The sequence below is a fragment of the Eumetopias jubatus genome, unplaced genomic scaffold (genome assembly GCF_037043125.1).
Source record: "Eumetopias jubatus isolate StellerSeaLion01/CBP00866 unplaced genomic scaffold, mEumJub1_p1.0 scaffold_3, whole genome shotgun sequence".
In the NCBI taxonomy this organism is placed as follows: Eukaryota; Metazoa; Chordata; class Mammalia; order Carnivora; family Otariidae; genus Eumetopias; species Eumetopias jubatus.
This window is the reverse complement of record NW_028274809.1, coordinates 119764596-120052953: the sequence shown is the minus strand read 5'-3', so window position 1 is coordinate 120052953 and position 288358 is coordinate 119764596. Positions and strand designations below refer to the sequence as shown.

The 288358-nt window shown below is 40.3% G+C and overlaps 1 protein-coding gene and 1 pseudogene across 6 annotated transcripts; one reads left to right on the top strand and one right to left on the bottom strand.

Annotated features, from left to right (window-relative positions):
* Positions 1-146030: 146030 nt before the first annotated feature.
* On the bottom strand, positions 146031-286800 carry CDK8 (cyclin dependent kinase 8). Of its 6 annotated transcripts, none has more exons than XM_028107086.2 (13): positions 286168-286800; positions 212317-212392; positions 196139-196249; positions 191577-191717; positions 166041-166098; positions 163748-163879; positions 156269-156412; positions 153762-153831; positions 152893-152965; positions 149851-149948; positions 149055-149133; positions 148777-148935; positions 146031-147339 (listed from the first exon to the last, which is right to left on the bottom strand). In XM_028107086.2, exons 1-13 carry the CDS (start codon positions 286293-286295, stop codon positions 147214-147216), a joined length of 1395 nt encoding a protein of 464 aa, XP_027962887.1. In that variant the 5' UTR covers positions 286296-286800; the 3' UTR covers positions 146031-147213. The 6 variants fall into 6 exon arrangements, with proteins under 6 accessions (XP_027962887.1, XP_027962895.1, XP_027962905.1 ...); XM_028107094.2 differs by having other exon boundaries at positions 148777-148932; XM_028107104.2 differs by having other exon boundaries at positions 156269-156397.
* LOC148164738 (U2 spliceosomal RNA) lies at positions 260732-260812 on the top strand (annotated as a pseudogene).
* Positions 286801-288358: the final 1558 nt, after the last annotated feature.

Here is a 288358-nt window from a genome sequence, read left to right as displayed (position 1 = left end):
TTATATTACAAAGCAGTCTTAATTAAAACAGTATGGTACTGACATAAAAACAGACACATAGATCAATGAAATAAAACAGAAAACCTAGAAATAAAACCACAATTATATGGTCAATTAATCTTCTACAAAAGAGGAATGAATATACAATGGGAAAAAAATCTCTACAACAAATGGTGTTAGGAAAACTGGACAGTCACATGGAAAAGAATGAAACTGGACCACTTTCTTACACCACACACAAAAACTCAAAATGGATTAAAGACCTAAATGTGAGACATGAAACCATAAAAACCCTTGAAGAGAGCACAAACAGTAATTTCTCTGACATTGGCCATAGCAACATTTTCTCACAATGTCTCCTGGGTCAAGGAAAATAAAAGCAAAAATAAACTACTGGGACTACATCAAAATAAAAAGCTCCTGCACAGCGAAAGAACCAATCAACAAAACTAAAAGGCAATCTACTGAATGGGAAAAGATATTTGCAAATGACATATCCAATAGAGGGTTAATTCCCCCCAAATATATAAAGAACTGATACAACTCAATACCCTCAAAAAACAAATAATCCAATTAAAAATGGACAGAAGATATGAACAGACTTTTCTCCAAAGATTTACAGACAGCCAACAGACACATCACTTATCGGCAGAGGAATGCAAATCAAAACTACAATGAGATATCATCTCACACCTGTCAGAATGGCTAAAATCAAAAATGCAAGAAACAATAGGTGTTGGCGAGAATGTCGAGAAAGGGGAATCCTCTTGCACTGTTGGTGGGAATGCAAACTGGTGCAGCCACTGGAGAAAACAGTATAGAGGTTCCTCAAAAAGTTAAAAAGTAGAACTACCCTACAATCCAGTAATTGCACTACTGGGTATTTACCTCAAAAATATAAAAACACTAATTCTAAGGGAAACATGCACCTGCATGTTTAATGCAGCATTATTTACAATTGCCAAGCTATGGAAGCAGCCCAAGTGTCCTTCGATAGATGAATGGATAAAGAAGTGGTGTACACACACACACACACACACACACACACACACACACACACACAGAGGAATATTACTCAGCCATAAAAAAAGAAGGAAATCTTGCCATTTGCAACAACAATGGGATGGATCTAGAGAGTATAATGCTAAGCAAAATAAGTCAGAGAAAGACAAATACCATATGACCTCATTTATATGTGGAATTTAAAAAACAAAATAAAACAAGCAAAGGAAAAAAAGAGACAGACAAACCAAGAAACAGATTCTTAACTATAGACAACAAACTGATAGTTACCAGAAGGGAGGAGGGAGTGGGAGAATGGAGGAAATAAGGGATGAGGATTAAGGAGTACACTTATCATTATGGAAAAGAAATAAAGTATAAGAACAAACACATGGGGTGCCTGGGTGGCTCAGTCGTTGAGTGTCTGCCTTCAGTTCAGGTCGTGATCCCAGGGTCCTGGGATCGAGCCCTGCATCGGGCTCCCTGCTCGGCGGGAGGTCTGCTTCTCCCTCTCCCACTCCCCCTGCTTGTGTTCCTGCTCTCGCTATCTCTCTCTCTCTGTCAAATAAACAAATAAAATCTTTAAAAAAAAAAAAAACACATGAAAGAAAAAGAAAAATGAAAACATGGGACTCACTCAAAAATTAAAGAATTTAAAAAAATAAATAGAATAAATGGAAAAAAAAAAAAAGATAGTCCAAACCCCACAGAACAAGCATGTTCAGGGCCACTTTTCTGAAAAGCTGTCTAAAGAAACCACAAAAACAAGGAATATAACCAAATCCATATTTTAAAAAATAAACATTTTTTAATAGAATAAGGTATTTTCTATGAAAATACGACCTGGCAGAAAAGAATTCCCACTTGGGTTTAAGGACCCCTGGGGTCCTGCTTCAACCTCGCCCACTCCATGAACTACTCATCCTTCAGCACTCCCATGCTGGGGACCGGCAGAATAACAACACAAGCTCTAGAAGAAAGAGCCCTGCACTACAATCAGCAATCCTCTACCAGCCTGATGCACTTACTTACTGCATGACGATGTGAACCTTTCTGTGTCTCACTCATTTCAGGAAAATAATTGTACTTCTCATCTTTGCTTCCTCCCCCCCATTGCCTCTGGAACTTGCCCCTATGCAAACCAGAATCAACTGAATAATAAGCTGGCTTCTGAGCTGCTGTAAACATCAAATTCAATCATATCACTAAAACTCCTGACACCATAAATCATTACGCAAGCAGGCAGTCTTATGAAAACTAATACAAATTATCCAGACTAACTCTGCCCAAACCACAACAACAGAGTTGTCACTCTCTTTACCCTTAGACCCCAAAATGCTAACTCAGCATTAATTTCTTTCTGCCCTGTTTTAAACATCCACAGAGGTGCCTGTCATCCTCTTGTTGACAATTTATGCCCTCAGAATTCTACCCTATTACTTCTAATGGCTAAAAAAGACACGTAGGCTGTTTTGTCCCTCTCTTCAAAGGTATGGTCAAAGTTACACACACAGATCTGAAACTTTCTCAAGAATTCTTACTCTTGTTGTCCTTTGTCTGCTGGCTACTGGGCAATTTTCAATTCTTGGTACATTACTCTCAACCCTTTACTTATTGTTTACATGCTCTCCTTTACTCCTTACAACTCTGTGCGGTCGGTACTGTTTTATAGATGAGAAGAGCAAGGCTCACCGAAGTTGACAAATGCCCCCCAAACTACACTGCTAATAAATGGCAAAGCCAAGACCTGAACTCCAATCAGTCTGGCCCCAGAGCCCCTGCTCTTGACTGGGCTGCAATTCTGTCTCATCCAGTCTTAGAAGCAATCGATCATCTAGCCCTGAGCCTGAAGCCAACAAAGAAGTAGGTCTAGTCAGGAACCATGTACATATGACTGCATTTATGTACATCCCACTCACTGTTCCAAAAAGACAGCATTCATTTGTTGGAAGTGAGTTAAAAAAAAAAGTCTAGAAGCACTAAGTGAGCAAGAAATGAGACAAGTGCAAGAGGCATCCCTTAAATCCTACACATCCACTACAGGTGAAACACAAAGTTGGTTGAAGAACTTGTAAAGGGGAATCTGAAGTACTACAGAATTCCATGTCTATCAGACACAAACCTACCAAATACTCAAAGAAAATGCCTTTACTTCGGATTCTAAGTCCCAAAAGCAGATTTCGGTCCACACCTGCTAACATTCTATCCCAAAGCACCACTACATATTCCTTCCTCCTCAATATCCCAAACAGCCCTTTCTGTTCTTCTGATACCAAAGCCTGGTTTGTAGCAAATGGTTGTCAAAGAATCTCTAGTAAGAGGCACTTAAAAACAAAAAGCCAGGAAGTTCTGATTCTCTCCCACTGACAACATAACTTGTGACCCTTTTACCCACAAAAGCAGTGGTTCTGTAATGTGAAAATGAGTAAAGGGAAACCTCACTAAAATGGAGCAGGGAGGCCAGAAAGGGGAGCCTGGCCCATTCAACATCAATTACAGGAAGAACTGCCTATTACAGGCCCCAAAAGAAAAGATGGACATTGCATCTCCTACAAGGAATCAGCCAGCCCTGCAACTCAGCCAAAGAGAAACCATCATCACCCTGAACTCTTGCTTCACTCCAAGGGACTTTGGTTCCAAACAACCCCTCCCAACTTCCTCCTCCTCCTCCATAAACTAACATTTCTCTCCTTCCTTTGTGGGACTTGCTTGCCACAGGCTGCATGTCCCAAATGGCAATTCTCTGCTATCCCCGAATAAACCCATTTTGGGGGTAAAATAATTGGCTGTTTTCATTCTTTTAGGCTAACAGTAACTTTTCATGAGAATGCCAAGCAGCTACAAAGGGAATGAGAGTGGAAGGGTTCCAACTGATTTCTCTAACCTAAATGGTCCAAAACTGGATAAGGCTTTCATCACTATTCCCTGTCCTTCTCTGACATTCAGAGCTAACCCATCTCCTACTGCTTTCTTCTACCGTAAGATGAATTTGTCAAGTTTGCCCCTTACTTTCCTTCCTAAAGGAACAATTATCAGTGAAAGTAAAACTCTGGATAATAAAGCTCTTAAACAAATACATACAGGAAATCTCACTAGAAAGGAAAAACTGCAAATTAAGAAAACCAAAGCTAACTGAAGCAACCTATAAACAGCAGCAAGAAAATACTAGTGGCTCAAAAAAAGTTACCAGAACTACGCTAAATTAACTTCAGTACTCTATAACCAGAAAGAAAGCTTTAAAATAAAACCTTAAGATGTAGTAATTATCATTTCTGCATCTGGGGGTGAGGGAAAGGAAACAGATCAAAATGCTCAGGTCAACTCAAGCCACCCTAGGCAAAATTCTATTCCTTCAACTTTTCAAAAATTTGCTTTACCTAAGTTCATATCCAGACCATATCCGGATCACTTCAAAAATTCTGGGAACTTAAATTTACATTTAATTTGCTAAATCTTATCATTTATTTTAGCACTTCAGTGAGAAGACTAGAATAAATCAAATTCTACTCAATTTAGGAAGAGAAATCACATTCCATTCTTCCCAGATAAGGAAAGGTTCCTCATTTCATTAACAATCAATGCCTGTAAAAACAAATGCAATCCTTAAGAAAAATAATTCTAAAATTACTAGAAATAACTTGAGGCTAACACTAGAAAATTAGGGGGGATAATATCAAGAAGCACTAAAGTATATGAAATCCGACACTTTAGAAATAATAATTGAATGCTAATTAGACCTACAAAAGAATATGAAATCTAATGCTTGGCCAGTTTTATACAAAGCCCTTTGAGTGTATAATGCCATTCACTGAGATTCCTTCAGATGTTCCTGACAGAAATGGAAACTGAACATATTTTTTAACCCACATTATGCTACAGCACCTCTGAGCCCACTTCTAGACACATTCATATTAATGAATCTATCCCAATACTCTTCTAAAAGAAAAAGTTTAAGAGGCTTTTTTTTTTTTTACACAAAGTCTTATATACCGGAAAGCCAAAAATACACAGCAAGAAATTACTGGAAATGCAGACATCTACAATTTTCAGCATCTAAGGTTTCAGAAATGCAGTCAATCTAGAAATTATCTGTTTTTCACCATGATTTGGTTTCATTTTTTTCTGGACTCATTCATTCCTTTTCATTGTCAGTTCATTCATTTCTGATGACCGTGCATAATCGGTGTTCACACTAACCATGAGGAATGTCACCTCCTGGTAGAAAAGGGTCATTGCAAGGGTATATATCAGGTCTATAAATCACAGAGGGGTGAGGTGCAAGACAGTCATGTTTTTTTCTTTCTTTTTTTTCTTTCAGGAATTCAGACACACACAAAAAGAAACAATGGTAAAATAGGCAAGGAGACAATGTATGTGAGATTTTGTTGTTTGTGCAAAACACAAAATGTAGAGGTCTCCTCAGTAAAGGAGAAATACTGTTTTCAACCTTATTTCCTACCCTTGACATTTCAACATTTGTCTAAACCCAGACTGCTCACCTATATAATCCATGGAACATTAAAATATTTGAATTTCATTTGTCTGCCATCTGAAATTTCTCAATAAAAGGGAAGCAAAAAAATTATTATAATTAATTTACTTAAAATGAATCATCAGTATCCTTCCCCTTTCTCTAACTTGGGTATTTTATTTGCTTTTGTATTTTAATCTAGTTTCTCTCTTGTTTTTTCGGGGACTAAATATCCATTTCACATTCAAAAGACAGTCCCAATCATCCTAAAATTCCATAGTCTACAACACCATCACAGACATCAGATAATTACCATTTTTTAAACAATTCTGAGGTTAAATCCTACCTAGAGGGAAGCAGATCAACAAAACTGGCAAACCTTCAGACTGACCAAGATAAAAACATTACAAAAAAAACCCTACAGATCAGATTCACTCATGAATACAGATGCAAAAATCTGCAACGAAAGATTAACACACCAAATCTAGGAGCCTATAAAAAGGATTATATACCATGAGCAAATGGGACTTATCCTGGGAATGTAAAGTTGGTTTAACCTCCAAAATTCAATTAGCAAAATATAAAATATTAATAAAGGACAAAACTAAATGACCATCTCAATAGATGCAGAAAAAATATTTCATAAAATCCAACACTCATTTGTGATTAAAAACTCGGAACAAACTTCCTCAACCTGACAAAGGTGATCAACAAAAAAATAACTATCATTATACTTAATGGTGAAGGATTGAATGCTTTTTCCCCTAAAATCAGGAACAAGGCAAGAATGCCCACTCTTACCACTTCTATTTAATACTATAATGGAGGTTCCACCCAAGGCAACAAAGCAAAAAAGAAAGTGAGGAAGGGAGACCATCCAGATCAGAAAGGAAGTAAAACTGTCTGGCTAATCAATTTCATCACTAGAACATGTCATGATCCTATATGCAGAAAATCCTAAGGAATCCACAATAAAACTAGAACTAAAACACAAGCTCAGCAAGGTCACATGATATAAATCAATATACCAAAATCAACCACCATGACCACAAAGAGGAAGCATGAGGGGGTGCGCCTGGGTGGCTCAGTCAAGTGTGCGACTCTTGATTTTAGCTCAGGTCATGATCTCAGGGTCATGAGATGCAGCCCTGCATCTGGCTCCACATTGGGCATGGAGCCTGCTTGAGACTCTCTCTCTCTCTCCTTTGCCACCCACTCCCCCAATGCCTGGCTTGTGCACATGCACAGGCTCTCTCTCTAGAAAACAAAAACAAAAACAAAAAAAGAGAGAGAGAGAGAAGCATAATTATAGTGAGGAACCAGTCATGTGCCTTGAGGTGGTGGTTACACGAATCTATACATGTGATTGTACAGAACACACAAATGAGTGCATGTAAAAAGTGGTTAAATCTGAATAAGGTCTACAGAAGTTCTGGTTTTAATAGTATACTGTAGTTACACAAAATGTCTCACCATGGGGGTAAATCCGGGTGAAGAGCACACAGGACCTTTCTGTGCTACAAATTCCCAAGTCTACAACTGTTTCAAAATAAAAAGTTATTAAAAAATAAACCTTTTCTACACAAGAGCAACAAAGATGAAATTAAGATCCCCAAGATGATTCTTTTGTACACATTTGTGGCCCACCATCTTATATTTTTTCTTCAAGATCTCAAGAACAGAAGTTACATAAGCATATGATATACAACTATTCCAAACTATGAACTGGTAAAATTCCCAAGCTTGTGTACACATCAGAATCATCTAGAGGTCATTTAGAAATTTCAAAGCCTATGCAACATCCCAGACCTAATGAAATCACAATTTCTGGGACAAGGACTTAGGCATTAGTATCTTTAAAACTCCCTGGGTGAACCACTGCTGTATGAAGCAATAATTCTCTAATTTTTGTTCATGACGACTTACCATCTAAAACCCCAAACTGCGGGGCACCTGGGTGGCTCAGTTGGTTAAGCAACTGCCTCCAGCTCAGGTCATGGTCCCAGGGTCCTGGGATCGAGCCCCGCATCGGGCTCCCTGCTTGGCGGGAAGCCTGATTCTCCCTCTCCCACTCCCCCTGCTTGTGTTCCATCTCTCGCTGTATCTCTCTGTCAAATAAATAAATAAATAAATCTTAACAAAAAAAATAAAACCCCAAACTGCAACTGCTCATGAGTTCTATTTATCCCATATTCACCAAATACTAGAAATTAAGAGAGAAACGTTTTAAATATTTATTAAATCACTGAAAAGGACAAAATAAATTCATTATGTGTTAACAAACGTATCTTCAAGGAAATAACCCTTTTTCTCAAGACAAAAAACTACTGGCACCATTATATTTTTTACAAGTTCCTTTAATGTCTGGCTTAAAAGGAGGAAGCTGGATTTTCATATCTGCTTTCTGAATTCATTCCACTGTGATACACTGTTTTGACTGCTGTGTATGAAGACAATTCATTCTTACCCAGATACCTACTTGGAAAGAGGAGTGTTTAATAGTCTTTTCAGGTAAGTGTGGCTCTGTCACATACCCTCTGAAAAACCCATTGTATGCTCTGAAATAATGAGAGAAAAAAGGGCAGGTAATCTTTTAATATGATTATGAAAATAAACATGACCTCGACGACCCCTTAAAAGGTCCTGGAAACCCCCAGGAGTCACCATACTATACTTAGAGAACTGCGGGTATAAAGTATAAAAGAAAGGAGGAGTAATGAGGTCTGCCGCTGTCAGAGACTTTACAGAAAGGCAGGACTTCCACTAGAAAAATCAGACGGGGGGGAGAGGGGAAGAGCGGGCTCAAAGACCACGTTGATTTTCACGGAAAAGATTAACACTTAAAAGTGAACTGGATAAAAACTAGATGCTAGCTGAAAAGGGAAACTATATCCAAACACCAGTACAGTACACATGGGATATATAAAATAAATCCAGCTTTTCAAAGAAATTCCAGCTTGAAGGATTATCACAAAGCGGACCAATCCAGAGAACCACCATCGGGGTCATGAAATAGGGCACTGCCAGCACCCCAGGAAGTGCCCTTCATGCCCCTTCTCAGTTATGAATCCCTTCTTCTCCCCGCAAAATAATCACTTTCCTTGTTCCTGATGCCCCTTTAAAATTTTATTTAAGCAAAATTGTACGGTCTGGATTCTGCTATGTCTAGCATCTTCTACTCAACATGAAGTCTGTGAGATTATTACTGCTGTTGCATGCAGCTTCCGTTTTTTTCATTTCTACCACTGAATAACGTACGAACACACCACAACTTCCATAATCATTCCACTGCTGATGAACACTTGGGCTATATCTAGCTGGGGCTATTACAAATGCTACTGTGCACACCAGCACACACGCATCCTGGCACAGTGGTGCACGCACAGCTGTTGAGTGTATCCGCAGAAGACCAATTCTGGTTCATAAGGTATCTTCAACTTCAGCACAAGCCCCACCAGTTCTTCGCCACGTCTGTCCCGATGTACACTCCCTGTAAGGACTGCGTTTCAGCTGCTCCACATTCTCCACACTACGGGCCACCGGTCTTTTCAGTTTTAGCCGACCTGAAGACTGCGGTGCTATCTCATTACTATTTAATCCGCACTGCCTGATTACTGAGTTTAAGCTTCTTTTCGTACCTTCATTGGCTATTTGTACATCTTCTTCAAAAGTGCAAGTTCAAGTCTCTTACCCATTTTTCCATTAGATTATCTGGCTTTCTTATTGATTTCTGCCAGTTCTTTAAATTTTCTAGGTAGGAGACATGTCAGTTCACATGTGATTCAAACATTCTTTCCCAGCCCATGGATTACTTTTATAATCTTAATGGTATATTGTAATAAACAAAAATGCTTAATATTAACTTAGTTCAACTTAGCATCTATTCACTTATAGTCTGTGTCCTGTTTAAGAAAGGTTCTCCTACTCTTAGGCCCTGAGGCTTTTCTATATTATTTTTTACCTTTCACCTTTAGACCTATAGTCTATCTGGAATTGATTTTTGCGTATGATATAAGGTAGGGGTCACATGTAATTTATGGATATCCATCTTAACAATCACACACCAATTACCAAAAGACCATCCTTTCCAGACTGTTTTGCACTTAACATAATAAAACATCTATATGTGTGTGGGCATCCTTCAGGGCTTTCTACTCAGTTTCATTAATCATGTTTGCCTACACTTATACATGTTAATACCACACTGCTTAAATACTATAGCTTTATAATAACTCTTCATATTGGATAAGGCCAGGTATTTGTCATTCTTCAAGAGTGTCTTGATACTCTTGGCCCTATATTTTTCCATATAAATTTTAGAAACAGTCCATTTCCACTGCCTCCCACCAAAATTTTCAGGCTATGGATACTCCTGGCCCTATATTTTTCCATATAAATTTTAGAAACAGTCCATTTCCACTGCCTCCCACCAAAATTTTCAGGCTATGGTCTAGGATTGGACAGAGTCTATGTACTGATTTAGAGAGAACCGACACTGCCATAATATTGTCTTTCATTTCATGAACATGATATAGTCTCCCTTTATTCACCTTTTCCTTAAATTCTTTAAATATTTTATAGTTTCCTACATAAAGGTATTATAAATTTCTTGCTAGTTCTAGTCCTACATACTGGGATCTTTGTAATTTCATTTTCCAATTGCTATAGAGAATTGAGCAACCATGCTAAACACACTTCTAAAGTCCTATGACTTTGGATGTTTCTATATACACAATAGGACTACTTACATATATTGAATTGTTTTCTTTTCTTCTAATTCTTAAACCTTTATTTCTCTTATCTTACTGCAATGGCTAGAACCTACAACCTAGCATAATGGTGAATAAATAAGAAGCATCCTTATTTCATTCCCAATTTCAGAAGATAAGCATTTCATCATTTAACACCATTAATATATTTGCTGTCCTTGCAGATACTCTTCCTAAGATTATTCTTTCCTAGTTTGCTTAAGAGTTTTTCATCATGAACAGATGTTAAATGAGTGTTTTCTGCATCTAATGATGATGGTATAGTTTTTCTCCTTCATTAATATGGTGAGATCTATTTGATTTTGAATATTAAATATTTATTCTAGAATAAATGCAAAATGCTCATATTATACCCTTTAATACTGATAGATCTAATTGTCATTTTTAGGGATTTTTTAATGTTCATGAATGACACTACCCTGTAAGTTTTTTTCTTGTAACATCCTTGACAACATTTGATACTACGATTATGTTTGCCTAGCAAGACTTCCAGTCTTAGAAGACTTTGGCCACCTGATTTCAAATCTCACCTATACATCCTCCCTCCAAAACATCTATAAGGAGAGCAAAAAAATCCACACATGACCCATGCCTTCACACATTAATAGGAGGCAGAGTACAATAGCCTTCAAATAACCTGGAAGTAGAGAAATAAACTGCATTCCAACAGAGCTTCCACCATACAGCATGGCAAGCCTATGGGTGGAGAGAACAGGGCTGGGGAGATTAAATGTTCTGTAAAATAGAGATATGTGGAAGATTTAAATGACCCCCAACCCTCTGAAGAAAAAAAAAAAGTGTTGAGTCACTGAACACAGATCAAGACTTAGTTCACAGAACTGGCTGGCTACAGGAAAGGGGCTTGAAAGTGATCAGAACCAGAAGTTGCAGCCTTGGAGAAGCAATGCTTGTGAGGGAGGGTCATTATCTAGAGAGAGTGGCACTTCTTGGAGACATGGCAGAAAAGGGAAAGAAAGAAAGAAAAGAAAAACTAAGTAACTGCAGAAATGAAAGCAAAGTAAGACCAGTCATCCACCCAACAAAACTAACATCATTCAAAAGGAACTTCGGGGAAGAAACAACTGGAAAGAATGCTCTCCAGCCAAAAAACCTACTCACAAAATAAACAGGGATTCAAAAAAATAAAGCCCATACCCACACAAAACCGCTATAGGAAAACAAAATGTAAATCAAAGCATTTCACTAATAAAACTTCTCCCCCCACCAAAGCAGCCATGAAACCAAAGAAATCTGTAACACAACACTCAAAACTGAACTAAATATCCTCCAACAAGCACATTCGAATCTAATACAGAAACTGGGAACAGAAATGGTGTGAAAAAGAAGTGAAACAAAAGCAAACTGAACTTATTTAGAAATTTTAAAAAATCATACTACAAGAGATTGAATTAAAAGGTGCCAAAAGGAGAATAAATTCAAATGAAAATTTAATGAAAGGCATTGAGAAAAAATGAGAAAACCACCAAAAGAAAAAGATAAAGAAATGAGTAGGCAGAAAGGAAGTGAACGAAACAAAAAACAGGCAAAGAAAGTCAAACATCATGTAACTGAAGATACACATATTCCAATGTACATATACTCTAGACTCTGGGAAAAGATATTTAACATATTGAAAGAGAATATTTAAAACAATAATCCAAGACAATTTTCTGGAAATAAAAAAAGACTTGAAGCTATACACTGAAAGAGCCAACTGGGGAAAACTGACCAAGAACAAGAAACTCTAAAATGTACCCTAATAAAACTGGAAGACTTTAAGATACAAAAAATACAAAAAAGATAACTTACAATATCAGGAAGTCAGACGTACACAAAAGTAGCAAATCATTTTTAAGAAACTTAAGGGAAAAAAGCAAAAACAAGGTTTTTATGTCCAACCAAGCTGTCCTTTAACTATCAAGGCCTTGAAAAATACTCGAACAAGGAAGAACTCACAAAATACTTACAGGTGCACCCGTCCTGATCACCCTTCTCAACTCAGGATCATCATCTGCATCACAGACACTCCGGAACGACTTGAGAGACTATTTTCTCAGTTTTTGCAAAGTTACACAACTAATACACTTCTAGACGCCAGGAAAGAAGTCACTCTGTTACATTCAATAGATGCATTATGGCTTGAACTCCATCTAATAAAAAAGGCAGTTAGTTAGACTAGGGCTGGAGGCAAAGGTGGTGATAAACAAGTGACACATCAGAAGCTTGAACACACAACATCTTGACTTTGGGGCTTTCGAGACCCTGGCCTTATGGGTTCCAACACCCGGGGCTGATGGACCATGAGCTGCGGGTGCAGAACATGTGCTCTCTTCTTCAACCTCTGCAGGAGGGTAAATCTAGAGCTTCATTATAATGTATTTACATTGTGGTTTCAACCCCCATGGGGGAAGATGGCCATGACAGTTCCAGCAAAAACCTTGTAGGGTCAAAAACTCCCCCTCCTAACCAGTAGGAGGAGTCCCTTAGATGATTGGAAACAACCTCAGTCCCTTGCTATGACCCATAACCTTTGCAAACATGAAAAAAACACCACTAACCCCACTGCAGTTGCCACTTCTGAGCCTGCCCACTCTCCCATCTTGAGAGTACATTATCCTTAATAAACTGCTTTGTGCTTGCTACTTTCCTTCTGACTGTCTTTATTCAAGTATGAGTGCATATCCTCACGGTAAATCTCTCATGGGGAATCTAAGAACTGAGACCTCCATTCACACAAAGCAGACTCTCCCACGGGTAACAAAATGACTGAAGAAATTTACACAAAAGGACTGATGAAGAAGGGAACAGTTTATGTATTCAACTGTAGAACTAAAACTAAAAACAAGACTGGGGTCATGGGCAGAAGAATGGTATATAAACCTATATTATGACAAAGTAGAAAATTGCAACTGAAATAATGGGAAGATAAAAGAGAAAGAAAAAAAACAGAAAAAAATCACTATTATATAGGTAACAGGTGAGAATCAAAAGATGCCATTTAAAGGTGACACAGAAGATAGTAAAAGGACAGATTAAAAAGTGGGAAGGGGATTAAAGGTACTACAAATGTATATACCTGAGAAATAACCACTAGAACAAAACTTAGTCCTTTCTAGATACGAAAATAAGTTTTTTTTTATTAAACTCAAGGAAAATACACCTAATAATGAGTGAACACAGTATGATACAGACAATAATTATATCATAGATAATAACAGTTAAAAACAAATATATCAGGTATTACAATAAATGTGAATGAGCTTAACTTGCCTACTTAAAAAATCTTCAAACTTGCTTAGAGAGCAAAGGCCAACTCTATGCTGTACATATGAGAAGACATATTTAAAAGGCAATGATTCAAAAAGGCTAAAAATAAAGGGACACACAAAAACTTATCAGGCAAATGGAAGCAATTAGGTTGCAATCATACCAGACAAAATAAAATTTAAGACAAAAAGTATTCAAATGGATAAATGCTAAAAGCTATTATTTCACAATGAAAAAAATGCAATTAACATCTGTAAAAGAAATAACAGAAACTATAATGAATCCAAGAAGAAAGAAATAGAAACTCTCTATAAATAAGAGACAGACACCACTCAGTACACAAAACAGGTCAAGGGAAGAAAAATAAGTAAGGACTAAAAGTAAATGATCGTGGGGCACCTGGGTGGCTCAGTCGGTTAAGCATCTGCCTTTGGCTCAGGTCATGATCCCAGGGTGCTGGGATTGAGCCCCACTTCCGGCTCCCTGCTCAGCGGGGAGTCTGCTTCTCCCTCTGTCTCTGCCCCTCCCCCACGTGTGTGTGTGTGTGTGTGTGTGTGTGTGTGTGTGTGTGTGTGTGCACGCGCTCTCTCTCTCAAATAAAAAAATAAAATCTTTTTTAAAAAAGTACCTAGAATAGTCAAATTCATAGATAAAAAGGAGAATGGCGGCTGCCAGGAACTGGGGGAAGGGAAGATGGTGAGTATTCAGTTGGTCCAGAATTTTGGTATGGGGAGATGAAAATACATAATTACCTCCAAAAAGGCTGAAGAAGCCCTTGACAAAATTCAACATTCATTCCTAATTTTGAAAAAACATCTCTTGAATAAATAGGAATGGAGGAATACTCCTTAACATGACTTTACTGAGAGAGAGAGAGAGAGAGAGAGAGAGAGAGAGTATGGGAGAGCAGGAGCACCAACATCCTACTGGGTCAAAACCAGAGGCAGTCCACTAAGGCCAACAACCAAGAAAGGATGCCCACCACCTCTTCTACAATTTAACACTGTTCTGGAGGCATTCACCAATACAGTCAGACCAGAGGAAACAAAAGACACAAACAATGGAAAAGGAGAAATAAAATTCTCTACTAGCTGATGACATGACAGTAAACCTGGAAAACCAAAAAAATTAATGGTGAAAATAACTCAAGAAAGAGAATTCAGGAAGGCAACAATATATAAAATTAACAAACCAAAAAAAATAGCCTTCATATACACAAATAATAACTGGTTAGAATGTGTAATGGAAGAGAAAACTCCATTTAAAACAGCAACAGAAAAGAATACAAATTTAACAAGAAATGTTCAAAACTTACATGAAGAAATCTACAGATTCACACATTCCTAAAAGGCACACAAAGTGAGACTTCAGGATCCACCATTCTTGGTTGAGACATCACAACTTTATCAGGTTGTCAGTTCTCCCTAAATTAATTTATAAATATAATGCAATTCTAACAAAAATTACTCAGAAGCTTCTTTATGGAGCTACACAAGTTGACACTCAGTTAACATCGAATAGGAGGAGCTATCGAAGGAGAACTAGCCCCACCAAATATAAGAATAAAGCTCCATGATTAAAACGGTGGTAGTAGCACCTGAATAGGCAGACAGACCAAAGAAATGTTACAGAAAATCCAAAAATAGACCCAACCTACATATAGAAATCTAATATATAACAATGGTGGCACCTCAAATGACTTGAGCAAAGATGGATTTCATAAATGTTGGGACAACTGAACAGCCATTTGGAAGAAGATAAAATTAAAGCCATTCCTAATATCACATACCAGAATAAACTCCAACTACAGCAGAAATCTAAACATAAAAAATGAAAGCTACCCAAGTTCTCAAATCATTGGTGTAAGGAAAGGTTTTCTGACCTTGACTTAAAATCCATGCCCAAAAGTTATATGTGATTTTTCGACTGCCCAGGGGTCAGCACCCCTAACCCCCATGTTAAGGGTCAACTGTACTTCCTCTGGGTTTAGTCTGCTGTTCTTTTCTTAAATTCTTGAGATGCATGCACGGATCACTGACTTTTTTTCAGTCTTTCCTCTTTCCTAAAACACATTTACAGCTATAAACTTCCCCCTAGTACAACTTTAGCTGCACCCCACAAATTTCGATATGCAGTATTTTTATATTAATTCTGATAATTTTATTCTGTCAATATTTTAAAATTCCCATTGTAATTAATGTATCTTCTATGACTACGGATTATTTAGAAACAATTTTTTGTTGTTGATTTTAGTTTAACTTAGAGAATACCGTTCTGTTTGACTCCAGTCCTTTGAAATATCCTGAAACTTGCTTTTATCCCACAAGCTGACAGCCTGGGTGAATGTCCACACACATTCACCATAAATAGTGTGTATTCTGCAGTTGTTAGGGGCAATATCTAGCCATGCAAGGCAAGTTTATTAATTGTGCCGTTCAAATCTTCTACATCCTTACTAAAGTTTGTTCACTCTGATACAAGGGTAGTGTAAAAAGATAATAACTCCCTCTATGACTGTGCCTGTATCTCTTTCATCTCCCTATTTCTCTTAAAGCCTGTATTATAATCACTAAAATTCTCTTCAGATGATCTAGACACTCTACGAAAGAGAACAGAAAGGTGAATAACCTTCTCAGCACCAGTAAAAATGGCAGCAACTTTTTCAGCCAATTATTTTTTAAAATGGGTTCATACCACCCATCTCAAAAATAAAAATCATTGTTATAGACATCCTCCAAGGTTTCACTGGGTCAGATCTAATAACTCCAGACAGCAGATCAATTTGTTTAATTACTCAGAGGTATATTTTGCAACTAATGCATGCTGCTGGGCTCCTGGGAAAGGTTAGCAATGCTCCACAGTACATTCCACAGATAAATTACTATGACTTTTCTACAGTTTTTCTGGACCAATTTTGGACCTGCTCTCTGACAGAGATGGCAAAGATCACCCCTGCCCCTTCAGCACCCACTGCATTGTATCCCATTGAGGCCCAAGGCAATCTTAGGATCACTCTCCCACAGTGCTCCAGACAGCAATTGTTCCAATCGGAAACCCACTGCCACCTCTGCCTGAGGGCAGAATCTCTGGCGATCTGTCTGTGCAGTCCTTCCAAGAATCTCAGAGCTGGGGTACAGAATGGGCACCCATTCCAATCAGTCTTCATCAGTGTCCTCCTATTTTCTTGGGAGGTCGGGGTGTCATCTCCCACTTGGATCAAGCACCCCTCCTATGCAATCCTGGGGCACCTTTTGCTTCCCCATCTATAGCTGTACGCCACGGTGATATTTCTACATGTTTTTGTCAGCTGTTACACTATCAGCCCCTCAAGGAAAGGAATCATTTGATTCATCTTGATATCCTCAGCATCTAGCAACGCCTAGCAGGCAGACATACTCTCTTTATACTCTCTTTTTTGTCCCCTACAATCTATTCTCTACACTGCACTCCTAGTGATCCTTTTAAAATCTAAGTCAAATGGTATCATGTCCCTGCTCAAAAACTTGCAATGGTTTTCCAACTCACTCAGGATAAAATCCAAAGTGCCACCATAGTCTCCTGGACCCTACACGATCTGGCCCTTTATTATCTCTGAACCACACACACACACACCACTTACTCATACTACCCTCTTACCACCTCAAGGGCCTTTGCACTTGCTGTTCCTCCTTCCATAAGGCTCTTTGCCAAAATATTTGCCTGACTGGCACACTCCTTCACCTCATCACACCTCTGTCAACTGTCACCTGATACCTTCCCTGACCACACTATGACAAATGGCAGTCCCTGATACTCTCTCCTCTTGCTTCTTTATTTTCTCTACAGCCCGTATCACTACATATATTTATGTCGTTTACTTATTATCTTTTCCCCTGCACTAGAATGTGATCTCTGTCAGAAAAGGCAGAACCTCACCCTCTAGAACAGGGGTTGGGATTTTTTGCTCTGAAGAGATGGTGAATATTTTGTACTTTGCAGTTTAGACAGTCCCTGTTGCAACTACTCAGCACAAAAGCAGCCACAGACAATACATAAATGAGTCGGCAAGCCTGTGCTCCAATAAAGTTTTCTTTACAAAATCAGGCAAAAGGCCAGGTTTGGCCCAAAGGCTACTGTTTACCAACCCCTGTTCTAGAACAAACTTCGCATGCAGTACATTGACTTTGAATTAATCAATCATTTCTCCATTCTTGGTCTCTAAGGCTACCTTTAATTGACAACATAAAATACCAGCATTCCAACTTCATCAAAGAAGATAACTCCAAACCAACTTCTATAAACCTTTTATCAAAAAATCTATTTAAAGCTAATAATATTCCTGAATAGCTACTTTGACAGATATGCAATGTGTTTATTCTTACCCCTAGAAAGTACATAAACCATGTTAGTTTGACCATCTGCAGAAATGTTTTAATTAAGTTGTGTTTTAACTTCATGTTAAATCAGAAAAGAATCAGCCTCATAAAAACCACGATCTAGGGGTGCCTGGGTGGCTCAGTCAGTTAAGTGTCCAACTCTTTTTTTTTTTAAGATTTTATTTATTTATTTGAAAGGGAGAGTGAGTGAGAGAGAGAGAGCACGAGCAGAGGGAGGAGAAGCAGATTCCCCGCTGAACAAGGAGCACGACATGGGACTCGATCCTAGGACCTTGGGATCATGACCCGAGCCCAAAGCAGTTGCTTAACCAAATGAGCTACCCAGGCGCACCAAGTGTCCAACTCTTGATCTCAGCTCAGGTCTTGATCTCAGGGTCGTGAGTTCAAGCCCTGCGATGGGCCCCATGCTAGGCATGGAGCCTACTTAAAACAAAAAAACAAAAAATAAAAACCACGTTCCATGTGCTGCACATCACTCACTACAGCTTTCAATGTAACCAATACAAAACCCCAGGTGTGAGTTCAGGGACCATATTAAGGAAAGGAAACTGGTATGTTTTCTATGGATGACAAAACTACAGCATAGAGCTGAAGATGTTTCCCCTTTTTTTGGCCATCAGGGCACTCAACCAAGTTCTAGTCTGCAGACTGGTTACGTCACCAGTATCTACGTCTTCTCTTCTCAGGGGTTCAGAGCCAGCCTACGTTTGAGTACAGCCAGTGGGATGAGAAGTGATGTGTGCTGGCCAATAAAGCCTCCCACAGGACTTGGCTCTCTCCCGACCCACCTGCTGAACTGAGCAGGAGGAAGTTCCCACTTTCTATTGGAGGCTGAGTCACAAGTGGAAAAAGCTTGACTACCACAATGGCCCTGTGGAAGACCACCCCATGAGGACCCCAACACTAAGCTTCACATGGATAAGCAACAGATGTTTTTGTGTGCTCAGTCACTGAAACCTTGCATGAGTAAAGCACTTAGCTCTCTACAACTAAAACACTGACCTGGGAGGCTGGAACCTTGTTCAAAGAATAGGTTTTATTGTTTTCATTCATGATCTTCATATAGCTTTAATTCTCATTACTTATATTCAGCTCCATTATTATGCGTATTTCTTGTTAGCTAATTCAAATCTTTATGTAATAGGGGACAAGGGACAAGCCTCCACTGTTTGTGTTCAGTAAAACAGTAAGCATCTCAAGCAACAAAAATCTCAATAAACATTTTGGATAAACATGTATTTGGATAAATATAAACATTCAAACAAAACCCTATTTGTAACTTTAACTTACACAGTCAAATAAACTGTATCAGGGTCCAGAAAGAAAGAATGCCTGGCAAATACTAAAATGCAGGGCAATATATTTTGTCTCAAATGGAATCTGACAATCATTAGAAACCAAATAGCCTAAGAAATGAAACCACACATTTCTAAACTCCTATCTAGGAAGAATAAGTAACCATAAATGTAACTTAAGAGAAAAATTGTTCTAACCCCTGTAAATACCTAATCCCTATATAATTCTATCAAGTGATGCTATGAGGCTTTGTGTTTTTTTTTTGCATTTTTGAATATTATGGAAAAAACTAGACATGTCAGAAATGGAAGAACTTTTTAGTCTATGTAATGTAAAAGACAGTGTATGAGCTATGAAAATTTTAACTATAACTCAGGTATGAATTTCATTATCATTGACAAGCCTTGCAATCATTCAATGTTATAACGCCAGCTTTTAAAAAGGAGTAATGTTTTGGGGAACCTGGGTGGCTCAGTCGGTTAAATGTCCTTCTCTTGATCTCAACTCAGATCTTGATCTCAGGGTTGTGAGTTCAAGCCCCTGTGTTGGGCTCCATGCTGGGCACAGAGCCTACTTTAAAAAAAAAAAAAGGTGGGGGGGGTAATGTTTTAATAATCTTCCTCCCTGGGATATCTCAAAGGACAATTCACATTTTAGTAAAGCCTTTGGAAACAATGTTGTTTGCAGTGTGTAATTAAAATCTGAAAACAGGTGATTGGGGAATTTACGGGTTTCTGGGCATTTCTGGTTTTTAAATCAAAAACCAGGATAATTAACTCTAAAAGATGTACAGAACAGGAGATAAGTACTATGGAAAACCAAGAACAAAGATAGGTTTTAAATTCTATAGGTTTGCTTATAAACAAAATCTGTTTTTCTCTTTCTATTGAAAATGAGCATGTATCCTACCCTGAAAAACTACCATCCTTCCCCCCAAAATTAATACCTTACTTTTGAAGAAAGGGAAGGCACTTCTGTTTGTTCCTCCTCATTGTAAGCTGTGAAAAGCCTCTCTCAGAATGTCAGAATGATACACATATAACATAAGCTGCTCCCTCTCTTTCTTGCCACTCTTCAGGTTAAAGTCATCCCTCTCCTGGACTAGATACCTCACCCCCTAAGTGTTTGGACACTGTTCCTTCCATGTACCACAGGGAGCAATTTAAATCTATGAACCTCTCCATAAGTGTTCATTCTAAACAGCATAGAATATGGCCCCGCCAAGAGTTACAAAGTCAATTCAGAGCTGAACTGTGCCTAGGTAATAATTCTAACACAGGACTCCATTACAAAATGTACCTATTTTGAGGGGCTGAAAACAAAAGTGTGACATTAGTAGGGCAAAATGACTCAGCCCAGGTTTTTAAAATTACATAGTAGTGACAGCGTTCTGCTTATTCTATGGTCCTGAATCAAAACACGGGACAATTAGGCAATGAAAAGATATTTGTTGAGTATCTACTATGTGCAAAGAATACACCATTTCTTCCATTTAGCTGATAAAATATGGCCACATGGATTCTTAGTTCATTCAATCACATCCATACTTTTATATTGCAATATAATTTCACTGAACTGCTCGTGTGCACGAAATGGATAACAGCACTCAATGAAAGGAGCCAGATGAGCTAAAATGGAACCGCAGCAGCATGGTAATAAAATCTTCAGCATGCACTGGAGCACAACTTTAAAAATCCAATACGGCTTCCAATCACTAATAAAAGGAAGTACTCAAGGACCAGAGATCACAAAGGCTATGGGAAAATGGCCAGTTGGAGCGAAGGAGGCACTGAGTGTTATCACTGGCCCCTACGGTTATGACCCAAATAACAGTGTGCACGTGACCACCATGTCTAAGAGGTTACTTAACAAAGCTGGAACACATCTACTAAGTGCTGGCTGTATACAAGGCACCATGCTGTCTGGTGCCTGCCCACAAGGAGTTTATAGTTAGCAAGACAATTTACCTCTGCTTTCCCTCTCTAGGTTTTGAGAACAGGAGCTTGGTCCTATCAACACTGTTATCACCAGTAACTAGAATGATCCGTAGTAGGCATTCAAACATGCGTGGACCGACAGCAAAGAACCATAAGGCAAAAACTAAAAGAAAAATATTAAAATAAATAAAACTCTGAAAAAGTGCAAGAATATACAATACAGCAGAAGACATCTTTAGATCAATTTCAAGACCATTGCTCCGAGAGGTCAGAGGGCACCTTAAGAACAGGCCCAAGGGAAAACTCTATAAGCAGAAAGTCTCTGAGAAATGATCCCATATACTGAGCTCAGAGCTGAGATCCAGAAGCTCCTAGTAGACCTGAAAGAGGAGAAATTACCCTGGGATATTCAAGATGTTTAAGTTAAAAGAAAAAAAAAAAGTCAACAGACGAAAGGAGCTAACCTCGAAGAGAAGAGAAGAGGGGAGGCGCAGATCCAAAGAGAAGAAACAAAGCAGGGTGGCTCCAAAGATTAAGGGCGAAATCTGAGTATGGAAAAATTATCCTAATCTAAGGACATCTGCTAAGATAGGAGGATAAGCTCTTGCGCAAAACAAACAAAACTGACTTTGAGGTAAGCACCAAACACTGACAGTAGGAGGCGGGCGCTCGGAAAGGAAAACAGGGTAGCACAGCCACAGACAACATGATCTTCAGGGGGCACCAGGACCTGGTAAAAGGCACGGCTTTGCCCAGAGCACCCTCCCTGAGAAGGACCCATGAGTCCTAGGGAAAGCATGTCTTAAGGAGAAGAAAAAAAAAGCATTCTTTTAAAAAAAAGTTAATAAAGTCACTGTTAAAAAAAAAAAAATTCACCCTGTACCAGATGTCCCTCTCTAGTGAATGCCCTTCTTTCCTCCTGATAACCAAGTTTTAGAAAGCACTGCACACCCTGACTAGCTTCCCCACCTGAGTGCCATTCAGTCCTTAGTACACAGAAGTAAGGCTCCTGTTATGAAAACCAGTAATTAGATCCTAGGGCTAAATCCAATAGAAACTTTGGAACCACTATCTGGATCTCTGGCTAGCTAGCACCCCTCCCTCTTGGTTCCTTAACATGCTCAAATCCTTCCATTCAAAAAAAAAAAAAAAGTACCGCCCCCCCGCTTTTACCCAGCCTCCTGGAGCCACCCTTCACCACCACCACCCTTCCTAAGAGTTGTCTACACACAGGCACCGCTTCCTGGCTCCCACTATTAAACCCTCTGGCCATCCCGCTCATGTCCCCCTCACTGCATCACCACTGCCACCACCTATAGTACTAGTAACTTCTTGGCTGTTAGCATCCCTCTTTGTTGATGTTGTCTTGGACCATGGCTTCTAAGACACCATTCATGCCCCTCTCCCCCCCACACACAACTGTCCTCCTCAGTCTCACTGTGGGAGCCTGTTCTCTCCTGCGTATCTTTTGAACACAAAAGTTCCTCAGATCACATTCTACACCACTCCTTTTGTCACTCTGTACGTGCTTCTTGAATAACTTCGTCCACTCCAACAGCCTCCATTAACAAATAGAGGCAAAGGCAGAGGTTCCAGAACTTCTCTGTTCACTGCACCCTTAGTGTCTCAGGCCAAAAGAAATGCCTGAGTAACTGAATCATTGGATAAGTTCAAATACCTTAAGTACTTTTTTGCCCTAACAACTTATTACCCATTTTTTAAAAGCACACTTCAAATGAGAGAAAATGAGTATCTTTATGTCATTAAATAAAGCACAGGTACAGTTTCTCAAACATTGGAGTTGGACTGGATATCACCTCACTCATTTCCTGTTCCACACTGATTTTCACATGGAACGCAACCACTGAACACCTCGCCCTACAAATATACCATCAAAAGGAAGGCAGCACAACGGACAGTAGAAACTGTTGACTACTTGGAGCTAGTATTTCCCACAGGGTTGGACAGATGTTATGTACCGCTGAGCTTCCTTCTCCAATTCAATATCTTGCAGTCTCCCTGTGAGTTCACTACATCACGTCAGCACACAGTTTGGGAACTACAGTGCTAAGGACCCTTGGATGGCTGTCTCCAGTCCACACATCCCCCGACAGCCAGATCCCTAGTGTAGTCAACTAAACACTATGTCCCACGGCCACCAGAAACTTAACAAGGCCAAGTGCACCTGCCTTTTTATTCTCCAAATGGCTACAGCTCCCTAAGAAAGGCACCATCGCCAGCTAGGACTCGGGACTGCCCTGAACTCCTCCCTCTCCTAACTCCCCCAACGCACATACAACCCCCAGCCAACAACCACGGCCCAGCAACCCCACCTCCTCGACTTTCTCACCTTCCACACTTGCTCCCTTCCATCCATTCTCCAAAGGGCAAATCTGATCATGCCCTTTTGCTTCAGAATTCTGCAACGGTCTCCTTTTGCCTGTAGAGGAGTCCTAACTCCTTACAACAAGAATCACAGGACCCTCGATGGCCCGGCCCCTAGTCACTTCTCCTGTCTCGTTTCTTGCTGCTTCCCCGCCCTTCTGCATGTGGCCGCACCACCATTCATTTTCAGTTGCTCCAATGCACCATCTCTCTGACAGCCTTTAACGAGCCTCTCCACGACCCCGACTCTGACCAATTCCTTCTCCCGTATTTCTCTGGGAGGCTTTTCTCATCTCTCTGAATAGTCCCTAAGCTTGGGTTTGCAGTCATCCTGTGAGCTCCTCTAGCTGACCCCTTTCAGAGCACGTACCATACACTGCACTGTAAACCGATGGTTAAAACTATCCGAGAACCCAGCTGAACAGGCGCTGAAAGAGGCATCTGTCTTGTTTATCTTTGTATCCCCAGCACATAGGATAAACTCTGAAGCACAGCGAATGAATAAAGCAAGCGAATGAACGGACTAGGTCATTCATGTGATGCTTCACATCCTTCTCTGCTTACTAACTCCATCACAGCACTGATTGCACTGTGCTGAAATTGTCTCAGCAGACTCTCAACATCTTGAGAGCTTTTATCTCTTATTTCTGCAATCCCAGTATCAAAATAGTACAGGTACTTAGCAAGCATCCACTAAATGGCTTCTGAAGAAAAAATTCTGGAAGGCCACACCCCACCGTATTAGGTGTGTTACCTCTGGAGAAAGAACCAGGGCAGGGCACCAATAAGAGCAGAAAAAGAGAACTGGGACTTGTTACTCCATGTACCTCCATAGTGATACTCCGTTTATTTTATAATATGCCTTGTTTAGGTATGACTGGTATACAGTATTCCTGCAGTACCAGCATAAAGTGTATCCTGTGTAAAGAACCAGCCCTGAAGAACACATGGACTGCAAGCAGCATTGGGCTCCAAATGCCCAAGCGCAGGTCCTAAGAAAACTTGACCTTAAAGAGGAAAACTGGCTTCTAAGAAAAAAGGACTGAGAAGGTGAGCATCTAAGTCTGTACAGCAATGTGGAGGCCATCCCAAGAAAATATAAGAAATGACAAGAGCATACAAGTGGAAAATACAGTCTGTGATTATTCTTCAGAGAAAGTTCTGGGAATTCTAAACGGAGACAACTTGTACTGGTCGGCTAGTACATACAATTCTTTTAATACTTAAAATAAGCAACTGTTTTAATGGTGGAAACATTCCAAAAACCAAAAGGTGACTTGCCAACATGCAGGTTACTCTGGGAAGTGTAAAGCAGATCTACAAAGACACGCTGAGAATTGACAAGAGGCTACAGCATTGGCATGACCACTTAGCAAAGTGCATTCCACCTTTATTTTCAGAATTTTTAAAAATAGTGTAGCACATCATTGACTATTAGGTCATAAATTTTAAGGGAACAGATAAAACAATGCTATAAAGCAACTTCATGTCAGCAACTGGAAGTAACAAGAACGCTTTTTCTATGTAGATAGTTCCAGAACAAGCTTCTTTTCACTGTTTGAAGACAACAGGGAATACAGGTCAGACTGTAAATACATAAAGTCAAACTTCCCAACCTAGTGAGCTTTAAACATCCAAAAGGACACAACTTTAGTGAATACAAATTAAGATCTTCAAAAATGAAGAAAAATGAGCACTATGCGGACGCTATTAGAAAGGAGACCAGACACAGTAAGAACTGCCTATGGGAAAGGTCAACCCCCGCTTTCCTTTGTTTAATCTCTCAAGTAGATAAAGGAAGCAGCTTTCAAGAATCACTGCGTTGTTTCACTGCTAGAAAAGGAAAGTTGAGTAAAGCATATGCAAAAAAGAAGCAACCGAGGTTCAACAGAATTTGCCCTAGAGGCAAAAGAAAAATAAGTCAATTATAACACTTTGAACTTAAGTTTTGAGAGAGACGGAGACATTTTAAGGTTTAGACAAAACTAATTTTTAAAATGAGAAGTATTTCAAATGCTTAGCCCCTCCCCTCATAAAACGTGGACTCTGGATCTTAAAAATTTCATGCCCCAGCATGCATTTGATTTGGACAGTCACAAAGCAAAAACGGACCTTTCAAATTTCGGTGTTTTAAAAACTCAAAAATTATTGCTGGTAGAAGTGCGAATAAAACTGATTCCCAAATGAGAAAAGAATTCCTAATACGCCCAATAGCGGCTAAGAAAATGAGATGCTCCCATTCATCCGTATAAGCCCATCGCTTAGCTTCTTAATAATTAAGAACTCTACTCTCCGCCACGGAACTATCCCTTGCAGAGAGGCTAAACCAAGAAGAAATCGCCATTGCCTTTAAGTACCACAGACGGAGAGGGGAAGGTTTTCCACTCGCTGGAGCTCCCGCGCGGAGGAGGGCTAGAGGCCAGGCGCCGCGGCCCCCGCCCGCCGCGCAGGGAAAGTCTCCCGGGTATGATCCATGCGGGCGAAGCGGCTCCCGGGTGCGCAGCCTTCTCCCCTCGCCCTGCAGCGCGCTCCTCGCCGGCTACACTACCCCTGTCCTGAGCTCGGAGAGCCGAGCCTGGCTGCGGAGGCTGGGAGCCCCGCGGGCCCGCAGCCCCGGGGGAGGGGGGCACCCGGCGCAGAGGCGCGGGGAGGGCAAAGCCGTGGAGAGGGCCCGACCCGGGGCGGCGGACATGCGGGGACTGGGCCACATGAGGACAGGGCGCGCGGAACCGAGGGATGTGAAAGTCCCGGACGCGGAGCAGTCCTGGGCACCATACGTGGGACGCGAGTGGAGGCCCGGGCGCCACCTGCGGCCGGGATGGCGGGCGCCTGCCCCGCAGCCCGGGGAGCGCGCGCCGGGCAGCTCCGGGGCCGAGGGCCGGAGGACTGCGCGGGCGAGAGCGGCCGCGGGGTCGGGCCGTGACGGCGGGAAGCCCCAGCCGGCCCGGGAGCCGGCGCGGAGGATGCGGCTAGGCTGCAGGGCAGGGCGCGGGGCGGCGCCGCGGCCCGCAGTGGGCCCCGCTGCCCGCCCGAGCGCGCCCGGCGCGATGCAGCAACTTCACTTGGCTACGGGGCTGCGGGGGCCCGGCCCGCGCCCGCCCCTCCCCCGGGGCAGCCGCTCGGCCCGTAGCCAAGCAGCAAAGGGGCCAGGACCGAAGAGTCCGGCCGCCCGCAGCCCGCACTCACCGGTCCGCGATTCCGCCGCCGGCGCCTGGGCTGCGCTCCGAGCTCCATGGTCCCGCCGAGCCGCGGTCGCCTGGCGCCCCCGCCCCGCACCACACCGCACGCAGCGGCGCCAGCGACGCCGCCTCCAGCCCGGCCACGGCCGCGGCCACGCCCCCTCCCGGCTGGGGGCCCGGCCGGAGCAAGAGGGGGGCTCAGCGCCGGCTCCACCAACCAGAGGCCTCTCACCAAGCCGCTTCGCCAGGATTGGCGAGCGCCTCAGCCAATGGGGAAACGGAAGAAGCGCGGAGCGTCGGCGCCGAGGGGCGGGGGATTGCGGAGGAGGTGGCTCTCACGATCGGTCCTCCGCCCCCGACTCCGGATGAGGCTTCGGCCCAAGTGCCTGTAGAGTGGAGAGGTGGAGATACTTTGGGCCGAGTTTATCGTAAGGGGCCCTTCCATCACCTTTGCTGACGATGTACCCACTGCAGTCCCTTTGAGTTTCCACCCGTACCCTAACCTTACCTGGGTTTTGAGGGCCCCTGCAAAAACGTCCATCTACCTGTAGGTAGTCAGAGGTCCTGCCAGGTTAAGGGTTCGGGCAACCTTGAGAGATTATACCCATCATCATCTGTTGGTTTATGCCCTTCTCAAATCCGTTAGCATTCTGCCTATTCTCATATCCTTCCACTTCTTTCCTTTTTAATCACCCTATATCCAGTCTCCCTCCACCCCACATGTGAGAAAATTCACAATGCCTATAAACATGACATAACACTGAAACTAAGCCCCGTGGCAATCGAACACAGCCAGGTGGTACTTGATGACTCAGGCGTAAACGTAAGAGTGGAAGAGGGAAGGGAAGGGAAGGGAAGGGAAGGGAGGGAAGGGAAGGGGAAGGGGAAGGGAGAGAAGAAAAGAAAGAAAAGCCAAGTATGTTCTCCTAGGTCCTGAAGGAAAGGAGTTTAAAAACATTAGCTAGAAATATTATCTATATTTCGGTTTGCGTGCCTTTATTCTTTTTGATTTACAAGTAAGATCACTATATTGAAAAACTTAAGAAAAAAAAGTTCAAATCCCAATGAAGAGTCCAGGAAAAACTAATACAGGTTGTCTTGCTCTTGTCTGTACAGACGTGTGATAACTGTCCACATCTGTTACATCTAGTTACAGCAACTACAAGCTAGGAAAAATGAATAGCAGTTGCTAACAATATCAGCAATGTTTGCAACACCGGAGATGCAGAAGAAAAATCACCCGGCCCCTCTTGTGTTAATCTATTAACCCACCTTACTTCCAAAGGGAAGGATTTCAAAAGCTCTATTTTAAGGTAACATATACTTAGTTTCCATTTCGTGTCAACATGAAATATACTGGCAATTAATAAGGTAAATAGAATTTTAGTGAATTATTAGTGTTCTGTATTTGAAATATTGATACTAGAGTGATAAATTTTCTCTGAATTCAAAGCTGAGTTGGTATACAAATTAAAATGACTTTCCTTCATTTCATTTTGTCTTCACTTACCCAGGCAATAGCTTCCATGTCTATATTTAGACCATTGATTTAAAGCTCAAAAATATGAAACTGTAGGATACACAAAGTGTGTTTTCAGAGTTGCTATTCACATTTCCTTTGCTCCTCTCCTCCTCAGTGAGCCCACCTTATGTAAACTGCAGCTACACTTAGTTTACATCCACTATTAGTCCTTAATCTTACTGTCCTGAAGTGTTCAGGATTGATTCATATAGGTCAGTCTTATCTCTAATTAGATGGTAAGTTCCATGAGGGTAAGGTCCTTATTTTATACTCTTGCTTCCTCTCCCCATAATGTCTAATGCAGTGCTGAACATGTTAAGTATAACTCCATCCTTAGCATTGTGTCTATAATATACAGAAATTTTTTCAAATGTAGTACTTCTGTGAACCAGTCCTTTAAATAAAAAATGCTCAGAATAGTCTTGTTAGGGAGCGTCTCACACTTAACATTGCTTAAAAAATATCAGGGAGTGAATTACAGAAACTTGACTAAATTCTTACCAAATAGAGGGTGCTTCTCATCACATAACAGGAAGTCTAGAGACAGCCCTGGGCTTCTGCAACTTCTCCAAGGTGTCATTGTACCTCAGATTCCTTCTATCCGTTGGCTCTACTGTCCTTGTCTAGTGACTTTGCCTCCTCACAAGATGATTGCTCCCCTTCTGGGCACTGTATCACATTCTGGAAAATGTCAGGGGTATGGGTGATGGGCAAAAGATCAAAGAGGTGCATGAGTTTTCCTTTTTAACACTGAGTTTTCCTTTTTAACAATTTTTCTGGGAAGCCCCAATCAGCACTTATTGGCCACACTGTGTCACACTGACCATTTCCCCACCCCCTGCCCCCGACCTCCACTCAATGCAAAGGAGTCTGAAATACTAAGTATTTAAGACCAGGGACCTTGTCTGCAACAATGTCAGGTTTCTGTTCGTAAAGGAGAAGGGGAATGCAGTTTCTGCCATAGTTGTGGAATAAATGAATATGTGATTGGACCCTCACTCTGTTCATGAGATGACCCGCTTAAAAAAAAAGGGCATTCAAATTTCAATAAGAAAACAAACAACCCAGTTTAAAAATGAGCAAAAGATCTGAACAAACATCTCCCTGAGGTAGAGATGGCAATATACAGATGGCAAATAAGGATATGCTCAATGGCATATGTCAAAGAATTACAAATTAAAGCAACAGTGAAATACCACAACACATCTTCTAGAATAGCTAAAATTCAAAAAACTAATAATATCCAATTCTGGCAAGGATGTGGAGCAATAGGAACGCTCATTCACTGCTGATGGGAATGCAAAATGGTAGAGCCACTTTGGAACACAATGCGGCAGTTTTTCATAGTTTTACCATACAGTCTAGCAATCTCACTCCTTGGTATTTACCTACATGAGTTGAAAACTTATGTCCACACAAAAGCTTGCACACAAATGTGTACTCATAATCACCAAACACTGGAAGCAACCAATCCTTCAGTAGGTGAATGGATAAACAAAACTGTGGTCATCCAGACGATAGAACATCATTCAGTGATAAAAAGAATGAGCTATCAGGCCATGAAAAGACACAGAGGAATCTTAAATGTATATTACTAAGTGAAAGAAGCCAATCTGAAAAGGCTACATTCTTTAGATTCCAATTATGAGATTCTGGAAGAGGCAAAGCTGTGAAGACTAAAAAGACCAGTGGTTGCCAGGGGTTAGGGGAGGGAGTGATGGACAGTCAGAGCACAGAGGATTTTTAGGGCAAGGGAACTATTCTGTATGATACTATAATGGTGAATACATGGCATTATATATTTGTCAAATTCATAGCATGTACAACACAAAAGTGAACCTTAAGGTAAACTACAGACTTTAGTTAATAAAAATGTGTTAATATTGGTTCATTAATTATAACCACACTAATGCAAGACCTTAATAATAGAAGAAACTGTGCGAGGGGTCTATGTACTATGTACTATCTACTCAATTATGCTATAAATCTAAAGCTATACTAAAAAATGAAGTCTGTTGATCATTAGGAAAAGGGAACCATAGTTAACATAATGATGTTAACATAATAAAAAGGAAATAAGTTTTTTTTTTTTGAGAAGCCACCTTCATTTTATTTATGGGCCTTTAATGCATTTACAGACAAATTCTATTGCCCTTCAACTATTGCAAATCTTAAAAAGTTTATCACATATACTTTTTTTTCAATTTAGGGGTTTCCCTCAATTTTTATATTTAACAATTTTCAAATGTAAAGAAACACTGAAGGAATGGTACAATGAATTCCTATCTACCTTTTACCCTGATTCACCAAATGTCTATGCACCGCCATATATGCTTCTTCATTCTTCATCAGAATCTCTCTCTGTGTACATGACTTTTTTATCATTCAACGACTGAAGGCAAATTGCAGACACCAGGACACTTTAAATACTTCAGCATGTATCTCCGAGAGCAAAAATGTCTTGATTGTTCTAGTATATAAAAATAGACAAGCAGAGCATATAAAATGGGACCACAGAGACGAGGTATGTCTAACTACTCAAGATGCATTGTTTCCCTTTCTGTTTTCTATAAGTAACTGTCCAGTCTGACATAGAATGTCCTTATCCCCATGAACTGGTGTCGTGCCAAGCTAGTGAAATCAAACTTGGGGGCAAGGGAGGCTGGTGGTATGGCAGCATGCTAAGGAGAATTCTGGTGATGCAAGGTGAGTGAGCCATCATTCACGTTTTTGTGAAACAATGTGCATGAAGCACAGGGTGCAGATGGTTCTGGACCTACCAGCGAGCTGAATGCCTGCAGTCTAGTGTTATTATGAAAACCGAACAAGCTCTCAAGCATATTCCTAAGAAGATCTCCCCAACAATATTTTTAAAACCTCTTGAAATGTGTCATTTTTGTTCCTCTTTACCCTTGCCTGGTCAAGCTCTTGGATAAATGCCCAAAGTTAAAATGTAGTTCTAGTGTCATCTTTACTTTAATCAGATGACTCGGGTAGTGATGATGCAGTGTCTTTTTCAAGATGCTCTATAAATTAGATACCTGCTCAGCGATTAGCTTAAGTTCTCCTTTGTCATTACTAAGTCTTTTGTGAAAAAACAATTGTTCTTTTTACTTAATAGCGTGTCATATTACATAAAAATTACAAACTGTTTTGCATTAGGAACTGAGTTCAGTCTCACTTTGGGGAAGCTAATGAACAAGAGTGGTTACTGATTAAAAGAATATAATTAGAATATGTAAGAAATCAAATTAAAAGCATAATAACTGTCATCACTTTCGACATGTTCATTTGTACTTGTTCTCAGAATGAAGTGAAATGCTGACTACAAATACCTCAGTTTTCAAGAATTAATTTAGCTCCATACATAAATCTTTATAAACATGCTTCACTTAGTCTAGCTTCCTTTTGAAGGAGAGTATCTATTTTTATCTTGACACTAGAGTGAAATAAATACACACATCTACATGCCCACATCTCCGAAGAATAAAATCTTCCTGGGAAAAATGAGGAACTTTATCTTAACTTGGAATATTAACCCAATTATCTCATGAGAGCAGGGCAGTCTATTGGTATTAACTTTATTTTTCAGCGAGGAAAAAAAATGGGAAGGTGAATATAATGAACATGAACTGAGAATTCACTACTTGCCATATGGTTATACTTGTTATATTAATATAATATCTGTGGGATATATGGTGTTATGCCCATTTTATAGATAAGGCACAGAGAAAGTTTATTATTTACCAGGGTTACTCAAGTGGCACTTTCCCGGGAAAGCTGTTTCTCCAGTGGGCAGGACAGCCCTGAAAATCGCTAACTGGGACAGTGGAACGATGGGTCCATACCATTCTGACCTCACAGCCGCGACTTCCGTCAAGTCGGTCCCCCCACTCCTTTCCGGTGGCCGCCACTCAGGTTGAGGGTGCTGCCATCACCTTCTGTGCTGGAAAAGTATTCCTAACACATTTCCCATGGCTTCATTCCCCTCTGGTCTGTCTTTGCATTATATCATGGGTGATTTTTTTTTAACTTTATTTATTTGTCAGAGAGAAAGAGAGAGAGAGCACAAGCAGGGGGAGCGGCAGGCAGAGGGAGATGGAGAAGTAGGCTTCCTGCCAAGCAAGGAGCCCGATGCGGGGCTTGATCTCAGGATATTGGGATAATGACCTGAGCCGAAGGCAGACACTTAACGCACTGAGCCACCCAGGCCTCTCTCATGGGTGATTTTTTTTTAATTGTTTTATTGTTATGTTAATCACCATATATTACATCATTAGTTTTTGATGTAGTGTTCCATGATTCATTGTTTGTGCATAACACCCAGTGCTCCATGCAGAATGTGCCCTCTTTAATACCCATCACCAGGCTAACCCATCCCCCTACCCTCCTCCCCTCTAGAACCCTCAGTTTGTTTTTCAGAGTCCATCATCTCTCATGGTTCGTCTCCCCCTCTGACTTACTCCCCTTCATTCTTCCTCTCCTGTTATCTTCTTCTTTTCCTTTTTTCTTAAAATATGTTGCGTTATTTGTTTCAAAAGTACAGATCTGTGATTCAACAGTCTTGCACAATTCACAGTGCTCACCATAGCACATACCCTCCCCAATGTCTATCACCCAGCCACCCCATCCCTCCCACCCCCAACCACTCCAGTAACACTCAGTTTGTTTCCTGAGATTAAGAATTCCTCATATCAGTGAGGTCATATGATACATGTCTTTCTCTGATTGACTTATTTCACTAAGCATAACACCCTCCAGTTCCATCCATATCGTTGCAAATGGCAAGATCTCATTCCTTTTGATGGCTGCATAATATTCCATTGTGTATATATACCACATCTTCTTTATCCATTCATGTGTCGATGGACATCTTGGCTCTTTCCATAGTTTGGCTATTGTGGACATTGCTGCTATAAACATTGGGGTGCACATACCCCTTCGGGTCCCCACATTTGTATCTTTGGGGTAAATACCCAGTAGTGCAATTGCTGGATCAAATGGTAGCTCTAATTTCAACTGTTTGAGGAACCTCCATACTGTTTTCCAGAGTGGTTGCACCAGCTTGCATTCCCACCAACAGTGTAGGAGGGTTCCCCTTTCTCCACATCCCCGCCAACATCTGTCATTCCCTGACTTGTTAATTTTAGCCATTCTGACGGGTGTGAGGTGGTATATCATTGAGGTTTTGATTTGGATTTCCCTGATGCCGAGCGATGTTGAGCACTTTTTCATGTGCCTGTTGGCCATTTGGATGTCTTCTTTGGAAAAATGTCTGTTCATGTCTTCTGCCCATTTCTTGATTGGATTATTTGTTCTTTGGGTGTTGAGTTTGATAAGTTCTTTATAGATTTTGGATACTAGCCCTTTATCTGATATGTCATTTGCAAATATTTTCTCCCACTCTGTCGGTTGTCTTTTGGTTTTGTGGACTGTTTCTTTTGCTGTGCAAAGGCTTTTTATCTTGATGAAATCCCAGTAGTTCATTTTTACCCTTGTTTCCCTTGCCTTTGGTGATGTTTCTAGGAAGAAGTTGCTGCAGCTGAGGTCGGAGAGGTTGCTACCTGTGTTCTCCTTTAGGATTTTGATGGACTCCTGTCTCATGTTTAGGTCTTTCAACCATTTGGAGTCTATTTTTGTGTGTGGTGTAAGGAAATGGTCCAGTTTCATTCTTCTGCATGTGGCTGTCCAATTTTCCCAACACCATTTGTTGAAGAGACTGTCTTTTTTCCATTGGACATTCTTTCCTGCTTTGTCAAAGATTAGTTGACCATAGAGTTGAGGGTCCATTTCTGGGCTCTCAATTCTGTTCCATTGATCTATGTGTCTGTTTTTGTGCCAGTACCATACTGTCTTGATGATGACAGCTTTGTAATAGAGCTGGAAGTCCGGAATTGTGATGCCACCAGCTTTGCTTTTCTTTTTCAATATCCCTCTGGCTATTCGGGGTCTCCTTTGGTTCCATACAAATTTTAGGATTATTTGTTCCATTTCTTTGAAAAAAGTGGATGGTATTTTGATGGGGATTGCATTGAATGTGTAGATTGCTCTAGGTAGCATTGACATCTTCATAATGTTGGTTCTCCCGATCCATGAGCATGGAACGTTTTTCCATTTCTTTGTGTCTTCTTCAATTTCTTTCATGAGTATTTTATAGTTTTCTGAGTACAGATCCTTTGCCTCTTTGGTTAAATTTATTCCTAGGTATCTTATGGTTTTGGGTGCAATTGTAAATGGGATCGACTCCTTGATTTGTCTCTCTTCTGTCTTGTTGTTGGTGTATAGGAATGCCACTGATTTCTGTGCATTGATTTTATATCCTGCTACTTTACTGAATTCCTGTATGAGTTCTAGCAGTTTTGGGGTGGAGTCTTTTGGGTTTTCCACATACAGTATCATATCATCTGCAAAGAGTGAGAGTTTGACTTCCTCTTTGCTGATTTGGATGCCTTTGATTTCTTTTTGTTGTCTGATTGCTGTGGCTAGGACTTCTAATACTATGTTGAATAGCAGTGGTGAGAGTGGACATCCCTGCCGCGTTCCTGACCTTAGGGGAAAAGCTCTCAGCCTTTCCCCATTGAGAATGATATTCGCTGTAGGTTTTTCATAGATGGCTTTTATGATATTGAGGTATGTACCCTCTATCCCTATACTCTGAAGAGTTTTGATCAAGAAAGGATGCTGTACTTTGTCAAATGCTTTTTCTGCATCTATTGAGAGGATCATATGATTCTTGTTCTTTCTTTTGTTAATGTATTGTATCACGTTGATTGATTTGCGGATGTTGAACCAGCCTTGCCGCCCAGGGATAAATCCCACTTGGTCGTGGTGAATAATCCTTTTAATGTACTGTTGGATCCTATTGGCTAGTATTTTGGAGAGAATTTTTCATCCATGTTCATCAAGGATATTGGTCTGTAATTCTCCTTTTTGATGGGGTCTTTGTCTGGTTTTGGGATCAAGGTAATGCTGGCCTCATAAAATGAGTTTGGAAGTTTTCCTTCCATTTCTGTTTTTTGGAACAGTTTCAGGAGAATAGGTATTAATTCTTCTTTAAATGTCTGATAGAATTCCCCTGGGAAGCCATCTGGCCCTGGGCTTTTGTTTCTTGGGAGATTTTTGATGACTGCTTCAATTTCCTTAGTGGTTATAGGTCTGTTCAGGTTTTCTATTTCTTCCTGGTTCAGTTTTGGTAGTTGATACATCTCTAGGAATGCACCCATTTCTTCCAGGTTATCTAATTTGCTGGCATAGAGTTGCTCATAATATGTTCTTATAATTGTTTTTATTTCTTTGGTGTTGGTTGTGATCTCTCCTCTTTCATTCATGATTTTGTTGATTTGGGTCATTTCTCTTTTCTTTTTGATCAGTCTGGCCAGGGGTTTATCAATCTTGTTAATTCTTTCAAAGAACAAGCTCCTAGTTTCGTTGATCTGTTCTACTGTTCTTTTGGTTTCTAGTTCATTGATTTCTGCTCTGATCTTTATTATTTCTCTTCTCCTGCTGGGTTTAGGCTTTATTTGCTGTTCTTTCTCCAGCTCCTTTAGGTGTAGGGTTAGGTTGTGTATTTGAGACCTTTCTTGTTTCTTGAGAAAGGCTTGTATTGCTATATACTTTCCTCTCAGGACTGCCTTTGCTGTATCCCAAAGATTTTGAACAGTTGTGTTTCCATTTTCATTGGTTTCCATAAATTTTTTTAATTCTTCTTTAATTTCCTGGTTGACCCATTCATTCTTCAGTAGGATGCTCTTTAGCCTCCATGTATTTGAGTTCTTTCCGACTTTCCTCTTGTGATTGAGTTCTACTTTCCAAGCATTGTGGTCTGAATATATGCAGGGAATGATCCCAATCTTTTGGTACCGGTTGAGACCTGATTTCTGACCTAGGATGTGATCAATTCTGGAGAATGTTCCATGGGCACTAGAGAAGAATGTGTATTCCGTTGCTTTGGGATGGAATGTTCTGAATATGTCTGTGAAGTCCATTTGGTCCAGTGTGTCACTTAAAGTCTTTATTTCCTTGTTGATCTTTTGCTTAGATGACCTGTCCATTTCAGTCAGGGGGGTGTTAAAGTCCCCCACTATTATTGTATTGTTGTCAATGTGTTTCTTTGCTTTTGTTATTAATTGCCTTATATAATTGGCTGCTCCCATGTTCGGGGCATAGATATTTACAATTGTTAGATCTTCTTGTCGGATAGACCCTTTAAGTAGGATATAGTGTCCTTCCTCATTACAGTCTTTGTTTTAAAATCTAGTTTGTCTGATATAAGGATTGCCATCTCATGGGTGATTTTTAAAACACAGATCTAATTGTATCTCTCCCCTGTTCAAAACTCTCAGAGGCTCCTATGGGTCTACAAGGTAAATTAAATAAAACCCTCAATAATTCCCAGCTCCAACTAGTTTTCCCAAAGCCTCCCGCACCCCTACCACTCTTCCTGTGTGCCTGGACATTTTCTGTCTGAATACCTTTCCTGCCTTTCTTCACCCAGGAAGCTCACTTTGCACAACGCAGTTCATATGCCACCTTTTCCAGAGCCTTCGTGTAGGTCTTCACACCCGCACCTGGACTCTCCTTACCCTCCTTCACCTGTCTCTCCTACCACGTCTCATTTTCCCCCACCAGGCAGGCAATTTCTAGAGGGCAGAGACTCTCTCTTATTCATCTTGAACCCCTAGTTCCTAACACATGCTAGGCACATAATTAATATTTGTTGAATGGATTTTCATGATATCATAGGGAAAACTAATATGCAAGCAATCCAAAAAGCACTTAAAGACAGAGGGCTCCAAGGCGTCAGACTCAGAAATTTCCACAGGCTTCCTTTTGTCATGAAGCTGATGACAACAGCATCAGGACGAACAAAGGTGCCCCGGTGATGGTGGGCCTGGCAGCGGGCGTAGGTCAAAACACCATGGCCTGTGTATGCTGCCTGTTTCCACACGCCCCAGCCCCAGGTGACACTTGTCCGTTTTCCTTGCCCCTCATCCAATAGACACACAGTCCTGACCTTGCTTGGGGGAGAGGGGAGGAAGAACACCGGGATCCGAAGTTACCTGGCTGCAGAGAGTGTTACAGCAAGATGTGCACAGGCCATAAGTAGACGCCATTCATTGCTTAATCTGGACCCCAGAACCTTAGGAGGCACAGGGATGGGATGCAAAGAGCATGAGCTCTTGAATGAAACCACTGAGGCTTCACGCTCTACATCCACTATTTACTTAGGAAGGGAAGTTAACGTCTCTGAGCCCCCATCCGTTTCCCTCATATAAAATGAGCCTAAAAGTAGTTGTACAAATGCCAGTGTTCAGAGAACATTAATGATTCCTCTTTTTCAACCCGCTCCCTCTCCAGACTGCACTTATTGATGGATTAGATCCATTTCCTTCACCACCTGAAGGAAATCTGTTTTAAATCAGTATTTTACAAACAATGCAGAAGGTTCACCTGGAAATAACTAAACCGAAGTATATGAAGTGAGCTGAAGTTCACTCTACACATTTAAACAAATGGTAAATAGGGTATAGGATATACCTATCTACTGCAATAGGAAAATTTTTAAAACAAACCCTGTAGCCTGATATTGTCGGGGGAACGACCCTGTGCTGGTCCCATAGAGACCCTCCTCCAATTGGCTCCTCCCTGTCTGAGACCTCTGCTACTTTAAGACCCACATGTACCTTACCTTCATATTATTACAAAAATTGAAGAGCAATTTCTCCAAGTTCAGTTATTAGAATACAGAGTCTTCATTTTATTGCTTGGATTATTACTGTTCCTAATTTGCTCCTGAAACAAACATACAACACTCTCTTGCAACGCATAGTCTGCAGAATTACCTGCTGCAATTGCCCAGGATGGCTTTTATCTCTGTGCTGTGGTAAGGTAGAGTTCTATAAGCCACCGGGGCTTTGACAGGAAGGAAAGAACTCCCAGATTGATGCTACCTGAAGAACCTGCCTTCATTATCAGTGGTTCCCCTTGACCAGCTGGGCCTGGGAGTTTTGCTGGTTAACCATTCCAAACCCATTTATATGGAGGTTATTTATGCAAAGGCTTTTCCTATAAAATATAAAGGTCTTAACAGGTTTGGGGCATTTTTTAAAAGTTTGTTTGTCCTTAGAAAAGCCCTTGAAGATGCGATATTTGATAGATGAGTTATCTAAGATACAAGGAAGTTAAATGACTTGCCTGGGGTCTCAGAGGATTTTTATTTTAACAAATCCCAGATTTACTGATTACCTTAGTTCCCAGCTGGAGTCATTCGGTGGGAGGGTGGGGGGGGGTTAATTCCTCTTTGTGATCCACATGTCCCATCCTGTAGCCTTCACTACCCTTAAGAGATAATCAGGTTTTCTTAGTTACTACATACAAAGGACTAATTATATCAGTAAGCATTCCTAAAAGGAGACATAGGTTGCAAGATGTTCTGGAGGGTGCCAAGCCAAGTATAATGGTTTTTCCTGCCATCAAGGAGAATCCCTCCAGCATGGAAAGGGAAATTCAGGCATGTTTTCAAATGCAAAAACCAACAAACAAATGTAAGTCAAGAAAAAAAAATGTAGTAGGTTCTAGGAGAGAAGTAAATTTTAAACTAAATCCCACTGGAATATCAGGGAGAGGGAAAATGAATCCATCCACGTGGAAGCATAGAAGAGGTACCAACCAAGTTGAGCTTGAGAGGCAGATGTCACTTGAAGAAGCAGAGTTGTCTGGGCAAGGACCCCTCCCGGGGTATGAAATGGCAGAGTTGGGAGAAGCTGCAGAACTGGGAAATGCCGAGAAAGTTGCAAAGAAGGTGGAAGAAGAGATTAGGATGTAACTCTGTAGGGTCACTAATGTCTTGTAAGGAATTCAGACAAGGACGGTGAGGCATCGCTGAGGACAGTTTGTTCAACAAGGTGTGTGAGCCCGGAGGTGGGGCCCAGCACTGTGGACAAAGTGCAAGGGAGAGCGAGTGGGCCTTCTGAAGAGTCTTCTCACCCAGGTGCAGTGGATCACAGAAGAGAGTTGAGATAAAGTCCTCATAGTACGTGACAGGCAATGAAGGTGCCAACTGAGAGGAAGAGCAAGAGCACACGGGGACATGTTCTAGAGCATGATCCGCGGGGTTTGGCCATGCACTGGCAGAGGAGAGGATTAAAATGTCAGAGCCTATTTCAAGGTTTCAGGCTTCTGGGGTAGGAGCAGAAGGATGATTTTACAGACCGGGGAGACCGGAGAAAGTGTAGGTTTGAAAGAAAACATCTGGAGTTGTATGGTGAATGCTAAGGAAATGTACTGGGTATTGTATAAATGAAGAGATAGAAATGCACAAACACTATTTGTGTGAAGATTTAGAATCTGAAAACCTGAACCATCTCTCTACCCAACTGAATGCAAGGTCAGTGTGTAGCAAACCAAATGATCTATCATGACAGATATTAATAGAGTGAGTGAAACCTTGCTCTCCAGGGGGATCCAAGTGATTTAAGGTAATGTCATCATCCATTGACATTGATGCATGATGAAATGACTAGATCAAATCTATGTAGAATAGATGAATCCACCCAAATAAAGGCCCATACCTTTGGAAGTGTTCTCACCGATTTCTATTTTATGTTTTGTCGCTCATTTCAATGTTGGCACGTGTCAGGAGAACATTTTACTTGCACTTAATGGGAATGTTCAAAAAAGTAAAAGTCCCAGCCACCAAGGAATTCCCAGTTTAGTGGAGAAGATCAAGAGAAGCAAACAGACTATTACAGTTAGGATACACACTATTCTAGAGGGTTCTTGAGTGTTGTGAGAAGTATCTTAAGTGGAAAGGCAGAAGAGGGAAACCAAAGGAGGCTACTTGAGCAGGAGATTCAAACTCTGAAAGAATGAGTAGGAATCAGTAAGGTAGACAAAGGGCCAACTCTGGGCAGAGGTGATACCAAATGCAAAGCAGAAAGGATATAGGGTGCATTCAGGCAAGTATCTCTGTTAATTCTGGATAGCCCTGGGAAACTGATGCTTATGGTGTGTGTGTGTGTGTGTGTGTGTGTGTGTGTGTGTGTGTGTGTAGAAGAGCAGTGTGGAAAGAATTTTACAGACATGAGACTGAGGAAGTAAACTGAGGCAGGTCATATTCATTTAGTTAATTACTTTATGTACACACTATATTATTACAAAGAAGATTTAAGGTATCTGACAGTATATATTCAACAAAAACAGGATTACAAATTAATGAGGAAATCAAAGAACAAACATATGAGGGTTGGACATTTGTGAGATAATACTAAAATCATGAACAGCAACTATTCTATTTGGTTCTGAGCTAGCTGCCAACCCAAAGAAAGAAACATGATGCGCAGTAGCTATTAAATAAAAAGAATTTAGTTACTCAGAAGAAACAGGAGCACTTGGAATGTACAAAGTGCTCCTTAAGTTTCACTGGTATAAATTTTACTGATAGGAGCTTTGGAGACCCGACAAGTAAAGATTTGGGGAGAACTCTCCTTGAGAGGCATGGAGCCTGAGGAGGAGGGCAGGAGGGTAGCTGCAGTGAGAAGCAGGGCCTCCAGCCTCCCCTCTTTGCAATGTGAGCTTCTGTCCTGCCATTAAGAAAATAAATCAAGGTCACACACTGGATCCTGCGGGCCATATACAGCCGGCAGACGCGTTTGTCTGGCTGGAATAGTGTTTCTGTAATGTTGTCTTTTGCTTTTGTTTTCACTTTCCTCCCATGATTACAGAAGCATTGTAATGGACATTTGTAAGATGTTGAAAATATAGACAAACAAAAAGAAAAACAAACAAACTATAATCCTGCTCAAGAATTAGCACGATTAACTGCTGCTTTTCATCCTAGATACTTGAATCAATGTTGCTTTTCTTCATTTGGATCTTCTAGGCAGGAAGTGCTCTCTCCAGGGACCCGTGCCATCTGCCTGCCTCTTGTCTTCTATCTGGCCTAAGTCACATATTCCTGTTTCCTGTCTGGTCCTGTGATCCCCCAAATCAAATTCTGAACTATGTATGATTCCTAAAATGAAATCACAAAGTATTTAAAATATCAGAGAAAAGAAAGGAAAGAATACAAGGGAAGGTAGTCGTTTGAGAGGAGAATAAATCTAATCAGTTAAGATTAATTCATGGTACTTTAAAACATCAGTTAAACATTTTAAGTAAGAGAATTAATTAAGCCACATCAAGACTGAAAGTCAAAAAGGTGTAAATAATGAAATAGAGATTGGGTAAATGTAATTTAGGTTTAAAAATCTAGAAAAGCAAAAAATTAAAATGCAACAGTAGAAAGTATAAAAGATGAAGCAAGGCCATGCTTGTTACTTCCCATACAAGATCTCCTCTCCCTGACAGTCACAACTCTGCTCGGGTGCTATCTGAAATCAGGGGTGGTTTGCCTCTTTAACTCAAGCACCAACGGGGTGCCCAACTCAATCTCAGAAAACATCCTTCAGTTATTTACACTTGTCAGTGGAGAACACACTACTTAGTCCAAACTGGGTAGAATTTGTGCATAGCGAGGGTTGCCCTTAAGAAATGGAAACGAGCAGAAGAACAAGCAGAGGAAGCATAGCTTCACTGGACACTCACTGTGTGCTGAGACGCCTCTGGTCCAGAGTCTGGTATTCCTCTTGACAGACAGGAGACCTCATGCGTGGGCTCACATCACCAAGCGACCGGCAGTCCCCGTGGTAGCATACTCTACCAAATGGACATAGTTATACTTGTTTGCTCCGAGCAATATAACACAGACTAACAATGGCAGATTCTTAGGAAAAAACAACTTGTGTTATGACATTACCTTAGATATACTAAAACTAATGAGATCTTAGCTTAATGTCTCTTATTAGTAGTCACATTTTGGCGTTTTTATTGAGAACGGAGATTCACTTAACTCTCTTGGTGATACCAAGGAACACCCACTCTTGGGGCTCCATTCTCCTGGACAGGAACTGCCCCCATAGCCTAAGGGAAACATCATGCTGGATGAGAAGCACTCTTGCAGGTCCATCAATAATACTTTAAAAAGTTTTCCTAATTCTTGGTATAAAATGTATTTGAGGGTTAGATCTGACTATGCATCTTAGGTGCTTAGGTAAGAGTTCCCTATGAAAAGCCAAGATAGATGAAGAATGGGTAAGATCCAGCATGATGTTTCCCTTAGGCTATGGCTATTCATGGTTCTCATTTCAAAAATAAAACCAAGAGATAAAATTCACCTTGTATTTTTGTATCTATTTTTAATATTATCACCCTTTTCTCTCACCCTCCCTTCCACTCTTGACAACTAGATTACCTGGCAAAACAGTTCACAGATGCCCCTGTAAAAATTTCCTTCCCAACCCTGGCTTAGGATCTTTAGCACTTCTTTCTGTGCCTCTCAAATCATAATGTTGTTACTGGAATAGAGCAGTTATGTATAGGTACGCAGGTACCCAAGCCTCCATCTATCATTCCATCCATCCATCCATCCATCCACCCATTCATCTATTCACCCATGCATCCGTCTATCTATCCAACAACCATCCATCCATCCAACCATCCACCCATCTATCCTTCCAACCATCCATCCAACCATCCATCTATCTACCCATCCATCCACCCATCTATCCTTCCAAACACCCATCCACTCAGCCATCCACCCAACCCTCCTTCCCCCTCTCCCTCGACAGGAGTGAGATTTCAGACCTTGGAAAGAAAAGGAGCCAGAGAGCACCTGTTTCTTTTGTGATTGATCTTCTGCATTTTTTTCTTCTTCCTCCATTCTTTAAGGGACATTTATTTATCTCTATTCTGGCCACTACACAAAACTGTTTTCTTACTTATTCCTTTCCTATTCCTGTCCCATTTTTGTAGAGTACACTCACCTGCTGACAAAGCCACCGCAGGGGAGTCTAGAATGGACCTAACGAAGGCTTAAAGAAGAGCATGGAGAATATACAGGTGGGGAAGGGGGCTAGTTAGGAGTGAACGAGAACAAATGAGATTAATAGAAGACCTCCTCCGTGCCAGGGGCTTTCAACAGGTTGATAGGATGTTTCACTCATGACAATTCCATGAAGAAGATATTTATGCCTCCCACTTTTAAAAATGAGGAAACTGGGGGGCACCTGGGTGGCTCAGTCATTAAGCATCTGTCTTTGGCTCAGGTCACGATCCCAGGATCCTGGGATCGAGCCCCACATCGGGTTCTCTGCTCGGTGGGAAGCCTGCTTCTCCCTCTCCCACTCCCCCTGCTTGTGTTCCCTCTCTCACTGCCTCTCTCTGTGTCAAAAAATAAATAAAATCTTTTAAAAAAATGAAGAAACTGCAAGTAAGAAAAATGCCAAAAGTGAGAGAAGAAGGAGAAAGCAAAGAAACACAGGGTGAGGGGGCATCCTTCTAAATGCTGCAGGTTCTCTGGAGGGGATCTTGCGAGAGATGAATAACCATTCTCTGTGCCCACTCTTGTCTGTTCTCTGCCCTTCTTTGCCTGACCTTGAAGAGTTGCATCACTGCACAGTTCAGGCAATGGGAGGCATTGGCAGAGGTTAAGAGAGCAGAGGGAGAGAGAGGGCAGCTTATTTATCTTCCCCCCACACCCACCAACCCCTGCCACTCTATGGCCACTGTTTCTGTCCAGCTGCCTCTCTTCCATGGCTCCAGCTCACCCAGGGGCTCCAGCGACACTTCCCGCCCCTTGTCCCTCATGTCAGATGAGCTAATGGTGCCCCACTTCTGCCAGTCCCTGGTTTGCCCCATCCCTCTCAGTCCCCTCCGCCATGCCCACACCTCGGGAAATCATCCCTTCCTTAAACTCTTCAGGGACACCCTTGGAGTGTCTAACAGGACCATATCTGAAACACTTCCTGATCTGTTCCCCCACCAAAAGAAATATCATGAAGTGATGTCTGTTTAATACTTAGCTATAAACATGCCCAGAAGTGATTTAGCCTTTGTATGAGTTTGCTAGAGCTGCCGTAACAAAGTGCCATGGGCTGGTGGGCTTAAATTCATTTCTCACAGTTCAGGAGGCTGCAGGTCCAAGGTCAAGGTGACAGCAGGGTTGGTTTCTCCTGAGGGCTCTTTCCTTGGCTCATAGATGACCACCCTCTGGCTGTGTCTTCACTGGTGTTCCTTCTGGACACGCACCCGCTGGTGTCTCATCCTCTTCTTTTCAGGACACCAGTCATACTGGATTAGGGCCCACCCGAATAGCCTCATTTTGACTTAATCGTCTCTTTAAAGACCTCATCTCCCCACATAGATACATTTTGAGGTTCTGGGGTTTGGTACTTCAACATATGAATGGAGGAGCACAATTCAACACATAACAGCATCATTAATAAAGTCTACCTGGAAAACACTGGCTTCGACTTAAATTTATACAGTGGTTTCAAACTTTGCATCTGCCCCAATACATGTAAAATGATACATCACAGTCTTGCTTGTGAGACACCCCCCCCCCTTCCCCTAGTGACAGGTACTCTTAAGAATGTGATGGAAGAGTGCCTCCCTGCCCTGGGGAACAAATCGAAGATGATTGGAAGATGGGGTAGTGCAAATCCCCGCCCCCAGATCTGAAATCATTGTTTTTAAAGGATTTTTTGAGAAACAGTCTTTACGCCAATAACAATTGCTGGGATCTTAGAGATTGATTCTTGTCGGTTTAAATATAGCTACAGTTAATGACTTATAGATTATTGCAGTGAAGCCTTGCTAAAAGCGGTTTCCCACTCGATTGCCAGTGGAAACGAGAAGAGGTCAAGCTCAGCGAGGCTAGGGAAACTAACAGTGCCCCACAATCTTTCTGTAATTCCAGTTTTTTGAAAGATAAAAAACCTTCAGGGCGGTGCCATGAAGCTTAGGGCTACAGATAGGGAGACGCACAATAGATATGTTCTCCGTGCACTGTGAAGGCAGTGAGGGCTCTGGGCACTGGGCAGTTATGCTTTTTTAGCATCGTCCGTCTCCCCTCTGTGTGCCCATGTGTCTTCCTCTCTTCCTTTTCTTAGCATTGGATCTTAAGGTCTGAAATGAGAAAGCATTAATCTGTTACTCTCCCCACCTTGTCCCCTACTAGTAATAGTAGTAGTTCTCTTCAAATGATTCCATATGAAGTCATATTCTCTTTAAAGATGATCCCTGCTGTATTTTTAAAATTATAAATGAAAGCTAAAGTCTTTCTGAATCAATAAATAATACACTTCCCCCTCCCAATAACTTGGCCCATTTTGGCCTACATTATGTCCCAGATCTAAAGGCTTGTTTTCAAACTCAGTAGACATCCATCTATCCATTTATGCTTAACTCCCTCCCACACATGCAGAAGAAGTCCCAAGAGCCAAGGAGAAACGCAGGAATGCTTCTGGGTAAACAAAGACCCTGGGGTCAAAGCTGGGGCAGATTACATTCCCACCACATCCCCCTCACCCCAACATCCTGTGGCTCAGAAACCTCTTAAGGAGGTAGGTCTCAACCTTTCAAGGCAGGACATCGGCGGACACAATGTCCCAAAGCCCTGCACTACACACCATCACCTTTTAATTGTCTTTACGTACTTTGTATTTTCCCACCTCCCCTGCCCAATTCAGAAATTCTTTGTTCCGTGAAAACGGTAGGCTCCTTATGTGCAGACACTATTCCTGTACGCTTGACTCATTGTCTTTCAAAAATTGGCAATAAATAAATGTTGCGAGGCAATCCATTGATAAGCATTTATTGAGAGCCTATTCTATATCCAGGGCAACAACAGGACTTGCTAATCAATTTTCAGTGGGCTTTGAGTGGGAGGGGGTGCGGCGTGCTGTTTAACCCAGATAAAATGTGTTATGACATTGAACTCTCATTTTCAGATATGTCGCTACAGTGTATGTGGCTAACATATAGCTTTGTGGGAATAGGTGCTCAACCCTCTAACCACTTCCCACTGACAGATATTGATGCAGCACTAGAATTAAGATTCTGTGGCTCCCTCGCAAATGTAATACAAAAACATTTGAAAAAAAAGTATGGTCTAGATGGAGAATAACAAACATGTATAGTTTATTTGCCAAGACATGTAGGAGGTAAATATAAAACAAAACTCTTGCAAATTTAGCATTTTTCTTCTCCAAATAGAATGTTGCTGACTACAGGCCAACTGCACAGCCTTGCACAGTCCCTCACGTTAAAATTGGCCAGGAACAAGATGCCATCCCTGTTCAGCATTTGGATGCCATCGCAGACATTTGCAACTTTGTGGCCAGATATTGGTTTACTCCAACAACCTGCAATCTTATTTGTAACCTACTTTGCAAATAACAAAGATGGGAATGGTTCTACTCTTTGATACATTCAACCTTTCCGTGTCACCAAAGTTCATGATTTTAAGTGTGCAGTTACTCTTCCTTCTATGTGTTAAGCAACAAGTATTCCACCGAAGCAGTAAATCTCAGCACTTCACAGGTGCCCGGGGGGAGATTTCAGTTAGCATTTTGGTAGGACAAATGGATTGTCTTCAAAACGTGCAGTTCGACTCAAATAGTGAATGTGTGCTACAGTGTGCAAGACATGACACGAGTTCTTGGTGTCTGATTCTAAAAGGGAATGAAGCAAGTACACACATAACTAGCAGAGAAGGCAGGGTGCGTTCAGGGCTGGGGATGCAGTACAGAGTGACCCGCAGGTGCAGAGGAAAGTGAAGCCACTCCTGGTCAGAGGCTGAAAAAAGGAAGGCTTGAGTGAAGGATGTGGCATTTGAGATGGAGCTTAAAGAATAGGAGGGATTTCAGGGATATAAGTAGGAGGAACCCAAAGAGTGTTAGAAGGCCAGGTGGGTTTTCACCCCCCCCGCATCCTCCCTGCCTGCTTTCCTGTAATAGCTAACTTTGATTGTGCACTTACTGTGTAGCAGGCACCTTTTGAAGTACCTCTGACATGATATGATCCATTTCAGCTCCAAAATATTCCTATAAGCTTGTCCATGAAATAATCTTATCTCATTTTTCTTATCAGAAAAACAAGGCACAGAGAGGTTAAGCAATTTGCCTAGCTAGAGTTGCACAGTTATCAGGTAGCAAACTGGAATGCAAACCCAAGCAATCTACTAATAGTTGCAGTCTTTTTTAAAATTTTTTTAAAGATTTTATTTATTTATTTGAGAGAGAGAGAATGAGAGACAGAGAGCATGAGAGGGAGGAGGGTAAGAGGGAGAAGCAGACTCCCTGCCGAGCAAGGAGCCCGATGTGGGACTCGATCCCGGGACTCCAGGATCATGACCTGAGCCGAAGGCAGTCACTTAACCAACTGAGCCACCCAGGCGCCCCGAATAGTTGCAGTCTTAAGCATCTGCCCTCGGAAGCTTGGGCCCCACACTCTGGCACTTGGCTGCAACCTCTAGTTCTTAACTGAACTCTGCTTTGGGGCCAGTGCTCACCAGTGGACCTCTGTCTTGTTTCTGAAAACCAGGATCCCTGAAGTACCTTGTGTTTTTTATTTGTAAAAAAAAAAAAATATTGTTCTCCTTATTAAAAAACAATTCCTGACTTGTTAATTTTAGCCATTCTGACTGGTGTGAGGTGGTATCTCATTGAGGTTTTGATTTGGATTTCCCTGATGCCGAGCGATGTTAAGCACTTTTCATGTGTCTGTTGGCCATTGGGATGTCTTCTTTGGAAAAATGTCTGTTCATGTCTTCTGCCCATTTCTTGATTGGATTATTTGTTCTTTGGGTATTGAGTTTGACAGATGTTGGCGGGGATGCAGAGAAAGGGGAACCCTCCTACACTATTGGTGGGAATACAAGCTGGTGCAACCACTCTGGAAAACAGTATGGAGGTTCCTCAAACAGTTGAAAATAGAGCTACCATACGATCTAGCAATTGCGCTACTGGGTATTTACCCCAAAGATACAAATGTAGGGATCTGAAGGGGTATGTGCACCCCGATGTTTACGGCAGCAATGTCCACAATAGCCAAACTGGAAAGAGCCAAGATGTCCAACGACAGATGAATGGATAAAGAAGAGGTGGTATATATACACAATGGAATATTATGCAGCCATCAAAAGGAATGAGATCTTGCCATTTGCAACGACGTGGTTGGAACTGGAGGGTGTTATGCTGAGTGAAATAAGTCAATCAGAGAAAGACATGTATCAGATGACCTCACTGATATGAGGAATTCTTAATCTCAGGAAACAAACTGAGGGTTGCTGGAGTGGTGGGGGGTGGGAGGGATGGGGTGGCTGGGTGATAGACATTGGGGAGGGTATGTGCTATGGTGAGCACTGTGAATTGTGCAAGACTGTTGAATCACAGATCTGTACCTCTGAAACAAATAATGCAATATATGTTAAGAAAAAAAAAGAAGATAGCAGGAGGGGAAGAATGAAGGGGGGGAAATCGGAGGGGGAGACGAACCATGAGAGACGATGGACTTTGAAAAACAAACTGAGGGTTCTAGAGGGGAAGGGGGTGGGGGGATGTGTTAGCCTGGTGATGGGTATTAAAGAGGGCACATTCTGCATGGAGCACTGGGTGTTATGCACAAACAATGAATCATGGAACACTGCATCAAAAACTAATGATGTAATGTATGGTGATTAACATAAAAATAAAAACCAATTCCTATTTCCTGTAGAATAATTAGATGATAGAGATAAACAAAAAGGAGACAACTGAAAGACTTCCATAATTCCACCTCCCAAAGCCAACTACTCTTAACATATTGCTGAATACCCTTGTAGACCATTTCTGTACATGGTCAACACCCCATACCTGGGCTGAACACAAAAAATACACACTGCTTTGCAGTCTGCTTTTTTTTTTTCACTTAGCACCAACACCAACATCGATAAATATTTATTTGTAGCATGATTTTACATTGTTCCCTCTAAGCATTACCCTCTGATAGGGAGTTGGATGCAAAGCATGCAGGTGGGGGAGGGGCCATTTGGGGTCTGAACCAAGGAAGAAGGCGGTGGAACTGGCTGAATGCAGGCTGAGGTAGGAGCAGAGGCGGTAGCTTTGGAACAGGATCACAATGATAAACCTAGCTCAGGTGGGGCAGCGGGCGCATGACACATTCAACCTGTTTCCCAGCCGGTACAGGAGCCCCGAGGGGCTCTGCAAGGCCTTACCACTAAGCAGAGACTTCAGAAGAGCAGAGCAGAGCCTGTGGGAGGGGCAGATACAGAGCCAGGTCAGAGCCCAGGGGTCCAGGCCATGGAGGTGTGGGGAAAGCAGGAGGCAGACTGAGCCCAGGAATTGTGGCTGTCAAGAATGAGGCAGGAGAGCATGCCCAGATGGGTGGGTTGGTCTTCCCGCTGGTCTTCTGGGCTCTGGGCCACCAGGGTCCCCCAGCCAAGGACTGTGCCCACCCTGCTGATTAGGGGGCCAAGGCTGGTACTACACTCCCTGGGCAGATGCCGTTGCCTTGGAGAAGGGGCAGGGACGACAGATTTCTGGATCCTTATTGTGAACAGTTGGACAGAGCTGCACTGGGCCTGGGATTGACATTCTATCTTATTCTCATTGCCCAGCTAGGCTTGATAAGCATTCCTTCTAGGGCTCTAGGACCACAAATCCATGGCTGGGAGCCTGCTTTGGTCTGTGATCTTCCTGTCTGCTTGAGCCTCGGAATATTACTACCCAGCCTCATGCGACCCCTCCAGTCCCTGCAGTGGGCTTCCCTCATGTTTGCGTGCATGCCCCTCAGATACCCCATTCTGCCTGCCAGATGGGATTTCCCTCCTACACCTGTACCCGGGCCTGTCCCTCCCAGGGCCCCTGTGCTGCAGGAGTTAACCAGGCAGTGAGGTGTAAGAAGAATGCAGGTGAGCCACAGTGCTAATCCTGACATGGGCTGCCCCATGACACAAAGTGTCTCCAAAGACAGGCCAAAGAACTGATCAAATTCAGAAGTAAATGGAGAGCCACTGAAGGGTTCCAAAGCATCAGACTTTGAAAGATTTATCTGGAAGTAGTATGGGGGATAGGTGTACATGGGGAGAGGCTAAAGCAGTTGTTCTTTCTGGCTTCTTTAAAATCACCCAGGAAATTGCTGTTTTTTTCTTTTTTATTATTGAATGCCTAAAGGCCTGGCTTCAGAGACTCTGATTTAACTCAGACAGGAAGATATTTTTAAAATACCATGAGAGTTTTAACTGGGAATCGCAAGTCCTAAAGAAAGGAAATTCCCTCAAAACATAGCTGGGTGGTATACCTAATCTTTTAAATGCAGTCATCAGGGAGTGCCTGCCTGGCTCCCTAGGTAGAGCATGTGACTGTTGATCTTGGGGTCATGAGCTCAAGCCTCATGTTGGGTGCCCAGCCTGCTTAACAAAAAATAAAAAATAAAATAAAAGCTGTTAGTGAAAAGCTATTTCCAGGATTAAATTCATTTCTCCATACCCTCCTTAGGTCTCTGGTTCCTGCTGTCTCACTTTTGCGCAGTTCCAGAATTTGAGTCTGCTAATCTTGCCCCCATCACTCTCCCGCACCACCTCCGCCCCTACTTACCAGCCCACCACTCCTGCCCACCTAAGTCCCGCTTCCTCGCCGCAATGCTCAGAAATCAACCTTGGCTACAGTTCCGATTCTTTTTTTTTTTAAGATTTTATTTATTTATTTGTCAGAGAGAGAGAGAGAGAGCACAAGCAGGGGGAGCAGCAGATGTGGGGCTCGATCCCAGGACCCCGGGATCATGACCTGAGCCGAAGGCAGATGCTTAATCGACTGAGTCACCCAGGCTTCCCCGTTCGGTTCCAAATTCCGCATCTGCCTTCCAGACCAGATTCAGTATTTCCCCACTGTCCCCCTCCAGCCCCCACTCCAGCCCCCTTTCTGGGTCCAGCTGGTGAGAGGGGAGGGATGTGAGAAATGCTGCAGAAAGGAAGCATATAGGTGCCAGCAACGCAGTGGACGTGACACAGGCCACGGCTGTGACATTACAACCAACGGAAGAAAAGAAGAGAGAGATTCCGTTCAACCGCCACGAATTCCTGCAGCTTATTAGCATTTTCTGAGAATACAGCGGGTAAAGTCTGTGGGAAGAAAAATATTTCCTAGGTTGCATATCTTTGGCTGTGGGAGGACTTGTGTTTCCGGCAACAGTGTGAGCGTGGTGGGGAATTCGGAGAGGAGAAGGAACTGACAGGTGTGGCAAAGCAGAGCAGGAGCCTGTCAGAAGGAAAAGATGATGGAGATTCGAAAACCCTCACCGGGGAGGATTACAGCCATGCAGGAGCTGTGGCCTGGGAGATACCAGACTGAGGAAGAGCGGCTCAGTGGGAAGGCGGATTCCGGGGTCTGGCTGGAGCCACTACGTGAGCGGAACGAGCTTTCTCCAGCACGGACAGTATAAGGATATTCTCTTCCAGTGCAAAATGAAAGGATTACAGTTTAAGATGAGCATATGCTTAATTTTTGTATTTCCTCCATCCATTTAATGGTGAAGATGGACTCGGTTTGGAGCTGACACGTAAGACAAGGAAGTTCTGGGCTAACGGGAACAGAGTCCTGCTTCTGTTGGTGGAGAATCCCTGTGGGCTCTGAGATGCACTGGGAGGCCCATAAGCCCACAGAGCGCCCACCCAGGGACTCCACCATTTGCTATTCATTCCCTTATGTTCCTTTCCCTTTGGTCCTCTTTTTAAAATTCAGACACTCTCATTTAGAGGCAACACATCAAGCACATTTGCACCAAGGTGTTAATGACTTCTCGCATCTTCTTTCCTGACGGCAGAATGTCGAATAAGGGTGTGATCTAAAGGTTGGATTATGAAACGGAGAGAGAGAAGGGGAGTTATGTGTACACCCACGTTCCCGGCAGCATTATTCACAATAGCCAAAAGGAGGAAACAACCCAAATATCTATTGAGAGGTGAATGGATAAACAAAATTATGTCTATATGCACAATGAGATATTCAGCCCACAGGCTACTATGCGGATGAATGTTGAAGACATTATGCTATGTGAAATAAGCCAGTTACAGAAAAGACAAATAATCATATGATTCCACTTATGTGAGGTACATGGAGTGTCGAGATTCGTAGAGACAGAAAGTAGAATGGGGCCGCGATAGGTGACAAATGCGGAGTTTAGTGTTCAATGGATATGGAGTTGCAGCTTTTCAAGATGAGAAAGTTCTAGAGATTGGTGTGCAGAACAATGTGAATATACTTAAGGCTACTGAACTACAGGGGCACCTGGGTGGCTCAGTCGGTTAGGCATCTAGGCATCTGCCTTCCGCTCAGGTCATGAACCCGGGGTCCTGGGATCGAGCCCGGAGTTGGTCTTCCTGCTCGGCAGGGAGTCTTGCTCTCTGTCACTATCTCTGTCTCTCTCTCAGATAAATAAATAAAATCTTAAAAAAAAAAACTACTGAACTACTCACTCGAAAGGGATTAAGAAGGTAAATTTTACATTACATATATTTTATTGCAGTTTTTAAAAAAAGTTAAGGGTAGTGAAAGACAAAGATAAATTTTGCCCATTTTTGAAATTTTGCACTGAGCAGGCCCTGAATGAAAATTTTTTGTTGTTTTATTTTCAGTTTTGTTGTTGTTGCTATTTTTTGTGGGTGTTTTGTTTTGTTTTGTTTTTTAAGAGACAGAAGGGAGAGATGTGTTGTAGTTACTGCTTTTCTGTTCTGGAGCTCCCATCTCTCAATCCTCATTGGTAGGCATCTGGGTGTCTGTTGCCATCACCATCACACGTGGGAGCAGCAGGCCTGCTCCATTACAATTCACCGAAGGCCTCGTATGGTGTCAGGAGCTCCAGGCTGTTACTCTCATCAGTCCCCCCAGCCACCCCAGTGAGGTAGGCACTATCATCCCTATTTTACAGATGGAGACACTAAGGTCTGGAAACTCCTCTAGGATCAAAGAGTTGGTAAGTGGTGAAGTCCTGTTTTGGAAAGTTCTTTTTCTCCCCACCTAAGATCAGTATTCATATTCCCCACAACTTCTTTGTTCACCTTAAAAGATTACAGAACCCTTGTAAGTAGCAAATAAGTGTCTTCATGTATCTTCTTGAGAGGAAGTGGGGGAATCAGAGAAAGGAGACAAGTCCAATTAAAGGGGAGCCCACTGTGCGCGCACAGCTCCAGGCCAGCTTCCCTGCGCCTGATCTTCACTCTATACATTTAATCAAAACCCAGCACAAGAAAATACCCCTTGTTGTTAAGATACCTATATACGGAGCTAACAGAAATTTGTGAGCTCTTATGGCACCGCCAACGCGCTGGGGAGCAAGGATTTCTGAGCTTGTTGGCGTCTCTCTTCCAACCAGGTCAGGGGTAACGGGTGGAGATGGGCTTCTTGAGACCCTTCTTCCCTTCTCTGTCCCACTGCCTGACTTCACGGGCTGTCAGCCCACCCCTCACACCTGTCCTAACTCAACCTTCTACCGCTTCTCTCTGCATGTAGGTCACAGCCCACACTCTGACCAACAGGGCTCTCTCAGGATGGCCCTGCCTGCTTCCAGCTCCTTCCTCTTGGCTGATGCACCTGTGTCCAGGTCCACCCTTCCTAAGTTACTGGTAGTTCCCTCTACATATCACTCTTTCACATCTTTCCCAGAAGAGTAAGCACCTCTATTTATCAACTGTACCAGGCACTGGGTTAAAAGCTTACCACATGTTATCTTTCTTCACTTGTGTAACAATCCTTCAAGGTAGGTATTATAAGATGAGGAAACGGAGTCTCAGAAATATTCAAGAATTTCCCCACGGTCACAGAGCTAGTAGGTGGCAGTCAGAATTTGAATGAGGCCTGCCTGACTCTGAAGCCATACTCTCAAACATGAACTGTCCACGTGGCCAAATTGCACTTCTTGGACACGACTCACACACATGATAATCCTTGATCCCACCACCTCTGCCCCCCATGTGCAGGCACTTTCTGTGACTTTAGCCTGCCCACCTTCACAGCACCCTGGTCCTACTTACTATTGTGAGTGCATAGATGTATTGAGCGCCTGCTATCAGCCAGGCTTGTGCAGTGTGCCCATGGCAGCAAGGTGAACAAATTGTCTCTGACTCCTTGGGTACATAACCGTCACTCCCTCAAGGGCAGGGACTGGGTTATACTTTTGTTGATATTCCTCATCCTTCACAGTTCCTCAGTTCTTGAATAGATAGACCTGATTCTCAACCTGGAGGCTAATGATTAGGAGAATGTTCACCCATCCAGGGACCCACTCCCCAGCTTGGTAGGTTCACCCAAGGTGTATGTGGGGGTATTCTTCTCCCCAAGTCTCTTGTGATGCCCACACACAACTGGGCAATCCAGAATAGGCTCAGGCCAGCAGGACATGGACCCGTTTCCCCCCAAGGTGTGCAGCCGTCATAATCCCCAACTTATCATTTCTTTGAATCAACCCTTTGAAAATTGTATCAGTCTAAAAATACTGTGGCTGCCAAATAACTTCTACAAAATACTTTGCTCACACTTGTCATAAACCAAGTTGCCTGAGCATCGGTGACTGGGAGAAAAAGCAAGGGTGACCTCTTCTTTAGAGACCCACAGAGTATTTTCTTGCAGAAAGGGAAGCACATGAAGATTTGGTCGTCCAAGTATCCTGGTGCTCTTAAGATGCTGGCTGCAAAGACAGGGGATGTCCTATAACTAGGGATTTATTGGTCATGGGTATCCAGCTCACTCTTCTTCAACTTATCTTCCCTAGATGTGAAGGTATTCCTGCCCCACCTGCCTCACTCTTCAGAGAACCACCAAGTCATCCATTGTCAGTTATGCACCATGTCGACAAAGAACAAAATGCCTCAGAATCAGGGATGCTGCCCCTGGACAGTGAGCCAGAGGGAATCTGCACTAACTCTAGGAGGCCATGAAAGTGCCATTTACCAGATTACTATTTCACAGCAATCAGAACACCTGCCTCATTAAATTAAATAATGATAATCACATGGCTCCGTTAAAACATGTGAATAAGAAATTAACTAGCACGTGGAGGCCTTGACTATTTATTCTGTGCCTTAGGAATCATGTCTACTCCATGAAACATGTCAAATCAGGGAATTTTACTGATAAACTGTTAATAGGCCACTCTGTGAAAGGCTGCTCAACCTCTTACCTCTTAAATACCTTGAATCATCAATATGGAAGATGAGACAGCTTTAAGGAAGATGATTAGACATAGCCAGCAGAGCTTTGCCCTATGTAGCTACAACCTCAGGAATATGGTCTTTCTTTCTTTCTTTCTTTCTTTCTTTCTTTCTTTCTTTCTTTCTTTCTTTCTTTCTTTCTTTCTTTCTTCTTTCTTTCTCTCTGGAAACGCATTGGAGTGGTACATCAATCAGCCATGTGGGCCCAAACCTTTCACTCCATTTTCCTTCCTTTGAGAAATGTTGTGTTTATGAGGCTGGGCTAACAGAGGTAAATATCTCCAACATCTCATCAGAACCTCTTTTTTTTTTTCTTCCCATTTGTATTGCCTATATATTCTTGGTGTTTCATGTCTTTTTTTATTTTAAAAAAAGACAATATTAAAACCTGTATTCTAATTGACTTCTGGTTTATAATTTTTTTTTCTGGAAAGATGTTCCTTAATATGGCAGGACTAAATCATGGTTTTTCTTTAAAAAAGGAAGAAGAAACCAGGTTTAAGGGTGATGGCAAATGGGATTTTAGCCTCTAAAATTGTTGAACATTTTCTAAGGAAGCATATATATGTGCATTACTAATTTACTTAAAAATTAAAATTTAAGTATAAACAATAATGTGGCAAAAGTATGTCATAACTGATTTGGAGGTTGCTATTGATTCCCCCCAAACACAGCTGAATTGATGTCTTCCCTAGGTCCTTGATGCCAACTGAGGATTTCGCTCAGTCTGCACAAACTCTGCTGCTGTTGCTTGGCCAGGACTGTGCGCAGCCACCTACTGGGTGCTAGGCACCCACCATTTCCTGGTAGTTGTTTCTGCCAAACCTCGGGGGGTGATATTGCCCCTGCCCAGGGGGCTGCTTCCAACATCCCCAGAGTTGCAAACTCCCTAGGAGCCCAAATAGACTTCAGTTGCCTTCAGACCTCCCAGCCCTAGAACCTATCTTTTTGTGCATGGATTGAGGAAAACGTTCCTCTCCCTAAGACTGATCTTAGTCTTTGAGGCTGGGATGAGTGCCATATTGGTTCTAGGCTCTCTGACTCTTTCCCTTGACTTGACTTAGGAATTCCCCTGTTCATCATTTGCTTCAAGGACCTTAAAAACATTCCCTTTGAACACCCTCTTCCCCTTGCAAATCACTCAGGAAGGTAATTTGGAGGAGAAAAAAAATGAATCCTCTCTGGCCTTATAGAGAAACAGCTTAGATTTAGCCATATATATTTACTTATGCATTCATGTAAGGAAATATATGTGTGTGTATTTGAAAATGTAAAACCATATTTATATATGCAGATACACAAATGAACACAGAATTCAAAAAGGAACTCAAGCAACCGTTAAAAGTAGTGCCTAGCTATAATTTTACCTCTTGTTATTTTTAGAATTTTACTTTTACTGTGGCCCAACATACCTTTATTAACACAGTTCTAGCTTATAATTAATCCTCAAAGGGACACACTATGTTGGAGAGAACTCTTATGCTTTTAAATATTTCTATTAAAAAAAGAAAAAACACCTTGCAAAGGCCGTCAGAGAGTAAAAAGATTTCAAAATACCAGAGGTTTATTATTAATGCTATATGACAAATTACATTATACATTAGGGTTAACTTGTAAATGATGAGAAATGATGGTACAAAATTCAGTGACCAGCCACGATCAACAGAGAAAACATACGGGCGGGCACTCGTCTTAGGCTTTCACATCCCTATATCCACTACATTTTTTTTTTGAAATTACTGTTTACAAAATAAATATATGTCCCTTGACACGAATACATGTGAGATACATATCCCTATGAATAAATGGGAAAAAATGAAAATATACTAAAATAAAGGAACTTACTTGGTTTCTTAAATAACTCATTCAATTAATCTTACTTGGTTCTTAGGGAGGCTAAGCTTGGAAAATCAGGCTCAAGAACATCTGTTGCCCAGGAAAAGAATCTGTAAATCAAGGCAAAAGAATAAAAAATGGAGACAAGATGGACTACAGCTCATTTGACTGGAACGCATGGACTATTTCAGGTGTGTGTGTGGGGGGGGAAGAGGGTGTGCATGTTTACCTGCATCTTTAATTTGCAGTGGCTTGGCTCCTGGCATAATCCATACGCTCAGCAGTAAGAGAAAGCATGCTTAATTACTTAAGAGACCCAGAGAATAAGAGCAAGATCTTTATTAATGGAGGCGTTTCTGGCCTGTTGTGCTTCTTCCTTTGATAAGATGATTATGGCTTTATTGGTGCCAGTCTTGTCAGGACCGTGGACAGCTCCAACACAGCAGGGAGTGTCTTCCTTGCCTCCTTTTACTTGTAGAGTTTCACTGCAGTTTTAGAGGAAAATAGACCTGAATGATTAACTATTTTCACACCTTCGCCTTTCAGACAAAGAACTGGATGCTCATAAAAGTTAAATGACATGTTCAAGTGACACGCTTAAGTCCAGAAAGCAGTCTTTCCCCGAACATAGCACAACGTAGGGAAAGGATCATTAGAGTAAGGGGGTTTAAATCCACGCTCTGCCTCTTAATAACTGTGTGGAATTTGGGCTTCAGTTTCCTTATTCTGTAAAATGGGTCTAAGGATGTCTCTGATGAGCAGTAGTGAAAATCGGAGATGAACAATGGGAAATTCTGAGCCCAACCTGACGAAGAGGAAGGGTTCCATAAACGATAGTTAATGATAACATCAACAGTCAGCCCACATACCTTACAGAGAAACAGCTCTGGGCAAAATACCACCAAGGTGCTGTTGGCATGCCCAAATGAGCAAGACTGTGAATTCCAGAGAGCTCGGAGTCCTACCTGACTTATCATAAGCCATATACCTGCCTTTTAGGGCAAGCAATTTCAGGGATAACCATGTTATCCTTTTTCCCCTCAGATCATAAGGTTTAAGTATTAGCAAAACCATATGTACATAATTGAGTAGTTTGAACCCGGATGGATCACCTTAGTAAACTGGGACCTTCTGTTCAGTCTCAAAACTTTGTTCAATAGCCTTTGAGACTGTGTTTTTTCCATCAGTCTCTCCCTTCTTACATGTCTCTCTTTTATATAGTATTAATATCACTAATATCCATGCTCTCCTTTCTCCACACCTACCTCCCCACTTTGCATAGGATGTTTACTGAACACCTTCTGTGTGCCAAATATCATGTGAGAAGGCAGGCATAGTTCCGGGCTTTGTGAAGCTACCATCCCAGGGAGAAGACAGACATTAAATAAGCAATTACCATAAAATAAGAGTGTTAACACCTATAAGGATCTCCCTGTTTCAGAGTAGTGAAAAGTAGCTCTTTCTTATAAAGATCTTAAGGACTCTTATCCAAACTGAAGAAAAGTGACAGAAGAAATCATTATCATTGGAATGGCTCTGTTGTCTCCTCTACAATAGATGCATAATGGCAAAACCCAGGATTTCAAATCTTATAAAATAAAATATATGAATTTTCTTAGTGCTGTGAATTTCTTCCTCCACTGGGGGTTGGGGGGGGGACTATCAGAATGGAGACTTTCTAATGTATCTACCACAAAAAAAGGGAAATCTTCTAGAAGCACATTAAAATGTACATCGCAAAACTCAACACTGTGCCAATAATCACATTGGAAAGCACACAAAGGATTAAAGTTCAGATTATTGATAGCTCAGTCAGGAAAGAACGTTTGGGAGTTGTTGATTAGATGATTAATGTAGATGCTGAATGTGTATTTTGTACATGCTTTTCTACTTTTGAGCCATGTTACCTGATTTATTACATAAATTTCACATCTAAGGCTTATTATACAGAGCATAAGTAATTCTAATAAGGATTTGTGTGCCAATTTTCATTTTTTTAAAGATTTACTTATTTATTTTGAGAGAGTGAGAATGAGAGAGAGAGAGAGTGTACATGAGCGGGGGGAGGGTTAGAGGGAGAAGCAGGCTCCTCGCTGAGCAGGGAGCCCGATGCGGGACTCCATCCCGGGACTCCAGGATCATGACCTGAGCCGAAGGCAGTTGCTTAACCAACTGAGTCACCCAAGCGCCCGCCAATTTTCATTTTTAAAGAACTTTGTAAGCATTAATTAATCCATTCAGCCCCCTGTTGAAAGAGATATGTTTTGCATCTCTAGTTTCGGAGACTAGGGACTATATATACTTCACCTCAGGGTACTGAGGGAATCAGTGCTACAATCTGGGTATTTAAGCACATAAAATCCTTCTGCTCAATTGTACTTGTATGTGTGTACCTCTAAGTATGTTTTCCCTCACTCTCTCTAACTTTTATCATCTTTTCTTTCTCCTATTTTTACTCACCAATCTTAGAGATCAGCAGTTAGAAAAAACTTATGTTAAAAAGAAATTAGAAGAAAAAGAGGCAAAATTGAAAAAAAATAGGTAGTTTATAAATAATTCATACTAACTTATATGATACCTAACTGTCCTTCCCATGATTTACTACTATTTTATTAGAAATGATCATAACAGCTATCCTGTGTTGAGTGACTTATAAACCAGGCATTTTGCCAGGCACCAAGGATAAAGTTGTTCCTTTTTTTGTTTTATTTTTAAATAAAAGAGAACAAGGTCCTTGCTTTCAAGGAATTTATAGTATATTGGGGAGACAACTGTGGAAATGGGTACCTGTGATATACTGTGGTAAATGATCTGATAGCTGTACTTCTGGGTGTGAAGACAGCATCCAGAAGTGTTTGATCTCGTCTGAAGCAGTCATGGGAGAGTCCCTGGAGGAGATGAAACCTTGGCGCAGTCTTAGGAGGAGAATGAGAGCTGTCAGAATGAAGTGGGAAACCAGCCAGAAGGGCAGCCCAGGCAGCAGCAGGGAAGCCGACACAGCAAGCTGAGGATGTGTGTGGTAGGCAGGGGTGGCTGGGGAGAGAGGCAGGGAGAGGAAGCCGCGAAATGTTTATCTTTGTTACAGCACAGTGATCCAGGTAAAGAGTGAGAGGAGTTAAATTTGGAACACAGATAGAAGTCAAGCCCATAGCTAATGGGAAGCCATAATTTCCTGCTGGTGACACTGTATTATCTGTATTGTACACATTTTATGGAATGAAACTCTGTTTCTGAATATATTTTTCATAAAATTTACTTCTTTCATTTGAGCCTCTAATGGCACCAGCAGCCACAGTTTCCCAGGATGCCAAATGAGATAAGGATTTTTCTGCCCAGTCATTCATTCTACAAATATTGATGTTGAGCGCTGCACTGGGTGATAGGGAGTGAATGCTAACAAGATCACACCACCCTCAAGGGGCCCATGATCCAGTGGGGAGAGGAAGCAGGGACATCAGTCATTTTCAAACTCTGGAATACAAGCTAATAGACATCTGCTCGAGGTATTACGAGGACACGGAACAGGGGTATATTAGTCAGCTCAGGTGGCCATAACAAAATACCACAGGCTGGGGGGCTTAGATAACAGAAATCTGTTTTCTCACAGTCTAGGAGGCTGGAGGTCCAAGATCCAGGTGTCAGCAGGGTGGGTTTCTCCTGAGGCCTCTCTCCTGAGCTTGTAGAAGGTCACATTCTCCCAGTGTCCTCACGTGGCCTTTACTCTGTGCATCTGCATGTCTGGTGTCGCCTCCTCTTATTATAAGGACACCAGTCATATTGGATTAGAGCCCACCCTAGGGGGGGGGGCTCATTTTAATTTAATCACTTCTTTGAAGGACCTATCTCCAAATGGAGTCACATTCTGAGGTACTACAGGTTTAGGGCCTCAACATATGAATTTTGAGAGAACACAATTCAGCCCATAACAAGGGGTACTTAATAGCTTAAGGCTGGGGTAGAGGAGGATCCAGAAAGGCTTCCCAAAGACATTTATTTATTTATTTATTTATTGGAGAATAAATAGTAGGCAGGCAGAGAAGGACATGAGACATGAGGATGTGGAAACCAGAGGGCACATTCCAAGTAGAGCGGGCTTGCTTCCAGGCTAGAGGGTGCTTGGTGCCAGTCAGAAAAAGGTATTCTCTCTGGGAAGATACAGCTCTGTGGGCACCTGGCTCAATAAGTGGAGACTGGGCTGGACGTCAGTCCTAATTTGTCTCCTGCACCAGGAGCCCTGGGACAGTGTACAATCTGTATAATCTTGGGTGGCAGCCCTAAAGAAGAACGAGCTTGGGGTTTCAGAGGCCAGGGAGAGCACAGAGTGTCCAGGGTCAGGTGGTTGGGATGGGAGCATGTGAAGGACTAGCTGGAGGTCAGGTCAGAAAGGAAATCAGGACCCAGCACTCAAGGGCCTTCTAAGTAGGATATCTGAATCAGACATCTCTTGCATCCCACCTCACATCCTCTCAGCCTGCTCTTTATGCCAACCACTGCTGCAGCAACTGCCTTTACTCAGATGTAGCCTGACAGAACCACATCTCAGCTTCTGCCTGTACCTTCCCTTTGCTTCCTAGGGCTTCTGTGAGACCAAATAGAATGCCAGCATCGACCCACCTGGTCCGCAGGATGCACAACCTCGAAGATAGCCCTCCATGGGCCGTGCTGGACCATTGCAGAAGGGGATCAGGGGAGAAATGTTCCTCTTTACAAACTACACAGGATAAGAACTCAAGGAGACAAGCTCCCATTACACACAGAGGGACACCCCTTAGTGTGAGCTTTGCCTCTTTTCCTGCTTCACTCTTTCCCAGTTTCTATTCCTATTCCATGGAATCACTTCCCAAGACAAAGTATCTGTCCACAAATCTTCATTTCAGGGGCTACTTTCTGGGTTTATCCTGGACTAAGACTGTGATCGTGCAATTCTGGGACATATTTTTAGAGTAAAAGGAGGAAGCTAGAATAAATTACCCTGGGACGATAAGCATAAAACTGAACTGTACCAGGCTCATCAGGACATATGGGTAGTACTTCTGTTTTTTCATTTTTAAAAATTAAGAAACTCTTTACACACAGTGAAACCCATTCTTTTCAGTAGACAGTTCTGTGAACTTCAACCAATATATACACTTGCATAACCATCACCACAGTCAAGGTGGGGATACAGTTCCACACCTACCCCCAAATGCCCTTGTGCCCTTTGTAATCAACCCCTCCCCCAGCTCAGCCCTTGGCAATCAATGATCTTTCTGTCCCTATGCCTCTGCAAGAGTGTGAATACATGGATTCACCAAGTCTGTAGCTTTTTGAATCTGACTTCTTAGCATAGTGCATCTAAAATTCATACATGTTGTTACTTGTGTTAGGAATGTGTTTCTTTTTATCACTGAGGAGTATTCCATTTTATAGATGTCCCACAGGTTGTTACCCATTCACCAGTGAAGGGACTTCGGCTTGTCTCAGGTTCTCTCAATCATGAATGAAGCCACTGTAAACATTGTATACAGGCTTTTGTGTGAATGTAGGTTTTCATTTTTCCGAGGGTAATTATGGAGGGATGGGATGCTGAGTCATATGGCAAATTTATGTTTAATTTACATGAAACTCCCAAACTGTTTCCCAAAGTGGCTGTATCAGTTTGCTTTGCTACCAGCAACATTTGAGAGTTCCAGTTGCTCTACACCTTTCCCAGCACTTGGTAACACATCAGTTTGGTCAGCCTCCTATCAAACCCGCTGAAGAGTTTGAACTTAATCCTGGAAGCAAAGGGGGGAACTGCTGAAGGGATGTAAGCAGAAAGTGGCATGATGGCACCTGTGTTTGGGGGAAACCACCTCCTCTTCAGGGGACCTGGTGAGGATGCTGTAATTCAGGGGAAAAAATGAGGGTCTGAATGAAAGCAGTGACAGGAGAGGGGAGAAGTTTCAAAGATGTGTAAGAAATAGAATAAATAAGACTTGATCTCCTAGGTGTGTGTGTGAGAGAGAGAGACAGAGAGTGATGGTGATGAATCGAAAGAGCTACATATGAACAGTTCTTCCTCAATCCTCTTGTCAGTTGCTTCAGAATAACTAGAAAAGAAGGTTACCTGGTAACTCTGCTAATTTTTCCCCCAAGGCTGAATTAGTTGTGTTGATGCAAAATAAAGCACAAAGAAAGAAATAAAGTTTTATGAATGTGACTCAATTTGGAGATAGGGTCTTTAAGGAAGTGATTAAGGTTAAATGAGGTCATAAGGGTGGGACCCTAATCCAATATGACCGGTGTCCTTATAACAAGAGGAGGAGACACCAAACTTGCGGGTGCACAGAGAAAAGGCCACATGAGGACACAGGGAGGATGTGATCTACTACAAGCTCAGGAGAGACCAACCCTGCTGAACTCTTGATCTTGGACCCTCAGCCTCCTGGACCCTGAGAAAGCAGATTTCTGTTGTCTAAGCCCCCCTGTCTGTGGTATTTGGTTATGACAGCCCTAGCAGGCTAATACAGTTCGTTCACACATTTTCCAGATAACTAAAATCTATTCCTTTAAGTGTAAAACCTAAAAAAATGTGTAGTCATTTTGAAGAGATATATTTCTAAGCTGTTTCTATAAATGACAATGTAATGAACATATCTTAACCCCTTGTTGATATCAGCAGATTCCCATCTATTTCATTTTTATATCAGGTGGTAATGTGGCACTGCCATGCCTTTAGGTACTTGAGAGTACAGAGTGTTCTGCCTCCTCCCAGGGGGGCCCTGGGATGCCGTGCTTGTTGAGGACTTTGGCCTGTTTTTAGGGCTGTTTTGGTCTCTTCTCCCATCAGGTTGTGATTTCCTTCTGCTTTTTCATGTTCTGCCTCTAGAAGCCTCCTGCCTTCTTTCATAGGTGCTTCTTACTGGCTGTGAATTGGACACCAGATAACCAAGTTTGTTGCAATTCTGTCTAAAAATTCATGGAGTTTTGTCACAAATTCCGAGACATCTCTTTTAGCACCGCCGGGGTGCTTTGACTTCTGTCCTAGGTTTTGGCAGCATCGCAGATATCGGAGATGGCCATCCAAATGACTGCCACATAAGTGAGATGCCGCATTTTTGTCCAGATTGATGGCGAATCCACCCTAATAGGTGCAAATCGTTTCCCAGGGGTCTAGAAAGTGCGATTCCTTTATATCTTTCACCTGTGTCCTGTTTGCCTCGTCCAAGAGCCTGCAGGCTTCCATTGCGTGCCGGCTGCTCAGTGGAGCTGCTATCAGAGATGCTTCCGTTCTTGCCTCCCTAGCCGGACATTCTGCTGAATTTGTAACTATGCTGGAGGACAGATGAAATTTATCTTCCTACATCTCTATAGAGATCCAGAAAGACACATTAACTCATTAGAATTCATTCAGAACCATCCCCCAAATCAGGGCCCATAGACTGATGAGGCAATTTTTTAAATGTCAAAACAAAAATCTTGAGGACCAAAATTGGAAGTTGAGCGAACTGGCCCATGAGACAGAAGCCACGGGTATTAGTTCTGACCCGGCACGGCCAGGCTGAGGAGGAAACGCTCAAGCCTCCTGTTCACCTCTGAGCAGAGCTGCGTTAGGGACCCTGAGTACTTGCTAACCTCTGGCCTGTGCATTGACCGGATCCACGGCATGGATTCCTGAGCACAGTCACAGAGGACCAGGGAGGGATGAAGTAGACAGGTCATCCCTTTGATCATCTCCACTGCTATTTCCAGCACCACAGACCCGTCTCCCCTCCATGTCTTCCCCATGGTATTTTAAATCTGAGGTCCTTACTCTGCCAGCCGATACAGAAAAAAGATGTTTTCAGCTTATTTTATGGATACAGTCAGACCTGGATAAGCCAATTAACCATTGAAAGCAGGATTTTTACTCAAAAACACAGGCACCAAATGAGAAAAACAATAGTCCCTTCCCTACCATGTTCCTACCACCCCCTAGCAGCTCTCTGTAGGCCCCAGTCACATCTCTCTACTGGAACACTCGTTCACAGGACTGACCTTGAGATTAACACAATCTCTGTGCTCTGTGACCTTGAGACCATCAAGGAGCTTTCATAGAGTTTCTCGGGGTCCTCAGAAATAAGGTGAGGAGGTCGGACCATTGAGGAGTCTGTTTCTAATCAATATTTATTCCATAAATATTAAGCACCTACTATGTGCAAGGCAGTGAGCTGAGTACCATGGGGAGGTTGCTAAGATGAGACAGACGGGACTCCTCCCTCCAAAGAACTTGCTGCTTAGACTTCAGCAGGGGACAGACAATCATCCATAAATGTCTAGACCACAAGATAGAAAACGGGTGGATTCAAGATGGCCAGCAATTCTTACCCACCAGAAGTGGGGTTGCGTTCTCCTGCCCTTGAATCCAGCTGACCCCGTAGCCTGTCTGCACCAATAAAATGAGTGACAGTGAGGTCATGTGACCTCAAGAGATCTGTAATTTCTGTCCTGGCTTCTGAGAATGCTCCCTCTTAAAAGCCATGAAAGTAGTTCAGCTTCCCTGAGCCTGCCATGCTATGAGGAAGCCCAGTTAGCCCACATGGAGAAGAGGTTCTGTGAAGGATGCTGATCAGGATATTGATCCTAGCCTCATTCACAGGAAGTACACACTGAGGTATTTAGACATTAAGAAGCCAAATATATAGTTGACTCTTGAACAACATGGGGGTTGGGGCACCAACCCTCCACACAGCTGAAAAATCCACGTATAATTTTTGGATCCCCCAAACTTAACTACTAATAGCCTACTGTTGACTGAAAGCCTTACCGATAACCTAACCGTTGATTAACACGTTTTGTCTATTATACGTATTATATGCTGTAACTTCCAATGTAGTAAGCTAGAGAAAAGTAAATGTTGTTAAGAAAATCATAAGGAAGAGAAAATACATTTACAGCACTATACCATGTTTACTGAAAAAATCTATTTATAAGTGGACCCACACATTTCAAATTCATGTTGTTCAAGGGTCAACTGTATGTAACGGACTCTCAAACACTTCAGAAAAACAGTCTCTTGTTCATATAATACATGATATAATGTAACATAAATATATAGTACAGTGCACAGGTAATAAACCAAATAGAACAAAATATTAACAGTACATGAATTTGGGAGGTATGGGTATTCTGTGTACTATTCTTATCCTTGCAATGTTTCTGTATATTTGAAGTTATGTATTTTCAAATTGAAAGTTACTGAAAAATAAATTCTGATATAGACATATTTATCCTTGTAGATAAACAATTATATTTACCTAGCGTTTACCCATGCATGACAGTGGCGCGAGAGAAGCCACGTAACCTTGCCGGGCTTCTGGGTTTCCACTAATGAAAAGAAAGCTACCATGTTTGCCCAGCCCCTCTCAGTAACCCAGTGGAAAAGCAGACACACCCCTTCTCCCCACTGGTTACTCGGGTTGGGGAGCAGTGCCAAGGGGATGAAATTGTGAGCTCTGCAATTCATGTATGTCTGTCTTGACTCCTCTGTTAGATGTTAAGCCCCAACAGGGCAGGGACCAGGCCACTGACAACACGGCATTCATTCACTTAAGCAACCATTCATTCATGTAGTCATTTAATTTAATCCAACATTCATTGGATGACGACTCTGGCCATCAGTCTGGCCTGTCTCTCTCATATTACTAGAATGATTTCAGACACAAAGTGCATACTCAGGATGCCAAGTTTCATGGCCTAACTCTGGCCAGCCATGCAACCGCTGAGGGAAAGGGGTGAGGGTATTCCAGATGGCCATGGAACTCTGCCTGGAAAGATGGTCATCGAACCCATCCATGGAAGGGCAGACCCTAGTTCTTCCTCTTCACATGAAGGAGCACTGGCCTCATTTTTACTTCGTGCACTCATGAGGTAGAACCTTCTTACGCTGCTGGTTTAAGGGAAAAGCCTACACATCCTCTAACGGCACCATCATCTTTAGGGCCCGGAATCATTCAATACCAAGTGTTTACCAGATAGAGCTGTGTGCCCCATTGAGTGTCACCATTTGTCCTGTACTCTATCTTATTTTTTTTAAAGGATTTTTATTTATTTGAGAAAGAGAGAGAGAGAGAGAGAGAGAGAGAATGAGCAGTGGAAAGGGGCAGAGGGGGAGAGAGAGAGAAAGAGAGAGAGAGAGAGAGAGAAGCAGACTCCCTGCTGAGCCAGAAGCCCGACCCAGGACTCGATCCCAGGACCCGGAGATCATGACCTGAGCCGACGGCAGACGTTTAACCAACTGAGCCACCCAGGTGTCCTCTGTCCTCAGTCTTAATTCATAGTTTAGCAAGGGGTGGTATTGTCGACTATTTTAATTTTTATTGTACGCCCTCTACAAGCTCCCATTTCAGATAATGTTCACAGGAAGCGGGCTTATTAGAGCTCCTGGTCCTGATCTGTGCCATCCTCCACAACCTTCTTAATCTGAGATTTGTCAGCCTGTTTTCTGAGCAGCAAGGACCTGTCTAGTGCAATCAGAGGCGACCTTAATTAGAATCTAGATCTTCTAACATCTCCCTGCTGGTTAGTGCTACTTTCTGAAACAGACTGCTCGAAGCGAGGCTGCAGGCTACTGCGTGTGTGTCCGAAGGAGAGGGAGAGAAAATGTTCACGTGGTCTATGGAGGCTGAGAATGAGAGGGCCTTTTGCTTGTAAAAGGGAGTCCAGGAGAGAGAGAATCAGCTGGTAATTTCGCCTCCTGTTCTTCTCATTTCCCTGCCCTCTGTCCGCCTCCCCCCCCGCCTCCCCCCCCCGCCTCCCCCCCCCCCCCCACCTGCTCTCTCATAGCTCTGGTCCAGGGCTAGGCTAAGGAGAGGCGGAGAAATGAAGAGGAAAGAGCAGAATGGGGATAGCGTGAGTGCAGAGAGGAGAAAGCTCTTAGCTCTCCCTCCCCCATTCAGCCCTGCAGCTGAACAACAGCTTAACCCTACCCACCCGGGCAAGGGTGTGAAAGCATTCCTCACCGCAAAGCTGCTTTTAGCCTTTGCCGTTTGAAGTAGAGACGGGAAAACAGAGCGGAATTATGTGGGGGAAAGTGCTCTTTCTTATTTCTTTCCTCCAATCCTGGAGGAGAGAACTCATGTAAGTAAACAAGAAAATTAAAACAAAAAACAAAAGCAAGAAAACCCTTCAATAGACTCTACTACTAGAGGCATGCCCTAAGCAATTCTGCAAAACAGAGCTGATCTCAGGGGGTGATATAACCAACCAGAAATATTACCAAAGAGAAACATGGACAGAAAGAATACTGAAATTATTACCTGCCTAAAAATCTCTGCTTGTGGAACACAAATCACCTACAATGTACCATGTGGTAAGCTACAAAGTCAGCTTTAAAACAAGCGCACCTGCTGTCATTTACATTTTAATTATTATATCTTATGGGACAGTTAAGTTTTACTGAAATACAAATTTGTTTACCCAAATATCCCTTTGCCATATGGCTTAATAATTGGGCCTGTCTCATCAGCTTCATGGGGTTAGGATGAAGAATAATGATGTTTCATAATAGCATGTTATTCCAGAATAACGATGGCCCAGCCCCCACTGACAGGTGAGGTCCAAACCAGCCTTGGGAGCGAGACTTCAGGACATAAAATGCCATTTGAAAATCTCTCCTCAAAAGAATTGTTCTCCACCGCTGCTCTTAAATCATGGGCGAGGGATTTGAATTGATCTTAAAATAGACAGAAAATGTAGAAGCCAGTCCTTGAGTCTGGGGAGGGAAGAGCTGCCTCTTCTGAGGTTTACTCATTCCTGACCAAGGAACATTTTATTTTGTCATAATAGAAAAAAAAACAAAAAGCTTTCTTTTGAAATGGCATATTATGTGGTGAGATAGGAGTTTCCTTCTACCCTGCCAGGAAAAAATAGGGTTTATTTTGTTTTTTGTTTGTTTGTTTGTTTGTTTTTAATAAATCCAGTATTCCCTCTTTTCATTTAGAAATTCTGTCCCGGTGATCTTCAGAATTAGTCTTGGAAGACTGAAGGGGTTTGGAGAAGTGAACAGCCTTAGGGTTTCCCCATGACTTTCTGATTCCCTCTCTCCCCATCTGGTGCTGCCTGGGAACAAAGAAGGGGAGTGGAGGCCTGGCCATTTTCACAGGGATGATAATTGTCCCTTCCCCGTGTGAACAAGGAAAGGAAAGATGTCAAATGCGGGGCTCGGGGGTGATCAGGGCTCAAACCAAGTTTAGAACAAGCGTCAAAGGCCTCTCTTTGATTTACCTCCGAATCAGGCTGGAATTACCTGCTGCCATGCCGGGGTCACCCTAAATTGGTCTCGGTGGCTGGAAAAGGCTGGAAGGCAGGGGCCAAAGGCCAAAGTGAACGGTGAATTGGGAGTCGGCCATCACTGGCTGTGGACTAAGGACATGGACGTCAAGAAGAGATAGCCAAGCTGGTTGTAATTCTGGCTGTGTGAAGGGGGAGCCATGTGGCAGGTGTCTGTCCCTTGGGAACTGGCCACAGCCACATGTGTGCTGGAGAGAGCAGATGAGGGGAACTCCAGGGATGCTCCTGAAAGCCTAGTCAGGCAGAAGGGCTTCTCTCCTCCCTACCCTTTTTACCGAGCTTCTACAGATGATGATGACGACGACAAAAGGCAACATTATGATTCTGTCAACTGTTGTCACATGGCACACTTGTCATCATTAACAAGTAGGCAGGTTGGGTGATTATGCCTATTTCAGAGACAAAGACAATCAAAACTCAGAGAGTTTAAATGATTTTTCCCAATCTCATAGCAATAAAGTCAGGATTCAAATGATTCAGAGGATGTAACTCCCAATCCTATGTTCTTCACTACACCAAGTTTTCTTCCTAAAATCCCCCAAGAAAACCGAATGGGAGAAAAAAAAAAGGGTTGGTCTTTAAGGAATGTCTAGTTATAATGCTAAATAGTGTGCTTAGCCTACCAGGAGCAGGATTCTCAAAGTAAGGTTGCACATCTCAGTCTTCTGTTTGTACTCTTTTATTTGAAAAGTTTAAGGTTGCCTGGAAACAACTAACAGAAGAAATGAAAAGCCAATATCACATCTTTTTTTAATCCAAAAATTTAATTCAATTTATTACCCAGATGGGAAGTCTGATTTTAAAAATTTACTTTTATATGGCCTTTGGAAAGGTAGGTTTCCTTCACTTTAACCAGTAAAGCTTATTTGAAATGACTTTATAAATTCACAAGTGCTTTAGAAATCCCATGAACACCAATATAGTCTTCTTTTAATCAGATGATACTAGGTACTGTGGGGAAGGGAATATAAAATGTAATTCTTACCTTCAAGCTGTTCATTATCTAGTTGGAATTGGCAGTATGGTCACCAAAGGAAAAGAGAGTGGAGAAATGAAGACCAGAGAGAAAAAGGAGAGGTGTGAGCAGGGATGAACAGGGACACACAGATCAGTACCTCAACACTGGTGGGTGGGTGGACCCAGGACTTTGCAGACAAGACAAATGCATAAGCACATAGGCAAAGGTGAGCTGGGGTTTGAGAGCAGAGTTCTGATGGGCCTGGAGTGTTCCAGGAGGAAAGTAGGAGCTTGAACAGGTGTGCTGGGAAAAAAAGAGAGCCAAACAAAGTGACTGGGGTTCTAACTTATGCACAATGCAGAGCCTTGGGAAATTTTTGAGCAGGGACACTATCTGATCTAATGGCTTATGCTGGAGGGAACCTGGATGCCCAGACCCACTAGGAGACCTCTGGGCCAGGAGTTAGAGAATGAGAGCTTGCCTAGAGAAATACCAATGAGAAAAACAAGAGAAAAAGAGATGGAAAAAGGCACAATGACTGTTGTCACCCTGTGTTCAAGATTTCTGCAAGGCCCTAGTCAGGGACTCGCTGGGCTTTAACCAGGTTCGGGGACACCTGAGACAGTCCTCGGACAGGTAAGAGGCGAGGGCAGAAAGAAATGATGGAGCTTTTCCCAACATAGACTCTGCCTTTTGTAATACTCCTCAGTGCCTTCCTGTTTCTCTATCTGAGGTTCAAGGACACCATCCATCCATCATTTTAGCCTGTTAGGGAACGCATGGGTACTGTGTCCCATATGAGCAGGACCTGTCCTAGCCGGTTCAAGGCCCTCATCTTGACTCATATTTGCTCCTCTCCGTACCCTGTGCTTTCACTTTGACCAAGACTGGTTTCCCAGCTTCCATTCCCAGGACTTTTCCGCTCTGCATTGGCCCTGGTTTCCTTGTGTGATGGTTTGCAGGATTTTCGTGACTAGCCACCTCCTGGGAATTTCTAGAATTAATTCTCAGTGTCACCTCATCTCAGGATAAACTACAACATGCCAAATGTCTCCCAGTTTGGTGGCCTGTCCCATTTCTGTCCACCTGGTCCCACTTTTCAAGCATTGGCTCCTAGATTCTCTTTGTAGATCAATAGATGGTCACAACTGCCATGAGCTCCCAGCAATTTATAGTCTGTGACTAAAGGCTTCAGACTTTTTCAGCAGCTCTCCCTCTCACATATTCTTCTTCTGTACACACACCCTTTCTTTCTTTTCTTTTCTTTTTTTTTTAAAGAGAGAGAGCGAACGAGAGCGAGAGAGCAGGAAGAGGAGGAGCAGAGGAAGAGGGAGAGAGAGAATATTAAGGGGCTCCATCCCACGACCCATGAGATCATGACCTGAGCCAAAATCAAGAATCGGACGCTTAAACGACTGAACCACCCAGACGCCCCCCCCACCCACTCCCTTTCTGTTTCAATGGGCAGCCAACTTCCAGTATCATTAATAGCTTCCATTTGGTGTTTACCTGCAAAGTTCTGATACTGTGCTAGGGTTTAAGTTATTTCTAGGTATTGGTACAGCTAAGGAAGTGGAAGAGCCGGAATTTCAATCCATCCGTCTAAGGGTGTTCTGTTCTCACTCATCTGTAAGGTATCACTTACACCACTTTCTAGCCTAGGATACCCCTGGAACTCTTGAACCACATTTTCATGGCACTGCTCAGATTGCATTTCTTCCTTGAAGACTTCCTATAAGCCCGCAATGTCAGCCAATGAATCAAAAATGGTCTAGAACTTTTACTGAACCGGAAGGAATCTTAGAGGTCATCTCTTTTAACTCCCTCTTTTTATAGATGAGGGAAATAAAGCCTTCAAATTTAGATGTTCCCGAGGACCACCAACCTTTTGGATAATGGAAGTGCCCCCGGACCCCCATGCTGCTTCTGTCCCCGGTGCAGAACAGATGCTCACTGGACACAGTAGCACTCAAGGTCTGGGGCGGGCGCTGTGAGAGCTACAAGTCCTTCCTACCTCCCTCATTCCTTGGCATTACTGATGTCTGATTTCCAAATACTGCTAGTTGGTTGTGCTAATATGATCTAAATAAGATTTTTCTGCCCAACTGCAATCTGGCTGACCTTTCTGCAATTTGCCTTTGCCATATCCCAGGAGATGCCTGAAGGGAAATTAACAATGCAGTTGATTTTTTTAAAGGTTAAAACCAGATCACTGCATTCCAGTTCAGCTTTGAAATTTTTCCAGATTTTCCAGATTTTTCCTTATTTATGAGTATACCACTTTCAAAACTACACAAGCAACCAGGAGGTGGGTGGTAAAATTAACCTCTACGACAACTAACAGGAATATTATGCTATGTACGCTCCAAGATATATATGCAAAGATGAGCACAGACTATGCCCCAAGTAGGGATTTTCCCCCCTCTCCTCTGTAATTTAAGGTTGCCTGTTAAATAGTAAACAACGCACAGCTACAAAAAGGAAGTTGGAGACAGACTATAATTTCATATCAAACACAATTCCGAAGAGGTCTGTAATTTGTGATAACGGTACTGTTACTCTGATTCTTTCCTTATTATATCTCCTTCCCTTTAACACAAACCTTCATAAAGGAGTCCATGTTTTGAACTATTAACACCTCAGCGAAAGACCCAAAAAAGAATTTAAAATTCGCCCCCGGGCCCTCAGTCTCGCCATTTTGGTCAAGCGCTTGACCACAGCAGATGCCACCTGAAGCTTCAGGGACAGTCTTAAACTAAGCAAGGTGAAAAGGAGGTATTTCTGGTGCTCTTTTGTTATCAATAAAATCTGGGCATATAATTGCTCCTGAATTTTTCGGAGTGCAATTCCCCTGTGCGTGCGCGAGAGAGGTGGCCTGAAATTTATCAGAACACAGAAGAACTTGGCATTCAAAAAATACCCAAATGAAGCAATTTTATGGCCTAGAATTTTCATAGAAAAGATGCTAACAGTTAACGGGGTTTCAAAATGTTCTCCTCTTCAGATTCCAGGGCTATGCTCCGCTAAATCCACTGGAGATGACTTGGAATAAATGACATGAATTGAGAAGCCAAGGCGATTGGAAGCTAATGATGTGTGACACACTTTAGCAGCACTGGGCTATCTTAAGGGCTGTGGCCTCTTCCGTGTCAGCACTGAATATCCGAAAATTCAAATGGAGCCTCAGAGACAGGGATTTGCCCTGCTGCCAGGGTGGGGTGGGCGAGGAAGAGAGAACAAACAGACTCCCTCTGAGCCAACCTGGCGACAGAGTCCTCTCTCCTCCCCTTGGGGGCGGGGCGTGGTTAGTGACAGCGTGGCTAAGGCAAAGCAGTGCATTTTTCCTATTCCAAACTTCCTCGGGATTCAGATATATTTTGAAAGGGGGAAATCCTAAAAATGATGAGGAAATGGAGGGGACGTCAGGGAGAGCTCTCTCCAGCTGGCCCCAGAGAGCAGAGGAGGGAGCCAGAGGGCTCTCCGGAAGCCGGGAGGGATGCCTGCAAGGGAGCCTTTAAAACTGAGTCTGAGGGAGTTGCATTTCAATATGAAACAAGTTTCCTTGCTATCCATTTTTAAAAAGAATATCAAATCACCCCCAAGACAGTCCAGAGCCAATTAAGCTGCTTTTCTTCATCCTCAAAGCCCTGGAGGAGACAGACCTTGAAATTTAACTACCTGTCATTTTTTCCCCCTTTTCCCAAAGCAGGAAAAAACCCTGCTTAAGCCCAAATGATAAGGCATTCTCCAGATTGGGGTGGGGGTGGAGGGTGTCCAGTTCAACGTCTATATTTAAAAAGTCAATGCCATTTAAATGAAGCGAAACAAAAACCTCTTTAATCTAATCTGGTCTTCGAACCAGGAACCAACTAATCTCTTTCTAGAAAATTCTCCACGTGGAATTCCAACTCCAGTTAGAAGTCCTAGGGCAGCCATAACAATGTACCACAAGCTAGGAGCCTTGCAACAACAGAAATTCATTGTGTCATAGTTCTGGAGGCTAGAAGTCTAAAACCAAGGTGTCAGCAGGACCTTGCCCGCTCTGAAACTTGCAGGGAAGAATCTGTTCCAGGCCTCCCTCCCGGCCTCTGGTGGGCCTCAGACGCTCCTTGGCTCGTAGAAGGCTGTCTTCTGCAAGTCTTCACATCATCTTCCCTCTCTGTGTGCCTGGGTCCACATTTCCCCTTTGCATGAGGACACCTGTCATATCGGGTCAGAGCCCACCCCTCAGCCTTATTTTGACTGGATTACGTCCATAAAGGCCTTACCTCCAAATAAGGTCACCTTCTGAGGTACCGAGGGTTAGGACTTCAGCATATCTCTTTCGGGGACAGGGCTTTTGGTGAGAACATAGACGGGGAACACGGCACTAGTGTCTCGCCTGCTTCCACTGGAAGTTGTGACCCCCCCGAGTGTGGACCCTGGACCTTCCCAGAAGCACCCCCAGAACTGAAATCTCCAAAGGGCCCTGAGTCTGTTCGCATCGAACCCTCACACACAGGTTTTGAACTCAACCTGTGGAAGATTTTTCTTTTTCCTACGGTAACCGTCTTCCATTTAAAAAGAAAAAAATCACAGGGCACCTGGGTGGCTCAGTTGCCAAGCGGCTGATCTTCGGCTCCTCTCATGACCCCCAGGATCCTGGGATCGAGCCCCGCATCAGGCTCCCTGCTCAACAGGGAGTCTGCTTCTCCCTCTCCCTGTGCCTCTCCCCCGCTGCTCGTGCTCTCTCTCTCTCGCTCACTCTCTCTCAAATAAATAAATAAAATCTAAAAAAATAAAATAAAAAGAAAAATTAGTAGAAACACAGGGATTCCCTTACTTTCCATTTAAATGTGGCATATGAACTTTTTAATGTCCTTGTTCTCCCAAACACTACGAAGATGACAGTAAGACAGTAAAGATTATTTTTAAAATATGAATTATGATTCCAACTATAGGACATTCTGGAAAAGGGGAAACTGTGGTGGCCAGGGGTTGGGGGAGGGAGGGAGGAACGGGCAGCACAGGTGGTGTTTAGGGTGGTGAGACTGCTCTGTCATCGTGGTGGATACGTGTCATTATACATTTGTCCAAACCCACAGGATGTCCCACACCAAGAGTGAACCCAAAGGTCAACTGTGGACCTGGGGTGGTGATGCTGTGTGGATGCAGGGTCATCAGTTGTGACAAAGGTCCAGCTCTGCTGGGGGATGCTGACAATGGGGGTGGCTGTGCATGCGTGGGCACAGGGCTATGTGGGAGATCTCTGGACCTTCTGCTCAATCTTGCTGTGAGTCTAATTTTTAAAAAAAATTTTATTATGTTATGTTAGTCACTATACAATACATCATTAGTTTTTGATGTAGTGATGCACGATCCATTGTTTTCGTACAACATCCAGTGCTCCATGGAGTACGTGCCCTCCTTAATACCCAACACCAGGCCCTCCCCCCTCCCCTCTAAAACCCTGTTTGTTTCTCAGAGTCCATAGTCTCTCATGGTTCATCTCCCCCTATGATTTGCCCCCCTTCATTTTTCCCTTCCTTCTCCTAATGTCCTCTGTGCTATTCCTTGCTGTGAGTCTAAAACTGCTCTTAGAGTTTAGGCATTAAAAAATACTAACTGACCCCCCAAAACCAAGAGCACAAAAAGGAGGAAAATCGTAAACACCATTTTGAAGGCTCAAAGCAGATGGAGGAGTGGCAAATGAGGGTCTGGTGTAGTAGGAGTTGCACCTAAATGCAGGAGGATCCTGACAAAAAGTCCCTTGTAGAAACTGGGAATGAGGGGTGCCTGGGTGGCTCAGTGGGTTAAGCGACTACCTTCGGCTCAGGTCATGATCCTGGAGTCCCGGGATCCAGTCCCGCATCCGGCTCCCTGCTCAGCGGGGAGTGTGCTTCTCCGTCTGACCCTCTTCCCTCTCCTGCTCTCTGTCTCTCATTCTCTCTCTCTCTCTCTCTCAAATAAATAAATAAAATCTTTAAAAAAAAAAAGAACGAAAGAAAGAAACTGGGAATGAGGAGAGTGTCCCCGCATCGGTAATGAATCAGGCCTTGTAGAGCATTCAGAGCCCTGAGGGGAGGCCCTTCTCATGCATATTAGCGGTTCTCCTGAGCTGGGAAGTTCTGTTCACCTCCTACAGAGAAACCCTCTGAGATAGGGCTGGGGGCATGAGCCTGGTTTCCCAGAATCCTGAGAGCCCAGATGGGGAAAGAAGCCAAAAGAGGTCTCATCATTCCGTTGGCAGGCACACTGTCCCTCTGCTTTTAATGTCACCTCCCCCCAGCTCAGGTCACGCCTGTGTCCCTGAGGCCCCAGGCTCTGCGGAGGGGGAGGGAGGAGGGCAGCTAGGGCCCAACTCTCTCTCTGACCTTTCCAGCAACCCCTGCTCTGGCCCAGCCCCACGCACATTGCCTTCCAGGAACCTGGAGAGGTGCCTCCAGGGCAGCCTTCCCAGGTCCTGTAGCAGGGGGTCATGCTTCTCCCCTCCACCTTGTTCCTCTTCATTTTGTGAACAGATAACCATTTACCACACATCAAAATCCAAACACTGTAAAAAAAAAAAAAAAATATATATATATATATATATAAATTGAAACGTCTTGCCCCTGCCTCTTTCCCCTTCCAGCCCATTCCCCTGTCCCCCTACAGATAACTATTTTTATGGGGTTTTGGCTTCTTATGGGCATGTCCTAAATCCTTCACCAGCCTTTAAGGAGAGAGGTTTATAGTGAGGTTTCGTATATTCCCACTCTGCCAAATTAGTTTCTACTCATTTTCTACTCATTCATCTTCCAAATATCTGTTGAAATATTCTGTCATCTCCTCTCCCATTTTTTTCCCCTTGTGAGCTCATACTTCAAAAAACATCTTTAATGTCATTTTAGCAAAATTTCATGAGGGAATGGAGAAAAATTCACCAGGAGGGTTCATTCTTGCTCCCTTGTTCTCACTCTTTCAAGCCGGTAGAAATTGTAAAATCTAACTTACTGAAAAATGCACAAAGCTTCTACGTACAGTCTAGCACCTAAAGAGCAAACATTCAGTGAACCAGCACCCTGGCCCAAATGTAGAAGATTCCTGCTGTGAGGAAGGCCCCATACATCCCGTATGCCCACAGCTCCTCCTCCATGACAGCGAATATAATTATGGCCATGGGGCATTGGGGTGAGGGGTATGTGGGACTTTGTCCTACTCCTGAAACTTTATGTAAGTTTGTAATTACTTCAAAATAAAAAGTTCGTGTATATATAATGAATGACATGCGCATAAAATGGTTGAATTGATTTTTATCCCTTTTGTAAGAGGTAAATGTACACACCAGACAAAATCATTTGCAGGGGCGCCTGGGTGGCTCAGTCGTTAAGCGTCTGCCTTCGGCTCAGGTCATGGTCCCAGGGTCCTGGGATCGAGCCCCGCATCTGGCTCTCTGCTCAGCGGGGAGCCTGCTTCTCCCTCTCCCACTCCCCCTGCTTGTGTTCCCTCTCTCGCTGTGTCTCTCTCTGTCAAATAAATAAATAAAATCTTTAAAAACAAAACAACAACAACGAAAATCATCTGCAAAGGCACGTGTACACTTTTTGCTGTCTGCCTGGAAAATATGGTCACCATACATTTGTCAGACAAACAGGAGTACAAGGAAAGGAGAGAATTCAAAACTTGTAGAAACTGAATGATTAGTCAACACCACTAGGATGTGGATACTATTCTCTCCATTTTGGTGACTAGAAACGTGTCCAAAGGCACACAACTGTAGGGAGGTGGCCTTGGTGCCCAGCCAGGTCTGAAACTTCTACTGTTGCTACTGAAGCCCCCGCCTGTGTCACTTCCTCAGAGAGCCATCTAAAACTACCTTTCCCCTTCATGTTCTCTCTCCTGACCTCATCTAGTTCCCCCCCACAGTGGTTATTACCAAGTGACATTATAGGGTATACAAAAAGGACACTTATTTGTACTCTTTTTATTGACTATCTTCCCCCCTCTCCAAAACATAAACTCCCTGAGAGGTTTTGTCGCCTTATTTATCTCTGATCAATGCCCGGGAAAATGCCTGACATATGGTAGGCACTCAAGACATATTAGGCTAATATGATAATAAGTAAAATTCATTTTAAAAACAAAAGAATGGATGTAATCCTGAGGAGAAAAATGGTTCTATAGGAATACCCTAAATAGGATACTGTGTCTCTTAATTTGACACCAGAGGCTAGGGAAAATGTCTTCCTTATCAAGGATCTTTTCAAAATCTTCAACTGTGTATCAGAAAAATGTTTGCAGGTGACATTATATGAACAGGTCATCTAGCATTTCCTATTCGATTCATGCCCTTAAAAAGTTATTGAACTAATAACTGTCATGGTTCTCATGGCAATGATAATCACACTGTCACTAAAAATTCAGCATTGTGGGTTGGTGTGCTAGAATCCCCTCCAACCTCGGTAGATGGCTGCCCCTTGTTTCCCTGGTCTGTAGCAGGAGGTGCTTTCATCACAGTGCTGATCCTTAGCTTGTATTTAGCAATTATCCCAGTCGGTTAGGACAATAGTCCCCAAAGTGAGCTACAGGTAAGAAAACATTTTACTTGAAAGGAAATCTTTTGTTTTTGTGTGCTCTAAGAAAACGTAACTGATATTCTCATGAGCTGGCCCAAGGAAGCCTGAGGTTGGTACACTGAGACAGTCTGTATGATAAATGCTGCACACAAAGTCATTTAGAGGTAATCAGCGTATCAGGGAGTCCTCAGCTTCCCAGTCCTTCTTTTCACATCCAGTCCTCCTGACACCTCCCAGCCCACTGCAGCAGAGGGAGAATTTCCTGACAACAGGCAGGTGCCAAGGAACATGGTAGCTGAGTCGGAGAAATATGGACCACAAAGAGGCAAATCTAGCCCGGGCGGAAGAGGGAGGACCATCAGCTCTGTCTGTTTGGGTTGTTTTTGTTTTTAAGATTTTATTTATTGATTGAGAGACTGAGAGTGCGCGCATGCGAGAGCAGAAAGAGGGCCAGAAGGAGAGGGAGAGGATCTCAGGCAGACTCCCCGCTGAGCACGGACCCTAACCCAGGGCTCCTTCTTATGACCCTGGGATCATGACCTGAGTCAAAACCGAGGGTTGGATGCTTACCCAACTGAGCCACCCAGGCGCCCCAGCTCTGTCTCTTTGGATGAGTTGCTCGGCACGTTTGTGCCTCCAGGTCCTCAACTCTAAGATGGAGATAATAATAGTACTTATCCAGCAGGGTTGGGATGAGTATTACATTAATACATGCAAAACCCTACTAATTGTTAACTCTTCCTACCTCACTAGAATGTAAGCTTACAGAGGCAAAGCTTTAGTCTATTTGGGGTAGTTTAGTGCCCCAGAGCCTAGCGCAGGGCTGGCATGCCGTGAGTGCCATGAAACTCTTTGTGGCATGGATGGATTTGTACAGCAGCAAAGGAGGAGGAGGAACAACTCCATCTATAGAAATAATGACAAGGGCTGCACACTTCATGTCTGAACTGAAGCACTTACAAAGGAAGAATTCAGTGATTGGCAAATCAGCCCTGTTCATTTCCTGCAGCGAAACCCTCTGGGACAGGGCTGTGGGCTGGGCTGGGGTGAGGGTATGAGCCTGGCAGATGCCATATAGGACTGCCACTGGATTTGAAAGAGTGCACGGCACCCAGAGAATCAGATCCAGGGCGACAAATAAAGAGTGACCTTCTCCTTGGTCACTCTTGGATAAAGATACCAACTTGCTAGTGAAAAGGGAGCAGATGTTAAGAACAAGACAAGGTTCCAGTTTCTCAAATATTTGAGGACGACCGACGGGCTGTTGCTACATCTCATTCCCCAGTGCCACGTGCCCATCTGGAGACTAGAGCCGCCCCCAACCCGTGATCCTCAGGTCCCTCATTGCCCTGACCTCTCACCCCCGGTCACCCCCGCTTTCTGGTTTGCTGTAACACGCGGCTCTGGATGGCAAAGTCTGCGTTCACGTGACCAGTGTGGACAAGAGCAGGAGTTCTAGAGACCACACTTTTATGAACACCACCTAATAAGCAGTAGGTGTCTTAGCAACTACCTGACAGACTTATGGGTGACTCACGCTAAGTCACTAAACTGCTGAGTCCTCTACACGGGGACTTCTTTCAAGTCAGACAGCCACCTCCTAGGTCCAGAAGAACGAAATGTCTTTAGTGGTCGGTGCAATAATTTTTTTTCTTAAAAAGTTATAGTCATATTTTTCCATCAGGAATATACAATTATGTAACTGAGAATTTAGAAAAGAAATCATCCATGATCCTGCCACCCTTCTGCAATCACTGTTAATGCTTTAGGAAATTTTATGGCAGGTTTTTCCCATGTCTCTAGAGAAGTACATGAATACGATTTAATTTTATATCCTCGTTTTTTTTTTTTTCCAGTGGACTTAGCATTTTTCTCATCACTTGTAATGACTGAATAATATTCCTTACTGGGAATTCACACAGTTTACTTAACCATTATCACCCTATCATTAAATATTTAAAGTGTTTACTGTTTCTTCATGCTAATAAGTAGTGCCATAAAAAACATAGTCTTGAATGTAGATTTTTCAGAATTTAGGATTATTTACTTTGGCAAATTCCCAGCGGCAGACTGGCTAACACACTGGAATAAGGAAAAGATTGATCTTTTACCAGGAACCAGCAGTCTTAGCTGTTTTGCAAGAAAATCAAGTTATTCCTTTTTAGGTAGACCCTAAAGCAATTGTTATTACTTAATTTTTTTTTTTCAAGAAGAAAATATTCTTAGGGAAGCTAACGATGAGGCAGAACTCAACACGTTTGAGAGCCAAGCCTTTTGGAGCAGATTGCTGGCTCCACTCCTGCCTGGCGAGCAAATAGAATGAGAGAACGAACGTGCCTTTTTCTCCCTTGATATCTGAGATCTATCATCTATATTTCACGTCAAGTTGCAGAGGAAGGAGCACTGATCAAGCCTGTGGGCCCATCTCTCTGCTTAGTCCTCCCCCACCTTATTTGCAAAAGCCCATTTTAATGACTTTCAGCCTAATTGCTGAAGGACAAGATTGCCACGGACACTGGAGTTTCGCCTCCAGATGCATGAAGGCCTGGGGATCAAATCACCCTTTCCCTACCCTGCACGTCCCCCCACACCTGCCATGAGGCTGAGAAGCTGGCAGCTCATTAGCCCCCTGAAGCACTAGGTAGAAAATCTGGGCTGCAGAAAAAGCCCATCGCCCCGATCATCAGGGACAGTCTGTAGTGACTTGGGAGATTCTTCACTAACTGGCTGTGGAAATAAACATGGAGCTGGAGGCTGGGGACGGGCTGTCATGCAGTTTGTGCCCCTAAGAATAAAAACTCACTGGCTCCATTCTTCCTGCTCAGTCTGGCTTTTCATCTTGGGGTATCTGACACCCTTCTCCTCCCCCACCCCCACAAAACCCTCTTAGGCCCCTTGACACTGTCCCCTTCACAAGTATTTACTTTGAAAAGAGGAAATGGCTAAACTTCTGGTCAGCACGGGTCACATTGTCTGAAAGAAGCAGTCAAGATGGGCTGAACGTGGGAGAATACTTCAATCCACCTGGTGACTTACAGACCCATGACAGTGTGCTCTGCAGTCTTGGAAACCTTCCTGCTCTGGGCTTTTCAGTCTCTGTTTTGGGAGAAAGGAAAGGTGGGCAGGAAGCAGGGAGGAGGCAGAGCCTGGGCAGTAAGATGCCTCCTTATCTCCCACTGAGCCACTGTGAGGGTCTAGGTACTTCTGGTACCCACAATAGAGCCTTTGTTTTGTCCCCACAAAATTCTTTTTTTTTTTTTTTAAGACTTTATTTATTTGTTTCACAGAGAGAGACACAGCGAGAGAGGGAACACAATCAGGGTGAGTGGGAGAGGGAGAGGGAGAAGCAGGCTTCCCGCCGAGCGGAGAGCCCGATGCGGGGCTAGACCCCAGGACCCTGGGATCATGACCTGAGCCAAAGGCAGACGCTTAATGACTGAGCCACCCTGGCGCCCCAATCCCCACAAAATTCTTACACTGAATCTGAACTCCCAGGGTGATGTACTAGGAGGTGGGGCCTTTGGGAAGTGATTAGGTCGTGAGGGTGGAGCCCTCACGAATGGGATTCGTGCCCTTGTAAAGAGAGCCTTGCTCCTTCCACCCTGAGAGGACACTGAGAAGGTGGCCATCTATGAACTAGGAACACCAAATCTGCTGGAGTCTTGATCTTGGACGTTGCAGCCTCCAGATCGTGAGAAACAAATGTTTCCTGTTTAAGCCACCCAGCCTATGGTAGTTTGGGCATAGCAGCCCAAACAGACCCACTGCTGATTATCTAAACCCCAAGGAGGCAGGGCTGTGTCCTCGGGGCAGTAGCACCATATGAAAGATAACAGGTTTGATTCGGAGATTGAGCTCTCTCTCTGCTTCTAACTGCCCCCCCGCACAACCTTGGGGAAATCACTTCTGAGTGTGGGGTGCCTCCTCTGTTAAACACCTTTTGTGGAACCTTGGATGTGTGGCATCAAAGTTCTATAGGAGCTGTGACAGCCTGCGATTCTGTGAAACCAGTTGTTAATTGCATGACGGACTTAATTGTAGAGACCACGCGCAATCCAACTGCCAGACCGTTTTCCGCAGAAAGGAAGGAAAGCATCACTGCTGCTCATTCCTGTCCCTGACAGCGAGTCCCATTTAATCTTGTTGTAATAACAGAGCAGTCATTTCTACACCTCTTTGTGGACTGTCATGTCGTCCTGTCAGGGGTGCTGAAAGCCTCTGGTGACGGAGCTCCTCCTGGGCGGGGGGACCTTCCCCAGGGAACACCTGTCAACAAAAAACATGGTGTTTCATTCTGCTGCTATTTACAGCTTGAGGCCCTTTCTCTCCCTAAGGCTCCATGCTTTTGAGATTCTGGTTGCTTTCGACAGACATTACATTAAATCCCCACAGAGAGGAAATACAAGGTACCCGCTGCACATATTACAGCGGCGCCATGCTGGGCAAGCAGATGGGCTCTCTCATCTCCCGAAGACCTGAGGTCCAGCACCAGGCAGGATCCCAAGCTGGCTGGCACCAGCCCCCACCTGCCTTGCCTGAGTGAGGTCTGGGAATGGCATCTGCCTTCCAGTTGGAGAAAGTAAATACGTTCTAGCATTTCCCCTTGTCACGTCAGGGTACATTTCCCAGTCTTCTGGAAAAAAAAAAATTTCGTTGTGAACACAGGGTGAATGAACGCATGCAACTTTGATTCCAAAAGCAGCTCCTCTGGGGCTATCCATCCTCCCTTGGCTCTTGCCACCAAAAAAGAAAGGCTTGGATTTCAAGAATTCTATGAATTCCACTGCCTGTTAGGTTGCTTACAAATTGCTGGGCTATCAAGGGAGGGCTGGGGTTTAAAGCATCTTTTAGTGGCTGCCAGCCACAGTTTCACATACTATTGGAATTCAATATTAGCAATGACTTCTTGGAGACAGGAAGTGTCTGAAACTGCCCTGTCTAGAAAAATGAGGGTCGATGGATTTCTTAATAAATAGAGTAGAGTGAAGACTTCTGTGAATCCATGCTTACTAATGCTGAATGGTAATTAAATTGAATGTGTTCTTGGTTTTTCAAAGCCAAGTCAGAGCAACCTATAAACCAAATGTTTTCTCGTGAGAGGTAGAATTGCAAGAGCTTGTCAGAGCCAGCTCTTGCCAAGAAGTGAGCTAGTGACTCTTTTCAAACTCATTCACTTTCTCCCTGGAGCTGCTTATATCATACTGGTTATCTTGGGGACCAAACCAGAGCTGCTTTTAGGACTTGACTTTGTTTTCTTTAAAACTACTAGAGATTAGGGTATGGCCGTGTATTCATCCAACAGTACTGAGTGGCTATCCTGCAGAGGTCTTGTGGATACAACAGGCAAGACAGACTCAGTCCCTGTCCTTTTAGATGAAGTCCGGACGTGATAACAGTGCGATCATCAATAGCTCGGAGATGCCGTAGGAGCTTCTGGAGACAAAACTCCCCAAAGGAAGTGAGGTGATATCTAAGGTAATACCTGAGGGATACAGATGAAGGCAGATATGTTTGTGTTCCACGCAGAAGGAACTATACACAACAAAGTTGCAATAATCAAAACAGTATGGTTTTGACACAAAAACAGATGCATACATCAATGAACAGAATAGAGAGCCCAGAAATAAACCCATGATTATATGGTCAATTAGTCTATGACAAAGGAGGCAAGAATATGCAATGGCGGAAAGTCAGTCTCTTCAATAAATGGTGTGGGGAAAACTGGACAGCCACATGCAGAAGCATGAAACTGGACCACTTTCTTACACCACACACAAAAATAAATTCAAAAGGGATTAAAGACTTAAATGTAAGACCTGGAACTATAAAATTCCTAGAAGAAATCATAGGCAGTAAGCTCTTTGATATCAATCTTAGCAGTATTTTGTCGGGGGGGGGCTGTCTCCTCAGGCAAGGACAACAAAAGCAAAAATAAACACTTGGGACTACAACAAACTAAAGAGATTTTGCACGGCGAAGGAACCATCAACAAAATGAAAAGGCAGCCTACTGCATGAGAGAAAATATTCACAGATGACATATCTCATACGGGGCTAATATCCAAAAAATATATATATATAAAACCCCCATACAACTCAATACCAAAAGACAACCCACCTGATTTAAAAATGGGCAGAGGACCTGAAGAGACACTTTTCCAAAAGAAGATGTACAGTTGATCAACAGACACATGAAAAGATGCTCAGCATCACTGATCATCAGGGAAATGCTAATCATAACTACAACGAGATATGACCTCACACCTGTCAGGATGTCTGGTCCCAAAAAGACAAGAAATAAATGTTGGCAAGGATGTGGAGAAAAGGGAGCCCTCATGTACTGTTGGTGGGAATGCAAACTGGTGCCTCCACTGTGGAAAACAGTTTGGAGGTTCTGCAAAAAATTAAAAATAGAATTACCAGGGGCGCCTGGGTGGCTCAGTCGTTAAGCGTCTGCCTTCAGCTCAGGTCATGATCCCAAGGGTGCTGGGATCGAGCTCTGCGTTGGGCTCCCTGCTCAGCGGGAGGCCTGCTTCTCCCTCTCCCACTCCCCGTGCTTGTGTTCCCTCTCTCGCTGTCTCTCTTCTGTCAAATAAATAAAAAAGTAAAATCTTAAAAAAAAGTAATGAAAAAATAAAAAAATAATAATAAATAAAAATAGAATTACCATACGATCCAGTAACTCCACTGGATGTACCACTAAGCTATGTACCTGAAGAAAACAAAAACTATTTTGACATGTGCCCCACTGTGCTCATCGCAGCATTATTTATCATAGACAAGATATGAAAGTAACAGAATTTCCATTGATAGATGAATGGATAAAGAAGATGTGGTAGGTGTGTGTGTCTGTGTGTGTATGTGTATAACACACACATACAATGGGCTATTACTAGGCCATAAAAAAGAATGAAATCTTGCCATTTGTAATGAATTGGATGAAACTGGAGAGTATTAAGTCAGACAGATAAAGACAAATACCTTATGATTTCACTTACATGTAGTTGGTTAAGCATCTGACAGGGTGAGTCTCTAGATTCCCACGTCTCCAGTCAAGTTCACAAGTTCACGTCATGTGCCATGACTTTGAATCCTTCGTTGAAAGCAGCTCCTGGCATTTGCATGTCAAACAGCGCTCATTCCCATATGGACATTGTTATTTCCAACATGGAAAGTTTGCCCTAGCTGTGAAGTGAGTAAAGCATTTCACAGAAGCCTTGCCTTCTGGTTCTCACCACTATCTCCCTCTCCTTCGTTGACTTCTCTTTGGCCTCTTGCTCATCGAGACCCAGTCTGGGTTTTTCTAGGCAGCACAGAGTGAGTAATGGTTAAGAGCAATTACAACACAAATACATCTGTGCTGGAGTCTCGGATCTTAACGTTTTCCCCTGATAGCTGCGCACATGCTATTTCACTCCACGTTAACTTCCTCCCAATGCAGACCTCATAGGGTGGCAGAAAGGATGAAATAAGAAAATGTAAAGAAAGCACTTAACATGGCTCCTGGCACAGAGGGGGCCAATAAATGGAAGAGATTATTAACAGATCAACCCCTGTTGCCCAGGAAGCTGCTAACTGTTAGCAGTTAGTGTGTTAATGGGAACATCTGTCCATTTACAGTACACAATGAGCTTGTTTAGTGTAATGACCCTGAAGCAAGGCACGATTCTCAATCACCCTCCGGATCATCAAAGCAAAATTGAGTTATATTCCGTCTGGTGTTCATATATTCTTATTGTTTCTACATTTTGAAAATTCCTGCCACATTATCTGTCTCCAGTCCCTCGGTGCTCCTTCTGTATTGCGTTTCTCGAAGATTCTGAGATGACATCTGCAAATCCCATTAGCAGTTTGCAATTACAGTTCCTCCACATCTAGAGAACAAAATGCATTGAAAGCAGTGTGTTGCTTCCTTCTATCTCTTCATTGATTAGGGGCTGCACTTCCCGTTGTATGTACCAGCTTCTGTGAGAAGCCCGTTCTCCCAGTATACTCGTAACTTGCCAGGACAACAAATTTCACCTTAAAATCAGTATGTCCCTTGCTGGGACCATAAGGCCAAATGTGCTGAGTTGGAAGAAAGGAAGACTGAAAGACAGTGATGATTCAAACCCAATAAAGCCGACACAGAGTAAGAGGGAAAATATTGAACCCTCTCTCCGTAGCCACTGCTAACTTTGTATTTAATGTGAAACTTGATTCTCTTTTAAAAACTGAATTATGGGGGCACCTGGGTGGCTCAGTCTGTTAAGTGTCTGCTTTTAGCTCAGGTCATGATCCCGGGGTCCCGGAGTCGAGCCCCACATCGGGCTCCCTGCTCAGTGGGGAGCCTGTTTCTCCCTTTCCCTCTGCCTGCCACTCTTCCTGCTTGCGCTCTGTCAAATAAAATCTTTAAAAAATAAAATAAAAATAAAAACTGAATTATGTACCCTGTACCCTCCCCCCAAATAATTCTACCCCTTAGGCTCTTAGTCAGGGGTGGGGTGGCCTAAACAGCCAGAAACCTGGACTATAGGCCGCCCCTGGCCTGTTGCATGGGTCGAGGTTCTGTAACCTGTAAGCTTCACTATTAAAATCAGCAATGTTTTAGCTGGCATTTGTTGAATATTTACCATGGGCCAGTACTTTATGAAGATTGTCACTTTAATCCCCCAAAAGCAAACTATGAAAGGAAGCTGCTGTTATTGTCATTCCCGATGAGAGACTGAGCCTAGCAGAGGTTACGTGGCCTGGCGTTGAAGCCCAGAAGCCCCACGGGCATGTGGCAAGCGAAGTCAGAAAGGCTCGCACAGAAAAGTCAGCATCTGAGGAGGTGCATCCCTCTGCCTCTGAGCCACGTGTCAGCTCAAGGGAGGTGGTTCTTAGCAGTAGGTGGGCCTGGCATGATGCCTTAGGACGGAAGGAAAGGAAGGACGGAGCACAAGACCAGGGGGATGGGCCAAGCATACAGAGATCCTGAGACAGGAATGCCCTTGACACATCTGAGAAACACATCTGAGAAAAGGAAGGCCCTTTTGGCCAAGGGTGAGTAGAAGAATAGGTGCTCAGAGAAATGGGCAAGGGCTGCTCTTTGCATCTTGTGGGCTTCAGTAAAGATTTCCTATTTTATTCTGAATGTGATAGAAAGCCATCGGAGTTTTGAGACTGGGGGTTCCTTGGTAAGTTAGTGTTTTAAACAGAAGAGCATACCTGCTGTGTGACTTGTGTGTAGGTGGGTGGCCGGGGAAGCAAGGAGGTGGACTGTCACGTGCAGGTGAGATATGATGGGGACTTGGACCAGTGTGGCAGTGTCAGAATCAGGATATTCGGCAGAGCTGGCAGGACTGGCTGATGGACAGGAGAGGAGAGGGGAGGGAAGAAAGGCGCCATGGGCGACTCTTAGGGTTTGGGCTGAGCAACTGGGTGAATGGGAACCCTATCCACTGGAGCGGGGAGGAACAGAGGGATCTGCATGGGGCACATGATGTCTAAGATGGCCTTTGCATGACTATGTGGAGATGCCAAGTTGGTCAAACCACTTGTCACGGCTAATTTTATTTGTCAAACTGGCTGGGCATGGTGCTGCTATTTGGTTAAACACCAGTCTGGATGTTGCTGTGGAGGTATGTTTTTTTTAGATGAGATTAACATTTAAATCAGTAGACTTTGAGTGAAGCAGATTACTCTCCATGCTGTGGGTGGGCTTCATCTAATCATTTGAAGGCCTTAAGAGAAAAACTGTGGATCTTCAAGGAAGAAGGAATTCTGCCAGCAAATTGCCTTCAGACTTAAGATTGTAACATCAACTCTACCCTGGGTCTCCAGCCTGCCAGCCTATCTTGCAGATCTTGGACTCGCCAGCCCCACAATCAGGCAAACTAATTCCTTAAAATCTCTCTCTCTATCTATATATATAAACACACACACACACACACACACACACGTGCACACACATCCTATTGGTTCTGTTTCTCCAGAAAACCCTGACTAATACATCACTCTAAAACTCAGAGAAAAAAGCTCAAGATAGAAATTTCGGAGTCATCAGTGTATAGATCAGAGTTGTCCTACAGAAATAATGTGTGAGTCAGATAATCTAAAAAATTCTTGTAGTCACATTAAAAACAAGGCCTAAAGAAACAGGTGACGCTAATTTTCATGTATTCGATTTAATCCAGTGGAGCCAACATTTTATCATTTCAATATATAATCAATATGAAAGTATTAATGAGATATTTTACATTTTTTTCCACACTAAGTCTTCAAGATCCAGCATGTGTGCACACTGACGGTACGTCTCAGTTTGGACCTGTTACATTTCACAGGCTCTGTAGCCACGCGTGGCCGGTGGCTGCATACTAAACAACAGCACGGTGCACAACAATACTGAGATCTGTGGGGTTGGGCAGGACCACATAAGATGCACGAGCAGGTGGAGGAGGGGAGAGAACAGAGCCAAAGACTGAAACTAGGACTCCCAAATGTTTCGAAGTTAGGAAAAAAAAGGAATCCTGCAAAGGAGCCTAAGACCAAGTGTCTAGTGAACAAATGAGAAACGAGAGCGTAGAATCTTAGAAGCACAAAGCACTTACTGTGTGCTGGGTTGCAGTCCCTTATAAGAGGCGAGAGCTCACAGTGTGTGTCAGCTGTTCAGGTTTTACCAACACAAGATAGAGGCTGCAAAGAAGTACTGGGAGGTACAGCGGGTGAGCACAGCGTAGACAGACGTTCATCACCTTCACCGAGATCTCGAGTATGACCGAATCATCATCTGCCATCTCAGTCTGTCCACTCCCAGGGAAATGAGCAAGGCTATCCAGGCAGCTGTCCTCGGCTGCCCTCGAGCTGCTTTGTTCATGCACGGTAGCATGCCTACTGTGTGCCAGGCACACACCTGGGGGGAAGAAACGTGAATTAGATACGGCCCACCCTTCAAGGCGCTCCCAGCCCAGCAAGGAAGAAAGCCAGGATGGAGTTGCATCTCTGGAAGCAGCTAGGTAAATTCTCACGTCAACGTCACGAGGAAAATCAAGTATAATCAAATTTATTCTTGGGGAAAAAAAAAATCCCTCGGGGAGGTGGTACCTTGGCATCTGATATGCAGCCTCTCAATAAGTAGAACGCAGCCAGTTTCCCTGCAGCGCTCGGACGGATGGCTGTTTCTGTGGCTGAGCACCAGAGGAAGCACTTGGCTTGGCTGGTGTTCTGAGGTCATGTTGTATGAAAAATATGCATCGTAGCTTTAAACACTGGTGTGTGGGATGCTCCCAGCAAGAGAGTATCAGAACTGGATACAAATGCTCACGGATTCACACCCCAGGGCATATGTGGATGGTGGGGGACGGCTGGCAAAATCACGCGCTTTAGATGATTTTTTATTTAAAGTTTTCTCTGGACACCTACAGTCGAATTCACTTGAGCTATGTACATAGGACGGGACTCAGCCACAAAAAGACAATGACAATGCCATGTGGCAAGGGCGATGCTCTTTCAGAGGAGGTGAAGCATGTCAGAAGATGCAGCAAGAATCCCCGCTCGCGAGCTCCCAGAGCTTTCCAGATGCCGGCAAGGGTTCAGGTCTTTGCCGATGTGAACAGTGAAGCCAGAGGAGAGCTGTGCTGGTTTAGTCTCCAGGCCAACTTGCTTCTCATCATAAAGGGAAGGAGTGGGAGGGGCCCCGTTCCAGGAGAACCCTTGAATGGCCCTGGAGGGGAAGGAGGAAGCAGAGCCCCAGCCCCAGATGGCCTCTGTAGAGAAGGTCCCGGTCCTGGGGCGCCTGGGTGGCTCAGTCGGTTAAGCGTCTGGTCTTCGGCTCAGGTTGTGATCCCCAGGGTCCTGGGATCGAGCCCCACATCGGGCTCCCTGCTTGGCAGGGAGCCTGCTTCTCCCTCTGCCTCTGCTGCTTCTCCTGGCTCGTGCTCTCTCTCTCTCTCTCTCTCTCTCAAATAAATAAACTCTAAAACAAAAAAGAAAAGAAGAAGAAGTTTCCGGTCCTGCCTCTGCACACTCTCTATGCCCTTCTTCCACGGGGTCCCCTCTGAAGACTCAGTACCAGGCTTCCTACTCAAGTCCAGCCAGAGTCACTAGCCCCAGGGCCCAGGTGGAGCCTCCCCCAGGTTAGTGAGTCCTGAGCCCCGTAAAGGGTTAGGTCTGCCCGTGCCATTCACCGGGAGCTGCCGTCACGGGTCTTTTTGGATTATTCCAACCCCTTTCCTTCTTATTTTCTCACCTCCTCATAGGGCCTCTCTGACTAGCCCATCCCCAGCTCTGTCACCATTGCAGACATGCGTTGTGGGCTCAGCTCCCTGGAGTTCACTTGGGTCTTCACCTGCAGGCTCCATGAACGGTCAGCAGAGGGTGGTGGATGCCTACCTGTCACTCTGCCTTCAGCAGGTGGCACCGGTCGGGCCAGCCTCGCTGGACCTTCCTGCCAGAGAAGGAGGTAAGGCAAGATTGCAGAGAGCAAGTGGACCCACACTGGTGGTGAGAGCCTGTCCCCATGACACCCTCGGTCCCTCCCACCTTTGCAACGTGAAACATGCCCCCGTCTGGAGTTCCACACACTTCTCCTTTACCGGGGCACACATAAGGTAGAAAGCCCTTCTGAGCTGAAGGCAAGAACCAGGGTGAGAAGACAGAAGAGGGGAAGAGAAACCACCCGGATACATTATTGCATGACACGGGCTGTGCTGTGGATTCACAAATCAACTTCTCTTAGAGATGCCTCCCAGCTGATCTGCCACATTGGGAATGGTGGTGTGCCCGTTGCCCAGATGGAAACCCTGAGGCCTGCAGCCCTTTCCCACCCCTCGTTATCCTCTGTAGGACTGGCTTCAGGGCTTCCCCAGTGATTCTCAGCTCTTCTTTCCTCCGCATTGAAGCCATGTTTATTCTCTCTTTGGCCTGCCGGATACCTACAGTCAGTTCCGACTGTGCTCGGCTTCACTCTTGATATATGCATATCACACGGACTTTCTGTATCTCTAATACAAAGATGTCACCGTTGGCATAAGATTTGCAATGCTACCTCCATTCTGCCCACCAAACAACAAGGAAGCCACCATATTGGTGTGCTCCCGGACATGGAGCCTGTCCTTACAGAGCCTGCCATGGGACTAGGTAAGTGATACAAGGAGAGTGACAGGGCAGGGCATAATTAATGGCCAGTGGCTGTAGAGATTCGGAAAGCAGTGAGTTCAGAGGCACATCTGGACTCAGTTGTGACCTCGGGCACAGGTTTCTGAAACTCTGACTCCTCACTTATAAGCCAGAAGTCATAATCACGTCTACCTCCAAGTTGTGTTCTCCGCATTCATTTCTATAAAGCATTCCTGCCACACGGTGGTCATTCAACGAAGAGTGGCTCTGGTCCTGAGGAAGTCAGAAATGATGGTGTGGACAGTGTGGCAGAGGCCGGACCCTTGGAGCTGTGACCAGAGAGGAAATGGACTGGGATTCTGTCTCTGCTTGATGGCACTGGGACCAGTTCCATTTTTCTGGCTCAGTGGTCTTCAACCAGGGGCCAATTTGACCCTTGCGGGCCGCTTGGTGATGTCTGGAGACATTCGTCACACCAAGAGAGGAGGAGGGTGTGCTGTTGGCATGCAAGGTAGAGACCAGGGATGCCGCTCAATATCCTGCCGTGCACAGGACAGCCCCAAAACAAGGAGACCCAGCCCCACCTGGCAGTAGTGCTCATACTGAGAACCCCTGCCTGGGTAGAGCTGTGGATCTCGGCCCGTTCAGCTGGTGAACTTATTAACAAGGAGGTTTTCCTGGGCGTTACCCTCAGAGGGTCTCAATCAGGAAGTCTGAAGTAAGACCCCTCCCCCACAATATACACACCCCAGAGATTCAGAAACAGGGGCTCCCTGACCCTGGGGCTCCTAGAAACTGCTCTACAAAGTGGACAAGGGACTTAGCAAGTATGTAACAACTGACAGAGGCTTCGCATTCGAGGCTTTCCAAGCTGGCTACCCAAAGTTCTAAAACAGTATGTTAAGATCAGTATCGTCCTTTTTACGAAGGAGGAAGGGGAAATACAGGGAGAATGACTTGTCCACAGTCCTGATAGCCTCTGAGTGGCAGGATTAGGACTTGAATCCCACTGCCTTGCATATAATAGCAAATGTCTGTTAACTGGATGAATAATTGAATACACAGATAAATGAATTGAAGCACCCTGCCTTCAAAATTCATTTTCTTTCCATTCTTGCATGATAACTCTTTAATTATCTCAGAAGGTGCTGAAGAATTGAGATAATGAAACTGAAGTGATAGGAGTTATAATAAAATGTAATATGAGCCAAGAATTGCTTTTTGGAACAACTGACTTTGGAAATTGTCAAGACGTTCACACCCACTAATGGAAAATTACCTTAGTACGTGATCCTGAACTTTCAAAGAAAGGGAGTCTCAAAGTGATAATAACTCATGTTAATAAGTAGCACAAGGTTGTCTGTTTCTAACTATCTTTCATTTAAAAAAGAAACTATTTAGGCTTATAAAGAGTTAAAAATCAAGGCTAACATTTTAAAATAGGCGCTTTAAAAGTTTGCCCTCTGGTGGACAGAGGTAAAAATGCATATGCTGTTAAGAAAAACATGACGCCTTACTTAGGGCAGGCAGCACCTTAGCACCAAGTTCACCTGAAACAGGACAGAGGCTGCTTTGAGCTGAACTGTGTCCCTCTCAAATTCATATGTTGAAGCCCTACCCCCAGAACCTCAGAATGTGACTATATTTGGAGATAGGGCGTTTAAAGAGGGGCATTGTTAAAATGAGGGTGGCCCCTAATCCCCTCTGACTGGTGTCCTTATAAGAAAAGGAAATTTTGACCTGGGAGACACCAGGATCATGATGCATGGACGAAAAGCCACGTGAGGACACAGCAAGAAGGTGGCCATCTGCAAGCCAAGGAGAGAGGCCTCAGAGGAAACCAAACCTGCTGACACCCTGACCTGGAATTCCAGCCTCCAGAACTGTGAGAAATACAATTCTGTTGTTTAAACCCGTCCCCCCGCCCCGCCCCCAGTCTATGGTATTTGTTGCACAGGCTCCAAGGGACTAATCTAGCCACGATTGAGGAACAAGCTTCCCTGGTGATGAAGAAGTTAAATACGTGGTGTGTCACTGAGCATCTATTCTTTATTTTTTTTTTAAGATTTTATTTATTTATTTGTCAGAGAGAGACAGAGCACAAACGGGTGTCAGGGGGACAGCAGCAGAGGGAGAGGGGTAAGCAGGCCAGAGCAGGGAGCCCGATGTGGGGCTTGATCCCAGGACCCTGGGATCATGACCTGAGCTGAAGGCAAACGCTTAACCGACTGAGCCACCCAGGTGCTCAGAGCATCTGTTTTTAAATTTGTGTCCTACTTACTAAGGGGCCTCTTGGGGGTTGACTGCAGTCTACTTCAGGTCAAAGCCCAGCTAGGTAACCTGCCAAGAGCTCAGGCCTCCTCATGGAGCTCACATGGCTGGCAACATGCACTCTTACTCCAAACAAGCATTTGCTTCCCTGTCTGCCTCCTTTGGGGCTCCTAGTAGGACTATGTCTCTTTATCCACTGAAATTTTACATTAAGAAAATTTAAAACCATCATTTATTTCTTATTTCAAAACTTATATGTGGATTTCATAGACAATACAGATAAGCAAAAATAGGGAAATAAAATCCAACAATGATTCTCCTCTACTCAGAACTGATCCAACTAACATTTATTTCTTATTCACATTAGATTCCTTTTTTTTTTCCTATGACTAGAGATGCATAGTTTTGGCTCATTTGCAAAGAAGGGATCATCCTTTACATATTGATTTTTACCTTTTTTCACCAATAATATATCATAAACAACTTTCTGCATCATCAAATATTATTCTACACTATCATTTGGATTGCTTTTACTACTCTATTGTAAGAATACATCTTAATTTAATAAGTCTCCATAGATGGATATTTGCTTCCTTCTGATTTTCTTTGCCCTACTAGTCAATGTTGTGATGAACCACCTGGTAATCTTTTCATATATCTATGATCATTTTCTTGGAATGCTAAATTTTCATTTTTAAGTGTAACTTTAACTACCGGTGACTGGGGGGAAAAAATCCCCGTACTCCCAAGCAATAAATGACAAGCCCAGATAGGTAGAAGGAACAAAGTTATGTCTTGAAGTATTCACCTTTTAGACTGGATTATGAGGATGATGATTTCACAGAGGGCTGACGGGAAATTAACCAGGGTAGAAGATGCGGGCAAAGAAGGGAGAATGTCCACACCTTTCCATAGGGCGGCTAAAAAAGAAAACCACCAGAAAACAAGTAAGGAAATAAAAAGATAAGTAAAGAGAGCTAAGGCGTGAAGGAGGTGATCCTTGAAGAGGAGTGGAGAGAGAAGGCACAGTTTGAAGACCTGAGATGACTGGTAAGTACAATGTTTATACTCACTGTGAGACTAGTTGGCATGTCTGTTGTACTCCAGGAGCTGTACTTAAAACATGTAACCGATCTTCCCACTGTGGCCAACAGCACATTGATGTGAGCTCAGAAAATACAAAAAAAGGGTAACACTTGACTTGGAAAATAGAGGCAGATCTGCTGAGGGACTAAAATGTATCTAATGCTTTTCAAAGTAAAGCCTAAACAAATTCTAATATTTTGTTGTATACCTCTGGTTGCCCATTAATGGAAATCCAAAAATATCTATAATGGACCTATATTCAGGGAGCCCAGTTTAGGCTACTTCCTCATTTACCACTTTGTCAAGGAATAAGGAAGGGTGTTTTAATGAGCTCTGTTAACCATTGGGAGAGTGGTGCTTTTTGTTCAGAAATGGACCAAGAGCCCTGTGGATAAAGACCACATAATGAGAATAAAAGGTGTCCTAAGTACACAGAACTCATTCTAAGAGAATTTTTTCCACATGTGCTGGTACCTGAATTGTTTGTTCCTGGTCTTAAGTCCTTTCCATGATGATGTTTCTCAACGCTTCCTTACCAGCCTTCTGCACCTTTCGGTGAACTCTTGCTGGCCACCCTCAGTTCCCTCCAAACACAAACATGCTGAACCCACCTGCCTGTGTGGGTCCTGCTCACCCCTGGGGTCAGGCTTTGCCCAGGATCCGTGTTGCCCTAGCCTGGTGGACTGGGAAGGCATGTTTACAGTGTGGTAAATGCAATCTGCAGGATGAATTCAACCCTAATCCAATTTTATGAGATTGACATCCATTCTAAAATCCAGCCATGGCATTTGAGATTTTAGACATCCAGATGGAAAAGTAACGGATGAACACTACTCAGCAGCAGACACAGAGATATTTCCCTGAAAGGAAGGACTCTTGTCCAAGAAGGAGACCCTGCAGCCACATCTGACCCAGGAACACAGGCCAATCAGTCTTCTTGGGATGGTGCAATGGTCCAGTGGGCTCTGTGGAGCAGGCCACAGGGACCCCATCATGAGCTCAGGAGACCCAAGAGGAGGGAGGCTGTCAGCTAGCGAGGACATGCTGTTTGCAGGAGCTATGCGACGCCACATGGAAGGGCCAGTGGCGAGAGGGTGAGAGGGAGAAGAGCAGAATAGGAGCAGAGAAGGTGTAGATGGAGCATAAGTGGGCAGACTCGGGGACAACGTGTGACATATGCCATGGTTGCCGAAAGTACACATGCCATGGTTGACAGCTCTGGATCCAAAGTTTGGGCTCGATAACACTCAAGCTTACATTGGATAAATATGTATCTGGAATCTTGGAATTGGCAAAGATTTCTTAATCAGGACACAGACATGCTAACCTTAAAGAAAAAAAGTTAGTAAATTGGACTACATTAGATCTAAGAACTTCTGCTCATTAAAAGACACTGAAAAGAGTGAATGGTAGCATATGGCAGGAGGTATTTGTGCACACATCTGACAAAGGACTCATCACGAACTCCCGCTAATCAATAAGAACAAGACAACCAACAGAAATATGGGTTAAAGACTCGAATAGATACTTCGTCAGGGAAGCTAGCTAAATGGCCAATAAACATATGAAATGATTTCCCTTATTCACTGTCAGAGAAAAGCAAATTCCGGTACACACTCACCAGAATGTCTGAAAGAAAAATGGTGGCTAATATCAAGTGTTGGCAAGGGTGTGGAGCAGGAATCCTCATAATCTGCTGGTGGGAGTGGAAACTGGCACAACCACTTTGGAAAACCATTTCTCTAAATTTCTCTAAAACTGATCCTATGTGTACTCTAAGACTTAGTGATTCCATTCCCGGGGACGCAGCCAACAGAAGTGCATACGTAGTTCACCAAAAGACATGGACAAAATTGGAGAAGCCCTATTTTTAATAGTCCCAAACTGGAAACCCACCCGCCCATCAGTGTTAGAATGGACAAGTGGATGGTGAGATGTTCCCACAATAGAACACCAGCCAGCAGTGGGTCTCTACATATGGTCCCAGGAAGAGCAGCGTCACCATCATGGGGCAACTTGTTAGAGCAATCTCTGAGGTCCTGCCCTAGACCTACTGAACACAAAACTCTGGGACCGGGCCCAGCGATCTGTGTTTTAGCAAGCCCCCAAGTTGACAATGGTGTCCACACAAGTTCGAGAATCACTGCTTTACGGAATCAAGAGTGATCCACTTACAGCTCCCAGCAAAAATATGGGTGAATCTCCCAAACGTAATGTGGAGCAAAAGATGTCAGACACAAAAGAGCATTTTGGATCATGCCATTTCTGCAAAGCGCAAAAGCAGGCAGAACTAATCAGTGCTATTAGAAGTTAGGATCAAGGTAGGGACTAGAATGAGGGAAGTAGGGTGCCTAGGGCAAGATGTAAGGAGGTTTTCGTGCAAACCCTGAGGATCAGTGCCTCCTAGGGGCCTTGCTTGCCTCACCTGACGCTGGCCTTGGTCAGGACGATCCTTACCCCAGAAGGAGCACAAGGGGCCCCTCCAGGCCATTGTTAATGTTCTGTGTGTCAGTCTGAGTGCTGGTTGCAACGGGGTGTTCAGATCCACAAATTCATCAGTATGTACACGTACGTACAGTTTATAAACTTTTCTGTATGTAATTCGGAATAATCTTTCAATAAGTAAGTTTTCAGTTAAGAGATTATATGCGTATGCAATTGGAATGGTATTCCCTGTATGATCAGTGATGAAACAATGGATTGAATTTTTTGGTAGCCTTTGAATATAATTGCTTTCAGAATAGGGGCCTTTTTTAAGTTAATGAGCTCAGAAATTAACAACAACAACAAAAAATTCAGGGCACCCGGCTGACTCAGTAGGTTAAGTGTCTGCCTTCGGCTCAAGGCATGATCCTGGGGTCCTGGGATAGAGTCCGGCATTGGGCACCCTGCTCATCGGGGAGTTTGCACCTTGCTTCTCCCTCTCCCTCTGTTCCTCCCCCCAACCTGTTCATTCTCTCTCTCTCTCTCTGTCAAATAAATAAAATTAAAAAAAAATAATTCAGAGTCAAGTCTGATAGATGATATATGAGATCAAAATGAGTAATACCGTTATTTTTGTTCTAAAAAACGTGGCTTAACTGGACTCCGAAGGCCATTGCCAAGGAGAAGTGAGTCCCAGATATGCTCTGGATGTGGGAAAAACTTCAGAATAAGATACACCTCCTCAGAGAGCAACTTTGAGCACACTTCCCTGACGTCTGGGGCTTCCCGCATAGGTGCTAACACATCAACCACCTTGCTTTATAGGCACACCTGGCAAAGACAGAGTCCGCATCCTGTGTTGCCTGCTTGCTAGGACAGCGGTGATTTGTGCTGGACTCGATACTTTTATCTCCATGCCTACGTGAGCTCCAGGTATGGCTTACCCCACCTCTGTGTCTTACCGTGAAGAGGAGATGTACCCACGGGCTGTGCTTCTTGCCGCTGGGCTGGAGTTAATGGCAACGCATGAAGGATGTGAGACCCTAGGAATCAAAAGCATTTTTGTTTAGATTATGAAGAAAATATGAACAAGTAATTCTGGCACCTCCTGCCTGGATGCTGGGGTGAGCCGTGGGGTTGTGGGGACTGTTGAGCAGAGCAGACCCCACGGACCCCTGAGCCTCAGACCCCGGGGCAGCGGGCTGCTTTCCGAATAGAGGAAGGTGCTTCTGGATCACAGAATGGCACGTGGCTCTTACAACAGTCTTTCCCGCAGCAAAGCCCTGGGGCTTCCTGTGAGAATAAAAGGGGCTCCACTCGTCCTGATGGTGCGCCCTGTCTGGGTACGGCCCAATCTGGGGACCGCTCCGCTTCTAACCCCCCAGCTCTGACCTGGGAAATGTGATGACCACACAGGTCTGGCAGAGGGACCGTCCGGAGGCGGTGAGGAGCCAACGGAGCGTTAACTCTGGGTCTGTTTTGGTCTTACTTCACTGTCTAAACTCTCCTGGAATTTTACTGAATTTAAGCATTTCCACAAACGTGTGATCCTATCCTTCCTCAAAAGTACACTGGCTAGTGTCTATTTTCATTTCGTTGCTTATGTGAGGAATCATTTTAGTGATCTGTCTGTCCGTCTTGTCTAAAATGCAGCTGCTTCCCCACCCCCCACGCAGAGCCTCCATCCTTACCCAAGCCCCCACCTCCTTTCCCCTGCAATGTTGCCACCACCTCCTAACTGCCCCGTGTCCACCCTTTCCCCTTTCCGAAGCTCCTGCGCTGGAAGCCAGTCCTGCACACGCAGCAGCCCGATCACACCCCTGCTTGGCTCTGACCCTGCAGTGCTCCTGTTTCTCTCTGAATTAACCTCCTATTTCCGAGGCTTGGACATCCTGGGGACTTGCAGACCCTGGAGAGACTGCCCCTCCCAGGATTGGCTAATTCGCACGCAGAAAGAGCAAACCTCTGCCGACCCAGGAGTGCACTTTCATATGAAAACCAGTCCAGAACCCACACCCCCAGCACCTCCTCCAGGGAGCTGTTACACCCTGGGCCACCAAACCCCAGGGCCAGCTACTGACAACTAGGGGCAGCCCCTTGTCCTAGAGCCCACTGGAATTATTCAAACTACCAATCCTAAACCTCTCTTGTTCCTTCCCACAAAAACCACAAAAAAGTCTATATAGCTCCTGCTTTCCCCTCTCCCTCTGCCTCCTGACTGCCCCTGGTGCTCCTGGCGTGGTCCCTTGTGGAGTGGCATGCCAGTTCTCTTGGGAACTGTAGATGTAATTAAGGAATTTTTCAACCGCCTGTTGTCTCATGATCCATGGGCTTTGCCATACCTGAACAATAATAAAACCCACACTTAAAAACACTCCCAGGGGAAAAGTCAAGGTCTTCACACTGTCTAGACTCGGCTCCCCGCTATGCTAGCCAATAGCTACATGTGGCTATTGAACACTTGAAATAGTGCTCATATTGTGATGTCCCGTAAGTGTAAACCATGCACTGGGTTTCAAAGACAATACCAAAACGAAAAAGTAAAATATCTCATCAATAATTTGCATATTGACCACATGTTGAAATAAGAATATTTCAGATACATAGGCTTCAAGAAAATATATTAAAATTAATTTCACCTGTTGGTTTTTACTTTTCTAGTACGACTACTACAAAATTGTAAAATGCACGTGTTGCTCTCATGTCTCTATGGGACAGCCTGGTCGGCAGGCCCCGCATGATCTGTAAACCCTGCTGCCTCTCTGGCTTCATCTTCTTCTCTCTACCACCTCACCTGCTCTGTCCCATCACACTGGCCTCCCCATGCTCCTTGAATGCTTCTGCCCCGGCACCTCCGCATTTGCTCTTCTCTCTACCTGGAAGGAGCCCTTAGATACCCGTATGGCTGGCTCCCTTGCTGCCCCCCGTCTCTACCCCACTTCATCTCCAAGTGCAGCCTGCTCTGGCCTCCCTCCCTAAAATAGCAACATTACCCCCAAATCCCTCTCCCTCTTCCCTGCTTTATTTTTCATGCTTAATATGTATCACTAGCTAAAATTCTGCTTGTTTCTCTTGTTTATTATCTATGTCCCCATCAGCGCGAAAGCTAGTAACAGGCAGGGATTTAATCTCTTGTGCTCTCTGCTGTAGCCTCTGTATCTAGAAAGAACAGTGCTTTGCACAAAGTAACAATAAATATTTGTTGAACGAATGAACACAGGATACAGGCTTGTAGCCTCAGGATCTTCATTCCAAACGAAAGAAGTCAAGTATATATAACCGATAAAAACAAGGCTGGGGGTTGGAGCAAGGGAGAGGCCTGCAGGGAGCCTGGAGCCAGGCCAGCTGAGGAGGCCTGGCCATGGCCGAGAGGCACTCAGACCAAGGCTGGGCTGCTCAGACCTGTCAGATGGCAGTGGTGGGGGGTTGCCGGGGGCGGCGGGGGTGGGGTGGTGGGGGTTGGAACGCGCCAGAAAGGAGAGAATGGATAATCTATATTTTTAAAAAGCTGCCTGTAAGATCAGCCCCTGGTGCTACTGCTAATTTTCACAAGTGGAATGGGACACAGTGGATGAAGAATTGAACTGGCTTGGGAGGGCAGGTGGTCCAAAAGCTTGCTACGTTCTCAAGCCTCATCCAAGAAATACTGATTAAAATCTGTGTTTAACCCCATCTCCAGTGAATCCTGTGCATATTGCTCTTCAAAATGCAGTCAGTTCCAGGAACAGCTGACAGAGGGACAAAAATGTGATCTATCCATACAACGGGATAGTATTCAGTCTCAAAAAGGAAGGACATTCTGACACGGGCTGCAGTATGGATGACCCTTAAAGACACTAGGCTGTGTGAAATAATTCAGTCCCGTGAAGGCCACATGTGTCTGCTGCCACCCAGGCTTAGCCCTCTTGATTAGTGCCAGTTTCAACAACAAACATGCAGTCATTTCTCACCCCCACTAAGGGAAGGGTATTTCCTGGGCAGAGTTTTGTGTAAGAGTTTATTACAGAAAGCTCGGACAAACAACGAAGAGTGAGGGAAAATGGCTGAGAGCAGTAATGAAGAGACATTTAGTAAAACAAGAAGCACAGATATGGGGCCAGTAAGTGTCAAAAGTGATCATTCTCATTAGTTATCAAACAAAAGGAAGAAAACATTACAAGAATGTATTTTTCATATAATGGGTTGGAAAAAAATTAAAGACTAGCCAGGGCTGGTGTGGGTATGAGGAAAACAACCCACATCCTCAGATTGGAGGGACTGTAAAAGGTACCTCCAAGGAGCCTGAGAAGCCTTCATAAAATACTTATTCTTCCTATCATTCCACCTCCAGGAATTTGTTCTTACAAAACAAGTGTCTGAGAGCACAAAGATACATGCACAAGATGACTCACTACAGTGTTTAGAGCCACAAACAGAACCCAGACCTCTTAAGTAATTGGTAAAATACATTATGGTATATCCACATAAAAGAATACTATACAACCATTGAAAATGATGCTGTGGATTATACTTCTATTTTTAGTTATTTGGAAGGACGTTTGGCATATATGTATTGGAAAAGCAGTGTAAAGAGCCATCTGTGTAATAGGAGTCAAATTTGTTTTAAAAAGTCACATATATTTACATGGAAAAAGTCTAGAATCAGTGTTACAGTGGTTGTCTCTGGGTGGAGAGATTTGGATTATTATTGTCTTTCTGGTTGTTTGTATTGTATTATCTAATTGTTCCTACAATGATTATGTATCACTAGAGTTTTTTGTTCTTTTAATCTTCCCTTTTGGTGCAGGAAAAGTACACATAAAGCCTAGTTGCCAAGATTAAAGCTGTTTACAGGCTGAGCTCTTGTGTACTGTGGGATCATCGCCTGCAAACTGAAAAGGGAGTAATTAGACTGAACGTCAAGGGATAAGCCATTCAGGGAAGCAGCGATCCCTTTGGAAGAAGCAGAATCCCCGGTGTTTACGAAGCTACCGGGCACCTAACGCCAACAAAGACCCTGGGAATCCGCAAGCGGCACCAAGCTCTCGGCTCTCCGTAGAAAAGCGGTTTACCTCCTGCCCTCCCCAGTTGGCACGTAGGGGGTACTGGGCATGCGCCGGGCTCAGCACTTGACCGTGTCCCCTCTCATCTAACCCCAACGGTAACCCTGGGAGATGGTTATGGTGCCCGTTCGACAGTGGGGTGGTTAGTGGGTGCTGGAGCTGGATTTGAATCCAGTCTTCCTGATCCCAGAGCCCGCCTCTCTGCACAGCCCCTGACTCCGTCCTCCCAGCTGCCGGGAAGTGACTGATACTCCACGGTGTGCGCAGAGCCTCCTCCGGGGACGAAGGGACACTTTCCCCAGCAACAGGCCAGGCCCAAGTCCCTTCCAGACCCCTTTCCCGGATAGCCGTGGGCCGCCGAAACTGTGCTGCCGGCCACTTGGCCCTGTCCGTGTTGTTTGTTTTGCAGCAGCTCGGAGGGGTCTGGGTTTTGAGCCGTAGCGCCCCCGCATGTTCCCACGGCAACCTGGACGCATCCCAGCAATGTTATGAGAGCGCCACGGTCGAGCTGGAGGGCAATGTCACAGGCACGCACTGCATGCCGTGGGAGGGAAACCTGGCACAGGCCTCCCGTAGGGCACTGGGGACTTCTGTAATCCATGTTTGGAGTCGCTCCGTTTTCACAGAGCAGCGAGTCCAGCAGGACCGCACGCCCAGAGCCCCTCCCCGTCTACTCTGCCGGCTCTACTCCAGCCAGAAACAATGTACCGGCCAGGAGCGAACCGAGCGGAAGGTTGGTGTTGCGTTTCTTTAGTGGCAAGTTCAGAGCATCCCTGCCCAGCCCCCTCCGCGCGTTCCCCTTTTGAGAGGCTGCGCAAGTTATACCACCCCCTGAGCTCCTGGGGGCGCTGTTCGCGCAGACTGAGGCGTGGATGTCGCCTTCGGGAGGCTTGATATTGAGCCACAGCGGCACCGACTCCCCGTGACTGGTCCAGTCAAGCTGAAGCTAGGACAATCTACTGGGGACCCAAACAACAGCTCTTTTGTCCAGGACACATTTTTACAGTAAACTCAACTGTACCAAATACAACCAAGTCATGGATGGGAAGGAGAAAAATCTAAAGTGGAAATGCAGATTTCTAAAGGCAGCGTTCAAATCACTCACTAGCAAGTGAAATCGGGCCCTCAATCCAGGGCAACCTGCTCTTCTCTGGCGCATCATCTGGTTGCTATTAAAAAGTACCATAGGGGCGCCTGGGTGGCTCAGTCGGTTAAGCGGCTGCCCTCAGCTCAGGTCATGATCCCAGAGTCCTGGGATCGAGCCCCACGTCAGGGTCCCTGCTCAGTGGAGAGCCTGCTTCTCCCTCTCCCTCTGCCTGCCTCCCGGCCTGCCTCTCTGCCCACTTACGCACTCTTTCTCTGTCAAATAAATAAATAAAACCTTAAAAAAGAAAAAAAGTACCATAGCCTGGGCGGCTTATAAACATCAGAAATTTCTTTCCTATCATTCTGAAGGCCGGAAGTCTGAGATCCGGGTGCCAGCCAATCAGGTGCCGGTGAGGACCTTCCTCTGGGTTGCATGTCACTTTCTTGCATCCTCACATGGTAGTCGTGCTGCTGGGTGGGGGTGGGGGGGATGGGGGAGCTCCTTAACTTCCCTTTTATGAGCTCACTAATCCGTTCAAGACAGTTCCACCCACATAACCTAATAATCACTTCCCAAAGCACCCCCCCCCCAACACGATCACACTGAGTTATGATTACAACATATAGATGGGGCGGGGCAGGGAGGATAGAACATTCAGTCCATAGCACTCTCCAAGTCAATTTGGTTGTCTGGTTTCTTAGCCAACTGAAGAGGAGAAGAGCCTGGGAGCAGAGTGGGTGACTCTCCATGGCCCCTTTTATTGTCCCCCTGTCCCCTAGCACCTGGGACTATTGGCTGCCGTGGACTCACATGTGTCCCCTCCTTGGGAGAACTGTCTTTGGCAGTACAAGATCCAATTCACCCAAGAGGCTAGAAGCACCCCACACCCCATGCGCAGACAGTCCACGGCCTATAACTGTCTGACATAAGGGTGCACAGGGTTGGCTGCCTTGGGCATCAGAACCCTTGTCTCAGTCTGTGCTTCCAGGAGACCTGAGCTAGAACTGAGAGATGTTGATGTACTGTTAGCAGAAATGGCCCCACTCCCATCCCGCACTGTTATCAAGTCAGACACTTGGGTGTCATCTTTAACCCCTCCCTCACACCAGACAACACATCAACCCCAAGACGTGCAAATTGGGCGCCTCGTCTCGAGTCTGTCCTTTCTCTCTGTGCTCTGTGACACCACCCGAGTTCAGGCCACCATCACCTCCCATAGGTCTTGCTGCTCCTGCTTCTTCTTCTCCTCTCTGTTCTCCTCATGTTGTCAGAGAGCATATTGGACCATGTGACTTCCCCGGTTAAGCTGCACAATGACTTCCAGTCTATTTAGAATGCAGTCCCCCTTGACAAGACTGCATATGACCGGGCTTGTGCTGACCTCACCACTCACATGTCTCTGCCATCGTTCCATCCACAAACCCCCAGCAACCCCACCTCCTCACCCCCCTCCAAACAACTGGAACCATTCTGAGAGTGTCTTGAATATGTGCAGGGATCTCTGGTACCCTGGGCATGCTCTGTCTGGAAAGCCCTGCTTCACCTCAGTTCCTGGCCCACGCCTTCCTGTCCATCCCTCAGTGCGGGATTTGGACAGCCTTTCCCACCAGAAGCCACCTGCATCTCTCAGTGTGCCCCCTTCCCTCTTATGTCCTCTATTGGAACAATTGCTTGTATTCTTAGTATCCTCAAGCACATGATGTCAGGGTTGGAAATGTTTTATTCATGGCCGTATAATGGGCACTCAGTAGTTATGTAATAAATTAACAAAATGGCAGTGGATGGCCTGATATCAAGAACTCAGAAAGCACAGCCATCTGAGGCCACCTTGTATGGGACCAAGATCCTGGCTACTTACTCCCATGGCCTCTAAAGCATTTTGGCACGAGTCCAGAATAGTCTATTCTGACACAGAGAAGGAGAAACTAGCAGGTTCTCTGTGGAATTTCAATTTTAATAGGACATGTTCCAATTCTCTGCTCCAGTCACTCTGGCCTCCAAGAAGAGGCAAGTAGGTGGTTGCACCCCCCCACCCCCAGGCACCTTCATGGCCACCTGCGCCCCCACCTTTGAGGTGACTCTCAGTGAGACCTTCCCAGACCACACTGTTTCAAATCTCAACTCCCGTCCCTCACGCCCCAACACCCAATCCCCTTCTTTACTCTGTTCTTCTCCACAGCAGTTACTACTGTCCAACATACCAATTATTCGGCTTATTTGTCTTGTTTATAGTCTGGCTGCCGGTATACCGCCAACTCCAGTAGGGCAGGGTTTATGGCTTTGTTCAGGGCTGTGCCCCCAGTTAGTCCAGTGCCTGGTGCACAGCTGGATAACTCTTTGTTGAATGAATGTATAAGATAGAAGCATACCGTTGAGAATGGACACACAAGACACAGTCATGCAAATTTTGAGACTGGATTTGGGAAGCGTGAAGCCAAAAGCTTTGAAGCTGTGCTTGGCTGGTGGCCTGATGGTAAAAGAGAGCTTGGTGGAGACAGAAATACATCCTAGTTTTTTCTTCTTTCTTCTCTCTCGGTGAAAATGATCTAAACACCAGGAAGGAAGAAAGACTTACGTAATGACATCAGTTAGCTCTGAGATATTCCTGAGGGAAGACAACCACTTTTTTCAACGTTTCTTAATCACATCAAGCCTTCTCCTACCCCTCCTTCCAGGGATGGCAGGATATCCAATTGCCATGGTTTGGGGGAGAACTTTTCCCCATAAGGTTATTCAAGGGTCCTTGTTGGGGGTGGGGTGTTTAAAGTGGCCTCATGCCACTCTGCAGCGGCTCCTTGCCCTGACCCAGGCCATGCATGAGAGGGCATGGGCCCCCCCAAATAACATTCTCACTCTCTCTCCCAGACCTGGCCACAGAGACCCATGTCGAGTCCCAGTTAACAGGCAAGTGTGTGGTCCAAGAAAGGGGAAGAAATTGGCCTCTGACACTGAAGGCTTCCCATGAATTCAGATAGGCAGGTCCACGGGAGGACCTCCCAGGGGGCGAGCATGAGGCTCGTTGGAGGCACAGAGATGATTAGGAATCTTGGAGCAATTATGGGGAACTGGTAAGAGGCAAAATGACTGTGGATATTCAAAGTGGGGTTGGGGGATACACAACAAGGTGGATACCAGAAACAAAGAACCAATGAATGTGACCTTGAGTACTAACGAATGTCTAGGTTAGATTAACAAACGGATGGGAGGCCATTCAGTTGATGTTTCATGCACATTAAGGAGAAGAATGAATGATTCTGGGGTGTTAACTTGTGTCCAGTTAACCCCATACTTCATTAAATTTCTTGATAGATTGAATTACAGGATAAAAGAGTACCTTCATTTTGGCAAGATGATTTAGGAGTCTTCTTGATACTCATCTCTGTGGACACGTTGGGGAACCATTGGCCAGACGGGTCGTCCATATCATGTACATTGCACACTTACTGTGTTCTGCATTGAAATCACAAAGATGACTAAAACATGGTCCTTGCCTTGGAGAAACTCAGCGTGGTGAGCAAGACATCGATGTAAAGAAGTAATTCTGATACACTTCGATAAATGCTGTAATTCGGTCGTTTGCAAAGTGCTGTATGTGATGGGACAAGCAGGTGACTTTGTAGTTGTTGAAGAACATTAATCATTCAACATCAAGGTAGAGGGAGGTCTCTCCTACTGTACCACAAAGATGTATATCAATTCTGTGTTGTCCAAACTCTTTTTAAAAACTTACATGAAGCCCTCAAAATCATGTTGATCAAATTTGTCAATGACAGCAACTTGTGGGGGATAACTAATACATTGGCTATGGAGCAGGTTTCAGAAAAACCTTCAAAATCTGGAAAAAGTATGTCAACACTAAAAGATGAAATGGAAAAAGAAAAATGTAAAGTCTTGGGGCACCTAGGTGGCTCAGTCAGTTAAGCATCTGACTCTTGATTTCAGCCATGATCTCAGGGTTGTGAGATGGAGCCCTGCGTTGGGCTCCATGCTCATCAGGGAGTCTGCTTGAGATTCTCTCTCTCCATCTCCCTCTGCCCCTCTCCCTTGTGCTCTCTCTCAAATAAATAAATAAATAAATAAATAAATAAATAAATAAATTCTTTTAAAAAAGAAAAAAGATGTAGAGTCTCAACTTATATTCAGATCTTGAAAGGTTCTAGAGGGTTTAGATGTCTTCAAGGTTGATGTAAACCAGTCTTACTCAAAGCTGAGTGAGCAATGTGGTAGCTACAACAATAGCAGTTTGATTTCCAGAACAAAGAAGGTATTCGTTCCACTTTATTCCATACTGATTAGACCACTTCTGGAATATTGTACTTTATTAATTAAAAGCATTCAACCAGGGTGGCAAAGAATCCATGAAGACTGAGAGATATTGGGGGACCCAAGTATCTAGGGCTTGCTCCAACCTGGTATCACAATAGAAGCCTCAAATGAAACCCATCGTTCTGCACAGTCTCTGCCCCTCCTCAGAATGAAGGAGCCCATTAACATGACAGCCCTTGCCCCATGCATTAATGGGACCTAGAAATAGTTTTAGTTCTGAACTAGGAGGACCTCACCCCACTCTGATGTAAGCCAGCAGCTCCTTTTCTCCCCCTACACCAAGGAATGGCTGACTTCCTTTTGCTGTAGTCTCTTGGGTATTCTGAGGTTTCACCATACCATCTTCTTTAACTTCAGCTGGTACCTGATGCCCTCCAGGTCTGAAGATCAGGCCAGTAACATTGCAGTTGGAGGCTCTTGAATAAGGTAGTTCTACGTTCACTTTGCTTCTGCCTGCCTCTCCTTCCCATCCTGCCCCAATCTCTGTTTCTTGGATCTTGCCAGCTGTTGGACCGGGATGTGCCAAGTCCTCAGTTGATCTCTAACTGTTAGCTTCACTTCTGCCTCATGTCTGCTCTAACCAGTAACCCCGAACACAGGCAAGCATGCATTCATGTATACACACACGCATATCTGCACACGTGCACACATAAATACACTCCTATTCACAACCCACCCTCTCCCCTGTCCCAGGCTGTGCTCCCAAACCCCGAGTTCAGAAGTCTTTGATTTATTGTGCCAAGGGGTAAACCAGTTGGGTAAACACTCCACTGTGGCAGATTCCAGCTCAGTAAGAGAAACAATGCTGTAAAGACTCTTTGGCTTGGGGATACTGTGGAACAGATTTCTAAGCTTATGGGGAGTTAAACCAGGCCAGTGTTCCCAAATCTGGCCATACACCAGCCGGTTTAAGTGCAGATTCCCAGGCCCACTCCAAACCTACTATGTTAGAATTCAGAGTGTGAGGTAGGACTCTATTCTCAGCAAGATTACCGGACCATCTGATGCAGCTGGGCCTGAGACTGGCATCTGGATCAGGTTATTTTTTTTAAATCGAAGATCGCATTTGTGTTTTTTCATAACGATGATTCTAAGAGATCAAGGAACTGTTCAAAATATTAAAGAGTTTAAAAGGTTAAGTTTCAGGGTTCCTCATTCCTGAACACTGCCGGCAAATTCGGGATTGCTGTTCATATTTAAGGATGCTGTTGCTACTGGTGATTACTTTCTGCTTGTATGCAGCTAAAAGGTCAAGTGCATGAATGCCAGGCTTTTCCAAAGGCTGCATTCCCAGAGTGTTTCAGGAAGAATTCCCTAGAGCACTGTCATGGCCTGGCCTTGGGAGCACAGCCTTGACCATGGCCTGCCTCTGCCAATGCTGGGAATAGCCCTGAACATCTGCTTCCTTCTTGAACTGGTGAGCCCCATAGGTGAATCCACGATGTCAGGGCCAGGAGACAGCACATGACAAACAGCTGTTCTGGCTAAATGCGCAGGAGATCAGACCCCATCTCCATTGGGAAATCAACCCATCCTCCTCTGTCTCACAGTCTGGCCTCCGTTTTCCTTCTCCTTAAAGAAAAAGGAGTTTTGAACTCCCATCATTCAGTACTTGAGATTAACATCTCTCTATACTTTTAAATATGTAGCACATATATAAATACATATATATATAATGTATTTATAATCTATCTACCTACCTACCTCTCTCCCTATAATGCCTGACATTTATCTGGCCAATTCCTAACTCTTATATCAGGGACATACACTCTCTCTTTTTCAGTATATCACCTTGCCACAAATAAAATCTTTCCAATATCCAAAAAGAGGCTAATAATAACATTATTCATAGTCACAGTAGAACACTTTTTACTTCTTAGGGTTACATTTCATCCCACCATACACTGAGATTCAAATAAGTGTATGTGAACAAACTAGGACACATTAGTAATGCTGGATTAAAAGGGACTTTTTACTGAACAAGCCCCAAAGAGTTGCAGTAACAGCTACGGTAACCTCTGCGTTAAGGACAGACAGAGAGGACAAGCAGAGGAGGGAGCATCCAAGGGCTTAGATGTCCCTGGAGCTCTTCATGGGAATGAATGTGCATTCAAAATCAGAAATCCCACAACAGCTGCTCAGTGCATGGATGCCCATGAAATCCACCCACTACAAATCCGAGGCCTCGGTGGGATTTATGCACCAATTTGAAGGGGAAAAAAAAAAAAAAAAGGATTTTCTTCTATCAAAGCAACATACCAAGGGAGCCAGAGGCTCTTTGGTGTTCTTGAACAAGCAAAAGCATGTGCAGGGTCCTGCTCATCCTACCATCTGCAGCATAGTGCGAGTGTGGTGTCCCTCCCCCTCTGGTCCTGTCAAGGAGCTTGGCCATCCCTCTGGGCTTCCTTTGTCTGTGTCAGGAAGCCCTGGAAAATGTGGCACACAGGACTGGTCAGTATCACATCCTGTCAGAGACATCACCGATAGAGGAGTCAGAAGAGCAGAAACGCTGTCCCTGGTGGTCTTTGAGGCCCCTCGGCCAGCTTTGACAACCACTTCCTCAGGCTGGGGAGTGCCCATCCCCACAGGGGCCATATATCACTCTTGTTCTTGGGAGAATCACACCTATGTTTGTCACCAGTTGTATCGGCCTGTTCTATGAGTCATATTGCATATCAGACGGACAATGAGAGTTTGGTTCATCCTCACTTCCTGGGGGCAAAGCAAGCATGGGGAGCTGGAGACAGGCCCTGGGAGGTGGTGTGTGGATGGGGCCAGCCATACAGGTAGTTGGTGCAATGGGATGTTCCTCAGAGAAGTCCCCTTGCCCTAAAATACCTTTTTCAACAGGAGACCAGGGTGCCTGAGTTCCCATCATCACAGTTACTTTTTCAGTGAAATGAGTCCATGAAGCTACTGCTTAATGGAAGGAGTAAGGAATAATACAGTAATTCTGTGAATGGTTGTCTAGTCTCAGTTAGTTTGTAAGATTAGTTAAGTAGATCTAGAAGAAACCAAGAACAGATTAAGATTTGGTGGGAGAGTCAGGCCCATGGGTATGGCTTGTGGGAAGCTCCACCCCTGCACTTGTGTAGACTCCTGAAGAATGAGGGCTTTGAGCAGCCAGCAGGGGGCGGGGGAGGGGTGGGGGTGGGAGGAGTAGGGTAGGTCCCCATAGGCTGGGGATCTTGAGAATAAATAATTGTCATAACAGAGATGCTGTCACAGTGGACTCTGCCTGCAAATTCTATCTGTTACAATGAGGTGGAGGAGATGCAAATGGAATTGATCTAAAAAGCAGCACAAAATCATTCTGAAAAACATCTTTTCCATCACCAGAAATCATTTGTTGATTGTTATGCTCAGGATCTGGACAAAAAAGAACCGCAGATTCAATCTCTGCCTCCTTCAAAACTTGCCAATCAAAGATAGACACAGAAGTAGGACACAGAGAGCAGGAAGAAACATCTAAACGTGAATGGGCGGTGAGATATTTATAGTGTGTGTAACTCTGGAATGCACAGATGCAATCCTCAGCACAGCTGGGAAATGAGCAGTGGGCAAACCAATCAGTCAACCCATCCTTCATTCAGTCCCTCAGCATTCAGAGTGCTGGCCGGGCACCAAGCCCTGCGCTGGGAATCTTGAGGTGTATAAGATGAAAAAAATATGGTCCTTAGTCTCAAGGAAGTTACCATGAGAGAAGAGTTAAGGCAGACTTGATGGAGTGGTAATAGCGCAGATGTAGAGTCAACCAGGCTGCCATCTGAGTTCAGTTTCAAGGTGCCACTCTGAACCATTGTTTCCTTTTCTGTAGCAAGGGGTGTTCGTACCCACCTCCCAGGGTTGTGTAAACATTGAAGGAGCTAATCAGAAGTCCAAATGCAATGAATGATCTAATAAATGTTAGGTTTCCTCCTTTCATTCACAAATTACTCTACCACGAGGCAGAAAGTGATGTGACACAAGAAAAGTGTTCTGAGTTCAGAGAATGGAAGTGCAATTATTTACAGCTGGGGAGCTCTGAAGAAAGTTCAGGGGAGGGGTAGCATTTGAACCTGCCTTTGAAGATGGGTAGATTTAGATGGGTAGAAACAGGGGGTGAGGAATTGCAGACAGAAGGAACAACGTGGACAAGTCCAGGGGCAGGTGAATGCTGGAGTGGTAGATAATGTTGGGAGATCATCAGGGTTTGGTCATGTCATTGAGGACCTTGATGCTAGGCTAAAGTGAAACATCATAGAAACAAAGGCATTTGAGCTAGAAGGTGAGATTGGTTGGAGCTAGGTTTTATAAATAAAAACTTATAGCTGGGTTTCTTTTCAATTGAAGAGGAACTCATCAATTCCAGAGGCCAGAAGGTATGACAAAAGGCAGTGATGGTCTCAACTGTAGAGGCGAAATGGAATAAGAGGTAGCCGGAAGATTCAAGAAGCAAGATGTATGTGTGAAGAGCGCAGAGGAACTCTCCCTATGGTATTTGTAGCCTTAGTGACTAAATGCAGACAGGAAGAGAAGATGTGAAAGTCAAGCTGGTGGAGGCTATTCTGGACTACTCACATTTCTGGGAGGAAAGGAACTGCAGGCAAATGGGATATTGAATCGGAGCACAGAAGAGAGGTCCCAGATAGAAAGATCTACTTGTGAGTCACCAATGTCAAGGTTGATGGAGGTGATGAAGGGAAGAGAAGAAGGTGAAGGAGAGCTCTGGGGACCTGGACACTGTGGGGGCAGAGGAGGGAGAGGTGGGAGAGGAGGAAGGCATATTGGAGAGATGGAAGGACAGGAAGGCCCAGCCAAAGAAAGGAGACCTCCTAATTAAAAAAGAAGTATGTACCCCCATGTTTATTGCAGCATTATTTATAGTAGCCAAGATACGGAAGAAGCCTAAGTGTCCATTAATAGATGCATGGGTAAAGAAGATGTGGTATGTATATACAATGGAATATTACTCAGCCGTAAAAAGGATGAGCTCTTGCCATCTGTGACAACATGGATGGACCTAGAGGGTATTATGCTAAGTGAAATAAGTCAGACAGAGAAAGAGAAATGCCAAAACAAACAAATGAACAACAAAACAAAGGAAGAGCAAAAAGCAGAAATACACCTGGAAATACAGAGAACAAACTGAGGGTTGCCAGAGAGGAGGCAGTGGGGGGATGGGCAAAATGGGTGAAGGGGAGCGGGAGGTAGAGGCTTCCAGTTATGGAATGAATAAGTCCTGGGGATGAAGTGTACAGCATAGGGAATTACCCTCCATGGTGTTGTAATAGCGCTGTATGGTGACAGATGGGAGCTCCGCTTGTGGGGAGCACGGCATTATACATAGAGTTGTCCGATCACTATGCTGTGCACCTGAAATGAATGTAACACTGTGCGTCAACCATACTTCAATTTAAAAAAATGCCACAAAAGAGAAGACAGAAGGGTTCCTGGCCGAGGGGGAAGCCACTAGTGACCCGCGGTGTGGGGGCTAAAGAAGACAAGGAACAAGAGCATCAGTTTGCAATTCAAAGCTCACTTATGGTGTCTCTTTTATACTCGGACTCATTTTTGTCGATTCTTTCTGTTTCGCTTTGGGTTTCACATGGATAGCTTTTGTAGGAACAACAACAACAAAACTTGCTCATGATCTCGAAGACGTGTAAGCCAGATTGTAAAGGCTTGCCAAGAGAGACTTCAGTGTTAGGAAATCCAAGCAGGAATTGTGGAATTGCTCCTTGAGAAGTGCTATAACCCAGAGAAGGAGAAAGAGAGCTCAAAGTCAAGTGCAGGACCACCGGAAGGTTGCCGTGAAGCCCTAGGACCCTCCCACCTTCGGGACAGCTGGTTATTGCATTTCCAGAATTATGGGAGCTCCTTGTTAAACTGACTTGAAGGATGTGTTTTCCCTACAGACTACTGGCCAATACTACCCATCTGCCCCCTGCCCTCACCCCCAGCCAGTGGCGAAACACTTCACCTCCGCTAAGATGGAGATGGCAAGCAGGTTTCTAGGCTGGGAGATTGAAAAGTGGGTTAACAGGAGGTGGGGAGAAGGGAGAGGAAGTGGATCCAGGGGCTGGGGAAGCCCAGGTGTCCCCAGGCCAGCCAGGGATACGGAGGCGGGATTGTGAGAACGGGATGTTGGCGGCATCCCTGCGCGGACTCAGAGGAAAGAGTTAAGAGACTCCTTGACCTGTCACAACCGAGCTGATGAGCAGCACCTCCATATCTCATCAACTGAAGGAAATTAGTCAAGCGACAACAAAAAGACCCACAATGCATCCTTAAGGAAGAAGTCATTTTAACTGAAGTTGGAAAGCCAGGCCTTTGTGACGGTATGATACTTCTTTGGGTTGTTGACCTTAATGCCTTAGAAATTTCATCATTGCCAATGTTGAGCCTTATGGTGGTGATCCCTGCATTTTATAGGATCACTCAATCCCGTTACCCACAAATCATCCAAAATAAGAACTGGGCAAGAAAGCACCTTATGAATTTGGGTAAACATGACCCCCCCTCCCCCGCAAATATAACACACTCTGTGTTTTCTTACTTAGGAGAAGATGAACAATCTAGATAAACGCAGCCACCATCACTGGAATTTGAGGCTAAAATTTGAAACTTAGTTCTGTGGGGACTGTACTCCCTAAAACCAGATTTGAAGTTTCTTTTCTCAAAGAAGATGTTTGAGATTTACTCCTTCCTGATACTCCTGTGATACAGTCCTGACCTTTCAGAACTTTTATTTAATTTAAAAGGAGTTACAACAAAAGTACATTTTATCCTAAACATATTGAGCCTTCATTAGAAGTTTTATGAAAGTTCTGTGTAGGTGCACACACAAGAAAAGAAAGTACTAGGAAGGGCGGAAGACAGGGAGACAGAGAGACAGACAGAGGGACAGAAAAGCACAGGCTTGGCCGGCTCTTGGGCCCGGAACCAGGTGTGATTTAAGTGTCTGTAATGACCTGCTGTCACATCTCTCAGGGCCCCGGCACTGGCTGTCCAAAACAACGGAATTTCACAACGTTTCAGGGCTGATTGTGGGAGAGAGCTACCAGCTGCTTCCTTCCTTAAGACGGCAGTCCCCCAGGCTCCCTTGCAAACGTCAGAAACATCAGACCTACTTCCAGACAAATAACCTCAGGAAAGACGTTCTCAGGACAGCTGAGGACACTTGGTGCTGTTCCCTCGAATCAATAGTGTCTTTGATGAACACGCTTGGCCCTTGGCTGCTGAGACTTCCAGTGGGGAATTCTTTGCAACTGTATATGATACATCATCTGGCCCATACATAAAAACCCGCTTTTCTTTCCTTTGAGGATAAGCCGTGTCGTCAATGGACTGGAGCCGGGGTGGAGGGGTGGGGAAGGGGGGCCAGTTCGTGCTCAGAGTAAGACAGAGCCCAAGGTCCTGGGCTCAAAAGTTCAAGGAAGGGTCACCCTCTCTGACTGAAGGTTTAAATTAAGGAGACTTTCACTACCATAGCTCAGTGTGGATTAGCTTGGAAATGGGACATGCTGTGGAAAGCAGCTAAAATGACATGGCGAAGACAGGAATAATAGTCCTAACAGAATCTAAAAAATGTGAGGTGGGTAATGAGAATTTCTCAGTATGTCCCTGGCACGGTCTCCAGGGAGGAGGTCGAGAGGGTAACACGGTGTCTGGTCTGCTTGGCGTTCTTACTGTGAACTAATAATTCGGCATCCTTGTTTCTAAAGTGGAGTGAATCCTTTCACCAGGATTTGAAGAGATCTACGTTGTAAGAGAATTTCTGAATCTATTCTTTTTAAAACCAGCAAGAAAAGTGATGGTTAATATATACTGAGACTTCACTGTATGTCAGGCACTGTGCAAAGAGCTTTGTATACTTAGTCTCATTTCATGTCAGAACATTATCACTTACCCCTCCATCACCGCCACTGCCATCCCCACCCCCATGTCATAAATAATGAGACTGTGGCTTCAAGAGTTTAAGTAACTGGCCCAAGGACAGCAGCTAGTGGCTGGTAAGTGGCAGACCTTGAATTTGAGTCCAGGATTTATCTGGCTTCAAAATCCATACATCTAATCACTTCCTGAGACCCTGAGGCTCCGAAGAGCTGGTTGTAAAGACACAGAATAGAAAGAGACCAAGGGTATTGGGAGCTGTGAGCCAGGAACTGTGGACAAGGACCAAATATATATGAGAACTATATTCTGGTCATCTGAATGACCAAATATATATTTGTTATAAATCGCAGTATTGCAGCAAGCAATTCTGTTGTGACATGATTACTGCTTTGATGAAAGTGTGAGAGAGTATAGCAGGAACTAGCAGAAGGAGCCTCTTAAGTATGCCTGGGAGAGCCAGAAAGAGCTTGAAAAATGAGTTGGAGTAGCCAGACAGAAATAGGGGAAGTTCCTTCCAAGAAGAGACAGGAGCATATGCAGGAAGATCGAAAGAGCTACACAAGTCTGAGGAAGTAACAACAGCCTGAGGCAGCTGGAGGGCAACCCTGGGGCGGTGGTGGAGGACAAACGGGAGTGGGGGATGGGGCAAGCCTGAAGGTCAGTAAAATGCATACTGTGGCAGGGACTGACATATACAAGATGCATATACAGTATGTGTCTCTCCTAGGAGTCTCTCCAACTCTGATGGTCTATTATTCCACAAGTAACACATGAGCTGGACTCTTTATTTCAATTCAGTTCAACAAATATCTACTGAGGGACCTACAAGGCATAATCTTCACCCTTTACTGAGTCTACAGGTAAAATCCTTGTCCTTTAATTAACCATAAGCAACTCTTTCCGGCAAGTGGTAAATGTCCGAGAAGCTCTGCAATCTTCCTGGGCAGAAATCTTTTCCCAGCAGGATCCCTGGAGAGTCTCCTGTTCCTCCTCATCCAGGATGTTAGCAAAACTCCCCATCGCATTGGTTAACCCTAAAAATAGAAACTTCCAGTTATTTTACCAGTAAAAGATGGGTTCACCCGGGGATGAAAGAGAGTTGGAATCTGGGACAAACAAGCTGTAGCAAAACTGTAGGCGGGTTCGGGGAACAAAGGAGAGCCACCCGGTTTTAAGGAGATAGGGGGTAATGGAAAAATTAAAAGTCCACTGGAGCAAACTGGGAGTTCCAAGGGTGGTGGCTTTTCTTCGGCTGAGCTGTTGGCTGAAGATGAGGAAAGCGTCTCTTCCGGCGGCTGGAGTAGTACCGTGGTATCCGTGTGCAAGGTCAAGTCCGTGCAAGCTCAAGTCTGGTTCCTCCTCTTGGGTCTGCAACTGACTACAAGTGGTAGGGGTAAGTGTTCCCCTTGCTGGAAAACTCCCACCTCTGTTGAAGCGAGGGTCCCCATTGCTACTTTTCATATATTCTCTCTGGATGGAAGACCCCCGAAGGTCTCCACATTTAGTTGCCCGGAACTTTGAGGCCAACAACCCCAGCCCCTGCCTCTCATCCCTGCCATCCTGTCACCAGCTCAGGTGTGGCCCTCAAAGTGTCCTCTTTTGCCCAGACTTCTCCCTCATTTTCCAGCAGCTACTCCCTGCGTCCTAACCGGTGCCCTGCTACCAGCCAGATCAGTTGTATCACCAGCTCCAACTCTTCCACCTCCCAGGCTTACAGGAAACCTGGCTGAACCCTAAGAATATCCCCTAGCCACTCTCTGAAGGGGAGACCCCATTTTCCTTTGTACCGCAAACGTCTTTGAGCCCTCAGCTGTAGCAGCACCCTTGCTCCCTACTGCTTCTTTCAGACCATTACTCTTCTACCCTCAGGTACAGACCTTGAAGTCCAGGCCACGCTCACCGTACGTACGGCCGGCAGCTTCTGGCCTTATACTCGCCTCTCATTCATTGAGGACGTTGATGCCTCGCTCAGGATACTCCTTTCTACCCACATCATCCTGAGGACTTTAACCCTATGGCAAGACTCACACAACATCGTAGACTGGGCACCAATGATCTCCCCTCTCCTCCACTGCAGGCTTCCACAGCTTGGACACTGGCATTGCCCACAACGGTCTTCCCTGTGAAATCTTACACCTGACTACCTTATGCTTGACTGTCATCTGCTATCATCCTGCTCTGTCAGTTTGTTTGCTGTGCTCACCAGGACCCCCTAAGCCTCTGACTTCTCTGTTTTTCTCCCATCAGTTTTACCCCCATACCTCCACGTTTGCTCCTTCCAGCCTAGTTCCTGGAGTTCATCCCTTTCTCCATTCGTTAAGAAGACTCTAAGTGTCCTCACCACCTTGCCTTTCTACCACATCTGTCTTGTTACATCTGTATCTGGGGTCAATTCAACAATCTGTTTTCCTGGTTGCCACACATAGGCAGTTCAGGGCTGATGCAGAAAAAGCATTACCATTATAGACAGATGACACTATGGACGTATGGTGCAACTTCCAGTGCCCTTGTAAATTCACAGATTCACTCCTTTTCCAATACCTTGCCATGGCATTCCAACTTTCACTTCTTTCCTCAAAGCCCGTTGAGAAATGCATCTTCAGCCACAAACTCCCTCAACTTCCTTCAAAGTGATCTCTATTTGGACTTGCCCTCTTATGTCCTTCCTGAATTCCCAGAGGAAAAGGTGTTCTCTTCCTATTTTAGTCCTTCTTGTCTCCTTCATGGCTAAGACCTTTCTTCATTGGTCCACTCTTCTGTATTTTCAACTTTTTCTACTCCACTGGTGTTTCCTTAACAGCATATTGAATTTGACAAAACTTTTCAATATTTTGATCCTACGTCGCTCCCTAGCTACCCGCTTCTTTCTCTGTCTTACATTTCGGAGTCAAACGGCCTGTTCACTGCCTCCACGTCCTTCCATCTCATTCATCGCTTGGCCTTCTGCAATCAGGCTCTGCCACCACAACTTCATAGGCAACTACCTTGGCATATAACACCAACAATCTCCCATTTGGCAATTCTAATGGACTCTTTCCTGTCTTCATCATGACTGACTTAGAAGCGGCATTTGACGGTGTTGACCATCTCTTTCTCTAAAAGCTCACTTATTCCTTTGCTTCTCTGCACTACATTCTCTCGGGCTATCTCCACCGCTGTGACCATTACTTCCCAGCTTCTGTTAAAGCTTCCTGTTCTCTGATCATCCCTTCCATAATTACAAGCCCTCCTTGCCACTCTGTGTGATCACCCTCATTCACTCCTTGGCTTCAGCAGCCATCTGTGTGAGCATTACTTTGAACCACACATCTAGTGTAGATCTCTTCTGAATTTTACTCTTGGGTATTCAGTGTTCTTGTAGACACTCCACTAGAATGGGCCATACAAAAGTTAACCATGTGCCAAGCCAAAGTCATCTTTCCCTCCCACACTTGCTCTTGCTTGTATCTGCCATCTTAAAAAATGTCACCACCAGCCATCCAGTCACCAAAGCCAGAATCCAAGAAGTCCTGTTTGACTCTCCATCATTCTCTTACGCAGCATCTTCAAACATATCCAGCTACGCTCCCTTAATACCTCTCATGACTCTTGCCTCAACATTACTCAACAGAACAAAACTCATGGTTTATCTTATCTGAGTGACTGCAATAGTCTTTTTTTTTTTTAAGATTTTATTTATTTATTTGACAGAGAGAGAGATAGCGAGAGCAGGAACACAAGCAGGGGGAGTTGGGGAGGGAGAAGCAGGCTTCCTGCCGAGGAGGGAGCCCGATGTGGGACTCGATGCCAGGACCCTGGGATCATGACCTGAGCCGAAGGCAGACGCTCAATGACTGAGCCACCCAGGTGCCCTGCAGTAGTCTTTTAATTGGCTTCTTAGTCTTCAATCTAGCTGTCACCACCCTCCAATCTGTCTTCCAGAGCAATATTTATAAAACACCAAACAGAACCTGTTTATTACAGATCAAAACTATTCAGTAGTTTCTCTTTGTTTATAGGATGAAACTTGAGTGACCGAGTATGTGGTATGAGACCCTTCAACATTTTCATCTCCGGACGTGCTCTTCCTGGGACCTTATGTTTCAACCAACTACTGGCATTTCCTGGAACGTGTCTAGCTATTTCCAGCTTGTGAGGTTTTGTTCTTAGGCTCTTGCTGCTTAGAATTGTTTTTCTCTCCTTTATTACTTGGCAAATAGCTACCTATCTTTCAAGACTTGGCTCAAATACCATCTAGCCTGCTATCCCTCCTCTGGTGAGAACCAACCTCTGTCTATTCTGTGTAGAGCCTCTATCACAGCACTTTCAGTGATAGGTCACGCTTATTTTTTTAATTACAAGCACTTGTAGGTAAGCACCATGTCTGATTCATCTTTTACCCAGCATAGCACCTGGCAGGCCAAAGACTCCAAAATGTTTTGTCAGCTTTCTTGAAATATAATTTCTATACAATGAAGCTTACCATTTTTAACTAAACAATTCAGTGATTTTTGACCAATATACGCAGTTGTGTATCATTATTGCAATCACAATATAGAATATTTCCATCTCCCCAAAAGTTCCCTCAGGCCCCTCTGTATTCAATCCCCCCTTCGCACCCCCTGCCTCTTGGCAACCTCTGACCTGCTTTCTGTCAGTATAGTTTTGCCTTTTGTAGCATTTCACATAAATGAAATCAAATAATATATAGCCTTGGTGTCTGGCTTCTTTCATCTGGTATAATACTTTAGCGATGCATCCATGCTAATGCATATGTCTCCAATTCATGCTTTTTACTTTCTGAGTAGTATTCCATTGTACGGAGATGCCATAATTTCATAACTTGTTTATTCGTTCATAGGAGAGAGATATATATACATATATCTCAACTATAGTTATCTAGTTGCTTCAGCATCATTTGTTGAAAGTTTATCCTTTCTCCATTAAACTGCTTTGTCAATTTTGTAAAAAATCACATGGCCATATATATGGGGATCTATTTTGGGATTCAAGCCTCTATTTCATTGAACTACTTGTCTATCTTTACACGGATACACTATCTTGATTACTATTGCTTCGGAACCAGGGAATGTGAGTTCTCCAAGTCTGTATTTCTTTCTTTCAGAACTGTTTTGACTATTCAAGATCCTTTGCATTTCCATGCAAAATTTAGAATCAGCTTGTTGATTTTTATAAAAAAGCTTGCTGGCATTTTGATTGGTATTAATATTGCATGGAATCCATACATTAACTGGAAAAGAACTGACATATTTTTGTTGAATATGTGAACTCCTACATGCAAGGTGCTGAAACCCATTCAACTTGTATGGTGCTTTATAGTTTACAAAGCCAATTCGCATGTATTACCTCAGGTGACTCACCTAACAACCCTGTAAGCCAGAGGGGAATGCTGGTCTCACTTTGTAAATGAAAAGACTGAATCTTGGGAGACTTGACTCAGGTCCCCTGGTGGGTGTATGGTGGAGCCAGCTGGCTTGGTGTTTTCATTTCATTCTACAGTGTATTTGATGCTTGCTCCTGTAGATACCCATGTAGTATATTTAAAATGCTGGCATGTAGGTCTAGGCAGAGCAGACTTGCCCACACTGCAAATTCAACCCTACACTTCAGCTCCCTTACTCGGGTAAGAAATACCTAGAGATCCATCATCCCTGCTTTCACACCAGCTCTGGGGGCCTAGCTCCGACCTTCTCATGCATCGCAATCATCTGGGGAGCTTTACAAATGCCACACCCCCCCATACTTTGATTCAATTGTCCGGGCTAAGTCCTGAGTATCAATAACTCATAAGAGCTTCCCAGGTGATGTAGCATAGCCAGGATTGAAAACTGCGGCTCTGGGGTTTCCAGGAAAGGAAGAGCAAAAGTCAGAGGGGAGATTTCTGAGAGTCAGGCAAGAAGTGAAAGTCCCACAGGTCACTGGATTAAAGGGTCCCTGTGATGGGCGGGAAGGAGGATGACATCGCTGGTCGGAAGGTCTTGCCAAATTCCTTAGCAGATTTAAGAAGAGATACTAAAATTATGGCAACTCCCCTTTCGGGAATTGATCCCTATTCCTTTAAAAATATTCTTACCCTTACTGAATAAGAAATTTGACTCTCATAAGATTCAGATAAATTCATCACAGGAAAGGGTTGGGGGTTATTTTGTCCAATTTTTGTGTTTCACAGGTAAGAAAATCGAAGTGTCCAGATGCTGATGACTGTCAGCCTGTCTACCCAGTCCAAGCAAAGTCAAAACTAGAATTCAGAGTCCTGGCTCCCAGAGGGGGCTCTTCCCAGTCCTCTGTGTGGCCTAGGCTGCTAGCAGCTCACTTTTTCATGGGGAAGTAGAGCCAACTGGGATGCAAGGCCCGATTTACCAGTTCATGGACCATTCTCGCCAATGGTTCCCAGGTCTTGGAGCCATCGGAATCACCCAGGGAATTTAAAACCTAGATTCCTGAGTGCAGCCTGGAATCCAAATCTTTGGGTTGGGGACTAGAATTTTATTCAAACCATTCACTTCTCCTCCTTTGCTCCCCTTTGGCCTGTTTTGCTTTGTGTTTGTGAACTCCAGGGTCTGGAGAGGCCTGACACCAGAGTCCTTGGAAATTCCTAGGTTTGGTGATTATCTGTGAATTTTACTTATTGGAAAGTCGATGCCTTCCTGCATAATTAGGAGTGAACAACACAAGATTCAGAGCCTTATGCAACCAAGATTTTCTCTCATTTCCAAAAGCTGAAATACAGACTGAACATAGCAATTATTTTAAGGCCACAGAAGAGCTAACACCAAGACCAGAGCTCTGGGCAACAGCAGAAAAGCAGGATCTGCCCCAGGTCCCGTGGGTCTGCTCTGCAGGGCAGGTAGGGGCTGAGGGCAGGTAGGCACCGTTCCCATCCCCCTGCTCCCACAGTGCATGCATCTGAGACCCAGGTTCGAACCCCCGTGCTGCTGCTGCCGGGGTGTCAGGTCTCAGCGCTCCTCTGTCCTTACCTGCAGAAGGGAGAGTTCTTGCTGCTTGATGGGATGGTGCCCGGCTGCATGAGGCAGCACCTGTGAGCTCCGTGAGCAGCTTACGGACACAGGGCTTGTGCTGCAGACACGAGGGCTACCAGTAGCAGGGTTTGCAAGTGCCATGTCCCCTGTCTCTGCATGTCCCCAGAAGTTCCCTCCCTGCATGGGTGTCCTGACTGGCTGCTCTCTGCCTCCCTGACCCCCTTCCCTGCTGTCCACTCTCCATTTGGGGGCCTCACTGAACTCCCTCCCTTCCTTCTTGATTCACTCGCTCAGATCAGTGGTCCTCAACCCTTGTGCACATTTGAAGAACGTGGGGAGCATTTTCAAAGGCGCCAATGCCTTGGGCCCCCCATCGCACGGCTTCAGCCAGAATCTGAGGAGGAGATGGGGCGCCAGGCACTGTGTTTTAAAACATGCTTTCTGGGCGATTATAATGTACAGCTGGGGTGAGAACCACCGCTTTGGACCTACAATTTCTGGGCATCCCTTGAGGGTGCAGGGAGACCATGTGCCCAGGGGCCTCTGGCGTCTGAGCTCCTGCTTCCAGGCCCAGAAGTAAAACTCTTCTCTCACCTTCCTCGACACACGCACACAGCGATGGGGTGGTGGGAACCCAGAGGAGAGGTTTACATCACATCAGTGCAATTACAGACTTGGGCATCTTAGTTCTTAGCTGGCCTTTTCCCTGCCCCCTCCCAGGGGCTGATTACAGTTCCCCTCAGTCGCTCCACTAGCTGTTCCCCCCTCCTGCCTCTCCTCACCCTTTCTCCCACCCTCTTCACCCAAGTTTCCTGGTTGAGACCCTGCCCCCCGCTTTGTGGCCTCTGCCTCATCTTCCACCCAAGAGCCTCAGCAGGGCTGTTTCCCAGAGGCAGCTCCCTCCCTAAGAGGTGCCAACTCTTAAGGGAAACACTCCCTCGTGTCCTCTTCTGTGTACTCAGGTCCCTCCCGAGTCCCTCCCACAGGCTGGGCTGGCTGGTGGGCCCCTCCCGGTGCTGCCCTGAGTGCTCCGGGCCACCCCGGCCTGCTGAACTGAGCTCTGAGCCTCGGTGGCCATCACAGTGTCCTCGGTGCCTGCCCTTGAACCTGCCTGGCTAAGAGCCTCAGGGTTTGCCTGTCATGGAAGCAAAGAGTGATACTCTCTCCATCCCGGGCCTGACATCCCCTACTTCCCCGACTAAGAAGCAGGTTGGACTACCCACAAATTGCTCACAGTTTGGCGCACACGCCAGTGTATGGACAACTACAATCCAGGATACAGTGCTGTAGCCAACAGGCTGTTGGCCTGGAAGGCAGGGGTGGGGTAGGATTGCTGGTGTCAGCAAACAGAGGTAACTGGAAGCGTTTGAAAGCTTGACCAGGAGTCTTTAAGGCAAAGAGGAAGGGTTGAGGGGTGAGCACGCTGGGCAAATGGACGGTGTGCGTGAAAGGGCAGAGTCCCCAGTGAGTGTGACACGTTCGGGGACACTGAGGTCACTGGTTTGGCCCTGCCTGGCCTGGAAGCAATCCTTTGTTCTGTCAGGCTCCACCGAACCAAGCAGAGCTGCTGAAAAGTGTATTGCATTTAAGAACGCTGTGATCTCTTATTTCCTTGGAAAACCAAGCAAATAAATGGTTTAATGAGAACCCACAGCACCCAGGGAACGGTGGGTGGGAGAAGGCCGAGGGCGCAGGGAGATGTGAGGAGTGGGAGCCTGGGACAGGACGGGGACCCTGAGCGCTTCCGGCCTTGATCCGAGCCACTGAGGGCTACGCAAGAGGGTTCTCTCCATGACCCATGTCACCTACAGAGAAGACCGTCTAGATGCCTGAGCAGCTGGAAACATCCTCGAGTCCTTGGCCTAATTCTTGTCCGCCTCCTCTTTCACCTGGCATCCAGATAGCGCAGCACCATCCAGGGAGCCCCGGCCCACATTCCTTTGTTTATTCCCCTCAGAAACCCATAGGTGGTATTTGCCTCACGGTCTGGAAGCCAAGGTTCAGTAACCGTGTCCTGGCCGTACGGAACAGGGCAGAGACCCCAACGCTGGTCCTCTGGCCCCGGCTCTGCAGGCGCTCCCCGCCCATGCTTGTCAGGGGCTCAGCAAACTCACCCACCGCAGGTCTCCCCTTTCCCGTCTGGTGTTCAAGGACAGCTCTGGAGGAGGCTGTGGAATGAGAGACACTGACACAAAGGGGCAGACGGGCTAGCTGGGGCCTGGCTTCGGACTTAGCAAGCTCCTAACTACAGCCCCGATGCAGGAGCCTGGGAGCCCACTTCCAAGGACTCCTCTGGCCTGATTCTCACCAACCGATCCTGGACATGCCTTCCCACTGTCAACCTTAAAAATAAAAATGCCAGTTATTTAACTAGTAAACAGTGAGTTTACTCAGGAATAGCAGAGGAGTTACAGTTCAGGACATGCAAACCACAGGCAAGCCAGGAGAACAAAAGACCAGAGTGTCCTTTTATAGGGGAAAGGACCGCACTGGGAGGGGTTGTGCAGAACAAAAGGTCATTGCAGGAAAGCTAGAGTTCGGGTTGTGGTGGCTTCTCATTGGCTGGGTTGTTGCCAGGCAAGAAGAAAACCCTCCTTCCTGCCCCGGAGTGTAAAAGTAAGCTACCGCAGCAGTAGTGAGTGAGAACCCTTCCCTCATTGCTTCCCAGCTCCATCTGGAATTAGGTTCTCTATATTCATTGTTACACCTCGTTGGTGCGGGCCGCCCGCTGCTGGGAGTCAGTGGTCTGGAGGGGCCCTGGCCCTGGGTTTGGCTTTACCGCGTTCCTCCCCAATCTCACACCCGGCCTGGTGGCCCCTGCCCTTCAGCCCATGCCCTGGCCAGCGGCTCTGCACGCAGACCTGATGCCTCTTCTCTGCACAGTGGGGGGCTGCGCCTTCTGGAGGGTGGACGAGGCAGGGGCCGTCTGACCCTGCACTCCACCATGAGTGGGCGCAGGCTGCAGAGGCCACCCGGACCTAGGGGCGGAGAGCAGTGCCCCTCTTCCATCATTTTGTCCAGGGGCACTTGCGTTCTCCGGGAGGGAGGGAGGGGGGCCAGTGGAACTTGTGCAGGGTGACTGTGTTAGTGTGCTGCGAGGGTGCGGGCCACAGCCTCTGCCTAAGCCCCAGCGGTGCGCTGGCTGTGGGCAGAGAAAGCCCACGGTCAGTAGGTGCGTCAGGATGTACTCAAGAGGGTGGGCAGTGTAGCAGCCTCCCTCTCTGTTTTGGCCCCCACTCCCCCTCCAATCAGCCAGGGAGTCCCACTGATTGGATCTCTTAATTTTGTGATGGTAAAATATACATAAGATTTATCATCAACCGTTTTTAAATGTACAGTTCAGGGGCATTGAGGACATTTGTCTTGTGCAACCGTCAGCACCAAACTTCTCGACAACTCTTTGTAATCCTTCCAAACTGAAATTCTGTCCTCGTTAAACACCAGCCCCCCCCACCCCCGCCTCTAGCAACCACTCTTCTACTTTCTGCCTCTATAAATTTGACTTACAAAACAAGAAAGAAAACTAATTTCCATAAAATGTTTATTGATGAATTCCAAAATACGATAGTGATCCTTGAGTACAGTCTTTTTGGTAAATTGGATGAGGAGTGGCTGGACCTTGTCCCTTCCCCTTCCTCTGGAGGAGCTCGATGTGCTGGGTCGGAAGATGTTCACTCCTTAACCCCAAACTCAGCAAGGGTGGCAGAACCCTCAAACAGAGCGGAGCTCAGGACTGTGCCTGACACAGGACCCACGACAGGGGACAGAGTCCTGTAATCAGGCCGGAGCCTATGCTTGTTGATTCATCTTCTCCTTATCTTCCCAATGTCTGTGCCTCTCGAACTTTCAGAGTGCTTAGAAATCACCTGCTGACCTTGCCGAAAGGCAGATCCTGTGTTTGGAACACGTCCCAGGTAATGCAGATGTGCTGGCCCAGGGACCACCCTTGGAGAGGCAAGGCTCCCTTCCACCTGGGGAACCTTGATGTCCAGGCCACGCAGAACCTCTCTGAGGTTGAACAAGTCCAGGGCCAATTCCTCTTCTTCTTTTTTTTTTTTAATCACTTGACATATTAAAAAATAGATGCCAAAGCAGTTAGAAAAATATTGACATATTTTAAGTGTTCACAGTTGAAGAGACAAATGAATTCATCATGCCTGCACCAGTACACTGCGATATGATTGTGCCGATCCCAAAATGTATTAATTCCTTCTCAGGTTGTGGGATAAACGTCTTCCGCTCTTGTCAGTTTTCTCTGGGGCTGAGTATGTGACAGCTGATGCTGAAGGGTCTGAATTGAGGCTCCTTGAGCACAAAGTAGGCCGGTGGTCCCGCAGGCTCACATGCACAGACCCGAGTGAGGGGAGCTCTGAGACCTGGCGATCTGGCCTCTCCGTCAGAGCCCACTGGCCTTGACCTGGCTTGGGGACTGACTCTTTCCAGATGACTGTACCAAGGGATGTCTAATTCCAGGAAATTCTTATCCCCTTTCATCCGCAGAGGGGTGGGCCCACTGTGTAGCCTTAACTGGACATGGCAGGCCACGTCACAGTGGGTGGGGAGCTTCATGCAGAACAAGCCAGGAAAGGGGACTCAGGGATGCGGGAAGCTAATGGTGCCATCCTGCCACTCTCCAGGGGCCGAGTGGGATCTGGTCCCACCTCTGTAGGACTCCTCTTAAGGAATCTCAGAAGCCGAGTCTAGCTGTTCTAAGGCTTCCCAGCCCCTCAGGTGTTTCTTGAACCCCCAGTGTTTATAAAAGGGATGACTTTGAATTATAAGGGCTTTCTCATTTTAGGAAAGGAATTACAACAATATTTCATTGAATAAGAAGCTAGTTTAGTATACTTATAATATTATCAGACTTGCAACCCAGACCACCTTTCCCCACCCACCCATACACCCACACACCCACACACCCAAAACAGCCACAATTACTCTCATTAATCCTTGGAACCTAGCACGGGGTCTGACTGGCAAATAGCAGGCCTCAGTGAATGAATGAACGAAGTTTTAAGAGCAGCCCTAATAAACTCTAATATAACAGCTGTGCTTACAATGGCCCTGTGGGAGCCCCAGCGGACCCTCAGGGAACAGTGCCTTCCTAAGCCCACCCTGCAGGGCAGGCATGTCAAGACTCAATGGGCCAAGTCAGTTCTCTCAGTCAAGACTCTGTTAGGCTGTCTGTCCTCCCTGACACACCCGGTTCTGTCATGGGTGTATTGGTCTGTCGTGGCCGTATTTGTCCCTTTGGTGAGTCATCGAAGCCACAGCACGAGGGAAGTCATGCTCTGAGGCACAGGAGCCGTCCACCCGAGTGCTGCCATTGCTGGGAAGGCCTGCATGCACCCAGGTCACACACACCACGGGCACTGTCCCCTCACGATTGTGCCCCCTGGCTGGGACAATAACAGCGACGTCAAGTGTCCCCGTTTGGAAGCATTCTGAATCCCTGCTTGCCTGCCCATCCAATTTCCCAGGCAGGCTGTGCAGATTGCTTAGTAAACAGGTGGGCGGGACACCAAACCCTCTCAGCCTTTAAAACCACTTTCTCCCAAGGCGGAGCTCAGAGGCGGCTCACCTGGCTGTGTGATTGCCCTGTGGACTCCTGCTTCCTCCCGTCCCTGGGGCTGGTAAACAAATCAGTGCTTCCTGGGGGACTGAGAAAGGGGGCTCTGTTTAAGGATAAGAGCATCATTTAGACATAATCAAGGATGCGGAAGAGACTTCGTCTTGGACAAAGACAGAGCATTTCTAAACCAGCCATTGCTCTCTGAATGTGGGAGCCTCTCTTCCCACAAGGCTGGGATTGTGCAGCTCTCAAAGAAATAAATGAGCTTGGAAGTGAGTGATAAAGGGCTTTGTGATCAGAGAGTATGCTTGCAATGCACCACCAAGAAAGAAATGTTACCCCTTTCTCAATGAAGAGCCAGACACTTGCATAAAGTCTTAGGGGCATGAAATAAACACAGAAGTTAAATGTTGGAAAAAGAAAACTGATCAAAACAGAGGCATGTGGACACATTTTTAATAATCAGAAAGCCAATTTATTGATGTAATTTGAGCTCCAACTGGTACGTGATAAATACCAACTAAAATTTCATTAAAAAATATGTTCCTACAGAAAAGAAGCATATCTGTAAATAATTAGTAAGCAGAAGAGGTAGCGGTGGGTGAAGAATCCCAGACCTAGCTTGTCCAGTGTATCAGTGAGTACTTTCCATTGCAAATAGCAAAAAAAAAAAAAAAAAAAAAAAAAAAAAAACAACTCAAAATGACTTAAAGAGTAGGGATATTTACTATTTATGTAACTTGAAAGTCCAGAGGGGGCCAGGCTTCGAGGCTGGTAGGTCGACATCCAGCCCTGACTTCTGGTGGTCTCGGCTCTGCCTCCCTCTGCCTCAGCTTCGTCCCAAGATCACTGCTCCCCTTTCCGCCTCCCTCCCTTGACTTAATGGAGCAGCGTGGGTTCACTAATTTACTGTGGAGGTAAAGATGAAAGGTGTAGAGGCAGACGGGCCTAACTGGAATCCTGGCTCTGCTGGGAGCTGTGTGTCTTGGGCAAGATGCGAACCACTGAAGTGCTAGCCTCCTCATCTGTAAAACAGGAATAATAATGTTTGTGTCCTAAGATTGTTGTGAGGATTAAGTCAAACAGTGAGATGTTGGCTGACATGTAAATTTAGTAAGTTAGTGCTTAGTAAATTTAAGAACTCACCCCTTGGGGCATTTGGATGGCTCAGTTAGTCAAGCCTCTGCCTTCCGCTCAGGTCCTGGGATTGAGCCCTGCATCAGGCTCCCTGCTCTGTGGGGAATCTGCTTCTCCCTCTCCCTCTGCTCCTCCCCGCCACTTGTGTTCTCTCTCTCTTACTCTTTCTTTCTCTCAAATAAATAAATAAAATCTTAAAAAAAAAAAGAACTCACCCCATGTCTTTATTTATTAAATGCTTACAAAGGGTTAGGCACTGTGCTCACTTGGGGAGACATGAGTTAGAATAGACAAGTAAGCTGGTGGTTAGGATGGTGTGGTAGGTTCCCTACCCTTGTTATCCTTACCCTTCTGGTAGGAGCAAGCCTAGAGAGATGATGGACTGACAGCTGGTAAACAACAGAGACCTAAGCAGGAAAAATGGGGAGGATGGGGATGCTGGTCTCCAGTGTCACTTCAAGGGCTTTAGGCTCCTTTATGTACAGTACAGGAAGGAAGGGAGGGAGGGAGGAAGGAAGAGAGGAAGGAAGGAAGGGAGGAAGGAAGGAATGGAGGGAGGAAGGAAGGAAGGATGGGAGGGAGGAAGGAAGGAAGGGAGGGAGGGAGGGAGGGAGGGAGGAAGGAAGGAAGGGACGGAGGAAGGAAGAGAGGGAGGAAGGAAGGGAGGGAGGGAGGGAGGAAGGGAGGGAGGGAGGAAGGAAGGGAAGGAGGGAGGAAGGGAAGGAGGGAGGGAGGAAGGAAGGGAGGGAGGGAGGGAGGAAGGGAGGGAGGGAGGGAGGAAGGAAGGGAGGGAGGGAGGGAGGAAGGAAGAGAGGGAGGAAGGAAGGGAGGGAGGGAGGCAGGAAGGAAGGGAGGGAGGAAGGAAGGGAGGGAGGGAGGAAGGAAGGGAGGGAGGGAGGGAGGAAGGGAGGGAGGGAGGAAGGAAGGGAAGGAGGGAGGGAGGAAGGAAGGGAGGGAGGGAGGAAGGAAGAGAGGGAGGAAGGAAGGAAGGGAGGGAGGGAGGGAGGAAGGAAGGGAGGGAGGTAGGAAGGAAGGGACGGAGGAAGGAAGAGAGGGAGGAAGGAAGGGAGGGAGGGAGGAAGGGAGGGAGGGAGGAAGGAAGGGAAGGAGGGAGGGAGGAAGGAAGGGAGGGAGGGAGGGAGGAAGGGAGGGAGGGAGGAAGGAAGAGAGGGAGGAAGGAAGGGAGGAAGGAAGGAAGGGAGGGAGGGAGGAAGGAAGGGACGGAGGAAGGAAGAGAGGGAGGAAGGAAGGATGGGAGGGAGGAGAGGAAGGAAGGGAGGGAGGGAGGAAGGACGGGAGGAAGAAAGGAAGGAAGGGAGGAAGGAAGGGAGGAAGGAAGGAAGGGAGGGAGGGAGGAAGGGAGGAAGGATGGGAGGGAGGTAGGAAGGAAGGGAGGGAGGGAGGGAGGAAGGGAGGAAGGAAGGAAGGGAGGAAGGAAGGAAGGAATGGAGGGAGGAAGGAAGGGAGGGAGGGAGGAAGAGGGTTGTTAACTCAACATTTTTTTGGTGACACTCAACATGCTCTCTGGGGTCGGGAGATCAAAGGGACTGCTTCAGCCCAGAGCACCTGAGAGGGGACAGCAGTTGGGGGAAATTATTTTCTTAGTTACTTCTTTCTGGACGATGTTAGGGTAAGTACTCATCTGTGCTTAGAAATGTTCTACTGGATATCAAAAATTAAAATGGCTAAGCAACTTCCCCCCAGCAAAAGAAAAAGCAGTCCAGACCTATCTAAAATAACCATTAAAGGTAAGACCTTTGACTGCTTTGAATTTTTAGTAGCACGCTACTATACCCTTCTGCCCACTGCACTGTTCTGCTCACAGGCGGGGCTGAAGAAAAGTCAACCAGACTCTGCAGCCTTAGACATTGTCTTCCCAGAGGAATTAGTCTCACTGACATTTAGCGGTCGAGTGACCTGTCTGCCAGCCGCGGGGCCCGTGGGGAGGTACAGAAGGCTGGCCCCTGCCCCTGTGAGGCTCGCAGAGGGTGGCCGGGGAACGTCAGTGGAACGGGGTGTCGTGAGCTCATGTGAGTCCCATCCCAGGCCCTCTGGAAGACTCGGCGCACCCCTGCGGATGGGTGCCGGCACTCCGGAAAGATGGCAGCCGCAGCTTGGCATTTACCTAGCAGCCCCGGGTCTGCCCATTTGGGTCTGTTCCACTCGCTCTCCCTGAGCCACGCAGAACCAGACTGATTTGCCTCAACGCGGCCCCAAGAGCCCAGCTTAGGTCAGAATACAGTGTTATGCTTCTCCTCCAGAACACGCCATTTCCTCGGGCCAGGAGTTCATGGCCCATTTTTAGTCTGGCTAAACCCCGTCATCATTCAGTATGAAGTTTAGTGAAAGAACTCAAGTTGTAAAGGAAAGACCATAGGGTATCTTTTCAAGTTGGCTTGGTAGTTCCTGGATGAAAGAGGATGCTGGAAACACCTTGGCTCCAGGCGCACTTGCCCTTAAGAATGGGAAAAGAAAAGCCTGAAGGAAATGCCATTTGTTAATGTTACAAAAACTACCTCTCTTTCAGGATGCTGGACTCAGCACAGGTGAAACCTTCTTTCCTGTAAAAATGATAAACTAATGTGGGTTAGGAACTGGGTTGCGGGGCTGGTCAAGCTCAGGTTCCTATCAGTGGTCTGTCTGGTAGAGAAAGCATTGTTCTGGAAAGGGAAGCAAGGGTGTTCTTTGGAAGATAGGGATGTGCTGGGAGAAATTCCTTTTAAGCCGGGGTATAAAGAAGTTGCTGGAGAAATCACTCTTGACCTCTGCATTGCATCAGCCTCTAATTTCCCTTGGAACGGCGGAGTCATCTGCCCACAAGAGCAGCAGCTGCTTTGCTGTGTCAAAAAGAAAGAAGAAAGAAAGAAAGAAAGGAAAGAAAGAGAGAAAGAAAGAAAGAAAGAAAGAAAGAAAGAAAGGAAGGAAGGAAGGAAGGAAGGAAGGAAGGAAGGAAGGAAGGAAGGAAGGAAGGAAGGAAGGAAGGAAGAAAGGAAGAAAGAAAGGAAAGAAAGAAAGAAAGAAAGAAAGAGAAAGAAAGAAAGAAAGAAAGAAAGAAAGAAAGAAAGAAAGAAAGAAAGAAAGAAAGAAAGAAAGAAAAGAAAGAAAGAAAGAAAGAAAGAAAGAAAGAAAGAAAGAAAGATCACTGATTTAAAGAGGGCAATGACTATTTTCACTGTGTGCGGAAGGGATATTTTCGGCACATCTGGGCAGGATTCTAAACTTACCGATGGCTTAATGCAAGATTCTCAGGCCTCCTAGGGATGTTTTATTGTGTTACTTCCAAGTTTTTATCACTTTATTTCCTATCTGTATCCTTGGGGACGAACAAAAATGCTTTTCTGAATCATAGGAAATGCTTCAAGCTGGGTACAATTTGATATTAACTGAGGATATTCAGGAGCCACGAAGGAACATCACACTTTTTCATAGATTCTAAAACGGGATCCAAAGGGGCAAACGTTATTTCCCCCCCTAATTTAATAAAGTGACAGAACAAGTTAAGTTATTAAAGATCTGACACCCCACCAGGATTCCATAGTACTGAGGCAAATTGAATTACTCTTTCTAAATAATACAGCAGGGGAAAAATGAAAGCATTATTGTCACCATGCTAAGAACAAATGAAGGAAACACATTTAGTTTTATGAAGAAATTCACTGCTCAAGACTTCTATTTTTTTTAAACAGTCAATTTGATCGAAGAGATTCTTTAATCCTAGATTACTTCATAGATAAAACCATTTGCCATTTATATTGCCTCACAAGCATGTGTGGCTTAGGGGTTACCTACAATCTGGAGCATCAGGATGGTGGTAATAAAGATAACATTTACCTCTGAAATATGCTGGGATGCTGAGAGACTGAGAGAAAATAAGTCCAAGAATATGAAAAGAAAAATGAAAATACTCATCTAGCCCAAACCTGTGTTAATGAATATCATAATACTTTAATTGGTAATGTGGGTTCTGGTAGCATTTTCAGAAAATTGGTGAACACAGTCTTCCAATATTTGGATCTCTGAATTAATTTCTACCCCTCACCAAGGGGAGATACTTGGAAGTATAGTCAAGAGTGCTTATGGTATTACTACTTAGGAAGAAAATGATGGTGAAAAAGACAATGAGACTGTCTTTCAATATTATCACTCAAAAGAGAAGGAATCTGATAAGCAATATCTTATAAAGATCATCTGAGGAAGACACAGATCTAAAATAGGGTTGTATCATCAATAGAAGAACAGATAAAGATGTTGTGTGGAATATTACTCAGCCATAAAAAAAAAAATGAGATCTTACCATTTGCAACAACATGGATGGACCTGAAGGGTAATATGCCATGTGAAATAAGTCAGACAGAGAAAGACAAATACCATATGGTTTCATTCATATGTGGAATCTAAACAAAACAAAACAAATGAACAAACAAAAAAGCAGAAACAGACCCATAAATACAGAGAACAAACTGATGGTTGCCAGGGGTGGAGGGGAGGAGTAGAATGGGTGAAGGGGAGTAGGAGGTACTGGCTTCTAGTTATGGAGTGAATAAGTCACAAGGATGAAATGTACAGCACAGGGAATATAGTCTATGGTATTGTAATGATGCGGTAGGTGACACATGGTAGCTACACTTGTGAGTATGGCATAACATATACTGTTGTCAGGTCACTATGTCCTACAACCCAAACTAATGCAACATTGTGTGTTAACTATACTTCAATTTTAGGGGCACCTGGGTGGCTCAGATGGTTAAGTGTCTGCCTTCGGCTCAGGTCATGATCTCAGGCCCTGGGATCGAGCCCCATGTCCGGCTCCCAGCTCAGCAGGAGGCCTGCTTCTCCCTCTCCCTCTCCCTCTCCCTCTCCCTCTGCCTCTTCTGCTTGTGCTTTGTTTCTCTCTCTCTCTCTCTCAAATGAATAAATACAATCTTAAAAACAATTTATATAAAAAACCAAACTATACTTCAATTTTAGAAAATTAATAAAGTAAATAAAATAGAGTTGCCAAATTTAGCAAATAAAAGTCTGTATTTTTATTTTAGTTGGGCATTCTGTATGCCCAGTTAGATCTGAATTTCAGATAAATACCTTTTTTTTGGTAATATAAGTATGTTCCATACAATAGTTGTGGCATTTTATACTAAAATTTATCTACTGTTTATCTGAAATTCAAATTTAAGTGGACACCCTGTATTTAATCTTGTAAGTCTAGTCTAAAATGATCTTGAAATGCTAATTTTGGTTGATTATAGAGGTCATGTGGTGAAATGGATTTTTAAAAACAAAGACAAAGAAATTGACCAGGTTTAGCATTTAGTAATTATCTCTGGTGGCATGATACACCCAATTACAATTGTTGGCTATGTAGTCAACAAGCCTTACAAAAATCACTTACAAAAGCCACAAGGTGTTTTGCATGTGGTGATTGTTAAATGAAAACAAACTAACAAATAAACAAAAACAAGCACAGGATAAGCCATTTCCTGTAATGTGAATGAGTACGTGTGGCCTAGGTAAAATTTCCAGTGAGAGCAATATACATAAAAAGGAAAAAAAAAGTTATATCTTATACAATTTCAATCACATGAAAATAATATTTTAATCTTAAAAAGAGATTATAGCAATGACAAAGTAAAGTCAAAGATGCATATAACAGAATGAATAAAATTATTTCATACAAGTGAGTGAAGGCAATATTCTAAAATAATATATTAGTTTACCTAATGTGTAAATTTACGTATTTGTAACTAAATTGATCTAAACTCTATTTTATTTTATTGAGAGAGAGAGAGAGCGAGGTGGTGAGCAGGGGGCATGGGGGCAGAGGGACAGGGAGAATCTTAAGCAGGCTCCATGCCCAGTACAGAGGTGATGCGGGGCTTGATCCCATGACCCTGAGATCATGACCTGAGCCAACTGGGTCACCTAGGTGCCACTAAACTTTTCCTTTTTTTAATATTCTCACTGGGAAACCAGAGGGTCACATTATATACCAGATTGCCAAACCAGACGTTTGGACATGTACACAAGTTTTAGGAACATGTATTGACTGTCTTATCAATATCAAACTCATTTATATCACAATGCTAATAATTCTTACGAATCTGCTTTATGTTTTACCCACTTAACAAACTGTCTCTAGCTGTGACTTCTGCTTCCAGCCACGATGGAAAAATCGGACCAGATTTACCCTTCCTCCTTAAACAATTTGAAAATTGGACCGAATATATTTAAAAATTGCTTTTCATACATCAGATAATAGGCAGCACAGTCTGTACTGGGATCCCTGAGAAACAAAGCAAGTTTTATTCTTGCATGAATTTACTTCTTGAAAGCAGTTTCCAACACAAGAAAAGGGAATCCAAAGAAAGTCCACTGGTCTTGGTGTGTCGAGCAGATAGAAGCTGTACTATATAGAAGCTGAGGTGGCTAGAATTTAAGGACAATGCATTGAAGTGGGGGACTGCACAGAGAACGAGGGAGCTTGGGAGATCTGTAGAGGAGTCCCTTCAAATCTTTTGCTGAGTACTGATCTGTGCACGCATGGGAGGACATGACCTGAGGTCAGAGAAAACTACTTCCTGGAGCTCACACAGGACTGAGGATAGTCTATGTTCCTACCAATCAGAGTGGTAGCTGGGGCACCTGGCAGAATGCTCAGAAGGACATTTCTTTCGTTATCACTACTTAGTTAGCCCTAGGCAGTTCTGGACCTGACATAGGCGCTTAAAAGCGAGCATCAAAAGGATCCAGTTAACGTAACTGTATGCCAAAACAAAACCCAACATTAAACAAATATAACAAGATCTAGCAACCAACAAAGCAAAATTCACAGTATCCAGCATCCAAAAATAAAAAAAAAATTTTTACCAGGTTAAGAAATTTAAAAAGCAATCTCATCTATAATTGCATCAAAGGGAATAAAATACCCAGGAATAAATTTAACCAAGGAAGTGAAAGACCTATACACTGAAAACTACAATACTGATGAAAGAAATCGAGGATGACACAAATAAATGGAAAGATAACCCATGTTGGTTAAGTGGAAGAATTAATATTGTTAAAATGTCCACACTACCCCAGCAATCTACAGATTTAATGCAATCCCTATTAAAATTCCAGTGACATTTTTCACAGAAATAGAGAAGACAATTCTGTAATGTGTATGGAACCACAAAAGACCCCGAACAGCAATGCCGTCCTGAGAAAGAATGACAAAAATGGCAATACTCTTTCTGATTTCAGTCTACTCTACAAGCTCACAGTAAAACGGTGTGGTACTGGAGGAAGAAGGGGTCCAAGAGGATTTTGAAGGTGCACTAGAGAAAAGAAGCCTTTGATTACATCAGAGAAAATTGTGAGTTGTCTATTTTTGCCTATTTATAGCATATTTTCCACCAATGAAGAAACTCAACTGGAAAAGCTATTACTGCATATTAATCAAGCCGATTTTAGGGCCCAGTAAGCCGGCCTCAGTTTTCACATCCACTAGCACTGTCGAGTATGCTTTCAACAGACATTATCAGTTAACTGGTAAGATACAAATTCTTTTTGTATTTTGTAACTTACATGAGAAAACACACCTAAGAAATGACTTTATTTGTCCACAGGACAGCCCTCACTGGCCACAAGCTTACCAATTTCATCTCTGGCTAGTGCTCCCCAGGACACATTTTGTGCTCTGAACAGAGTGGCCACTTCACCATGTATGACGATCCTAGACTTATTCCTTTCTCTGGGGCCTGGAAGCTGAGGCAATCTGACTTTACCACATAGCTGATTGCCTTTGAGCAGGGCATAATCTCTCCAAGCCTCATTTTTTTTTTTTCATTTGTAAAATGGGGAAAATAATACTTAACTCATCAAATTTTTTGTGAGGAATAGTATGTGTAAAATGCTTCACATTGTGCCTGGCACGTGGTAGGCAGTCCGTGTTACTTTCGGGTCCAGCTGAGATAATACAGTTAATTATGCAACTTTGAATAGTGATTGAGCTTGCTCCACACAGAGGCTTTTAGCATTTCTGTGACTCACTGAAAGCATCACAGTTACGACTACAATTCTTAGTGTTTACAGGAACTTGGAAAAGAACGACTTCACCGAGGCCTTACCTGAAGTAACTGGCAGAACCAAGCCCTAGGTCTTTTGATCCCAAACCCATGTTCCTTCTGATGCTTTGCATCAATACCCTCCCCTCCTCGCCCCTGAAATCTTTCGAACCATACTCTTTTCTCTTCTCAAAAGAGAAACAGTTATGGTTCTTAACCTTCTGTTTCGTGCTTGATCCAATAATGGCTCCCATTGCTGTATTTCCTGTGTGCGTATCCTGACTCCTCAACTAAGTTCTCTGAGTATCTGAAGATAGGGACTGTGGTCTGTTTCAGTTGTTTGGCCCCGAGTCCTCACAGGCTATCTAACACAGACCCAATGCTCAGGAAATGTGAATTCAGCTCCCTCGCTCCCTCAAAACCCATTCAGGCTATGAGAAAATCCATAGCTGTCTAGGTGAGATGAATATTGTGAGGAGAATTAATTGTTCAGTGACATTTTTGAAAAGCAGGAGCCCCTAAACTTCATAGAATTCAAAAAGAAAAAACTTAATGAAGGCTATTGAAGTCAGAGGTACCTTTAAATATTTCAGCCCTGGAATTACTATGTCAAGCATTCTGCTTGCATTCAGGTAATTGCTCTAAGCTGATTCATGAAAGGCTGGGAAACATCTGGTCATGAAATGACCCAGAAAGTTCAACTTACCTGCTAGAACTAGGTCATATTGTAAGTCTTCAGAAAAATTACATCTCCATATGGAGAGAACGCTAATAATAGCTAACTTTAATGAATGCCTACATACTAGGCATGTGCTCAATGCTTGAATTATTGGATTTTAAACTGACTTTAAGGCATCATTTACATACAACACAAATTGCTAGTTTACAGTGTACAGTTCCAGTTTTGAAAAATGTATACATATACCCGTATAACCATCACTACAATTAAGAGTCTACTGAATATCCATTGTTATTGCTGAGTGATCTATCCCACTGCATGGATGTACTACAATTTGTTTACCTATTTATCTGTTGGTAGACATCCATTTTGGTGCTATAATGAATAAAAGTGCTTTGAACATTGCGTGGACATGTTTTCATTTCTCTGGGGTAAAGACCCAAGAGTGCAATCGCAGGGTCCCATGGGAAATATATGTTTAATTTTATAAGGAACTGTCAAATTGTTTTCTAAAGTGGCTGTTCTACTGTATATTTCTACCAGTAAGGTATGACAACTCCCGTTGCTCCCCGTCCTTGCCAGCACTAGGTATTGTTGGTTCTTTTGTCCCCCTTCTGTTTGTTGTTTACTATGCTAGAGTTTAAACCTACTAAAATTTACCTGAACAGTTCCGCGAGTTTTGACACACACATTTGTGTAGCCATGACAAACATCAGGAGATAGAAGAGTTTCACCACCACAAAAAATGCCCACATGTTCTTTTCCAGTCAATCCCTCTTCTCCCTCCTGCCCCTGTTCTTGTTTTCCAGAATGTCATAAAAATGAGATCACACAGTATGGAGTCTGAGTCTGACTTCTTGCTAAAGCAGAGTGAGTTGCAAATCATTCATGTGTATTAGTAACGCACTTCCCACTTCACCATATGGGAAATTCCCTATTTCACGGTATCATACTGTTCACCATTTGGAGAATGTTTGGATAGGTTGCTGGCTTTTAGCAATTACAAATAAAGCCCCTGTAAAAATTTGTGTACAGATTTGTGTGTGAACATGTTCTTGCTTCACTTGGGATAGTCGAATTATATGACAAGGGTATGTTTAACTTGAAAAGAAACTGTTAACCTTTTCCAAAGTGATGGCGTCATTTTGCATTCCCACTAGCAATGTGAGAGTTCTAGTTACTGCACATCTTCACTGGCATTTGGTGCTCAGGTATTTTTAGTTTTAACCCTTTTAATAGGTGTGTAGTAGTATCTCATTGTGGTTTTAATTTACATTTCCCTAATTAGCAATGATGTTGAGCATCTTTACAGGAGTTTATCGGCCATTAGCTTATTTTCTTTGGTGAAAGGTTTGTTCAAACCTTTTGCCTGTAAGAAAATTGGTTTCTTTTTTATTATTGAGTTTTAAGGGTTCTTTGTGTTTCTAGATACAAGTTTTCATGTGACTTGCAAATATCTTCTCCCAGTCTGTGTTTCTTTCCATTCTCTTAATAGTCTATTGAAAAGCAGAAGTTCTTAATTGTGATAAAGTCTAACTTTTCAATCTTTTCTTTTATGCATCATGCTTTTGGTATTATATCGAAGAAATTTTTGCCTAACACAAGGTCATAAAGTTTTTCCTATATTTTATTTGACAGGTTTTATAGTTTTTGGCTTTATACTGAGATTTAGGCTTATGACCTGTTTTAATTTCTGTAATGTGTGCAAGGTATGAATCAAAGCTTTGTTTGGTTGGTTTTTGCATCAGGATACCAAATTGTTCCAGCACCATTTGCTGAAAAGACTATCCTTTTTCTCCTAAAATGCTTTCACAGTTCCATGGAAAATCAATTGCCCTTATATGTATCAGTATCTTCCTGGACTCTGTGTGCTATTGATTTATGTGCCTATTCTTTCTCCAATACCACAATGTCTTGATTACTGTAGGTTTAGATTAAGTCTTAAAAATCAGGTAATGTATCCTCTAGGTTCTAGTTCCTTTTGCTTCTCCATATAAATTTTAGAAAAAGTTTATTGATATCTACCAAATATCCTCCTGCAAAAACATATAACCTCCTGGAACTGAATCAGGAAAAAATAGAGGGGCGCCTGGGTGGCTCAGTCGGTTAAGCGACTGCCTTCGGCTCAGGTCATGATCCTGGAGTCCCGGGATCGAGTCCCGCATCGGGCTCCCCGCTCAGCGAGGAGCCTGCTTCTCCCTCTAACCCTCCCCCTTCTCATGTACTCTCTCTCTCTCTCTCTCATTCTCATTCTCTCAAAATAAATAAATACATCTTTAAAAAAAAAAAGGAAAAAATAGAAAATTTGAGGGATTTCCAACAATGAAATTGAATCAGTAATCACAAAACTCTCAAGAAACAAAAATCCAGGACCAAGATGGTTTCACACGTGAATTCTACCAAACATTTAAAGAAGAGTTAATACCTATTTTTCTCAAACTATTCCAAAATATTAGGAAACTGAATCCAACAATACATTAAAAAAATCATGCACCACAATCCAGTGCAATTCATTCCTGGTATGCATGGGTGGTCCAATATTTGCAAGTCAATCAATGTGATACATTACATTAACAAGAAAAAAAGGATAAAAACTGCATGATCATTGTAATAGATACAAAAGAGCATTTGACAAAGTATAACATCCATTCATGGTAAAAACCCTCAACAGAGTAGGTTTAGAGGGAACATACCTCAACATAATAAAGGCCATCTATGAAAAACCCACAGCTAACATCATGCTCAATGGTGAAAAACTGAGAACTTTCCCCCTAAGATCAGGAATAAGACAAGGATGTCTACTCTCACCACTTGTATTCCACATAGTACTAGAAGTCCTAGCCACAGTAATCAGACAAGAAAAAGAAATAAAAGATATTCAAATTGGTAAGGAAGAAGTAAACTTTCACTATTTGCAGGTGATATGTTCCAATATATATAAAAAAACCTTAAAACTCCATCAAAAAACTACTAGAACTGATAAATGAACTCAGTAAGGTTGCAGCATACAAAATCAATATACAGAAATCCACTGCATTTCTATACACTAATAATGAAGTAGCAGGGAGAGAAATTAAGAAAATCCCATTTACATTTACATCAAAAAGAATAAAATACCTAGGAATAAACTTAACCAACAAGGTGAAAGACCTGATTCCAAAAACTATAAAACACTGATGAAAGAAACTGAATACACAAACATATGGAAAGACATTCCCTCATGGATTGAAAGAACCACTATTGTTAAAATGTGCATACTACCCAAAGCAATCTACAGAGTTAACACAATCCCTATCAAAACACCAACAGCATTTTTCCTAGAACTAGAATAACCCTAAAATTTGTATGGAACCACAAAAGACCCCAAATAGCCAAAGCAATCTTGAAAAAGAACAAAGCTGGAGGTATCACAATCCCAGATTTCAAAATATACTACAAAGCTATACTAAATCAAGACAGTATAGTACTAGCACAAAACCAGACACAAAGTTCAATGGAACAGAATAGAGACCCCAGAAATAAACCCATGCTTATATGGTCAATTAATCTTTGACAAAGGAGGCAAGAATATGCAATGTGAAAAGGCAGTCTCTTTAACAAAGGATGTTGGGAAAACTGGACAGCTACATGCAAAAGAGTGAAACTGGATCACTTTCTTACACTATCTACAAAAATAAACTCAAAATGGATTAAAGACCTAAATGTGAGACCTGAAACCACAAAAGTCCTAGAAGAGAACACAGGCAGTAATTTCTCTGACATCACCTGTAGGAGACATACCTAGAAAATATTTTTCTAGGTATGTCTCCTGAGGCAAGGAATACAAAAACAAAAATGAACTATTGGGACTACATCAAAATAAAAAGGAAACAATCAGCAAAACTAAGGGCAACCTACAGAATGGGAAAATATACTTGCAAATGACATATCCAAAAAAGGGCTAGTGTCCAAAATATATAAAGAACAATTACAACTCAATTCCCCCAAAAGAAATAACCCAATTAAAAAATGGGCAGAAGACATGAATAGACATGTTTCCAAAGAAGACATCCAGATGGCCAACAGACACATGAAAATGGGCTTAACATCACTCATCATCACAGAAATGCAAAACAAAACCACAATGGGATATCACTTTACACCTGTCAGAATGGCTGAAATAAAAAATACAAGAAACAAGTGTTGACAAGGATGCGGAGGAAAAGAAACCCTCCTGCACCACTGGTGGGAATGCAAACTGGTACAGCCACTGTGGAAAACAGTACAGAGGTTCCTCAAAAAGTTAAAAATATAATTACCATATGACTCAGCAATTTCACTACTGGGTATTTACCCAAAGAATAGGAAAACACTAATTTGAAAAGATACACTTTTACTGCAGCATTATTTACAATAGCCAAACTATGGAAGCAGCCCAAGTGCCCATGGATAAGTGAATGGATAAAGATGTCACGCACACACACACACACACACACCCACACACACACACACACACACACAGAGGAATATTACTCAGCTATAAAAAAGAATGACATCTTGCCATTTCAACAACATGGAGGGTATAATGCTAAGTGAAAGCATAGCAAGGAAAACTAAGAGTCTAAAGTAATTGGAGCAGAGCAACCGATGGGAAGAGAGAGAGAGAGAGTAAATGAGAATGGTGAGGAAGCTAACAAACTGGATTATTTTAGACAACGTTGAGAAATTCTGACTTTATTCTAAGTGTGATGGGAAGCCATTGAAGGATTAAGAGCATGTACAATGACCATTATAGTTTATTCTTTAAAAGGATGACAAAGTCCTTACCCCCACGGGGGGTTAGACAATAAACAAATACACAAACAAAAAAACATATATGCATAAAAATGCCGAGTAGTAATCACTGTTCTGAAGCGACAGGATCACTGCTATGTGGAAGACAGGCTACAGAATGGTGTGAGTGGAAGCATGAGTGGGAGCCGGGCACCGGTTAGGAAGCTAGATGGTGGCTAGGGAGAGAAGATTAAAAGTTCTCTTTTGGATATGCCGGGTTTGAGATACTATTTGACATCCAAATACAAAGTCACTTATGCACTCACTCATTCACTCAGTAAATAGTTATAAGCACTACTGTGTACCCCCAGGCACTCTTCCAGTTGCTGGGATTATTGTAGTACATAAAAAGCCTGCCTAGAAGTGTTAGCTAACTGTGGTGGTAATCCTGTTGCCTTACCTGAGTATATCCAATCAACATCTCTCACCCCTCAAAAAAACAGTGTTACATGTCAATGACATCTCAATGGAAAAAGGCTGCCTTTGTGGAGTTTATCTTCCAGTAGGTGGGGAGAAACAACAAGCAAGTCTAAGTCAGTGGGGTCAGTGCTAGGAGGGAAGGTGAAGCTGAGTGAAGGGGATAGGGAGTGGGGAGGCGGAGAACAGGCTGCCATTTCAGAGTGGAAAGGATAAGCCTCTCTAAGATAAGATCTGAGCAGGCCTGAAGAGGTGAGGGAGTGAACCCAGAACTAGCTCAGGAGAGCGGGAGGCAGATGCAGACAGAATAGCGCCTAAGAGTCGTGAGACAACAGGTGCTTGGCAGGCTCGAGGAACAGTGAAGGACAGCAGTGCCTCTGGAGTGAAGCACATGAGGGGTGACAGAAGATAGTCATAAGAAATAGGAGGAGGCCATCATGAATGTTGCAGGGACCCGCCTGGTTTTCACTGCGCCAGAAGCACTGGAGGGATGAGAGCAGAGGAGGGCCATGAGCTGTTAAAATCGTCACTCAGGCTGCTGTGTCTGTGTGTGTGGAGGAGGCTAAGGGAGTTTAGGGTGGAAACAGGCAGGAAGCTTGTGTAAGAGTCTAGGGAAGAGGTGGCTGTGGTTTGGCACAGCGCAGCACAGTAAAGGTGGTGAGGGCAATTTGATTGGGGATAGAAAGGGGAAGCACCCAAGATTTGCATGTGGAATGGATATAGTGTATGTGAGAGGGGATGGTGCCAAGGCTTGTGTGTGGCTTGGATGACTCGGAGGGAGGGGATTCCTAATCACTGAGAGGGTTAAGTCTATAAAAGGAGCAGGGTGGATGGCGGAGCCAGGAGTCTGCTTTGGATGTCTTCAGTCTAGAGACCGTCTGCAGTAATGAGTCAGATACAGCAGGTAGGTGTGGATAGGAAATCTGGGAACCATCAGTCTACCCAAGTCCTGAGCCTGGGTGAGATTACCTGGGGGCAAATGGAAAGAGGAGAGGCTGAGATGGAATAGGGCTCCTTCCACGGAGCTTCCATTCTACAGGAAGAGACAGAAAATGGTCACAAATATGTGATAGGTGCAATGTAAAGAAATAAGGCCAAGGAATGCACTAGAGGATGATGGTTGGTATGTGTCTGGGTATGTTATTTGTCTATGTGTCACAGATGCAATTAAATATATGAGTCTGGAACTGTATATGAAATAGTCTGGATATATAAATTTAATAGTCACCAACATGTTGAACTCAAGACTGGACAGGATCACTCCAAGAACGGAGGTTGATAAATCTAAAAATGTGAGAACTGAGCCCTAGGAGTTTCCAACATTTACAGTGGAACTTGCTATAATGGGTTTTGCTTTCTGAAATTTATGCAGAAGGTGGGTTGTCAACAGGGCAGCCCTCTCTCCAAGCCGCTGACTGAACTGCTACTGTTTGCTCAATCTTTAGACCAGCTTGGAGGTGTTCTTCCTGTGTTTTCCTCAGACTCCCACATCAGAACCAACTGAGGAGCTTGTTAAAAATGAAGATTCCATGTCCCTCCCCAATTCCCCGAACCGACCTCTGGGACTAGACCCAGAGAAAACAAACCACAGATGATTTTCATGACCATGAAGGTTGGAAGCCACTGCATCAAAGGCAGGGAGGAAAAATAGAAGACAATTCGAGTGAAGGGAAACAAGACATGGTTAGGTTAAGACTGACTCAGTCTGTGGCCAGAGGGGAGCTCCTGAAGGTGCTGAGGACGGAGCTCTAGGATCAGATCCTCACGCTGTGTGGAGGAGCTGTGGTGGGGAGACAGAACATGGAAATGCACATTCGGCTCCTGAATTATACTTACTGCTATAGTCAGGCCTATCAGGATTGGAATTCCTCAGTTCTTCAAATGTTTTAGAATGTTTTTATAGGAATGAGCTGACTTTTTAAGAAAAAAAACTATGTTAGCTTTTTTAATCTTCTGTGTTTTGTGCTGAAGGAGGGAGGAAAAATAATTATTTGGGCTAAAACAAACTGTTCCCAGCATAAGACAGAATTAGGCCTTATTCTAGAAATGGAAGGCTCATCATAATTCTTTCAATTAGAAAGGTGTCTCGTCGACATCTTCTATTATAGTGCTAAGTGCAACAGAGCAAAGAATCCATATCTAAATCATAAATCATTATACTCCACTCCACTCTGGAGGCTGAATATATAGACATTATTAAGGAAAACAACTGAACAGATTTATTTAGAGGCCACTTGTTAAGGCACGCTTTAAAATAAAACACTTTTGTGTATACAAAAATAGAGCCGACTTCATATTTTGATTTATGAAAAATAAATTTATTACATAACACCTTGTTTTTAACAATGTTCAATTTTTTTTTAAATTCAGAATACTTGTGTCATTCATGTAAAATAGTTTGATACAGTACATTGTATGTTATAGGTTTTTTTTTTTTCCTCAAAAATTCTAAGGCTCTCCTACTCCTTCTCCTTTGCTGAAGTAAGGGCACCCTAAACAACGTGCGAACAAGTTTTAAAAAGTAAAATTAACTGAACAAAATTTTAATAGCACTACACCAACCAGCTTTAAAATCAAGACAAAATATCTGAATCGGATGCCGCACCTTTCAGAGGAAGTTATCATTCATGCTTTTTTCATCTTAAAGCATGCTCACTAATCAGCAACACCAACAGGAAAAATAAAACACTGTCTATGACAATCATTTCAGTTTGTTTGCTGAACCAAACAGGTTTATATCAATGACAACATATTTAATTACTATCAAATAGCAGCTTTAATACCAGTCAAGTCATAGATTGAAAACAAAAACAAACTTATAAGTTGGAAATTAATCTTTGGGAGTTTTGAAACCTTTCTGGAAAAACTATGTGGCTTTTGTACTTTCAAAAAAACCCAAGCAACAGTCTTGGTCAAAAAACACTGATTAATGTAGAAAATGAATCAACCCACTGATAAGACACTAAAATGAAAGGTGTACCAAAATAATCTCACTTTGAGTCTTGGTTATTTTGTTGAGTTAACATATACTGTATGTTTCAAGTACCAGTTAAACTTCTGTGTGTGTGTGTGTGTGTGTGTGTGTGTGTGTGTACTATTGGTCAGATAATGTTGTTACACTGAAAGAATTCACCACATACAAGACAAATGCTCGCCCCTAGCACATTTCACAGCTTCAACTGCTACAGACTGTCACTGAAAAAAATGCATTGGTCAGTCTGAACCATGTCAAGTAAACTATGGAAGTAGCAAATCCACAACACAAACTGTGCTAGCACTTTCTTTCAAGTCTAACTCCAAAACAGGTACAACTTGGAAGCCACTACCCCGGTCTGTGAAAGGTGGTGGAACTTGGCTGCTGGGCAGTCTGAGGATGTGGGTGTACAGTACATTCCATGGCCCGTACCAGGTTCCCGCAGAGAGCCGCACCGTCAGTCCTGCAGCGCCAGCAACAGTGCTTGACAACATTCCAGCGCAGCTCAGTACCGGTGTGTCTGATGCGAGTACTGTGGAGGCTGCTGGGAGGTAGTTGAGTATCCCATGCTGCTCTGTGGCTGTGATGTGCTTGGTCCAGGGTTGGGATAGGCAGCATGTGGATTGGAACGCTGCAAAAGAAGAACGAGCGAGAAATGAGAGTCAGGTGTTTCTAAGAGATGGCTCTGCCCCAAGCCAGTGAGGCTTAGGTTTCCAATGGCATTTATTTCAAGGCAGTAACAATTAAAAAGTCTTGTGCCATGTACTAGGCTTTAGAATGACAATGACAAAAACCCCCAATCTTTCAATATCAACTAAGGTCAGAAGTATTGTCAGTAAATAACATTAAGCTGGGTCTTATTTCTATGTAGTGCAGTTCATTGTTTTTCTATAGCAGTAATCCCCCTTTTAAGCTGTTTTGTAACTACCTGATAAGTAATAATTAATTTGCTTGAGATGTTTATACATGAACTTAATGATATATATACTAAGAAATTCAAAGCTAATTGACATGCTAGTTTCTTCAACAGAAGCCTCCCAGCACATGTGTGACTAAAGAATAAAAATGAATAGGACAAGAAAAGGCAGCGCAGAACCATTTTCTTTGGTATTAAATATTTTTATGCCCTTTAATGAATCATTTTCTGCAACAAGTTATATACAAAAGTTTATAATTATATATAGCCCTTTTTTTGTGTTCAGGTACCATTAGAATCGCTTTCCATATATTATCTCATTTAATTTTGAAAACGAATCGACGGTTGTAGGTGCTATTTTTAATCTCCATTTGACCAATGAGGTTACGAAGAGATTAATCCTTGCCATCATCCACTTCTACAAGTGAGAAAACTGAGAACATCTGAATTACTTACTCAAGGTTACCCAAAGTCAGCGGCTGGGCTGGGATCTGAAAGCCTGTGTTCTTTTTATGATTTTATTTATTTACGTGAGAGAGAAAGCAAGAGAGAGCACAACCGGGGGCGGGGGGAGGGTGGGGTGGGCAGAGGCAGAGAGAGAAGCAGATCCCCCACTGAGGAGGGAGCTCAACTTGGGGCTAGATTCCCAGGACCCTGGATCATGACCTGAGCTGAAAGCAGATGCTTAACCAACTGAGCCACCCAGGCGCCCCTGAAAGCCTGTGTTCTTCAACATTCTTGGTATACTGTTGTTTGAAAACAATACACAGCATTGATTGAGCTCCTACCACAAGTCAGGGGCTAGGGTTTATTACGTCTACTCCTACAAGAACTACAAGTAAGGCTTGGCTAGTCTCATTTTACAGATGAAAAACTAAAGCAGGAAATGTTATATTATTTGTCCAAGGTCACACAGTTAATAAATGGCAGGATTTAAGTTTGATCATTCCAGGTCTGTCTAATTCAAAAGTCAGTAGGTACCCTGTATTGTACCATAGTCAGTACTTTTCCATGTCAATAACACTCACGTCAGTATATTTCCCCAGGTACATAAAGGTCAGCATTTTCTTAGTTATACTGCATTTTCCAAAGGTCACAAACCCATATACAAATACTGATATGGCAAGTCAGTACAAAATAAATTGGAAATACCTGATAGTCTGAGGTCATGATTAGTCCACCTGAGGTAGTGGTAGGAGGAACAACTCTCACTTTTTTCAACGGGGGTCCCTGTGTATGACTGCTGTCTTGATTCCCTGGGTGACCAGTTCCATTAGTATGGTTATTGCCCTGCTGCTGCTGCTGGTTCTTCTCAATTGGTTAAACAGAAAAATAAAGTTCAACTCAGAAGGAGAACCAAATACAAACAAGAAAATGTTATGGTAGCATTGAATAAAACAAGAAGCAGCCAAATGTACTTTAATACTTACTTTGTCTCCTTTGTCATCAGGTTCTTCTTCGGTTAAAAATTCTCGTTTTGGGTAAGGGATTTGACAACCGGCAAAAACGCTGCTCACAAGAAAAAAGAAAAACGATTTCTGGTATGCCAATCAATATTTCAGATGCTTCATTTTATTCTTCTACAATGGACTTTGTTTCCATATTTGTAAAATAAGCACCTTTCATGCAACTGTGACAAGATGAATCTTTTCTTCTAATCAGTGACATTATAGCAGGCCATGGGAGGACTTTTCATTGTATAAAAATAATCAATAATCATCGAATATGACTCAACTTTCTTTTATCCCAGCCTCACTCTTTTATTATTACAACCCAAATACAGATTCCAGAGGAAATGTCACTATTCGAACACAATTTTTTTTTTTAACTCTCCCTTCTACACATAAAATAAAAGGTGACATGGGGAACACAAATTTATTTGGGAATGGGATTTGCAATTGGAACATAAAACTGTAACTGCAAGCAGTGGGCAATCTCAGTGAGTCTGAGTGAGCTACAGCATGCATAATCAACCTGCCACTGAGTAACTGGCGCCCCACCGAAACTAAAGATGGCAAGGTTTCATAAAGCAAGACGTGAACAGGAGTGGTTCTTACCCATAAAAGCCCGAAATGACACCTCAGTCATCAGAACTCATTTTTTGCTTGTCATTGGGATTTCCCTGGGTCCCCATGTAAGAGGAGTGGCAACTTGGAGTTGACAACTCAAACAAGCATGCTCCAAAAAATTCTACCATGCTGGTGAGGTAATAAATTGATCACTTACTCTGATGTAGGAAGTGGATCTTCTAAGAAATAGGGATCCTGCATAGCCTGTTCTGAGGTAATTCGCTTTATTGGGTCCATGGTAAGCAACTTCTGAAGCTGAAACCATAAATCATAAAAACATTACTGTGTTACTTCTCATAGTTATATCCTTGGCCATATGTGGGACGTATATGTTTTTTGATGAAAACACCACAATTTGAAGGATATTTATTCCCCCAAATTAACAACAGAAAAACTTGATTATTACATTTAATGTAGTAATTCACATTCAGTCATTCTAATAATCATGATCTTACTTGGTTCTTCTATTAAGAAGTAACTATACTTACTTCTTACTCTAAACCAATGACCTATATTATGCAGACTGCTTTGTCCAGTTTAGAACAGGACTAAAATCTTGTATTTTCTATTCCTTTTTTATTAAGGGGAAAATTATTATAACACAAATAATACACTAGCCACATGTGGCTATTTAGATTTAAAGCCAAATTAACTAAAACCAAATTAAACTTAAACAAATCAATTTCTCAGTCATATCAGGTGCATTTCTAGAGCTCAAGAGCCACATGTGGCTAGAAGCTCCCTACTGGACAGCACAGATCATCAGAGAAAGCTCTCCTGGCCAGTGCTATCCTAGTCTAAATAAATATGGTGCTTGATACAGAACTTGTAAAGTACAGAGGGGTTATGAATGGAGATTCGAAGGATACCACTTGGGTTCAAGTCTTGACATTTATTAGATGAGTGACTTTGGACAAGTTGCTTAATCTCTTTGTAACCTCTTTTGTCAAATGGAGATTAAAAATAGCACCTACACCCATAGGTTTGTTTTCAAAATTAAATGAGATAATATATGGAAAGCAATTCTAATGGTACCTGAACACAAAAAAAGCACTATGTGTTAGCTGCCATTATTATTATTATTATTGTTATTATTATTTTGTTACCTACAGAAATGTCACACTAATGTCAAAATTCAGTATTTTTTGGTAAAAACATAGTTTACTTAAGACTTTATGAACTAGAATATTTGATTTGATTTATTTTTATTTATTTTATTTATTTATTTTAGAACATTTGATTTTAGTAGGTGATTAAAGAGCTTATCTAAGTAGTGGTCTCTCAGCTTATCCTCTGATCTAACACGGTGGTTTTCAGACTTCACAGTACATCAGAACTGCCCCTGGAGCACTTCTGAAAGCAGACTGCTAGGCCCCACTCCCAGAGCTCTGACTGGGATATCTGCGCAGGAGTCTGAGGAGTGGCCTTTCTACCAACTTCTCAGGTGACTCTAGTGCTGTGGACTGGGACACCTTACTTGAACACCAACAGATGCGTTGAGACTTGATGGGAGATGACACAATCAGAGGACAGAACGACATACAATATTGAAAAATACAGAGGAAACGCTGGAACGGTAAGATTTAAATTTAATTTTGATGATCTGATATTTCAGTGGAAGCACTTTATTTTTAGAGTTGAAAGGAAAAGCATGGATTTGCCATTTAAAATGCTCAACAGTTTTATAAGAGTTACATTAGAGCTTTCAGATGGGCCCACCCAAGATAGGTCACCGCAGTAAAAACAAGCAACTAAGCTGTGAGGGAAGTATATCTCTGGAATTTCAGTGATGATGGTTGTGAGAGTCACTTTAGACTACACCGAATAGCAGCAAGTTGGAGGTAAGTAAGAGCAAGTCCCCTGAACTGTGACTTTTGGTCTACCACTATAATCATTGTTTTGTTAGAATAAGTAAGTCCATAATTTTGAAGGATCTAACTTACCTTCCTATTTGGGTTCTGTTGTAAGTACATTATAAGAAACCATTATTTGGATAATAATATATTGTGTGGTAATAAGATAGGTTAGGCCCTGCTTTTTAAGTTGCTGATATGAAATACAGGACATATGACATGATATAAAAATAAACAGAAGGTGTAGAAGCAGAAGCAGTAGACAGAGAAGAAAGAGCAGAAACAGAAGACATGTTTGCAAGTGGCCTGCTACTGGAATAAAGGAAAATATAACACTTTCAAGACAAAAAAATTCCCATTTAATGAACTCGTTTAAAAATATTGAGAATAAAGGATTAAAAGAATTTTAAGCCAAATACCTGTTCCCCGAAATTTCCCCTTTGTATGTTATATAACTTAAAAAAAAAACCCATAAAACTGAAAATCATTTTTAATTGTTATGATGTAAAAATGGAAATTTTATTGTAAACAAATTTAAGTTGGTAAGTTGAATATAATGTCATAAATTACAATAGCACATGGATTCATTTAGATTCTAAGTCAAACTATTTTTCCATTATACAGTAATAAATACTGCATCTCTCATATTCTTCCAGAAAAAGCAAATAATGCGTACCATCACTGAAGGACTTCTAATACCCAAGTCTGTAAGAGTATCTTGGGAGTTAAAAATTTTATAAATAATCTTTCAAAGAGTTGAAATACAAAATAATCTATAAAAGTTACTTCTGAGTAGTGGGATGGTTTTCTTTTAGATTCTTCTCTGAAATTTTTGAAATTTTAAAATAATCGATGAAAACCAATAAAAGTAATTTTAAAAATGTTCTTCACAGACTTGGTACAATAACTATCTTTAAAACTTTTTTTTTTAAGATTTTATTTATTTATTTGACAGAGAGAGAGAGAGAGGGCACAAGCAGGGGGAGCAGCAGAGGGAGAGGGAGTAGCAGGCTCTCCACTGAGCAAAGAGCCTGACGCGGGGCTCAATCCCAGGACCCTGGATCATGACCTGAGCCGAAGGCAGCCACCCAACCGACTGAGCCGCCAGGCGCCCCACAATAACTCTCTTTAAAAAATCTAATGTAACCAAACATTAGTCTGTTAAACCATGTTATGGGTTTGGAAAAACAAGTGTTTTTATGCCTTTCCTAATATGCAGCAACAAGATGTCTGCATTTACCATTAAAGTACTCTAAGAGTGCTAAATTACAGTATAAACTGACCCCAAAAAACCTCTGGTTAGCTAATCAGTGAAAAAAATTTTATTATTGTTCTCTAAAGCTTACCAAGTGGAATGCTTTACTATCTGGTTTAACTTTATGTTTTTCCATATACTTGATAAGGCTGCAGTTGGTATACCTGAAAGAGAAATACTATGAAATATCTACATTAGATTTTGAGGTTAATTTTACATTGGCTGAAGTTTTTCCAATTATTTTAATCACAACCAATAAAGAATATTTATTAAAAATGGCATAATCGGCATAACATTAGCTCAATTTCATATTTCATTCAATATTCACACTAGTCACCTATGAATGGATACCACTGAGTAAACACAGGATAATTTCATAAATAATACATACTGAATAGTTATTTTTTTATAAGACTGTTATCTCAACAACTCTCTTAAATAACATATGGGTCAAATGTTTAATTCAGCCTTACTAGTAAGTTTAAAATAAATTTAAAATTTTAAAAAATTTGTTATAGACCTATAAACTGTCCTCTCCCAATGCTCTGATCTTGCATTGTAAATAAATGAAATATTCCTTCTTCTCTATTAAAACTTGCTTAAAATGATGACACAACCCAGGTGGGTGGGCAACTGATGGCTAGCAAGGTTGCTTATTTCTTGACTGAAATAAGCAACCTTACTGCTTCAGCTGTGATCCCTTCCATTAATGCTCGCTTCCAGAAAGTAATTAAGTATGGTAAGAGTTTCTTTCTCATATCCAAATCAGCTGCTAAAATTAGCTGTTTACCTTCTTTATATCACTTAAACATCTGAAAAGATAAAATATTTATTAAGTAAAGAAGAAAAATTATTTATTAGAATAAGCTTATGTTCAGTATTCTGTTGAGTATTCAATCTTATCCTGAGGATTCTGGAAAAGCAAAAATCAACAAAGGATCTACTTTCTTTCCAACTTACGTATTTCTTCTGAAATCTTTCATTAATGTTGAATGTTCAGGCATCTTTTTTATATCTTCCCAATCTTTATCTGTGAAATACATTGATAAAATTTTATGTTGTCTAGGTTCCTATTCTCAAGAATTAAAAAAAAGTTACCTCAATTTCATCACATGTCCTATACACTTTGAACCTCCATGAAAGCACAGACCTCAAATAAATTACTATAGTAAATATCTTATCTTGACCTATAAATACAATTCTCATCCCTTGTATAGCATTAGATCTCTAGTTTATCTATTTAGTACTTACTTTCTATGTAATTTACTATAAGTTACCTCAATTTCTGTAAGTAGAGAGGAATAAGTTATTAATAAATATTTCTATTTCTGTTTGTAAAACCACTTTTTCCCCTTTCCACCCAATTTCTTAGTTAAATCAGCAACCAGTGTCTTCAATGACAAATGTGTTATCTTTCCCCTCTGTAGCTGTAAGATGCACTTTTTTTTTTTTACATGGCCCTCCTTATGTTCACTTTATTAAATACACTGTTTTTACAGCAGCAATCAATGCGAGCAGCAACAACTGTCTGGAATAGAACAGGGTAGGACATAACTAGTACGCAAATAAGTCAGCTGGTGGCTTGGCTAGTTTCGGTACCATTGACAAAAACACCCCCAGCTGCTTACATTAGGCAGAAAATGTTTCAGGTGGTTTGCTGGCCTTAGAGTTGCTGAGACAACACATGCTAGAGGGCTAGTTTTCGTCATCACTGTCAACAGCCTTGTGTGGAAAGACTACTAGCCGCTACTACAACAGGTAGCTTCACCGCACGTTTAGCTTTTAAATGACCTTTAGACAACTGCCTTCAACTTACTTATACAGATTTGTGCAACCTAGCCTCCAAAGATATCACACTGTAAAGTCAACTAAATATATACTTTAAACTCCTACATGGGATTTTCTCCTTAATTATTTCCTTGCTCTAATTTCTCTATTTTGTTAATTTCTCAAGCTAGACATCCTGAGATAATCTTTTCCTTTTCCTTTAATTACATATAAAAAATTCTGTATTTGTCCTTTATTCTCCATCCTTTTCATCACTTTACACCTGGAGTACTGCTATACAGGCAAACAGCTGGCTTCCCTGACTTCAGTTACCTCTCTTTAATTGATTTTTACCTACCACAACCATACTAATCTTCCTAAAATATAACATAAACCATGTCACTAATTCTCAAGAACTTACCATGGATTCTCATTCTTTTGTACATTAAATCTAAACCCTACTGCCTGCTTTTCAACTTCCTTATAAGCTGAGCCTCCCCTAACTGTTGAATTACACATTAAAAATCATCTCCTACAGAGAGGCCACCTCCCTCTTCCACCGCCTTGTAAGCCATGTTCCTTTCTCTAGGGTCTTAGAAACAGGGGACACATTCAGAAGTCGGAAGAAAAGGCCATTCTTCTCCATCTACTCAAACCATTGCTATTATTTAAACATTCTCCTTAGAGTAGTACAATATAAACTCCAAGAAGGCAAGAATCATGCTTGTTATATTAACATTATTTTATGCATAACACAGTGCTTGGCACATGGCAGGTACTCAAATATTTAGTGAATAAATAAAATTCTCGTCACAAAAAAGCAGTCTTCACAGGCCCGTTGACCAATGCTGCAGAAAGGTAGTATCTGTGTTAACACTCCTACAAGGGAATGTGAAATTATAACTCCCAGGTATTTCTGTATTAGTCTTGAGTTACCCTGACCTGAGAAAAATTCCTAGTAAGAAACAATTTCTAATAAATACCTGACTAGCCAATATTATGTAGGTTTTTAAAGCAAAACTTCATTATTCTAGACCTCTGGGCAGAGTCTTTAGTGCCTGATGAACTACCATGCTATGGCATACATAACAAGGGATGGGGATATTGCTGAAAAACTGAGGGGTCTAACGCCTGTGATGAGACATCTAAACAACTTTCTCCCTGCTGCCAATTGGTGCAGGCAAGGTCGCTGTTCTAATAGAACACTTAAAAGAATGTTCTTACTGGCAAGGGTTATAGGGTAAAAAATTCTGTTATTCACTATAATGTGATTCTGTACAGTGCCCTATATATAATGTTTAAAATTTGTATTTAAATCCCAAGTAATGGTATTATTATATGTGCTGCCAGACAAAAATACATACTACTGAATTTTATTATAGTTTCCCCTGGTAAGAACTAAAGGCACCTTTTAATTCAGATATTGCAAATATTTTATCATTTCAAATATTAACAAAACAAAACAAAAAAATAAAATGAAACAAAAATATACTCCTCAAATTCAGAAAACCCATAAATATCTTTATGCTAATATGTGAACTCTATAAATTTTGCTACTTCTAAGGATCTTTGATTAATGCAAATCATAAAGAATTGAGTAAGAGTAGCTTTCATCAGCTAAAGATACACACCTTTCCAATGAAGATATCTAAGTTCAAACAACAGTGATTTAAAAACAAAAACAAAAACATAATGTGTACCTGCAGGAAATCCCATTACATTGAATATTCTGTCCAGCTGGTCATGGTGATAAGGATTACTAGTTTTGATGTCCTCTTGTCGACAGTGAAATATTGGTTCTGACGTTAGTAGTTCTGCAAATATACACCCTATAGCCCAAATATCTTTAAAATAAAAAGAAAAAAAAAAGAAAAGAAAAAAAAGGAAAGGAAAAAAGAAAAAGAAAGGAGGAAAATAAAGTGGTTCTTTCCAAAAGAAAATGCATTTTTATCAAAGCTAATAGAGAAGAAAAGGCCTTCTCTTTTGCAAATTATAAAGCCATTTGAACAAGGGAATCTACCTAACTGCTGGTAGTTTAGCTTTGTGACAAACAGCCCTGCATCAAAACTGACAAACTGTAGATTGTCCTAGTGAATAATAATAGGTTATTTCAAAAAACCTATTCAATAGGTTTTTTCTTTCTTTTCTTTTCCTAATAAGTCATATTAATTCCTAAAGCAATTATCATTAAAAATATCATGGAATATTGTTTATAAATATATATTCCCACCCGACCCACCCCAATTTTTCATTCCCTATTACACCTCCATTCCACCCAGTGGCTTCATTCCAAGTTCAAATCAAATTAGCTAAATTTTTGGCAATTTTTAAATGCTTCAAACATTACCTTATCTGTGAAATACATACAAAGCTGCATATGGAGCACAGGAACCACAAACAAACAAAATGAAACAAAAAAATAAAACAAAAACAGAAAACCCAAATTGCTTTTGAAATTGGGCATACTTGCCAAAAACACTCAGCACAATTTTTTGAGGTAAAAATATTTTTTCTTTGTCTAGTTTACACTTGCTAATTTGTAAAGTCTAATAATTATCCGCTCATGCTAGCACTAGTTAGCAAGGTGTTATTCCAATAGGAGAAAGACAATGCCTGACCTCAAATATTCTAATGAAACTGCATTTCTACTTGAAGTTTTTTGTTCAAAGTATTTCTTTATGCTACAGTAGTGTCAGATTTTGCAATTTAATAAGGACAAGAAAACAGGGAGCAAAATACTATCTTTAAGATAGGTATAAAGGGTATAAATTCACTAGAATTACTTATAAAAGCCAGGCAAAATGGATTCTTCTGTAGTACAACAAATTACTTTCATTCACTTTAAGATATAAGCCAACTTTCATTCATATTAGACTTTTACTCAACAGAACTGTTATTAATAGAGGAAAGATCTACATGCCACTTCAGAATTTAAAACTGAAATTATTCAGTTCCTACTTTAACAAAGCCCTAAACCGGCAAAGTTAACTTCTCTACACTAAATACAATGGTGTGGCACACAGCAGTGGTTTTTGACTGATCTAACCAATACCTGTGGTAAATATAAATAACTACAGAGGGAAAAATTAAAACTACTATTTTATTAAAGCCAATTGTTCAGGTATGTTAATAATTGTCACATAAATAGAAAATGAGAAAAAATGTTAATTTATAAAATAACTCAGAATTCCCAAAATCTACAATTGGAATATAGATCTTTAATGTAAAATTATCATATTTACATATTTCAGAGTAACAAGTTAATCATCTATTAATTAAGATTATACACCCTAACTACAAGCGAGTTTTAAAAGGACAGTGTTTGCATATCTGTTTTCTCCCACATCAGAGAACCAAGTTAGCCAATACCACCATACAGAAAAGTATGAAGAGATACTAGCCAAGCTATTTTGTTTTTAGTATCATAAAGTAAACGGAAAAATTATTTTATGATTATTCTTTTTACATATGTACCCCATATGATAACTTGACTTATGAGAATCTTCATCAAAGGGAAGATAGGAAAGAAAGCTGTGGAGCATCACAGAAAGGGCCAATGGGTCAATTTGCATATTTAAAACTCTACTCATAGCATCCAAAAGACACTGTAACAACTCATTCTGGTTAGCTAGGAAAAATACTAAAGAAAACTAACATGTAAAGGAAGATGAGAGGTAAGTAAGTGGGGTAGCTATCCTTAAAGTGACACTGCTTCTAAAATAAAAGGTCAGAAAGTAGGAAGAAATCATTTCTTAAACCTTGCTTAACCTTACCCTCACAACCTCTTTCTATCTTTTCTAGTATCTCTTACCTCTTGGCAATCTCATCATCCTTCCTTTCTTCAAAATCCTGATCCAGATATTAATCATGAAATTAAGTTAGCTAAGCAGGTTATTATTTCAGACAAATTTCTAAATCTGTGTACATAAGTCTCTCCTTCTTGACTAATTTTTTTTTTTCAGAATGTGCCAAGTTCATGGAAAAGTCCTTTCCTGTTCACCTACCTGCCTATTTCCTTCTAGAAAGACTTCCCAAAGTAAAAACATATAAATCTCATCTACTTCTCAAAATCTGTGATGCTCTGTGTAGCTATTGAGCTAACTAGGCAAAGTAGACAGTGATTAGCAGGCTATGTAGACCCAAATGGGGGCGGGGGGAGCTTGTTAAATAATGTATTAATCAATAGATGTATTAAAAGCAAGTTTCTACCTTAATAAAAGAGTAAATTCTCATTCTCCCTATCTTATAGTATATTTCTCACTTAATAGAATGCTACATAATTAGTGGGCATTCAGTTATTTGAGAACAAACATCTGAGTTTAAAAGTCCATACTTTAGTAAAACTTTTAAGACTGCTTTAGTGATGATTAAAGATTGAAACTCCGCTTTCAGCCTTCTCCATGAAGTCAACCAAACAAAACCCCAAAACACTCAAAACTGAATTAAACTTTGTCACTGGGAGTACAATGTTTACTAACCTATTATCTACTCTCTTCAGTTTAATGATTCAGCTTGCAGCTTTGTACAAGTGAATAAAAGACTGCAGCACTAAAATCTGTTTGTAATAGAGGATGGGAACATTTTTCCCTGTGCTCTTTTGCTGCTTCTTAGTAGCCTTGTTTAACATAATCCACCAAACTCCACTAGCAGATTTCACCTTTCTAAATGATGCCATTAAAATGAACTACTGAATAAGTAATCTGTGCATTCAACTACAAAAGTTCTTCTATTAGCTGTTCAAACTACAACTATCTGACAGGGAAGTAAAAATGCTAGGCAAGTTGATAAGTAGCTTTCACTGAGGTGTGGGAAATTTGTACTTTAATGGACCCTTGCGCACTTACATAAGTAATAGGTGGAATGGGATTGTGTGGGAAAGACTGGAATCAAGGAAGAGGTTTTCATTTTTATTCCTTTATTCGATTTTTAAAAATTTGTATTAAAAATGGTTTATGTATAATTTCTCTCTCTTGAAAAAAAAGATACCCATATTGTAACATTTTTGAGCCAATGTATTCATAAAAGAAAAGTGTTCTCCAAGATTGCTCTTGGCCAAGTCAGATGTACATGGGGTGAGGATCACCACCACAGAGGCTCTGGCCTGACCTTGGTTTCAATCATCTGCACCCCAGTTAGTTCCCTCTGTAATCTTCCTACCTCAGAAGCAACTGTTTTATTCAAGGTCACAGAACTTTCGGAGTTAAAGGGGACCTAAGAGATGATTTGGTCTAAATTCTCACCTTCAAAAAATGAGGCTAAAGAACTAAATGCTTTGCATAAGGGTGAGCATGTGTGCGTGCGTATGGGAGCGTGCGCACACACACACACACACACACCCTGAGTGACAAAGCTAAGGCTACAAGTCAGATGCATACATTTTGGTTTCTCTTAAGTTTTAAAAAGTTTACATAAGAGTTATCCAATAAATTTTGATGATGAGAAGGAGGAAGAGAGGAAAAATATGAAGAAAGGCCTTTTCTTTTGCAAATTATAAAGCCATTTGAACAAGGGAATCTACCTAACTGCTGGTAGTTTAGCTTTGTGACAAACAGCCCTGCATCAAAACTGACAAACTGTAGATTGTCCTAGTGAATAATAATAGGTTAAACAAATTGCAATGTTCACAATAAAATGTAAGTTTCTTGAGAAAAAGAAAATAAATAGTAAGTCAGAGTCACAAGCTTCTGAGATGGAATATTTTTTACTTAATTTAAATTAAATCAAAGTCTCATTTGATTTATCATCATCAGTTGATAACAGCTAAGATTAGGCAATCATTTCCTTTTTTTTTTTTAATATTTTACTTATTTATTTGCCACGGGGAGAGGGAGAGACAGCACAAGCAGGGGAAGCAGCAGGCTCCCCACTGAGCAGGGAGCCCAATGTGGGACTCGATCCCAGGATGCTGGGATCATGACCCAAGCCAAAGGCAGATGCTTAACCAAATGAGCCACCCAGTCATCCCAGGCAATCACTTCCCTATCTGTGTAGTCTGTTAATATGTCTTATCAAAAGTAACACTGCTTTTAAATATTCATTTCCTAGGTGGAAAAAATAGCTATGCATCATATTAGTTTATATGCTAAGCACTTAAAATATACTTATAAAAAAGAAAACCAAATGGTATGTGTAGGTAATAATATGTATTCAAAAACAGGACTAGCTTAAATAATTTTTACTTTTCCTTCTTTTTTTTTTATTAAAGATTTTTTTTTATTTATTTGAGACAGAGAGAATGAGAGAGAGAGAGAGCACATGAGAGGGGGGAGGGTCAGAGGGAGAAGCAGACTCTCTGCCGAGCAGGGAGCCCGATGCGGGACTCGATCCAGGGACTCCTGGATCATGACCTGAGCCGAAGGCAGTCGCTTAACCAACTGAGCCACCCAGGCGCCCTTTACTTTTCCTTCTAATTGACTTTTTAAAAAATAACCACTTTATTTTGGAGTAATTTTAGATTTGTAGAAAAGTCGCAAAGGTAGTACAGAGAAGTCCTATATCTAACTGACTTAACTTTATCTACCTTTACTTTTTTATAAAATGAAATGTGATCTCAAAGCAGTTATGAAGATTAATGAACATAAAGATTTTCTGAAGAAAGGCATGTTGGGTTCAAGATTAATATGGGGGAATGGGGGAATGATCACAAGTATTTCTTCTTTTCCCTTCTTGAGTATACACTGAAATGGCAGCAAAGTAAGAAAGGTAATAGTGATCCATAGTAATAAAAAGAACAAGAGGAGATCACTGGGGACAAGATTCATTCACTCATTCAACAAAGAGTACTGAGTTCTCATTGTGTACCATGTAGGCACTGGCCTACTAGGGTGACCAGCTAGACAAGGTCTATCTATTTTAGTGGATTTTAGATACTATTCAATGCTATCAAGCAGTAAGGTGGAAGTGGGATGGGGAACTTCCCACTACTTTATACTTACACAGTATAAAGTATACTTTATACTGTGATCATTGAGGTTCTCTTTGAAGAGGTAGTGTTTTGACTAAGATCTGAATGAAAAAAGAGACTGGCCATAAGACCTGATCTAGGCAGAGATACACACTTTACTTTAGGAAGATGGAAGGCAGATGGAACAGCTCAGAGAAGGCCCCAGGCCACAGTATTACTGCTGAGTGTGGAGCAGGACTGTCTCGTACAACTCTGGGTAGAGGACCAGCTACAAAGTCTGTATTTTTTTTTTTTTCTCCCAAAGTCTGTGTTTTGAACAGTTCATTCTCCTTCTCCTGCTCCCCTCCGCTGCCCTGGAGCTACCCGGTACACAAAACTAGGGCCCGAAGTTGGAAGACTCTTCCCCTAAAGAATCTGAATGGCCTCAGGACAAAGGCTCGTGCATGCTTAGCACTTGGCGATCCCCCCATTAATGGTAGTTCTCTGCTAGATCACCCTGAAATCTGCCACTCAATGAGCCCTATGATCTATGTACACAGAGTTCCCAAGTACTTTTCTGTAAGCTGATTCTTAAATATGAAGAGATAATTGAGGGTCAACAAATAGTGGAAGAACACTTGCCACGTGGAAGGGAGAGACCACGACATATAAATAAAAAGAGAGCCTATAAAGAAAACACATAATTATTCCAGCAATACAGCAAATTACAAACAATTAAAAAGCACTGTTATCACCATCCTCAGATAGTTGAGATACTTTTTTTCCCATAAAATAATACAAAAAACTAATAGAGAATAAGAAGGGGTTCTTAGAGAAAAAAAGACAAGGGCAGAAAAACATAAGGAAAGTGGTATAAAGGATCAGCCTCAGGAGTCCAATATTTGCCCACACTCAGTTGAGGAAAGAGAGACACAGAAAATCGGAGGAAATCAAGACTAGTTTAAGAGTTTTCTACAGACATGGGATGTGGGATATGAACTTCACACTGAATGTGCCTACCAAGTGGCCAGCACATTACTGTGAAATATAAGGATAAGAAATCCTATTTGTTTTTGCAAAGAAAAACCACCCAGGTAATCCACCAAGGAATGAGTATAAGACTGGCATGAACCTTCATTAGCAACACTGATGCTACAAGACAATGGAAGAGCATCATCAAATACTGAGGGAAAGTTATTTTGTACTTAGAATTTTAAACCTGGCCAAACTGCATGATATAGGAAGACACAGGCATTTTTCAGAAATACAAGATCTAGAAAATTTACCTCCAAGACACCCTTCCAAAGCAAGCTGAGACTATGCTATAGCAAAATAATAAAGCCCAGAAGGAAATATACCCAACTCAGAGGATTAAAAAAAAAAAAAGCCAGGATGAAAATCAATCCAGAATACAGCATAGCATAGAAGACTTCAGGATGGAGTTAACCAAGAAAAACAAAAGCAGACTCAACGCCATTCTGGAGAATACAGAACAAGTTAGGTAAGCCGTAAAGACATACAACAAAGGGAAAAAGAAAAGAAAAGCACATAAGAAAATTACACGATGATAAAATTCAATGAAATAAAATGAGGCAGAATAAAGATGTCAGTAATGGTAAAGATGTGGAAAAAGGACTGTGGTAATTGAGCACTGAATCTGTTACAATATATAATCTGAGTATAAACTGTGGGAATTATGGTTTGTAAATAGAAAACAAATGTCATAAACATCAACAAAGTAGTAATAATGACAATATTTCTAACATAGCTTATAAATTGAGAGGTCAGTGGGAAAGAAGTAAAAGAGTACTAATTTCCTAATTCTTCAGAGTAGGGAGTAATCAACATAATCAAAAATTGAAAAGTGAATTAAGATATTCTAAACTTTTACTTTTTTCCATAATATTTTCTCCTTAACTCCAAGGGGATCTTTTAGAAGTAAATATTTCTTTTGGTGAAAGAAACATTTATCTGAAGTTTAATGGTTTAGAAATTTTACTGGGCTTATTTCTCTTTTCAAGTAAAATTGAAAATATATTTTTACTTAGAATGCATAGTATGATCCCACATATTTAAAAAGTTTTAAAATATCTATTTATCTATCAGAAAGAGATGGCTAGGATATTACATTCCTAATGCTAATAATGGTGTTTCTAGGTAGTGGAATTTTAGGATAGTTTTTGTTCTTACTTTTATAATTTTCTGTATTATTTGACTTAACATAGAGAAATATGTATATTTCACAATAACAAAGCCACTTTTAAAATGTCATGGAATTTTAATTAGTTCAACTCACCAATAGCTTTGGTATAATGTCTCGCTCCAAGAAGTAATTCTGGGGCTCGGTACCAGAATGTTACGACTACTGGATCCAAATCTGCTAAAGGCTTCAAAGGTGAATTAAATAATCGGGCAAAGCCCATATCAGCTGTAAAAAAAAGATAATAATAATGTTAAGTCAATAGATTTTTACAAATCTAGTTGATTAATTTTACCACTGATATTTAGTAAGATGGGGATATGCTTGCTGCCAGAGGTCAAGGGTGACCCTACACCCCGGGCAGATTTCTTTCTGCCTGTCACGCCACCACTCGGGACAGGGCTGTTAAGCTGCATGTCCATTCTTTGTATTGGTCACAAGCACTGAGAAACTAGATCAGTTACAGTAAGGCTTTCCATTATTTGCATCAATAAGCCTGGTCACTGGGGTAATCAGAAGTGGACTATACAGTATGTTAACACCACTATCTGCCCCCCCATTTATTTGGGTTGAATTTTATTAACTTAACTTTAAAGAATCATAGTAATTTTTTTAAGGTGGAAAAGACCTTTTAAAAGGTCATATAGTTCAATCACCTCCATTTTCAGGAGGAAAAAAGAAAAAATTTTCAAAAGAAGAAATTAAATGATTTGACAAAATGTCATAAACTCCTAGCTCAGAACTGGAGCTGTGGCATTTGACACAGTTTAATATGCAGTATGGTTAATTCAGACTGTTTATCCTATTAAACTGTAATCTTAAAGGCAAAACTGTCTTTTTTCATCTCTTTTAGTATCTATCTAGTGTCATTACACATAGTTTTTATCAAATACACATCAAATGAACAATCATCTATTCTTACCATCTATCAAAAATTTCAATATTCATCCACCTTTTGTTTGGTTTTGCTCTCCTAATATACATTTTTAATGAAGTAGGCCCTCGTCTAACCTACTTAATTAAGGAGGTTAAAAAAAAAAACACAGAAATTTGGTAAAGAATTAAAACCATGACTCAGATTACTAAATAATGGTTTATAGAAGAACTAATATTTCTTCTTAAATGTGAATGCTTTAAGCCATTAGTATCCCCCAAACCTGCTAACATCATGTGCATTACATACAATTCCAAACTAGATTATTTTGTTATATAAAATTTCCCCAAATCTTAATAAAAGACATGTCTGTAATTACTGTTTGGCTGGGTCTTTTCTATTTTGCACACTTGGAACTTACATTTGAACTTGATGCAACCAAATTGGACTTTTTAAAACAAAGTAAGGACTTAACAGGCATTTGGTGACTCTATAGAGTAGGTACTGACAGGGCCTGGCTCTCAAAGGGAGTCAATGACTAGGAGTACTTCGAGGTACATCAAATGTTTGTGACACTAAAAAATTTGTGAGGTTTGTACGATAAAAGAGTATTCTGAGAGTCTAACTAAAAGTGGAAAGTGAGATGGGGAATTTATAGGGGAAGAGAGGGAAGAGAGGTTAAGAACACGTAGGTTTTTCTTTGTTGGTTAAGTGGTACAAATTAGCTGACAATTTGAATTTATATTAAATGTTGTAATCAGAAATTACTCTTTACTTTTTTTATATACTCCCACAATCCTGCTGCCTTTAAAGTAAGATAATTTAGTTACAACATTTCTTCTACCCACACACAAAACTAAATAAATGTGACAAACACAACTTAGAAATGACAATGAAAAAAACCAGCTAGAATAAATAAATTCAGTTTTATCCTTATAGGTACCAGACCAGAACTGGGTAAAAACAGAGCTATTACAAAACATGCCAAGGTACAGAATGCTTGTTACTTTCTTTTCCCATCAGGTAGAGGCCTTCTATAACACAGGCTCGTTTGTTCTATACCTATCCAGCCTCAGCGGTTTTCCTAGTTTGTAATTCCTAATGTTGAAAGGTCAACAGAGGCAAATGTTCTGATCTCATCTGGCTCAGGTGAACAGAACTGATGCTATAATTACGAGTATGCTGTATGCCCTTGTGACTAAAGGTGAGGCTGGCTTTTAACATGGATAGAAGCCACTCACCTCCATAGGCTATTTTTAATGAAGGCAAAGGTTTCTAAGAAACTTCCATGGCTTATTTTATAATCAGAACACTTCAATCTCTAAAGATTGTCTGACACCTTTTAAAAGTATGAAACATTTTTCACTTTTAATGTAAACTCTTTAGAAATGGCTTTGATCAGAAGGAACTACATGAATATACGCATATTATTACAGCAAAAGTTAGAAGTGATATTGCTGACTGCAAAAGTTTTAAAAGAGTGCTACACTGTGACTTATCAAAGATAAAACATACCAATTTTTACTCTTCCTCGCTCAGGACCTTCACCCATAACTAAAATATTAGCAGGTTTCTGTGGAAACAAAATAGTGTTTTTCAGTAGATAGTAGTGGTTTCTTTTAAATAGACATTATGCCAATATAACATATCCAACTTTACAAAATCTCATTTACTCAAAAATTAAAATCAAACACAGGAAGTCACCAAAGAAACTTTATGTATATATATGCAAAGCAATATGCAAACCTCATGAAGGCCCAAATATGATAGTGCTTTTCTCCAGGTAGAGCTAATAAGGCTTTTCTTGGCTTATTTAGCCAACTCTGTGTTCACTACTGTGGAGCATCTGACAGGAAGTTATAATGTTGTGGTTCCTTCCAACTCTTTCAATTATATAAAATGTCCTGCAACTTTAAGGGAAAACGTATCTTCAAAGATGACCTAATTCTAAATAGCAAAGGAAGGAGAAATCAGGTATCTTTTTTTTTTTTTTTTGGAAATGGCAAGGTACGCACCTATGTCTAAACAAATAAATTATAGAGAATCAATTTACTAAAGTCTTTTCTAAATGAATTAGTGAAGAGGAATTTTCTATGACCTGAACAGTTTTGAGATTTTTATGTTTAAATAAAAGAGAAGCTAAAACTTAAAGTGAGATTTTACAGAAGTAAAATTTCAAAAGTGTTAAAGTCTCTAAAAATATACAGGATTAACTACCATCTACAATCTGCTATAGCGGTATCTACTACGTTGACATGTGAGATCTGTGCCCTCATCAGCAAGAAGGAAGAAGACGGGGGTAGGAATGGACAGAGAGGAAAGGGTGGGGGAGAGCAACCCCCAAACCTTTCTCACCCTGCTACCCTGTCTACTTGGTCTTTAATTCTACCAGTCTGCTAAATAACAGTGAAACTAGATTAGAATGCCCTTCAAGTATAGATTGAAGCAACCTTAAAATTAAAGATTTTAATGAAGGCTGTTTACAGCAGACACTAGTTCATAGGCTTCCCATATTTAGTAATAGCCCCCCTGCTATTACTGGTAAAATGTAACTTACAGTATATTATTCTATCAACTACTACAGACCAATTTTTTTTTTATCCCTAGCAAAAAGAAAATAATTGCTGAAATGGTAGCATATATATTTCAGAGGTTCCTACATTTTTCAAGGTGAAGAAACTAGGCATGAGAGATTAAATGACTTGCCCTATAAGACTGGGCAGCAGCAGCAGAATCTACCCCATGGCTTAAGTCTAGTGTTCCCTTCTTAACATACCATTTTGAAAGTAACTTTATGTAGCAAGTTTTTCAATTAATGTATACTACCATAGTAACAATAATAACAGTTTCATTAAAGGAAAAGTTTTCTGAACCTCTATCATTACTACACACACACACACACACACTCTGGACCACTGGAATAACCGGCAAAATACCTAAAGAAGTACACCATTAACACTATTCCCTGTGCACTATCTCCAAGTGCTGCCTAGCACAAGTAAAACTGCTTTCATGCACTGTGTTAATTAGTCACCAGTGGGTTAGACTCTGCAGAGACTCTCGGAGCTCAGCCTACTTCAAAATGAAATCAGATCTCTGAAACTAGCATAAAATATTGAAGGCAGAGGAGGGCTTTCCAAGAGGAATCAGGCAGCATTTCTATCTGGCTGAGGAGCAAGGCTTGCTCTCAACTACCAATGTGGATTCAGGAAGAAACTTTGTGCTAGAACTCTCTTCTTTCAGTCCACTGGGGCAGAACTCCCTAAACATCTCTTGAACACATTCCCTACCCTTTACCCCATTATGATTCTTTTTCCATCCAATCCATCTCTGCACTGTTGCCAGGGTAACCTTTCTAAAAGACAAAGCTGATCATATCACTCCCTTGCTTAAAATCTTCCATAGTAGTATCATGGAAAATTCTTACAAGATTGGGTGAAAACAGAACACATAATGATATATAGGGGCACCTGGGTGGCTCAGTTATTAAATGTCTGCCTTTGGCTCAGGTCATGATCCTGGGGTCCTGGGATCGAGTCCCACATCGGGCTCCCTGCTCAGCAGGAAGCCTGCTTCTCGCTCTCCCACTCCCCCTGCTTGTGTTCCTGCTCTCACTGTGTCTGTCAGATAAATAGATAAAATCTTAAAAAAAAATGATATATAGACTCTGATTACAAATAGGTTAAAAAAAAGTACGATGGGTAAAGACTAGAAGCACAAAAAGAGTAGTGACAGTGGTATGCATGAACCTTTTCAAAAATGTCTTTGAATGCTTTTGCTATGCTTATTACTAAAATATTATTTCTACTTTAACTAGTCTCTCACCACTTGTGAATAAGAGCCAAAGTCCTTATGAGGGGATGCAAGGCACCCGCAAGCTCATTCCCATCAATCTGTCCTGCCCCACCTACCACTGCCCACAATGCTCCTGCCATACTGGTTTTTAGTGTCCTGTGACTAGAGCTTTCAAATCTAGGTCATTGCTATCCCGTTGTTTCTGCCCCCCAAGACCCTTCCTCTGTGTTATTTGGTAAAATCTGATTCTTTGCCCCCCTACTTGAGTCATCACATTGAATACATCACATTAAACAACACACGAAGGGCGCCTGGGTGGCTCAGTCGTTAAGCGTCTGCCTTCGGCTCAGGTCGTGATCCCAGGGTCCTAGGATCGAGTCCTGCATCGGGCTCCCTGCTCTGCAGGGAGCCTGCTTCTCCCTCTCCTACTCCCCCTGCTTGTGTTCCTGCTCTCGCTGTCTCTCTCTCTGTCAAATAAATTAAAATCTTTAACAAAAAAACCCAAAACACATGAATACATTCCAATTATAAACAATTCAAACTATAAAGTCACATACAATTAAAAGTTAAAGACCCTTTCACCACCCATTGCTCCTCCACCATGTCCCAATCCCACTCCCTCCTCCAGAGGTGCAAAGTGATTAACTGGTTTGCTGTGATGGACTTTTCCAGCACTTAAGTGCTCAATCCTAAAATTTTATCTCTGTATCTGGCAAGGGCAGAACACAACACTGACATCTCTCTCCTCCTTTTATTTTGGATGGAGTGGAAAATCTCTCTCCTTTTTTGCTTTCTTACTCACTCAGCAGCTGGGCCCATTCATGAGAAGCCTTAGGGTGAGTGGTATTGGTCAGCCTGCTACCAGGTAAAGGGGGAGAAACTCCCTCTCTTGTTCTTCATTTGTTCAAAACTTATCAGAGTGTCAAGTTTCAAACCGGGGTTTTAGCACTGGTTGGGGGAATAAACAGTTTCTCTGTCAAGGGTTTGGGGCCAAAGCTCTAGTTAATAGTTAAAAATCACTTTTCTAGGAACTTGCTGCCTATTGTATGATCTGAAGCAGGTCTTGGGGCTAAAAGCCATTACCAACACTACTTCTATAAGTGAACTTATAATTCAGTTTGGGCATGCTATATAGTCACAAACAAAGAACAGTGCTGTGTTGTTTCAATAACACTATTTATGAATGATGGGTCTCTCATGTTATTCTTATGGTAGCATTCTATATGCCCCAGGTACGATATTCTGATTTAGTAGAGTAACACTATGTCTAACACTAAATTTCTTTAGTGAATGCAATCTAAAGGAAGTCTCAAGAGAAGAAGGCAGAAAGGCCCTAACGATCATGAATACTCTTGTATTTGTCTTGTTGCTTAACCAATATTAAGGAAGGCTTCAAAGACTTGATAATTTTTCTCTTAGTACTTAATACCATGCTGAAACAATATTCTCCAAAAAAGCTAATTTCTTTTCTTTCTCTTTTGTCTAGTAGTAGAATTTGGTAGTTTTTACCTCTAGAGCCAAAACTTCCATTTGTTAGTGACAGTACATGAATCAATTAGTAATAACCATAACTGTGGTAAATAGTCCGTGATCTTTTATATGCTATCCAACATAACCACTTTGAAAGAACATATAAAAGTTTACATTTTAATGATGCATACACTCCATTAACTATCTTTCTGCTTATGGGGATCAGAGGTCCAAAGCAACTTAAAGTATTATTACATCATAGCAACATCTTCAAATATGGCTATGCTATGCAGACATGATTATAGAACACCTTTTACTGCCCGCTGAACAATGAAATAAATCAACCAGACACTTGTGTGAAGATTTGTTTGAAACTATGATATCCTTCTCTTATTGCTGTTTTGTTTCTCCCAGGGAAAAAAAAATGTGTTTGTAATTAAAAGAACATGTCCTTGTTCTATATTACAGGCTCATGGCTTTTTTTGCTTTCTGTTGTTATGATCCCCAAAAAACTCACTGATATTTCCTAAAGCAAGATGTTTGTATTGCAGAGAAAACCATTCATGTAGAGGTATTCTGTCCTCTAGAATTTGTCATGCTGTGGAATAGTACACGGATGCCTTTGGCATACAGCAGAGATGGCGAATTGGTTTCATTTAAGGGGTCAATCCTGATTTAAAAAAAAAAAAGGTAAGGACTATAGGGAGCTCTGTCTTGAGAAAGACAGGAATTGGGCTGACCAGGAATCCACCATTATCAATCAGAGGCATCTGACAAAGGTGCAGAAGTGAAGGATGGCTGATCTGTCCAGGTAACTGCCAAGATCTTCTTATTTTAGGGGTGAAAATGGGGCCTTCATATGTGCACTAAGGTGTTAAGGCAAAATGGAGACTTTGAGGCAACAGGAAAATTTCATTCTTGATGGATCTATGAAAAAAAATAGCAATCCATAAGAAACCATTGTTAGGGGGCGCCTGCGTGGCTCAGTCAGTTAAGCATCTGCCTTCGGCTCAGGTCATGATCCCGGGGTCCTGGGATCGAGCCCCACGTCGGGCTCCCTGCTCAGTGGGGAGCCTCCTTCTCCATCTAACTCTGCTCCCCTCCTCCTGCTCTCTATCTCAAATAAATAAAATCTTAAAAAAAAAAAAGAAACCACTGTTAGTGCTGTACTCTAAGATTTATTCAGAATTTAACCTTCACAAACATTGTAAACAACACAACCCAGTTGCAAATTTTTTAGATACTCAAAAATTTTCAGTTTGGTTGTTAATCATTATGTACTACAATACATGCTGAAAAAATTAACTGATATATACACATGAGATTCAAACATGGGCAGCAAAGTCTTAACAGACATATATTCAGTAATTTAAAAAATTGTTTTAATGATGGGGCGCCATCAGTTAAATGTCTGCCTTCGCCTCAGGTCATGATCCCAGGGTCCTGGGATCGAGCCCCGCATCAGGCTCCCTGCTCAGCGGGAAGCCTGCTTCTCCCTCTCCTACTCCCCCTACTTGTGTTCCTGCTCTCGCTATCTCTCTCTCTGTCAAATAAATAAATAAAATCTTTAAAAAAAATTGTTTTAATGAAATCTTCTAAGGAGCTGAGTTAGATAGAAATTTGGAAATCCAGTGAATGAGATCTGGAAGATGTCTTTATAATACAGTTTTCACTTTTTCTTCCGAGCTATGAATTGGTATTTTTCACCTCTAATACTAAATTTTACTCACTATTGCTGCTGAATGAACACCTTTAAGCTAAAGGAGAAATTACCAACTTTTACTCTAGGAAATTTGTTTCTTGCTTTTTGTATAGATCTGAAAAAAAAACATGTATAATTTCCTAACAAATTCTGCTTCCTGATTAGAAAATAAATGTGACTTGCAACACGGAACTTCATCCCCCACAGTCAACAGTTTAAGTACTATACATTCACCCCTGTATTTACTGAATTAAGAGGCACTGAAGCCCAGAGACCAACAAACAAAGCAGCAAGCAAACAGTTCCTGCCTTCAAAGAGGTCAGGTTAGACTAATAGGTGGGGTAAATTCAGGCAAGGAAAACCTTCACAGAGGTGATGATCCCCAACCTGCCTGAAATGTGAAAGCTCAGGAGCTGGTCTGAAAGATAAACAACAGGAGAGAGTGCCTCAAGAATTCACTAACATCTTACACTAAACCTCCGCAGAGCTGGCTCTGCCCTCTCTCAAGGGATGGAGGCAGTGCTCACTGGAGTATCAAAACACATGGGGATGCTGACTAATCTTTCACTTACCTAAGAAATCCTCTTTTAGGGAGAATAGGAATTAGGTTCTCACAGTTGATGCAAATTGAGATATTTTATGAGACAAGCATTTAACTACATGACAGTAATCATGCTAATAATAGATGACAATTCCTTTCAATAAGCCCCTCCTACTTTCCTCCAGTCCAGACTACTAGCTCTATTTCTTGTTTTCATCTCATGTCTCCTAGGTAATACAAAGTTACATAAAATGGTCTTTCATCAGGTTGTGAATATCATCAAAAGTATTTCAAATAATAAACATGATCTACATTATTAAAATTGGTATCTTTTAAAACCACAAATTTTGAATTTTTAAATTACAAAATTCTTAACCTGCCCACTTAAGGTGGTCGAGGTATAAAATACCAGTTTAAGTCCAACAAGATCAACCTGGAATAATATACTCTATTTTCACTGACACAAAGATCATTTTCTTACTGTCACAGACTACCAGAGGCAATATTCATTTCATTAACAATGAAACATGGGTGCACAGAACAGAAACATGGCAATAGAAATAAACTTTTAAATTTACAGGCACAGCTATATCTTATTTATTCCTAATAAAGAATGTGTGTGCACATATTAATATATGTGATATTTTCTTGTAGATGGAAATGTATTTTCCAAATTAAATTTACTTAATTGTATTTTTGTAAAGCTGTAAGGTGTGTTATAACACAATTCAAGCAAAGAATCTAATAAAGTATCCAATAAGGAAAAAAAAAGTATCTTCAAGTAATCTTGAAGACTAGAAAACTGAGTAACAGTAAGAAGATCAAAGGCATCTTAAGGGAGAGGTATTAAGGGGCAGGGAAAGGATATCAAAAATCTTTAAATTTTCAAAACAGTTCCAGCGTCATTAAGAAGTTAACCAAATTAAAAAAAAAGAGTATACACAGTTTATATTCAAAACTGAAAATCATTGTAACTCCAAATATTATTCTAGACAATATTAATTTATATAATTATTAGTATAACAGTGATCAGTGGGTAGTACTGTTTTGTGTTCTGTCTTCCCAAGTTATTTTCTGGACAAACCTGGATGTTTGTACCTTACTTTTACTAACTACATTTTATTCCTCTATTAATAGACAGCTGGCTGTATTTCCCCCAAGCCCCCACTTCTGGCACCAACCCGGATGATGCTCCCACTGACAATGTTTGTATAAATTATACTTGCCTCCCCACCACCCCCCAAAACACCCTGACACATACGCCAGGTAATTTCCTTGGGATGAAATCTCCAAAGAAGAATTATCAGATCAAATATCAATAGCTTTATTGTTCTAAAACTAGAAGTTTGTTTTGCTTTTTAAGTTTCAAAGGTGGATACATGCTCAGTGGACATAATTTGGGAAATGAAGAAAAGGACAATGTGCTTGATAATAGATGACTGAAAACAAAGCATTTATAATCTCTAAACTAATAGATGACCACTATAAACATTTCGGGTTACCTTTTGTTTTTTTCCTTTTTATATAACTAAAAAATGGCATCATACTAAATACATCGTTTGTACCCTTTCCTCACTAGTAAGTATATCATGAAGATTTATTCTTAATTTGGAAATTACTTTTCTGATATAATCCTTACGAATCCCATGATTCATCATAATTTACATCAATTACCTCCTATTAAATGTTTTGGTTGTTCCTAGTTCCTTAATTAAAGAGAAATGATGCTGTAACAAACATTTCTGAATGTGCCTTTGAGAAATTCCTAGGAAGTCAAATTGTTGGGCAAAGGTTATAAACATTTTAAGGTTTTTTGATACACATTAACAGATTTTGCCCTTGAAAGGTTCAAGTATCAATTCTATAAATTCAACGATCTTTTATAAAAACAATACCATTAAGTACAATAAAACCAATCTGGGAAACCAAAAGCAATGTATATAAAATTTTATAATTTTTGTTAGCTTAAGTGATATATAATAGTAACTTAAAATTTTAATTTGAGTATCTTTCACTGATAATCATGTTCTGATCTGCTCTGTAGGTTTTATTGAAGAGGCTTAGATTATTAAACTTAAATATTCACCTCAATTCTCTATATTCTAGGTAGTAAAGATATATTCAGTTATTTTTGCCGTTTTTCTAATGTGTTACTTTCCTCTTGCTAAAAACTTTACATTTTATATTCTCTAAGGGTATCTTTACTAGTGTTTTTACATTTTAGCATGTCTATTGTATCTTTAGTAATAGTTAGGAATTTACTTAGGAATTTATCTCCAGCTAAAGCTAGAATAAATATCCCAGTTTTTAAATATACATTTTACTACGATCCATGTAGGTTTTAATGTAGTTTTAAGAAATAAGTAACAAAAAAAATTATAGACAAGAAAATACTTCTCCCTAATGATAATAAAGACTGACGCTCTTCTTTATTGTAAATAACTTCTAGATTATTACAAATAACTTCTTATAATAGTGTGAATGTATTCATTCAATTTTTGTTAACACCTGATACTTAAAAAAAAACTACTGTTTTCCTTCTAGAATATATGATCTTGTAGAAAAGTTTATTTTTCTTGAAATATGATTAAGAAAGTACAATTTACTACCCAGATTTAACCACAATATTTTGGTATATTTTCTTTTGTTGATGTATTTTTCACTCAGCATTTTATTGCCACTATGTTGTGGTCTGCTTTTCCTCTTAACATTGTAACGACATTACTTAAACTTACTGTAAACATAATTTAAAAGACAACACAATAGTTCATCTTTTCTGCATGTCATAATTTGCATAATTATTTTCTGGTTGTTAGACATGTAAATTTTTTTCAATTTGTCATTATTATCAATAAAACTGTGATGGTCTTTTCACCATTTTTTACAATATCCTCAAGAGTTTGTTAAAAGTAGGGTGGCTAGATCAAAAGGAATGAATATTTTTTAAAGTTCTTGATAAATTCTAGGTTGTAATTCATGTCATAGCAGTTAGTGTTCATTCATTTAACATACTGAGGACACATCATGTATCATGCACTGTCCTTGGCATGAGATAGAGAGTTCGTAAGAAAATAGACATGACCCGGTGGTCTGGGTCTATAGGGAAGCCAGACATTAGAAAAAGATAAACAAAGACATAAAAAATTACAAATGTACTAAATGCTATAAAAGAAAAAAAAAAGATTCCATTAGAGAGAATGGGGGTCCTATTCTGAAATTAGATGGTGAGGGAAGGAAAAATGGGGGCACTACGTTGGATAGGATGGTGAGGAAGGCCTTTCAAGGTGACATTTAAGCTGGGACTTGAAAGATGAGAAGAATGGGTTATTTATGTATGTGTTATATTATGTATGAACTTTGTAGTCAGAAGGAAAAACAAAAAGGCATTTGTGGGTAGAACATGTTAAGCAGGAGTAGACTGGCAGGAAATGTAGTTATAAAGTCAGGTGGGGGGCCAGCTAATACAGGGTCTAGTTTGCGGATAAAATAACTTTTTAATCTCTAAATGAAAACCCAATAGTTTTAAGCAGGGAAGCAACAGTATAACAATAGCAACATACATGTTAGTTCTGTGCTAGGTTCTCCACATAGATGAATTCATTTAATCCTCACAATTACTCCACATCAGTACATATTATTATTCCAATTTATAAGTGAGATGACCAAGGCCAGAAAAGCCTCAGCTGAACTCAGTTAGTTCATATTAACCATATTAACCATTTCACACTGACTTGTCAGGAGTAGAGCTAGGGTTGAAATTCAGGTAGTTTGGTTCCAGAGTCTGTCCTCTTCAACTACTGCATTATACCGCCAGTGCACAACTGAGCAGCATCATTTGATAGTAGAAAATGGCGGCTCCTAAGAATTGTTGTATTACTTTCCCAGTGAAACTTTTAAAAAATGTTTACACACACTGTGTATGTATGTGTTAAGTATGTATAGTGAATTAACTGCTTATAGCATTTGTGGTCTGACTTTTGGTTAATCTTGGTGTTTTTCTTAACTTATATGATCTGTTATTACTCATTTTTCTAACATGTTTCAAAAGTTTTTCTGATTTTTTATTTGCCTTTCAAACAACTGGTTTGAAGCTATATATTTCTGCCTACTTGTATGATTTCAAAAATTCTGACACTGACATGTGTCTTGCAACTTGCAATGGATGCATACATTTAACTCAAGAGTATTTTTTGTACTTTCAAATTCCGTGTCTTAAATGGCTTATTTTTCAAATTGATGATGTCTAATAGTTAAGAAAAGATAATTCTGCTTTTATTTCTAGCTTTATTTTATTGTGTTCTGAAATGCAGAATTTGTGACTTTGTGAGTTCTTACCATGAATCTAGTCTCTAGCACAAACTGGACTTTTGTAGTGTAATTTTGTGAGTGAATGTTTATTTAAAAAATACATTCTTTTAGACAGCTCTAAATGCCAAGCAACTCTATTACATCACATTGCTTTATTCTACAATTTTTGTTTGTTCTTTATTTAAAAAATTTTGTCATAATCTGAGAGAAAAATGGCAAGGTATACAATTATATATTTCTATTTGTTTTTGTACAATTGTCAAATTGAACAAACCATAAATTCTTTGCTGTATTTTCATTAATCATTCTACCATTATAAATTGTGTTTCAATCTTTTGAAATAAAATATACTTTATCTGATACTATAATTTTGTTTTCTATTTGAACAGACACAGACTTGCGACCAATGGTTCTCAACTTTTTCTTCTGCTAAACATTTGAGGAATATGATAGATTCCTTTAGAAAATGAGGAAGTAGTTAAGAATAAGGCTGAAAAATCTCAGAGGTGCCACCAGCTATTGAATTGTATGACCTTAATCTCCATTTCCTCATTTATAAAATACAAATAAAATAACAAGTGTCGCTGCAGATATTAAATGTGACAAATGCTCATAAAAGGCTTTCAGCATGATGCTTGATATGTAAGATCCTAAATATATTATAAATGATAATTATGATGTCAGCTAGCACTATAATCTGTTAACAATGATTCACTGCTGTAGTGATTCTTAAGTAAAAGCTTCCTGGGGGGTGGGGAGGGTGCCCATGCTTAAGTGGACAGTGCCCCCAAGATGATTTTTCTATATTGCCCTATGAGACACCCCTAGTAGCTTTTGATATTTTCTAGCTTTTAGTCATTTATACCTTTTAGAGATGAAAAAAACTGCTTATTCTTAACATCAGCTGTTAAAAAAGGTAATAAAAATATATATTCTTGTAGAAAATTAAAATAAAGGAAAGTAGAGAGAAAGTGAAATTTACCTGAAATCTCATCTCAGAGTTAAATCATTACAAACATCTTGATGGGCATAATTCTAGATATATCTAAATCTGTATTATTTATATTTAATATAAATGTCTTGTAAAGGCTCTTTTGCTTTTTGAAGCCTCCCCTATCATAGCTATCTAGGTTATTTCTGTACCAGAACATTGTTAAATAAGTTGTGATGGAAGGTCAAAGGTTAATGGCTACTGATTTGATATATATACTTTTCAAGCTTGGAAGTTTCCTTCTTTTCTTTTTTTAATAAGAACTTCAATCAGAGGGGCGCCTGGGTGGCTCAGTCGTTAAGCGTCTGCCTTCAGCTCAGGTCATGATCCCAGGGTCCTAGGATCGAGCTCCACATCGGGCTCCCTGCTCAGCGGGAAGCCTGCTTCTCCCTCTCCCACTTACCCTGCTTGTGATCCCTCTCTTGCTATGTCTCTCTCTGTCAAATAAATAAATAAAATCTTTAAAAAAAAAAAAGAACTTCAAACAGAAATGCATATTAAATTTTGTCAAATAATACTGCATACTGAATTCTGCTAAAGTTTTACATTTACAACTACTGAGATAACCATAGTGTTATTCTCTTAGCACTAGTAATATTGTGAATCCTGTTAATAGGTTTCCAAATACGAAATCATCCATGCATTCTTAAAATGAGCTTCATTACTTAAAGCATAGTATTCCTTCAATGTCGCTCTGGATCTTTTTTGCTAACATTTTACTTAAGAAATATGCACAAATACTTATATGTGACACTGGTCCAGGGCTATGTGCATTATCTTTACCAGCTTCATGTCAGTGTTATGCTTTCTTCCTACAAAGTTATTAAGGAAACTTTCTTTTGCTCTAGAATAGTTTATGCAGTGTAGGATTAGCTGTTGCTTGAGGGTTGAAGCAAATGTGAAACCATGTGCAATTGTTACATTTTGTAGAGGTAGCCCTGTGACAAATGTCTTTATTTCTTCCATAGTTACTGGTCTCTTTAGTTTTTCCAACTCTTCCAGTGCCAATTATGGTAATTTGTACTTTATTTTAAAATGCTTATTTAATCTAGGGTTTTGTAGGACACCAGAATAGTTCAACAACCACTAAAAATTTTTAAATTTCAGTAAAAAATCATCCATCCCCACTTCAGTGCACCAGAAACGGAATTTCACAGATGACTTTCATCAACCTTTCAAGAATAAATAATTTCTACATTGTACATGCCATTTCAGATAATAAGATCATTTTCTGAAGCTGATAATCATGAAAACAAAACAGAACAAAGACAGTATACAAACACATTATTACTGACCAATCTCACTTGTCAATAAAGATGAAATAAAATATTAGCAAAGGGAATCCAATAGTGACTGAAAAAAAAAATCAAGACCAAGTAGAGTCGATCCCATGAATGCAAGGATGGTTCAACTTCAAAAACAAAACAAAACCTTATAAATGTAAGTTTCCACATTAACAGATTAAAGGAAATAGCTATATGACCATCTCAAAAGATGCAGAAAAAGCACTAAGTAAAATCCATTTTTGATTTAGGAACAAACAACTTAATTAGATATACAAGTAAACATCTTTAACCTGATAAAAGGTATTCACAAAAACCCCAGAACAAACATCATATAATGGTGAAACTTAAGAATTTTCATTAAAGACAGAAAAAATAGTCACCTCAATTACTTGCCACTGCACTAGTAAATAGGTCCTAGCCATTTACTATTACCAAATAACAAGGGAAAAAATGCATTTCATACATTCCAATTTTTACTTTCCCTTAAAATTTTAGTATTTCTGTAACTGTGTTCTATCTTATACCCTCTGTGTGACAGTCAAATTGGCAAAATGTTTTCTTTCTTAGTGATATACAAAACAATGCTGCAGGCTTTCTGCTTCCCAGTCTGCAGTACAAAGATGTAATATGATATGTTTGGGATAGATTCTGTGTACCAGTCTCACAGGTGGGAAGCTGTGGAGGCATTTTAGGTAGTGGAATATGACGTGATTTACTTTTTAGAGGGACCATTCTCAAGGCTATGTTGATATTAGACCATATAAACCATAAGACTATAATGTTAGATCGCTTGGGAGTTTTTGCAGTAATCCAGGTGCCCTGGATTAGAACAGCAATAGTAGAAAGAAGTAAAGCCATAAGGCAGTAAGTGGAGTCCAAAAAATTCAACTGGAAGTGTAAACTGGAAGGTCAGGTTACTGTGGGGTAAATGAACAGAAATTAATGAGACAAATAAAGTGAGCCTATAAACTAGCAGTCCTGGAAGTCCACCTGGAAAATCCAAATCCATGTCCTGCCAGCAAAGAATTTTAGAATCTCCCTTTTGGTGGCTCCTGATTTACTAGATCGACCTAGAGATACTGAACTACAAGAATGCAGAATCTCTGCCAAATTTGCCCTTCCCTTCATGGTTCACTCTCCCACAGCTACGTCTCCCTGAAAATAAGCACCACAGTTTACTCTTCTTTGGGAAATGACACTAGTCAGATGCATAGGACCATTGGCCAATGTGCTATATTCAAATCTGAATTACTGGAAGGTCTTACTGTAGTTTAATCTGAGATATATTTTGAAGACAGAGTTGATAAGAATCCACTTATTCATTCAATAAATATTTATTGTACATCCAATATGTATTATTCTGGGTACAAATGATATAGCAGTAAAATAAATGGATAAAGTTCCTGCCCTTAAGGTATACTTATATTCTTAGGGCAATCTGATGATGAACTGGAAGTAAAATGTACTGAATGTGCCAATCACAGTCCTAATACTTTAAATGAATCTCAATCAAAAAGATAAAAATAAAGGTTTGGCCCCATTTATAAATGAGGAAAGTTAACACTTACAGAGGTTAATCCTACCAAAAATTATATAATTAAGTGGTAGACCAAGATTCGAACAAATCTTAGGCCCACTATAATAGGGGCTTAATTTTTCAGGATGCATAACCTAAAATCCCTTATTGGTCCTTACCACATGTGATTTCTTATTTTTCTTAATTTTTCCTGTTGTTATTCTTCACTTCTTCCTACTTTTCACCTACTTCTTTTTTTATTTTTAGATTCCCCTCTTCCTCCTTACCATAAGGCCCAGACAACATCTGATTTTACCAGCTGGTGTTAATCAGACAAAAAATTAGAAGATCAATCAAAAGAAGAGCGGGTCCAAGCATTGAGTGTTATACATTCTGAATTTTTGACTCTACCTTCTAAGGAATACACCTGTGTAATAACAAGTCTAGCGTAATAGGATAGAACACTAGTCACTGCTGGAAACGTTGAATGGTGACGGGATGGTTATCTGCTGCACATATTAGCAAGAATTACCACACCATGCCAGGGATGGAAACGGTTACTTCCAAGATGCCTTCCAACTTTATGGTCTATTAGTCTATGAAATTAGGGAAAACAAAAAAATGGTCTTCATTTCAAATGTTACATGGTGTTTACATAAACATTTTTAAACTCATGATTAAAAAAAATTAGCAGTCTCCCATCATTTACATTTTTCTTAAAGAGGCATCTTTAAATGGTACTAACCTAAATTACAAGCCCATCTGTAATTTGAAAAGACCATAAATTCTAGAGAATTGAAACTAATCATGGAAATTCAGAACATCTATTTTATTTTTTAGAAAGATTTATTTATTTTGGAGAGAGAGCACACACTTGCAAGTTGGGGGAGGGGGCAAAGGGAGAGAATCTTCAAGCAGACTCCTTGCTAAGCCCGGAGCCTGCCGCAGGGCTCAATCTCAGGACCCATGAGATGAAGATCTGAGCCTTAAAACAAGAGTCTGGATGCTTAACTGACAACCACTCAGGCACCCCTCAGACATCTATTTTAGCACTGAGTTAGGAATTCTCACATTATATACCTACTTAAGAGTATTAGATCTATGGCATGATACATATCTGAACGCAAATTATACATAAATTAAATAAAAACAGACATTGGTAATTACAACAAAGTGATACTCTGAAAAAAAAGTAAAATCCCAGCTATACTGAGGGTAGGAAACTTTAATAAAGAAATATTTTCAATAGTTAATTTAATAACTATTGCCAACTTAATATCTAATTGTACCCGAGGAAACTCATTTTTACTAAATCTCAAAAAAAATTCCTGTGTTGATTAGAACAGCCTTTACAAGCATTTACACAAAATCTTGAGCTTTTATGTTGAACTGACTTTGAAGTATGGCTAACTGCATATGTTTATTTCTTTAGGAAGACTTACTTTTCCCCTCCTATATGACCACTTCTCATTTGCTTGTATCTGGTAAAGACATACAGTAGTCAAACTGAAAAAGACTTACTGAAAGATATATGTGGCCATGGAAGCCTATGACCTAAACAGGTTTAGATGACAATTTTAGCTGAGATAAGACAAAACCTTACCTAATATATTCTATCCTTAAAGATTACTTTGGCAAATCTTCAGAAGTCTGGAAAACAATATAATACTCTAATACTCTAAGGCCTGACTCTACTATTAGAAAGTTAGACTGGAATATTAATTTTTATATGCTCTTTCAGAGTATAATTCAGAGAATTCTGAAACTTTTTTTTGGAAAAACCATTTCTTTGTATTTTAACTACAATGTATTTCTCTTTTCCTAATGTAAAAGTCTAAAGGCCAAAAGAGAAAAAGTGGGGATTGACCACTAACACTATATGTAGCAGTAATAACATACCAGATGCAGGCAGAGACCTGGTAAATTCTTGTCTTTAATATGATTCAAAAGTTTTTTAAACAAAACCTTCCCAAATCTGTCCTGTTTTTAGAAACACACTGCTCTAGATGATAGTAAATTTTGTTTATAAACATGGAAGCACTTATATAAATGATATAATGATGTATCACATCAATTATCTCAAAAGTAGAGAAAAGATTATATCCGACTTAAAACTCTGATAGTCTTCTACTTCTACTAAATTCTCAGGGTCACTCAAAAATATAGTCTTACACTCTTCTGAGAAATCAACTGAGGGTTCTAGAGGGGAGAGGGGTTGGGGGATGGGTTAGCCTGATGATGGGTATTAAAGAGGGCATGTATTGAATGGAGCACTGGGTGTTATATGCGAACAATGAATCATGGAACACTACATCAAAATAAATAAATAAATAGGAAAAAATATAGTCTTACACTCTTTAAAAAAAAAAACAAAACCAATCTTGATGAGATTATTTAGAATAACCATTCTTGATTGGTGAGAAATTTGACTAAAAATATTCTAGTAGTGTGTTGATAAGTGTCTGAAAAGACTCATTCAGAATCTTAAGAAAAAGTAGCCTAGAAGCAATATGCAAACCAAATAACAGTATTTTTTATTACCAACTTGTAACCTGCCTGTATAAACATGTATATTTGCAATTGTGCCATTTAGTAAAATTAAATGGGCTACTTTTCCATTATTTACAAATAATAGAACACAATCCATTGTGTATGCTCAATATTAATATCAAAATTAAGCAAATGTAGCATTTGTCAATAAACCAAACAGACTGTTGACAATCAAATATTTTCAAGGAAAATTGCCCAATTGGTCATTTAAGTAAACATACTTTAGATTAAAGCACAATATTCATAATATTAATTAAAATGAATGCAAACCTCATTTAAGTTTGCCTTAATCAGTTATCATCAGTAAAACCCATGTTTTATCCTCAAGCCTAAATTTTATGGATTCAATCTTAATACTACACACTTAAACAAACAAGAAAATTAGAGTAAATCCTTGAAGTTCCCAATACATGAAGCAAATCTCAAGCAATAAGCATGATTAAACCTGATATTTCCCAAAGCATTTTTCTTCCCAAAAGCTGTTTTTTTTGTTTGTTTTTGTTTTAGATTTTATTTATTTATTTGAGAGAGAGAGGGCATGAGCAGGGTGAGAGGCACAGGGAGAAGCAGACTCCCCACTGGGCAGGGTGCCTGACCTGGGACTCTGGGATCATGACCTGGGCCAAATGCAGATGCTTCATGCACTGAGCCACCTAGGCATTCCTTTGTTTTGTTTTTGTTTTTGAGAGACAGAGAGCCTGCAGTGGGTCGAAGGTGACGGGGGTGGGGGGGTGGGGGTGTGTGTGGGGGGTGGGGTGTGTGGGGGGGGTTGTGGGGGGACTGCTGGTGGTATAGGGGTGGGCAAGGGAGACGGAGAATCCCAAGGAGGTTCCAGGTGGGGCTCCATCTCAGGACCCTGAGATCATGATCTGAGCAGAAATCAAGAGTCAGACCCTTAACTGACTGAGCCACCTACACCCCCCCCACCCAGGTTCTGTTTTAAAGAAACACGCTTAACATGTTTCCCACATTCATGGAAGCTAAAGCTCAGAGAAGAGGCAAAAAAAAGAACAGAGGCTGTGAATGCAGGCTCCTTTCTTCCCAACTGTTCAATTCTTTTGTTGCTTTGCCTGTTCCAGCATATGAGTGATCTCAGGGTCCTTTCTGCTTGTCTTTTTTTTTTCCCCTAAAGAATTTACTGGCCCTGGGGTGCCTGGGTGGCTCAGTCAGTTAAGTGTCTACCTTCGGCTGGGGCTGTGATCTCCAGGTCCTGCTGTCTCACGCGTGCTCTCTCTCTCAAGTAAATAAATTAAATCTTAAAAAAAAGAATTTACTGGCTCTTCTTTTTAGGCAGAAAGAAAATGTATGTACATTTTTTGTTTTCCTTGTTTTTAACAGCACCATCCTTTAACAACATAAAAACACCCTAAGCCACATTGAATACTATGTGTGAACTTTAATAACAGCCTAACTAGACATTTTCCTCAGTTTCTAGTCCAGATGAAATACTTTTTTCTGATTACAATAATACATGTTAACTGAAAACTATTCAGACAATTTAAAAGTTATTAAAGGAAGAAAGTGAAATTGCCTGAAATTCTCCCACCCATAAATAAACCCTACTTAGAAAAATGTATTCCCTAAAGGCAGCTGCTATTCAAAATAATTTAATCATCACTGTCAAGAAGTTTGTGTAAAACATTAAAGTACTTAGAATTTGGGACTATTTTCTAAAGATTTGAGTAAGTTTTTTCTTCTTTTCCTAACTGTATCAAATACCTTTTGGGAAATAGTAAAGTGCAGTGGCTTTCAAACCTTTCTGAAGACAACCCACAGGAAGAAAATCATTTAATATTAAATGACGATATTCACATATAAACATTTGTAAGTGAAACAAAAGTTTTATGAAATAATACTTATGATGTATTAATACATCATATACATATGATGTACTTAATACATATGATGTACCTGATTTTTTTTATTTTATTCCATTGAAAAAATAAAAAATAAAAAGGCTGGTTGTGTTGTGTGCTTCCCTGATTCCCTTATGGCTTACAACCTGCAATTTAAAAATCACTGACCTAGAAGAAAAATCTCTACATTTAGTGATCCAGCTGTGTTACAGTTCTCCAAGTAACCAGAATCAAGTCATTTATCCTCTTTGCCTCTCAGTTTTTCCACTTATTAGTGACAGAATTCAACAGACAATAAAACATGCACCTCAAAACAAACCATATCACCACGAGCAAATATTAGTATTGGTAACCAAAACTAATAAACCAGGCAATCTTTCACTCAAATAAAGAGAATCAGACTCAGAATACCCCCATAATTCATCATGCTACCATCAATACATGATAAGATGCCTTGATAAAGAAGGCCCCTGAAATTGAGTTTCAGTGCATGACTCACTCAGAGATTTGATCTTATTTGATGGTTGCTAGGAAACCAACCCATCCTTCACTAAGGACAGCTGAAGCCCCACCAAGTGATTCCAAGTTACTCGGGATAATTAAAATTAACTGCAGGGCAACAGCACTATCAGATTTTTTTTTTAAAGTCATATTAAAACTCTGAAATGGCTTGAGCCTCTTTTAAATATGTATATACAGTGGCCCACAGGGCTATTTCACATGATGTACTTCTCACAGTAGCACATCTCCACTGGCATAGACCTAAAGGAAATCTCTGTAGAGATTTATTTTCTAAGAAATTTTACTGTGGCATAAAAAACTATTTTGAGAGGCGCCTGAGTGGCTCAGTTGTTAAGCGTCTGCCTACAGCTCAGGTCATGATCCCAGGGTCCTGGGATCGAGCCCCGCATCAGGCTCCCTGCTCGGCGGGAGGCCTGCTTCTCCCTCTCCCACTCCCCCTGCCTGTGTTCCCTCTCTTACTGTCTCTCTCTCTCAAATAAATAAATAAAATCTTTAAAAAAAAAAAACTATTTTGAATTAGTTTAGGGCAAGAGTGATTATAGCTGATAGCTGCAATAGTCCAACAAAGCAAATTTCATATATAGCCTTGTAATTCAGCTTGAATAATAATAAAAAAACAAACTATGATGAAAAGTTACAGTATCTCTCACTTAATATTACACTCCACTTAGTGCAACAGGATGAAAATACAACGTTAGGTGCCGGGTAGCCCCAGGTAAATACCACTATGATAAAACCATTAAGGTAGGGCGCCTGGGTGGCTCAGTTGGTTAAGCGACTACCTTCGGCTCAGATCATGATCCCAGGGTCCTGGGATTGAATCCCACATCGGGCTTCCCTTGCTCTGCAGGGAGCCTGCTTCTCCCTCTCCCTCTGCCTGCCATTCTCCCTGCTTGTGCTCTCTCTCTGTCAAATAAATAAACAAAATCTTAAAAAAAAACCATTAAGGTATTAAAATGACTTTGAATTATCAGTTTTTTTTTAAAAAGTGGAACACATTAATGACCATATGAGAACTTGATGTATACTTAACAAAAATTAATGGTTAATTGGCCAGTCTTAATAACTACTACTCTACTTTCCTATGCTTCTTAGCAAATGTGTTGAAAGCCCAAGTCTTTAATATTTAGAGTCTGATTTAAATGTAAACCATTTCTATGGTCTGATATGGTTGGACGAATATTTTCAGCCAAAAGCATAAAATTCAGCCAACACTGAATGCACTAGAAAATTAAAAGTGAATAAATATTAGCTAGAAATTAAAGTATTTACATTGTGACTAGTAATGAACTGGTCAGTGTAATATAGAACAGTGAAATATGAGAGTCGCAAGTTCAGAACAGCTGGTATGTTCAGAAGGTAGGTACTGCTGCCTTATCTACGATTAAAGTATAATTCACACAGAAGGGACTGTTAAGATGTGTTTTAAAAAAGTGAGGGACCTATGATGGAGATGTCCTAATATTAAGATTAAAGGAAAACATTGGAAAAAAATAAATGACATCAGAGAAGAATATGAATGAATAGGTAAAGCAGGTTTCTTTCACTGGGTGGAACAAAAAAAACTGGATAGAGGAAGAGTGTGATAAAAGAAATCAACAGATCAGTATCATTAGCTGAATGGTCTTTGGACTGACTGGTAAGAGCTGAGTTCTTTTAGGTAGAAAGAGGGAGGCTGCTGAAAAGAACTAAAAATATAGTATAAAAAGAAGATCTTTTGCACTGCTCCACTACAGTAAACCATAACAGAGCTAAGAGGGTAGGTAGTAAAAAGAAAAAATGTAACAGAATATGCACGGAAAAACATCAGGTAGCAGAAATAACCTATGGAGAATCACCTTGGAAGACACTTTGTTTCTGTTACAAATGAGCTGGTTTATTCATTCAACAAATACAAGCAGTATTTTATACACTGATTGTGTATTTTGCCAAGGCACTGGGAGGGATACAAATACATATTAACCAGTCTTTGGCCCTCAGAAACTTATAATCAAATAGAGAACTTATTACCAAAACTAGTTTAAGTGCCCTTGAGTAGTTCAAAGTAGCTGCTATAGGGCTTTAGATGTACACATTCTCACTTCCAGCTAGGGTGACTGGGGCGGGGGGGGGGGGGGGACTTTATTGCTGAGGTAGCAGGAGCAGAGCTTTAAAGGATGAATAGAATTTTAAACACTAGAGATGAAGGGAAGAAAGGATTCAAGTAGGCAAGGCAACCTCTGAGTTAGCTGTAAGGAGGTATACAGAGAAGGAAGAAAAAAAAAAGACCATAACCAGCTTTCACTTCAATTCATGCAGAGATTTTCAAATTTTAATCTAATTACAGATTTTTTCTCATTTAAAAACAAACAAACAAACCTGACTTTGAAATTTATTTCACAACTGCACAAGAAAAACAATTCTAAAATTAGGAAGTTATACAAAAAATACTTGTTTCTACTGAAAGAGGTCAGACAAGAGAGTGAACTGGCCAGGTGGCTGGGTGTCCTAAAATGGTCATAGTAGAGGTACTAGTAGTGACAACTTCTCATGGCCTTGCCAATGTGCTTTAACTCAAACAGGACTACCATTTTAGAGGAAAGACTTCAGACACCATTGTTTTCAGAGGAAAAACTTCAGACACCATTGCCAAATCAAACTTTGGCTTCTACACAAAAAGTATCAAATACGATTTTGGTGCTTACTGTCTTTTTATTTTGTGCTCAGAAAACTACCAAACTCAACCCAATCAGGGTAATAGACTTTAAACCCTTCCTTATTTTGAGTCACTTAAATAATATCTTTTATTTGAAGTTTTTGTTAAGATTTCACACTTAGTTCCTCTTTATAGTAGCAGGTAAAATATCTTAATATTCCTTAACCCAACACTCCTATTTTATATAAGCAGATATCTGGGGGGTAAAAATGGAATTAACTGGTCCCATACTGTTTCAACTCTGTGCCTCTGTTGACTCATTTGTATAGGATGGTTATTTTGTGTGCCAGCTTGGCTGGGCCATGGTGCCCACATATTTAGTCAACATTTTTCTGAATATTTCTGTGAAGGCGTTTTTCGATGAGATTAACATTTAAATTGGGAGACTTTAAGAAAAGCAGCTCACCCTCCATAACATTGGTGGGCCTTATTCAATCAGTTGAAGACTTTAATAGAACAGAGACTGATCTCCCCGGAGCAAGAGAGAATTCTGCCAGCATACTGCCTTTGGACTTGACTGCAACTCTTCCCTTTAGTATCCAGCCTTCTGGCCTATCCTGCAGATTTTGGACTTACCAAGCCTCCACAATTTGCCTGAGGGAACTCCTTAAAATAAATCTCTCTCTCTCTCTCTTTACACACACACACACACACACACACACACACACACACACACACACACACACACACACACACACACATTCTGTTTCTCTGGAGAATCCTAATACATGTGGTAATGCCAGAACCAGGACTATAGCCTGTTGGTCAGACTATATTCATTTCCCAAGGAGAGAATAAAGGAAGAAAGGGAAAGAAAGAGTGTAGTCAAAGGGAAGAACAAAGCATACACCTTTGTTTTTATTTGTCTCTACTTACAGCAAACAGATTAAGTGTAAAAGCAAACCAACTTATACATACATATTTTAATGTTCTAGAACTAAAAAAGTTTGGCTTAGATCATAAATTATCTCACAAAAATAAATATTGCATGTGTTTCCTTTCAGGCCCCTCTTAAAACAGCTACACACAAATGCATTTATTACCAACTTCATTCCAACCAGAGTTCCAGAATTATTAAATCTCTATTTCACACCAAGGATGACAGACCCCAGTTACTGATCTGCTACTATGTGATGATTAACAGTGACAAAATTAATCTTTATTTATTAAATAAGATTATTAATTGTTAAAGTTCAACTTCACATATCAAACAAAGAACTTTGTAACTCTATCATCTCAAACCAGTGTGTCCATTAATAATGAAGACAATTTTATTAAGCAAATGCTTCAATAACATTCTGGGGCATTATTAAAATGATGTTTTTAGGGAGTCTGTGCCAATTATCCATCTTAGTATGATGTTTCTCTTGGCAAGTCAGCAACTCAACCAATTAGTTCAATTCAAAACATTAGAAATCTATATAGGTCGGCTAAGGTCAATATTGCCACATTTCATCTAAACCTGAATGAAAAGAAGCAAGGAATGAAATTAACTATTAATTATATTTATTCTTATAGGGTAAATATTTCATCTGCAAATAATAACAAATATTGAAAAAGTTTAAAAAGTCATGTTATACAGCTTCTGAAGAAGATTCTTTAAAGTAAATACTTTACATTAGAAATTCATATATAAAAAAGTATTCATATATGGGTTTCTAATGTAACTATAGTTGAACATCATATAACCTCAAAACTCCAAAATCTATTTTTTAGTTAGCAGGAAGGTGGGCACATTTAAAAACAACAACAACAACAAAACTGCGATAATGAATCTTCCTTTAAAAAATTGAGAACAAATTCAAGAAGCAAGCACCTGACCCAGTAAGATCCAGACTAGGGGCAGAGGTTACCACTTTAATGACACAATGGTTCCATGCGCCCGTGTGCCTGTGATGCACATAAGAGTTAGGTGTAAGGAGTCACAAACAGACAATACAGGAACTCTCACTCCAAATGGGGAAATCAAAAAGGTAGCAGGACACAAGTAATATATCACAGTTTGGAAAATATTTTGGATAAATTGACTACTAAACAGATAGCAGTGGCATATAAAGGGGGTAGAGGAGTGAGAATGGTTTGCTCTGTGAACAGGAATATTTTATAACTGATATCATTCACAGCTGCCAGCATATGGTGACAACAGAAAATAACTACTTTTCATCTGTTTCATTATTATTTTTAAATCATCTCCAGACAGTGCATCCCTCTGATACTGGCATCTAGAGTGCACTGCTCCCCCTGCCCCCACCTCCTGGCACACCACTAACAGAGACCTTTGAAATGACATATCCTACACCATCCCTAGGTCAAAGACAACTCATTTAGGCTGCACCAATAGAAACAGCTATCCCAAAAGAGAAATAAAAAAAAAATTAAACTTTATAATTATTTTCACTACTGTAGTTAATATTACTGTAAGTGGTTTAAGTATATTACACATTAATAATTTAAATACTGGTTTGTATTATTTGTATTCATCTAATAAACATATATATTTTAATAATGAAAAATAATTTACTATAAAAAGAAAATGTAGTGTCATCTCAGCATAATTAGGGAAAAATACCCTTTTGCCAGATTTTATTCTTTTAGAGATTATAAAAAAGGTCAGTAGTTCAAAAGTAGTAATAGTTTTCCCCTAAGCTGACTCCACCCCTAAAGGTTGAAATTTATTTTCAGATTCATAAAAGGAGCCAATGGATTTGTCCTACTTCTGTTCTATAAATCCACTATGAATATTCCCATAATATTAAAAATAAAGTTCACATAAGGAAAAAAGTTGTTTCAAACAAATTTCTGATGTTATTGGTCCCAGTCTAAATGCTTTCTAGGTATGAGAAGTAGAGATAAAATAAATACCATTAAACATATTGAAAGGAGATTTATTGAAGATAGAAGAAAGAACTAGAAACTATGACACTGAAACATCTGAAGGTATTAAATATACAGCAGCCTGGAAAGAATATGCGCAAGAGGCAGATCAGCTCTGCTTCAAAGTCTACAGGGTTTTTCCAATGTAACACATGTGATTAGAGACCAAATCATCAGTTCCAGAATTGTGTTTATAATTGTTTGGAATGAAGGCATTGTTATAAACTTTACTATAGTTACCACCTTTCCAAAGAAAAGAACTACAAAAGCACAATGTAATAATGCAATAAGGGGAATTTGAGATTTAAATTTTCATCCATGAAGAGTAATGAACAATGCACAATTTAATGAACATCTTAATGCCAGATGGGTTTTAAAAAGGCGTAAATTATTCTGCCATGTAAAATAAAAATAAGAAAGCTAATTTCTGAAGTTTCTAAATTCTTAAAAATTCAATGTACCTTAACATGGCAAGGCTTCTGAATAAAGCTCTTAATTATGATTAATAAACATGCTACTAATATAGTGAGGCTTAAAAAGTAAGCAGATTGAATTAACATCTCCTCATCTAATATGTAACTTAGTATGCAGTAGGCTCCAAAAGTTTCATTTCCAAGTTATTCATAAACATATCAATTTCTAGAGTTTGCCTAGCAGTTAATAATCAAGCAAGTCAATACTTCATTTACAGACTTAAAAGTAAACAAAAGCTTAGGAAAATAAATGTGCCCTCTTTCACTTCTTCAGTGAACCCCAGCCACTTTATGTCTGAGAAGTAGGATGCATCATATAAACAGCACAAGGCTAGACTATGTTATGAGACTATAGCACTCTCACTCTATAAGGTTTGTAGGTATATGTACCACTAATATCTAGAGACAACTAGAAAATCATCCAACTATAAAGGCATCTTTCTAGCTTAGACCTAACTACATAGCAACTTACCAAATCCCTGTGCAACACCCAGTTAGCATGCAGGTAGTGAATCCCATCTAGGATCTGATATAATAGTGACTTCACCATTCCCCGAGGTAACTGAACTGGCTTCTTGTTTGCTTTAGAAGCTCTGTGAAACTTGATTATATGCTGAAAGAAACAAAAATATCACCAGAAGCTTAAAAAGGAAAAGAGGGAAAGATAATCTGATGTATAATATTTTCCTGCCAGAAAAAGAAACACTCAGGGATTCCCAAAGATATTGAAAATATAATCTTACATTCTGCTGGATAACATAAATTTAAAATTTCCTAATAACTGGAGCTAAAGTTTCATTTCCTAAGCATATGATCATGTCTCAGAAAATAAATGATTGCAACACAGAAGCAGAGAACAATGTGATTTTATTTTGAAAGTGTAATTAAAAATTACTTTCAGAGTATACCTGATCCCTGTATACCTGGTGGAAATTTTCAAGAACAGAATCTTTTTTATCTGTAGTGATTAAAAGAAAAAAAAAAACAAATTTCAAGAGATACTCCTGGGTTGGCTGACACAGCATACATGTGGTACCTATTTACAACACATGGGTTATAAACAAAGCAAAAAGCAAACAGGGAAATTATTTCAATAAAATACACAGAAGCATAAAGAAATAACATGTAAATGACCAGTTCACATTGAAAATATTTAGAAAAATGAAAGATTCAGATGAGAAAAAAAACAGCCTTAAACCCATTGAAAGCTTTCTAGGAATAGTATCAGTGGACATCTGGGAAAACACAATACCACTTTATAAACAGAAAAATCACTTTATAAATAAATGTACCTCAACAGAAACAAGATCCAATGTTTCAAACTCTCTTGACAGGTTTCTTCATTTTAATTAAAGCACTTTTAAACTGTAAGAACACCTACAAGTCAGGTGAAGTCAACCCTGCTGTGTGTAAAACACGGGTATATGCCTGGCACCTCATGTGAACACGAACAGACTCTTGAGCAGTATTTCTGAGTGAATATTAAGCATATTCTTGAAATTAATAAACATAATTGACATATTTTATATTAGAGGTCAACATTTTCACTTCCTATTTTCTTATGATATAGAAAGTAGAACATGGATAAAGAATAACTAGTAATTAATGAGTGAAGGAGTTTTACTTTCCAAAGAAAAAATATATAGCAAAGACTACCTGGTGGGAAGGTAAACTCTATCAGTCAGCATGCATGTAGTATGATTAATCTATACTTTACTAGCAGCATTACACTATTTTAATTTTCTTCTCAGTTATTTTTCCAAAGTATTTAAAAACAGTCAAACAAAATAGAGCTACAACTCAATAATCTAGAATGTTCTGTTACCTATCCTAACAAATGGTGTGACAATAAAGTCTGTTCACCTTAATAAGAGCTAGTGGTTCTCTAGAGCTTAATAAAAATAGACTGAAATACATTATTTTTAACAATTAAAATCTGCCAGAGTAAGAATACAAGAATATGTAGGGAGGTACAATAAATGATGCCATATGCATTTCTTTAGCTAACACTTTCATCAGTGTTTAACAAAATACTTTTTTTTTTTAACCAATATTTTATAACTACAAAAAACTACACTGGGGAAATCTCTTACCTTCATTTTTATTCCAGGGCTATATAACAAATATGTGGTGTGCTTATCATGAAATTTCACCAACACCTAAGAGATTTTTTTAAAATGACTCTTTTTACTGGGACTGTTTTTGTTACCCTCTGCCGCCTTACCCCAGCTAATTCATTTCAATATTCCAATTAAAATAAGAAAATAAAATGGATAAAGGAGGTTTTAGTAAAGTCAATTATTTGATTTTTATTAAAATGAACATTAAAAGTCCTTATGTGACTTAAATATTAATAAGATGACAATAAAGCCAATGATGACGATATATACACATCTGGCAACACTGCATGCAGCATAATTTGCAAAAGTATAATTATTATACCAACATGTAAAATTAGATATCACATACTAGCCTGCTAGGAATTATACTGAATACAATACTATCTCCTATGTTCAACTATTACAAATCATGTTTTAATACAAATCATGTTTATAAAGCAGCCTAAAAAATTTCTCATAAATTTGGGTCATATAATTTGATTTCATGTTAGGCTTGAGTATGAGTGTTCAAGTCAATATTGGCCACCCTAATTTAACAAATTTTTATTAACAGAATCCCAATTTGATTTGATTTATTTTTAAAAGAACAGAAGCTACAACAACAAAAATATTTACAACCAGCATTGACCTTGGACAGTAGTTTCATAAAACAGAAAATGTGACGTCTACTTTCAGTTCAAAAACAATTCTTTCCAGATAACATAAAAACAATTTGAATCAAACTGCATTTACTCATGGAAAACAGGAATCTACAGAGCAAAAATATTTCTTATAAATCTGAAACTATATGAAACCCATATAAGTGTCAATTTCTGAAATCTGTTGGTTAAAATTATGTAAATGAGGCTAGTACTGGAAATTAGCAAAAGAATTTAAAACTATTTTACTGTTTTTAGAAGGCTAACTTACTTTTGAGCAATTTTACTGGAATTTCTACTAGTTTTATTTCAAAATTTTGTATTTATATTTACAAACTACAGCTGAATGAAAAATGTAACTTTTAAAGTTATCTAAAATTGAGCCAGAAGATCATAATCCCTTGCATAGCAGTATCAACGGTCCCAATTTACAATGGTTCAACTTGATTTTTTGACTTTATGATGGAGTAAAAGCGACAAGCATTCAGCAGAAACTATACTTCAAATTTTGAAATTTGATCTTTTCCCAGGCTGGTGACATGCAGTACAACACTTGTTCGTGACTCCGGGCAGCAGGAGCTACTGCACCCAGTCAGCAAGAGTAAACAACCAATACATTTACAACGATTCCATACTCATACAACCATTCCATTGTTCATTTTCAGTACAGTATTCAATAACTAACATGAGATATTTAACACTTTATTATAAAATAGGCTTTGTGTTAGATGATTTTGTCCAACTGGAGGTTGATATAAGTGTTCTCAGCACACTTAAGGCAGGCTAGGCTATGCTGTGATGTTCGATAGGTCAGGTGTATTAAATGTATTTCTGACTTAATGAGATTTTCAATTTGTGATGGTTTTATTAGGATGTAACCCTATGTAAGTCAAGGAACATCTGTATATATGTTTTCTCTTGTATTTATCTCAATAAATGCACAACCAATATGTAAGTATAAATATAGAACAGTATACAAAACACAGTGAAATACTTAAAAGATCTTATTAAATTACTTATTAAATACCAGAAAAAATATAGTTCACAGAAGTGAAGTACTTGTTAATTAACTCAATGTAATATTGGGTTTTTGTTTACTTGTCTTATTTTCTAAACTGTAGTCTATGTTAACATATTTTACACAAGATTGATCAGGATATAAGTTTTGTGAGTATACTTCAAAGTTATTTTGGCTATCTTGCTATTTTCATTATATATCATAAACTCTTATCCCCAAGATGGCATTTCAGACTTTCAAAGAACATAACTGTTATGTTTAATAAAGGAGTAAATTTCATAGTTACCCAAGACTTATGTAAATACCAGTCTACTGAGTAAATACAAAATACTGAGTTAGCTGTTTGTAATTCAGCTATTTAGCCAAGATAAATTTAAATTCTCAGTTTATAATAATTTTTATCAATATAACATCATTTTTCTCATTATATTAGCTAACCTAATAAAACTAATCTAATTGACTGTAATTACTTCACTTTGAGAATCTTCAAGGATTTAATTGGGAGCTCTCTTCCACAAAGAATTCTTCCTATACAAGAACATGCCCAATTCAAGTAAGTACAATATTGAACTTCTGCTGATGGAAATAAGAAATACATTAGAATATAGAGTATTAAGTATGAATAATATCCAATAAATGATTAACAGTATGCTACTTTTGTATAGTACACTTAGTTTATAAAGCTTTTCAAATACAAAATTGCTCTTCAGAAAAATCCTGTAAAAAAGCAGGAAAAGTACCACATTTTACAGATGGGGTTGGGGGGTACTACAACTTCAGAGCCATTAAGAGACTTACTTAATGTCATATAACAGACAGAACCATAAATTTCAGTCTAGTCTTCCAAATATAACATACTTATCTTCCTATATGAGGATACCACTTTTTCATTTTATATTCCTTTATAGAGTAAAAGGAAACATGCTGCTTTTAAATTCTATAACAAAATAGCTATTACAGTTACTTTTTAAAATTTTATCAAAAATCTATAGCTAGGAAACAATACTGAGTAATTGTTTATACTCTTCAGATTCTACTCTTTTCTGTAGCATGTTACAAAGTTCAAACTGGCAAGATCAAAATGTAGTAATACAAAGCCAAATTACCCTAGTCTTGGTAATTCATCAACCATATTCTATGAGGTTACTTTTATTTTTAAAATGTAAATCTCATAGTAAGATAAACTAAAATTGTTTTTCGTCACTCTTAATCCCTGATTGAAACCAATGGCTCAATGTCTACCAGCAATTCACCTTACCCAGAGGTCATGTTCAGCGTAGTCAAACAGAAGCCATACTTTCCTATCAGCATGAGACAGAAATACCTTTTGAAGAGAGATGACATTTGGATGCTTAAGCTCTCGAAGTAACTGAAAAACAAGGAAGATCAATTAAAAATCTTTGCCATGAAAATAATGTTAAATAAATCATACATTTGTAATTCACAGAAATATAAACCCAATGGTAATCAACCCTAAAAATCTAGTAAGTACCCACACTATTTTGAAAGTGTCCAAATAGGTGCTTCAGTAACAAATGCAGAAAAACTCTGGGGAAAAGATACTGAAAAGATATAACTGAGTAAATCTATTTTGTTGTTATTGTTTAGTTGGTTTTTACTTTTGCTTTGGTTTTTAATTGTGATAAAATATACATTAAAATCACCATTTTAACAATTTTAAGTGTACCATTCAATAGCTTTTAAAAAACTAATTGCAACATTAGAAAATATAACATTTGTCAATATCAAATATCAGATAAGAATTAAGATCTGTAATTCTGTGAGATATAGTATCTATTTTTTTCAGTCATTTAAATTATATAGTTGATTAAGATTTTGTAAACTTTTCATAAAATAATAAAAAACTTATACAGAGGCATCTAAGTAGAAAACATTTTTATGGGTTTAATCCTTTTCATTTCCTAGGTCATTCTATTTAAAATCTTTTATTGCCTTATCTTATCCTCATTTATTAACCAAAGTGGCCCTAATAATCCATCAGTTAAAAAGTATTCCCACTCTGCCAAGAAAAAAAAGGAACAGCAGCAGTAACAATGACAGGAAAAAATTTCTCATGAAGCCTGATACTATGTCTTTATCAGTTAAAACTGACTTACACAGCGCCTTGCCAATGTTTTCCAAATACATGACAGCCATATGAGAAAGTCAACTTATGACTTTAGTACCTTCTATAAGAATACTGCTACCAAAACAAGAATTAATATAAATGCAATGTTAACAATATATTAGGGACTCTAAAATGAATTCAGCCAAGGAAAGACTATGAAAGGACTATCTATTAAGTCATTTATATTAATGATTATTCTCTGGAAAGTGATAATTATTCAGGAGGAAGATTAAATTCAAGTTATATATTTCTGCTTTTAGAATATAATTTCAAATTTATGAGACTTTGGAGATTACACACAAAGCCTCAGAAACCTAAAGGCCAGTATCTAAGATTAACCATTTCCTAATTAATAAACAAGGCAAAGAATCTGATAGGGAAAGCCTAGACTTCGGGATTACCCAGGATCATCTAGCTGGCTCCAGAGCTAAACCTAGTGCTAAGTTCATCTTAGTTCTGGGTCAGTGTTTTCTCCATTACCTCATGATTGGAACACACTTCTCAGGCACTATTTCTAATCCTTTCTGGAAACTGGCAGGGTAGAAATTATAACAAACTCCAAAGCTCTGGCAAAAGTTCTCTCCAATTATTAGAAACCTACATATAAAGCTATTCTTAGTATCTCCTCAATTTCACCTCCAAGATGAGGCTTAGCTCCTGAACTGGAAAAAAACCAAAAAAACTAAAAACAAAAAAGACCCAGCAGCAACCATTTTATTAAGTTCTTCGTAAGTGCCAAGTATGGTGCTATGACATGCATTATGTCACTTAATCACGAATTACCCTATATAATATTTATATTACTTCTATTTTATAAATGAGGAAATAGTGGTTTGAGGGGATTAAATAATTTGCTCATGATCACGGTCCTAGGTAGTGGTTCTAATCAGGATTTTAATGTTTTTAAAATTACTTAATTGACTTTTAAAATACAAAGTCAGCACTCTAAGGTCTAATAACACCTTTTTTTTTCCTTAAGATTTATTTGACAGAGAAAGAGCAAAGTAGGCACAGCGGCAGGCAGAGGGAGAGGGAGAAGCAGGCTCTCCATTGAGCAGGGAGCCCGATGTGGGGCTCGATCCCAGAACCCTGGGATCATGACCTGAACCGAAGGCAGATGCTTTACCGACTGAGCCACCCAGGTGCCCCAAATACCAACACTTCCTAAGACTTAATACTCTGGGGAACTATTTCTTGTTACATTCCAGAGGCACAGATATTTTAAGTATATAATAGGTTGTGAACTGGCCAATGGCAGGCATGTGTCTTGCTCATGAGGGCGCTGCTACCTTCTAACACCCTGCCTGGGCACCTGGTAGGCACTCATTAAGTTTTTGGTAAATAACGAATTTGTGAATAAATAAAATACACAAATTAAAAAGCATCATATAACACACCCTTTGGCTTCTGATCTGTGGACTAAGATCACTGCTTTCATCACAAAAACCTTAATCCACTTCTTTAAAAAATCCACTTCTTAAAAAAACTAATCCACTTCTATTTTTAAAACATCCAGCTAATTAGTCAGACAACAAATCTTCCAGGGTAATGATTTAATAATATATTAACAGTAAGAGCTATCATTATCATAAGTAATTATAATCATAAGTAGGTAATTAAGTAATAGTAAGTGTTATGGACTGAATCGTGTTCTCCTCAAATTCATATGTTGAAGCCCTAACCCCCAGTACCTCAGATTGTGATTGTATTTGAAGATAAGGCCTTTATAGAGGCAACTAAGTTAAAATAAGGTCAGTCATTAGGGAGGCCCTAATCCAATCTGAATGGTGACATTCTAAGAGGAAGAGGTTAGGATACATACAGAGACACCAGGGCAGCTTGTACAGATAGATGGCCACTGAAGAGGCCACAAGAGGGTGATCGTCTGCAAACCCAGGAGAAGCCACAGAGGAAACCAACTCTGCAGACCCTCTGAGAAAGTAAGTTTCTGTTGTTTAAGCCACCCAGTTCATAGTATTTTGTTATGGCAGCCTTGGCAAACTAATACAGCAAATAACTACTATTACTGAGTAAACACTCTATGTTGGGTGTTTTAAGGGAGATTTATCAGGAGATGGGTCACTATGGGGTTAGAGATGGAACTGAGTCTCAGTGAGGAATTATGTCTAAGTCAATATTTCTTTTTATTTTATTTATTTGACAGAGAGAGACAGTGAGAGAGGGAACACAAGCAGGGGGAGTAGGAGAGGGAGAAGCAAGCTCTCCACTGAATAAGGAGCCCGATGTGTGGCTTGATCCCGGGACCCTGGGATCACGACCTGAGCCGAAGGCAGACACTTAGACGACTGAGCCACCCCGACGCCCCTAAGTCAATATTTCTATTGAAGTACTTCCAAAAAACCAGGGCGCTGGGCTACGTTTAGCAGGACTAACATTAACCAAATTGCCTTCTACACACCAGCCACTGTGGTAGATGCACTAGGTCCTGGCATATAAAATGTGCTAAGACTTGCTGAAGTCCTCCAGTGGGAGACAAATGCAAGTAAGCACACAATCCTAATGCTGTGGCTGCAGTAATAGTAACTGATTATTTATTGAGAGTAGCTAACATTTACCTAGAGTTTATCAGGTCCAAAGAAGTATGCCAAGTTCCTCATAATAAATTCTATGAGACACTATTACCATTTTACAAATAAGGAAACGAAAACACAAGGAAATTAACTAACTTGCCTTGGGTCCTAAAAGCTAATAAGTGGCAAAGCTAGGTAAAGCACAGGTAATCTGACCAGGGCTTTAAGTGCTACAGACAGTACTTTGAGACTGGTACTCTGATGCTGTGACAACATCCCAGAGTTTTCCCAGCTGATGAAAAGCACTTCAGCATTTCATCACCCCATAGCATGTAGATACCTATTTAACATTTTCTAAGGGTTTTTTTTTTGGCCTTTTTGAAGTTTTCATGTTAAAAAAAAACTAAAGAAAAGGTCTGAATAAATTTAAGCAATGGTTTCCATCACAGAAATCACCTAAATTCTTCTAATTCTACTGGGAATAAAATCTTATAATTTTCTGTACTAAGATCACTACGAAATATACAAATGTCTTCATACATCATTCGTCATAAACTTAATTCATTCCAATTGTACCATACAATAGCACACTTAATCTGAACACTTAAAGTACAAATATAAAATAAATTAATAACATTTAAAACTGTATCTTGTCAATAAATATCACTTACACCAGTGAGAAAATAGGAAATAAAACCTCTGATATTCTCAAAATGACACAGATTTCTAATATTAAAATTTTAAAGCATGGCAAAAATAATAACTTCTGAATTTATGCCATGGGTATGATGATAGCTAAGTTGAAATTCTATAACTGTATACAGAATACTGTTCCAAAATTATTTCAATTATTTTGTTAAAGCTGTGGAAGCTTTCTTCAATCAAATTATTATAAGTTGATAAAAACAAAACCAAAAACAAACCCTGGGGTGCCTAGATTAAAGCAGATGTGAACTTTAAAAGTAGAGTCTGGAGCTTTACCTTTGCTCCCCTAGCTCCCTTATTCCAACTACAAGACTGCCTCTTGGAATACAGTAGATGGTCCATTGAAGCATAGTTTGAAAACCACTAAGCTAAAGGGATTCTAGCTCACAAGAAATTCTGTTAATACAAAACAAACCACTTACAATAAAATGAGGATGAAGACATGTAATGTTCTTAACTTTAGTAGAAATACTCCAGAGTTCTTTCCTTCTTCCCTCCCTTTCACAAGTATTTACTGAGCAAAGACTGTTTCACGCTTAGCACACACTGGTGAAGAAATGTGTTACAGTCTAGTGAAAACAGAAAACCAACAAAAAGAAATGCCTTACAATGTGTTATAAGTGCTACGAAAGAAAACAAACTGGGGGCAGACTGTAAGAGAATAAAGGTGATGAGTGGTGGGGAAACAGGACTTGTCAGAGGAAGATTTAATGAACGGAAAGAGGACTGATAAGATGTGCCAAAAGAGATGGGATTTTTTTTCTTTTTGATTTTTTATTATAGAAATTTTTCAAACATTAATAGAGTAATAAAACAGACCCCCGTATATCATTATCCACTCTCAGCCTATCTCATTTTATCAACATTCGTACCCACTCTTCCCACCTTACCCTGGATTATTTTGAAATAAATCCTAGATCTGATATGATTTCACCTGTAAATATTTCACTATATGTCTCACAAATATAGGATCTCTTTTCTCTTACCACATGGAAATAAAATATCAACAATAAACTACCTCAAAAGACTCACATTTAAAAAAATTTTTTATTAAGTTTTTTTATTATAATTCCAGTGTAGTTAACATAGAGTGCTATACTAGTTTCAGATGTATAATATAATGATTTGACAATTCTATACATTACTCAGTGCTCATCATGGTAAGTGTACTCTTTAATCCCCAACCCCTATTTCATCCATCTCCCACCCACCTCCCCTCTAGTAATCATCAGTTTGTCCTCTATAGTTAAAGTCTGTTTCTTGGTTTGACGTTTTGCCTTTTTGCGTGTTTTGTCTCTTAAATTCCACATGAGTAATATCATAAGGTATTTGTCTTTCTCTGACTTACTTCACTTAGCATTATACTCTCTAGCTCCATCCATGTTGTTGCAAATGGCAAGATTCCATTCTTATGGCTGAATATTTCTGTGTGCGTGTGCACGCGTGCACACAGGCGTGCACGCACACACACACACCTCGTCTATTCATTCATCTATCGATGGACACTTGGGCTGCTTCCACAATTTGGATATCATAAATGATCCTGCAATAAACAGAGGGGTAAATGTATCCCTTTGAATTTCTGGGGTAAATACCCAGTAGTGTGATTACTGGACTGTAGAGTAGTTCCATTTCTAACATTTTGAGGAATCTCCATACTGTTTTCCACAGTAGCTCCACCAGTTTGTATTCTCACCAACAGTGCACCAGGGTTCCTTTTTCTCCACATCCTCACCAACAGTTGTTGTTTCTTGTGTTTTTGACTTTAGCCATTCTGACAGGTATATGGTAATATCTCACTATAGTTTTGATTTGCATTTCCCAGATGATGAGTGATGTTGGGCATCATTTTTGTGTCTGTTGGCTATCTGGATGTCTTCTTTGGAGAAATGTCTATTCATGTCTTCTGTCCATTTTTAAATTGGGTTATGTGTTTTATGGGTGTTGAGTTATATCAATTCTTTATATATTTTGGACACTAACCCTTTATAAGATATGTGATTTGCAAGTATCTTTTTCCATTAAGTAGGTTGCCTTTTGATTTTGTTGACTGTTTCCTTCACTGTGCAAAAACTTATTTTGATGTAGTCCCAATAGATTACTTTGGATTTCATATCCCTTGCCTCAGGAGACAGATCTAGAAAAACGATGCTATAGCCAACGTCAGGGAAATTACTGTCTGTGCTCTCTTCAAGGATTTTTATGGTTTCAGGTCTCACATTTAGGTCTCTAATCCATTCTGAGTTTATTTTTGTATATGGTGAAAGAGAGAGGTCCAGTTTCATTCTTTTGCATGTCCAGTTTAGCCCAGTTTCCCCAAAACCATTTGTTGAAGAGACTGTCTTTTTTCCATTGTATATCTATTCCTTTGTCAAAGATTAACTGACCATATAATTATGGGTTTATTTCTGAGTTTTTTATTCCATTCCACACATGTGGAATGGAATAAAAATTAAACTATAAATATATATTTTAAGATTTAATTTATTTGAAAGCAAGGAGTGTGAGAGCAAGTTGTGAGGAGAGGAGCAGAGGAAAAAGGACAAGCAGGCTCCAGGCTGAGTGTGGAGCCTGATGCAGGGTTCAACCTCACAACCCTGAGATCATGACCTAAGCCCAAATCAGGAGTGAGACACATAACCAACTGAGCCACCCAGGCACCCCTAAAAATTAAACACTATATTTCTAAATAATCCATGAAAAAAAGAACAAAGAAAACTGAAAATATTCTGTACTAAATGATAATGAAAATACAATGTAACAAAACTTATGGAATACAAGTAGAATACAGCTTGGAGGAAAATTATAGTTATTTTAATTGCTTATTGCAAAGAATAATTTAAAATCAATGACCTAAGGCTCCACCTTAAGAAGATAGAGAAATGCAAGTCTAAAGTAAAAGGAAAAGTATAATAAAGATAAGAGCAGAGATCAATAATATAGACAGAAAATACAAATTTCAAACCGCAATGAAACAGGACATCACCAAAGAAACTACAGATGTGAAAAGATAACGGAATATTATGGACAAGTTTGTGTTAATAAATTCAACAACTTAAACAAAATAGACAAATTAGATACAGACAAATTACAGGGGCGCCTGGGTGGCTCAGTTGGTTAAGTAAGTGTCTGCCTTCAGCTCAGGTCATGATAGCAGGGTCCAGGAATCGAGCCCCGCACTGGGATCTCTGCTCAGTGAGAAGTCTGCTTCTCCCTCTCCCTCTGCCTGCCATTCCCCGTGCTTGTGTTTGTGCACCACCCCCAAAAGTCAAATAAATAAATAAAATAAAAAAAAAGAAATAGACAAATTACATAAAAAATACAATATATCAAACACAAGATGAAAAATAAAATCTGAGAGCTCTTTATCAACTAAGTAAATAGTATTGGTTGGTGAATTCTATCAAACATTTAAGAAAGAAAAACTATAAATCTTACAAAGACTATCAGAATATGGGGGATAAAAAAAGGCTGCCTAATGTGTTTCATGAGGGTAGCACAATCTTGATACCAAAGACAAAGACATTACAGGACAGATACAGACCAACATCCTTCAAACTCATTCACTTCAAACTCCTTTATAACACATTAGTAAATCAACTCTAGCAATATATAACCAAGCAGGCATTATTTCAAGAATGCAAAACTGGATAAACATTAAAAATCAATGTAACCGGTCGGAGTAAGATCGCAGAGGAGTAGGAGACCTAAATTTAGTCTGGTCCCAGGAATTCAGCTAGATAGGGATCAAACCATTCTGAACACCTACGAACTCAACAGGAGACTGAAGAAAAGAATAGCAGCAACTCTCTGAACAGAAAAGCGACCACTTTCTGGAAGGTAGGACATGCGGAGAAGTGAATCCCAGGCAATATATGGGAAGACAGACCGCGGGAGAGGGAGCCTCCGTCAGCCAGCTACCAGCAAGTGATAGGGCAGCAGAGCACAAAATCGGAACTGTTAGAAGTCAGCTCCGCTGAGGGACTTCACTCCAGTGGCTAAGCGGGAGGTGGAACCCTCACTGGGACAGTGTGGTGTCAGGACCCTTGGGGTCGCAGAAAGACCGGGGGTGCCTGAGTGCGGCAGAGCTCCCAGGTATAAAAGCGGGGAAGCCGGCTGCAAAGACGGAGCGAAGGAATGGGCTCTCAGCTCAGGGTAGCCATAAACTGTGATCCGTGGCACAGTCGGGCCGCTGCTCTTACAGCAGGGACCCAACAAGCAGCAGATCCGGGGAGACTCTCCTTCCTTCCTCCCCGGGGAGGAGCAGTGCAGGAGCGCACCTGAGGGATCTGCTGGGTTTGGAGACTCCACTCGGGGACGGGTGGAGACAGAAATGCTCAGTCACAGGCCGGGTGAGCACAGAGTGAGGCCAGAGACTGGGGAGATGGGAGTGATTAAATGCTTTTCTCTGGGGGCTGACTGAGAAGCAGGACCCCAAATTCTCGGCACCTCCAGGGCAGAGATTGGGAGGCCACCATTTTCACTCTCGTCCTCCAAAGCTGCACAGAAAGCTTGCAGGGAACAAAAGCTCCCAAGAGCAAACCCGAGAAGATTACTTAGCCCGGCCCCCTGCAAAGGCGGGGAAATTCTGCCTCTGGCAAAGACATCTGAGAACCACTGCAACAGGCCCCTCCCCCATAAGATCAGCAAGAACATCCAGACAAGACCAAGTTTACCAATCAATGAGAACCGCAGAACTTTAGCACTAGGGGAATACATCACATAGAATTCATGGCTTTTTTCCCCATGATTCTTTAGTCTTTCAAAGTTAATTTTTTTAATTTTCTTTTTCTTTTTTAATTTTTCTTTTTCCCTCTTTCAACCAACATCTTCTCAATCCCTTTTTTAAAAATCTTTTTTATTTTTCATTTTTAGAGTCATACTCCACCCCTTCATAGTAGTTAACCTTATTTTGTGTGTGTGTGTGTGTGTGTGTGTGTGTGTGTGTGTGTGTGTGTGTATGCAATAAAAAATGGAGGCTCTGCTAGGATAAATGAGGAAGAAGAGAGAATTAGTGATATAGAAGACCAAATGATGGAAAATAAAGAAGCTGAGAAAAAGAGAGATAAACAACTACTGGATCATGAGGGAAGAATTCGAGAGCTAAGTGATACCATAAGACAAAACAATATTAGAATAATTGGGATCCCAGAAGAAGAAGAAAGAGAGAGGGGGGGCAGAAGGTATATTGCAGCAAATTATACCAGAGAACGTCCCTAATTTGGGGAAGGAAACAGGCATCAAAATCCAGGAGGCACAGGGAACCCCCTTCAAAATCAATAAAAATAGGTAAACACCCTGACATCTAATACTAAAACATACGAGTCTCAGAGACAAAGAGAAAATCCTGAAAGCAGCTCGGAACAAGAGATCTGTAACCTACAATGGTAGAAACATTAGATTGGCAACAGACCTATCCACAGAGACCAGGCAGGCCAGAAAGGACTGGCATGATATATTCAGAGCACTAAATGAGAAAAATATGCAGCTAAGAATACTATATCCAGCTAGGCTGTCATTGAAAATAGAAGGAGAGATAAAAAGCTTCCAGGACAAACAAAAACTAAAGGAATTTGCAAACACAAAACCAGCCCTCCAAGAAACATTGAAAGGGGTCCTCTAAGCAAAGAGAGACCCTAAAAGCAGCATAGACCAGAAAGGAACACAGACAATATACAGTAACAGTCACCTTACAGGCAATACAATGGCACTAAATTCGTATCTTTCAATACTTACCCTGAATGTAAATGGGCTAAATGCCCCAATCAAAGACACAGGGTATCAGACTGGATAAAAAAAGAAGACCCATTGATATGCTGTCTGCAAGAGACTCATTTTAGACCCAAAGACACCTCCAGATTGAAAGTGAAGGGGGTGGAAAACGATTTACCATGCTAATGGACACCAAAAGAAAGCTGGGGTGGCAATCCTTAGATCAGACAAATTACATTTTAAATCAAAGACTATAATAAGAGATGAGGAAGGACACTATATCCTACTTAAAGGGTGTATCCAACAAGATCTAACAACTGTAAATATCTATACCCCTAACATGGGAGCAGCCAATTATATAAGCCAATTAATAACAAAAGCAAAGAAACACATTAACAACAATACAATAATAGTAGGGGACTTTAACACCCACCTCAGCGAAATGGACAGATCATCTAAGCAAAAGATCAACAAGGAAATAAAGACTTTAAAGGACACACTGGACCAAATGGACTTCACAGATATATTCAGAACATTCCATCCCAAAGCAACAGAATACACATTCTTCTCTAGTGCCCATGGAACATTCTCCAGAAGAGATCACATCCTAGGTCACAAATCAGGTCTCACTGGTACCAAAAAATTGGGATCATTCCCTGCATATTTGCAGACCACAGTGCTTTGAAAGTAGAATTCAATCACAAGAGGAAAGTCAGAAAGAACTCAAATACATGGAGGCTACAGAGCATCCTACTAAAGAATGAATGGGTCAACCAGAAAATTAAAGAAGAATTAAAAAAATTCATGGAAACCAATGAAAATGAAAACACAACTGTTCAAAATCTTTGGCATGCAGCAAAGGCAGTCCTGAGAGGAAAGTATATAACAATACAAGCCTTTCTCAAGAAACAAGAAAGGTCTCAAATACACAACCTAACCCTACACCTAAAGGAGCTGGAGAACAACAGCAAATAAAGCGTAAATCCAGCAGGAGAAGAAAAATAAAAAAGATCAAAGCAAAAATCAATGAAATAGAAACCAAAAGAACAGTAGAACAGATCAACAAAACTAGGAGCTAGTTCTTTGAAGGAATTAATAAGATTGATAAACCCCTGGCCAGACTTATCAAAAAGAAAAGAGAAAGGACCCAAATAAATAAAATCATGAATGAAAGAGGAGAGATCACAACCAACACCAAAGAAATACAAAGAATTATAAGAACATATTATGAACAACTATATGCCAGCAAATTAGATAATCTGGAAGAAATGGATGCATTCCTAGGGATGTATAAACTACCAAAATTGAACCAGGAAGAAATAGAAAACCTGAATAGACCTATAACCACTAAGGAAATTGAAGCAGTAACCAAAAATCTCCAAACAAAAGCCCAGGGCCAGATGGCTTCCCAGAGGAATTCTACCAAACATTTAAAGAAGAATTAATACCTATTCTCCTGAAACTGTTCCAAAAAATAGAAATGGAAGGAAAACTTCCAAACTCATTTTATGAGGCCAGCATTACCTTGATCCCAAAACCAGACAAAGACCCCATCAAAAAGAAGAACTACAGACCAATAGCCTTGATGAACATGGATGCAAAAATTCTCACCAAAATACCAGCCAATAGGATCCAACAGTACATTAAAAGGATTATTCACCATGACCAAGTGGGATTTATCCCTCAGCTGCAAGGTTGGCTCAACATCCACAAATCAATCAATGTGATACAATACATTAACAAAAGAAAGAACGAGAATCACATGATCCTCTCAATAGATGCAGAAAGAGCATTTGACAAAGTACAGCATCCTTTCTTGATCAAAACTCTTCAGAGTATAGGGATAGAGGGTACATACCTCAATATCATAAAAGCCAATCTATGAAAAACCTACAGCAAATATCATTCTCAATGGGGAAAAGCTGAGAGCTTTCCCCCTAAGGTCAGGAACGCGGCAGGGATGTCCACTATCACCACTGCTATTCAACATAGTATTAGAAGTCCTAGCCTCAGCAATCAGACAGCAAAAAGAAATCAAAGGTATCCAAATCAGCAAAGAAGAAGTCAAACTCTGTTTGCAGATGATATGATACTTTATGTGGAAAACCCAAAAGACTCCATCTCAAAACTGCTAGAACTCATACAGGAATCCAGTAAAGTGGCAGGATATAAAATCAATGCACAGAAATCAGTGGCATTGCTATACACCAACAAGACAGAAGAAAGAGAAATGAAGGAGTCGATCCCATTTACAATGGCACCCAAAACCATAAGATACCTAGGAATAAATCTAACCAAAGAGGCAAAGAATCTGTACTCGGAAAACTATAAAATACTTACGAAAGAAACTGAGTAAGACACAAAGAAATGGAAAAACCTTCCATGCTCATGGACTGGAAGAACAAATATTGTGACAATGTCAATGCTACCTAGAGCAATCTACATTCAATGCAATCCCTATCAAAATACCATCAACTTTTTTCAAAGAAATGGAACAAATAATCCTAAAATTTGTATGGAACCAGAAAAGACCCCGAATAGCCAGAGGAATGTTGTATAAGAAAGGCAAAGCTAGTGGCATCACAGTTCTGGACTTCCAGCTCTATTACAAAGCTGTCATCATCAAGACAGTATGGTACTGGCACAAAAACAGACACGCAGACAGTATGAGGTTCCTCAAAAAGTTGAAAATAGCGCTACCATATGACCCAGCAATTGCACTACTGGGTATTTACCCCAAAGATACAAATGCAGTGATCCAAAGGGGTACGTGCACCCCAATGTTTATAGCAGCAATGTCCACAATAGCCAAACTGTGGAAAGAGCCAAGATGTCCATCGACAGATGAATGGATAAAGAAGATGTGGTAATATATATATATACAATGGAATATTATGCCCATTAAAAGGAATGAAATCTTGTTATTTGCAAGGATGTGGACGGAACTGGAGGGTTTTATGCTGAGCGAAATAAGTCAATCAGAGAGAGACATGTATCATATTATCTCACTGATATGAGGAATTCTTTTTCTTTTTTTTGATATGAGGAATTCTTACTCTCAGGAAACAAACTGAGGACTGCTGGAGTGGTGGGGTGTGGAAGGGATGGGGCGGCTGGGTGATAGACATTGGGGAGGGTATGTGCTATGGTGAGCGCTGTGAATTGTGTAAGACTGTTGAATCAAAGACCTGTACCTCTGAAACAAATAATACATTATATGTTAAAAAAAAGAAGAAGATAGTAGGAAGAGAAAAATGAAGGTGGGAGAATCGGAGGGGGAGAGGAACCATGAGAGAATATGGGCTGAGAAACAAACTGAGGGTTCTAGAGGGGAGGCCAGTGGGGGGATGGGTTAGCCTGGTGATGGGTATTAAAGAGAGCACATATTGAATGGAGCACTGGGTGTTATACGCAAACAATGAATCATGGAACACTACATCAAAAACTAAGGCTGTAATATATGGTGATTATCATAACATAATAAAATTAAAAAAAAAATCAATGTAGCCTACCAATGTAACAGAATAAAAGAGAAGTATAGGGTCATTTCAGTACATGTAGTGAAAAAGTGTCTGATAAAATTCGATACCACTTATGAAAAAAATAGAAGGAACTTCCTTAGTCTGACTGATGGCATCTATAAAAAAAAACCAGATAGCTAGCATTTTACCTAATGGTGAAACACTGAAAACACTTTCCCCAAGATTCGGAACAAGTTAAAGATATCCATCCTCATTACTCTTCAACACTATATGAAAGGCCCGAGCCAGTGCAATAAGAAAAGAAATAAAAATAAAAAGATGGAAAGAAGGAAAACTTTCTAAATTGCAGATGACATAATTATTTATGCAGAAAATTTGCATATTAAAACTTACCAGTGAATTTACATATATATCTAAAATGTATGATATTTTAAAAGTTCTATTTTTTCTTTTTAAAGTTCTTTTTCTAAGTATAGAAGCAAACAAATGGGAAATAAAATTTTAAATTAAAATTTTAAAAATAATCCCATTTACAATAGTGCCAGAAAACATGAAGTCCTTAGAAATGAATCTAATGGAAGGTGTGCCAAATCTCTACAACTAAAAACTATAAAACACTGTAGAGAAAATTAAAGAAAATCTTTAAAAATAGAAAGTATATCTTTTTAGATCTATGGTTTGGATGTGTCAATATTTCCTGAATTGATTTCAAACTATAATTCCAGCAGGCATAGTTTAGAAATAAAAATTGACTAGGTGATTCAAAAATTTATATGATAATGCAAAGGACCTAAAATAGCCCAATCCTGAAACAGAAGAATAAGGCTGGTGGCCGTTTACAATCTCACTTCAAATCTTGCTGTAAAGCTAGAGTGACCTGATATTGTCATAAGTATAGACAAAGAGATGGAACAGAATAGAGTCCAGAAATAGTCCATACTTACACAGTCACTTAAGTTTTTACAAAGGTGCCAAACAAATTCAATGGGGAAGAAACTTTTTAAAAAAATGATGTTACAACAACTGTACATTCATATGGGGTGAGGCGGGAAAGAAACTCAAACCTTACATCACACCTATACAAACAAAAATGAATTAAGTATAACATAAACTAAAAAATAAAACCAAAAATATAGTTTCTAGAAGAAAACACAGGAGAATTTGTTCACAATCGTAAAGATTTCTTCAGCCAGATACAGAAATCAATAGTCATAAATAGGAAAAATTAGTAAATTTCATCAAAAATAAAAATTTCTGCTCACTTTAGGTTGAAGAATCGTAATAAAATACATTAAATATAAGTTTTTGCATTTCTTTCTATGCTTAACTGCATTTACAGTTATCAACATATACATGAAGAACGTCTGTTCCTAAAATGAATGGAGTTGTTTTTAAAACATTTTGTTGAAGTTTAATAAAAAGAGAAAAGCACATGAACCCTAAGTGCACAGCTCAGTGAGTTCTTACACAGTAAATCCATATAACCAGACCCAGAACAAGATCAAGAAACAGAACATTACTAGAATCCTGAAAGTTCCCTTGTCTCCCCCTTCCATCACTCCCTGACCCCTCCAAAGGTAATCTCCAGCATGACATCCAACATCACTAACCACAGTTTAATGGATTTTAATTCTTTAAACCTAACTAGAACATGTAGAACTGTAGATGTTGAAGAACTGACAGTTAAGGTACAGATATCCTCCCTCTAGATTCAAGAATATTAAAAACCTATCAATTACTTGAAATACAATTTCCAACACGGCATACCTTTGGTTAAGAAAGAATGCCCTCCACCTCACCTCTACTCTTCCCTCATGGAGGTAATTCTTACGTGTCTTCCAAAACCTGCAACCCTCCTTGATTCTCTCGGTTACATGTAGATAATTTTCTCATTCTCCATACTTCTTTCATTGTGCTTAGTACACTATTATTGTAAGATTTATGAGTGTCTTTCCTCATCGGTGTGTAAATATTTAAGGTCAGGGACTCTCATTTGTTCTGTTTCTTTACTTTGACCTACTCTAGTTCCCATCAACATGACACACATCAAATGGTTGATAACTGAAAACCCAGTGGTATAGAATCTGTTAAACGGGTAAAATTATTTAAATTAATATACCCAGGTAACAACAGCCTATTATCTGTAGATAGATACAAGGGCTAAAAATGGCAAAAGCAAAGATTATAAAATATATTCTAGAATATTTTAATTATAGCCAGAAAAGACAAATTTGGATCTATAGTGTTAAAATAGTAAAAACTGAGGTAAAATCTCATGGAAGTAATACTCAGTTTAAATGTGTGAATAATTATTTAGTAATGCATTAACATGAATATTTTCTTTTGGAATCAAAATGAGATTCTAATACCATATGGAAAGCTATGCTTCCAAAAGAAAACAGCACGTATTTTTACATATTCAAATGAACAGACAGATAAAATGAAAATCAATAACACAATCTCATTTTAAGTTCACATAAGTAATGATATCAATCTCATCTTATTAAAATAGAAATATTAATTTTAATGAACTAACATACATATTCATACAAATTTACTTTTATTGCACCCAATGAAATAATAAGAATTACTGGACCCTTAATATTTAGTGACATTTACTGGAAAAATATACATTTATATAAACAACTAAGATTGACTTACTCCCAAATGAATGAATTATACAGTTATTTCTGCTAGAACTACATGCCACCTTTACTCCTCTTAGGAAACAAATATATTTTTCTATAGATCGTCAATATGAAAAATATTTACCAACTTTCAATTAATGTGTATATGTGACAAATACAAGTCAGAGACCTACATAGTTGATACTCATAAGTCAATTGATAATAATGATTATAAAAAGAACTTCACTTACTGCTATTTCTCTACATGCCGACATAGAGATCCCAGTTCCTTCTATTTGTTTTAAAGCATAGTCTTTATCATCTTTCCTGTAAAAACAAAGTTATTTTAATATTTGGATAAAACTAAATTTATGTGCATTTTTAATAAAATACATAAATCACATACTTAATATATTTTTGACATCTTTCACATGTAATCACATAGTATCATATAGGAAAAAGGTTTTATATAATCTAGTTCAATCCCATTATTTGATGAGGAAAGTTAGACTCAAAGTAATAAAGACTTGTCCAAGGCTCCATGTTTTGGGAAGACAAAGATTCAGAAATAGGTTCTTCCTGTTCTAATATGTATACATTTCTTTTCTATATATGCGTGTGTGTCTGTGTACACTGTACACTCAGCACACACACATACACAACTTGCTTTCTAAAACCTTTTCAGATATTGGTGGGTCAAAAAAATCAGGGTCAAAAAACTAAGAAATGAATGTATCACTAAAGTACAAAATGGTGATAATTTCAAACAAGTTATAGTCCTCATATCCCCCAATACCTCTGAAGAGAGTCACTCAACATGTGTTTATTGAGCACTTACTATGTATTCAGACCTGTGCTCAGTACCAGGGATACAGCAGAGTTCCTTCTTCTATGGAGCTTTCTGTGTCTACTAGCCTAGCCAGATAAATAACTAATACACCACAATACAGTATGATAAGTGCTCTGACAGTGCAAGTGCAAACCACCGAGGTTACTCAATGGTTACTCTGGTAGAGGACCTAAGCAAAAAATTCTCAAAAGAAGCACCATTCAAATGAGGCCTAAACAGCACTCGAAATTTTTTACTCGGGACCCCTTTACTCTCTTGGATATTACTGAAGATTCTCAAGAGTTTTTGTTTTATCTATCACTATTTACCCTATTAGATTTTTTAAATGGAACTTTTAAAAACATGAAATGCAAAAGCATACATCTATTAGCCACCAGAGCAATGGTATCATCAGGTTATGACACCTTTGAAAAAACCCACTGTACATTCATGAGACAGTGAGAAAAGGAAATGCCGATGACCCTTGAACAACATGGGTTTGTACTGCATTGTCCATTTCTTACACACAGATTTTTTTTTGATAAATACAGTACAGCACTATAAGTATATTTTATGATTTTCTTAACACTTTTCTTTTTTCAAACTTACTTTATTGTAAGAATACAGTATATAACACATGTAAATATGTATTGGGTGCCTGGGTGGCTCAGTTGGTTAAACAACTGCCTTTGGCTCAGGTCATGATTCTGGAGTCCCAGGATCAAGCCCTGCACTGGGCTCCCTGCTTAGCGGGGAGTCTGCTTCTCCCTCTGACCCTCTCATGCTTTCTCTCTCTCTGAAATAAATAAAATCTTTTAAAAAATATATATTAATCGGGAGGCGGAGCAAGATGGCAGAGGAGTAGGAGACCTGGGTTTCATCTGGTCTCAGGAATTCAGTCGAATGGGGATCAAACCATTCTGAACACCTACGAACTCAACAGGAGATCGAAGAAGAGAGTAGCAACAACTCTCTGAACAGAGAAGCGACCACTTACTGGAAGGTAGGACGTGCGGAGAAGTGAATCCGAGGCGATATTCGGGAGGATAGACGGCAGGGGAGGGGGCCTCCGCCGCTTCTGGCAAGTGACAGAGCCAGGGAGCACAAAATCGGAACTTTTAGAAGTCGGCTCCGCTGAGGGACGTCACTCCAGTGGCTAAGCGGGAGGTGGAAACCTCGTGGGACAGTGTGGTCTCAGGACCCTCGGGGTCACAGAAAGACCGGGGGTGCCTGAGTGCGGCAGAGCTCCCAGGTATCGGAGTGGGGAAACCGGCTGCAGAGATGGAGCCGAGGTGCGGGCTCTCAGCTCCGGGTGGCCATAAACTGTGATCCGCAGCCCAGTCAGGCCACTGCTTCTCCAGCAGGGACCCAACAAGCAGCAGAGCCGGGGAGACTCCCCTTCCTCCCCTGGGAGGAGCGGCGCGGGAGCACACGGCAGGGATCTGCTGGGTTTGGAGACTCCACATGGGATCGGGTGCCAGAGATAGAAACGTTTGGTCACAGGCTGGGTGAGCACAGAGTGTGGCCGGAGACCGGGGAGACGGGAGTGATTGACTGCTTTTCTCTAGGGGTGCACTGAGGAGCGGGGCCCCCAGTTCTTGGCTCCTCCGGGCGGAGATTGGGAGGCCACCATTTTCACTCCCATCCTCCAAAGCTGTACCGAGAGCTTGCAGGGAACAAAAGGTCCTGAGAGCAAACCCGAGCAGATTGCTTAGCCCGGACTCACAAGGGCGGGACAATTCCACCTCCAGCAAAGACATTTGGGAACCAAATGCAACAGGCCCCTCCCCTAGAAGATCAGCACGAACAGCCAGCCAAGACCAAGTTTACCCATCAAGGAAAACGGGAGAACACCAACACTAGGGGAATACTGCACATAGAATTCATGGCTTTTTTACCATGATTCATTAGTTTTTCAAAGTTAATTTTTTTAACTTTTTTTCTTTTGAATTTTTCTTTTTCCCTTTTTCAACCATCTTATCAATACCTTTTTTAAAAAAAACATTTTTATTTTTCATTTTTAGAGTCATATTCTATCCCTTTATAGTAGTTACTCTTATTTTTGGCATATATATATAAGTTGTTCACTCTTTAAAATTTTGAGATAGTTTCTTCTAATAGATCAAAATATACCCTAAATCTCTAGTGTATGGCTTTGTTCTAGTCTCCTGCCTCATCACATTCTCTCCCCCCCTTTCTTTTTAATCTTCTTCTTTCTTTTTTCAAACAACTTCTCAATTCCTTTTATAAAATCTTTTATAATTTTCATCTTTACAGTCATCTTCCATCCCTTCATTGTATCAACCCTTATTTTGCACATATTAAAGTCTTTCTTTCTCTACAATTTTAGGAGGCACTATCTTCTAACAGACCAAAATACACCCAAAATCTAGGGTGTGACACTGATCTATGCACTAGCCTGATCATATTTGATCATATTCTGTTTTGTTTTTTGTTTTGTTCTGTTTTTGTTTGTTTTTATCTTTTTCCTTTTCTTTTTTTTTCTCCTTCTCTTTTCTTTCTTTCCCTTTCTTTTCCCCTGGTTTCAGGTCTTTTCTAATTTATTTAGAGTATATTTTAGGGGATGTTGTTAACCTGTTAGCATTTTCTTCTCTCATTCATCTATTCTCCTGTGGACAAAAGGACAAGACGAAAGGAATCACCTCAGCAAAAAGAAAAGAGGTAGTACCTTCTGCCAGGGACCTACTCAATATGGACATCAGTACGATGTCAGACCTAGAGTTCAGAATGATTTTAAAGATACTAGCTGGGCTTGAAAAAAGCATGGAAGTTATTAGAGACACACTTCCTGGAGAAATAAAAGAACTAAAATCTAACCATATCAAAATCAAAAACGCTATTAATGAGGTGCAATCAAAAATGGGGCACTAACTGCTGGGAAAATGAGGCAGAAGAGAGAATCAGCGATATAGAAGCCCAAATGATGGAAAATAAAGAAGCTGAGAAAAAGAGAGATAAACAACTACTGGATGAGGAGGGCAGAATTCGAGAGATAAGCGATACAATAAGATGAAACATTAGAATAATTGGGATCCCAGAAGAAGAAGAAAGAGAGAGAGGGGCAGAAGGTATATTGCAGCAAATTATAACAGAGAACTTCCCTAATTTGGGGAAAGAAACAGGCATCAAAATCCAGGAGGCACAGAGAACCCCTCTCAAAATCAATGAAAATGGGTCAACACCCCGACATCTAATTGTAAAACTTATGAGTCTCAGAGACAAAGAGAAAATCTTGGAAACAGCTCGGGAGAGGAGATATGTAACCTATAAAGGTAGAAACATTAGATTGGCAACAGACCTATCCACAGAGACCTGGCAGGCCAGAAAGGATTTGCATGATTATCTTCAGAGCACTAAACGAGAAAAATATGCAGCCAAGAATACTATATCCAGCTAGGCTGTCATTGAAAATTGAAGGAGAGATTAAAAACCTTCCAGGACAAACAAACCTAAAGGAATTTACAAACACGAAACCAGCCCTCCAAGAAACATTGAAAGGGGTCCTCTAAGCAAAGAGAGAGCCTAAAAGCAGCATAGACCAGAAAGGAACACAGACAATATACAGTTAACAGTCACCTTACAGGCAATACAATGGCACTAAATTCATATCTTTCAATAGTTACCCTGAATGTAAATGGGCTAAATGCCCCAATCAAAAGACACAGGCTATCAGATTGCATTAAAAAACAAGACCCATCGATATGCTGTCTGCAAGAGACTCATTTTAGATCCAAAGAAACCCCCAAATTGAAAGTGAGGGGGTGGAAAACCATTTACCATGCTAATGGACACCAAAAGAAAGCTGGGGTGGCAATCCTTAGATCAGACAAATTAGATTTTAAAACAAAGACTGTAATAAGAGATGGGGAAGGACACTATATCCTACCTTAAGGGTCTATCCAACAAGAAGATCTAACAATTGTAAATATCTATGCCCCTAACATGGGAGCAGCCAATTATATGAGGCAATTAATAACAAAAGCAAAGAAACATATTAACAACAATACAATAATATTAGGGGATTTTAACACCCCCCTCAGTGAAATGGACAGATCATCTAAGCAAAAGATCAACAGGGAAATAAAGACTTTAAATGACACACTGGACCAAATGGACTTAACAGATACATTCAGAACATTCCATCCTAAGGCAACAGAATACACATTCTTCTCTAGTGCCCATGGAACATTCTCCAGAAGAGATCACATCCCAGGTCACAAATCAAGTCTCAACTGCTACCAAAAGATTGGGATTATTCCCTGCATATTTTCAGAACACAATGCTTTGAAACTAGAACTCAATCACAAGAGGAAAGTCGGAAAGAATTCAAATACATGGAGGCTAAAGAGCATCCTATTAAAGAATGAATGGGTCAACCAGAAAATTAAAGAAGAATTAAAAAAAATTCATGGAAACCAATGAAAATGAAAACACAACTGTTCAAAATCTTTGGGATACAGCAAAGGCAGTCCTAAGGAAAGTATATAGCAATACAAGCCTTTCTCAAAAAACAAGAAAGATCTCAAATACACAACCTAACCCTACACCTAAAGGAGCTAGAGAAAAAACAGCAAATAAAGCCTAAACCCAGCAGGAGAAGAGAAATAATAAAGATCAGAGCAGAAATCAATGAAATAGAAACCAAAAGAACAGTAGAAGAGATCAACGAAACTAGGAGCTGGTTCTTTGAAAGAAATAACAAGATTGATAAACCCCTGGCCAGACTTTTCAAAAAGAAAAGAGAAATGACTCAAATCAACAAAATCATGAATGAAAGAGGAGAGATCACAACCAACAACAAAGAAATACAATTATAAGAACATATTATGAACAACCCTATGCCAGCAAATTAGATAACCTAGAAGAAATGGGTGCATTCCTAGAGATGTATCAACTACCAAAACTGAACCAGGAAGAAACAGAAAACCTGAACAGACCTATAACCACTAAGGACATTGAAGCAGTCATCAAAAATCTCCCAACAAACAAAAGCCCAGGGCCAGATGGCTTCCCAGGGGAATTCTATCAGAAATTTAAAGAAGAATTAATACCTATTCTCCTGAAACTGTTCCAAAAAATAGAAATGGAAGGAAAACTTCCAAAGTCATTTTATGAGGCCAGCATTACCTTGATCCCAAAACCAGACAAAAACCCCATCAAAAAGGAGAATTACAGACCAATATCCTTGATGAACATGGATGCAAAAATTCTCACCAAAATACTAGCCAACAGGATCCAACAGTACATTAAAAGGATTATTCACCATGACCAAGTGGGATTTATCCCTTGGCTGCAAGGTTGGCTCAACGTCCGCAAATCAATCAATGTGATACAATACATTAACAAAAGAAAGAACGAGAATCACACCATCCTCTCAATAGATGCAGAAAAAGCATTTGACAAAGTACAGCATCCTTTCTTGATCAAAACTCTTCAGAGTATAGGGATAGAGGGTACATACCTCAATATCATAAAAGCCATCTATGGAAAACCTACAACAAATATCATTCTCAATGGGGAAAAGCTGAGAGCTTTCCCCCTAAGGTCAGGAACGCGGCAGGGATGTCCACTATCACCACTGCTATTCAACATAGTATTAGAAGTCCTAACCTCAGCAATCAGACAGCAAAAAGAAATCAAAGGCATCCAAATCAGCAAAGAGGAAGTCAAACTCTCACTCTTTGCAGATGATATGATACTTTATGTGGAAAACCCAAAAGACTCCACTTCAAAACTCCTAGAACTCATACAGGAATTCAGTAAAGTGGCAGGATATAAAATCAATGCACAGAAGTCAGTGGCATTCCTATACACCAACAAGACAGAAGAGAGACAAATTAAGGAGTCGATCCCATTTACAATGGCACCCAAAACCATAAGATACCTAGGAATAAATTTAACCAAAGAGGCAAAGGATCTGTACTCAGAAAAGTATAAAATACTCATGAAAGAAATTGAGGAAGACACAAAGACATGGAAAAACCTTCCATGCTCATGGATTGGAAGAACAAATATTGTGAAGATGTCAATGCTACCTAGAGCAATCTACACATTCAATGCAATCTACACATTCAATGCAATCCCGATCAAAATACCAACCACTTTTTCAAAGAAATGGAACAAATAATCCTAAAATTTGTATGGAACCAGAAGAGACCCCGAATAGCCAGAGGAATATTGAAAAAGAAAAGCAAAGCTGGTGGCATCACAATTCCGGACTTCCAGCTCTATTACAAAGCTGTCATCATCAAGACAGTATGGTACTCGCACAAAAACAGACACATAGATCAATGGAACAGAATCGAGAGCCCAGAAATGGACCCTCAACTCTATGGTCAACAAATCTTCGACAAAGCAGGAAAGAATGTCCAATGGAATAAAGAGAGTCTCTTCAACGAATGGTGTTGGGAAAATTGGACAGCCACATGCAGAAGAATGAAACTGGACCATTTCCTTACACCACACACAAAAATAGACTCCAAATGGTTGAAAGACCTAAACGTGAGACAGGAGTCCATCCAAATCCTAAAGGAGAACACAGGCAGCAACCTCTTCCACCTCAGCCGCAGCAACTTCTTCCTAGAAACATCGCCAAAGGCAAGGGAAGCAAGGGCAAAAATGAACTATTGGGATTTCTTCAAGATAAAAAGCTTTTGCACAGGAAAAGAAACAGTCCACAAAACCAAAAGACAACCGACAGAATGGGAGAAGATATTTGCAAATGACATATCAGATAAAGGGCTAGTATCCAAAATCTATAAAAAACTTATCAAACTCAACACCCAAAGAATAAATAATCCAATCAAGAAATGGGCAGAAGACATGAACAGACATTTTTCCAAAGAAGACATCCAAATGGCCAACAGGCACATGAAAAAGTGTTCAACATCCCTCGGCATCAGGGAAATCCAAATCAAAACCTCAATGATATACCACCTCACACCCGTCAGAATGGCTAAAATTAACAAGTCAGGAAACGACAGATGTTGGCGGGGATGCGGAGAAAGGGGAACCCTCCTACACTTTTGGTGGGAATGTAAGCTGGTGCAACCCCTCTGGAAAACAGTATGGAGGTTCCTCAAACAGTTGAAAATAGAGCTACCATACGATCCAGCAATTGCACTACTGGGTATTTACCACAAAGATAGAAATGTAGGGATCCAAAGGGTTACGTGCACCCCAAAGTTTATAGCAGCGATGTCCACAATAGCCAACTGTAGAAGGAGCCAAGATGTCCGTCGACAGATGAATGGATAAAGAAGATGTGGTATACACACACACACACACACACACACACACACACACACACACACACACACACACACACACAATGGAATACTATGCAGCCATCAAAAGGAATGAGATCTTGCCATTTGGAACGACGTGGATGGAACTGGAGGGTGTTATGCTGAGTGAAATAAGTCAATCAGAGAAAGACATGTATCATATGACCTCGCTGATATGAGGAATTCTTAATCTCAGGAAACAAACTGAGGGTTGCTGGAGTGGTGGGGGTGTGGGAGGGATGAGGTGGCTGGGTGACAGACATTGGGGAGGGTATGGTGAGTGCTATGGTGAGTGCTGTGAATTGTGAAAGACTGTTGAATCACAGATCTGTACCTCTGAAACAAATAATGCAATATATGTTAAGAAAAAAAAAAGAAGAAGATGATAGCAGGAGCAGAAGAATGATGGGGAGTAAATCGGAGGGGGAGACGAACCATGAGAGACGATGGACTCTGAAAAACAAACTGAGTGTTCTCGAGGGTAGGGGGCTGGGGAGATGGGTTATCCTGGTGACGGGTATTAAAGAGGGCACGTTCTGTGTGGACCACTGGATTTTTGCACAAACAATGAATCATGGAACACTACATCAAAAACTAATGATGTAATGTATGGTGATTAAGATAACAATAAAAAAATTTAAAAAATAAAAATAGAGAGGGTACGTTCTTTGTAGAGCACTGGGTCTCATGAACAAACAATGAATCATGGAACACTACATCAAAAAGTAATGATGTAATGTATGGTGATTAACATAAGAATAAAAAAATTTAAAGAAAAATATATATTAATCTACTGTTTATCTATAAGGTTATTAGTAGTTAAGTTCTTGGGGAAGTAAAAGTTATATGTGAATTTTAGACTGTAGTGATAGTGGTGGGCTATTGGCACCCACCCCAAACTCCCATGTTATTTAAGGGTCAACTGTAATATCATAGCACTACTATGAAAACAGTGTCGACTTTATGGGCCCTCTGAAAGGAGTGTGTGTGTGTGTGTGTGTGTGTGCATGTGTATGTGTGTGTGTGTGTGTGTGTGTGTGTAGCACTACTATGAAAACAGTGTCGACTTTATGGGCCCTCTGAAAGGAGTGTGTGTGTGTGTGTGTGTGTGTGTGTGTGTGTGTGTGGCGGGGGGTAACTAGCAGTTCCCAGATCAGACTTCAAGAACTGCTGGCGTGTGTGTAGGGGGCGGGGGGGGTATGAGTTAAGGAGGAAACACAATGTGAAGACAAATGAAGTGAGAGAAAACCATTTGAGGGTGTACAGATACCATAAACAATGGGGGATGAGGCTGATGGCATTAATTAGGAACCACAACATAAAGGTCTTTTTACTCTAAGAATAACAGGAAGCACTCCATTTAAGATTTCTTTAATAAGAAAATACCAATTAGGGATGCCTGGGTGGCTCAGTCAGTTAAGCGTCTGCCTTCAGCTCAGGTCATGATCCCAGGGTCCTGGGATCGAGCCCCACATCTGGCTCCCTGCTCAGTTGGGAGTCTGCTTCTCCTTGTCCTCCTTCCCCCTGCTTGTGCTCTCTCTCTCAAATAAATAAATAAAATCTTAAAAAAAAAAGAAAATATCAATTATATTATATTTGAAAAAAACATCTTTGGCTGCCTTTTGAATGCTTAGGGGGGAGTAAATAAGAGCAGGAGGCAGAGAAGCTCCTGGTTAAAAGAAGTTAAAAGTAAACAGTTAAATTTTTTTTAACTTACTGAGTTGAGAGATGATGGTGGTAGCTGCAGAATGGTGGTTGCCATATGGGGTAGACAGACTGGAGTGGAGCAATGTAAGGCAGAACCAGTAGCACTTGGTGACTGGGCAGGAGGAGGAGGAGTCAAAGAAAATGATTTCTGCCCTGGCAATAGGTTAATGGCAATATTACTGACTGAAGGGCGCCTGGGTGGCTCAGTTGGCTGGGCGACTGCCTTCGGCTCAGGTCATGATCCTGGAGTCCCAGGATCGAGTCCCGCATCGGGCTCCCTGCTCAGTAGGGAGTCTGCTTCTCCCTCTCACCCTCCCCCCTCTCATGTGCTCTCTCTCTCTCATTCTCTCTCTCAAATAAATAAATAAAATCTTTAAAAAAATATTACTGACTGAAATAAAAAACAGCAGGAGAAAAAGATGTGAGGGAACAAAAAGATGATAGTTCTATTTTTGTGTAGGTTGAGTCTGCAGTACATATGAGACACTTAAGTAAAAATGTCAAGCTGAATAAACACGTCTAAAGCTCAAGAGAAAGCTGAAGACACCGATTTACTATAATCAGCATATATACAGTAATTAAAGCCATGAGAGTAAAGTGACACCAAAGAGGACTGTCAACAACAAAAAAAAAAGATTTTGAAAAAGGGCAGAATAGTAAATAGTATCACAAGCTGCAAAGAAAGCTAGTAAGGTGAGGACAGAGAAGTGTCCACTGAATTTAGCAACGATGAAGTCACCAGACAATAGACTAGGCAAAAATAGTTGGAGTGATGCAGTGGCAGAATGTGTACAGCAGAAGGCTGAGGAATGAATAGGGCATAAGCAAACTAAGACAGTAAGTGCAGGTATTTGAAGGGGAAAAAGGCGTCGGTAGCTGGAGTAATACACAAGGTTAAAGAATTATTATTATTATTTTTAAGATGGAAAAGATTTAAATAGACTTAAGTACTTAAAAAGACTTAAGTACTGACAGGAAGAACCCAGAGAAAAGGAGTTGCTGATATAAGAGAGAGAGGTAAAAATTTAGAGAGCAAAGACTGAAATGCTGGGGAAAAATTAGATAGGGTTAGGAGAAATATTTTTAGCTAGAGTGCTCATCTTGATGGCTTTCATATTTTCCTGATGTTGGAAATTAGGTCATAAACTAAAAGTAAGGGCAAAGGTGGTAGAATTCAAGATCTGAATAGAATGAAAGAAGGTTTGGTTAAATAAATGAGTAACTCCTTATCAAATCAATTCACTTAAGTTCATTTAATACTTCATTATCTTAAATTATTAAAACTTACATAGCTTTATCTTTGTTTTCACAACATATTTACACCAAATCCTTAGCTGTGGGAAAAAATCCCAATTCCAACATTATTTTTCAGAAAAAAGATCTATTTTACAACATTCAGCTTTATACTATATTTTCTAGTAAAGTACCATGGTACTCATTATTTTCAAAATACATTAAGTGTATCTATACTTAATGTTCACTAAGTCTGAATGATTTCTGACAGACTTAAAAAAATGGAGTTAAAGAGGGTGACACAAAAATAAAATGAAGTCTAGGGGCACCTGGGTGGCTCAGTCCGTTGAGTGACGGACTCTTGGTTTCGGCTCCAGTCCTGATCTCCCAGGGTCATGAGAATAAGCCCTCAGGTGAGTAGGGCTGCACACTCAGCAGGGAGTCCATTTGAGATTCTCTCTCCCTCTCCCTCTGCCCCTCCCTCTGCTCTCTCTTTCCCTCAAAATAAATAAATAAATCTTTAAAATAAATAAATACACACATACATATATACATACATAAATAAAATGAAGTCAGGGTCAGAATAAGTCTATTAGACACTTTCACATGCATGGTACTGGTTAACCTAGGAGTGTAAGAAATTGTTATATGTACTATTTGAGGATAACATCTTAGATCTGAGCACTCTAAGGAGAAAGAGAGTGGTGGGAAAGAAAACAAATTAAATCAAAGGCTTATCCATTCACCTCCTTAACAATGACCCTGAATTTCTCTTATTTATAAATGGCCAAGTTGCTATAATGTAAATGTCTTCTCAATGAACTGAAAAATTCTCATCTGCATATGGTCATCTCCCCCATCCCAAGTACTTTTATGTCTTATATTTTATAAAAGTAAATGATGAGAAAGGTGAAATGGTAGAATAAAAAAACTGAAGATGTCTGATTATCAAAAAGGCAACCTCCTCTTGAAAATCACTGAATATAATTACCATCATAATATAATAGTGCTTTGTGGTTTACAGAGCACATTTATTTATATATCCATCTACACAGTCATAGTAAAAAGGCACATTGGAGAGGGAAAGGATTTGTTCCCGAGTTTCAGTCATGATCCAGGTGAAGTAGTCAGGCCGTATAAATAAATAATTGCAATATAGTGTTCTATGTGCTATAAATAGAGGGGATGATCAACTATAGCTTGAAGGATTGAAGCAAGATGAAAGAAAGCTTCAGAAAGGGAGTACCTAAGCAGAGATTCTTAAGACTTCAGAAGTCTGTCAGGAAAGGAGGGAGGGGCTGCGGAGAGAAATCAGTAGTTAGAGCAGAAATCCCAGAAAGTAGGAACAGCACGTACAAAAATACAGAAGCCCAGGGAAGGTATGACATGCTCAGAGAACAGCAGAGAGTAGCAGTAGCAGTTTAACAGCATGAAACATGCTGACAGCTCTGAGGATGGATGTGATTTTAGGAACAGGCAGAGGTAAGATGGGAGGGGGTCTTCTATGTCAGAAGAGGGGTATAGAGTTTTTGTGATGTGCCTCACTTCAGGGAGAGTAAAAAACATCTAAGTATGAGAAGAAAATATTACATTAAAAAATAATAAAGCTGAGGAAAAATACATTATGTGAAAAGACCAAAAAGAGGAGGACGAACCACAAAGAACACTTGCCTTTGACAGGAGGATTAAGTCAATAATATAAAATGGCTGTAAAGGAGTAGTTAAAAAAAAAATGAGCAGTGTTTTGGTAAAATAGCGTACTGAATACACATATGAAATTTCACCTCCCTCCTAAAGCCCTACTAAAACTATGGTAAAGAAATATTTTAAAGATACAAACTCATACAGATGAAAAATGGAGAGAAGGCAGCATAAAACTTTGGAAACTTAAGTGGACAAACACTAACTGATTGAGCTGTCAGCTCAGAAGCTGACAGTGAAGAAAGCTGAGAACCAATTAGATGTACACAGCAAAATCCTCCAAAAGCAGAGAACTGAGAGTACGAGATACCTCTGGAAGTAGAATTGGTTGGATGGAAAATAAAGTTGAAGAGATTCTAGAAAATAGAACAATAAAGAGAAATGTGAAAGAAAAACAGAAAAAATAGACAATGAGTCCATGAAATCCAATATACAAATAATTAGGAGTTCTAGAAAGAAAGAACAGAGAGAAGAGAGAAAGAAAATTTATAAAGTAATTCAAGGAAACTTCCTAAACTGAATGACAGATTTATAAAACTGAGTCCAAGAGTTCCCATCACAAATAGCTAAAAATAGACCCACATCAAGACACAACGTTTAGACATTTCAGAAAAATGGAGATGAGCAGATTTTACATGCTTCCAGTGGAGATAGGTAATGGGTCACTTAGAAAGGATCAGTATTACTCAGCCATGAGAAAGAAGGAAATCCTGCCATTTGTGACAACATGGATGAATCTGAGGACATTAAGCTAAGTGAGATAAATCAGAGAAAGACAAATACTGTACGATATCACTTACATGTGGACTCCCAGAACTCATAAAAACATAAAGTAGAATGGTGGTTACCAGAGGCTGGGCGCACTGGGGAGACATTGTTTAAGGGTACAAACTTGCAACCAGTAGATAAAAATGTCCTGGAGACTCAATGAACAACAGTGATTATAGACAACAACACCGTATTATAAACTTCAAAGTTACTAAGAGACCAGATCTTAATTTTTCCCACCAAAAAAAGAAATAATAATTAGGCGACATGACAGAAATGTTAACTACACGACGGTGGTAATTATATTGCAATATATAAATTTATCAGTCAACAAGTTGTACACCTTAAACTTACACAATGCTATATGTGAATTATAACTCAATAAAACTAAATTTTATTAAAAGTATCAAGAATCAGAATACCTGTGGACTTCTCAACAGCAGTTTTGGAAGTTAGAAGTTCTAGTGTAACTGCACTACATAAAATCTGAAGTACTGATTACAGTGTCAACAGATGTGGTTTGGAGTTTAAGACTCAGTTCTGGAGAATTATATTGTCAGCAGCAATGACAGGAAAACATTATGGAGTAGTTGGCCAGATCAAGGAGCTTGAGCCAGAATATGAATCAGTGCACTGCTTCCTTCGTGCTTTGGGGAAAAAAAGTCATGCTTTAGGGGAAAAAAAAGAAATAAACAGCTGAACTAATCACTGTGTTTAGTTATATAGTAAAAATTGTACATTACAGAAAGTCGAACGTGTTAAATTGAAGATGTAATTATCTTTATTATGCAATAATTTGAAAGCAGATCATAAGCAACCGTCAATGTGTGCTGCCGTTTGATGGTTACTGCAGGGAAAAGGTCTGGGAGGATGCTAGACTACAGCAGAGAATCTTAGTGATTGTGCAAGACAACAAGCTGGCCTGGCCAAATGCTACAGAGATGTGAACTCAACCACCTAACTTGCTTTAGTGTGATACCTTAGGTATTTTTAATGATCTTAACATTTCCACTTTGGGAAAGAATGCTCTTAAATATGCATCGTTGGGCCTAAGCCACATTTTAAACCATTTTTAATAAAATCTACTTATTTAAAAAGATTAATGGTCCTAATAATTATTATTCCTATTGCTATAGTATTTTCAAATATTACTTAGAACTACTTTTTACCTTTGGATACCATGACTAAGGCTCAGGCATTATTATCATTTAAAATTCTTCTTGACTTAGGTCCCAAAATCAAAATAATAAAACTGATGTCTTTTAGACTTAACATATCTTTGGATTTCCTATTTTGAAAACTCTGTTCTCTCCAAATTGATTTATTTGACAAATCAAAAGTTCAGTCTTTATAGATTAAATGCAAATAAAATATATTCATGTAGATATATATGTTTAATGATTTATATACTTCCAAGTTGAGAAGAGGCAGACTCGTGTTCTTATAGAAAAACTGGTACAATAACTGTTTCAACTTGATTTTTGTTTCTAGGTTTTAATATCCTTGTCAATCAGGAACAGGCATAGCACATTTGATGGTAGAAATCAAGGAGTCCTGCAGGTTGGTTAAAGTCCTCACTGTTCACAATACATTCTAACTCCGTGGGTAATCATTGACTGAATCCTTATAAATTAATTCTGTATTACATATATGTCAATACAGGAGCCGTTCTCTCCCATAAATAATTTGGTTAACATAATAATTTTCCAGAGCTGTTCAATCTTATCTTCCCTTGCTAGATAATCAGCTCTACATGCCCTCAGATTAGGTGACTGGCTATTTTTACAGCATTGTTAGGGAAAGATTGCACTTGAACCCCCATGGAAATGACCTTGGCATATTCTGCTGACAACTAAAACAGCAGTAAAACTCCTTGGATGCACAGCTCTCAATTACAGTGACATAACACATCCTCAAATTACTGGAAGACAGTCCCAGCCAGGGACCTCAAATTGAGGATTCCTAAGAATCCTCCAGAAGATGATCCTAGAGAATGAGACAGCTTCTACCCAGGGCCCACGGAACAAGATCTAAATGGCCAGAACTAAAGACTGTCACGATAAATTTGCATGCTCTCATGCTTTTCTATCTTCTATGCTGGTTTAAATTTCTGAATTGTTAATAGCCATCTATGTTGAATAACAATTTGTCTAATATTATGTCTAATAATAATACCCATAATATTGCTCCTTGTATCCCTAGTCATTCCTTGTATGAGTCTAATTCCTAGCTATAATTTGCTCATGATTTCACTAAAATATGCAAACACACTAATTACTGAGATTGTAGCCACCTTCTTTTGGGTGCAACTCAGCTCACTCTAGCTCCTGGGCAATCAAACTCAACTACTAAGCAATTCCTGAAATAGTAAACTCAAAACAGTAAACAGGACAGGCAGCCCCTGTGATGTCAAACCTAGGAAAGTTTCTGTCTACCCCAAAACCACACTTGGGGCTTGGCTTTTTGCTTAGAAACAGATTACTACTCATCCACCTCTCTTAAATCATCTTCCCACAGCGTCATTTTTCTGAACACAACTCTACAAAGAGTAAAGTTATTATAGTCATTGCATCTTGACTTCAAGAATTATATCTTGACATTAGTCACCTATAATCATTTTTCTTCTCCTTAATATTCATGGTCGAAGAAATGAGCAACACTAAAACCAGAAATTAATGCATAGTATTTTTCTCCCAAATGGTTGGCCTTTCCTGCTATTTCACATATCCACTAATTTATTTCTATTTGACCCCAAATATTTTTTTCTTAAAAGTAGTATTACATGAGGCATGTGAATATACCCAAACGTTTTTTAAATGCTCTTATGTTATACTCTATTATTATCAATAAGTATTCAAGACTGATGTTATTAAAACACCCTAAAAATGTCTTTATCTCCCTCAATCTACATTCTACATTATACTCTAATTATAGAGTATAATTGAAAAGAATGTTATGAATGCTCATTGTTGAACAAATAAACTGGATGGCATCTGAAGTCTTTACATTACAGTTTTCTCACATGCAGAGTCTTTATTCTATCATTAGCAACAAAGTGTTAAACCTGAATTTATAAAGAAAAATCTGGCCACAAAAGTTTTTCTACTTAAATGAATATACATCTATCCTCTCACTCTTGCATTGTTTTTATTCCAGTTTCTTTAAAGACCAATATTTAACATTACTTAATGGTTCTCATTTAAACTGGTGAAAATATAAAGGAAGGGTATCCCTCATGTACTATTATTACGAAGAGTATAAACTACCACAAACATTTTAGAAAGCAATCCGGAATAGATATTAAGTACATGTATTTCCTACACCAGCAATTCCTCTCCTGATTATGTACCACAGGAAAGGTTTCATATAGCTGCAAAAAGTGACACAGTTCCGGAAGCAAATAGAGGTATACTATGTGTGCATCACTGGGAACAGATAAGTAACACATGGTATATGCATATATTGAGAATATATGGTAAAAAGCAATGAACTGGATCTATGTATAGTTTAGTAGAAACAGAAAATTAAAAAAAAAAGAATGAGATTTATACCAGAGTTTTTTACATGAAAACTTATAACCATACACAAACAATATTTTCAGGAATAAAACAAGTATGTTATAAAGATATTTAGATTGGAATATGGGCTGAACGGCTATATACTGAAAAAATAAGACTGGAAGCTGATTATAATGGGAAAAGAGAATGGGGCAAAGATGAGAGAATGAAAAATAAAGAAAAATACAGGGCCTTGCACAGATTGACAATGATAGTATGCCATCTACTAAGCAGTATTTTCAACTCAATTCTATATACAAAAACCAAGAAACAACCAGTTAAATGGAACACCCCTACTCAAATACAAAAATAGGATTTCCTAAAAGTCTGGGGAAAAAATTACAGTGAGAGAAGAGTTAAATTTGGTACATAAAATTTATGAAAATTTCAATAGATTTATATAGATGTTTGACAGTGTTAAACAATAAAATTTAAGATCTGACCAGACTAAACTTACAGAAAGATCACGCATTAGCACACACTGGAAGAATCAAGACTGGAGGCAAGAAGGGTAATTAGGAAGCTATTGTCAAAAATCTATTAAGTCGAGTAACAAGTGCCCAAACTAAAATTTTGCTATTTTCAATATATAAACAGGAGTAGAATCAGGGAGTGATAAATTCACCTTGCCTAAGCACAGCCCTAAATACAGGCTCAGCGCTTCACAGGAGTTAAAAACTGGCAAGAAGAAACCTGCCTCTTCCCTGTTTCCTTCCACCCACTGCTCCACCACCAATTACACATAAGGCAGAACTGGACAGAGTCTCATTGTAATTAGGTAAATATGTAACATCTTACCAGAAACAGAGGGCCACATAAAATAATAATATATGCAGTCTATTTCAGAGCGGGTGAAGGGGAGGGCATCAGCTGCCAGCGAGTCTCTCCTCACAAGGCAGGGTCATGCTAGATTAGAGAAGCTTAAGTCCTGCAGCAATATTAACATTAACCTGTTACATTTGACACTTTCATACCATTCTGTAAAAAATTACTCTATTAGTACTTATAAGTCCTGTGTTTCCCTAGTTCTTGAAGCAAGTTCAGTGTTTTCGGAGGGGAGGAAGCAGAGTCATGTCCCAGGAATGGGACTTTGCCTCCAACTTTCCAAAATACCAGAAAGCCCATTTCTCCACAAGTGAATATTCAATAAATGCAACTTCCTGGCAGGCAGGGAAGGAATGGGATTCCTAGAAGAATATGATAATAGGTACCAAGCACTTTCCATAGCCAAGTACTATACATTAAGCATTTAAGATAAATTACAATTAAAGTCCATGCCACACATGCACTGGAATTATTTATACAAAATATGTATTTTACACGTATGTAGTTATGTATAGATAGCATGGCCACATGCTTTCTCTGCAGAAATATTTATGTACATGGACATAAGCACCTTTCAAAATACATATGTAAATATGTGTACATAAATACATATACATACATATGTACACTTATATATCCACATATATACATAGAAATATACAGATAGATACCTAAATCTATGGGTGTATAAATACATACACACAGAGGAAGAAGAAAATCATTTTTAGGACAATTAAGTTACTGACTACCCACAGTACTGTTTTAACTCAGGTAGTCATGAGAAGAATTTTATAGGTGGCTCACAAAAAAAAAAAGTATCAGTTACGTAGTTCATATAGCTTATGACACAGATTGTCCTTTATGTGCAAGCGTTGTTTAATAATGACATCAGAGGGGCACCTGGGTGGCTCAGTTGGTTAAGTGACTGCCTTCGGCGCAGGTCATGATCCTGGAGTCCCGGGATCGAGTCCCGCATCAGGCTCCCTGCTCAGCAGGGAGTCTGCTTCTCCCTCTGACCTTCCCTCCTCTCATGTGCTCTCTCTCTCTCATTCTCTCTCTCAAATAAATAAAATCTCTTAAAAAAAATAATGACATCACAACACATTATCATTATCCCATTTTATATAAAAGGAAAGAGAGAATCCCTAGTCACAAGGCTAGAGAGCAGCTAACTGGAACCTCAAACCCAGGCAGTTTGATTCCAGAAAGCATCTTCCATCATATGCAACACTGGCTCTGTTCCAGGAGTGGAACTACCAACTCCTTCACAAACTGCTTCCAGGTAAAATACTCAGGCATTTTCACCACAGCAATAAAGGGGTCATATGTAAATGAACATCTCTACCTACATGAGTTAATATATGGATTATTTTTGCTTATCATTAACACACACACAGATTCAAACTCCTTCCTAACAACTTATCTGGCAATGCATGGATAACAAGCTATCAGAAACTTTTCATTTAAAGCTGCTGTTGTCATATAAACAAACAAAAAGAGGACTAAAAGACCTCAAAAGACTACTTGAAGTTTCAAGTTTTACTTGAGGCATTCACAGATCTACGATCTTTTACTTACATAAAACCAAAAAATAGCGAAGAAGTAAAAATATTTAAATTGTGTATAAAAGCTATGATTTAACAAATTAGACACTTTGAATGACTTGAAGCCAAGAGAACTAGATTAATCACAAAATGTAAAGGTAGTAGGGAAAACCAATTTCCAACCAGTTCATAAAATGAGAGGTACAAACAAATTTCGATTCTAATAAACTCTTAACATCTCCTACACGTTAGATAAGCTTTGCTACTACTAATAAATCAATCTTTTACACCTTAAAAGAGCTAAATAGTTCTAAATGACATGTCATACAAAACAACAGTTCATATCATTTTGTGAAATAATCTGTATCATGTAACATGTCAGCTGATACAATTTTTGTAATTAAACACCTATAAAATTGTTCTTGAATAGACATCTGGAGAAAAGAACGATTGTGAGAAGACCATTATCTGCTCATAATGAAAAGTGAATATATTTTTATGACTGCAGAGCAGGTATAGCACGGACCATTGAAATGACAAATTTTCTCATACTACACATCACTGCAGTTGCAAGCCTAGCTTGGTGACTCTGTGGATAACTTCTGTCTTCACTCCTACTATTATAAAGTCCTAGGATGAAAGTATATACATATACTTTATAAATTTGACTTCAAAGAATGAGACTACATGCATGAAGGCCAACTTTATAATTATAAATCTATTCTGAGTCTGAAGCAGTGATCTAGATATGAAATAGACCTATAAAGAGCTACAAACACATAAGCATAAGCTATTTCATCCTAGTAACCCAGTTTTCCAAAAACATATTAGCCACAACTTCAGAGTTAACTTGGATTCTAATGTTTGATTTCTTTAAGATGAATTAAAAGCAAATGTATTTAAACTGATGTTTATAGAAACTTGGAAATGTTCTTTGGCTTGTATTTCCACATTGTATTTCTCAGAACAGATCTATACTGACAGTTACATGTAGAAAGTCTAAGATAAAATTACTTCAGAAGAGGGTGCCTGGGTGGCTCAGTTGGTTAAGTGACTGACTGTCTTCAGCTCAGGTCATGATTCCGGAATCCTGGGACCGAGTCCCACACATCGTGCTCCCGGTTCAGCGGGGAGCCTGCTTCTCCCTCTGACCTTCTCCCCTCTCATGCTGTTTCTCTCTCTCTCTCTCTCTCTCTCTCTCATAAATAAATAAATAAATATCTTTAAAAAAAAGTTTTAAAAAAATTACTTCAGAAGATTTATCTCCAGGGCGCCTGGGTGGCTCAGTTGGTTAAGCGACTGCCTTCGGCTCAGGTCATGATCCTGGAGTCCTGGGATCGAGTCCCACATCGGGCTCCCTGCTCAGCAGGGAGTCTGCTTCTCCCTCTGACCCTCCCCCCTCTCATGTACTCTCTCTCTCTCTCATCCTCACTCTCTCAAAATAAATAATAAATAAATCTTTAAAAAAAAAAAAGATTTATCTCCAAAATAAAATGTGAGATAAAGAAAAATAAATTTTAAAATATCTGGTGAATAAGAGGTTAAAGTGATGGACACCTAAGGCCAATTAGAAAATTTATACCTGTGAAAGCTCTAAGATCCTCCCCTCTCCTGCAAACTCCAGACTACCAAAGAAAGCAGGTGAAGTCAAAGGATGCACGAATCCAGAGGGATCTGCTTTCATTCCAAACCACTGTCCTATCCCCACTTTCATCCTCAGCCCTGGTCTCAGACCTTCACACCTTGCCAAATTCTGTGGTTCACCATTTGCCCAATCAGGAAGTGATTTTATTTTCCTCTTCACTTCACCTACCTACTCAGTTACCAAATCCCTGCTCTCCAGCCTTACTGCCCACCCTTTGTCTGTATCATTCCCCTTCTGAATTACAGGAGCAGATATCTAACTGGCTCTTGACCTCTTAGTCACACTAAGGAGCATTCTTGGCTCCCTTGTCAAATTTAGGTGACATTTGTATTATTAGTCAAATACTAGTCACATATTAGTATATGCAAGAGTTTATTTCTGGACTCTCAATTTTGTTCCATTGGTCTACATGTTTATTTTTATACCAGTACCATACTGTTTTACTGTGAGCTTATAGTGTAAACTGAAATCAGAAAGGGTGATGCCATTTTTGTCATTCTTTCTCAGGACTGCATTGCTGTTTGGGTTTTTTTTGTGATTCCATACACATTTTAGGATTGTTTTCTCTATTTCTGTGAAAAATGTCACTGGAATTTTGATAGAGATTGTATTAAATCTGTAGATTGCTTGGGCAGTATGGACATTTTAACAGTATTAATTCTTCCATTTAACATGGGATATCTTTCCATTTGTGTCTTCTTTAATGTCTTTCATCGAAGTCTTAGAGTTTTCATTGTACACATCTTCACATTAAATTTACCCCTAAGCAGTTTACTGTTTTTGATGCTATTTTAAATGAGATTGTTTTGGGACACCTGGGTGGCTCAGTTGGTTAAGTGCCCGCCTTCAGCTCAGGTCATGATCCCTGGGTCTGGGATGGAGTCCCGAGCAGGGAGCCCGCTTCTCCCTCTGCCTCTGCCCCTGACTCATGCTCTCTCTCTCCAATAAATAAATATCTTTAAATAAATAAGATTGTTTTGTTAATTTCTTTGTAGATGCTTTGTTGTTAGTGCACAGAAATGCAAATGATTTCTTGGGGCATGCGGGTGGCACAACTGGTTAAGCGTCTGACTCTTGGCTTCAGCTCAGGTCATGAGATCAAGCCCCACATCGGGCTCCCTGCTCAGCACAGAGTCTGCTTGAGATTCTCTCTCCTTCTGCCCCTCCTGCTTGTGCTCTCTTTCTAAAATGAATAAATATTTTCAAAAATGCAAATGATTTTTGTATGTTGATTTGCATCCTCCAACTTAATTGAATCCACCTATTCTAATAGTTTTTTGGTAGAGTCTTTAGGATAGTCTAGGTATAAGATCATATCATCTGCAAAGAGAAAAAATTTTACTTCTTCCTTTCTGAATTGGATGCCTTTTATCTTTTCTTGCCTAATTGCTCTGGGAAGGACTTCCAGTAGCATGTTGAATAGGAATGGTTAAGAGTAGGCACCCTGATCTTAGCTTTTCACTACTGAGTATGATGTTAGCTGTGGTCTTGTTTTATATGGCCTTTATTATTTTGAGGCATATTCCCTCTAGATCTACTTTGTCAAGAATTTTTAATCATGAAAGGAGGTTGTATTTGGCAAATGATTTTTCTGTATCTATTGAGATGATCATATGATTTTTATCTTTTTATCTATTTTTACCTTTCATTCCATTAACATGATGTATCACATTTATTGATTTGTGTATGTTGAAAGAGCCTTGCAACCCAGGGATAAATCTTACTTGATTATAACATATGATCCTTCTAATGTGGTGCTGAAATCAGTTGGCCAATATTTCGCCCAGAATTTTTCCATCTCTTTTCAGAAAGTATATTGGCCTGTTTTCTTGTCTTGTAGTGTCCTCATCTGGCTTGATATCAGGGTAATGCTGGCCTTGCAAAATGAGTTTAAGAGTGTTCCCTTCTCAGAGTGCCTGGGTGGCTCAGTTGTTAAGCATCTGCCTTTGGCTCAGGTCATGATCCCAGGGTCCTGGGATCAAGCCCCGCATCGGGCTCCCTGCTCGGCGAGAGGCCTGCTTCTGCCTCTCCCACTCCCCCTGCTTGTGTTCCCTCTCTCACTGTGTCTCTCTCTGTCAAATAAATAAATAAAATCTTTAAAAAAAAAAAAGTGTTCCCTCCTCCTCAATTTTTGTGAAGAGTTTGAGAAGGACTGGTGTTAATCCTTTTTTTAAATGTTTAAAATTCACCAGGAAACTATCTGGTACTAGGCTTTTCCTTGTTGGGAGGTTTTTGGTTACCGATTCAATCTCCTTACTTTGTTACTGTGAACAGATTTTCTATTTCTTCCTGATTCAGTCTTGGTAGGCTGTATGTTTCTAGGAATTTATGCATTTCTTATAGGTTACCTAATTTGTTAGCATATAATCATTCATAGTAACCGCTTATGATCCTATTTCTTTAATATCAGTTGCAATGTCTCTTTTATTTCTGATATTATTTATTTGAATCTTTTTTTTTTTTAGTCTAGCTAAAAGTTTGTCTATTTTTTGTTTAGCTTTCAAAAAAACAGCTCTTAGTTTCATTGATATTTTCTATTGTCTTTTTTGGTCTCTCTTTATTTCTGCACCAATATTTGGTATTTTCTTCTTTCTGTTAATTTTGGGTTTAGTTTGTTCTTTTTCTAGTTCCTTGAGTTATAAAGTGAGGTTATTGCAGATCTTTCTGGTTTCTTAATGTAGGCATTTATCACTATAAACTTCCCTCACAGAACTGCATCCCAAAGTTTTGGTATGCTGTTTTCATTTTTGTTTCAAAATATTTATTTCCCTTTGATCCACTGGTTGTTCAGGAGTATGTTAATTTCCACATAATTGTGAAACTTCCAAGTTTCCTCCTGTTGTTGATTTCTAGTTTCATACCACTGGGGTCTAAAAAGACACTGGGTATGATTTTAATCTTCTTAAATTTGCTAAGACTTGTTTTGTGACCTAACATATGATCTATCCTGGAGAATGATCCACATGGGCTTGAGAAGAATGTATATTCTGCTCTTGTTAGATGGAATGCTATATATATATAACATTGTTTTATATATATATATATGTATGTGTATACACACACACACACACACACATACACACACACACAACACATATATATATATAACACTGGTTCAGATCCAATGTTTCCTAATTGATTTCTGCCTGGATGATATTCATTGTTGAAAGTAGAACACACACACACACACACACACACACACACACACACACACAAAAGAAAGTAGAACACTGAAGTTCCCTACTATATTATATCGTTGTCCATTTCTCCCATATCTGTTAGCATATGCTTAACACATTTAGGTGCTCCAATGTTGGGGTCACATAAATTTTTACAACTGTTATAACCCCTTAAAGACATAATCCCTTTAGTATTATACAATGGCCTTCTTTACCTCATGTTATAGCTTTTGAGTTAAAGTCTATTTTGTCTGACACTAAGTACAGCTACTTCTGCTCTCTTTTGGTTTCAACTTGCATGGAGAATCTTTTTCCCTCCATTTACTTTGCGCCTATGTATATCCTTGAAGCTAAAGTGAGTCACATGTAGGCAAAATACATTTGGGTTTTGTTTTCTTATCCATTCAGTCATTCTATGCTTTTTGATTGGAGAATTTAACCCATATTTTCAAAAATATATTTGTGGAACAGAAGAAAGGGCAAAGAGAAGAAAGGGTGGAGGAAATGAATGCAGAGAGAGGAGAAGGAGAATAGAAAGAAAGGGTAAAGAAAAAAGAGTGAGGATATTTAACAGGGTATTCTACCAAGAATTAAGGTGAAAACTTATGTATGGCTCACAACTACTGTGATTCCACTTCTATTAGGTACCTAGAACAGTCCAATTCATAGAGATAGAAAGTAGAATAGTGGTTGCCACAGGCTGGTGGGAGGGGGATGGGGAGTTGCTGGTTAATAGGCACAGAGTTTTAGTTTTGCAGGATAAAAAGAGTTCTGTAGATGAATGGTGGTGATGGTAGCACAAGTGAATGTACTTAATACTACTGAAGGGTACACCTGAAAATGGTGTACAGTGGAGTAATTAAATTTTGTTATGTGTATTTTACCACAATTTAAAAAAACTCCCATGGCTATTTTCTAGCCAAGAGATGATAGTGGCTTTAATAGCAGAGAAGATACAACTGATTGGATAGTAAAAGGTGGACAGATTGAAATGGTATTTTGAATGTAAGGATCAACAGGTCTTAGTGACTGACTGAAGGCTGAAAGAGAAAGATATCAAAGATACTTTCCAAATTACTGACATAAGTAATTTGGTGAATAATGCTGCCAACTGCAAAGGAGAATACAGAGAAACAATTCAAATTTGAACATGATCAGTTTGAGAAACTTGTTATACATCAAAATGAACGTGAGTAGATGAGTGTATAAATGGGTCTTGAGCTCAGAACAGATGTCTGGCCCAGAGATGAAAATCACACAGTCCTCAGTATTTCAAAGGTATTTGACGTCTGCAAGTTGATGATATTACCTAGGAAGAGAGTGTAAGGTAAAAAGAAAAGAAGGCCTGAAATCCAGGCTTTGAAGGATCTAGTTATGAGGAACTCTCACTTTTACATTGGAGAAAAGACAAGAAGAAATTCCCACACTGAATGAGAAAGAGAAGCCATACATACAAAATAAAAGCATAATAAATCAAGAGCTTCTTATTTCAAGAAGAAAATATTTCAGAAAGAAAATGTGTTAAAATATAGAATGATGATGATAACAGGAGGCATTCAATTAATGACTAGAACATTCCTAGGACTAGTGTAAGCACAATAAAAGTACTGATTCATTCATTTCTCACAATACCCTATGAGAAAGCTTCTTTATCCCCTTTTTACAGATGAACAAATTAAGGCCTGGAGAAAGCAAGTGGCTTGTTCAGGGCCATATATCTAGCAAACTAGACAGAACCCAGAACCTGAATTCTTAGCCATTATGTGATACTGGCTCTGTAAGTGTCCACCGGATTTAGCAACAGACAGAAGAGTGACGTTAGCCAAGTGGAGTTAAATGGAATGGTGGAGGCAGAAGCCAGACTGGAGTGCATTTAAGAGTAAGTGGAAAGTGAAGAACTATGAACAAATAACTCTTAAGAAATATGCCTATAAGCTCGGTCAGTTATGCGCCCAACTCTTGATTTGGCTCAGGTCATGATCTCAGGGTCGTGACACTGAACACCACACTGGGCTTTGCACTGGGCATGGAACCTACTTAAGAGACTCTCTCTCCCTGTCCCTCTGCGTCTCTTTAAAAAAAAAGAAAGAAAGAAAGAAAGAAATATGCCTATAAGAAAGGTGAAAGGGTGGTAAATGGAAGGGGATTCAGTGTCTAGAAAGTTTCATTGCTGCTGAACTTGCTACTAAAGGCAGGGCAGCATACTCAAGTACCCAGAGATATCAGGCAGATAATTTACACAATAACAAAGACAACCAGTACTTACAAACATTTACAATGCACCAGGTACTCTTCTTATATATTAACAAATGTAATGCCAAGAACAGCTAATTAGCCCCATTTTACAGATGAGAAAACAGACATACCAAAAGGTCTGGTAGTTGGCCAAAGTCAAACAGCTGGCTAGGACTCAAACCTTCCTGAGCAAGTATCTTCTATCAGAGAAAGGGTCAAAAATGTGCATGTGATGTGGGAGATTTTGTGAACTGAAGAGCACACGTACACTAAAGGGGGTATTTATGACTCCCAATAGCCAACCACCATCCAATAGAGCATTCTTAGAAATGTTCTATGCTCTGTCCAAGGTAGTGGCCATCAGCCTTGTATGAGTACTGAGCATTTTAAATAAAGGTGGTATGACTGAGAAACTGAACTTTAAATTTTATTTAATTTAATTAATTTAAATTTAAACAGCCACATGTGGCCAGTGGCTATTATACTGGATACCACAACTCCAGAAAATTGTTTATGAATGTTCTTTTAAAGATAAGCCAGAAATACTTTTTAAAGATTTATTTTACTTCAGATAAATGCGGCGGGGGGGTGCACAAAGAGAGAGGGAGAGAAATCCTCAAGCAGACTCCTCACTGAGTGTGGAGCCTGATGTGGGGCCCATCCCAGGATCCTGAGATCATGATCTGAGCTGAAATCAAGAGCTGAGGCCTAATTGACTGTGTCACCCAGGCACCCCCAGCAATAGATTTTAATGTGAAATCTTCTAATTTCAAAATGTTGGTTCCCTTAAAAAAAAAAAAAACTGTTTATCAAACAATCCAAATGTACATTAAGAGAATACCTATATAATTTTCACAAGTTACAATGGAATTCACAGCAATAAAATAAATAAGGTATAACTACTTGTTTCAACATGTGTATCTCAAAAACAATGTTTACCACAAAGCCATAGAATGAAAAGTACCATTCAATACCATTTATATTTTTAAAAATATGCACAGCATTATTTAACATACATATGATATTAAAAAAACATACATGTGATACAGAAGTATAAAGGAATTCATAGGAATTATAATACCAGTGTGTTGATTACTTCTAGAGTAAGAGATATAAATATGATCAGAGAGGGTTTATTAGTTTTTTATGCTGCTGTAACAAATTATCATAAACTTGGCTTAACAACACAAATTTATTATGGTACACATCTGTAGGTTGAAAGTCCAACATGGGTCTTGGTGAGCTAAAATCAAGGTGCCAACAGGACTATATTCTTTTGTAGAGGCCCTAAGGAAGAATCAGTTTCCCTGCCTTTTCCAGTTTATAGAGGCAACCACATTCCTTTGCTCACAGACCTCCTCTTCCACCTTCAAAACAAGAAACACAGGTGAAGAAGTCCTCCTCATATTACATCACTCTGACCTTGTTTCTGTTGTCACATCTCTTGTCACACTTGTACCTCCCTCTTCCACTTTTAGTCCTACTGTGATTACCATGGGCCCACCCAAATTATCCAGAATGATCTTCCTATTTTAAGGGCAGCTGATTAGAAACTTTAATTCCATCTGCAACTTAAATTTCCCTTTGCCATGTAACTTAACATATCCAAAGTATCCAGGGGTTAGGACATGGATATCATTGGGGGGACCATTATTTTCCCTCCCACAGAAAGGTACACAAGGAGCTTTAATTTTACTTAAGGTAAGAAGGTAAAGGTATTATTCCTTACTTAAGGTAAGAAGGTAAAGGTATTATGCTTTTTATTATATGTCTTTATATGCCTCAAATACACTTAAAATCTTTTGATGTGAAATTTTCTTGCAAGGTAAGTTTTTTCAAACCTGCATTGGAGCCTTAAAATTTTAATGAGCTCACTCAGGAGCAGTAAGGGGTAAAGGGAGAAAAATATGGAAGAATGAAGGCATTGGCCCTGTCTCCACCTAAGCAGATCCTCTTTTTATTGCCTTTTACTTGTCTACAAAACATTTCATTTGAAAAGAAAAAAAGAATTCCAGTTATTCAAACAAACAAAAAGTGGAAAATATAACTGGCACATGACTCTAAGGAAAACTATAATAAAACAAATTTATATGGTATAAGAAATAAATAATTAACACGCTAACTCAGGATTTAATGATAGCTAAAGAGATATGTTTAGTCCTACAATGAGGCCATCGAGCTGAATGATGCTTTGGATAACCTTGCAGCGCTAAGGAGATAAAACTTATAGTCAGTCCAAGGACTACTGAAACCAGGGGAAAAGAAGGAAAGGATGCAAGGAAATGCCCATGCACTTTGGTTAAGACCATAAAAAGAAGTACTCTAAGAGTAATATGAAAAAGAAGTATACTGATTCTCATGAGGACTGCAGCTAGCTTCAAATATCAAAGCCTGAAAATAGATCAATATAGTCCTAGATTGCTAGCTCCTTTAGGCACCACTGAAAGTGCTCATTGTTAGAAGATACCATCTCCTAAGTATAAGTCATTTCTAAAGAAAAATTTCAAATACAATGTCTAAACCTAATAAAAAAATAACCAGGCACATGAGGAGACAAGACAACTAGCAGAAACCACAAACAATAGAAAGAGATTGGAAGAGCTCTAGATATCTCTGCAGTTTTTAACTGCGCATACAATGCTTACAAAAGACTGGAGGGCTCAGTGGGTTAAGTGTCGGGCTTCGGCTCAGGTCATGATCTCAGGGTCCTGGGATCCAGCCCTACGTTGGGCTCCTTGCTCAGTGGGGAGTCTCCTTCTCCCTCTCCCTTTGCCCCTCCCCCCACTCCTGTGTGCTCTCTCTCTCTAAAATCTTAAAAACAAAAAACAAACAAACAAAAAAAAGACTGGGAATTCTGAAAAAGTCTCAAAAGCCCAAGAACAGGACACAACAGATTTTTGGGAAGAGAAAACAAATTATAGAACTGAAAAAATAACTGCATTTAGTAACACAATGGATGGGTTTAAAAGCACAGGAAGTATAGCAGAGGGAATTAATGAACTGGAAGAGATATCATAGGAAAATATTCAAAATAAAGACTGGAATGATAAAATGATAAAAACCATGAAGGACTGGATAAGAGACATAGATAATACAGATGAGAAGGGCTAACATACATGTAACTGGATCTCATCAGAAGAGGAGAAAGAGAGAAACAAGAAAGAGAGGGGCACAAATAAATTTAAAGAGACAATGGCTGAGCACTTTCTAAAACTAATGACAGCAAATTATAGATTCAAGAAGCATTATGAATCACAGAGGCATAAGTAAAAAGGGTATTCTTCAGGTAGAACAAAAATGATCCACAAAGGAAGCCCAATAATGCAGGAAGGAATAAGAAATGGTAATGGTGGTAGTAATTCTAAATGAATATTGACTGTATACAACAATAATATCTTGTAGGGTATTAAACATACAGCATTAAAAGATACAACAACATGGTCATATTAAGTCAGAGATAGGATGAGTAAACGGATTTGGAACATTTTAATATTCTTTAGTTGTCCAGGGAAAGGGTAAATGTACCAATTAATATTACACACTGATGAGTCAAAAATGCATGTTTTAATCTCTAGTATAACCATTAAAGGAATAGCAAAAGTGTAGAACTTCTGAATTAATAAAGTGAGTCTTTATTTTTTATTTTTTTTATTATGTTATGTTAATCACAATACATTACATCATTAGTTTTTGACATAGTGTTCCATGATTCATTATTTGCGTATAACACCTAGTGCTCCATGCAGAATGTGCCCTCTTTAATACCCTTCACTGGGCTAACCCATCCCCCCACCCCCCTCCCCTCTAGAACCCTCAGTTTGTTTCTCAGAGTCCATCCTCTAAAGTGAGTCTTCTGATAAAGACACTTGTAGATACTATAATCAGAAAGGACAATGGAAAAACAATAGCTCTGCCATTGCTAAGAAAGTGAAGGGAAAAAAATAAAGTAGGTGATCAAGGAAGGTGATATGAAGGAGAATATCCTATTTTATCCTTAAACTCACAAGGAGAAATTTCTCTGAATATTAAAGGACAACCTTGCAAAATCTGTTCATACTGATGCTATACCAACCTTAAACTCTATGGAACCTCTCCCTTGGAGCTGACAAACCACTTCAGTGACGGCATCTATAATAACCCTCAGATATTCTCATGTACTACCCTCAACTTACTGGCAGGCCTTTAACAAAGGAACTTTTTTTCCCCTCCTTTTGTGATGTGACTCCAGGTAATTTAATAGGGAAAGACTATCTGTGCAAAAGGAATTACCATATTTTAGTGTTCTCCTAATGGCCCTTTCCTTGAAATCTTGATGTCTTCCTATTCAATAATCAGGTCACAGCTAATTTAAACATCGATTTACTGGTGTCCCTTCATTTAAATCAAACCCAAGTTCAACATCTTTAGGAATGTCTTTTTGTGGAAAAACAAAAGTTTACTACGGACATTGGCAGATTTATTGGGGCTGAACCTATCAAAGCTTGACTGACCCATCCAAATACCTACCCACACTTGGACATACTCTCTAAAAGCAGCAGCTACAAGAAGGGCTAAAAACAACAGTTGAAAACCTTATAGGGAAAGGACTCATTGTACTTCACATTATATTCCCATATTCATGATTTAAAAGAAAAAATGCAATGGAAAAGAATACAGATTTATTCAGGATCTCAGGGCCATAAATAGAATATCATCTCCCCTCTCACCTCACTTTCATACAGAACCAAATCAAAATAATATTTTATCTTCTCTGCCTCCTGAAGCTACATATTTCATACCTAGAGATCTGTGTCTTTCTGTAGTATTTCTTTAGATCAAAATAGTCAATACTTGTTTGTCTCGGGAAAAGCAATTACATCTGGACAGTTATGTCCTAGGGGTTCCTTGGGGCACCCCCAATTTTTCAACAAGTCCTCAACTGGTACCTTAAGCATCTTAAATTTCTCTGGGTTTCTACTCTAGTCTAAACTGGATGATCTTTTGTTGTGTTTGAAAGATGAGGTAAGCCCTAAGGCTGATTATATTTTTTTGTTTTAGCTCAGAAAGGACATAAGATTTCCAAAGAGAAGTTATAATATTAAAGTATACTAACACATGATTTATCCTAAGGAGATAAATCCCTTACTCTTGACAGATTACAAACTGTTCAAAACTTTCCAAGACAAATAACTAAGAGACAATTACAAGGATTCCTAGATCACTGACCACTGCAGGCAGTGGGTTTCAACTTTTCCACAATGGTATGATTATTAAATAATTTAACCAAAAACTCAATAACCAAAGCTCTTCCATGAAAACCTAAACACGAACAGATCTTTTGCAATATAAAATGAGCACCTCAGCCACTTCCTACTGAGTTAATTATCATAAATTTTTCTACCTATTCATCCATGACAAATCTAACAAGACATTGGTGTTCTGACTTAACTTCATGAGAATCATCAGAGATCAAGAGGTTACCGAAGTTTCTCTTGACCCAGTGGCAAAAGACTACCCGGTTTATCTAAAAATAGCCACAGTAGTTAAAGGTTTCTGTCCACTTCATTTAAGGATCTTCTTCAACCCCAAGGTCCTTCATACTGTACAATCTTTGTTGATCACAGCAAAGACAGAACATGTCTCAGCAAGGAGGCTTAGCTCATATAAAATCCTATTACTTTATCCCTCAAATACTTCCATTCATTGTAATACTTAAGGGGTCAGCAAATTATGGCCCACAGGCCAAATTCCACCCACAGGATGGCCTATGAGCTAAGAATGATTTTTATACTGTTAAATAATTATTAAAAACAAGAAAAAAAGAATACACAACAGAGATTGTTATACGGCCCACAAAGTCCAAACATTTACTATCTGACCCTTTACAGGAAAAGTTTGCTGATCTTTGCTACTCATCTTCTCTAAAAAGCGGAGAAACTAGTCTCTATTGGCAAACCATGCCCTAAATAGACTTATCAGAAACTCTTTGAAAAAATTCAGACTTAATCTTCACGGCTGATGGGTCATATCTTAAGACTAAAATAGGAAAACAGTATGCTGGAACAGATCTCAACTCTCCCCTAGAATGTGACTCCTTTGCTAGAGGCAAGATACGCCCAGATGACAGAACTCACCATGAATTCACCAGAGTCTGCCAGTTAGTGAACTGGTTAGCCGAAGTTAAAAGGGTTAACACATGTAAGTTCAAAGTGGATCTGCCTTTGGGGTAGTCCATAATTTTGAAATGCTTTGGAAATGAGGTTCTTGATTTCAGCATTAATGCTTCCTTTTTAAAAAGATAACTCTTATAAAGATAGAAGCTCATTGGGGCGCCTGGGTGGCTCAGTCGGTTAAGCGTCTGCCTTTGGCTCAGGTCATGATCCCGGGGTCCTGGGATCGAGTCCCACATTGGGCTCCTTGCTGAGCAAGGAGCCTGCTTCTCTCTCTGCCTGCCTCTGCCTCTCTCTCTCTGATAAATAAATAAGGTCTTTAAAAAAAAAAGATAGAAGCTCATTAAAAAAAAGAGAGATAACATAAAGATTAAAGAAAATGCCCTTGCTGATCATTATGGCAGATAGGTATCCCTTACTAAGATCTCAGCCCTCATGACAGGAAAAGTTCAATCTTTAAAGAGGCTCAAAGAGGCTATTACACAATGCTAGCAATTGTCTCCAGAGTTGGAAAAGGAAGAGTTTGGGGGAGAAATCTGGGTGATTACCCAAGTTAGCTTCTGGTGCTCTCAGGACAGTTTCTTTGTGGCATCAGAGGTCCTCAAAAGAAACCCGGAGGAAATTTTACATAAAATTATATACTCTGGTAAGGACAAACTGGTTAGTGAACTCACTACTCAACAGGAAAACTTTACTAAAATTGCTGAGCATGTTGTGGTTTGTTTCTCACCTCTCACTAGCATAATCCTTGGTTAAAACAGTAAAAGTGAAGCATGGATGAGTGTCCAAACCTCAAGGTCTCTTTGAATACCTCCAAATGGTTTTCATACAAGTGTTCTGAATATGTCCTGCTTATCATCTGCTTATTCTTGGGATAGACATAAGCCCTTCCTTGTTGGAAATCTACATCTCAAATAGTAGCAAAACCTTATTTGAGATGTGTTCCCAACCTCAGAAATTCCAGCTTCTCTCTCTGATGAGAGGTACCCATCTTCTAAAGCTATTGTTAAAGAGTTTCCAAACTCCTTCCACTTACTCAGAAATTTTACTGTCCAATCTTCAAGAAAGGTAGAAAGAACAAAGCGAATTCTGAAACTAGTATTAGCAAAGGCCTTAGAGTCTCTCAAACTTCCATGGCCTAAGATACTGCCACTGGCTTTAATGACAATGAAATCAATTCCTCCTGGGGCTCAACCACTCTCCAATTATGAGTTATTACAGACTAGCCCATACATTTAGGAATGTTATCTCTGATACTAGACTCTACACTACTGTAAGCAGACACAGCCAAATACTGTCTGCCAGGGAGTCATGCAACGTACCCAGTCTTACCATGAATAGGTACAAGCAGCCTTTCCTCAACACCTTCCTAAACGACTCCTATCTTACTTAAAACCTGAAGACATGGTCTTTTGGAAAAGACAAAGAAAAATAGTTCTTGACCCTGAGGGAAAGAACTATCTACTGTTTGCAACTAGTACAGCAGTGAAACTCCTTGGAATCATGTCTCTCAATTCAATAGGCATAAATCAGCCTTGAATCGCTGGAAGACTGTTGCACCCAGAAACCTCAAGCTGAGGATTCTTAGGAGTCTTCTAGAACTAGATAAATCCCTCAACAGAGGGTTCAATCCTTCTAGAAGCAGAAGATCTTTAGAAGGAGAGGGCTTCAACCAAAGACCTTTGGACCAGGATCCACAGAACAAGACTAGTGACTGTCATGCTTTAATCTCTAGTATTCTGCTCTTTATTTTCTTAGCTATCCTCTTTCCTCTTTTGCTGTTAAGGTTACCTTTAACTATGCTAACCCTTAAGGACCCTATTCTTAAAATTGGCTTTTCCATTTTTAGTCACTCCCTCTTATAAACCCAAAACCTGGCTAAAATTTACTCATGATCTGACTAAAGCATACAATCAAACTGACCATCTTAGTCCATTCTGGTTGCTATAACAAAAATACCATCATCCAGGGGGCCTGTTAATAAGCATCTGATTCTTGATTTCGGCACAGGTTATGATATCAGGGTCGTGAGACCGAGCCCCACATCCAGCTCTGCTCCAGGCATGGAGCCTACTTAAGATTCTTTTTACTCCCTCTGCCCCTTCCCCTCCCCACCACCCCAACCCCCACTCCTGCGAGTGCACACACACTCTCGCTCTCTCGCTCTCTCTCTCTAAAAGAGAACAAAAAAACAAAAAAAGTGAAGATTGCTAGAGGGGAGGGGGTGGGGGATGGGGTAACTGGGTGATGGACATTAAGGAGGGCACGTGATGTAATGGGCACTGGGTGTTATATAAAACTGATGAATCACTGAACTCTACCTCTGAAACTAATAATACAGTGTATGTTAATTAATCAAATTAAAAAAAAAACCCATAGCCTGGGTGGTTTATAAGCAACACAAATTTATTTCTCACAGTACTGGAAGCTGGGAAGTCCAAGATCAAGATGCTGGCAGATTCAGTGTCTGCTGGGGGCCTGCTTCCTGGTTCATAAACAGCTGTCTTCCAGCTACGTCCTTGTGTGGCAGAAGAGATGAGCGAGCCCTCTGGGGTCTCTTTTATGAGGACACTAATCCCATTCATGAGGGCTTGCCCCCATGTCCTAATCATCTTCCAAAGGACCCACTTCCAAATGCAAACATATTCGGGATTAGGTTTCAACATATGAATTTGGGGAGGACACAAACATTCAGTCTGCAGCACTGACTATTGGGTTTATACAGTTTCTTTTGGTATTCACACAGCTTCGCTTGGTACCAGTTCCTTGCTAATGAATCAATTTGTGTTCTGGGTAAGGGTAACTGGACTCAACTTTTAAGTAACTTTTTAAATGGCAGGTTCCACAATCATGTCATTCATAGTATAGGAGGTTCCTATCTTCACCAAAACATTACTCAGGGATCTTTCAGGGGAGCTAGCTTCTGTAACTTAACTTTCACAGGAGTAGACCTCGGAAAAAGACAAGAGAATAGAGGGTGTATATGTGGAAGCTCTCTCATTTTCAAAGACCTCACAGTGAAGACACACTACTTAAATTCAAACCCAAGTTCCTTCACTTTATAGCTACCTAATGATATTGACACTATAAATTTCATTACCTGGTACTGGACCATTCTCAGTAAGTGACCTCAAAATGTTACAGTACTCTTAGACAACTCCCACATCATCAGGAGTTTCCTACAGACTAATATTAAATCTATGACATTAAAGTCTATTGGTTACAAGCTATCAACTAATCAGAGATTTGTGACCTCAGTAAACTGATGCTTCCCTTCAGAGCTCTCACCATTTTGGTCCACCAGCTTCCCCTCACGGTAACAATCTGAGAATCTAATTCTCTAACCACTCAAAGAAATTCTGAATTACTTCCTTCTCACATCAAGCTTCTTCACTTCTAGCTTCAGACGAAGCCTATTAAGTAATGAAAAATTCTACACACTAAGGTTCAGAGCAAAACAATGAGACAATGCAAATAAGACCAAAGAACTCTTTGTCCCACAGGCTTGTAAAACAAGATATGTAGGAGTTCAGAAAAGAGCTACTTTAGATATAATATTTGTTTGTCTTAAGGGGAATGTGGTGTGCTTACAACCCTTCAGTCCTCTCTTGGATCTTTACTATTATTATTATTTTTTTTAACGATTTATTTATTTATTTTAGAGAGAGAAAAAGAGAGAGGGAGAGAATCTCAAGCAGATTCCCTACAGAATGCAGAGCCCAACACAGGGACTTGATCTCACATCCCATGAGATCATGACCTGAGCCGAAATCACCAGTTGGGCACTCAATCACGACTGAGCCACCCAGGTGCCCCTCAGAACTTTACTATTATTAAGGAGACTGGAAGAGAAAAGACAATATCATAAAGATTGGTAATTCTGCCAATAACCCCACATCTGGTTTTGTGAGCTCTTTGGATAAAGTGGGATCTATTTTCTTGGCTTAATTTTGGCATTCCTGGCTCCTGCAGACTGCAGACTCTGATCATAATCCTTTTCTTAGTATTTGTGTTGCAGTGCTTAAGTGGGAACTCCAAAGTATTAAATGCTGCTGCATAACCACTGTCCAGTCAAATGGCCCCCAAATGACCATGTAATAGGAGGAAACTCTAATTCTTACAAAGGCTGAAGTGACCGTCTTCCCCTTTCACACCCCCACCACCAGCTTGTTATTTCATTGCAAGATCTCATACAGTGAGATAAAGATCTGGACTGATCATATTTTCAGATGTTAATGGGGCAGGGGGAGGGGGAAGTTGAGAACCCAAACTGCCTAAAACCACACCTTCTACATTAACATGGATTTACTATTTGACTTGATAGACTTTGCTACTGCAGGAACTCTTACCCAGGAAGATAAAATTATAAATAACCTGTTTGTTTCAGGAATATCCCCAAGACACATTTATCCAAAAAAATAAATAAATAAAATAACCCCCTTCCCAGGACAATAAGTCACTCAACTAAGTTTATCAAAGACTTGATTTGAAACTCCTTACTGCCATTACCTTTGCCTTATCCCAATTATGCTTCTGCAGTGAAAGATGTGCATTAAACCAGACCCCAAAATCCTCATAAATATCCTTCCCCTCTCTGAGACACTACTAAAATTCCATAAAGACAGAAGACTCCCTTACTACAGTAGCAATAAACTAGATTTTGCTTTATTAATAAGATATTTTGGGGAAGCCCATGAGAAAAAATGTACAAAATTGAAATCCAGGGGGTCCATAAAAAATGGCCTATTCCTGGGGCACCTGGGTGGCTCAGTCATTAAGCATCTGCCTTTGGATCAGGTCATGATTCCAGGTTCCTGGGATCAAGCCCCGCATCAGGCTCCCTGCTTGGCGGGAAGCCTGCTTCTCCTTCTCCCACTCCCCCTGCTTGTGTTCCCTCTCTGGCTGTGTCTCTCTCTGTCAAATAAATAAATAAAATCTTTTAAAAAAAAAAAAAAAGGCCTATTCCTTCCTGATCTTTTTTATAAGCAAGGATCTGCTTCCACAGGCAAATATTTTAATGTTTTAGTGCCTTATGCTTAAGTATAAATAGGTTGCTGAGAATCACCATATTTAAGGAAAGCCTCTAATAAGAAGAGACTAAAATAACTCAGAGGAAACAGAGACAAGCACAAAGGAGAAGAGAGTATTAAAACATCTATATTATCACAGAGAGTTAAGTTATTGTATCCATAAAACATATACAAGTTTATATAAAAACAATATTCAGGTGATAAAAATACATATGAAAGCAGAATAAAAAATTAACTAGAAAGGTTGAAAGATAAAGTTGAAAAATAAAAGTCCAGAAAAAGATAATAAAGAAAATGCAAAGAGAAATTATCAAATAGTAACATTTTATACAACTGAAAGGTGTTTTCTAACTGAAAGTCCCCTTTCCCACATTTCAATACTCAGCACAATAAGAACCAGAAATGTATATATAAAATCACAACAGTAAAGAAAATATAAGTTTAAAAAAAAGATCTTAAAAGCTTACATAAAAACAAGTTATATGTAAGAATCAGGAGTCTTAATGGCATTGGAGTTCTCAACAACACTGAAGTTAGAAGACAGGATAACAATATATTCAAAATTCTGGGTTTTTCTTTTTCTTTTTTTTTTTCAATTTCCAACCTAGAATTCCATATTCAGCCAAAGTATCACTCTTAGTTTCTTACCGTATCCATTCTTTTCTTCCTTTTAGTATCAGAGCCCCACCAAATATAGCTGAGCACATTCCTACCCAACTAAATATACTAGATTTTCCCACTTCCCTTGTTAACTACTAATAGGTGTGACTATATGGCAAACTTTTGGCCAATGAGATATAGCCAAAAGTATTGTATGCAGCTTCCAGTTAATGTCTTAAAACAAATCTTCATGCCCTCCAGTTCATGTCCTCCTTCCCCTTTCTCAGTAGATGGAGTAAGAATGCAGGGTGGTAAGCCATCTTTGAGCATACAGATAAAGATAAACCATAGAGCAGTTCTTAATGTATACATGAATCACTCAGGAATCTTTTTAAAATGGAGATTCTGATTCAGTAGGTCTGGGCTGGGCCTGAGATTCTGCATTTTTAACAAGCTCCCATATGTTGCTGCTGCTGTTTCCAGGAATCATACTTAACAGTTCCAAGGCCCAAGAGTAGAGAATGACATAACAAGATAGAAGGCACCTGGGTCCCTGAAAAATCCACTCCACCTTCACTCAACTGTTGATGAGCTCAGTAATGAAAGAGAAATAAACATCTTTATTGTTTAAGCCATGGATATACTATTAAAGAACAAAACAAAACCAAAAACCGATGATGGTGTACTTAGCTGTCTAATAATATTTCTGCCAAAAAATTAGTGATTTATAACTTGCATTAAAATAAACACATGGAGGCACGCCTGGGTGGCTCAGATGGTTAAGCATCTGCCTTCAGCTCAGGTCATGATCCCAGGACCCTGGGATTGAGCCTGGCATCGGGCTCTCTGTTCAGCGGGAAGCCTGCTTCTCCCTCTCCCTCTCCCTGCTGCTCTCCCCACTTGTGCTCTCTGTCTCTCTCACTCTCTGTGTCAAATAAATAAAATCTTAAAAAAATAAACATATGGAATCTTGTCCAAGGAATATTCTTGTAAAGCTTAAGATCAGACTATATCACAACTTAAATCTTCTAAAATAGGAAGTCTATTAATTACTTTATATCCCCATGGCTAAACAGGAAATAATAGAGCCTTAGTGCAGAAATTTTGGAATGTTACATCATTTGTTTATCTACCACTAAGAAAGAACTAATACCTTGGCATGTTCACCTCCAGTCTGAATTTGTTTGTCCTACCTATGTGTTTATTTAAACACTTTCTATGATTTTATTTTCCAGAATTTCAACAAAATATATTACATTTGATATGAAAAAATGGAAAAAAAAGACAGAGAGAGTGAGAGAGGGGGTTGAGAGAGAGAGGCAAACCTGGAAACAGACTTAACTCTAGATAACAAACTGCAGGTTACTGGAGGTGAGGTGGGCAAGGGGTTGGGGATTAAGGAGGGCACTTTGTGAGGAGCACTGAGTGTTGTATGTAAGTGATGAATCACTAAATTCTACACCTAAAACTAATATTACACTATATGTTAACTGGAATTTAAATAAAAACTTGAAAAAAATATAAAAAATAAAAAATTCCCACAAAGAAAAAAAAGAATGTTACTTTCTTTTAAAACCCAAATACCAATATACTGAATGAATACAAATATATTACAAGACATATATCTTGATATAATGAGATATCAACTCACATGAGTGCTAACTAGTCAGTGAAAAGAAGCAAAAAATGGGGGGTGGGCAGATTTAAAGTAACCTTCAAGAAATCTCATAGGGACCTGGGAGAGGAGAAAAGGTTTATATAGAGTGCATACATTCAGCATTCACACTCCAATTACACTTTTAATATTCAGCATAAGGTATTCCTCCACTACAAGTTAGATGACCCTTCTCTTTGCTCCTATAACATCCAGGGGATACTACAATTACATTAATATCACTTTATTACAACTACTTATCTGCCTCCCAACCCCTACTTCTACTCTTGTTAAATTCTCAACTCTGAGTAGTTAAGTGCCTTATACAACAGGCAATTTATAAATGCTTGATAAACCCATAATAAATGAAAGAAATACAAGGAGTATGTCTGAAAAGTATGAACTAGCAAAATTTGCATAAATCAGATAATAGTTTTTAAAGCTGTTTTAATTAACACATTTTATTTTTTAATTTTTTAAGATTTTATTTATTTGAGAGAGAGAGCTAGCAAGAGCTGGGGGAGGGGCAGCTGGGGGAGGGGCAGAGGGAGAGGGAGAAGGAGACTCCCCACTGAGCAGGGAGCCCAATATGATATGATGGGGGGGGGGCTTGATCCCAGGACTGTGGGATCATGACCTGAGCCAAAAGGCAGAAGCTTAACCAACTGAGCCACCCAGATACTCCTTAATTAACATATTTTAATACATGGTTATGCTAAAGTTATTTCTAGAAGAAAGCTCAATAAAATTCCCTAATTTTATTACATATGAGAAATTATATGTAATAAAATATTTGTACTACAACTGGTATATACTAACGTCACACTTTTTAACACATTATTTTAATATCAATTATTTGTGAGTTCCAATCTAAATGTAATATATTAATTACTCAAGAAAATCTAATAGATTTTACAATAGTGTTGGTAGATTAGACTGTGGTAGGATGATCTTAGAAGCAAAACCAGAAGAATTAGAACTTTTGACAAATCATTAAAATTAAGCAAATTTAAAGGTTGCTAGAATCAATGTTCACATACAAAAACCAACTGTATTCCTACATGCCAGCAACAAACAGAAAATAAAATGAATAAATACAATTTATAATAGGATTTAAAAAAAAGTCCAATGCCTAGGTATAAATCTAACAAAAGATGTGTAAGAAATCACAGTGACATATCATCTACATAGCCACAATGGCTAGTATCAAAAAGATAAGAAATAACAAGTGTTGGTAAGAATGTGCAGAAAAGGGAACCCTCATGCACTGTATGTATATGAATACACAGTGGAATATTACTCAGCCATCCAAATACTGAGATCTTGTCTTTTGCAACAACATGAATGAACCTAGAGGGTATTATGCTAATTGAAATATGTCAGAGAGAGAGAAAGGCAAATATCACATGACTTCATTTGTATGTGGAATCTAAAAAATAAGATGTGCACAAATAAACAAAGCAGAAACAGAGAACAAATTGGTGGTTGCCACAGGGGAGGTGGGCAGAGAGATGAGTGAAAAAGATAAAGGGGATTAAGAGGTAAAGTAAGTCTCAGAGCTGAAAAGTACAGTATAAGGAATATAGTCAGTAATACTGTAATAACATGGTGACAGACAGTGACTACACACCATGGTTGAGTACTAAGGTACAGAATTGTCATATCAATATGTTGTACACTTAAAACTAACAATGTACATCAATCATATTTCAATAAAATTTTCAATTGAATTAAATTTAAAAAAATTTTTAAAGACCTGTAAAAACTTCACTGAAAACTATGAAAAACAGAGAAATTAAAGACTTACATAAATAGAGGGTACACCATGTTCATGGATTGGAAGGTTCAGTGTCATAAAAATGTTAATTTTCCCCCAACTGATCTATAGATTCAAAGCAATCACAATTAAAACCCCAGTAGGGTTTGTGGTGTGTGTGCATACTTGGTAGAAACTGATAAGCTAATTCTAAAATGTGTAAAGAAATAAAAAGGAGCCTGAATAGCCAACGTCATCTTAAAAAACAAATTGGAAGACTTATATTATCTGACTTATTACTCTTATAAAGACTTATTATAAAGTTACAGTAATTATGACTGTGTAAAATAAATCTTGATCCTAACATACAAAAATCAGTCTTGAATGAAGTATAAATCTAAATGCTAAAAACGCAACCTTGGGGTAGGCAACAATTTCTTAAACAGGACACAAAAAGTGTTGCCCACCAAAAAATTAATTAATTAAACTGTGTTAAAAGTAATAACTTCTTTTAATCAAAAGACATTGTTATAAAGGTAAAAATGCAAGTCACAGAATGACAGAAACTTTCTTTGATACATGTATATTCAAAAAAGCACAGGAAATCCCACAAATCAATAAAAGATACACAACCCAGTAGAAAAAGAGGCAAAAGATTTGAACAGTATCTCACAAAAGAAGATATTTAAATGGCCATCAATCATATGAAAGGAGGGGTGCCTGGGTCGCTCAGTCATTAAGCACCTGCCTTTGGCTCAGGTCATGATCCCGGGGTCCTGGGGTCAAGCCCAGCATCAGGCTCCCTGCTCAATGGGAAGCCTGCTTCTCCCTCTCCCCCACTCCCCCTGCTTGTGTTCCCTCTCTTGCTGTGTCTCTCTCTGTCAAATAAATAAAATCTTAAAAAAAAAAAATCATATGAAAGGATACTCACATTCACTAGTTATCACTGAGAGAAAACTAAAATCACATTGAGATATCACTACAGACCACCAGTGGCTTAATGGCTTAATTTATAGACAGCTAACACCAAGTTCCCACAAGAGTCATTTTGAGCTACTTACTATCATAGAACCATGGGACCTGTGGAGTTGCCAGTGCCTCCATCTCATTATTCCATATCCTTCCTTATCAATTCAGTCTTCTGAGAGGCTCTTAATGAAGAGCCTCCAATGAAGGCTCCAAGGAGGAACATGTGAAATGTTCAGAGAGTTATGGAGTCATTCAAGATTACTATTAGCGCTATTTTTGTTACAGATTTAAATGAATATTTGAGAGTTTAAGGCCTAAACCACCATTTATAAAAATCATCCCTAAGTAATCTCATTGAAAGATTTACATTTAACTATTTAACAAACTGTCATACAGGATTTATGATGGTCATTAAAAACCATGCTTTCAAAAAATTTATTATTTGAAAAATTTTAAACCTAATGAAAAATTGAAGGGATGGTATAATAAACACCTATAGATTTAAGATAAACATTTTGGGCAAGAATAATTCAAAGGTGATTTTTTAAAATTTTTTAATTGCATCACAACAGATAGTGATGGGCTCTGCCACTATTTGTGATCAATCTTAGGATTGATCATTTTGTTAAGCTGGTGACTGCCAGATCTCTCCATATGTAAAGGTATATTTTCTTCTTTGCAATTAGTAAATTATTCATGAGATGATAATTGGAGGTGAAAGGAATATTATATATTCCAACAAACTTTCACCCAATGACTTTAGTATCCATAGATGATGCTTGCCTGAATCAATTATTATACTGGAAGTCTCAAAATGCTTTTTTTCTGATTCTATCATTCCTTCTACATTTATCAATTGGCATTCTTCTGTAAAGAACTCCCTCTCCCTCCCTTTTTTACTGTTAATAGGGATTCAGACATTCTTTATTTGACATATTATAATCTATTATTCTTTTTGATGCTCAAATTGCCCCAAATTTGTCCAGTAAAAACCTCTTCAAGTCTGCTCCTATTACTTTTGAAATAAGTTGCCATCTTTGAAGACAAAATGTCACTAGCAGGCAAACAAAATTTGAGGCCTAAATAATTAAATAAAACAATGTTAGACAATTCAATACCACTGTACCACACAGCTTCCTGTTTTTCCAAGAGTTACTCCATCTCTCCATTAATGGCACCACCACCAACTCAATTATTCAAGCCAGAAACCTCAGAATAATTCTCAACCCTCCCTTTCCCTCACCACTAGTTGGAGAAGGAAATAAGGTAGTTGGAGGAATGGAGCACTATTATCTTCCAGTTCATGCTCTTCTACGTATTATGTATATAGTGTTTATACTTCTTTCTATGACACCTCATTATTTTAAAAAAATTTTAAATAGTTTAAGAAATGTAAAACGTAGGGCGCCTGCGTGGCACAGTCAGTTAAGCGTCTAACCCTTTGCTTTGGCTCAGGCTGTGATCTCAGGGTCCTGAGCCTGGGCCTGGCCCATGTTGGGCTCCACACTCAGCATGGAGTCTGCTTAAAAGACTCTCTCTTCTTCTTCCCTCTGCCCTCCACCACACACTCATGTGCACACTCTCTTTCTCTCTCTAATAAATCTTGTAAAAAAAAATAAGTGTGACGCTCATCAACTTTGAAAGGCAAACCAGCCATCTCCAGGTTTCAGCATAACTTACTGTACTTTTTCTAGATCTAGCCCATTTGGTCCAGTGTTCTCTGACTGATAATGGTTCCTCATATTTTATTATAAAACCTCAGAGCTGGTAGGACCATACAAGTTATCTAGTCCAAACATCCATCCAATACTTAAGTTTCCTATAAAACAACTCCATCAACTTGTCATTTAGGATATGCTGAAACCCTGTGTATAAAGAAAGAATTCTCTGCCTCCTATCTCGTGTTTGGACAACTTTGTTACAAAATTGCTCCTTATGTTATGGTGCCAAAGTGTGTCTTCTTTAGTTTCAGTTATCAGTCACAGTTCCATATCTTGGGTCACAAAGAAGTTTTGTCAGTCTTCCACATATTTAAAGTAGCACCCATATGAGAAGGTATGCTTATACCCCTTGGTTAGAAGACTAAGGACAAAACCTCAAGTTCCATTTCATAACTAACTATAGTTCTATCATTCATAAATATACCTAAACTTTTCTAGAAATTCATTATGTTTTTGGCAGCAAAATAAAGTATCATAGAGCTTCTATCCAATTGTCCTATTTCAAGATTGGAAAAGGAAGAAACAAGAACTCAGAAGACTGAGATTTAGAAACGGGGTCATATTCAACTTACCTGAAGAGTTACAGTTTTCTATACTTTAAATCCAACCCTTTAATTTCTAAGCTGAAAGACCCAAACCCTCTTAGTTTATATAATACCCTTCTCCCAATCATTTTACTTGCCTTTCTCCAAACTGTTCTAGTTCGTCTTCCTACAAAGTGACAACACTTGTAAAAAGGTACCATGATTTTGTACACTAGTAGGATTACATTTTTTACTTTGTTTTTAATACATGGTCTAAGTGGTAACAATGAATAACTGCTTCAACTGCCCAACTCTCACCCCCACACGTTTTTCTAGAGATACTCTTCCCCTACAATTTTCTGGAACCCATTCAAATGCTTATAACAAGAACAAACATACTTATACACCCAGATCCTGTTCAAAAGGTACAGTTTACTGAACTAAGAACACCTACACTGAGCCAGACCAACAATAGTGTGTCTCAATATATGAAATGGGTCATCTGGCCATCTGAAATCAACAAGTATTTACAGTACTTATTTACTCTATACTAGCAAACAGGCAAGTCTCTTATAGCATGAGTTTTTTATAACATAATGTGGTTTTAAGACTACCAACTAATTAGGAAAAAAAATCAGTACACAAAGCCATTATTATTACAATGCAAAATGGAATCAGCATAGAGTAAGTAGGAAAAATAATAGTTGCATGCAAACAATAGGCAGGCACAGATGCATTGTTTGAGTGTATGAGCATTCTTCTGTAATAGAATTGTTCTGTTTACCCAAGCATTATTTTATTCTTTTGTTTACCACTACCAGAAGTAAACAAAAGAATGCAAGGTCAAGGACAAAGGTAATAGGGGTATCCAAGAACCTTCTACATGAGTGGACTACATGGTAAAAGAATAAACAGATGGCTTGTTTCTATTAAGTTTAGTCAATAGATGTAGTACTTTTAGATTACAGCTATAAAATATATATCATAGAGAGTCAACAGAAACCCTGCAGCCCCTCTCCCCAGTGAAATAGCTGTTTTTATAAGAGATTTTTCATCATAAAACATTTCTCAGGAACACCACTGTAACATTATAGCAGAAGCACTCTAGGTTACTATCTACAAACATTTAGGAAAATCATCTACTAATAAACATCTCAAATTCTTCTTGATAAACACGAATTACCATAATTGGGCACTGGAGAAATAGAGAATCACAAATGACTGAACAAGTGAGATTAATTTAATAAATATATTAAAGTACATGAAACTTAGATGACCTTACAAGAGCTTGAAAACTTCATTTACATGCTTTGTCTTATCATATTACACAAAAGACCTCTGTGGGATGAATTCATTTTACAGATGAGAAATCTGAAGTGCTCTGACAGATTAAACTGCTCAAACTCTAAAGCTAGTATACTGCATATAAGACATCGATCTCCTATCTAATAATGTTATGAAAATAAAAACTAATCAGAGGTCTTACCTAACAAAGAAAAACTAGTAACATTACCATTTAAATCAAAAATACCCCACCCCAACACTGCCATTAAAAAGTTACAGCCAATGCAATAACATCAGATTTTCTAAAGTTGAAGTACTAGAAAAAATAATAAAACTAAAAATGTAACAGGAAAGAGTCACAAATGCAGTAAGAATTTTTAACTAGACAGGAACCAGAAAGTTTATGGCTCTTTTAGCACCATGGTAGGTTAACGGGGATTCACTGAACTACCTTTCCTTTGGGTATGTTTTTAAAATTCCATAACAAATAGTTAGTGAAAAATTGTTAGTATATCACAAATATTGCATGAGACAAGTGACACACAAAGCTACACATAACACTATTAAAATAAATAAAATATCTAGTCATAAACAATATGTAGGATCTATACAAATAAGACTACAAGGCTTTATCAAGATTCATTAGATAAAATTTGAAATAAAAAAAACATAACCATACTGCTGAATATGGGAAGTAATTAATCAATACACTTAACACATTTAAACCCAAGTCAAAAAATATTTTTTAGAACTTGAATTGTTGATTTTATATTTTTAAAAATTTATTTATTTAGAGAGAGAGTGTGCATGTGTGCAAGCATGCGAGGGAAGGGCAGAGGGAGAGAGAGAATCACAGCCCGATGTAGGACTCATGGGGCTGGATCTCAGGACCCTGAGATCATAACCTGAGCCGAAACCAGGAGTTTGATGTTGAATCAAATGAGCCACCCAGGAGCCTCTTGGATTGTTGATTTTAAAGTTTACCTGGAATAAATGGACCAAAACGACTATAATTTTTTAAAAGAGTAATGAAAGGGTATCTTATCAGCTAGTACAATCTGTGACTTAAAACAAGAGAATACAAGAATAGACACGAGAATAGACCATACACAAGAATAGATCAATGGACTAGCAGAGAAACACAACTATATATGGGAACCTAGGGAAATGATAAAGGTGGCATTTCAAATCAATTGTGAAAGAATTATTCAACAGTATTAAAAGGACTAGCAAATTTACAGTTAGAACCCTACATAAATTTAAGATTAACTACAAATTTAACTGCGAAAATTTTTTAAGACCTTAAAAATGTTAGAAAATGTAAGAAAAAATGTATATAATGGAGAAAAGTCAGAAGCAATAAGACAATAAATTTTATTACACATTACATTTGCAATATGAATAAAGCGTTGATATCCCATTAAACAAAACACTTTACAAAAAAATTTTTAAAGAAGAATATTATAGGAAAATGGGCAAAATATGGGCAATTCACAAGACACTAAATAATGAATAAAAAAGCTGTAAATTTAAATATTAATGAAACAAATGTAAATAAAAAAGTGATTCCATAGGTTTCCTATCAAGTTTGCAAAGATTAAAAGAAAATTATTTTTAAAATTAAATAATAAAGATACTGATCAAGAAAGTGGCAAATATTACTCCTGTTCATTATGTATGAGATTACAAATAAGTTCAAACTTTCTTGGAGAAAATCTGGCCTTATAATATCAAAAACCTTAAAAACTGATCCAGCAAAGCCACTTCTAGAAATTTTTCCTACAGATACAATCATGGACATCTACAAAGATGTAGCAACAAAATTTCAATTGCAAAAAAACTGGAATATAAAAATTAAATATAAAAAAAAGATACCACCACAAAATACAATAAATCCACATTAAAACGTAACAGGAAAAAAAGAAAACTTAACAGAAAGATGGTTAGTAACATGGAATATATACAATCTATTGTTGAGGGAATGAAGCAGGTTTTAAAATAATAGGCACAATATAATCTGATTTTAAAACATGTCTAGAAAAAAGTCTGGGTGGCCAAAGTAAGATGAATTTTATTTTATTCTTAGAATTTATCTGCATTTTCTACAACTGATATTCCATTACTCCTATAATTTAAAAATCGTTAAGTTCCCTCTTTAAGTGATAGCTGACAAGGGAAGAGTAAAGGAAAACAGCACAGGCAGATGGACTCTGAAAACACAACTATTTAGTACAGAAGCCAATACCTACATACATATAGACATACATACATACATACATACATACAAATTATATAATGCATTCAGGATAATTTTCATCCACAATGATTACAATAAATGTTCGGTGAATAAAAAGTGAACCAGTTACATGGAAGAAAACTTAGTAACCTAGTGCCATTCACACATATATGTTTAAGGTATTCCAGTCTATTAGAAAAGTAAAAGATAATAATCGCTTCTCGGCCTTTTGGCTAAGATCAAGTGTAGAAAATTAAAAGATAAGACCAAATTCAATCAGAGTTTAAACTTTATGAGCCACAGAACAGTATAAACAATCTTGAAAAAGAAGAATAAGGCTAGAGTGAACTTACACTCCTGATTTCAAAACTTACTACAAAGCCACAGTAATCAAAGCAGTCTGGTAATGACATAAAGACAAATGTATACACCAAAATAATGGAATAAAGAGTCCAGAAATAAACTCTTGCATATATGGTCAAATGATTTTTGGTAAGAGTGCTAAGGCCACTCGATGGAGGAAAAGGTCTTTTCAATAAGTGGTTGAAAAGTGGATATCCACATGCAAAAGAATGAAGCTGGACCATTACCTAACACCATATACAAAAATTACCCAAAATAGATTGATGACCTCAATATAAGACCTAAAACTATAAAACTCTTAGAAGAAAATATAGGGTGAAGGCTTCAAAACATTGGATTTAGCAATGATTTTTTGGATATAACATGAAAGGCACAGAAAACAAAACAAAATAGAAAACAGATAAAACAACTATTGGACTTCATTAAAATTTTTTTAATTTGTGTATCAAAAGACAATATCCATAGAGTAAAAAGGCAGCCTGCAAAATGGCAGAAAATATTTACAATTCATATATAAGGAATTAATATCCAGAATATAGAGAGAACTCCTAAAACTCAACAACAAAAAATAAACCACCAATTCAAAAATGAGCAAAGGATCTGAATAGACATTTCTCCAAAGAACTTACACAATGGCCAATAAGAACATGAAAAGATGCTCAACATCACTAACCATCAGGGAAATGCAAATCAAAACTACAAGATACCACCTGATACCCATCAGAATAGTTACTATAAAAGCAAACAAAAACCAGAAAATAGTATGTGTTGGCAAGGATGTGGAGAAATTGGAACCCCTATGCACTGGTGGTGGAAATGTAAAATGGTACAGCCACTGAGGAAAACAGTATGGCAATTCCCCAACAAATTAAAAATAGAATTACCATATGACCCAGCAATTCCACTTCTGGTTATACATCCAAGAGAACTGAAAGGAGGGTCTTGAGGAAATATTTGTATATCCATGTTCACAGCAGCATTATTCACAGTCGCTAAAATGTGGAAGCTACCCAAGTGTTCATCCATGGATGAATGGATAAGCAAAATGTGGTCTATACATTCAATGAGATATTACTTAGCCTTAGAAAAGAAGTGCTGATATATGCTAAAATATGGATGAATTTTGAGGATACTATGCTAAGTGAAATAAGCCAGTTACAAAACAAATAAATATTGGATGATTCCACTTATATGAGGTACTTAAAGAAGTAAAATCATAGACACAAAAAATAGAATGGGGGTTTCCAGGGGCTGGGATGAGAGGAGAAGGGGGAGTTATTATTGACCAGATACAGAGTTTCTGTATTGTAAGATGAAAACAGTTCTGGAGCTGGATGGTGGGAGATGGCTGAACAACAATAAGAATGTACTTAGTATCCATGAATTGTATATTTAAAAACGGTTAAGACAGTAAATTTTGTATTATGGGTATTTTACTGCAATTAAAAAAATGAAAAATAAAATCTTGAAAAAGAACAAAACTGGAGCACTCACACTTCCCAATTTCAAAATGGACTTACAAAACTACAGTAATCAATATAGTGTAGTACTGGCTTATGGACAAACATATAGATCAGTAAAACTGAACTGAGTGTGTAGGGAAAAAACCCTACATTTAGGACCAACTGATTTTTAACAAAGGTGCCCAGACAATTCTAAGATGCTGGGACAACTGGATACCCACAGCAGCAAAAGAACAAAGTTGGACCCGAACTCACACAATATTCAAAATTTATCACAGACCTAAATCTAAGGTTAAAATTATAAAACTCTTAGGAAAAAACATAGGAGTAAGTCTTTGTGACCTTGGATCGGACAGCAGTTTTTAGATTCAACACCAAAAGCACAAGTGGCAAAAGGAAAAATAAGTACACTGGATTGCATCAAAACTAAAAACTTCTGTGCTATAAAGAACACCAACAAGAAAGTAAAAAGACAACCCAGAGTGGGGAAAAGTATTTGCAAATCATGTATCTGATAAGGGTCTAGTATCCAGAATTTAAAAAGAATTCCTACAACTCAATAATAAAATGATAACCCAATCTTAAAATGAGCAAAAGATTTGATGTTTTCCCAAAAAGATATACAAATGGTCAATAAGTGCATGACAAGATGCTCAATGTCATTGTCATTAGGGAAATGCAAATCAAAACCACAATGAAAAAAAACAAAGTGGTGCCTGGGGGGCTCAGTCCTTGAACTTCTACCTTCAGCTCAGGTCATGATCCCAGGGTCCTGGGATCGAGCCCTGCATCGGGCTTCCTACTCCGTGGGAAGCCTGCTTCTCCCTCTCCCACTCCCCCTGCTTGTGTTCCCTATCTCATTGTGTCCCTCTCTGTCAAATAAACAAACAAAATCTTAAAAAAAAAAAAAAAAACCACAATGAGATACCACTTAATACCCATAAGGATGGCTATATTTAAAAAAAAAAAAAAAAAGGAAAATATGTCTTGGCAAGGATGTGGAGAAACTGGAACCCTAGTGCACTGCTGGTCAGAATGTAAAATGATGCAGCCACTGTGGAAACAGTTTGGCAGTTACTCAAAAATTAAGCAGAGTTACCCTATGATCCGGCAATTACACTCCTACATATATACCTAAGGCAGGAACTGAAGGCAAGAACTCAAATAGTTGTATACCAATGTTCATAGCAGCATTAATCGTGATAGCCAAAAAGTGGTAACAACTCAAATATCCACTGATAAATGATTAAACAAAATGTGATACATTCTAAATCATTGATGAATCTTGAAAACATTATGTTAAGTGAAAGAAGCCAGTCACAAAAGACCACATACTGTATGATTTCATGTAAATGAAATGTCCACCGTAGGCAAATCCAGACGCAGAAAGCAGATTTGTGGTTGCTTAGGGCTAGAGGACTGAAGGGAAAGGGGAATGACTGCTAATGGGTACAAGGTTTCTTTTAGGAGGGCCAAAAACATTCTAAAATTAGATTGTGGTGATAACTGCACAACCCTCTGCATACACTAAAAACAGTGAACTGTACACTTTAAATAGGTAATTGTACGCTATGTGAATTTTATCTTGATAAAGCTATAAAAAACATTTATGGGGCGCCCAGGTGGTTCAGACAGTTTGTCTGACTCTTGATCTCAGCTCAGGTCTTGGTCTCAGGGTTGTGGGTTCAAACCCCACATTGAGCTCTGCGCTGGGCATGTAGCCTACTTAAAAATAGACTTATGAACTATAAATTTATAACTTCTTAGAAGGTATTACTAATCTTCTCTCCATGAAGACAACTGGGATTTAATTTCCCTACTTAGTACACTGCAACTAGATCAAAAGTACTTTTATTTTATTTTACTATGTTATGTTAATCACCATACATTACATCATTAGTTTTTGATGTAATGTTCCATGATTCATTGTTTGCATATAACACCCAGTGCTCCATTCAATACGTGCCCTCTTTAATACCCATCACCAGGCTAACCCATCAAAAGTACTTTAAACACTTTTAAAATACATAACTAGTGGTAGGGGGGGCGGAGCAAGATGGCAGAGGAGTAGGAGACCTGGATTTCGTCTGGTCTCAGGAATTCAGCTGAATAGGGATCAAACCATCCTGAACACCTACGAACTCAACAGGAGATCAAAGAAGAGAGTAGCAACAACTCTCTAAACAGAGAAGCGACCACTTACTGGAAGGTAGGACGTGCAGACAAGTGAATCCTAGGCGATATTGGGGAGGATAGACGGCGGGGGAGCGGGCCTCCGTCGGCCGCTTCTGGCAAGTGATAAAGCCGCAGAGCACAAAATCAGAACTTTTAGAAGTCGGTTCTGCTGAGGGACGTCCCTCCAGTGGCTAAGGGGGCGCGGGGGTGGTGGAAACCTCGCGGGACAGTGTGGACTCAGGACCCTTGGGGTCACAGAAAGACCGGGGCTGCCTGAGTGCAGCAGAGCTCCCAGGTATTGGAGCAGGGAAGCCGGCTGCAGAGACGGAGCCTAGGCGCAGGCTCGCAGCTCGGGGTGGCCATAAACTGTGATCCGCGGCCCCTCCAGCAGGGACCCAACAAGTGGCAGAGCTGGGGAGACTCCCCTTCCTCCCCCAGGAAGAGTGGCGCGGGAGTGCACCGCAGGATCTGATGGGTTTGGAGACTCCACAGGGGGTCGGGGGGCCAGAGATAGAAACGCTGGGTCACAGGCCTGGTGAGCACGGAGTGCGGCTGGAGACCGGGGAGACGGGAGTGATTAACTGCTTTTCTCTGGGGGTGCACTGAGGAGCGGGGCCCTGAGTTCTCAGCTCCTCCGGGCTGAGTGGGAGGCTACCATTTTCACCCTGGTCCTCCAAAGCTGTACCGAGAGCTTCAGGGAACAAAAGCTCCTGAGAGCAAACTCAAGCAGCTTGCTTAGCCCGGACCGACAAGGGCGGGGCAATTCTGCCTCGGGCAAAGACATTTGGGAACCACGGCAACAGGCCCCTCCCCCAGAAGATCAACACGAACAGCCAGCAAGCCAAGACCAAGTTTACCCATCAAGGAGAACGGGAGAACTCCAGCCTTAGGGGAATACTGCACATAGAATTCATGGCTTTTTTGACCATGATTCATTAGTTTTTCAGAGTTAATTTTTTTAACTGTTTGGTTTTTTTTGAATTTTTCTTTTTCCCTTTTTCAACCAACATCTTATCAATCCCTTTTTTAAAAAAATTTGTTATTTTTCATTTTTACAGTCATATTTTATCCCTTCGTAGTAGTTACCCTTATTTTTGGCATATATATATAAGTTGTTCTCTATTTAAAATTTTGATATAGTTTCTTCTAACAGATCAAAATACACCCTAAATCACTAGTGTATGGCTTTGTTCTAGTCTCCTGCGTGATCACAGTCTCTCCCATTTTTTTTCTTTTCTTTTTTCTTTTTTTTAAATCCTCTTTTCTTCTTTCAAACAACTTATCAATTCCGTTTATAAAACCTTTTATAAGTTTCATCTTTACAGTCATCTTCCATCCCTTCATTGTAGCAACCCTTATTTTGTACATATATGTCTTTCTTCCTTTAAAATTTTAGGAGGCACTTTCTTCTAACAGACCAAAATACACCCAAAATCTAGTGTGTGGCAGTGATCTATGCCCTAGCCTGATCATATTTGATCATATTCTTTTTGTTTTGTTTTGGTCTGTTTTTGTTTGTTTTTATCTTTTTCTTTTTTTTTTCTTTCTTTTTTCTTTCTTTCCCTTTCCTTTCCCCTGGTTTCAGGTCTTTTCTGATTTGTATAGAGTATATTTGCTAGGGACGTTGTTAACCTGTTAGCATTTTGTTCTTTCATTTATCTGTTCTCCTCTGGACAAAATGACAAGACGAAAAAAATCACCTCAGCAAAAAGAACAAGAGGTAGTACCTTCTACCAGGGACCTACTCAATACTGACATTAGTACGATGTCAGACCTAGAGTTCAGAATCATGACTTTAAAGGTACTAGCTGGGCTTGAAAAAACCATGGAAGTTATTAGAGAAACCCTTTCTGGAGAAATAAAAGAACTAAAATCTAACCAAGTCGAAATCAAAAAGGCTATTAATGAGGTGCAATCAAAAATGGGGGCACTAACTGCTAGGATAAATGAGGCAAAAGAGAGAATCAGCGATATAGAAGACCAAATGATGGAAAATAAAGAGGCTGAGAAAAAGAGAGATAAACAACTACAGGATCACGAGGGCAGAATTCGAGACATAAGCGATACAATAAGACGAAACAACATTAGAATAATTGGGATCCCAGAACAAGAAGAAAGAGAGAGAGGGGCAGAAGGAATATTGGAGCAAATTATAGCAGAGAACTTCCCTAATGTGGGGAAGGAAACAGGCATCAAAATCCAGGAGGCACAGAGAACCCCTCTCAAAATCAATAAAAATAGGTCAACACCCCGACATCTAATAGTAAAACTTATGAGTCTCAGAGACAAAGAGAAAATCCTGAAAGCAGCTCGGGAGAAGAGATATGTAACCTACAATGGTAGAAACATTAGATTGGCAACAGACCTATCTACAGAGACCTGGCAGGCCAGAAAGGACTGGCATGATATCTTCAGAGCACTAAACGAGAAAAATATGCAGCCAAGAATACTATATTCAGCAAGGCTGTCATTGAAAATAGAAGAAGAGGTAAAAAGCTTCCAGGACAAACAAAAACTAAAGGAATTTGCAAACACAAAACCAGCCCTAAAAGAAATATTGAAAGGGGTCCTCTAAGCAAAGAGAGAGCCTAAAAGCAGCATAGATCAGAAAGGAACACAGACAATATACAGTCACAGTCACCTTACAGGCAATACAATGGCCCTAAATTTCTATCTTTCACCAATAGTTACCCTGAATGTAAATGGGCTAAAAGCCCCAATCAAAAGACACCAGGCTATCAGACTGGATTAAAAAACGACACCCATCAATATGCTGTCTGCAAGAGACTCATTTTAGACCCAAAGACACCCCCAGATTGAAAGTGAGGGGGTGGAAAACCATTTACCATGCTAATGGACACCAAAAGAAAGCTGGGGTGGCAATTCTTATATCAGACAAATTAGATTTTAAAACAAAGACTGGAATAAGAAATGAAGAAGGACACTATATCTTACTTAAAGGGTCTATCCAACAAGAAGATCTGACAATTGTAAATATCTATGCCCCTAACATGGGAGCGGCCACTTTTATAAGGCAATTAATAACAAAAGCAAAGAAACACATTGACAACAATACAATGAGAGTGGGGGACTTTAACATCCCCCTCACTGAAATGGACAGATCATCTAAGCAAAAGATCAACAAGGAAATAAAGACTTTAAATGACACACTGGACCAAATGGACTTCACAGACATATTCAGAACATTCCATCCCAAAGCAACAGAATACACATTCTTCTCTAGTGCCCATGGAACATTCCCCAGAATTGATCACATCCTAGGTCACAAATCAGGTCTCAACTGCTACTAAAAGATTGGGATCATTCCCTGCATATTTTCAGACCACAGTGCTTTGAAACCAGAACTCAATCACAAGAGAAAAGTCGGAAAGAACTCAAATACATGGAGGCTAAAGAGCATCCTACTAAAGAATGAATGGGTCAACCAGGAAATTAAAGAAGAATTTAAAAAATTCATGGAAACCAATGAAAATGAAAACACAACTGTTCAAAATCTTTGGGATACAGCAAAGGCAGTCCTGAGAGGAAAGTACATAGTAATACAAGCCTTTCTCAAGAAACAAGAAAGGTCTCAAATACACAACCTAACCCTACACCTAAAGGAGCTAGAGAAAGAACAGCAAATAAAGCCTAAACCCAGCAGGAGAAGAGAAATAATAAAGATCAGAGCAGAAATCAATGAAATAGAAACCAAAAGAACAGTAGAACAGATCAACGAAACTAGGAGCTGGTTCTTTGAAAGAATTAACAAGATTGATAAACCGCTGGCCAGACTTATCAAACAGAGAAATGACCCAAATCAACAAAATCATGAATGAAAGAGATCACAACCAACACCAAAGAAATACAAAGAATTATAAGAACATATTATGAGCAACTCTATGCCAGCAAATTAGATAACCTGGAAGAAATGGGTGCATTCCTAGAGATGTATCAACTACCAAAACTGAACCAGGAAGAAATAGAAATCCTGAACAGACCTATAACCACTAAGGAAATTGAAGCAGTCATCAAAAATCTCCCAACAAAAAGCCCAGGGCCAGATGGCTTCCCAGGGGAATTCTATCAAACATTTAAAGAAGAATTAATACCTATTCTCCTGAAACTGTTCCAAAAAATAGAAATGGAAGGAAAACTTCCAAACTCATTTTATGAGGCCAGCATTACCTTGATCCCAAAACCAGACAAAGACCCCATCAAAAAGGAGAATTACAGACCAATAGCCTTGATGAACATGGATGCAAAAATTCTCACCAAAATACCAGCCAATAGGATCCAACAGTACATTAAAAGGATTATGCACCACGATCAAGTGGGATTTATCCCTGGGCTGCAAGGTTGGTTCAACGTCCGCAAATCAATCAACGTGATACAATACATTAACAAAAGAAAGAACAAGAGTCATATGATCCTCTCAATAGATGCAGAAAAAGCATTTGACAAAGTACAGCATCCTTTCTTGATCAAAACTCTTCAGAGTATAGGGATAGAGGGTACATTCCTCAGTATCATAAAAGCCATCTATGAAAAACCTACAGCGAATATCATTCTCAATGGGGAAAAGCTGAGAGCTTTCCCCCTAAGGTCAGGAACGCGGCAGGGATGTCCACTATCACCAATGCTATTTAACATAGTATTAGAAGTCCTAGCCACAGCAATCAGACAACAAAAAGAAATCAAAGGCATCCATATTGGCAAAGAAGAAGTCAAACTCTCACTCTTTGCAGATGATATGATACTTTATGTGGAAAACCCAAAAGACTCCACCTCAAAACTGCTAGAATTCATACAGGAATTCAGTAAAGTAGCAGGATATAAAATCAATGCACAGAAATCAGTGGCATTCCTATACACCAACAACAAGACAGAAGAGAGACAAATCAAGGAATCGATCCCATTTACAATTGCACCCAAAACCATAAGATACCTAGGAATAAATTTAACCAAAGAGGCAAAGGATCTGTACTCAGAAAACTATAAAATACTCATGAAAGAAACTGAAGAAAACACAAAGAAATGTAAAAACGTTCCATGCACATGGATTGGAAGAACAAACATTGTGAAGATGTCAATGCTACCTAGAGCAATCTACACATTCAATGCAATCCCCATCAAAATACCATCCACTTTTTTCAAAGAAATGGAACAAATAATCCTAAAATTTGTATGGAACCAGAAGAGACCCCGAATAGCCAGAGGAATATTGAAAAAGAAAAGCAAAGCTGGCAGCATCACAATTCCAGACTTCCAGCTCTATTACAAAGCTGTCATCATCAAGACAGTATGGTACTGGCACAAAAACAGACACATAGATCAATGGAACAGAATCGAGAGCCCAGAAATGGACCCTCAACTCTATGGTCAACTAATCTTTGACAAAGCAGGAAAGCATGTCCAACGGAATAAAGACAGTCTCTTCAACAAATGGTGTTGGGAAAATTGGACAGCCACATGCAGAAGAATGAAACTGGACCATTTCCTTACACCACACACAAAAATAGACTCCAAATGGTTGAAAGACCTAAACGTGAGACAGGAGTCCATCAAAATCCTGAAGGAGAACACAGGTAGCAACCTCTTCGACCTCAGCCGCAGCAACTTCTTCCTAGAAACATTGCCAAAGACAAGGGAAGCAAGGGCAAAAATGAACTATTGGGATTTCATCAAGATAAAAAGCTTTTGCAGAGCAAAAGAAACAGTCCACAAAACCAAAAGACAACCGACAGAATGGGAGAAAATATTTGCAAATGACATATCAGATAAAGGGCTAGTATCCAAAATCTATAAAGAACTTATCAAACTCAACACCCAAAGAACAAATAATCCAATCAAGAAATGGGCAGACGACATGAACAGACATTTTTCCAAAGAAGACATCCAAATGGCCAACAGACCCATGAAAAAGTGCTCAACATCCCTCGGCATCAGGGAAATCCAAATCAAAACCTCAATGAGATACCACCTCACACCCGTCAGAATGCCTAAAATTAACAAGTCAGGAAACGACAGATGTTGGCGGGGATGCGGAGAAAGGGGAACCCTCCTACACTGTTGGTGGGAATGCAAGCTGGTGCAACCCCTCTGGAAAACAGTATGGAGGTTCCTCAAACAGTTGAAAATAGAGCTACCATATGATCCAGCAATTGCACTACTGGGTATTTACCCCAAAGATACAAATGTAGGGATCCGAAGGGGTATGTGCACCCCAATGTTTATAGCAGCAATGTCCACAATAGCCAAACTGTGGAAAGAGCCCAGATGTCCATCGACAGATGAATGGATAAAAAAGATGTGGTATATATACACAATGGAATATTATGCAGCCATCAAAAGGAATGAGATCTTGCCATTTGCAACGACATGGATGGAACTGGAGGGTGTTATGCTGAGTGAAATAAGTCAATCAGAGAAAGACATGTATCATATGACCTCGCTGATATGAGGAATTTTTAACCTCGGGAAACAAACTGAGGGTTGCTGGAGGGGTGGGGTTTGGGAGGGATGGGGTGGCTGGGTGACAGACATTGGGGAGGGTATGTGCTACGGTGAGCGCTGTGAATTGTGCAAGACTGTTGAATCACAGATCAGTACTTCTGAAACAAATAATGCAATATATGTTAAGAAAAAAAAGAAGAAGATAGCAGGAGGGGAAGAATGAAGGGGAGTAAGTCGGAGGGGGACAGGAACCATGAGAGAGGATGGACTCTGAAAAACAAACTGAGGTTTCTAGAGGGGAGGGGGTTGGGGGGGTAGGTTAGCCTGGTGATGGGTATTAAAGAGGGCACGTTCTGCGTGAAGCACTGGGTGTTATGCAGAAACAATGAATCATGGAACACTACATCAAAAACTAATGATGTATGGTGATTAACATAACAATAAAAAAATAAAAAATAAATAACTAGTGGCAAATGTTATCTTACATTCCAAAATGTTCTAGGATAATTATAGTACAGAATTTCACTAAGGCAAAATGTAATTGCACTGCATTCTGATCTGAGAACCAGCAAGCGAACTTACACTCAATGCGTCCAGTTACACAAAGTGCAACAGAAATAGAGCAGACTCTGCATGATCAAAGTCAAAATAATAAGGTTTAAAAGTGTTATACTTAGTTTTTGATTGCATTGAAAACTTCAAGTACTTAAAGAACATCAGGCTGAACCACCTTTTAGAATGGAATGGTCCAATCCAAAAAACAAACAAAAAACCAGAAGAGAAACAAATGAAATATGAGAAGTATGTGCTACTTTAATAGATTTCCTTTTTTTTTTCTTACTTATGCTCTTCCAAGTCTAGCTCATGTCACAAGCCTAAAGAGGATATGCAGAGGTCAGCTAGTCTTGGCTAAAACAGGATAAGAGTAACTTTCAACTTCAGGATATCTGGTTTAAATTTTCAGGTAGAGCTGGACTCATTTGTACTAATAGATTTTAAGATAGGGGTGCCTGGGTGGCTCAGTCGGTTAAGCATCTGCTTTTGGCTCAGGTCATGGTCCCAGGGTCCTGGGATCAAACCCCACATCAGCAGCCCTGCTCAGCAGGGAGTCTGCTTCTGCCTCTCCCTCTGCTGCTCCCCATTTGTACACACACACACTCTCTCTCTGTCAAATAAATAAATAAAATCTTAAAAAAAAGATAAAATGTGCATTTCTTCAGCTTTGTATCTCTCTATACAGAGTAAATATCTTCCCAACTTCTGTCCAGCAGAAATTATGTCTATGAAGAATTATTTTTAACAGTACTTAAAACTTTTTATAAAAGTCTCTTCACAATTGAAATGCATCAAAATTATCTTTAGTCACCTGCCTGCTTCTCTACCATGAATGATTACCTCTGCTGAACACACAAACCCAAGCAATTCCATCGACAGCAGAATGAGCTCGTTTCCCAGTCTATGGAGGCAAGCCCAGAGGTCACCTGAGACAGGTGACAAAGCACAAGGCCAAAACCAAAATCAGTACAAAACAGAAAAAGCAAATTGGGACTTCATCAAGATAAAGTTTTTGCAAAGCAAAGGAAACAGTTGACAAAACCCAAAGACAACCTACAGAACAGGAGAAGATATTTGCAAATGTCTTATCAGATAAAATCAGATAAAGGGCTAGTATCCAAAATCTATAAAGAACTTACCAAACTCAACACCCAAAGAACAAATAATCTGGTCAAGAAATGCACAGAAGAAATGAATAGACCTTTCTCCAAAGAAGACATACAAATAGCCAAAGACACATAAAAAAATGCTCAACATCACTCATCATTAGGGAAATACAAATCAAAACCACAATGAGATAACCACCTCACCCCATCAGAATGGTTAAATTAACAAATCAGGAAACAACAAATGTTGGTGGGGATGTGGAGAAAGGGGAGCCCTCTTACACTGCTGGTAGGAATGCAAGTTGGTATAGCCACTCTGGAAAACAGTATGGAGGTGCCTCAAAAAGTTAAAAATAGAGCTACCCTATGACCCAGCAATTGTACTACTAGGTATTTACCCAAAAGATACGTAGTGATCTGAAGGGGCACCTACACTCCAATGTTTATAGCCACAATGTCCACAATAGCCAAACTATGGAAAGAGTCCAGATGTCCACTGACAGATAAATAAAGATGTGGGGTGTGTGTGTGTGTGTGTGTGTGTGTGTGTGTGTATACACACAATGGAATATTACTCAGCCAAAAGAAATGATGAATACTTACCATTTACATCGATGTTGATGGAACTGGAGGGTATTATGATAAGTGAAATAAGTCAATCAGAGAAAGACAACGATTGCATGATTTCACTCATATGTAGAATTTAAGAAACAAAACAGAGGAGCATAGAGGAAGGGAGGGAAAAATAAAACAAGACGTAAACAGAAAGGGAGACAAAGCATAGACTCTTAACCATAGGTAACAAACTGAGGGTTGCTGGAGGGGAGGGGAGTGGGGGGATGGGGTAACAGGGTGATGGGCATTAAGGAGGGCATGTGATGTAATGAGCACTGGGTGTTTTATGCAATGGATGAATCACTGAACTCTACCTCTAAAACTAATAATACACTATATGTTAATTAAATGAATTTATGTAAAATTAAGCTAAATTAAGGAAAAAAAACATAAAAAGCAAGCCAAAAAGGGGGAGAAAGGAAAAGACTGGGTGAAGGTCAGTGCTGGGCAGAGAATGAAAGGATGACCAAAGCCAAGCAACAGGAAACAGAAGTGATCATCTAAGTAAAAGTAAGAGTCAGTGTGTTACAATAGCCAAACTGTAGAAGGCGCCGAGATGCCCTTCAACAGACGAATGGATAAAGAAGATGTGGTCCATATATACAATGGAGTATTACTCAGCCATCAGAAAGGATGAATACCCAACTTTTACAACAACATGGATGGAACTGGAGGAGATTATGCTGAGTGAAATAAGTCAAGCAGAGAAAGTCCATTATCATACGGTTTCACTTATTTGTGGAACATAAGGAATAACATGGAGGACATCAGGAGAAGGAAGGGAAAAATGAAGGGGGGGAATCAGAGGGGGAGATGAACCATGAGAGACTATGGACTCCGGGAAACAAACTGAGGGTTTTAGAAGGGAGGGGGCTAGAGGGATGGGTTAGCCCGGTGATGGGTATTAAGGAGGGCACGTACTGCATGGAGCACTGGGTGTTATATGCAAACAATGAATCATGGAACACTACATCAAAAAAAAAAAAAAAAAAAGAGTGTTTTAAGTGGTTGGAGGTAGAACACATCTAGAGCAATAGTTATTTGTAATAGGAACAAACTGGATCAGCAGTATTAAGTGGGAATAGAGAAATCTGATGAAATGAACATAAAATAAGATGTAAACATAATAATGACTGTATCTTTAAACATCCACATGGCTCTTAAGTTTTTCTATCCCAACAAGTAATCTAAAATACAAAGGACTATGTGGGGAAAGAAAACTCTAAGCAAAAGAATAATCTAAACAATTCCAACTTTACAATGTACTTAACCCCCATGATTCAAACATATCATTACTATAACTATTCCCACTACTCCTTTCAGATAAATTTTGCTTTTGGAGTTTTGATGTGAGTGTAATTGGTGCAACCTTTTTAGAGGACAAAACATTGGCCCACAGAAGAGCCTTAACCCAGACCTATGAGGACTTATTACTGAGAAACTGACCTGCACTTCACCAGTCCTGCAGTGATGTACCAGGGTTGTCATCAGTAACTTGTGCTTGGGCATAATGACCAGTTTCTAGGACCACTGAAAGCCAAGAGGGATAAAAGTCCCTGTAGATAAAGCAAGGGAGCTTCTCTTCTTACATGAAAATTTTACTCTTTGCAGTGGTATCAGCAAATATCTCTGTGGGGAATTCTGGGGAGTTCTGCTTCCATCTGAGAGAATGCTGTGTGCAAAGACAGACGTAAAGGACATTTACTGCAGTGCTTTTAAGGAGCACAAAAAAGTGAAGGAACCTAAATGCCCTTCAACTGGACCAGTATGTTACATTACATCCATAAAACAGGATGATGAGCTGATGGAATGAATTGTGTTACATGTGCAGGTACTGATCACCAAAACATATGAACTGAAAAAAGCAAGGCACAGAATTATATACACATTATTATACAATTTGTGTTTAAAGATAATGACATACAGACCTTTCTAACTAATTCTGACACATAACCCAGCAGCCATTAAAGAAATGAATGATAAATGTGACTTCATAAAAGTAAGAGTTGCACATGAAAAATAGTAACATAAACAAAGTCAAAAGATGTTTGTTCCCACAAACTGGAAAGCATACACAAGAGAGCTATCAGTGGACAGCTCTGGGAAGAGGACCTGAGTGGCTGGAGGAGATGGGGGTGAGAACAACAGTATACTTACATTTTTTTCATATGCATGTACTGTCTGCTCAAAATGAAAAAAGTATTACAATAAGTTTTAAAGTCTACCCATACATATATATGCTTCTATATGCATATACACGAGGAGCTGCTGACAATGATTATTTTAAAGAGGGAGACTTAGATTTTCCAGTTATCCTTATGTACTGTCTGAATTTTTTATTATGAGGATATATGAATTTCATATTCTAATCTTATTTTATAATAAAAAGACAGTTGTTTAAAGTATATAACCTTTGACCCTGAAATTCCATTTCAAGGACTTGCTGCAGTTAGAGAACTGCAGACATATTTTCTAAGAGGTCCTCTGATAACTGTTAATGGCTAAAATTTGAAGACTACTTAAATTTTTTCTATCACTAGAGAACTGGTTCACTAGATACATATTTACATTCATACATACATAATGTCCATAATAATTAAAACTGATTTAGAGCTATATTTACTGACAGGAAAAGATGCATAATATTCTTGAGAGAAAAAAAAGTAAGATCATACTAGATTTCATTAATCTCTACTTACATTCATAGCATTATCTGTGAAGATGATAAAGAAAATAGTAATTGTCTCCTAAGAGTAGAGTTAGGGCTTTTAGTTTCTGTATACATTTTTGGACTATGACTATGAATTTTCTATAACGAACCTGTATCACTTTTATAATCAGAGAAAAAAAGCTATTTTATTAAAAAAAAAATAAGAACTACCTTGAATAGCATGGAATGAACGAACAAACAAAGAAACAGCAAGCATACTAGTATGTACAGGTTTAGCTTCAATAATACAGCCAATGTGGAACTAAAGATGGAAGTAAAGTTTTTCATTGCTTGGCCTTGAATGATAAGGCTACCCATAAAAGTACCACAAAACATTTTGGATAAAACCTACAAAGTGAGTTATAATTTCAGCACTAGGGTCCAAAAATCTTTCACTGAATTTTTCTTTTGTTTAGAATACATTACTTAACCCAAACACTTCATTATCTCCCTTGCCCTTTGTGTGGCATATGGTATGCCCACCACTCCTTCTAAAAACACTCTGGGGTTTTTCTCCAAGTTGCTGTGTACAGCCAATAAGCTATACACTGCACAAATCCTGCTGCACAATGGGGTTGATCCTGAGTTTTCTCCTCCTTCTCAGGACTCAACTTATTGGCCTCCTGGATGGACATCTTTTTCTCTACATTCTATCCTAGGACCTCTTCTCACTTCTACACTTTCCCTAGACAATTTCAAGATCGCTGGAAGCTTCAATTACCTGGTAACTCCCAAGTTTATCTCTACCCAGATCTCTCTCTTGAGTACTAGACTCATGTTATCTGCCTAATGGACATTTTTTAGATGTTTAACAGGTACACAAAATTCAATACATCAAAACACAAACTTGCTCCTCTTCCTGTTTTGGCTAACGGTGTGAATGGCAATATCCTGCTGTTCACGCCAGAAACCTAGGCCTTATCCTTGGTTCTTCTTACTTCTTCCTCTCTCACATCCAAGAAATTAACAAGTCCTATCAATTGTTCCTCATTCCCTCGGTCATTTCCTAATTCAAGCCTCCAGCATCTCTCACCTAGGTAACTATTACATTCTCCTAAACCCAGTTTCCTGTAGTTATTCTGAATGTGTTGCCAAGCAATCTTTTTGTTTGTTTGTTTGTATGTATGCTTTACTAAGCCAGGCAATATTTTTAAAATCTGAACTTGTTACTATCTGCTTAAAATCCTACAAATGGTCCCCATTGTCTTCAGAATAAAGTACAAAGTCCATGACATGATTTCCAAGACCCCACTTACTTCTCCAACTTAATTTTTTATACCTCTCACCTCACCTGTTACTACTCTCTAAGATCTGGCACTGAAATTCTTTCAATTCCCTCTATCTTTCCTTCCTATCTCTACAAATGCTACTCAGTGGTGGCTGGAGAGAGCTTTAGCCTTCCCTCCTACAACATGACATAAAAGTTCCTGAAATCTCTTCAAATAAATAATTTAAGTTAAAATTTGTTTACTACACACCATAAAACCCCTACCACACTCCCTTTTAACCAGATAGAACCCCTTCCTTTATAAACAATTTCAGGAACCAGATGTTACCCCTCAAGCCTGCACAGTAACTCCCCAACCCTCACTCACTCTTATGTACTGCCCCTTCACTTGTGTAACTTCTAATTATCTTTCAAGTCGCAACTCAAATATCATCCTTGAGCCCCCAAGAGCAGATCAAGTACCCATATGCAACCTATATATTTTGCCGATCACAGCCCTATTCCACTATGCTCTAATTACCTTTTTACTTGCCTGCATCCCTCAAAAGTCTGTAAGTTCCCTAAGGACTTATACCATGGCCTATTGACTGCTGAATCACCCGTATCTGGCACAGAACCTGGCATATTACAGATATTCAGCAAATAGTCACCAAATAAATTAAAAACATTAAAAAATTTTTTACCAAAAACAAAACAAACAACTACAACTAAAGAGAACAAGTACACCAAAAATATTCAATACCTGTCAACATTTGGCAATGTGCCAGGAACTGAGGGGAACACAATTACTGCCCTAGAGGAAATCTATAATATCTAACCCATAAACATTCACCAGAAAGACCCAAAGGACATATAAACATTAACCACATATACACTGAAGTAGTTACACAATACATCTATGAAGGACTAAATATGTTGTGTGGAGTGAAGAGGGAATAATTGGAATTGTACGTTAAGATAAAGTAGTTAGGATTTCTGAACCTAAATGTTAGAACCTACTTCAGTTGGGGGGAAAAATTTCCAGCACAAGGTGCTGCCTGAGACAAAGGTCAGAATGGTTGTCTGATTTGATGGAGGAACAAATGTATTAACCTGTATTTCAGAATCACTGCAATGGACGAATGTGAACAATGTCCTGGGAATAGACAGTCTAGTCAGGTCTCACAAAGGACTAAGATCTTGGTCCTAAACCAAAGAAAAGGTAAAGCTACTCAAAAGTGTTCTCAGCTGCTTTGAAAAGTTTGGTGGTTTCTCAAAAAGCTAAACATAAGAGTTAACCACACCTGAATATAGCCCAAGAGAACTGAAAACAAATATCCACACAACCCAAACACTGAATGTCATAGAAGCATTATTCATAATAACCAAAAAGTAGAAATAACACAAATGTCCACCAACTGATGAATGAGTAAACAAAATGTGGTATATCCATACAATGCAATATTTATTCAACAATAAAAGGGAATGAAATACTGATACATGCACAACATATACACACTGTATAATTCCATTTATATGAAATGTCTGGAATAGCCAAATCCATAGAGAAAGAAAATAAATTAGTGGTTGCCAGGAGCTGGGAAGACGAGGATGTGCAGTGATGGCTAACTGATATGGGGTTTCTTTTTGGAGTAATAAAAATGTTCTGGAATTAGATAGGGGTAATGAGTGCATAGCCTTGGGAACATACTAAAAGGCAGTGGATTGCACCCTTTAAAAGGGTGAATGTTATGATATGTAATATATCTCAATCTTAAAAAAAAAGGGGTTCTCAGCATTTTTTCTGCCATAACACATCTGAAGGACATAACATAATTCCATCAGTAAAGGCAGCTTACTACAGCAGGGACTGGTTTTGTGACTTTGACAACAACCATACTAAAGAATCTTGAGAATCATGACACTAACGGGTCTTCAAGTATTAAGATCAAAATAACAGCTGAAGGTCACTTTTTTAGTGACAACATCAAGAACTGCCTTGAAGTAACCAGAGATATCTAAAGACAAAAAATATCTTAGTAGTTTCTAAGTAACAAAGAGATGACCAAAGCCTACCTAAGCTGGTGTGAAGGAAAGAATTTACAAATTGTTCTGAAGGAAGAAAGGACAGTAGGATTTTCATTCTCTAGCAGCAGCTAAGAACAGAAAAAGAATAAAAAAAGAATAAAGAGACAATAAGGATTGGATTCAACAACAAAAGGCACTACAAGAAAGATGACACCAGTCACAGGGATAGTATCTATTTATCAACACTGATTTGGCACATACAGTTCCCAACTTACATATGGGTCACGTTTCAAATGTTTTATAAATCATAATTCTGAACACCTTTGCTAAGAGAAATAATTTTTGAAAAAGTAGGTAAGTTTGCAAATGGCCTATAGTAATTTATCATAATCTGTCATTATTTCTATTTTCCTAGCTGAAATCCAGGATGCTGGAAGCCATCTCCCACCTCCCTCCCATCTCTTCACACATCAGATTCCAACAAGAGAAATTCCCCCTTCAATTTGCTGCCACCATCTTACAGCATAGAAAATTCTGGCTCCCCACTCCTCGTGGAGGTGAGACCAAGGTAGAATCATTTGCTATCCAGAGCTGTAATCAAAATGGAGTTCTGCCATGGCAGCTTTACATATGATAGATAAATTCTTAAGTCAGACAGTTGAATTTCAGAGGCTGCCCGTACTGTGATTCAGCAACATTCTTGTGATGGAAAACTGCCACACAGAGAATTAAGGTGTTCACTGTGAAGTAACAGAAACCTCATCATGTCCAGTGGGTACAATGGACCATCTATAGTGCGTGTACCTAATACAACACATACAACAAGAGCTCAAAGGCAAAAAGGTGTGGGGAGGTAACATGTGAGAAGAAAAAATTCAAATACACAAAATTTGCTGGGGTCTGTAAGAACACAATAAAAAAGCACCCTTCTTTATCCCAGTCCTTTTAAAACACCCTTTCTGATGAGATCTTCCCCATCTTTTAAGAGTCAAACAAAATGTTGACATCTTTGAGAAGCTTTCCTTGAAAACCCTACACAGTTGGGACTTTCCATCTCTGTGTTCCAATAGCACCTTGTATTAATTATAGTGCTGATTAAATTGCTACAGTTTATTTACATTGATTTCCCCAGTAGATACCTCCTCAAATAATGGAATATTTTACTCATCTTTGTATTCCCAATACTTTGGACAGTGCTTGGCACATAAAGGGGTCCAATAAATATCGGTTAATGAATGACTGAATGGATTTATTCAAATGTTGAAAGAACCAGCAAAAGTAAAAATCAAATGAACAAATCCCAAATGAATTAATTTAATTTGCCAGTTTTGCTACTAAGAAAATGGAATTTAAGCATGAAACCTCCAAGTGGCCTAACCAGTGGATCTGAATGCACTGAATATCTAAGGTAGATAAATTCAACAGCAAACAGATATAAAGTGCATAGTAAATATTCTGCTTGTCCCTTTCCACCATATTTTTCAAAATAAGGAATACTCCTTACTGGGCATGCAAAATCTCCAGCAATGGGTATACATTTTGTATTTGGCATTTCTGACATCTAAAGAAATATTTAAATCAAACTGAACACAGATACATAGTTCAGTAATATTCAGAAGAAAAACTATTAGATTCCTCCAGGGGAAGTAAAGGGTTCCACCAAGTTCTGATCATAATTAAGGAATTAAAACTGAATTAAACCCAGCCACCCCATCCCTCCCACCCCCCACCACTCCAGCAACCCTCAGTTTGTTTCCTGAGATTAAGAATTCCTCATATTGGGGCGCCTGGGTGGCTCAGATGGTTAAGCATCTGCCTTCGGCTCAGGTCATGATCCCAGAGTCCTGGGATCGAGCCCCGCATCGGGATCCCTGCTCTGCGGGGAGCCTGCTTCTCCCTTTCCCTCTACTGCTCCCCCTGCTTGTGCTCTCTTGCTCTGTCAAATAAATAAATAGCATCTTAAAAAAAAAAAAAAGAATTCCTCATATTAGTGAGATCATATGATACATGTCTTTCTCTGATTGACTTATTTCGTTTAGCATACTACCCTCTAGTTCCATCCATGTCGTTGCAAATGGCAAGATTTCAGGGGGTTTTTTTTGATGGCTACATAATATTCCATTGTATACATATACCACATCTTCTTTACCCATTCATCTGTTGATGGACATCTTGGCTCTTTCCATAGTTTGGCTATTGTGAGCTGCTATAAACATCGGGGTGCACATACCCCTTTGGATCACTACATTTTTATCTTTGGGGTAAATACCCAGTAGTGCAACCTGTACCTCTGAAACAAACAATACATTATGTGTTAAAAAAAAAAAAATAGTAGGAAGGGAAAAATGAAGGGGGGGTAATCGGAGGGGGAGACGAACCATGAGAGACTATGGACTCTTGAGAAACAAACTGAGGGTTCTAGAGGGGAGGGGGTAGGGGGATGGGTTAGCCTGGTGATGGGTACTAAAGAGGGCACATATTGAATGGAGCACTGGGTGTTATATGCAAACAATGAATCACGGAACACTACATCAAAAACTAATGATGTATGGTGATTAACATAATTAAATTAAATTAAATTAAAAACTTATCGAAAAACCACACACAAAAAAAATAAAACTGAATTAAAGCTCCAATGCAGACTGAATCAGAAAAGTCCCTTGCGCTAGCCACTTAAATAATTCTTTAAGTCAAATTCTCAGGTTCACAGGAGTGGGAGCAAGCTCTAGCCCATAAATCCCAACATCTGAAGAGATAAAGATGATGGATAAGACAGGTAAAGTAGCTGGTAAGTCTTTGGAAGTTGACCTAACTTCTTTTAGGCATTTGGTGAGAACCCACATTAAGACATGACACTAAGAAACATAAAAGTGTATCACTGTCTAAAGTAAAATTTGTTTTAGTGGTTGTTTACCTCATCTTGCAAAAGTATTACATTTTATATTCATAATTTTTACTTTCTGAAATCATAATACTAGAAAAGACCTTAAAAATTATCAACTCAAACCCTCTAATCTTACAAATAAGGAAACCAAGGTCTACAAAAGGCAAGTGACTTACCCAAGGTCATACTGGTAATCGGAGGCAGAGTCTGAACTCAAACTCAGTTTTCTAGTCTCCCCAACCTAAGAGTTTTTCCCACTAGATGAAGAACTTTATCTTAACATGCCTTAATAGAGTTTGGTTCCCCCTCCACACACGTATGTATATGTGTGTGTATATTTGTAGACATACACATGTATGTGTGTATGTATAGATATACCCACATATCTACATACACACTTGTTGCACTTGAAAAAAACCAGGGCTGTTCAGAAGTGTATTTAAAAAGTATACCAGTTAATTGAAAAGCCTAGTCCTACGATAAGGTATTCATGTTTTCTGAATGACCCACTAAAACACCAAATCTCCATGTCTAGGTTTATATTTATTTAATATATTAATTATATGAAGCATAATGGTTAAGAGCATGGACTCTGGAGTAAGAGACCTCTTTGTAATCCCCTAATTGCAGCTCTGACATTTAATTAGTTGTCTAACCATGGGCAAATTTAACCTTTCTAACAGTTTAACCTTTCTTACAGTTTCCTCACCTGTAAAACTGAAAAACAGAACTGACCTGATATGGTACTCGGGTATGGTACTCGGAAGGATTAAACAGATGATGAATGTAAAGGGCTTTACCGAGGACTTAGTTCTTACTCAATAATTTAGCTATTATCGGTATTACTGCCTACTAATCTCTGGATTGCCTACAAAAGTGCCCCAACAAAGTTCTCTTTATATTTCTCACTCTCTCTCACATAAACACATACACAATTCCAATTATATATTATCTGTTCTTCTGAACATAGAATGCAGCAAACTAAGAACACTTCAAGAAAATTCCTTTTGCTTTTCTTTTTTAGAGATCAAACTCTAGTTATCTAAAATTGATTTTTAAATTCTAGAAATGTCCATTCCCTATAATAAGAGTTTAGAATTTAAAAACACAAATTGTTTTCTGTCTTCTTGCACTTTTCCATTCTTTCGAACAAAATGAGTTTGGCTGCCTAAATTCTGCAAAGAGGAAACGCAACTGACTCAGAAAGAAAATGAATCTCCTTGCTTCCTACTGAGTACCCTTTTGGTGTTCAGACACAAAGGACACTCTCTATCTCATTTATGGTGACAGTGACAGCAAATTATTTCCAAGATTTATTGTGCATTTATGTTTTAATTCTAATAGAATCTGAAATTAACACAATTATAAAAGGCCCTTTTTCCATATATATAATCATGCCTCAAATAAAGTATTTCCTCCTTTCCCACACTCCTTAAAATGCAGAGTTTATCATAAGTGTAGGATACTAGCAGGAGAGTATTAATAATTCTTTAAGTCAAAGAAATGACCTTTTGAGCTGTTTTATTTCCTAAAAATAATTTAAGAAGCTAACTCTTCTGGTCTAAATTCTCTTACTATGTATTCATGTTCTGTGATGCTTGCTGAACAACTGAAAGGATACAACATTTACGTACGTTCATTTTAATAGTCAATTATGTCTAAACAAAACCTATTTTATTGTAAATCTCAGGATTCTCTTTGAAGGTGTTATTGTCTGGGTTCCTAGAGTACTCAGAAATTTCAGTTACAGAGTGTATAATTTAATTGGAAAGTAAATCAATACTAGAAACAAATTATTTCATCATCATCTTTTTACAAAAGATTAAACAGCCACAAATTTTATTTTACCAGGACTAAAATGCATTAAATTACATTTCACTGACATAAGATCAAAAGAACCTCATAAATACAATGCTGTATTTTACCAGAGTGAGGTTATAGGAAGCCAAACCAAAAATATTCCCTCTGGAAAACAAAAACTGTCTTAAGTAATTTTAAAACTCTCTTCACATTTGATCCTTTTTTATTTTTTTAAATTTCATCCTATAAACAAAATCATTAAAGGTTGCTGGAAAACAAGCCCAAAGAATTATAAATAAAGTTATTTTTTTCCAAAATGCAATGCTACTTTTTAGCTATCACAAATGACTAAGAAATGTTCACATACTATACATTTAGCTATTTTTAAATTATATAATTCTTCTAAAATTATTTTTGGTCTAAATTAAAACCTAACCATGAGATATAAAATGTGGTTAAAAGTACCTCTTGCCAATAAAAAATATCATAGTTTTAAAACAAAATATAAAATCAAAGTTAATAAACTTATGCTTTATTAGCTTAAATTGGTAATTTATGAAAATAGAACTGGCTTCTCTCAGAGAGATTAACAATAATTTAAAGTCACCAGAATTTTATAAAGCAGATGACAGACTAGTCAAATGTACTACTATGTCTAATCTCATGGGATTGGGGATTTTCTGAATATGTCCCCAAATTACATAATACTGGGGGAAAGGGAGATGGTTTAAGGCTTTTGAAAAATATTATATGAGAAGGATAATTTTAAAAATATGTCAGAATTCTTCAATGAAAAATATAAATGCAAGTCAACAGTAGGTATCTCCAGACGCTGATTTCTCAAATGTCACCAGATTATCCATCCCACTAAGTACTTTTAAATACATGCAGCACACAGAGTATCAAGTTTTCAAATCTGTATCTTTTGCAGATATCTGTACTGCTTTAACTGCTGCATATAAGCACTGAAATGCACGTACCAAATTTATTAGAATCACTATCTTCCTTTAAGAGTCCCTTTTAAGTTATTTTAAAAAGATATCTTACTAAATCTAAGAAAAACGTTGAATAAATATAACTTCTTTTTCCAATCCAGAATATTAAAGTATTTATAAATATGGCTCCCCCCAACTTACTTCAGCTTTATGAATGGTTTCATTTTTTTAGTGCTAATACAGTTCTGAACATACCCTCCTACCTAATTTGGGGGGGGGGGGAAGCAATTATTTTAAACCTGGAACAGCAGCTAACAAATTAACAGTGATATTCAAGTAAACCTACTTTGTTTACACTGAAACCTAAAGATTATATAATAAACTCTGAAATTATCTTTCCAGCAATTTTCTGTACTGTCAAAGGCAACAGAGACAACATACGTTTTTACAAGAGGAAAACAAGGAGTTAATAAAATATATTTTCCCCTCAACTAAGAATTGCCTTCTCTTTTGTCAATATTACACGACATTCATCTACTGACAAAGGAAAAAATGAACACTTCACTTGCCTGTTTAAGAAACTAAACTGGGAGCATTACCAGTCATAGACTTAATTAAGTTATTTCTAGGGGAAAATATTTAAAGCAAAGAGACTATTTACAGTTCATTGCCAACTACTAAATTTTGGGGGAACAGGCCTGAACAAGATAGTCCCTATTTGTCCCTTGCCTTTTTCCCCACCACCCACCCTGCACCAAACCCCCATTGTTCTACGTAAAACTCACAGGTTAATGATATCTAAATAGCAATTGCTACATTTATGTTACAGATTATCACTATGAAGAACTCTTCAGCATCACATTTACTTGCTGCTTTCTTTCCCCCAAATAAAATCCAAATTTGGTAATAAATCAATCACAAACTGGTGGGGGAAAGGATCACAGCTTCTCTTCCAGACTGATGGATGTCACTCGAGAGGCGTGAGGAAATCCCCCCGAAGGTTACCATAATAAACTGAGCCCCCCCCGAAAATCATTTAAACTGACGTTTTACTACAATTTTTTTTTAAATCTATAACCGAAACCCTTGAAAAGTATACAGCCCATGGAGTAAAAGCTCCTTTTCCCTATTAGCCACCAAAGTAGAACACAGAGGCAGCAGCACGCAGAATTTCGCGTGGGTCTGGATCCCTCGTACACCACTTCCTCCCCAAACCTGGCTGGCAGGGCCAGATGCCGGTGTCGAGGAAGTGGGAGACCCGCACGCCGGCGCCCCACTCTCCCTCCGGGCTACCTGCCTCGGCCTGCGGAGCGCCGCCCAGCGCGGACACCGGCACAGACACAAACACTCACCCATCTTTCCTCTTGGCTTTGTAGACGTGACCATAAGTGCCTCGGCCAACTTTGCAGCCCTCGTATTCAAACAGGTCCTCGACCCGCTCCCGCTCGCTGCTCAGCTTCACTTTAAAGTCATAGTCCATTGTCACAGCCTCCGGGGCCGGGGAGCTGGGTCGGGGGGCCGGGGGACAGGGGTGGGGACCGGGGAAGCACCGGCAGCCGCAGCCCCCGGGAACCCGCCCGCTCTACACCCGGCGGCCGCAGCACCAGCCCGACTGATGCGGCAAGAGCAGAAGGCCCCGCGAGAGCGCCGGGGACATCCAGGGGGACGGCGGGGCAGAGGCCGGCCGGGAGGGTGGGGGGACGGGGAGGTTCCCCCGGGCGAAGGAGAGCAGAGGGACGAGGGCTGGGGGTGGGGAGCGGCGTCTCTGCCCTTGTCCCCGCGGGCTCCCGGGGCGCCGGCTCTCCTGCTCGCTGCTGCCGCGCGTTCTGCTCCCGCTGCGGGGAGCGGCGGGGCGGCCGCGGCGGGCTCTCCTCCTCTTACACTCGCACTCACGCCTCACCCTCTCTCACACACACACGCTCACACTCACTCACTCACTCTCTCTCCCATACACTCAAACAGAAAGGCAGCGCCGCACAACAGCCGGTACCTCCTCAGAGGAGGGAGGGAGGGGACTCGCGGAACACGGCCACGGCTGTCGCAAAAACGTCGCGAAAGATCGGGTTGCCTCCGGGCCTCCCTGCAGCCTGCTCAGCGGCGCCGGTCTGGCCTTGCCGGGGTCCGCACCTCGAGGACCGGGTGGAAGAAGCAGGGTACCCACTGCTTAAAGCTGTCGCCAGACGCACCACGTGGACTGTCCCGACGGCGGCCTGGACCCCAGACTACAATGCCCAGAATGCACAGGCCACCGTCGTTGCCGCCCCTTCTATGACTCCACCCCACACAGTGGTAATACGGGAGCGTTGCATGCTGGGATCAGTAGTCCAAGGTGAGATAAGTTTCAATCGCTTGAAGGAAAAATAATTTTTTTTTCTTACTGCAATATCGCTAGAGTATGAGTTGGGCCATAAACTTAACCAGAGAAATTTACGTGCGAGGGAGGCTAGTTTGCATTAGAAGCACATTTTATTCCACTTCCGATCTCCAGATGTTAAATGGTATTATCATTACCGAAAAAAGTCTATATATTTGTAAACACCTCACAGACTATTACTTGGCGTATTCTTGTCGTTCACAATCTGATAAGGGCTGCACAATAATACCAACATAATGACACACAAACATGAGTGAAAGTGAGATTCTGGATTTCAGCTCAGGTCATGATCTCAGGGTCATGAGATCGAGCCCCACCTGGGGCTCTGCACTGGGTGTGGAGCCTGCTTAAGACTCTCTCCCTCTCCCTCTTCCGTCCCTTAAAAAAATTGTATAGTTTTAAGATGTACAACGTGTTGTGTGTGTGTGTGTGTGTATGTCTGTATACACACACACACACATACATACATATATATATATATATATATATACAGACATACATAGTGAAATGATTACTATAGTCAAGCTAATTAACAGTATTCTTACTGTCAGTAATCCTAGGGCAGGAAAGGAAGCCAGCCTTGGAAGAGGGCAGAGAAAGGCCTGCTTCCCTCTCCAGAGCTAGGGTGAAAGAGGGATCTGAACTCCAGGTTGGGAGAATATGATGGTTTGAGGTAAGCAGAACACAGCATCAGGATGGGGAGCTAAGGAAGAGATAGACCTTAGGGACGTGGAGGGGAGCTTGGTCTATGTCTTAGGAGCAGTAACATCTAATACCCAATTTAAGGTTTTTTCCTCTCTGTGTGGTAATGCCCTTCTGTTATCCCTAGGCTATCAGCCTGGTCTTAGCTGTGTCCATGCTTGGAGGAAAGGAGAGGGAAGCAGCCCAAGACTCAATTATGAAAGATAAGAAGTGGCCTGCAGAGCCAAAGCCATGAACTAGGAAAGACTGGGCACATGTTAGGTTTCCAAAAACTTGAGGAATGGAATCTGTTTTTAGAATGGATTTCCGATAGATCAAAGGATGAGGGTTCATACTTAATTGTTACTTAGATGAATTGAACATATCAGGAACACGGAGCTGTCATTTCAGTTTGATTTTCAATTTCAGGTTATACTGGTATCACATGTCTCTTTACACGGTCACTGGAAGTCATGATGGTGCAGAGT

Coding starts and splice junctions, on each gene's coding strand:
- CDK8 (XM_028107086.2), bottom strand. CDS start 286,295: ATGGACTATGACTTTAAAGTGAAGCTGAGCAGCGAGCGGGAGCGGGTC. Junction 153,832..156,268: donor TGTAATGGGATTTCCTGCAG/GTACACATTATG, acceptor TGTATTTCACAG/ATAAAGATTGGGAAGATATA. Junction 149,949..152,892: donor ATAGTAAAGCATTCCACTTG/GTAAGCTTTAGA, acceptor TTATGGTTTCAG/CTTCAGAAGTTGCTTACCAT.